This window comes from Stigmatopora nigra, chromosome 20 (genome assembly GCF_051989575.1).
Source record: "Stigmatopora nigra isolate UIUO_SnigA chromosome 20, RoL_Snig_1.1, whole genome shotgun sequence".
In the NCBI taxonomy this organism is placed as follows: Eukaryota; Metazoa; Chordata; class Actinopteri; order Syngnathiformes; family Syngnathidae; genus Stigmatopora; species Stigmatopora nigra.
The window spans coordinates 4,001,061-4,289,418 of NC_135527.1; the positions used below are offsets into that span (position 1 = coordinate 4,001,061).

At 41.4% G+C, this 288,358-nt stretch overlaps 4 protein-coding genes, 2 long non-coding RNA genes and 45 other non-coding genes across 53 annotated transcripts in view; 22 read left to right on the top strand and 29 right to left on the bottom strand.

Annotated features, from left to right (window-relative positions):
• Positions 1–1,683: 1,683 nt before the first annotated feature.
• On the bottom strand, positions 1,684–3,014 carry LOC144213419 (uncharacterized). The gene is made up of 2 exons (XR_013329956.1): positions 2,082–3,014; positions 1,684–1,975 (listed from the first exon to the last, which is right to left on the bottom strand). It is a non-coding gene; the product is annotated as an uncharacterized LOC144213419 (long non-coding RNA).
• Positions 3,015–8,191: 5,177 nt separating this feature from the next.
• Positions 8,192–8,273, top strand: trnal-aag (transfer RNA leucine (anticodon AAG)). The gene has a single exon. It is a non-coding gene; the product is annotated as a tRNA-Leu (tRNA).
• A 5,972-nt stretch (positions 8,274–14,245) lies between these two features.
• trnap-ugg (transfer RNA proline (anticodon UGG)) lies at positions 14,246–14,317 on the bottom strand. Its single transcript has one exon. It is a non-coding gene; the product is annotated as a tRNA-Pro (tRNA).
• A 7,283-nt stretch (positions 14,318–21,600) lies between these two features.
• Positions 21,601–21,672, bottom strand: trnap-agg (transfer RNA proline (anticodon AGG)). Its single transcript has one exon. It is a non-coding gene; the product is annotated as a tRNA-Pro (tRNA).
• A 2,541-nt stretch (positions 21,673–24,213) lies between these two features.
• trnam-cau (transfer RNA methionine (anticodon CAU)) lies at positions 24,214–24,285 on the top strand. Its single transcript has one exon. It is a non-coding gene; the product is annotated as a tRNA-Met (tRNA).
• Positions 24,286–27,984: 3,699 nt separating this feature from the next.
• LOC144213923 (uncharacterized) lies at positions 27,985–30,488 on the bottom strand. The gene is made up of 2 exons (XM_077742651.1): positions 30,464–30,488; positions 27,985–29,574 (listed from the first exon to the last, which is right to left on the bottom strand). Exons 1-2 carry the CDS (start codon positions 30,486–30,488, stop codon positions 28,073–28,075), a joined length of 1,527 nt encoding a protein of 508 aa, XP_077598777.1. The 3' UTR covers positions 27,985–28,072.
• A 19,549-nt stretch (positions 30,489–50,037) lies between these two features.
• On the top strand, positions 50,038–50,111 carry trnai-aau (transfer RNA isoleucine (anticodon AAU)). Its single transcript has one exon. It is a non-coding gene; the product is annotated as a tRNA-Ile (tRNA).
• A 13,024-nt stretch (positions 50,112–63,135) lies between these two features.
• trnae-uuc (transfer RNA glutamic acid (anticodon UUC)) lies at positions 63,136–63,207 on the top strand. Its single transcript has one exon. It is a non-coding gene; the product is annotated as a tRNA-Glu (tRNA).
• A 5,664-nt stretch (positions 63,208–68,871) lies between these two features.
• Positions 68,872–68,953, bottom strand: trnal-uag (transfer RNA leucine (anticodon UAG)). Its single transcript has one exon. It is a non-coding gene; the product is annotated as a tRNA-Leu (tRNA).
• Positions 68,954–72,111: 3,158 nt separating this feature from the next.
• Positions 72,112–78,615, top strand: LOC144213420 (uncharacterized). Its single transcript, XR_013329957.1, has 2 exons — positions 72,112–72,690; positions 77,421–78,615. It is a non-coding gene; the product is annotated as an uncharacterized LOC144213420 (long non-coding RNA).
• LOC144213405 (uncharacterized) lies at positions 72,741–75,682 on the top strand. Its single transcript, XM_077741856.1, has one exon. It carries the CDS (start codon positions 72,772–72,774, stop codon positions 73,684–73,686), a length of 915 nt encoding a protein of 304 aa, XP_077597982.1. The 5' UTR covers positions 72,741–72,771; the 3' UTR covers positions 73,687–75,682.
• A 10,455-nt stretch (positions 78,616–89,070) lies between the features above and the next one.
• trnaf-gaa (transfer RNA phenylalanine (anticodon GAA)) lies at positions 89,071–89,143 on the bottom strand. The gene has a single exon. It is a non-coding gene; the product is annotated as a tRNA-Phe (tRNA).
• A 982-nt stretch (positions 89,144–90,125) lies between these two features.
• trnae-uuc (transfer RNA glutamic acid (anticodon UUC)) lies at positions 90,126–90,197 on the top strand. The gene has a single exon. It is a non-coding gene; the product is annotated as a tRNA-Glu (tRNA).
• Positions 90,198–96,095: 5,898 nt separating this feature from the next.
• trnal-uag (transfer RNA leucine (anticodon UAG)) lies at positions 96,096–96,177 on the bottom strand. The gene has a single exon. It is a non-coding gene; the product is annotated as a tRNA-Leu (tRNA).
• A 12,320-nt stretch (positions 96,178–108,497) lies between these two features.
• On the top strand, positions 108,498–108,571 carry trnai-aau (transfer RNA isoleucine (anticodon AAU)). The gene has a single exon. It is a non-coding gene; the product is annotated as a tRNA-Ile (tRNA).
• A 3,107-nt stretch (positions 108,572–111,678) lies between these two features.
• trnaf-gaa (transfer RNA phenylalanine (anticodon GAA)) lies at positions 111,679–111,751 on the bottom strand. The gene has a single exon. It is a non-coding gene; the product is annotated as a tRNA-Phe (tRNA).
• A 3,285-nt stretch (positions 111,752–115,036) lies between these two features.
• Positions 115,037–115,118, bottom strand: trnal-aag (transfer RNA leucine (anticodon AAG)). Its single transcript has one exon. It is a non-coding gene; the product is annotated as a tRNA-Leu (tRNA).
• A 1,843-nt stretch (positions 115,119–116,961) lies between these two features.
• On the top strand, positions 116,962–117,033 carry trnap-cgg (transfer RNA proline (anticodon CGG)). Its single transcript has one exon. It is a non-coding gene; the product is annotated as a tRNA-Pro (tRNA).
• A 5,804-nt stretch (positions 117,034–122,837) lies between these two features.
• On the bottom strand, positions 122,838–122,911 carry trnai-aau (transfer RNA isoleucine (anticodon AAU)). Its single transcript has one exon. It is a non-coding gene; the product is annotated as a tRNA-Ile (tRNA).
• A 1,689-nt stretch (positions 122,912–124,600) lies between these two features.
• trnam-cau (transfer RNA methionine (anticodon CAU)) lies at positions 124,601–124,672 on the top strand. Its single transcript has one exon. It is a non-coding gene; the product is annotated as a tRNA-Met (tRNA).
• Positions 124,673–126,177: 1,505 nt separating this feature from the next.
• trnaf-gaa (transfer RNA phenylalanine (anticodon GAA)) lies at positions 126,178–126,250 on the bottom strand. Its single transcript has one exon. It is a non-coding gene; the product is annotated as a tRNA-Phe (tRNA).
• A 4,417-nt stretch (positions 126,251–130,667) lies between these two features.
• Positions 130,668–130,739, bottom strand: trnae-uuc (transfer RNA glutamic acid (anticodon UUC)). The gene has a single exon. It is a non-coding gene; the product is annotated as a tRNA-Glu (tRNA).
• Positions 130,740–133,123: 2,384 nt separating this feature from the next.
• Positions 133,124–133,195, top strand: trnap-agg (transfer RNA proline (anticodon AGG)). Its single transcript has one exon. It is a non-coding gene; the product is annotated as a tRNA-Pro (tRNA).
• A 17,284-nt stretch (positions 133,196–150,479) lies between these two features.
• LOC144213349 (uncharacterized) lies at positions 150,480–159,954 on the bottom strand. Of its 3 annotated transcripts, none has more exons than XM_077741768.1 (3): positions 159,511–159,954; positions 155,647–156,701; positions 150,480–150,668 (listed from the first exon to the last, which is right to left on the bottom strand). In XM_077741768.1, exons 1-3 carry the CDS (start codon positions 159,644–159,646, stop codon positions 150,537–150,539), a joined length of 1,323 nt encoding a protein of 440 aa, XP_077597894.1. In that variant the 5' UTR covers positions 159,647–159,954; the 3' UTR covers positions 150,480–150,536. The 3 variants fall into 3 exon arrangements, with proteins under 3 accessions (XP_077597894.1, XP_077597892.1, XP_077597891.1); XM_077741766.1 differs by lacking the exon at positions 150,480–150,668 and adding an exon at positions 152,587–155,535; XM_077741765.1 differs by lacking the exon at positions 150,480–150,668 and having other exon boundaries at positions 152,587–156,701.
• A 17,499-nt stretch (positions 159,955–177,453) lies between these two features.
• trnai-aau (transfer RNA isoleucine (anticodon AAU)) lies at positions 177,454–177,527 on the bottom strand. Its single transcript has one exon. It is a non-coding gene; the product is annotated as a tRNA-Ile (tRNA).
• Positions 177,528–181,052: 3,525 nt separating this feature from the next.
• Positions 181,053–181,134, top strand: trnal-aag (transfer RNA leucine (anticodon AAG)). Its single transcript has one exon. It is a non-coding gene; the product is annotated as a tRNA-Leu (tRNA).
• Positions 181,135–186,516: 5,382 nt separating this feature from the next.
• trnap-agg (transfer RNA proline (anticodon AGG)) lies at positions 186,517–186,588 on the top strand. The gene has a single exon. It is a non-coding gene; the product is annotated as a tRNA-Pro (tRNA).
• A 235-nt stretch (positions 186,589–186,823) lies between these two features.
• On the bottom strand, positions 186,824–186,896 carry trnaf-gaa (transfer RNA phenylalanine (anticodon GAA)). Its single transcript has one exon. It is a non-coding gene; the product is annotated as a tRNA-Phe (tRNA).
• A 6,053-nt stretch (positions 186,897–192,949) lies between these two features.
• trnal-uag (transfer RNA leucine (anticodon UAG)) lies at positions 192,950–193,031 on the top strand. The gene has a single exon. It is a non-coding gene; the product is annotated as a tRNA-Leu (tRNA).
• Positions 193,032–198,506: 5,475 nt separating this feature from the next.
• Positions 198,507–198,578, bottom strand: trnam-cau (transfer RNA methionine (anticodon CAU)). Its single transcript has one exon. It is a non-coding gene; the product is annotated as a tRNA-Met (tRNA).
• A 1,638-nt stretch (positions 198,579–200,216) lies between these two features.
• Positions 200,217–200,288, bottom strand: trnae-uuc (transfer RNA glutamic acid (anticodon UUC)). Its single transcript has one exon. It is a non-coding gene; the product is annotated as a tRNA-Glu (tRNA).
• A 989-nt stretch (positions 200,289–201,277) lies between these two features.
• On the top strand, positions 201,278–201,350 carry trnaf-gaa (transfer RNA phenylalanine (anticodon GAA)). The gene has a single exon. It is a non-coding gene; the product is annotated as a tRNA-Phe (tRNA).
• A 4,175-nt stretch (positions 201,351–205,525) lies between these two features.
• On the top strand, positions 205,526–205,599 carry trnai-aau (transfer RNA isoleucine (anticodon AAU)). Its single transcript has one exon. It is a non-coding gene; the product is annotated as a tRNA-Ile (tRNA).
• Positions 205,600–213,817: 8,218 nt separating this feature from the next.
• On the bottom strand, positions 213,818–213,892 carry trnai-aau (transfer RNA isoleucine (anticodon AAU)). Its single transcript has one exon. It is a non-coding gene; the product is annotated as a tRNA-Ile (tRNA).
• Positions 213,893–217,355: 3,463 nt separating this feature from the next.
• Positions 217,356–217,437, bottom strand: trnal-aag (transfer RNA leucine (anticodon AAG)). The gene has a single exon. It is a non-coding gene; the product is annotated as a tRNA-Leu (tRNA).
• A 1,221-nt stretch (positions 217,438–218,658) lies between these two features.
• Positions 218,659–218,730, top strand: trnae-uuc (transfer RNA glutamic acid (anticodon UUC)). The gene has a single exon. It is a non-coding gene; the product is annotated as a tRNA-Glu (tRNA).
• Positions 218,731–220,622: 1,892 nt separating this feature from the next.
• Positions 220,623–220,696, bottom strand: trnai-aau (transfer RNA isoleucine (anticodon AAU)). Its single transcript has one exon. It is a non-coding gene; the product is annotated as a tRNA-Ile (tRNA).
• Positions 220,697–224,782: 4,086 nt separating this feature from the next.
• On the bottom strand, positions 224,783–224,855 carry trnaf-gaa (transfer RNA phenylalanine (anticodon GAA)). Its single transcript has one exon. It is a non-coding gene; the product is annotated as a tRNA-Phe (tRNA).
• Positions 224,856–225,848: 993 nt separating this feature from the next.
• On the top strand, positions 225,849–225,920 carry trnae-uuc (transfer RNA glutamic acid (anticodon UUC)). The gene has a single exon. It is a non-coding gene; the product is annotated as a tRNA-Glu (tRNA).
• A 1,627-nt stretch (positions 225,921–227,547) lies between these two features.
• trnam-cau (transfer RNA methionine (anticodon CAU)) lies at positions 227,548–227,619 on the top strand. Its single transcript has one exon. It is a non-coding gene; the product is annotated as a tRNA-Met (tRNA).
• A 5,205-nt stretch (positions 227,620–232,824) lies between these two features.
• trnaf-gaa (transfer RNA phenylalanine (anticodon GAA)) lies at positions 232,825–232,897 on the bottom strand. The gene has a single exon. It is a non-coding gene; the product is annotated as a tRNA-Phe (tRNA).
• A 993-nt stretch (positions 232,898–233,890) lies between these two features.
• trnae-uuc (transfer RNA glutamic acid (anticodon UUC)) lies at positions 233,891–233,962 on the top strand. The gene has a single exon. It is a non-coding gene; the product is annotated as a tRNA-Glu (tRNA).
• Positions 233,963–236,917: 2,955 nt separating this feature from the next.
• trnaf-gaa (transfer RNA phenylalanine (anticodon GAA)) lies at positions 236,918–236,990 on the bottom strand. Its single transcript has one exon. It is a non-coding gene; the product is annotated as a tRNA-Phe (tRNA).
• A 6,734-nt stretch (positions 236,991–243,724) lies between these two features.
• On the bottom strand, positions 243,725–243,806 carry trnal-uag (transfer RNA leucine (anticodon UAG)). The gene has a single exon. It is a non-coding gene; the product is annotated as a tRNA-Leu (tRNA).
• Positions 243,807–260,372: 16,566 nt separating this feature from the next.
• On the top strand, positions 260,373–260,446 carry trnai-aau (transfer RNA isoleucine (anticodon AAU)). Its single transcript has one exon. It is a non-coding gene; the product is annotated as a tRNA-Ile (tRNA).
• A 1,049-nt stretch (positions 260,447–261,495) lies between these two features.
• On the bottom strand, positions 261,496–261,568 carry trnaf-gaa (transfer RNA phenylalanine (anticodon GAA)). Its single transcript has one exon. It is a non-coding gene; the product is annotated as a tRNA-Phe (tRNA).
• Positions 261,569–264,994: 3,426 nt separating this feature from the next.
• Positions 264,995–288,358, bottom strand: part of LOC144213358 (uncharacterized) — a 150,885-nt gene continuing 127,521 nt past the window's right edge. The window contains exon 2 of the mRNA XM_077741783.1: positions 264,995–267,518. Coding sequence (XP_077597909.1) covers positions 266,206–267,518 — 1,313 coding nt within the window. The 3' untranslated portion in view covers positions 264,995–266,205. The remainder of the gene's footprint in view (positions 267,519–288,358) is intronic.
• trnae-uuc (transfer RNA glutamic acid (anticodon UUC)) lies at positions 275,243–275,314 on the bottom strand. Its single transcript has one exon. It is a non-coding gene; the product is annotated as a tRNA-Glu (tRNA).
• trnai-aau (transfer RNA isoleucine (anticodon AAU)) lies at positions 284,817–284,890 on the bottom strand. Its single transcript has one exon. It is a non-coding gene; the product is annotated as a tRNA-Ile (tRNA).
• Positions 287,211–287,282, bottom strand: trnap-agg (transfer RNA proline (anticodon AGG)). Its single transcript has one exon. It is a non-coding gene; the product is annotated as a tRNA-Pro (tRNA).
• On the top strand, positions 287,818–287,899 carry trnal-aag (transfer RNA leucine (anticodon AAG)). Its single transcript has one exon. It is a non-coding gene; the product is annotated as a tRNA-Leu (tRNA).

The window sequence follows — 288,358 nt, forward strand, 5'->3', positions numbered from 1 at the left end:
ATCTCCAAGCGCTGGCACCTCCCGACCCCTCCCTCAGCTGATGTCTTTGAAAATCTCATCAAGCCGACTCTGCGTGTGCTACCTCTGATCCAAATTATTGAATGTATATGGTTCTAAACCTGACAATAACAGCACCCAAATTGTGTAAACAAAATAATTGATGGGATTGGCAAAAGGTTCCATATTTTGCTATGACATCACTGCACGTACATAAAAGGTTTAACCATAACATATGAAAATAGTATTTGGTGGACCATACAAAACGTCGATATTCACTGCACGATTGGAACTGGATGATGAGGCTAATCTCATTAACTACATAAAAAGAGAACATTTTTAAGAACACACATTGAGTTGGGGTTAGCAGAAGGAGACTGTGCTTCTCAACAGGAAACTGACTTGACCAACGGTGGTGCCAGGAGACTGGGGGCTCAACCTGAAGTATATAGAAGAAGCATTAGCCGACCCAAAGGGGGAACGTCCAACTTGTTGCTGACCAACCATTAGACATGATCATAGCCGAGAGGGGTATGTGGATCCACCTTTTGCACTGTAAAAAGGTTTTCTCAGTTGAAATGTTTGGGGAGACAGGTGAGAACAACTTTCTGATGAATAAATTAAAACGGCAACCACTCCAATATTGATTGGAAATAATATTGCAGAGAGCAATGCCATAAACCATAGGGAACTCTTTTATATTGGTTTTATTGTCTCCACATGTGTCCAAATGTAAAAGTGTTTCAATTGAGACTAAACCTTACAAAGGGTTAAAAAAAATGACCAGACAAGGGTAAATACGATCGGATATAACAGCAACTCCCTCAATCACCATTTTTGGGGGAAAGTGTTTTTACAAAAGAAAAAAAGTGTCCTGCTTGTAAAGAAAAGGAAAAATATTGAAACGGTGTCCATCCTGTTACGCAAGCAGTGAATGACAAGCCAGTTTTTGTGCTACCTACCTGTTTGAACCTTAAAGGGCATGGTCTGAATCTGGTGCGGTAGATGAGACATTGTGTGCCCATTGTCCAAGACAAATTGCGCCACTGATTGCACTTTTTGGCTTATGGTGGTGAAATTGTACAAATAAATTATATAAGTCCTGTCAAAAAAGAAATAGGACTATGTGTTGGTCCCTAACCAAAGCCGTTGAAGGCCTGCAGACCCTGAACTGGAAACAAAGAGGAACTCTGTTGTGGAACTGTCTACTTTCTGGCAGACTGGTGGGATAAGGCCGATGGCAAATGTAAAGAAAAAATGGCCTTCATTGAGGTGAAATCAATGGCTGTTTTGGCTATTACTTTAACAATGTGTGGGTATTGTCTTAGCCCCTGCTTCTGCTCTTTGCTAGACCGACTTATGGTCGATGCATTTGCTCTAACAAATTCCAAATTGCAAGGATTATATTTTCTTATCAGGCAGCCTACTTGTGATAACATTGATGTCCAGGATTATGCAAATTATGAAAATTAGTTGAACAAGAATGATTTTGTTCTTCCTTTTCAGGCCAGATATGCAAGTAAGGAAGGGCTGGTAAAGATCGAGAGAACGGACTTCCCCCAAGTGTATTTGTCAAAAATAAAAAAGATTATGGGATTGCGTTCAAATTCATAATAACAAGGTAATGTTAGGGTTATCATTATTATATATTTACTTGCAATGAAGAATGCTTTGCTCTATATAGAGTTATTGACATTAAAAAGTCATTTTAATGCATCTCTTGCAATAATAATGCTCGCTCCCAAGTTAACCGAAACAAATTGAAGGTCACTCCTCTTTGCAGCTGGACTTCTCAGAACTATTGTTCACACCGAGCTCTCTTGGGAAGATACGGATGACTTTCAATTGTTTTGAGAAACATCGGCTTCTGAAAGTGGGGTTCTCATCAAGCTCTCTTTGGAAGATCCGGAGGACTTACAATTCTTTTTGACTTCTGACAGTGTTGTCCACAGCGCTCCCTCGGGAGGATCTGACAGACCTTCAATTGTTTTGAGAAATGAGATGCATATGATAGATCTGAAATACAACTTTAGGAGCAGGTTAAGAAAGAGTGAGATCAATTTAATATGAAAAAGATTTATTACCAAGTTGCAAAGTGGAGAGTGAGAGCTCTAACAGTGGAGTCCTGTTCAGCGCGATGTTCTTGCAACTCTCTCCGAATGAAGAGTGGGTCCGTCTTTATCTAGGCAAACAGGGTAATATTTCTAAGACAGGAATGTAGGACAACGTTTATGTATAAAAGTTTAGGCTGATATGGTTAGACATTTGCAGCGCAAAGTTGTATACAAACAATATTTTTTATAGCTCACTGAAAATGCTGCAGCCTATCTTACCGCTTATCGCGAATCGAACAAACAATTGCAAGGTCAGCTAGTTAGCCTATCTTGCATTCCACGATCTTAACAAACAATAGTAAAACCAGTTTGGCCACCTGGCTCGACATAACCAAACAATTATTAAGCCAGTTGGCTTAGTCTATCCCACAGCATGTTGTAAATCTTATGTAGTAAATAAGCAAGAGAGGCATCGATTCGATAGAATGATCTCGGACGGAGACGAGTCAGGATCGATTCTCTCTTGCAAGACAGCGGTTATGAGTCAGATGCCTGTTTTATTTATGTGTGCATTTGTGAATGCCTATTGTTGAACCTATCACTTGCCATAAAGAAATACTCTTTTTTTTATGATAAATCTAAAACAGATGAAGTTCAAGGTGCCCCTTTTTGACAAAATCATGGTAAAATATCAGTTTTAGTGAAAGTGTAAAAAACATGCTCATCTCTCATCTTGTCTTCCTCTTATCCCAAGTCGAGTCGTGGGTACAGCAGCTTCAGCACGGAAACCCAGACTTCCCTTTCTCCAGCCACTACATACAGTTTTTCCGGGTGTATCCCAAGGCGTTCCCGGGCCAGCGGGAAGACATAGTCTCCCCAGCCTCTCCGAGGTCGGCCCCGTGGCCCCCTTCCGGTGGGATGTGCCTGTTCAGCTGCGACAGGCTCCAGTACGCTCCGTGACCCTAATGCGGATACATTGCGGTTCAGAAAATGAGATGAGATGAAGGGGAGATATATTCCTTTCATTTCATCGGTGAGTAAAATGTTTCATTTCATTCTCATTTCTGATACTTTTCCTCTCTTTATTAAAAAAGGCAATACCAGTTTAAAATAAACGAAAAGACTAGTTTAAAAAGTAAAAATGTATTAAAATTTGACAAAAAATATATTTATTTTTGCCAGATCCGTTAGACAGGGAATACTCTAAATCAGTGGCCAGCCAATCGCAGGCTTTATGGGACCACCGGCAAACACCGCATGGCAGATTTACCTTCCTGCAGGGTAATGTCCGATGGTCTCTTGTTCTGAAAAGGTCCCGTTGATTACTTTGGTCCGTTTCAAGCAAAAAGGGGGAGAGGCCTATTTATGAAATGCTCTAATTGGAATCATTTACTAGTAAGCCATGAGTCAATTTGCAGACCGGTTTGGTTCTTTTTGTCTAGAAGACTAGATGAGTAATTCGCTCTGTAAAATAACGGGGGCAGGCGTTACATGATTTTGTGTAACAAAAATGAGAATAGGCAGGGGACAGGACCCACGGTTCAATCCCAGTCAGAGATGGAGCAGAGGTGCATTCTTAGAGAGAGTTGATTCTAGATGAAGTAACCCCTGACTACACCTTTGTGCTACTTCCTCGCAAATATTGACATTTGATACAAATCTTATACAAGCGCGTCTCCGATTCAAAATGACAAGAAAGCGTTTATCACTATTGGCTGAGTTATTTGTTTATGCAGAGCCTTGTTTCATTACATGCAGCTTTTCCAAATGAAAGTCAACATTGATTTACTATATAACAATCTATAAGAGTCGCTGCTGAGTCACTTAAATCAAGTGATTAAAGCCGAATTTCTTACCCTTAGTTCTTAATGTAATCAATATTTCATGAATAATCAACATGCACTCACATGGATTTGTAACAATCTACTGTGAACATTTAACTTCATAAAACTGTCAACCAAAATCATCTCGCATGCAATTCTAAGGGTCAAAATTAAAATAAAATGTTATAATAACATCTACGTGAATTTTGTAATAATATTTTGTTATAAAATGAAAATAAGTAGAAAAGCACTGGACGGCGCCCGTGGTTCGATCCCAGTCCGGGATTGAGTAGAAGCGAATGCTAAGTAAGTATTGTTTCTAGATGAAGTAACCACTTAGCTAAACCAATGCGACAAGTTCAGCGGAAAAACGACTATTTATATAATTTGATTATATGAATACCGGTCAACTTGTACGTTTTATACATATTTTATACGTGTCTTTACCATTTCAAATCATGTAAGCCGTACACCGACTTTTGTACGGGAAAAAAATATTTTAAAAAATCGCCGTATTTATGATAACCGATTTCAACAAGACCGTTATGGCTAAAATCGAGATAGTCTCGTAGGCTGGTAGCCAACGACGCTACTGTCATCGATCGTTACTATTGTCACGGTATACCAGCAAAAATTATCCTCAATCGTATTTTTTAGCGGTGCGTACGGCAATATCGATAAAGGATGACATGCAAATGCGTAGATATACATAGAGTAAATATCATGGAAGCAAGCATGGAGGAGCCACCTAGTAAAAAACGAAGAACTCAAGGATCGGCTCAACACCAGAAAGAATGGGAGTTACTTCAAGGTGATATGCTGGCTGGATTAAAGCATCGTTAAGAGGCACTCAATTCTCATTCTGTGTCCCTTGCAATAATATTGCAAGGGACACAGAATGAGAAAAAAAATCGTAAAAACCACTCGCAGCAACTTTCACGTCTTTATTGAATAAAGACGTGAAAGTTGCTGCGAGTTTATTTTACGATCTGAAGAGCCACTTTAAAACTGCCGGACACGTGGAGAATGTGGAAAAAAAAAACAATTCACATGTCCCATTAACCAAGCACTTCGTCTCTACCGCAAATCCTGCAGCATCCCACAAGACGACAAATGCGTAAATTCTCTTCTGCCATTTTCTTGCTGAGCACAACATTGCTTTCACAGCTAAGATTTTAGCACCTGAATCCAATTCCTTAACTCTGTCTTATCCCGTCTAACAAAGGAGCGTGTTCACCATCGGAAGAGACAGACCAGGCCAGAGCGAGTGGATCCACAGATGGTTTATTCCTAACAAATTGATCTATACAGAGCAGTATGTGTGATACTAACTTAAAATGAGTGCTCAATAATACAATAGTAACGCAAAATGAATCAGCTATACTAAAATGAATAAGCTAAATATATCTTCATTTGATAATCGTACAACAGCAATATAGAACTGAGGCAGCTATAATAAAATGAATAAGATAAATATATCTTCATTTGTTAATCGTACAACAGCAATATAGAACTGATGCAGCTATAACAAAATGAATGAGTTAAACACATCATGTTCTTCATTAGATTATATGGTTAAAATATGTCATATTCTTCAAAAGTTATGTTTCCGGATCCACTGACAGCTAATGTAATTTATTATTATTAACAATGAATCAGCATTTATGGCACCGTGTCAACCATAACGGCTTTGGGAAAAGCCCCATTTGTTATTTAGTTTTGATAATTTATGCATTATACCTGTTGTGAGAACAAAGCACTATGAGTTCCTGACATTGCTGCCAACTTTAATTGTGAAAAATATTTATAATTTACCAATTGTGTTGCTACATATATATATATATATATATATATATATATATATATATATATATATATATATATATATATATATATATATATATATATATATATATATATATATATATATATATATATATATATATATATATATATATATATATATATATATATATATATATATATATATATATATATATATATATATATATATATATATATATATATATATATATATGTCATGAGGGTAAATGGTTGAGTTCTGCAGTACTGAATGACGTCTTGGGTGTAGCCACGTGCAAATCTCTCCTTAACAATCATCATAGCCTTGGTCCTCCGACATGCAAATCCTGTAAAAATATAATATTAAAATATAACATTTTAATCACATAAATATATATTCAACAATGTACACAATTCTTTCTGGGAAAAAAAAAATATATATATCTATCTATATATATATATATATATATATATATATATATATATATATATATATATATATATATATATATATATATATATATATATATATATATATATATATATATATATATATATATATATTTTTTTTTTTTTCCCAGAAAGAATTGTGTACATTGTTGAATATATATTTATGTGATTAAAATATTATATTTTTACAGGATTTGCATGTCGGAGGACCAAGGCTATGTTGATTGTTAAGGAGAGCTTTGCACGTGGCTACACCCAAGACGTCATTCAGTACTGCAGAACTCACCCATTTACCCTCATGACTGATGAAAGCAATGATCGTACTACCAAAAAGCGACTTGTTGTGTTAGCTCACTTCGTTGATGGGGAGAACACAAATACCAGACTCCTTGATTTACCAGAGTTGGCATCAGGCACAGCAGCATCAATCTTTGCCATTATTGATAACATTTTACGAGAAAATGACATTCCATGGAGTAACGTTGTGGGATTTGCAAGCGACAATTGCAACACCGTGGTTGGAAAGAAAAACTTTGTCTTGTCTAGGATAAAAGAAAAAAATGGGGCTGTTTTTAGTGTTGGATGCATTTGTCATCTTGGCAATCTGTGTGTCAATGATGGACTGAAGACATTGCCAGTAAACATAGATGCCTTGCTGGTGGATATATTTTATTTTTTTTAAAAATAGTTCCGGACGAATTGAGGATTTTAAAGAGTATCAGGACTTTACAAATTCTGAGCAAGAACAAATCCTAAAGCATTGTCTGACACAATGGTTGTCTCTGCAAAAAGTGGTTGAAAGAACGTTGTCTCAGTGCGAAGCACTCAAAAGCTACTTCGCTAGCCAAGCGGATGTTGAAAGGGCAGGTAAAGTGAAAAACATCCATGATCGATTAAATAAATCTATTCAATGTTGTGTTCCAAACAGAGGCATGTATGATTGGAGATTTGCTACCAGAAATGGAAAGACTCTTAAAAAAACTCTTGGTGAAATATGTGAAAATGGAACATGTCAAATCTGCTGATAGCCTGCTGGCAGTTGATTATACAAACAGATGCATGCAGCATGAAGATAGCAGGCTTGCTGTTGGCTTGGGCACCAGGTCCCTCTTCCAAGACACCAATGAGGATGATCAAATCAGGCATAGCATCACACTAGCCATGCAAGCAATCTTTTATTTTCTCTGTTCGCTCCTTCTATGAGGCTGTTGTAACTAAAATGATACAAAAATTTCCATTTGAGAATACAATACTGAGTGACTTGGTGGTGTTGGACCCAAGAAAGAGAGAGATGTTGGATTACACAAGTATTGTTAAGCTTGCAAACAGGTTTACACCGGACTTTGATCAGGAACAATTAAAAGATGAATGGGAAGACTATCAACTAATACCTGATGATTTTTTTCCCTCAGAAAAGTCCAGAGACATTTTGCCCTCATGTGTTCAAAATGAAAACTGGTTTGGGGCTGGATTGCTTTCCACTGATGAGAAAGATGTATCAAATTTTACTCAGCCTTCCTCACAGTAACGCTGATAGCGAGCGGGTTTTCAGCCATGTGAGGAAAATTCATACATACATAGTACAGAAAGACAATGGGAACAGACACTCTTACTTCTTTATTACAGATGAAATTGAACTGTGACAACTGTTGCTCACAAGTGAGACACAAATTAGAGCAGATAAAATCTGCCAAATCATGCACATTGGCTTACAATAGGAAGCACTGAAGGCACAGTTTATTGCATTGTAAACTTTTTAAATTGAATAAAACACTTTGTATGCAAATTACCTTTGTTATTTCTATTACACTGTCTGGGTTTTTTTTAAGGGGAATCATAATCATTAAAAAGGGAAGTTATCGGCAGAGGTTGACAGGTATGCTAAATCGAAAAGCTACATTTTGATAAAAGGTTGGGTAATTTCAAGGACATTTGATTTTAATGTTACATTGTGTTTGATCTTATTTCAAGTAACAAATAACACACTTCAATATTTAAATCTAATGGTTTTTAAGGTTAATTCACAATTTGGTGATGCACAATCCCCCATATATATTCGTTGAAGGTAGTGTGGCCGAGCGGTCCAAGGCGCTGGATTAAGGCTCCAGTCTCTCAGGAGGCGTGGGTTCAAATCCCACCACTGCCAGCGGATGTTTGTTTATTTTTATTTTTTAGGATGGAAACTATAGAGAAGTATTTCTTACTATCTTGTGTATTCTTTCATTGCCTTTAAATAAGGTGCATCTGTAATGGTCTTGAAATCAAACTTATAACCTTCTTGGGTCAAATTGAGAGAATAAAATAATTTGCAATGGCAGTCGCTCCGTTGCCGGTAACCGGTCAAATAGTCCCGGGGGCTATTTAGCCAGTGACCGGCCAAATAGCCTATATGGCCCAATATAGCTATTAAGCCGATGTGACAGTATATATTATTTAATTCTATAGTTAACCCTTACCCTCCTTTTATATTTTCACAACTTGTATCAAATAACAGTCCACTATCTCAGCATTATATTAATATTGTGATAGGTTCATTAATAAGTACCCTTCTTTGTAATTATCAATAACTGCAGGCAGACATCTTGTTCAATTATTGACATTTAAATAAATATATTGGATCACGGATAAGAACCTTAAGGGGAGGTACATCCAGCAACAAGGATTTCTCCTTCACTCCGAAGCATCTCCTCGAATATACATTTTTGTACGACTCTTATTGCCATGAATCAAAACAATTTACAAGGTTTTTGATTGTTTCATAATGCACAAGCAAAAACAACATCTGTAACTATAATATCAATCAAGGTATTCTACCAATAACAAAACAGGACACTAAAACCAACAACATTTGGATTAAAAACAATCACCCCTTCATTTGACCTAGCAATCATATAACAATTACATAAAGAAAGACGAAGTGCGTCACGAGGTATGGCCACTATGCTGGAAATGGCAGAAACAACATCTTTGTTATAGGCCAGTGTCCCTGGCTCCGTTGCAAAAGAAAACAACCGATCTCGAAGCCCCAGATTGGGTGAGTTGCTGTATAAACAATCCTTGGATATTAAGTCCACGTGAGAGAGGACTTGAAGATTGTATATGACCTCAAGCACTTTAGGAATAATAAGAAGAATGATTTAACAAAGAAATGAATTACTACACGTATATGTATAAAAGTAATACAGAATAAACCTGTTACGATCGCCGCCGCGTAGGCGACGCGATCGGAGGGGAAGTTGAACCCAGATGCAGAGTCGCCGAAGGAATGGAAAGGTGAGGCAGATCTGTAGCTCTTGTAGGTTGATTTATTGAACGGGGTAACATAACTTCAACAACTTAGCTTGTCCACTCATTACAAACGAAAAGTACATGCGGCGTGGCGTCATTGGAAAAGCAATGACTACGAGGATTAACAGGAAACGAAACCAGAACTTAACCAGTACTACACCAGAACGAAACCAGAACTTAACCAGTACTACATCAGGACGAAACCAGGCGATCCAACGGCGTCCACAGAAAGTCACAATGCTTAAATACCAAAAATAATCCAATCACGTAATTAGCCACGGCTGATAACTACCGTGACGTCATGTCAGGAGACGCGATCCAGCGACTCCTGACAGTACACCCCCTCTAAGGGACGGATTCTAGACGTCCCAAGGTCAATTACAACATGAGAAACGGGAACAAGCAGGGAGGGTGGGTGGGAGATCTAGAATTGTCCGGTGGTCTTCCACACCAACCCAAGAACAGACGGAGAGGTCGCTCCGGCGGGCGTCCGCGCCAGCCAGAAACGAGACAAGTCAGTGGCAGGTCTGGCGGGCGTCCGTGCCGGTCAGAAACAAGACGGGGCAGAGGCAAGTCTGGCGGGCGTCCGTGTCGGCCAGAAACAAGACGAGGCTGTGGTCGATCCGGTGGGCGTCCGCGCCGGCCAGAAACGAGACGAGTCAGTGGCAGGTCTGGCGGGCGTCCGCGCCGGCCAGAAACGAAACGAGGCTGAGGTCGATCCGGCGGGCGTCCGCGCCGGCCAGAAACGAGACGAGGCGGTGGTCGATCCGGCGGGCGTCCGCGCCGGCCAGAAACAAGACGAGGTTGTGGTCGGTCCGGCGGGCGTCCGCGTCGGCCAGAAACAAGACGAGGTTGTGGTCGATCCGGCGGGCGTCCGCGCCGGCCAAGAACGTGACGAGGCTGTGGTCGATCCGGCGGGCGTCCGCGCAGGCCGGATACAAGACGAGGCTGAGGTCGATCCGGCGGGCGTCCGCGCCGGCCAGAAACGAGACGAGGCAGTGGTCGGTCCGGCAGGCATCCCAGCTGGTCCCTTAAGTCTTTGCCAAACTGCCTGCCTTCAGGAAATATTAGAAGTTTAGTACGGTCGGGCACCTTACCCTGTTTGCTCGGGGGGTGGACAGCCCTCGTCTCCCAGGAACCCGGATCATTGCTTCTCTGGACGTCGCCGGCCCCGTCCTCCAGGGGCACCGGCGAATTGCCACTCTCGACGTCACCGGCTTCTTCCTCCAGGAGCACCGGCGAATTACCACTCTTGACGTCGCCAGCCCCTTCCTCCAGGGGCAACGGCAAATTGGCACTCTCGACGTCGCCAGCCCCTTCCTCCAGGGACTCCGGCGAATTGCCTCTCTCGACGTCGCCAGTCCCTTCTTCCAGGGACTCCGGCGAATTACCACTCTTGACCTCGCCAGCCCCTACTGCCAGGGACTCCGGCGCATTGCCACTCTCGACGTCACCGGCTTCCTCCTCCAGGGGCACCAGCGAATTACCACTCTCAACGTCACCGGCTTCTTCCTCCAGGGGCACCGGCGAATTGGCACTCTCGACATCGCCAGCCCCTTCCTCCAGGGACTCCGGCGAATTGCCTCTCTCGACGTCACCGGCTTCTTCCTCCAGGGGCACCGGCGAATTGGCACTCTCGACGTCGCCAGCCCCTTCCTCCAGGGACTCCGGCGAATTGCCTCTCTCGACGTCACCGGCTTCTTCCTCCAGGGGCACCGGTGAATTGGCACTTTCGACGTCGCCAGCCCCTTCCTCCAGGGACTCCGGCGAATTGCCTCTCTCGATGTCGCCAGTCCCATCTTCCAGGGACTCCGGCGAAATACCACTCTCGACGTCGCCGGCCCCGTCTTCATCGAGCGCCGGAGCATCGTCGCCACTTCTGGGCGGGCAGGCGCTGGACGGGCAGGCGCTTGGGAGAGCGGTGCTTGGGAGAGCGGTGCTTGGGAGAGCGGTGCTTGGGAGAGCGGTGCTTGGGAGAGCGGTGCTTGGGAGAGCGGTGCTTGGGAGAGCGGTGCTTGGGAGAGCGGTGCTTGGGAGAGCGGTGCTTGGGAGAGCGGTGCTTGGGAGAGCGGTGCTTGGGAGAGCGGTGCTTGGGAGAGCGGTGCTTGGGAGAGCGGTGCTTGGGAGAGCGGTGCTAGGGAGAGCGGTGCTAGGGAGAGCGGTGCTTGGGAGAGCGGTGCTTGGGAGAGCGGTGCTTGGGAGAGCGGTGCTTGGGAGAGCGGTGCTTGGGAGAGCGGTGCTAGATTGGCCGTCCGTCACCAGAAACCTGATCCGTGGCTTCGGTACGGGTGCGACCGGCGACCCCAAAGGCAACGGGAGTAATTTGCGTGGCCTTGGCACAGGGGCTTGGGGCACTTGAGACGGCGCGCTGGGCCGAGTAACTTCGGCCACTTGGACAGGCGTGGTCGGCCGAGTGACTTCGGGCACTTGGAACGGGGAGGGCTGCATAGTCCTTAGGAGCTGCTGGTACAGCGGGGTCGGCCGAGTAACTTCGGGCACTTGGAAAAGCGTGGTCGGCCGAGTGGCTTCGGCCACTTGGAACGGGGAGGGCTGCAAAGTCCTTAGGAGCTGCTGGTACAGCGGGGTCGGCCGAGTAACTTCGGGCACTTGGAAAAGCGTGGTGGTGGTCGGAAAAGGAGCTTGGAGGGACGTGGTCGGAAAAGGAGCTTGGAGGGACGTGGTCGGAAAAGGAGCTTGGAGGAACGTGGTCGGAAAAGGAGCTTGGAAGGACGTGGGCGGGCGCGTAACTTGGACAGTGGTTAGTGTGTTCAGGCATTGCTTTCGCTTCGCTCTACGGCGTGGCGCTCGGCGCCGCCTCTGGGAGGACTGCACAGCACCCCCGCCACCACGCCGCGCCCCACAATAGGTGGCCAGCCCACTCTGCAATTGCTGGTCGGGGTATTTGTAATAGGAATTATCGGGGGAACAATCGGGATAATCCTCCTCCAGTGGAAGGTCTCGGGGTCCGAATTGGTCAAAGAATTCATCATCGGATTCCGAAACGCCAGCGAAAAAATCAATTTCCTCAATGATGTCCTCCTCACCAGACTCTTCAGGCTCCCTCCATGGTGAATCAATTCCTCTGGGCATAGGCATAAGATAACTTGGGCGCTCTCTGGTGGTTGTACGCACCTGGGCATCATGATGAAAAGGTAAAGGCTTCCCAGGGCGACGTGCATAGCAGTGGTGGGGCGTATGAGTACGCTGCGGCTCTAACTTTTCTACCAGATGCGGCTCATCTCTACTAATGATGTGCCTGAGAGCCCCGCACCACGGTGTGTCCATTACAAAATTCCTAAACGATTCTGAGGGGTTTCTTATACATTCCAAGCAGTCCGGTGTCTTCGAGGTGGATGGTTTGCGTCGCCGAGTGCGTCGGCGCGAGCGTGGGTGGCGCTCCGCTGGGTCCATATTGGTTGGATCGTGCTGTTATGATCGCCGCCGCGTAGTGCGTTGCGATCGGATGGGAAGTTGAACCCAGATGCAGAGTCGCCGAAGGAATGGAAAGGTGAGGCAGATCTGTAGCTCTTGTAGGTTGATTTATTGAACGGGGTAACATAACTTCAACAACTTAGCTTGTCCACTCATTACAAACGAAAAGTACATGCGGCGTGGCGTCATTGGAAAAGCAATGACTACGAGGATTAACAGGAAACGAAACCAGAACTTAACCAGTACTACACCAGAACGAAACCAGAACTTAACCAGTACTACATCAGGACGAAACCAGGCGATCCAACGGCGTCCACAGAAAGTCACAATGCTTAAATACCAAAAATAATCCAATCACGTAATTAGCCACGGCTGATAACTACCGTGACGTCATGTCAGGAGACGCGATCCAGCGACTCCTGACAAAACCCAACATATTGCTCTGATTTTTCTTTGAGTCATCAAAACACAGGGATATGACTTTAATGTAGACTAAAGGCAAGGTCAATCCATTATGAGAATTGCAATTTGGTAATATTTCTCCCATTTCTAAAGCAATACTCACAATAATTGGCAGCTATAGCCTGCCAACTTTACTTACTTACTTTAATAAACACATTAATGTGTTAATGGTCTTTTTTCTGTTTATGTTTCATATGTACTGTTAACGGATGCAGTTTTTTATAAGTATCTTATCTTGTGCTGACCCGACCCATCTGTCAGATTTTTAAAGTCAATGTGGCCCCTGGGCCGAAAAGTTTGCCCACCCCTGCACTAGACAGACGAGCCAGGGGTGCCCATACAATGACACTTTTTTCCTTAAGTGGGTAATCATAATTCGACAAAACCAGTGCTCGTCCAGGAGTTGGTCCTGGGAATCCTGGCACCACTAAACCATGGAACAAAGGGTTCCCATTGCCTCACACTTTTTTTTCTCAAGTGGCCAAAAATAGGACACATCCAGGAGTTGGACCTGGGACCTCTCACAGAATCAAACCCTAAGCGAGAATCATAACACTGGACCAATGAACCAGATTTCCTCATAGAATGAAACTTTTTTCCTCAGGCTTATTACAGCCTCTATGACCCTACCATAGATCACCATTTGACAAATCAAGGGCTAGACCAGAAGTCGAACCCAGGGACCTCTCACACCCTAAGCGAGAAACATATCACTAGACCAACGAGCCAGGAGTGCCCTACGAGTGACACTTTTTTTCTTGCATGGCTGATCTCCCATCTCACCCCATCATAGATCACAATTCGACAAAGCAAGGGCTAGGCGAGAATCATACCACTAGACCAACAAACCAGGTGTGCCCATAAAGTGAAACTTTTTTGTCAGGGGAAGTATGTGACATATCAACCCCCATAAAAGATCACAATTCGACAAAGGTAGGGCTCGTCCGGGAGTTGGACCCGGGACCTCTCGCACCCAAAGCGAGAATCATACCACTAGACCAACGAGCCAGAGGTGCCCATATAGTGACACTTTTTTTCTTGGATGGCTTATCAGGTGAAGTATGTGACATATCAACCCCTATCATAGATCACAATTCGACAAAGCAAGTGCTCGTCTGGGAGTTGGATCTGGGATCTCTTGCAACCATAGCGAGAATCATACCAATAGACCAACTTTTTTCTCAGGTGGCAAATGTGCCATATCACCCCCATAATAGATCACAATTTGACAAAACTAGGGTTCGTCCGATGGTTGGAGCCGGGACTTCTCGTATCCAAAGCGAGAATCATACCACTGGATCTACGAGCCAGGGGTGCCTATACCGTGACACTTGTTTTCTCAGGTGAAGTATGTGACATTTCAACCACGATTATAGATAACAATTCAACAAAGTAAAGGCTCATCCATGAGTTGGACCCTGTACCTCTCACACTCAAAGCAAGAATCATTCTACTAGACCAATGAGCCAGAGGTGCCTATTAGGTTACACTTCTTTTCTTGGATGGCTGATATCCCATATCACCCCATCATAGATCTCAATTCAACAAAGCAAGGTGATAGGTTCATTAATAATTACACTTTTCTATAATTATCAATCACTTCAGGCAGATATATTATTAATTATTATTATAATAATATTGTTATAATTTGCATCTTTGGTCAGGAAACCTTATAAGGGTAGATACATGGAGAATTCAAGACTTCCTCCTGATCTCCAAAGTATCTCCTCGAACAGTGATTTCTCGTACGGCTTTAAAGCCATAAATCAAAACAATTACAAGGGTTCTGATTAATCCAACTGCATAAGCAAAAACAACATCTGTAACTATAATAACAATTAAGATTTTTACCAATAATAGAAAGAGGAAACTAAAAACAAACTCCATTTGAATTAAAACAATCGCGCCTTCATTTGGCATAACAATTACATAAAGAAGCGCGAAGGGCATCACCATGTAGGAACACTACGCGAGTGTTCCTGGAAGTGATTGATATCCATCTGCTAGTATCAAGAGTCCTTGACGACTCTTGATACTAGCTGCAAACCCAGATCAACAGTCCTCGGATGTCAGATAAACAGTCCGTGTGAGAGGACTGTGATTGGGTACAACCCCGAGTTCTCTTCGGACAATTGGAAGAATGCTTTAATGCTTTAAAAAAATTTAACTACACACATATGTCATAGTATTACAGAATAAACCCAACCTACCGCCGTTTTTTATGATATGTATGTTACTAATTGTTTTATAGTAATCACAAAAGGAAATGTAAGGTGAGTGCAATTTTACCCACCTATTCCTTATTCGCATGGCTGGTCTGAAAAAGAAAACAATAATTTTCGCCCAATTCATCTTCGGAATTCCCGTACTCCTGGACTTCACTGCTCTCCCCGGTACGTTTCATAAACAGAGAATATAATTTGTGTAATTTAGAATTTGTAGGGGCAATTGCAATAGTTATAAGGCGGCTTAGCAAGGAGCACGAGGAGTGGTGAGGGACCCATCGGGTGACGTGTTGTTCGGTATGAAGGTGCAACATTGTTCTCCAAACATTTTGCACACACGCCCCCTTGCTACACAAGGATCATATCCATCGCTATGCGATCCTGGAACGCCATCAGACTGGTAGCTGCCAGTTGCTCCTTTATGGCCACAAATCCCTGTCCAGTATAATTTCCAGTTTTTGGACATTGTACTGCAGGTAATTTATTCTATCTACATTTTTGTTTGGGGACTCCCATCCTACTGCGATCTGATTAGCCAGCTTATACTCATCTGGTATGCCCCAGAGGATGCCAATCGCATCAATATATGTTGGATCTCCTTCCCTTCATGCCGCTGGACAATGTCCACACCAGATTTCTGAGCAGCCAATTGTATCTCCTCCACTGTAGATGGAAAAGCAGACACTGGTAAGAGCAGTGAGACCAAAGTACTTAGTCCTGCCACGTTTAGACAAGAGTCGTATAATTTATCTCCACCACACCACCACCATAGGTCAGAACGTGGTATCAGGGGTGCAGTTTGTTTTAGAACGCCGACACACCACGTCTCATTTATCTCCCCCAGCTTCAGACCATGCCCTGTAAGGTTTAAGCAGGTAAAATGATTAAACTGTGGAAAAATTGACTTCCCATTTACAGGAACAGGATAGACACTGTTTCAATATTTTTCTGTACAAGTAGGACACGTTTTTCATTTGTAAAAACACTTTCCCCAAAGAATGGTGATTGAGTGAGTTGTTATATCCGATCGTATTTCCTTGTCTGGTAGTTTGTTTTAGCCCTTTGTAAGATGGTTTAGTCTCAATTGAAACCCTTTCACCTTTCGCATATGAAGACGTCAAACCCAATATAAAAGAGTTCCCTATAGTTTCATGGTATTGCATGCTGAAAAATAATCTTTCCTGCAACTTATTAAGTCAGAAATCTTATCTTACCCGTCCTCTCAAAGTTTCAACTAAGACCACCCTGTTACAAAAGTAGCTCCACAAAAGGCTGGCGCCTGTTCTTTACACTCCATTAACATCACCCAATTATCCCCCGTTTGGGAAATCCCTGTTTCAGAAATACATTTCACAAGTTAATATGTCAGTCCAAGGTTTCCAATCTTGACCAATTTCTGCAACAATGTGTGAAGTTGCTTAAAACAGGAGTCTTAATAATATGTGCATTTCTAAAGAACATTCTGTCTATAATCTGTTTTAATATTATGCTTTTCCATGATGCCTATAATCTCGTCTCAACACGTCTCAGTGTTCAACTGTTGTACTTTTCCAGGATTTCTATAATCTCAACTACTGTACTTTTCCATGACATCATGCTGAAACTTAATAATAGCAACATTCACCTTGGGAAAATAAGAGAGTTCCTCGGAGCCGAGCACGAGTTATCATCTCACGCCTCAGACCTCTCCCAGCAACCGGTTGCTTTAAAATGTAGCACAGTCTCATGCCTGTCTGTAACTTCAGACCCAACAATATCAGAAGATATTGGCAGTGGTGGGATTGGAACCCACACCTTAGACCGCTCGGCCACACTACCTTAGATGAATCTATAAAAGTTTTCCACAAACCTAATAGCAATCTATCCCAGATCTCTCAGGGTGCAGTGGGACACCCGGCTGACTTGCAGGCAGGCGTGGCCTCAATTCCCAATAGTGGCGGTATGTTTGTCTGAAAGAAAAGAGGATGAATATTGTGTACAGTTGAAAAGGATTTTTGGTGAGTAAAATAGGGCTATATTACTAAATAATATTTCCATTGAGGGCCCGGTTCTGATATTGGAAAAGCTCCAGTGTTTGTATTTAATCACTAAATCCTGCTAGGAAGTGGATTTTACCCCATTTTAGTGCAATTTTTGCCATTTCGCCATTGACGTCCAACACAGTCTTTTCCCGGGGAAATCTCTCCGCATTGATTATTTTTTATGTCTCGCAGCTGTAACTGCAGTCAAGGTTTTGAAAAAAATGCAGCAAAGCCATTCAGGTGAGCAAAAAATATCTTGCATTCTTTAAGCTTTTAGGCCCCCTGAGTCAGTACTAAATTGAGCCGGTGGGGATAGCAGTGTATGAATGAAGCTAATTGTGCTCCCTCCATAACTTTAGCCTGGACTCCATTTAACCCAGAAGACATGACCGTGGCACCGTCATAACACTGTGCCACAGACATTCGTTTTCCACCAAAAATTGGATGAAAAGACCTGCAAAGTCATTGGCTTGATTCCCACTGGTAACATCTTCAAATCTGACGAACCGCTCCTTGACACCTCTGCCCGTGACAAAAGTCAGAACCGGTGCGAGCTGCGCAGCCTTACTCGCGTCTGTCGTCTCATCCACCATAACAGTGACAAACGGTGCTTTACTAACTTCCCTTTTGATCTCTTTGCTCATCACTTCAGCAATAGCAGTGATCAGGTCATTTTGTATTTTGATCGACGTCCCATTAACATAGTATTAGTGGACAGGTTGTAAATCTGTGTTTCTCTCTGCAATGAAAGAAAGCTCTACATAATTCCCTTTGTTTGGGGATGCAGCACTTTCATCGTGTCCCTGAAATGAATGTTCCTGCTTACCCCAAAAAAATGACAGTCTATCAGTCTTTTTAAAATGTCCCTATTTTTCTTCACCTTTCTGTTGTGGAGCTGTTTCCCTGTGCATTTGTTCGCTGAGCTGTAACTCCACTCTGGTTTCCCCAAAGGTTTTGGAGAGCGCCGTTTCTTGTAAGTGTCCGGCAGTGCTTTGCTGTCTCATTGCTGCCTTGGTAAGGCAAGTCAAATCTACAAATCCAGTGTTGCCCCAAACACAAATTCAATCTGTGGCAAATAATAAGCACTCCCAGCAATACAATTTGCAGTGTTCCTCCGGAGCTGGAAGCCTGGGGTATTGTTCATAGCTAGTGAACTGGATGTGGCGGACAAACCCTTTTCCGTTTGTGACAGGCTTGCAAGCTTTGGAGTTGTCCGACCATTCTTAATGATGTCTAGCTATTCTTGAAAAGTCCGACTTGAAAATGTCTTTGACAGTAAATCTGCATCCAAATCCATTACGAGATCATCTTCACTCTTGAAAAGCTCACCAGATAACCAGATGAGATCTTCCTCCTTTATGGTGTGAGATTGAACTTCCCTCTTTTGCTGTTGAGGTGGCTCTGCTTCCTCTTTTAATTGGGGCCATAGAAAGGTGATTGCAGAGTCCGCCCCTCCACTGGCCCTGCCCAGATCCTCTTCTATCTTAAAAGACTCCTCACCAGTTGACCAGGTGACATTTTCTTCCTCCATTTTTATTTCAAGTTGCTCTTCTTTCTTTTGGTCTGGAGGAAACTTGGGCTCCTCCCCTTCGAATTGGGGGTGCTGATTTCTAAAACTTGCAAAGAAACAAAGATAAATTATATAGTCATACTTCTGAAAAAATTAATTGGCTCCAGAACTTTTTTCGTAACTTGAAAATTTTGTAAAAAGAGGTGTACTATACATATATAAATTCTCAAATTTTTTACACGGTCCTCACACAACTGCTAACTAAACCCTTTAGAATTGGTAGTAGCGTCCCAATTTTGTATTAAACATGTGAGCAAACAAGTGATGAGAGAAATGAGGAAATGATTTATTAATGTTTAATAAAAAAAAAAAGATGTGAAAATGTGTCCTGCACCGCTGAATTAGTTCCCTCGGCGGCCGTCAATACGGAAGACGTAATACTCGTGTTCGTCTGCCAGATGGCGGCAAGAGCATTTCCTACCAGTGCCAAAAGCTGTCCACAGGTACTACATTGTACTCTTTTACCTGTGCCGTGTGTGTATGTGAATATATGTGCCATGTTGCATTTGTATGGTATTTAATTGCTTAATAGGGGGAATTGCAGTCATTAATAAGGGGTGCATTTAGTTGAGGTGGACAGGTATGTAAGAATCTTGAAACATGGACAGTGGTAGATGTGAGACAGCCAATTGATTTGAATGCTTTTATTGTGATTATAGAAGATTGAATGAGAGCGATGAAATGAAAGCCTAGTAGAGCGTAGATATGTTCTAAAGTGAGAATCAATGCATCCATGACAATAAATATAAAAAAAATGAAAACATAAAAGGAAAACCAATTTTGCACGATTTCGTAACCTGGATCTTCTTCGTATAACTTGAGTTACTCATTTGCATATAATAATTTAATAACCTGAAAATATCATACCTAGAGGCATCCGTAAGTAGAGGTATGACTATTTTATAAACTGTCAATCCCACTAGAAATCCTTTAGTTTAGACTGGGACCAATGTTCCCTCTAATTTTCCGTTGGTCTGGGCAGAAAGAGCGAGCCAGATGCAATGTTGTTCTATAAGCAGGGGAGCGATCGCTAGTACTACAAGAATACTTTTCATTGGCAAGTGGTCGTGGGTTATCCTATTGTGAGGACATTTGTGTGCATCATTTTTGGAATATTTTGAAGGGAATACGCAGAACAACAGCAAACATCCCATCAATAGCAAGCGTGCGTTTGGAGGCGTGGAAAACATCTAACCCGGCCAGAACGAAGGTAAAGAAAAATATTTTTAAAAAAATAGAATTCAGTTTTGTGTAAAGTTACGTTAAACGTATGTTTAAGTGTGTCTGATATTTTAATCCAAGTTCATTCAAATGTGTTTGTTCCGTTTACCAGTGCGTTGTTGAAATAAAAATCTAAAAATTAATATGTTTTGGTTCTATCCACTCTTATTTGTTTTTCGTGTTTTACAGCCCCTCTATCTTTTTTTAAATTACATTTGAATATTTCGTAATACATTCCTTTTTACTTTAGTTTGGCCTTTATACTTATTACTTTAATGATGAGTGATGGTTATCTTAATTCTTTAGTCCTTTTTTTCTGTTTATGTTTAACATGTTCTGTTAACGGATGCAGTTTTTTTTATATGTATCATATCTTGTGCTGACCCGAGAAATTTGAGATACTAGGAAAATTCGGAACATTTTTTTTCCCTTGAGATACGAGACAAATTTGAGGTACGAGCACAACAGATGGTTTCCGATTGTGAGTCGGTGGGAAATTAGAACGATAAAGAGGTTTTTCTGTTGTAACATCCTGTTTTATTTTTTTTTCAGAATGTAACGGATAAATTTGTATTTTGTTCATTTTTATGGGAAGAATTGACTTGAGATACAAGTAAATTGACATACTAGCTCAATGCCGCAGTAAGCTCGTATCTGAAGATAATACTATTTTCCCCCCAAGATGGCGCCGTCACCCGGAAGCCAGTGGCAGTAGCTCTGTCCACTTTTATTAGTTTTTCATGTTTTAAAGCCCCTCTCTTTTTTTTAAATTACATTTGAATATTTCTTAATACATTCCTTTTTACTTTACATTGTACTTTATACTTTAATGATGAGTGATGAGTATGTTAATAATTCAGTCCTTTTTTTCTGTTTATGTTTAACATGTTCTGTTAACGGATGCAGTTTTTTTATATGTATCATATCTTGTGCTGACCCGACCGATCTGTCAAATTTTGAAAGTTGATGTGGCCCCCGGGCCGAAAAGTTTGCCCACCTCTGCACTAGACAGACGAGCCAGGGGCGCCCATACAGTTACACTTTTTTCCTTAGTTGGCTATTGTCCCATATTACCCCATCATAGATCATAATTTGACAAAACCAGGACTCGTCCGGGAGTAGGACCTCTCACACCCAAAGCCAGAATCATATCACTAGACTAATGAGCCAGGGGTGCCCATTTGCTTACACTTTTTTTCAAGTGGCCAATGTGCCATATTACCCCCCATAATAGATCACAATTGGATAAATTTCGGGCTCGTCCGGGAGTTGAACCCGGGACCTCTCGCACCCTAAGCGAGAATCATACCACTAGACCAACGAGCCAGGGATGCCTTAGACAAATATTTTCACAGGTACCTCATGTTCCATATCACCCCATCATAGATCACAATTCGACATAGCAAAATAGAGAGAACTCGGGATCGTAACAAGTCACCGAGTTCTCGTTCCAAGCTTCAATTTTTTGTTTTGTCATTTATTTCAAATATTAACAACAACAAGTGTTTAATTGCATTCTAGTTTCATAAACATACTTGAGAGCAGGTTATCAGCAAAAAGAAAATGCAGTATCAGTTAAGAAAAACAACTGGACAAGACAGGTCAAAAAAGTGAAACAAATCGAAAAGTACATCTAAATATGAGAAAAGAAATTCTTATCCTTAGTGTTGGACAGCATTCTGTAATCCTATTATATATGTGTGTATTTAACCATTTTTGTATGAAAGCTTCTTCTTTCTTGGTCGCAATAAGCCTTTCCCGGTTTTAACCAAGTCGATGTCTGTTGCTAATGATGTGGTTATTTATCGAGTCTTCCTAGTTTTCACCCAGGTGGCCTGGGTTCGACTCCCGGTATGGGAAACTTTATACTAGACACCTGTAATTAGATGTGTTGTGACAAGCAACTTTTTATGGTCTCAAGTTTTTTTTTTCTTTTTCAAATGAATGACAACAAAACACAACACAATTTGACGAAAAGCGATACATATGACCCTCTTGTTCTTATAGATGTGGTGTCATTGACTGAACAACTCCCTCCTCTGGCTAGCGGAGGAAGTTCTTGGCCTTAATGAGTGGACAGAATTATGCGCTTGGTGACCTGAGACAGGCCAAGTCAGCTTCCTGCACTCAACATCAGCTACAAATGATAGAAGAAGAGGCAGGAACTACTAGATATCCTCATGAAATTCCATTGACCCAGGTATCAGACGCCTTATTTAAGGCAATTGAAAATGCCTTCCCAAGCCCTCATGATTGTTTACACAAACCGATTAAGCTGGAGGTCCGGTGCACTATGGACAATTTGTTAAAAACTGGATAGAAAGCACCGGCCGCCATCCATCTGGCATATTTGAGAGTGAAACCTTGTTCAGAACAGCTGTTGTTGCGGGTCTTCCCGAACCTGTGAAAAAGGAATTGAAGAAGGACCCAGACTTGTTCACAGGTGACGAACTTAGATTTAAACGTCACCTGACTCACCATTAGAAGATGTATGATGAAGAAAAGGTCAAAGAAAAAAACAAATCAAAAAATTTGACCTCTGCCCTGTTAAACCTCCAACTTTCCAATTTACATAGTGAAGCCAAACAATCCAAACAGGATCGACTGGGCAATCTGCCCAGATGTTCCAGGGTTATGATGAGGCCCGAGATGATGGTCAGTTCAATGGTGGATGCGGTGGTCGCGGGTGCGGTTTCTCTGGTGGCCGGGGAAGAGGGTACTTGGGACAAGGCCAACAGAGCAACTGTTTTGTGTGTGGCGTTATTGGTCACTGGGCACGTGATTGCCCCAGCCAGCAGCAGCAACAGCAGCAACCATTCCCACAGCAACCACTGGCACAGCAGTATGGCCCACCACAGCAACAACGGCAGTATGGCCCACCACACCAAGAACGGCCTTTGTGAGGTGGAGGACGAAGCACTGGCAGACCATGGCAGCCCCAGCAAACGGCTCAGTCACCTGGACAATATTACCAGGACGGAGATGATCGCTATGGTCCATGGGATCCTACATGCTCCGAATAGGGGTGCCCGAGAGGATCAAGAAGCAGTGGTACGGCAGACCCAATGCTTCACATGAAAGTCAACGGCGTACAAATATCAGCTTTGGTGGACACGGGGGCAACACACTCTCACCCGCTCGCCCCCAGTTGTCTCTCCTCTTCCGCCGTGACTTTGGTCGGCTTCTCGGGTTCTCCTCAAGCTCTGCCTATTACCCGACTGAGAAACTTCTTAAAGTAATTGACTGGCAGCCCACTGACATGCATTTGTAATGTTTATAGAAAGTTTTAATTTGGGAAAATGCACACTGGTAGTACGCTTGTGACACCTTTCTGATATGTGGTAAGATTAACTATGTTTTTATAATATCGAAAATCCACAAGAACCCAAAAAGGTGAAAAACCTTTATCATGCTCAGTCTTTAGTCAAAAATTAAGTTGCAAAACACCTTAAAATCACACGAAAGAACCTAGGCAGGTTAAACATATTTTCTTTGTCAGTTTGTAGTTAAACATTCACTTGGAAGGCCAATTTAAAGCGTCACAGAACGAATCCACAAAGGAAAAAAACTTTTCTCTGCCCAGTGTGTGGTCAAACATTCAATCACAAGAACATCTTGATTTTGTTAATTGCGCTGCTGAATGTCTCGTATTTGTGTTTTTCATTGAAATGGAAGTTTTTCACTGCAAAGGGGATGACTCTGTAAATTGCAGAACTCACCGTGGATGTGACAGTCCACAGTCGAGCTTGTGCTGGCGGTCTTCAGGAGCTCCGGCAGCAGGTGGGAATCGTCACGTGCCTCTGTATGTCTGCTTGGATTAGTCTGATTAGATTTGTGAGTCAGCTTGTCATATCATCATTGAGAAGAAGCAGAGTGGCGCAGCGGAAGCGTGCTGGGCCCATAACCCAGAGGTCAATGGATCGAAACCATTCTCTGCTACTTACAATTATTTCCTTTTATGCAGAAGCAAAATACCTCACTTTCAAGTGTTGCAGTTGCTGTGAAAAAAATGTTCTTGCAAATTAGGAATTCAGCAAAAGTTACCTTTTCTCACTTCATATTCTTCTGATCAAAAATCCGATCTTGACAATTATTAATTCTGTAAATTAATAACTCACTTCACATTCTTCATAAGGATTGCCCACCGATCGAAAATCGTATCAGAATTTATTAGAAATCGGGCCCGATCGCGTCATTTTCTGAGTATTGGAATCGGGTTAAAACAAGATTTTTTTTATGTACTGAGTGACAATTGGGGGGGACCGGTGGTGCGGGTGGCCTCACAGCTCTGGGGTTCTGGGTTCAAGAAAAGGTCGGTCCACCCGTTTGGAGTTTGCATGTTCTTCCCAGGCCTGCGTGGGTTTCCTCCAGGTAATCGGGTCTCCTCCCACATTCCAACAACATGCATGTTAGGCTGATTGGACATTCTAAATTGCCACTAAGTGTGAGCGTCATTAGCTGCCATTGACAGGTAGAGATGTCCAATCCTATTTGACTGCAATCCCTCCAGTCAAATTGGATTGGATGCCTCTCGTCGTCAATGGGAGGGAAATAGGATCACTTGCTCTGGCAGATAATGTGTTAAGATAGCAAGAAACAAAATGATCCATAAGGGTCAGGCTAAAATGACCTGACACATTTGTAGGTTTAAAAAAAAAAAAAAAAAGTCAAGAATCAAAAATGTGTTTTAATTTTATGAACCTAAAATGAAAAACAATCCCACAAAGCTCTGATTTTTGGAGTGCAACGGCTGAGTCAAGTGCACGGCTTCATACGAGGTGAGCCTCTCAAATGCTGTGAAACATTGCACAAATGACATTCATAATTTCCATTTTCTGAACGGCTCTATCCTCTCCAGGGTTATGCTGTAGTTTATTTCAGCTGACTTCAGGCCAGAGGCAGGTGACACCCTGAATCAGTGAACAGACGATCGCAGGGCACAAAGAGACAACCATTCACGCACACACTCATACCTAGGTTAATTTAGTGTCCAATCGGCCTACCATGCATGCTTTTTTAGGAATGCGGGAGGAAAACGGAGTACCCTGAGAAACCCCACGCAAGCCCAGGGAGAACATGCAAACTCCACGCAGCTGGACCGACTTGGATTTGAACCCAGGACTCCAGAGCTGTGAGGTCGATGTGCTAACCACTTGCATCACTGGGCTGAAGCTTAGTTCTTATTTGTTGATTATTTTTTGTCTGTATGTTGTTGATATTTGTGCACTACATGGTGAAAGCATTAAATCTCATTACACTTGTACGGCAGTGGTGGGCCGTCGGGGCCTTCAAGGCCTTCTCTGATACCCTAAGAAATATCTGAATCATGTCATTGTCCATCAATACTTATTAAATAATTCCAAATTGTCTGTTAGCTTCCTTTCTTCCTGGTTGCACTACTTCTAGATGTGTGTTTTCATATTGAAGCATTCAACCAACCACATTTGAGCCATTATTTGTTGCCAGGGTCAGAAATTTGCCTCACAGCCTTCACAATCAGTTCTGCGGGCCCTGCTGCATTAAAACAAGCGTCGATAAGACTGTTGCTTTAACCAATCAGATTTCGAGTTGGCAACACCACAATGTAATATAGCGGGCGTAGGGATACGTCATTGCCTTGTTGCAGGTGGAGGGATACGTCATCGCTTTCACCAACTATGAGGCTAGTCATTAGCCAGAGCTACCAAACTGTATTTGGAGCGGGCTGCACAAGCAAATATATTGTTGTGTTGATCTAAAGCCATTTTCAAGACGGACTATGCCAGACAGGACATGCTTGACTTCCAGCATTAGCTTGGATGGCAATATAAAAGAAGAAAGAAAAGAGGATGGATATTGTGTACAGTGAAAAAGGATTTTTTTGTGAGTAAAATATGGCTATAATACTAAATAATATTTCAGTTGTGGGCCAAGTTCTGATATCTGAAAAGCTCCAGTGTTTGTATTTAATCAATGAATGCTGCTAGGGAGTGGATTTTACCCCAGTTTAGTGCATTTTTCGCCATTTCGCCATTGACATCCATCGCTGTCTTTTCCCGGGGAAATCACCCCACTGGCCCGGTTGTAAGCTCCAGTATTTTTATTTAATCAATAAATGCTTCCAGGAAATGGATTATGCCCATTATTATGAATTTATCTATTGATTATTTTTATGTGTTGCAGCTGTAGCTGCAGTCGAGGTTTTATAGCCATAAAATAGTTTTTGAGGGTTGGATTGATTCGTTGAAGGCACTACGAGAAAATGCACGGACCACCATTTATACTACTCGTTGACAAGTGGCCGCGCGTTATCCTATTGTGAGGACATTTGTGTGCATCATTTTCGGAATATTTTGAAGGGAAGACAAAAGCAAACAACCCTCTTTAGGTTGTATCCGAAAGTCAGGGTGGAGGCGGGGCAAACAGAGCCATTCCGGCTGGGAGAAGAAAGGTATAAAAATGTAAAACAAAATTAGTATTAAGTTTAGTGTAAGGTTAGATTCAATTTATTTTGGAGTGTGTCTGTGTTGCACCCTCCATTTTCATAACTTGAAACACAGGGAGAAATAATCCCGCAGAGATTAGTCGTTGTCTTCAATCCAATTTTTACTGTAATGACTAAAAATCTCCCGTGCCTCCACCTATGTGCACCGAGACATCAATAATCGAATACCGATTCAGACTTTAACATGTCACTCTTGCTATTTGGATCAAGGCATCAATAATCGAACACTGATAAACTTCCAATCCAAAACTAGTTGTACATCACACATGCAATCATTAATAATTTAAATACTTTAGCATGTCACATCTGCACCGTAATCAAGTTAATTTAAATTAGTTTCTTATTTGACGAGCTTGTTGCCGTGCAAAAAGTCATATATGACTAAATTATGGAGGCAATGTATAGTATTTTGAATGCATCACAAAATTGCTTCTCATTGGTTTTATCATAAATATACTACCTTGATAACTATGAATATATTTACATACCTAAGCATGTTCATTTATGCAAAATAGGAAGGGCATGTTTGTGTTTTATGGAATTACTTACCTGGATATAAACCTGGTAAAATCTTTTTTTAGGTTTGTGTTGTTTTGTAAAGATTTTTTCTTGGCTTTTTCTCTTTCTTGTGATTGTCCATTGCCTTCATCTGTGCATGTCGTCGCCCACCTGTTTTCAACGTCTTGTTAACCCAAGTCTGTGTTATTTAGTCCTAGTTACTTTGTTTGTCCATTCTTTCAACATTTAAAACTAAACATTTTGTTAAAATCAAACCCAAAAAGTATTTTTCCCCAAAACAGAGCTTTATTGGAACGACCAAAATAATGTGTATTGCAGTGAATCGGTTTAAAAACATGATACATTTTATAAAAGGACAAAAGTATAAAGACTTTATACATTTTTTTACAGAAAATTAAATGTGTTTCATACCATATTTCTACAAGAAGAAGACACATCCTAGATTCTATATATAAATCATAATATTCATAACAGGCAATAGTTTAATTTCATTTTCAAGATGAAGTGTTTAAAATTTCTTAAGAATGTCTTTAACTGAAGATATTTTATAGTGTGGAATTATATTACAGAAAATTGAAAATTAAGACGAAAAAAAATGAAAATGAAGAATATAATTGCCTTTCATGCAGAAATTGATGAAGCAAGCAATTGTTTTTTGGCCACTACTTCCCACATTTGTGTCATCAACTGCACAAGAATACGTTTTTTCACCAATGTGGGTTGTCATGTGCATAAATGTTGTTTTAAGTTTTCCTTGTAAGCGAATGCTTGACCACAAACTGGGCAGGTAAATGTTTTTTCACCAGTGTGGGTTCTTGCGTGCCTCATTAAGCTTCCCTTCTGTGTAAATGCTTGACCACAAACTGTGCACGAAAATGGTTTTTCGCCAGTGTGGGTTCTTGCGTGACGATTTAGCTTTCCCTTCTGTGTGAATGTTTGTCCACAATCTGAGCAGGAAAATGTTTTTTCACCAGTGTGTGTTCTTGCGTGACTATTTAAGCTTCCCTTACGTGTGAATTTTCGACCACAAACTGAACACGAAAATGGTTTGTCACCCGTCTGGGTTCTTGTGTGTCTTTTTAAATCGTGCTCATGAGGAAAAGCTTTAACGCAAAGTGGGCACGAAAAGGGTTTTTCACCAGTGTGGGTTGTTGTGTGGGTTTTTAAATGTTGCCGTTGAGAAAAGCTTTGACCACAGACTGGGCATGAAAATGGTTTTTCACCAGAGTGGGTTCTTGTATGTACTTTTAACGTTCCCTTATCTGTAAAAGTTTTACCACAAACTGAACACGAAAATGGTTTTTCACCAGTTGGATTCTTATGTGGGTTTTTTAACATTCCCTTATCTGTAAATGTTTTACCACAAACTGAGCACGAAAATGTTTTTCCACCAGTGTGGGTTCTTGCGTGTACTTTTAAACTCCCTTTGTGTGTGAATGTTTTACCACAAAGTGAGCATGAAAATGTTTTTTCTCCAGTGTGGGTTCTCGTATGTCTTTGTAAATTTTTCTTTTGAGAAAATTCTTTACCGCAGAATGAACAGGAAAATGATTTATCACCAGTGCAGCGTTTGAATTTGACTTTGCGGATGAATCTTTGTCTGCAAACTGAGCACAAAATTGTTGTTTCACCCATGTGGCTCATCATAATTCTTTTCAAATTAGACCTTTTCCCAAATGTTTTCCCACACTGAACGCATTTGCTGAGTTTGTCACCTCTGGGATTTTCCTTAAAACTTTCATCGTTAACATCGTCGTGAAGCAAGTCGTCACTATCTGGTAAAGGAGAAATTGAACTTTCTGCTTGCCATCCGTTTGTTGAGCTGCCGCTCAGAAGCTCCACCCCTACGCTGGCCACGCCCATATCATCCCACTTCACGGACTCACCAGGTGACCAGGTGGCATAATCTTCCTCATTTTTGATTGGAAGTTGCTCATCTATCATTGTTTGTTGAGAGAACTCTGGCTCCTCCTCTTTAATTCGGGGCCATGAGGAGGTGTTTGCAGGTTCCGCCCCTCCCCTGGCTCTGCCAAGATCACCTTGCCTCATCGACACCTCACAGGTTGACCAGGTGACATCATCGTCCTCCTTCTTGATTGGAAGTCGCTCTTCTCTCATTTGTTGTTGAGGGAAGTCTGGCTCCTCCTCTTTGATTTGGGGGAGCTCAACTTCCTCTTTAAGACCAACAAACTCTTGTCCATCAGGTCTAAGATTTTCCCTGAAACCTGCAAAGACAAAAAGATATGTATACCGACATGTAGTCAAAAACGGGAAATATTTGTTCTTACTTTTACAAGTTTATTATCACAGCATGGTTGAATATTTTGCAAAAATGTATACAAGAAAAGTCACGTTTTAGGTTCGATCCAGTTATCCAGTACACAATTTAAAACAAAATAGTGGTGAATTCAGATTATGTTGATTGATTTAAATGTTTGCGCATTTTCATATATTGTGTTTCATTTAGTGATTCAGGGTTTGTGCATGTTTGAGGGTGGAGCTAAAATGATACAATATCAACGAAGACAGGCGTTTCTTTTTTTAAATTTGAGAAATTTGTAAATTGGGGTTCGGCTGAGTGGGTGAGGGTTTATTTTGTTTCATGAATTTTCGGACCAATAGACGCAGTCACAGTCTTCACACACGCAAATTGTTTTAATTCGCGGGTAGTATTCCCAACTGCAGGCTTTTAAAATGGAATTGGGAGATAATAAAATGTACACATACCTAAATAGTCTCACATATATTGCAAATTGCAACATCAATTAATAACATTTGGACACGGATAATATAAAACATGCCGAGCAAATGCTCATCAAACATGAACCTACCTTCTAGTCTGTGAAGAATAACTTTTGCTTGCATAAATTTGCAATCAACAGGATGCTGGTGACGTGTAAGGTCCTCTATTACATCAAAAAAGTTCCTCCTGCAATTTTGATGTTTTTGTTTTCATGGCGGCACAGTTTTAAGATGGGTTACTGATGTTGAATCCGTAAAGTTATTAAATGCTAGACACGTCGTAAATACTTCAGTTTAGTTAAGTGACTGAAATTAAACGACAAATCAGACGGCCAAAAAGTCAAATATTCGCAGAGTAAGCGCCCTCTATACGGCCATCTTTGTTCCCTCCTCGCATTTCCGGTCAGGGGTGCGTGATGGGAAAGACAGTTTCCCGTAATGCCAACCTTCCGTTCTAAATAAGATGTTTCACGTATGTATAATATTCAATCTATATTTGGAAATTTCGGGGGAGGGGGGCATCACTAATGGGAGACACATTGTGTCCGAATTGCTGATTTTTGTCGATATGTTGTGTTCTTTTTTAACAGAAATAAAAGTGTGTTATTATCATTCATAAGGTTTATTCAAACATTCTATTTGTAAATGGATCAATGATGTGTGTTGCGGTCCACGAGTATAAAACCCATGTTAATATATATGGCAGTGGCTCCTTAGCCGGTAACCGGTCAAATAGTACTGCACCCTGAATTTTCATATTGCTGAAACACAGCGAGAAATAATCACAGTGATTAGTTGTTGTCTTCAACCAACTTTTACTGTAATGATGTCAGGTTTAAAACCATATACATTCAATAACTTCGGATCAAAGGTAGCACACGGAGAGTCGGCTTGATGAGATTTTCAAAGACTTCAGATGAAGGAGGGGTCAGAGTAGCCAGCGCTGGGAGATGTGTCCATCCCCCAGCCTGACCAGTTCGGATCCCTAGCTACTACCCCCAACAGTTGAGCTAGTTTTATTAACAAAGTTTCATGTGACCTAGATACAAACTTAAAGTGTATATGTGACAGGGTGAAGTAGTTGATGTTATACATGAGTGCAGGTGTTAAGTTAAAAAGGGACTCATGCCGCTAGCATGCGTTAAACACGGGGCGATGACGTAATGGGCACGCGCAAGTCACGCAGTGATTAACCAATGGTCATAGACCTTGGTATAGTATAATAACGGGCTATTCAGACATTTCTCTAAGTTGGTTTGAAATACAACAAAGGACCTGTCTGATTATTTCACCCGTCTTTTAAAGGTATGTTGCTTTGTTTTGAATATCGATTGAGTGTGAGATGTGCAAGAGGCAATAGTAGCATGTGAGAAAGAACGTAATGCTTAGTGATGCTTGTTTATTTTTTTATGTGTGTGCGTAAATGTGCGAGTCTCGGGTATTGTTTACAGCAAGCTACTTTCGGCCGCTGGTTATTTACTTTTTCATGTGCGCGCGTATATGTGCGAGTCTCGGGTATTGTTTAAAGCGAGCTACCTTCGGCCGCTGGTTGTTTACTTTTCTTATGTGTGTGCGTGAATGTGCGAGTCTCGGGTGCATTGTTTACAGCAGGCTACTTTCGGCCGCCGTTATAAGGGTAGCATAATAAGTATGCAAAATATGACGGCCGGAACAAAAGGTAACAAGTTTCTATACCCATAAGTTATAATCGTTTTAGCAACAAGTACATTGTTTGGATTATAACGGGTTGTTAATATGTTACTATGTATATATTTGAGTGTTATTGTATATTATGTTTTGTGTGAATTGCTTTGATATAACAAAAGTTGGTTAGGGCTATTCAGACATTTCTCTAAGTTGGTTTGAAATACAACAAAGGACCTGTCTGATTATTTCACCCGTCTTTTAAAGGCGAAATACTACCACCCCGTGGAAAATCACGGGTACAACATTTTTTGGAGGCACCGCTGGGATTGCTGCTTAGATGACCCGTATTCACAACCTGACTACTGAATGCTGAGCCAGCAGAACCAACCACATCCAGGAACAAGACAGTGAGGAGAGGCATTGTGGTGAAAAGGGACGTGAAGTTGGCAGAGTACTCGTCATCTGAGGCCAGTAGAGATCATCAGAGAGACGGTAAAAACGTGCCAGTTCAGTGCTCACACTTTTGCATCATAAACCAAACTCCTACCGTGTTGAGAAAATGGAAATGGAACGGGAGCAAGTACGCATAGAGGTAGAAGAAATGTTGCACAAGCTAACAGTTAATGACCTGTTAGAAATATGTGATTTCCTTAACATAGGGAGTCCGAAACGCATATCAGAATTCAGATTGTGTAGTCACATTAATAAACACCTGGAAAGGAACGAACTCAAAGACGAGGATCAAGGTATGTCTGAGTTGTTAAAATTGAAGGAGAAAATAGATGAGATGAGGCATGAAGGCAAAGGGGCTGAAAATGGGAAGCCAGGATCTTTGCCCCAGCTACCCGCCGCGGGGGACATTCAAAGGGACGTGCCTCCCCAGTACCCGCCAAGCTCATACTGGCGGAAAGATTTTAAGATTGCGGGTCAAATAGGTGAACCAGGCCAGAAAGACAAGCTAACCTTCTCCAGTCTGGTTCACCAAATTGAAAAGGGAACGAGTAGGGGGTACCAGGACGTGGAAATTGTTGACGCTGTGATCAGAGCTATCTCCCCTGGTCTACAACTCAGAAACTATCTGGAAGAAAAAGCTAATCTTACCCTGCCCACACTCAAGTGCGTTCTCCGTGCTCATTTTCAGGAGAGGAGTGCTACCGACCTTTACAAACAGTTAACTTCGGAAGCACAGCAGATCAGGGAGACCCCGCAAAGTTTTTTCATGCGAGTGCTGGGTCTGAGATAGAAAGTATTGTTTGCATCCCGTGAGGCAGAATCGGGGCTTCAGTACGACCCAAGCCTAGTACAGAGTATGTGTTTACCCACAATACTCACTGGGCTTCAGAGCGACAATATACGCATGGATATGCAGCCTCTCTTATTGGACTGCCAAACGTCCGATGAACTATTATTGGACAGGTTAAACATAGCCTGCGCTAATGAAGAAGAAAGAAAAAATAAAAAGAAGCTTAGTACTCCACAGGCAGCGAGACAAGTGAACCAGGTACAGTCGGAAGACCTGCTACCTTCTAATCGGCCTGCCGAAGAAAAAGCTAAAATGTCTCCGGAAGTAAAAGCGGAGCTTGCCAAACTGCATAACCGTTTCGCGCCTCTTGAAGGTCTCAGTGCCGATGTCGCTCAGATTAAAGAGGCGTTACAACAGACTCGGTTCCAGCATCAGTCCTACCCCCCGCCCTCTGGCAGGAGACCAGTGATGGACCCCCAGGCACCTACGGTCCGACAAAATTATTACAACCAGCCACCAACACCTCACTGGAACACAGGCCGCCCCGCCTATGTCCCGAGGAGGTGTTTTGTCTGCCAGCAGGAAGGGCGAGATGTTCCGTGCATACATTGCTATCGGTGTGGAAGCGAAGAACATTTCCAATCTGGCTGTAAAAGACGAGTTGTCAGGCCACAAAGAGAAGCCCCTTTAAACAACTAATGGTTGCCCCTGCGGGACGAGGGTCAACCATGAAGAGAGAAAGGTTCCAACGATTCCCACATAGTGACCGGGGGGAACTTCCCCGCAGAGATAAAGGCATTCCCAACCGATCACCCCCGGCAATAATAGGTCATCAACATAAAATTACCTCTCTAGTTGGAAGGCAATGTCTAGTGCAGTGTTACATAAATGGTCACCAACTACAAGCATTATGGGACACAGGCTCACAAGTTTCAATCATTGATGAAAGGTGGAAAGATGAATATTTACCTGACGTGCAACTGAGAAATGTGTCAGAAATATTAGAAACATCTGCAGACCTGACATTGATTGCAGCAAATGGGATTGAGATGCCTTTTATTGGGTGGGTGGAGACAACATTCCATCTAGTCTCAATGGTAAACAGAGAAGAACCATTGATTATCCCAATGCTGGTAACCAGCGGGCATCATCTGTCCCATCCCATTATTGGTTTTAATGTCATTGAACATATTCTGGCACAGACTGAAGTACATCAACAGCACCTTGCTGTGAGTAGTGCTTTCCCCAGTCTTAAAAGAAATGAGGTGAAGACTTTGATTCAGGCCGTCAGTGCGGAACAGAGAGACCAATATGTGGTGAGAACTAAGAAGAAAAGGGTCTTGGTATCCAAACACACCATTATTCAAGTTGAGTGTCGGGTAGCCTCCACACCTTTTAAAGAGGGCACAAGTGTGCTGTTCCAACCAGATGCGAATTCCCAGTGGCCAGATGGTCTTGAGTTCAACGACACCTTGGTCCGAATAAGAAAAGGGTTTTCCCCTGTAATCAAAGTTGATGTCTCGAATCCAACGGGCCATGATATTGTCTTACCCGGGCGCACTGTAATTGGCACAGTACAAAGCGTTTTGACTATACTTCCTGCTGAAATTTTTGAACCAACCCCAGCACCAATTGCAGTGAACCATACCCGCACTCAGACCCCATTCAAGACGGGTGAACAATGGGACCCACCTGTAGATGTAAGTCACTTGTCAGAGAAGCAAAGACAAATAGTCAAACGAATGCTGAGAGAAGAGTGTCACTCCTTCTCCACCTCAGACAATGACATTGGCCGCATTGACAGATTACAAATGACTATCTCACTCAAAGACACTGAGCCAGTCAAGCGTTCATATATGTCGGTGCCCCGACCATTGTACCAAGAGATGAAGGGGTATCTCCATGACTTAATAGCACAAGGCTGGGTGAGAAAGTCAAACTCATCATACTCCTCGCCAGTCGTGTGTGTCAGGAAAAAAGATGGAACCCTTCGTTTATGTGTAGACTACAGAGATTTAAATAGAAAGACACATCCCGATCGGCAGCCGATCCCCAGAGTCCAAGACATCATGGACAGCTTGGGCGGAAACTCTTGGTTTTCCCTCCTCGACCAGGGGAAGGCCTATCACCAGGGATTTGTGTCTGAGGAATGCCGAGCAATGACTGCTTTTGTTACCCCCTGGGGACTATATGAGTGGATACGTATCCCTTTTGGTCTCATGAACGCTCCTGCATCGTTTCAGCGTTGCATGGAAGAATGCCTGGAAGGACTCCAGGACAACATATGCATCCCTTACTTGGATGACACGCTGGTGTTCAGCAAGACTTTTGAAGGGCATGTAGAAAATGTGAGACGAGTGTTGTGTCGCCTCAGAGAGTATGGGATAAAACTAAAACCCAGCAAGTGCAATCTTTTCAAAACTGAGGTTCGCTACTTGGGTCGAATCGTCTCGGCAGAGGGAAGTAGAATAGATCCTGCAGATTTTTAAGCTGTTCGATCACTGAAAGACGTCAAACCACACACTGTGGGTCAACTCAGAAAGATGCTTGGTCTTCTGACTTATTATAGACAATATATAAAAGACTTTTCCCGAAGAGCGAGTTGTCTGTATGACCTTCTCAAAATGGACCAAAGTGATGCCCGAAACAAAACAAAGACAAAGAAACCAAGCCATGTCGTTCCGTCAAACAAGTCGATCGTGTGGACTGATGAGCACCAGCAGGCGCTTGAACAATTGATTGAATGCCTGCTCCATCCACCAGTATTAGGGTTCCCAGATTTTACCCAGCCCTTCATCGTACATACTGATGCCTCACACCAAGGGTTAGGTGCAGTGTTATGTCAGAAACAGGATGGTAAACTTAGAGTCATTGCCTACGGCTCCCGCACATTGACAGCAGCTGAAAAGAATTATCACTTGCACTCTGGGAAACTGGAATTTTTGGCCCTAAAATGGGCGATCACTGACAAGTTTCGAGATTATCTGTACTATGCCACAGCATTCACTGTATATAGCGACAACAACCCACTCACATACATTCTTTCCACTGCAAAGCTAAATGCAACCACTTCTAGGTGGGTGGCAGAACTGGCCGATTTCCACTTCACAATAAAATATAGGCCAGGGAGGGACGCTCCCGCTGGATGTTGAGGCTTTGATGAAAGAATGTTCTGAGGAACTGCCACCCGATGCTATCGTTGCCACGATCCAAGCAGTCAGGGCACAGGAAGTATTCCCTTTGATGCCGCCTTCATTTCAAATCTGTTGTTCAGTCACAGATGTAGAGGCGACAGCTGCTGCGTCAATCAACCCTGTGCCAAAAGAAGAGATAAGGAAAGCACAACAATTGGACCTGGTCATTCGTCCGGTGTTGAATTATAAGCGGTCAGGTGGTAAGCCATCGGCTGAGGAATTGAAGGCGCTCTGCCCAAAGACAAAATGCTTGCTCAGGCAGTGGGAGAAATTGATAATAGACAGTGACGGGGTTCTGTGCAGAACCACAACGACCCGTAACCAGATGGTCCTGCCAGAACAATATCGAGGAACAGTCATGCAAGAGTTGCATAATAATATGGGGCACCAGGGCGTCGACCGCACAGTATCCCTTGTGCGTGACCGTTTCTTCTGGCCGTATATGCAGTCTGATATTGAACATTATGTGACGAAAACCTGCCATTGTCTCAAACAAAAGAAACCATGCCAGGAACAGAGAGCGCCATTGACAAATATTGTGACAACACAACCCTTTGAGCTGGTCTGCATTGACTTTCTTCATCTTGATAGATGTAAAGGCGGATATGAATATATCTGTCAGGCCTCAGACGTGACTGGTGGCGGGGTGTTCCAGACCGACCAATCACTGGCGCAGCTCCAATGAGCGGAGTGGCGCCAGGTGGAGGCAATCAAGGTTCTGCCAGGATATAAGGCCACCGGATACCCAACCAGCTGCCGGATCGTAATCTCAGCTCGCTCGCTGAAGCAACCCCTGGTACAGGCCATTGTTCTATGTTGATTCATTGCCCTTTTCTCGCCCAGGAACTACCAAGTCTGAGACCACAAGGAGATCAAGAAACCAAAGGATAATCGACCCGGATTGGAGGAGAACTACCCAGGACATCGACAGGATTGGACTTGAACTACGGCAAGAGACAGACTGGTAAAAGGAAGAAGGAACAGCCAGGAGTACCACCAGGACACAAACTGTATATAGTTGAATTGAGCACGTATCAATAAAGGTGAACAAAGAACTGGACTTCTATCTCGCCTGCTTTGGGGCCATTTACAAGATCATAACAGTACGATCCGGCCATAAGAAGCATGGATCCCGCGGGCGCAGATGGAGCGTCGAACAACCTAGCTACAGGAGGTACGGACCAGCAAACCAGAATGATGGAGTACCTCTGTGCCGAGATGTCAAACATGGCGCAGCAAATAAGAGCCTTACAGGCTCAACAGACGCCTTTGCCGTCCTCTCCGGGGGCACAGCCCTACACAGTGGCTCCCGAGGTAACTCAGATATTGCCATACCACCAGCCCAAGGCTTCCCCTCCCGCCCCTTACAGTGGGGATCTGGGCGCATGCCGTCATTTTCTATTTCAATGCCGGCTGGTGTTCCAACTGGAATACCGCTCATACCCCTCTGACGAATCCAAAATAGCTTACCTGATCGGGTGTCTTCGCGGTGAAGCCCTGGCGTGGGCGAACATGGTATGGAATCAGGGCTCACACATATGCTCGTCCTACGAACTGTTTACAAATGAGATGTGCAGGATTTTCGATCACCCGGTGGGCGACCGGGAGGCAGCTGATCGTTTAGAAGCCTGTAGGCAAGGGTCCAGGAGCGTCGCTAAATATGCCGTGGAGTTTCAAATCCTGGCCCCCGAGAGCACGTTTAATGATAGTGCCCTCCGGCACATATTCCGGAAGGGCCTAAATGTGGTTATGAGGGAGGAGTTGGCAATCCGAGATCAACCAGGTTCCCTAAAAGAGCTCGTGGAGTTGGCCATACGGATCGACGGCCAACTACAGAGACAACAGGAGCAGCGACGGGGCGATTCATGGAGGGGCGCCGGGGTTGGTCTTCGACGCTCGCTTCCGGGTTCCCCCGCAACAACGACGCCAACCCCTCCTGTGACGACGTCAGAGCCTATGCAAATAGGACGTGCTGGTTTGTCGGAGGAGGAACGCTCACGATGCCGCCAGTATTCGCTGTGTTACAATTGCGGCCAGGGAGGCCACTTCTCGCGGTCATGCCCTGCCCGCCCGGTAAAAGGGAGTGCTCACCATTAGTTAGGCAGGTCATGGTGAGCCAGGCCATTGGGGAGTCCTCCCATCGTTGTATCCTGCCAGCCTCCCTTTCCTGGGGGGGAAGAATTCTTGACACCACAGCCTTTGTCGACTGCGGTGCGGACGAGAGTTTCATCGACCGCTCATTGATTGCAGAACTAGGAATTGGGACCCGGACTATCGAGAAGCCTCTTAAGATTACTGCACTGGACGGGCGTACCATTGGCAAAGTGGAACAACGCACCGACCCCGTTCTACTGCGCTTGTCCGGAAACCATCAGGAGAAGGCATGCTTCTACGTCTTGGACTGCCCGGAGGCGGCTATTGTGCTGGGTCTTCCTTGGCTAAAACGGCACAACCCAAGAATCGACTGGGAGGTTCCCAAGGTGGTGTCCTGGAGTCCATCATGTCATACCAACTGCCTCCAGGCAGCCCAATTGCCCCCGTTACCACCACCCCAGATTGAACCACCGGATTTATCGGCAGTGCCTGATTCTTATCGGGACCTCTCACTAGTGTTTTCAAAGGACCAAGCCTCCGTGCTTCCTCCGCATCGGCCTTACGACTGTGCGATAGACCTATTACCCGGTGCTTCACTTCCTCGACGCCGGATTTATAACATCTCCCGGCCGGAGAGGAAGGCCCTGGAGGATTACATCTCCGGGGCATTAGCATCGGGACAGATCCGCCAGTCCTCCTCCCCCGTTGGGGCAGGGTTTTTCTTTGTGGACAAGAAAGATGGGTCACTGCGTCCCTGCATTGATTACCGTGCCTTAAACCAAATCACGGTTAAAAGGAATTACCCGCTGCCACTCATGGACTCCGTTTTTACCCTGCTGCAGGGTTCTTGCAGCTTCACCAGGTTGGACCTTCGAAACGCTTATCATCTGGTCCGGGTTCGGGAGGGGGATGAGTGGAAGACGGCTTTTTCCACCCCCCAGGGCCATTTTGAATATTTGGTCATGCCCTTTGGACTCCGTAATGCCCCGGTAGTGTTCCAATCATTGATAAATGATGTCCTCCGGGACATGCTTGATCGTTTTGTTTTCGCTTATCTGGACGACATTTTGATATTCTCCAACAGCCTGGAGGAGCACGTGCAGCACGTACGCTTAGTGCTGCAACGTTTGTTGGAGAACCGCCTTTTCGTCAAAGCAGAAAAATGTGAGTTCCACGTCTCGGAGACTACCTTTCTCGGGTTTGTGGTGGCTGCCGGGGAGATGCGGATGGACACCAGTAAGGTGGAGGCGGTGACCCAGTGGCCCAGGCCAAAGGGTAGAAGGGAGTTACAACGTTTTTTGGGGTTCGCTAATTTCTATCGACGCTTCATTAGAAATTATAGCAGGGTCGCTGCACCCCTCACGACGCTAACTTCCACAAAGCTCCCGTTCTGTTGGTCGGAGGCAGCAGAGGCGGCTTTTTGTGACCTAAAATCCTGTTTTACTACCGCCCCCGTCCTCGCCCACCCAGATCCTAAGTTACAGTTTCAGTTAGAGGTTGACGCCTCAGAGGTAGGCGTCGGTGCCGTCCTCTCCCAGCGCGGGCAAGCAGATGGGAAAGTACACCCCTGCGCTTTTTTTTCCCGTAGGTTGTCCCCAGCCGAACGTAATTACGGCATTGGGGACAGGGAACTGCTCGCCGTTAAATTGGCCCTAGAGGAATGGAGACACCACCTTGAAGGGGCTAGTTTACCCTTCGTGGTGCTGACTGATCATAAGAACTTGGAATACCTCAGGTCGGCCCGAAGGTTAAACCCTCGCCAGGCTAGATGGTCCATGTTTTTCAATAGGTTTGATTTTACCCTGACTTATATTCCTGGCTCCAAGAACGGGAAGTCAGATGCCCTGTCCCGCGTTTTTCAGTCCCCTGACTCGAGGAGAGAGTCTCCGACAATTTTACCCTCCTCCCGCATTCTGGCCAGTATGGAAATAGGGTTAGTGGCGGAGGTGTTAAGGGCCCAGGATGTGGAGCCGGACCCTAGGAGAGGTAATCGAAAGAAATTGTTTGTTCCCACACCAATGCGTCCAAGGATATTGGAATGGGCCCACACCTCATGGCTTACCTGCCACCCGGGGGTTGCCCGCACACAGGCGGTGTTGCGCCAACGCTTCTGGTGGCCAACATTGAGAGCGGACACAAGATCCTTCGTATTGGCCTGCGAAGTATGTGCACGTAATAAGACCTCTAATAAGCCAAGCTCGGGTTATCTTCTCCCTCTCCAGATCCCCAGCCGTCCCTGGTCCCATATTGCGGTCGATTTCGTCACAGGCCTCCCTAAGTCCCAGGGTAACACCGTTATTCTCACAGTGGTCGATCGTTTTTCCAAAGCAGCCCATTTCATCCCCCTACCCAAGTTACCTTCAGCCCTGGAAACTGCCAAGCTCCTTGTAAAACACGTTGTCCGCTTACATGGAATTCCTGCCGACGTGGTCTCCGACCGGGGGCCACAATTCACGTCGCATGTTTGGTCGGCTTTTTGTGCTGCGTTAAAGATCACCCCTAGCCTCTCCTCAGGTTACCACCCTCAATCTAATGGCCAATGTGAGCGGACTAACCAACAACTGGAGGCGGCTATCCGCTGCGCCACTCATGCCGATCCTACCACCTGGAGCGAACAGCTACCATGGATCGAGTATGCGCACAACTTCCACCCCAACGCTTCCTCTAACCTGTCTCCCTTCATGTGTTCACTAGGTTACCAACCCCCCTGTTTTCCTTCGCTGGAGGCAGAGATTGCAGTTCCCTCCGTCCAGGCACACATGACCAGATGTAGCCTTATATGGGAGAAGGCCCGGGCTGCACTGCTGCGCTCCTCAAACCTTGCCCAGAAGCAGGCAAACCGCCGTCGTGCCCCAGCACCCACCTATGTTGTTGGCCAGAAGGTATGGTTGTCCACCCGCGATCTTCCCATTAAGACAGAGTCCCGGAAGCTGTCTCCCCGCTTCGTGGGGCCGTATAAGATTGAGCGGATAATCAACCCTTGCGCAGTGCGTTTAAAGCGCCCACCATCCCTCCGTATCCACCCCACTTTCCATGTATCTCAGATTAAACCGGTAGCCTCGAGTTCCTTGAACCCACCCAATCCCCCTCCACCCCCTCCACTAATGGTCGATGGAGGCCCGGCATATTTGGTGGAGAGGCTGGTGGACGCTCGCCGCCGGGGCCGTGGCATGCATTACCTCGTCGACTGGAAGGGCTACGGTCCCGAGGAACGGAGCTGGGTCCCTGCCCGCCACATCCTATGCCGGGAACTGATTGAGGATTTCCACCGTGACCACCCGGGGGCCCCTCGTGGCGGGCCAAGTGGCCCGCGTAGAGGGGGAGGTAATGTCAGGCCTCAGACGTGACTGGTGGCGGGGTGTTCCAGCCCGACCAATCACTGGCGCAGCTCCAACGAGCGGAGTGGCGCCAGGTGGAGGCAATCAAGGTTCTGCCAGGATATAAGGCCACCGGATACCCAACCAGCTGCCGGATCGTAATCTCAGCTCGCTCGCTGAAGCAACCCCTGGTACAGGCCATTGTTCTATGTTGATTCATTGCCCTTTTCTCGCCCAGGAACTACCAAGTCTGAGACCGCAAGGAGATCAAGAAACCAAAGGATAATCGACCCGGATTGGAGGAGAACTACCCAGGACATCGACAGGATTGGACTTGAACTACGGCAAGAGACAGACTGGTAAAAGGAAGCAGGAACAGCCAGGAGTACCACCAGGACACGAACTGTATATAGTTGAATTGAGCACGTATCAATAAAGGTGAACAAAGAACTGGACTTCTATCTCGCCTGCTTTGGGGCCATTTACAAGATCATAACAATATCCTCGTCATAGTTGACCACTACACGTTTTGTCCAAGCATATGCCACCACCACCAAGTCAGGAAAAGCTGCTGCAAACCTTATCTTCAATGACTTTGCTCTGAAGTTTGGGTTCCCCGTACGTATCCACCATGATCAGGGAAGAGAATTTGAAAACCAGTTGTTCACCCAGCTGAAGAAACTCAGTGGTATGGCTGGATCAAGGACAACACCGTATCACCCGATGGGTAATGGTCAAGTGGAACGAATGAACAGAACACTACTGCAGATGCTCAGAACACTGACTGAGACACAGAAATCGAATTGGAAGGAGTCTTTGAACAAACTTGTGCATGCTTACAACTGTACCCGTTGTGATGTGACAGGTTATTCACCATTTTATCTACTGTTCGGGAGATCGCCGAGGCTCCCAGTGGACATGCTCTTTGGACTGTGCAACAGGTCCGATACAGATGGACAGCAGGACTATGTGGAGAAATGGAGACGAGGGATGGAGGAGGCGTACACCATTGCCACCGAGAACGCACGGAAAGCGGCAGAAAAAGGTAAAAAGCACTATGACACTAAAGTAAGGAGTTCTGTGCTACAACCAGGAGAACGCGTCCTGATAAAAAACCTGACACCAAGAGGAGGACCTGGGAAGCTCCGTGACTTCTGGGAAGATACAGTTCACACAGTGGTGAAGCAAATGGGATCTGACCTACCAATTTATGAAGTTAGGCCAGAAAGAGGTAAAGATCGTTCCAGAATTCTGCACAGAAATGTACTAATGTCTTGTGACCATTTGCCCGTTGAGATAACACCAGAAGAAGGGAAAATCGGCACGAGGACGCCGAGAAAGAAACAGCAGCCGGCATCTCATCAGGAGTCAGACGAAGAAAGCGATGACGAAGATGACTTCCACTATGAGCTACGCCAGCTAAATGAGAGAGGTACCCAAGAGATGGAGCCGGAGCACAGGCCACTGCCTGTGGACCAGACACACGAAGTGAGGGGCCCTGCTTCCGGACCAGTACAAGTAGAAGAGGACCATCAGCTGGAGGACCTGCCTGGTGAGGGAGCAAACCCTCCTCTTGAAGGTCCTAGTGATGAGCAGTTATCAGAGACTTCCCCGCCAACCGCCGTGACGGAACCTGAGGCGCTGACTGATGAACGGCCGAGAAGGGAGAGACACCCACCACGACGTACGACCTATGACCATCTTCAGTCACCGCAGGAGCGGCTAACTGTTTACCCTGCACCAGGAGTGGCCCCTTGGTTAGTACACCTGCATCCATATTACCTGCAGCCACCTTTTTTGTTTGGACTCCAACAAGCTTGAACATACAAGGACGACGTGCATGATGCTGTCATGGACTGTCATGGACTGTTATGGACTGTTATGGACCGTTATGGACTGTGATTACTGTGCCAACCAGTAAAACGTGGACCGTACGAGTTGTGGATTATATTTGAACTGTGGCCGTGCCGCCTGGACTGTAATGAGCATCGGCTCACCAAAGTGGAAATGTTTGGGAGCATATTAATGTCGGGACGACATTTGTTTTTGTGGGGGAGAGTGTGACAGGGTGAAGTAGTTGATGTTATACATGAGTGCAGGTGTTAAGTTAAAAAGGGACTCATGCCGCTAGCATGCGTTAAACACGGGGCGATGACGTAATGATTAACCAATGGGCATAGACCTTGGGATAGTATAATAACGGGCTATTCAGACATTTCTCTAAGTTGGTTTGAAAATACAACAAAGGACCTGTCTGATTATTTCACCCGTCTTTTAAAGGTATGTTGCTTTGTTTTGAATAACGATTGAGTGTGAGATGTGCAAGAGGCAATAGTAGCATGTGAGAAAGAACGTAATGCTTAGTGATGCTTGTTAACTTTTTTTATGTGTGCGCGTAAATGTGCGAGTCTCGGGTATTGTTTACAGCAAGCTACCTTCGGCCGCTGGTTATTTACTTTTTCATGTGTGCGCGTAAATGTGCGAGTCTCGGGTATTGTTTAAAGCGAGCTACCTTCGGCCGCTGGTTGTTTACTTTTTTTATGTGTGTGCGTGAATGCGCGAGTCTCGGGTGCATTGTCTACAGCAGGCTACTTTCGGCCGCCGTTATAAGGATAGCATAATAAGTATGCAGTATATGACGGCCGGAACAAAAGGGTAACAAGTTACAATACTCATAAGTTATAATCGTTTATGCAGCAAGTACATTGCTTTGGATTATAACGGGTTGTTAATATGTTACTATGTATATATTTGAGTGTTATTGTATATTATGTTTTGTGTGAATTGCTTAAATAACTAAAGTTGGTTTGAAAATACAACAAAGGACCTGTCTGATTATTTCACCCGTCTTTTAAAGGCGAAATACCACCACCCCGTGGAAAATCACGGGTACAACACCTATTTAAATTGATCTCACTATTTCTTAACCTGTTCCTGAAGTTGTATTTTCTGATCTATCAGATGACAAAACATATGTCCGATTATTATTACTACTATTACAATCATTACTATCATTCCCATCATTCCCACCAATCCCACCATTACCACCATTACCACTATTGCTACTATTACTACTATTATTATTTTACCATATGAAAGAATACAGAGGTTTCTTTTTTTCAATTGAAGTGTGTATTTGAGAAATTTGTAAATTGGGGTAAGGCGGTATGGGCTGGAGTTTATTTTGTTGCATGAGTTATTGGAACAATAGACGCAGATAACGTCGTCACACTTGCAAAATATTGTAATCCACGGGTAGTATTCTCAACAGCAGGCTTTTAAAGTGGAATTGGGAGATAAGAAAATGTACACATACCTATGTAGTCTCGCATACATTGCAACATCAAGAGAATAACATTTGGACACGGCAAATATAAATCACACCGAGCAAATGCTCATCAAACGTGAACCCACCTTCTAGTCTGTGAAGAATAACTTTTGCTTGCATTAATTTGCAATCGACGGGGTGGTGTTGACGTGTAAGGTCCTGTTTTACGTCAAAAAGTTCCTCCTGCAACTTTGTTGTTGTTGTTTTCACGGCAGCCATTTCGCACACTTGATATCGGCTTTTTTTTTTATAGAAGCTAGCTCGCGGAGCTAAATAAAGTCGCACAGTTTTAAGATGGATTACTGATGTTGAATCCGTAAAGTTATTAAGGCTAGAAACGTCGTGAATACTTCAGTTCAGTTAAGTGACTGGAATTCGAAGACAAATTAGACGGGCAAAAAGTCAGATATTCGCAGAGTAAGCTCTCCCTATTCGGCCATCTTTATTCCCCCTCGCGTTTCTGGTCAGGGGTGCATGATGGGAAAGACAGTTTCCCGCGACGCAAACCTTCCGTTCAAAATAAGATGTTTAATGTATGTATAATATTCAATCTATATCTGAAAAAAAATGGGCAAAAAATCAATAATGGGAGACACATTGTGTCGGAATCGCTGCTTTTTGTCTATATGCTGTGTCTTTTTTAATGGAAATAAAAAAGTGTTATTATCATTCCTAAGGTTTATTGAAACTTTGTATTTTTAAATTGATCTATGATGTATGATGCAGTCCACGAGTCTCAAACCCCTGTTAATATTTATTGTTTGGCTTCACGTATTTTTCCTATATATATGAAATAAATGTGTTAATATTAATAGGACAATACGTATAACTAAGTGGCATATAATTCTCTTATACTGGTATCATTTGTATATTTTAATTTCAATACTGTTAACCTGGCAAAAACTTTGACGTGTCTCTATATATTTAAACAGAGTTTATACCCGAATGGCATTTATAAATTAAATGATTCCGTCATTATCTTGGTTGTATTGATTGTATGAGTTTTTAAAACGAAATGACTGAAAAATATCAGTTGGTCTCATTCGTATTTGAGTCTGACTACCACCAGCATAACATAAAAGGGGAGGTAGGGGGCTTCTACCCCGAAACACGCTTTTCTTTTTGAACTCCTGAATTCATTTTTAATCATTGTACATGGTCAAAAAATAATTGCAGACGCAGGAGGTTTTCCACAAGGAACACTCGATCGTTTGCAAAAGAATGCATGCAAAAGTTGTTCTTCACAGACTAGAAGGTGGGTTCACTTTTTCTATTCATATATTCTCTCAATGTGTAATAAAATGGATTTTTTTGTGCGCTGTAATAATTTAATTATCGAATAAACCCAACAGATATGGATATTTTTCTTAAGGATACCCATCGATCAAAAATCATATCAGATTTTAACGGAAATCAGACCCAATGCGTCATTTTCAGAGTATTGGAATCGGGTAAAAGCATTTTTTTTTATTTTTTGAATGACATTTGGGGCGGCCCGGTAGTGCGGTGAGCCTCACAGCTCTGAGGTCCTGGGTTCAAGACCAGGTCGGTCCAACTGTATGGAGTTAGCATGTTCTCCCCAAGCCTGCGTGAGTTTCTTCCGGGTACTCTGGTCTCCTCCCACATTGGACATTCTAAATTGCCACTAGGTTTGAGCGTCATTAGTTGCCATTGACAGGGAGAGATGTCCAATCCAGTTTGACTGCGATCCCTCCGGTCAAATTGGATTGGATGCCTGTCGTCATTAATGGGAGGGAAATAGGATCACTTGCTCTGGCAGTTAATGAGTTAAGATAGCGAGTAACAAAATGATCCATAAAGGTCAAGCTAAACGGATCTGACACATTTGTAGGTTTTAAAATAATGAAAACAACCTCTGGCTCATTGGTCTGGTGGTATAATTCTTGCTAAGGGTGAGAGAGGTCCTGGGTCCAACTCCTGGATGAGACATAATCTTGTCGAATTGTGATCTATTATGGGGGTTGATATGTTGCATGCTTCACCTGAGAAAAAAGTGTTGATTTGTCATATATGATGGGGTGATATGGGACATTAGCCATCTGAGAAAAAAAGTTTCACATAATGAGTATATCTGGCTCCTTGGTCTAGTGGTATGATTCTTGCTTCGGGTGTGAGAGGTCCCGGGTCCAACTCCTGGGCGGGCCCTAGTTTTATTGAATTATGATATATGATGGTGTGGGTGATATGGGACATTAGCCATCTAAGACAAAAAGTGTCAGTTTAAGAGCACCTCTTGCTTGTTGGCCAATACTTCAATAAACTCAAACATTGGAAGACATACTGAGGCAGATATAATGAAAGTTAAGGCCGCGTCTGCAGAGGCGGAGATGCAACAATTTCAGAGGCCGGAGAGTGTGACAACTCTCCAGGCTCCCCAAAGCTATTTCCCGCTGAAAAGCTGCTTCAACTGTGTTTTTAATAGAGATAAGACAAGTCATAAAAATGGGAGGCGTTAATACAAATGAAGGAGGTGGAGTACAAAAGGTGTTGGGCACATTTTAACCAATAGGTGTAAATTAAATTATATTCTAGTAACTTTTAATACATCAGAGTGTAAAAGGGCGCAAGATTAAATATAAGAATACAATTTATATTTCACATTAGCCACCTAAGGAAAAAAGTGTCACCGTATGGACACCCCTGGCACATCTGTCACATTGACTTAAAAAATTTGACAGACAGGCCGGGTCAGCACAAGATACGATACATATAAAAAACTGCATCCTTTAACAGTACATATGAAACATTAACAGAAAAAAGGACTAAAGTACTAACATACTGATCACTCATCTTTAAAGTAAAAAGTATGAAGTACAAAGTAAAGTAAAAAGCGATAAAATAAGAAATATTCAAATGTAATTTAAAAAAAGATAGAGGGGCTGTAAAACACAAAAAACAAAAAGAGTGGACAGACCTACTGCCACAGGCGAATTATTCGATCGAAATGTTTGTCATAAGACAAAATGTTGTATGGCGAAGTGGTCGTATCACAAGGTACAGTGTTTAACATGTGAGAAAGAAGATTATGTTTAGTAAGGATTATTTACTTTTGATGTGTATGCATGAATGTATGAGTCTTGGGTAAAGCCCATGGAATAGTAAGCCATGAGTCAATTTTCAATTCAAGTTGGTTGTTCATTTTACAAATCAGCTGTAGTAGCTCAGTTGGGAGAGTGTTAGACTTAAGATCAAAAGGTCCCTCGTTCAACCTCTAGTGTCGGCAACACATCGGACTTTGCAAACCCAACCTAATTCAGCTGGCAGTCAGTTTGAAAATGGTTTCCTTGTAAGCCACTTTGCAGTCAAGTTAGATTCTTATCACCTCCTTAATCCAAATAGGCTCAGACTGAGATTGACAATATGCGAATAATCACAAAGGTTGTTCAAACGGTGATCCCGCTGCATCAGCATCTTCTTAAATGTCCTTCTAGGTCTGCATTCTGGGGTGAAGGTCCCGTAAACAGTCCTTGGTGACTTGGTGACTTGTTACAATCTTGAGTTCTCCTCAGACAAATTGAAGAAGCTTTCATACAAAAATGCTTAAACACATATAATAGTATTAATGAATACTGTCCAACACTAAGGATAAATATTTCTTTTCTCATATTTAGATGTAATTTTCGATTGTTTACATTTTTTTTACCTGTCTTGTTCAGTTGTTTTTTTGAAATGATACTGCATTTTTTTTGTTGGTAACATGCTCTCAAGTATGTGTATGAATCTATAAGGCAATTTCAAGAACATTTTTTTCACAGCAATGGTAACTCTTGGAAGTGGGGTAGTTTGCCTCTACAAAAAAGGAACTGATGTTGTCTCCCGTGGGGTTAATCAGGCCCAGTGATTCTTGGACCAATGTTGACCGGAGCCTTGTAGCCCTGGTAGGGTTACCCATGGCCAACTGGTCTGATGTGTGGGATTAGACGAATAATGGCTCAGAGGATATCTTATGATGAGCAACATTATTGGATGAAATCTTCCCTCGCCCGGACGCGGTTAGGAAGAGCCTGAGCGTAAGGTTGAGAAATCCCGGCTCGACATAGTTTGGCTCTGGAGTTGCCCGCGGGACAAAAGGGTTGCATCCCTCAGTTTTCAGGTGGGGGAACGGCACTTGATTGTTGTATGTGTGCATGCACAAAACAGCAGTTCAGGGTATCTACCCCTTTTGGAGTCCTTGGGGGGGTTGCTGGAGAGTGCTCCTTAGGGGGACTCCATGTTCTGCTCGGGGACTTCAATGTTAATGTGAGAACTGGAGGGATTGATTGGGAAGAACGTCCCCCCTGATCGAAACCCGAGTGGTGTTCTATTGTTGAATTTCTGCGCTCGTAGTGGATTGACAAACGAACACCATGTTCAAGCATAAGGGTGTCCGTATGTGCATTTGGCACCAGGACACCCGCATGTTTTGGATACTCGGTAAAGAGAGGGACGGAGCTCTCAACCAATCACAACCTGGTGCTGAGTTTGCTCCAAAGGTGGGGGCAGATGCCAGTGCAACCCGGGAGACCTAAAGGTTTCGGTCCCCTATTAGAAGGACCTCCAATTCCCACTCGCTGCTCTCTGCTCGACCTCACCCGTCCGTCCACGCATCTCCGTGCCGACTGGCCCGACAGTCGCACCCGGGCCAATGCCATCACATTGCTGTTCATCTCATTTAGGCAGAGCGTGGTGCTGAAAATGCCAAAATCGTGGGTTCGACCGCCCAATGGGCACAGCCTCTCAAGAACACAGGTGTCAAAGAGGCAGCCCGGGGAACAAATCTGGGCGGCTGCATCATTTTGTGCGGTTGGACACCCTTGTTCTAGAGTAAGTTAAGATTGCCTAAAATTATTTATTTTGCCGTAACATAACAGTTTAGCTCGCTGACATTTGCAATTGCGGTCACACAAAATTCATGGTCACTTTGCACATGGCTGGTTAACTCAGTTGGTCAGAGTGAGGTGCTAATAATGCCAAGGTCGTGGGTTTGACCTCCATATGGGCCATGACCTCTCTATAGTCAGATAAAATTACCTAGACTAACTTCTTTTGCCGTAACATAAGTGTTTAGCGAGTTGAGGTGTTGCATTGGTGTTATTGTTCAAATACTGGGGTGGTGGGCACATGGCCTGTTAACTCAGTTGGTCAGAGTGTGGTGCTAATAACGCCAAAGTCGTGGGTTCAACCCCCACACGGGCCATGACCTCTCTGTAGTTGTATGCCTAACACAAAGTATTTTGCCCAACATAACATAATATCTTGTCTTGATGTTTCCTCAGTTTCTGTGATCTGGTAATTTCTCTGCTCCACTTGAAATCTCAGTGAGGGAATATTAGCTAAGTTTGTTCCCACCACATTTCTGTTCGTCCCAAATTGTTGTGAAATTATATTTGTCTTCATACTCAAGCGGCCAGAACAGTGTTTTTCAACTTTGCTTAGCCTCCAATGAGGAAGCCTGTAGAAAAGAGCTACCTTGCTAACGCTAGTTGGCTAACGTTCTGAACCTTAGCTTTTCATGCTAATTGCTAGCATGCGCAAACATGAGATGGGACACAATTGACGTATGTTCTGTCAATATTAGAATACAACAACACATCACAAAATATTTATAGTTGAGGATTCTGGGTCACATTTTTCACTCATTCATGGATATCTTTTTAACGCGAAAAGCTAAGCTAACCAAAAATGACAGAACCCTTCTTGAGAGAGTAATTACTTGCTCAAGATGCTAAACAAAAAGTGCATAAGCTGATGACAACACTTTTTTTTCAAAATTGGATATAATTTTTACAAATGGAAGTATAGTTCTATAACCTTAAAGACATAATTAAATCTTAAATGGCCATCCAGAAAAATGTATCACATTTCCCTTCCCAATACGTGTATGAGACCAACAAAAACGGCGACCATATTGAAGCATTTTAACCAATCACATTTCAGCCGTTATTTGTTGCTAGGATCAGAAATCGTCCTCAAGGCCTTCACAATCAGTTCTGCAGGCTCTGCTGCAATATACAAGCGTCGATAAGACTGTTGCTCTAACCAACCAGAATTCGATTTGGTGACACCAAGGCCATTTCATAGGCGGAGGGATACGTCATCGCTTTCACCAACTATGATTGGCTGGTAGGCAGACCAAAGCCTAAGTGTGCCAGCCACAGGTCGTAAACTCCAACCACAATGACAGATGGAGGAAAACAAATGGATTTGGTTGCAGATTTGCTCACAGAGCTATTTTCCACACATATTTTTCCAGAAAAAAATGGACATTAAGAAAGGGCGGTCAACGCCAAAGCTAGCAAGCTTTGGAGTTGTCTGACCATTCTTAATAAGGTCCAGCTTTTCTTGAAAAGCCCGACTTGAAAATGGCTTTGACAGTAAATCTGCAATCAAATCCATTACGAGATCATCTTCACTCTTGAAAAGCTCACCAGATGACCAGGTGACATCTTCCTCTTTTTGATTGGAGATTGATTTTCTCTCTTTTGCTCTTCAATATGGGGCCATGCAGAGGTGTTTGCAGACTCTGCCCCTCCACTAGCCCTACCCAGATCCTCTTCTATCTTAAAAGACTCCTCACCAGTTGAGCAGGTGACATCTTCTTCCTCCATTTTTATTTCAAGTTGCTCTTCTCTCTTTTGGTCTGGAGAAAACTCGGGCTCCTCCCCTTCGAATTGGGGGTGCTGATTTCTGAAACTTGCAAAGACACAAAGATAAATGATATTCAGTCATACTTCTAACAAAATTAATTGGCTCCAGAACTTTTTTCGTAACTTGAAAATTTTGTAAAAAGAGGTGTATATATATATATATATATAAATATATATATATATATATATATATATATATATATATATATATATATATATATATATATATATATATATATATATATATATATATATATATATATATATATATATATATATATATATATATATATATATATATATATATATATATATATATATATATATATATATATATATATATATATATATATATATATATATATATATATATATATATATATATATATATATATATATATATATATAACTATATAAGACTTCTTTATAGGACTAGGTGTTAAATATCCCTAATATTCAGCACATCAATTGACAGAGATTGGAGATATGGTCTTACATGGGGTGGGATTTGGCTAGGATCACGTGGTGCCACCTGCACGCCACATCATCAGTTGTTTGCCCCACACGTCATTGGGTGTTTCGGCCACTTATAACAAGACACCCTCTGCAGAGGTTGGCCCACCACAGGATGATCAGCCCCGGGTGTGTGGCGCAAGGTGGAACCACGCGATCAATTGGCAGCCCATGTTGCATCCTTACGTTTCAGCCACAGCCAGTGACTGCTCCGTTCCGCTGCAGTGGCAAGTTCTTTAATTGCCTTCCGTTGGGCCTGCCCCCTAATCCCTACTTCCTTCAGGAGCCTTGTGGTGGACTTGGCAACAAAGCCTCGACAGCCCACCTCCACCGGCCACACCTTTACGCTCCAGCCCCGCCCCTCTGCTTCAGCTGCTAAGTTGGTATATCGCAGCCTCTTCCGCTCAAATGCTTCATCGATGGCCTCTTCCCATGGGACGGTGAGCTCAACAATGAAGACACGCCGGCAGGATTTGGACCAGAGGACCAGATCGGGGCGCAGGTTGGTTGTTGCAATTTCTGGTGGGAAGGTGAGTCTCTGGGTGAGGTCCACCCGCATTTCCCAGTCCCGGGCAGCGTTCAGTGGGCCTGGATCCGGAGGAGATGTCTTGGTTCCTCTCTTCTCCCCTTCCCGAACAAAAGTTGTTTTCTGTGGGACTGTAGTCTGGAGAGGCAAGGCATTGGTGGTTACCCTCCTGCTCTCGAGTTCAGCAGCCAGGCACTTCAACACCTGGTTGTGGCGCCAGGAGTATCTTCCCTGCGTTAGGCTGGTTTTGCAACCCACCAAGATGTGTTTGAGGGTTGCCGGGGCTGCACACTGGAGGCAGGCTGGGTCCTCTCCATACCAGACATGTAGATTGGTTGGAGAGGGCAGGACATCATATGTGGCTCCAATGATGAAGCTTAGCCTATTGGCCTCCATGCTCCACAGATCGCCCCACGTGATTTTCCTCCTCTCCACACCTTCCCACTTCATCCAGCGGCCTTGCTGAGCCTGGGAGACCGCTGTGGCACATCTGGCTGCTTCCTCCTGGTGGCGCACTTCCTCCACCACCATGTGCCGCCGTTCAGCTGGGGCAGCCCTTTGCCAGGTGGGTGTTGCTGTCTCCAACCCAAGGCCACCTCTGCCATGTTGGACATGACCCACTATATCCCGGTGTCGGAGGGCGGTCTTTGCCCCCGCAACTGCTGCAGATGGCCTCCATTTCCTCCCCGTTGCTAGGGTTGGAGCGGCACCTCTGACGAATGGATCCCGGGATTCATTGAGAGTCATCTCCAGTCTTGACTTGGCACATTTGTACTCCTCCGTCAGGCCTGAGATTGGTAGGGAGAGAACTCCATTGCCAAACAAGCCAATGCTGCTCCGGCATCTCGGCAGTCCAAGCCACTTCCTCACCTGCGAATTCACCAGTCTCTCCAGCCGATTGGCGTGGGATATAGTGACCTCATAGATGGAAATTGGCCACATGAGACGAGGCAGCAGCCCGAACTGAAAGCACCACAGTTTCAGCTTTCCAGGCAGAGCTGTGCTGTTGATCTGCTTGAGGCCATTGATGGTATCTTGCTTGAGTTGCTCCAACTGCTTCGAATCTTTGAGCTCTGCGCTGTACCAGCGGCCAAGACTTTTGACAGGCTTCTCCAGAATGGTTGGTATTGGCTCGTTGTTGACATGGAACCTCTCATTGGTGAGCTTGCCTTTGACAATGGAGATACTGCGGGATTTGCTGGGTTTTATCTCCATTCGTGCCCATTTGATGTTTCCCTGGAGTTTATCCAGCAGGCGTTTGGTGCATGCGCTTGTTGTTGTTATTGTCGTCATGTCATCCATGTACGCTCTGATTGGAGGAAGACGCAGTCCGCTCTTCAACCGTTCCCCTCCAACCACCCATCGGGATGCTCGGATAATAAGCTCCATTGCCATGGTAAACGCCAGTGGGGATATGGTGCAGCCCGCCATTATGCCAATCTCGAGATGCTGCCAGGCAGTTGTACTAGTCTGTGTTGCAACGCAGAACTGGAGGTCTTGGAAATAGGCTCTGACCAGACCTGTGATGCACTCGGGGACTTGGAAGAAGTTGAACGCTGTCCACAAAACCTCATGAGGCACTGAGCCGAATGCATTGGCAAGGTCCAAGAATACCACATGCAGGTCCTTCTTCTCCTTCTTGGCCGTCTGCACCTGGTGCCAGATGACACTTGTGTGTTCCAGACATCCTGAGAATCCACTTATCCCTGCCTTCTGCACTGAGGTGTCGACAAGGTTGTTCCTCTGCAGGAATGCCGAGAGCCTCTGGGCCACAACACTGAAGAATATCTTTCCTTCCACATTCAGAAGACAGATCTGTCGGAACTGATCGATGGTTGAGGAATTCTTCTCTTTGGGAATCAGGATCCCTCCCGCTCGTCGCCATGCCTTCGGTATAATTCCTTTTTCCCATGCCACTCTCATCAGCCTCCAGAGGTACTTCAGCACGCCCGGCGTGTTCTTATAGAAACGATATGGAACGCCGTTGGGTCCAGGGGCTGAGGCAGTTCTTGCCCGCTTTACTGTGCTCTCAACTTCGCTCCATGTTGGGGGCCTTGTTTCCATCTGGTGCTCTGGTGGATGGATTGGTGGCATGTCATCCGGAATGCTGGCTGGCACATGCCTCTGATTGTCGGAGTAGGTCTTCCTCAGGTGCTCCTCTAGTTCCCCTACGGGTGCTTTGAGGGTCCCAGTTTTCTCCTTGACAAAGAGGTCTTTGACGAACTTGTGGGGATCTCTGTAGAAGGCAGTCCTCGTTCGTTCCTTCTTCTTGTGTTGTTTTCTCAAGCATTCTGCTCTTCGCAGTGTTGCAAGACGCTGCTTGATGTCGCCCTGTAGTGCCTCAAGTCCTTTCCTTTCCACTTCTGTGGCCCTATTCCACTGTTTTCTCAGGGACCTTCTTTCTTTCACAAGTCTTTCAATCTCTTTTTGTCTCCTGGACTTGAGATGAGCTGCTGGTTCCTTCTGTGTCCTAGGATTCTTACTCTTCACCCCAAATCTCTCCGATCCATAGTTGTAGATGAACTCTCCAATTTTGTCCAGCTTCTTGTCCACGCTCCCTTTCAGGCCTTCAAGAAGATGGACAAGGTCTGTGTCGGTGGTTTCCCACTCCTTTTTCTGGCAGGATTTAGGCCACAAGATTTGAGGCTTCCGTCCGTTCATCTTCCTCTCTATTGCCATCTGTGGCTGGATGGGCTCTGGGCTCATGTCCGTTGGTGGATCCGTGCTTGGTTGAGCTTCGTCTGGGGTTCTGATACCCTGTGAACTGTGGTGAGTGTCCCGCCACTGGGCTTCACTCGACTTATTTGTCCTACCTCTGAGGAAGTAGTGGTCAATGCGAGGCCCCTCGCTATATATATATATATATATATATATATATATATATATATATATATATATATATATATATATATATATATATATATATATATATATATATATATATATATATATATATATATATATATATATATATATATATATATATATATATATATATATATATATATATATATATATATATATATATATATATATATATATATATATATATATATATATATATATATATATATATATATATATATATATATATATACATATTTTTATATATATATTCTCTAATTTTTTACACGGTCCTCACACAACTGCTAACTAAACCCTTTAATATTGGTAGTAGCGTTCCACTTTTGTATTAAAGATGTGAACAAAAAAGTAATGAGAGAAATGAGGATATGATTTATTAATGTTTAATAAAAAAAACATGTGAAAATGTGTCCTGCACCGCTGAATTAGTTCCCTCGGCGGCCGTTAATATGGAAGACGTAATACTCGTGTTCGTCTGCCAGATGGCGGCAAGAGCATTTCCTACCAGGGCCAAAAGCTGTCCAATTGTACTACATTTTACACTTTGACCTGTGCCCTGTGCCTGTATGTGAATATATGTGCCATGTTGCATTTGTATGATATTTAATCGCTTAATAGGGGGAATTGCAGTCATTAATAAGGGGTGCATTTATTTGAGGTGGACAGGTATGTAAGAATCTTGAAACATGGACAGTGGTAGTTGTGAGACAGCCAATTGAATTATATATATATATATATATATATATATATATATATATATATATATATATATATATATATATATATATATATATATATATATATATATATATATATATATATATATATATATATATATATATATATATATATATATATGTATATATGTATATATATATATATATATATATATATATATATATATATATATATATATATATATATATATATATATATATTGTTACGGCTGGCAGCCTGGACACACACCAGTAGGAGGTGTTTTATCTCCAGCTCTGGCTCCACCCCTGTGACAGAGCCCTGCCCAGGCCAAACACAGCTGTAATTAATTCCCCAATCATCCCTCCTGACCTTATTTAAAGCCTTTTCAGTAGTCAGTTCACCCCCTTCTTGCCCTGGCCCTTGCCTTGCTGAGTTGCAGGCTTGTGAGTACGTTACTCCATGTTATATTTTGTATGTGTTGTTAATGATTTTGGGTTGCATAGGGGGACTTGAGATAAGTTTAGACACCCTTGGGTATACATATAGTTTGTGCATTTAGACACAGTTATTCCCCTGTCTAGATTATATTACATCAGTTTAACGGTGGCATCCTTCGGTCTGATTTCCTGTATTTTTGTGGGTGTTCATTTGGACACCTGTCTGGGAGGGGGTTTTACCGTGTTTATTTGAGGGTGCCACTTTAATATCTCGTGCTTCCCCTATGTTATCCCGTAGTCTGTTTTGTTGACTTTATTGTAAATAAAAATAACTGAAGGCTACTTGCAGTGTGTGTCCGAGCTCATCTTTGACCGAACCTGTCTGCTGTGATAGTTGCGACTCTCTGGTATATCATACCCCAGGGGGAGTCGTAACAAGTGGGGGCTCGTCCGGGAGATCATTAAGATCTGTTATCACAGCAGCAGTTTGGTCATTGGTGGTACGGACTGCATGTGCAGTAGGCCGGTGAAGGCAGGATGGAGAAAGATGAGGTAGGCAGGGATGGTGTCACCTTGAATGTAAAGGCTCTAGTTATAAATCCAAGGGCTTGTTTAAAAGGAAAACCAGAGGAATATGGTGCTGTATCTATTGGGGAAAATGCCCCCATTGCTCTAAAGATATTACGTATGCAATATGAGGCTAGGGAAAGGGAGTATGCTCATCAGCTGGCCCTCAAGAAAATGGAGTTTGATTTGCAATATGCCCATCAGCTGGCCCTCAAGAAAATGGAGTTTGAGATTGAACTAAAAAGGCGGGAGATTGAACTCTCAAAGAGTTCTAATATGGTAGAAAGTAAGGGGTTTAAAGTTAGTGAAAGCCTTCCGCTTGTACAGCCTTTCAGTGAGACGAACGTCGAGGCGTGGTTTGGTGCGTTTGAACGGATAGCACTGTCCAATAAATGGCCAGAAGAGGGCTGGGCTCTAGTCTTACAAAGGAAACTGTCAGGGAAAGGCCTTGAAGCTTTAAGTACACTGTCGATAGAAGACAGGTTGGTATATGATAAGGTAGCTAGAGCAGTGTTGCGCGTTTATGAACTGGTGCCTGAGACGTACCGCCAAAAGTTCAGAAATCACAAATTAAAGCCTGGACAGGCCGTGGCTGAGTTTGGCCATGAGAAAGAAAAAGCTTTGGAGCTTGAGCGTGTAGAGAAAGCACGTGTAGCTCAAGAATGGCTTGAGAAAAAAAAAGCTTTGGAGCTTGAGCGTGTAGAGAAAGCACGTGTAGCTCAAGAATGGCTTGCAAAAGAAAAAGCTTTGGAGCTTGAGCGTGTAGAGAAAGCACGTGTAGCTCAAGAATGGCTTGAGAAAAAAAAAGCTTTGGAGCTTGAGCGTGTAGAGAAAGCACGTGTAGCTCAAGAATGGCTTGCAAAAGAAAAAGCTTTGGAGTTAGAGCGTGTAGAGAAAGCACGTGTGGAGCAAGAATGGCTTGCGAGAGAAAAAGCTTTGGAGTTTGCACGTTTAGAGAAAGCACGTCTTGAGCAAGAACGGCTTGAGAAAGAAAGAGTTTTGGAATCTAAGAGGCAAGAGAGAGAAAAAGCTTTGGAGCTTGAGCGTGTAGAGAAAGCACGTGTAGCTCAAGAATGGCTTGCAAAAGAAAAAGCTTTGGAGTTAGAGCGTGTAGAGAAAGCACGTGTGGAGCAAGAATGGCTTGCGAGAGAAAAAGCTTTGGAGTTTGCACGTCTAGAGAAAGCACGTCTTGAGCAAGAACGGCTTGAGAAAGAAAGAGTTTTGGAATCTAAGAGGCAAGAGAGAAAAAGCTTTGGAGTTTGCACGTTTAGAGAAAGCACGTCTTGAGCAAGAACGGCTTGAGAAAGAAAGAGTTTTGGAATTTAAGAGGCAAGAGAAAGAAAAAGCCTTGGAGCAAGATCGACTAGAAAGAGAAAAAGCCTTGGAGCAAGATCGACTAGAAAGAGAAAAGGCCTTAGAGCAAGATCGACTAGAAAGAGAAAAGGCCTTGAAAGCAGAGCGAAAAGAAAAAGAACTGATTGAAAGAGAAAATATTTTGGAGCAGGAAAATTTAGAAAGAAAAAAATTGGAGCAAGAGCGGCTTGAAAAAGAACAAAGCAAGAAGAAAATGTCCGCCGCGGAGATCAGCCTGCAGAAAGCACCCCAAGTTTCGGTGCCGAGGCCACGCAAAGTACTCCTGTCGCCCCTGGGGCCGCCAGTCGCACCCGTGCCGAAGCCACTAACCAGGCTTCCGGTGCCGGCCGGCCTTCCAGGCACAGTTCTTTCTAGCACTGTTCTGCCCAGCACCGTTCTGGCCAGCGACTGCCCGCCCAGAAGTGGTAGCAATGCTCCGGCGCCCCTGGATGATGGTGCCGGCGACTGCAAGAGCGGCAAAGCTCTGGCACCCCTGGACGAGGGAGTTGGCGACCCTCCAAGCAACCAGGGTAAGGTGCCTGACCGTTCTAAAATTCTAGTGTCTCCTAAAGGAAGGGGGCTTGGCCAAGACTTAAAGGACTGGCACGGACGCCCGCCAGACCGGCCAGGCATTGTCATCGGCTGGCGCGGACGCCCGCCGGACCGACCTCTTCCTCGTCTCGTTTCTGGCTGGCATGGACGCCCGCCAGATCGGCCACGGCTCATCACCGGCCGGCACGGACGCCCGCCAGACCGGCCAGGCATTGTCATCGGCTGGCGCGGACGCCCGCCGGACCGACCTCTTCCTCGTCTCGTTTCTGGCTGGCGTGGACGCCCGCCAGATCGGTCACAGCTCATAACCGGCCGGCGCGGACGCCCGCCAGACCGGCCACGCCTTGTCCTCGGCTGGCGTGGACGCCCGCCAGATCGGCCACGGCTCATCACCGGCCGGCGCGGACGCCCGCCGGACCGGCCGCGCCTTGTCATCGGCTGGCGCGGACGCCCACCGGACAATGCCCTATCTCAAGTTTAGGAGAGTTTTAACAGGAGTGTATTGATTGATTGGGGCAGGTTGGTGGTTCGGTTTCGTCAACAGGTTGACTCTTGAGGGGGGAGGTGTTACGGCTGGCAGCCTGGACACACACCAGTAGGAGGTGTTTTATCTCCAGCTCTGGCTCCACCCCTGTGACAGAGCCCTGCCCAGGCCAAACACAGCTGTAATTAATTCCCCAATCATCCCTCCTGACCTTATTTAAAGCCTTTTCAGTAGTCAGTTCACTCCCTTCTTGCCCTGGCCCTTGCCTTGCTGAGTTGCAGGCTTGTGAGTACGTTACTCCATGTTATATTTTGTATGTGTTGTTAATGATTTTGGGTTGCATAGGGGGACTTGAGATAAGTTTAGACACCCTTGGGTATACATATAGTTTGTGCATTTAGACACAGTTATTCCCCTGTCTAGATTATATTACATCAGTTTAACGGTGGCATCCTTCGGTCTGATTTCCTGTATTTTTGTGGGTGTTCATTTGGACACCTGTCTGGGAGGGGGTTTTACCGTGTTTATTTGAGGGTGCCACTTTAATATCTCGTGCTTCCCCTATGTTATCCCGTAGTCTGTTTTGTTGACTTTATTGTAAATAAAAATAACTGAAGGCTACTTGCAGTGTGTGTCCGAGCTCATCTTTGACCGAACCTGTCTGCTGTGATAGTTGCGACTCTCTGGTATATCATACCCCAGGGGGAGTCGTAACATATATATATATATATATATACATATATATATACATATATATATATATATATATATATATATATATATATATATATATATATATATATATATATATATATATATATATATATATATATATATATATATATATATATATATATATATATATATATATGAGGTATTTTGCTTCTGCAAAAAAAGAAATGATGGTATGTAGCAGAGAATGGTTTCGATCCATTGACCTCTGGGTTATGGGCCCAGCACACTTCCGCTGCGCCACTCTGCCTCGTCTCAACTACGATATGACAAGCTGACTCACAAAATTAATCAATCAGACTAATCCAAGCAGACATACATAGGCACATGACGATTCCCACCTGCTGACTGAGCTCCTGAGGACCACCAGCACATGCACCTAGGTCTTGAATGTGGACTGTCACATCCACGGTGAGTTCTGCAATTTACAGTCATCCATTTTTCAGTTAAGAACTTCCATTTCAATGAAAAACACAAATACAAGACGTTCGGCGGCACAATTAACATAATCAAGATAACAGCTAATAGCTAATGTTACTATACAAATTGAGCAGGAAGACATTTTTCGTTTTACCAGTATGAAATGTTGTGTGTTTTTTAAAGGTGTTCTTGTGATTGAATGTTTGACCACACACTGGGCAGGGGAAACGTTTTTTTCTCCTGTGTGGATTTGTTCTGTGATGCTTTAAATTGGCCTTCCAAGTGAATTTGTAAATACAAACTGACAAAGAAAATATGTTTAACCTGTCTGGGTTCTTTTGTTTGTTTTAAAGTCTTTTGACAACTGAATTTTATACAACAGACTGAGCAGGAAAAGGGTTTTTTACCTATGTAGGTTTTCAATATTATAAAAACATAGTTAATCATACCACATGCCAGAAAGCTGTCACAAGCATAATACCCCTGTGCATCTTCCCAAATTAAAACTTTCTATAAACGTTACAAACGTATGCCGCACAATGTTTGCAGTTGTTTAAATATATAGATATCATCTAATCTGTTTAGTTAATCTGATAAGATTCATGTCAGAAACTGTATTGTAAAATAAATTCAATATTAACATTTCGATATTGAAAAGGGGCCTATATTTATTGCTTGACATATGTGCAATTGTCTTTGTTATATGATTTAAGATTTCTGCTGCTAAATCTCTGACGCCAAAACTTGGGGGTTATGCTTCTAAGTACTGTGTTCCTAAATTGTTTTGTTGTGATTTGGAAAAAAAGAATCATTTTCAAAGTGACATTACCCATCACATTCAAATTTAATATTGTCGCGTATATTTTCATAGGTTAAAAAGTGGATGAACTTAATACAGTGGAACCTCGGTTATCGCAGTTAATGGGGACCGAGACCACCTGGGAAAACTTAAAATCCGCGAGGTAGTGGCGCCCCTTCAAAAATGCTTAAAAAAGCGTATACACGTGCACAAAAGCACCACCAAACTATATGCTGTTCATTCAGGTGTTTATTTCTACATCAGAATGCAGGTGCCATGTTGATGCATACAAACAAATCAAATACAGCATAGTAAAAAACTGTAAAATATGTTGTCTGTTTACAATAACAATTGAGGGTCTAGAACACTGTTCTTCCAAACAATTTACTGACGAACAACCAATTATCGTTATTCAGCTTTGAAAAACAAGCCAACACTACAATTAACTAACACAATTAGCTAACATAGCAGTCCGGATTGAGGATCTTCTGCTGTTTTTTGCCCGTTAGAAACATCGTTATTGGGTGTTGTGAACGTTGTTTTTTTTTTTTGGTCGATGAAGATGCGCCTATAAACCGTCATGACGTCATCAATGCGATTGCTTAACTCGACGGCTCTTACCATGTTATCGTCCATTTCTTTGTCCTTTTTTGGAGGTCTTTGGCAGCATTGAAGAGATCCTGCAAATTATGCAAAGTAAGGCCACCTTCGTCAGCTTCCTCACCCTCGTCGGTGGCAGCCTCGTCTTCCTCCTCACTCGCCGATTTGGTCATTTCCTGTAGGTCCTCCTCTGTCAGTGGGTCCGTCATATCCGAGAAACTTTCAGTCTGTACCAACCGAGCCAGCCTGACAGCCTTATCAATGGCCGAGTGATGGATTTTGTTAGGCGTGAAACCCTCATAGTCTTGAGTGATTTTGTATGGCCACAATTTCTTCCAGCAGGAGATGAGTGTCTGTTCTTTCATGTCCTTTTGGGCATTCTGAATATTAGTCAGACACGTAGCTATGTTGTAGTCCTTCCAATAAGATTTGATGCTGAAGGTCTCGTCGGGCTCTTCAATGGAGGAGAGGAGACTCTCCATTGTCGACCAGATTGTCGGGCTACGCTCGCGTAGCTATTTCCTGCTCTCAACCTGTCCAATGAAATCACTTTTTCGTTAATGGTTTCAAGAGCGTTTGGGAGGCATCACTAAGGGCTTTACAAAACTTTTACACTCACTTGGCGAGAAGCGTACTGTATAGCACAAGATAAGCGTGGACTGAGAATGGGCATCGGGAGAAGCTTGGGCTACTGTAGTGAATGGGCCAATGGGGAGTCGAGTAGTTCAGTGAGTATTCAGCTGGCCAATCAGCTTGCGTTTATGCCCGTGATGCTTTGCGCATACGTGCATTCTTTGTTTTACAATTTTCTAATTGAATATTTGTTTTCAAATTTTGTAAATTAATGTAATTTCTAATTTTAATTTAATATTTTTCATTATTTATTTATTTTTACATTTAAAAAAAACTTGAAGCTCTGAAGCCGCGATGGGTGAACCGCGAAGTAGCGAGATCCCAATATAATTTCATGAGTCCATCATCCAAACTGCATGCTTCTACTTGATCTCGATCAGCTTCGGATGATGTATCCCATATGGTCTAGCGGTCAGGATTCCTGGTTTTCACCCAGGTGGCCCGGGTTTGACTCCCGGTATGGGAAACCTAGTGCTATGTGGATGGACTGAGAGCTTTTGACTTTCTATCATTTCCAGAAACAAATCCCACAAGCCTTTCCCACTTCTAGCCGAGTAGATGTCTATTGCAAATGATGTGGTAATTTAATGAGTCTGTCATCAAAGCTTTATACTTCTTATGAAATATCCCATATGGTCTAGGGGTCAGGATTCCTAGTTTTCACCTAGGTAGTCCGGGTTCAACTCCAGGTATGGGAAACTTTGAATTAGATGTCTGGAATCAGAAATATTGGACCACTATACCTTCCAGAAACTAACCCCAATTATTCGCCATAAGGCGAGGTAGAACAACCATCTAAAACTAATGACAACTTTTAGGGTCGGCAGACTCGAAGTGAGGAGGTGAGTGAGCAGATCCGTAGTCGACTGTTAAAACTGGAGAAGGAGAACCAAAGTCTTCTCCAGACTGTGGAAGAGCTCAGAGTGGTCCATATTCACAATAGCATGCAGTCCCACAAACATACTCACTACAGTGAAAAGGATGATGCCCAACAGTCACTTTTGTGTCGTGGCTGGAAGTTTTTGATAAAGGAAAACATGACATTTACACAGCTAGTGAAACAGCAGATATTTAATACCTTGCCGTCTGGAGTTTTCATGAGCATCAGCTCACAGAAGAGAATGTGAGGCAACAAGTTCGGAAGACTGTTCAGAATAACCAACAAGTGGAGAGACATTTGGAATGTACTGATGTCATCTTTTGTGGGGGAGAGTGTGACATGCTAAAGTGTATAAGTTATTTATGATAGTGTGTGACATGCTGAAGTGTTTAAATCTATAATTGCTTAATTATATTTCATTCCTTGGATTGTTGGTCATTTGCTTCAAATATTGCCCGTGAAAAGTGACAGCTGATTTCATCAACAATAAGTAAAAAGTATATTCTAGATTTGTATCTCTACAGAGCAGATTTTTCCGCAGTATCAAAGTAATTAAAAAAAGACAAGTAGACTCTAGACTTGGCAAATAATGTGTCGACTGCGGGGGAAGCGCTTTGTTGCGGCGGCTGCTGATTATATTGGAATGAAACATGTGGGCCGTGGGGCGGCCGATTTGTACAAGCGACAAATATTTTTTGGGCCCCTTCCATGAAGACGTTACAATAATTGGCCTTGGGGGTCCTAAAGCAAAAATGGTGTTTGCTATGATATTGTTGTGCTTGCAGTATATTTTTGATTATGGGGTCTTGGCAAAATATTGTGATATAGTTGGATATCGGATGAGGAATTAATTTAGCTTATTAATGAAAGTCCTCTCTAAAATGTGTTATATACAGGGAAAAAAGAGATGACATTTCAATTCATTTGGGACCTCGCTGGGGAGGAATAAAAGACTAAACAAAACAAAAAGATAAGAACGCTGATTTCGCAGCGAGCGTCAAGGTCACAGGTAGCGGCTAAAGCATTTCATAATAAGAGCAAAACATGGTCTGCAAGAAATGCAGGGTTATGCAAATGCTTTCACATTCATTTTTCGGGTTTTAAACAGAAATGTATATTAAGGTGATAGAAAATCTGTTTAGTAAAAGGTTGATTTGGTAAAAGCTTTGGATTTGGGAATTCAGCAAAATGGCCATTTTTGAGCAATTGTGGGTTTCAAAGGGCTCTTAATTAAAGAAAACTAGCCTTTGGAGGATAAAAGAATATTAATACTATTTTTGAATGGTTGGATTGTTCAAAATACTTTAACGTAGGGGGTTGGCTGGCTAAAAGAAAAGAAAAGAAAACAAAAATGTATATTATGGTATTTTGGTGACCATTTTTAGGTCTTTTATTAAACATTGAAAATTGTAATTAGGAAATGCCTAGCAAGAGGTTGATTTCTCGGATTTAATTGTTGTAGATTTTTATTGTGGTAACAGAGAGCTATATGAAATGACTCTTATCTTAAGTAAACATCGTATCAGGTGATTTGCAAGGTATATCTTAGGTATTGAGAGTTATTTGGTTGTTAATAATATCAAACAGCGAATTTAACAATGCAATCACAATCGAGCCTGAAAACTGAGTGCAGCACAGTAGAGAGTGAGAACATTGGAGAGACCCTTCAATGGTCTCAAGAACATAATCACTTCAACAAACTTCTTGTGTTCACAATTCTTTTTAATGTGGGTTCAAATTACCGTGGTACCTTGAGAAACGACCTTAATGCGTTCAGGGACTGAGCCCGTCGAAATGAACTACCGTATTTTCACGACTATGAGAGTGGTTATCACGTTGGCGTTACAGTTCCGAGGTCATGGGTTCAAAATACACACAAGAACTCATACAGGTGAAAAAACATAGTCAGGACGAATGTACTCAATGGACGTTTTCAACTTTTAGTACTATGCGTGTGATTTTATCTAATACAAGAGTGTTGGAGTGTGGGAGAATTTGGAATTTTGCTGGATGTTCAAATACTTATATTGAACTCACTGAATTAGGTAATAAAGACACAATAGGATGCTTTTTGTATTGAAAGAAACTTTCATCATGGCCAATAATAGATGTATGGATACTGTGCTGTCTAAATAAAAAAAATGTGATTTCTCTTTGAAGCACACTTTTGATAAATTATAAAGACACAAATGTCCCACCCAAAACATGGCCCAAACACAAAACTTTACCTCAATCAAAAAATCAGTTTTAAACAGTGGGAAATAGTGCTTGAGTGCATTTATTATAATGTTAGCTATCACTTTGCATTCAAACACATTTTTTCTTTGATTGAATTAGTTTTGTTAATTATAGTTAGGTTATTTTTGAGTTGTTCAAATGCACAACACTATTTTGATTGAGGAATTTTGTTAATGAATATTAAGACAATAATTATACAAATAGAATCACAAATGTGCCTCCTTTAATTTTGTTTAACAATATACTCACAATTAAAAAATAATCCAGAATTATCAGAGAAGAGTTATTTTTTCAATGAACTGGTTCCTTTTAATTCTGCTGGGCAAAATACCCCCCACCTACTACTTAATGTATAGCAACTAGCACCCTAGTAGGCTACTGTAGCACTATCTTTGCACTGATGGTGAATGACTGTTGGAGGAAGAGCACTCTGTCTTCCTTCTCGGGTTCCATTAATTTCGGATGTGGAAGATGTTGGGTGTCCAAATACAGGCTGGAGACGATGAAAAATGACTTTGAAGGTTTGATTACAGAATATTCTGGGCACAGGTTAACCACAGGCAATGCTGTCATCCACAAATGTGCCGAGACAGACAACTTTCATTCCTCTACTTCATACAGTAACCAATAAATTAATGTTGGGTTTATTCTGTATTGCTATTATAATAGTCGTATTAATTCATTTCTTTGTTAAATCATTCTCTTTCTATTCTCTGTATTAATTCCTTTCTTTGTTTAAATCATTCTCTTTCTATTTTCAAAGTGTTGCGAGGTCACGAGTATTGCCAAGTCATCTTTAACCTGGACGGCCTGTTCCAGGATGGTTATACAAACAATCCAACCAATCTGGGTCTTTGAGATTTGGTGGGCCCTTGGTGACGAGGCCAGGGCTATTCGGCCAATAACAAGAATGTTGTTATCGTTATGTAACCGTGCATTTCGGATTTTTCTGTATGTAACCATTATATGATTATGATTATATTATATGATTCTTAGGTCAAGGAAGTTGTATAATTACTCTAATCTAAATGTTGTTAGGTCTAGTCTCCTGTTTTTGTTATTGGTAAAATACTTTGATTGTTATTGTAGTCCCAGATGTTGTTTTTGCTCATACGTGATGGAATGATCAACAACTCTGTAAATTGTTTTGATTCATGGCAATAAGAGGCGTACGAAAACGTCTATTCGAGGAGACGTTCGGAAGTTGTAAGGTGACACTTGCTGAAACTCTCCCCTTCGGAGGCCTTTACCCATTGTATCCATTTCTATTTAATTAAATGTCAATAATTGAATAAGATGTCTGCCTGCAGTTATTGATAATTACGGACGAAGGTAATTATTAATGAACCTAACAATTAATAACTGGCAAATAGAAGATAACGACAATGTTGCAAGTCTTCAAGGATAAGCCATTTGTTATGAACCGGCAAACATAAGATAATGACAATGTTTTAAGTGTGCAAGGACACATCTGGCTACAGGACAGAGCTCTACTAAGGAGAAGCTTGAGACTCATGGAGTCATAACTAGAAACAGGCAAAATACACATTTCAATATGAGACCCACTTCATGACCCAGCTATTTGCAAAGCCCCTCTTTTTAGGCAATGAATCGAATATTTGTCCCAATATCAGTGGTGTGCCGTCAGGGCCTCCAAGGCCTTCTCTGCTGGCCTAAGAAATATCTGAATGACCGGCTGATGTTAATTATATTTTGTTCACAAATAATTGTAATTACTATTAAATAATTCCACATTGTCTGTTTGCTTCCTCTCATTTATTTTCCCCAAGGTTGCTCTTCTTCCAGATGTGTGTTTTCATATTGAAGCATTTAACCCAGATATGTCAAAGTGACGGTCCGGGGGGCAAATCTGGCCCGCCGCATCATTTTGTGTGGCCCAGGAAAATAGTAAAAACAACCCTCATAAGATATTGCAAGGCTGGCGAACAAGACACACAGAACCACATTTCTAAACTGTTAGACTGAACGCTTAAAATTATAAAGACATTGTTGATTCGTTTCCTGTCACTCTACTGCACAAGTGTCAAAGTGGCGGCCCGCCACAACATTTTGTGTTGGGAAAGTAAATCATGAGTGCCGACTTTCTATTTTAGGATCAAATTAAAATGAAGAGTATACATGTATATTACGTTTCCTGATTTTCCCCTTTTAAATCAATAATTGTAATGTTTTAATCTATTCTGTGTTTGTACTTCAAAATCATTTTGTAAAACCTAAAACTATATAAAAAAAGGCACAAATACACATTGTTTTAGATTTATACAAAAAACTGAATATTCAGGGCTTTTAATCCAGTTCTTCTCATCCATTTCTAGAAAATAAAAAAAAAATCTAAATATTAGAAAAAACAAGTTGCCGCAGCAGCCGTGATCTGCTCGGCCCAAAAATCAATGCATTGTAACTATTCGGCTGTTTATGGAGGCATCTCTTTTAGCAGAATGTTAAAAGCAAAATGTTGGTGGGGTTGAAACTAACACATCAGACTTTTTGACAGAGTCATTAACAATTTATATTTTTACATTGTAGTATTATTTAGATCCAAAATTTAAAAGTAAAAATACCTGAAAATGTCTATCATTTCTCATCTCATTTCTGAATCACTTTATCCTCATTAGTGGCACGGGACCCCCACGTACTGTAGCCAATCCCAGCTGTTTCCTGGCCAGAGGAGGGGGATATCCTGAATCAGTGGCCAGCTCACCACATGGCACAATTTAATTTCATATCCTAGACTTTTAAAACACAAAAATCTCTGAATTCTTTAACATTGTTACGCTTTTGATATGCGAAAAGGAGTCCCATAAAAAAATTCATTATGATTAACGCAAAGCTTGATGCACGGTCAGTGGCACAGTGGTGTGCAAACACGATACTCCTATTAGTGTGTTTGGGACTCAGCTCCCTCACCAATGGTTTCACATTCTGTCTTCCTGGTTAGTGAAGAGCCATAAGCACTAGGAACAAAACACTCTTGAACAGGGCAAGATTTATTGGCAGTGGTGGGATTTGAACCCACGCCTCCTGAGAGACTGGAGCCTAAATCCAGCGCCTTGGACCGCTCGGCCACACTACCTTCAATGATAAGGAGAGGGAGATTGGGCATCAGTAAATTGTAAATGAACCTTAAATACCCTTATATTTAAATATTGAAATGTGTTATTTGTTACTTGCAATACGATCAAACACAATGTACCATTTAAAGCAAATGTCCTTAAAATTACCTAACTTTTTCTCAAAATGTAGCTTTTCGATTTAGTGTCACGGCTGGCTAGACTCGAACTGGACTTCGAGCTGCTCTCTTCACGCTGTGGCATTAGGAGACCAAATTTAACATTATCAACCCCTCTGTTTAAAATCTGAATTGAGAACCTGGTGTGAGGTACTGAGACAGTAGAGGGCGATAATGCTACAGTGTACGTTGGCTGCCTCCAACCGTAAAACCTAAAGAGCAAGAAGGGGTGGGGTGTTCATTTTTCTGCATGGCTAGGATTTTAACTTTTTGTTTGTGCGCCTCTTGTTTCTCCTCAATTTGATTGAACTTAAATGAAACTAAACCTCGACAACATGCTCAAAATTAAATAGTTTGTGGAATCGGAGGCCAGTCCGTTTTTCTTCAATCCGTTTTGGGAGTCGTACTTTAGCCTAGCCTAGCTGGCAGCTAACAAAGGAACACGTCGTCTGCATCAGCACGTCGTCAAGCGAACACAAAAAAGTTTGGAAAAATTGCCTGCGAGAATGAAGCCGGTTGCGGAAAAGTTTCAGATGGAACTTAATAGCGTGAAAGAGGATCTCTCATGTCATCAACATTCTATTGTTTGCAAAATGATGCAAGTTAAAGTAGTTCTTCACAAACTCGAAGGTACGTTCACTTTAGTCATTATTGCATAATAGACTAATATATACTTTATGTTACACAATTGATATTTCATAATGAAATATTTAACAGGGTGGGCAATGTTTCTGATCGTGACTTTATTGAATGGATCGAAGCACGACAGCGCATAGCATTATGGGTAGAACTTAGAAGTGCTACAATGATGAATCACTAGATGTCGGCAACTGCTCTATATTCATTACTTTAATCTGTGACATCTTCCTTCCTTTAGGTTACTGTTCTGTAACTTTAAAGTAAAATTTTATTCACATTAAACATTGCTGCCCACCATGACTTATTTTTCTGAACATGAACTATTCTTGTACAGTGGTACCTCCACCTACGATGAAAGTTTCGATCGAATAATTTGCCTGCGATTTGATCAAAATTTCGAGATGCGACCAAGCCAGGTGGCCATGACATGAGTGGCTGTTTACCACTGTAGCGTCTTTTTTTGCCGCATCTCTTTTGTGTAACAGATATCTACGAGCTTTTGTGTAAAGTTACATTAAACATATGTTTGAGTGTGTATGTATATATTAATCCAAGTTAATTTAAATTTGTTAGTTTACGGGTGCATTTTGCAGATAGTTCAAAGCAAAGTAAATGGGATCATTAAGAATCATCAAATTAAATCATTAAGACAGAAAAGCAGCAAAAACACAAATTGCGCAAGAGGAGCTACCGCCATAGGCTGCCACTTGAACAGCGCCATCTTGGTTGCGGTAGCAAAAACGGATCCAGACTCAAAGATGTGATAAAAATTGAAACCACACACAGGAGGTCTTCCATAAGATGGGGAACGTCTGCAGACTGTGATCGAGGTAGAGAATATGCAGAGTCACTCTTCCAAGCTTATCCACACAGTTCCTCAGTAGTCTGGAGCTGAAGACAACAGTAGCAGAGTAAAATTCCTCAACTTGGTTTCCGGCCTGGTAAGCGCAGACAGCTCCTCCATCTTATCCCTTGATGGAAGGATTGGTCAGAGGTGTTGCTTCTTCTGCCGGCACGTTTGTCCTTTGCCGAATATCCACCGGTATTGAGGTGTTGCTCCTATTGCTGCGTATTGTAACAGCTAGTCTTATGTGTATGAGAGCGTAGGCATGGCTGAATGGTTCGAAAAAAGAAGTAGCAGAAAGAAGCCAAGCTAACAGAACAAGGAAGGTTGTAAGAACATCAAAGTATATAGTACAAAGTAAAGTAAAAATCAATGTATTATCAAATATTAAAATGTCATTAAAATAGATAGAAGGGCTGTAAAACCTGAAAGACATGAGTGGGCAGAAATACTGCCACCGGCAGCCGTGTGAAAGGCGCCATCTTGGAAAGAAAATAGATGAACTAATCGAGAGCAGCGATCAAACAATGATCTCAAAGTTGCGGCCTGAAGGCCAAGCCTGGCCCACTACCACTCCGTGGTGCGGCCTGCGAAAGTAGTTCAACATTTAATGCTAAAATTCAAATGCAACTTATAAATAAATCGAATATTAACTATCCTCAGAGATATTCACTACATCAATCCGCACAGATATTAAGGTATTGAGGCAAGACCGCTTCACCTCATAGAACTACCAGTACCATCAGAGGAGGGGATCGAGACCACCTTCGAAGGCAAGAAGGCAGAATACTTGAATCTGGCAGCCAAGTGCCAGAAAATTGTCTGGAAATGCACCATCTACCCAGTTGAGGTTTGCTGCCGAGGCTACGTTGGTCTTCTCCCACTGTTTTTGATCCCTTCATTCATTCATTCATTTTCTGATATGCTAAATCTTGTTATGGGGTGCATGAGCCTATCCCGGCTGCCTTCGGGCCAGAGGCGAGGAACACCTTGAATCGGTGCCCAGCCAATCGCAGAGCATGAGGAGAAAAACAACCATTCACGCTCACACTCGTACCTAAGGGAAATTAAGTGTCCAATCAGACTTTACCTCTATTCCAATCTCATTAATCCTCCAAATAATAACAGACCTGCTACTTAATAAAAGTTAATGCTTTTTTTAAATGTCTCCCCTTTGGTGAAAGCATTTTTATTAAATTAAAATCTAAAACATAAAAGAGAATGTTTACAATGAAAGGGCTCCAAAAAAGATTTGACTAATTTTAAGGAGATACATCACCAGTGAAGAAACTTTTCTGACTAATAGTGCCTTACTTTGAAAAATGCACCCATAAACTGTTTTCAACACGTGTTGCTGTTGAAGAAAATAATACAGTAGTAAGTACAGCATTGAGACAAAATGAATGTATGGCGCCCTCTTCCGTTTGGTTTCATTTCTGGGAACAAGAAATTCAGGCATTTTATAATTAGAAAATAGTTAATCAATTATGTTTGTGTCCTTGCAGGTTTCGGAAATGATCTTAGTGCTGATGGGCAAGAGTCTGTTGACCTTGAAGGGGAAGTTGAGCTCCCCCAAATCAAAGAGGAGAAGCTACAGTTCTCTCAGCAACAAATGGGAGACGAGCAACTTTCAATCAAAAGGGAGGAAGATGATTTCACCTGGTCACTTGGTGAGTTCGTGAAGAGGGAAGATGTTCTGGGTGTTGCCAGTGGAGGGGCGGAGCCTGCAAACACCAAAACAGGGCCCCCAATTAAAGAGGAGGAGCCAGAGTTCCCTCTAAAACAAATAGAAGAGCAACTTCCAATCAAAAAGGAGGAAGATCATTTCACCTGGTCACCAGGTGAGTCCGTTAAAAGGGATTATCTGGGCGTGGCCAGTGAAGGGGCGGAGCCTGCAAACGCCTCAGCATGGCCCCAAATTAAAGAGAAGCCAGAGTTCCCTCAACAGTGCAAAAGAGAAGACCAATCTCCAATCAAAAACGAATGTGTCAAATGTTCAACTGATGAGCCTTTCAAGAGTGAAGATGATCTGGGCCTGGCCAACAGAGGGGTGGAGCTTCTGAACGGCAGCTCAACAGAAGGATGGCGAGCAGAAAATGTAATTTCTCCTTTATCAGATGGCAACAAGTTGCTTGATGATCATGATGATGATGATGTTGATGATGATGATGATGAAGATATGAAAAATCCCAGCGGTGACAAACTCTGCAAATGCTTTCAGTGTGGGAAAACCTTTGGGAGAAAGTCTTCCTTGAAAATACACACAAGAACCCACACGGGTGAAAAACCATTTTCATGTTCAGTTTGTGGTCAAAGATTCACAGAGAAGGGAAACTTAAAAAGACACGTACTAACCCACACTGGTGAAAAACCATTTTCGTGTTCAGTTTGCAGTAAAGCCTTTTCTACAAAAGGAAACTTAAAAACCCACACAAAAACCCACAGAGGTGAAAAACCATTTTCGTGTTCAGTTTGTGGTCAACGATTCACACAGAAGGGAAGCTTAGATATTCATGCAAGATTACACACAGGTGAAAAACCATTTTCATGCTCAGTTTGTGGTCAAAGATTCACACGGAAGGAATACTTAATTTCTCATGCAAGAACCCACACTGGTGAAAAACCATTTTCATGTTCAGTTTGCAGTAAAGCCTTTTCTACAAAAGGAAACTTAAAAACCCACACAAGAACCCACACAGGTGAAAAAACATTTTCTTGTTCAGTTTGTGGTGAAAGATTCATACAGAAGGAAAACTTAATTAGCCATGCAAGAACCCACACTGGTGAAAAACCATTTTCATGTTCAGTTTGCAGTAAAGCCTTTTCTACAAAAGGAAACTTAAAAACCCACACAAGAACCCACACAGGTGAAAAAACATTTTCTTGTTCAGTTTGTGGTGAAAGATTCATACAGAAGGAAAACTTAATTAGCCATGCAAGAACCCACACTGGTGAAAAACCATTTTCATGTTCAGTTTGTGGTCGGACATTTTCCCGAAAGAGAAGCTTAGAAGAACACTTATTAACCCACACTGGAGAACAATGTTTTCCTGCTCAGTCTGTGACCACAGATGCGCTACAACAGCCCAATTAAAAAGCTACACAATTCAAAAACATTTTCCAGGAGCTATTAATGTTCCAACATTTTCACATAAGGGAACCTAAAAAGAAGTCTCAACAACCCACACAGGAGTAAAGCACCTTTTTCCTCAATTTGTGGCAGGAATATCTTAAAAACATAATTGCCCACATCGGTCAGAAACCCCTTTCCTGCTCAGCTTCTTGCCAGAGATTTAGTCGTAAGGATAGACTTAAAAGATGCAAATGTGTTGTGACAAGCAATAACCAAGGACGGCTTTGCTTGCTTTATCAAATTCTGTATGCAAGATCATTGTAATCAAAGTATAATAATATTTTGCATTCTGAAAATCATGTTTACACTTTTTAATGTGTAATAACAATCCACACTTCAAATACAGCATTACCTTAAAATACTAGTTCATTGTGGGAATGAGCTACTATGTCAATTGACTCGTATCTCAAGTCAATTCTTCCCATAGAAATGAACAAAATACAAATTAAGCCATTTCCATCCTAAAAAAAACATCAAATTTGTTCTAATTTACTACTGACTCATTTGGGAACCATCTGGTAGGCTCATATCTCAAATTTTTCTCGTATGTTGGAACACTTGTATGTCAAGGTATTACTGTACAGACGCTCCCCTACTTACGAAGTAGTTAGGTTCCGAGCGCTTGTTCATAAGTTGAAAGTGTTCATAAGTTGAAAGTGTTCATAAGTTGAAAGTGTACATAAGTTGAAAGTGTTCATAAGTTGAAATTCTTCAAATTGAAGTTGATTCAGTGCTATATTTTGCATTATAATTCATGTTTAATGTCTATATACGTATATTGAGGGTTTATATAAGTGCATTTGTATGTTTAAGGCTTGTATAAGTAACCAGTATTGGTTTGTACTGAAAAAAAAAATCATTTGATAAAATGGAGAGAATACATACATTAGAGAGAGATTTACTAGAAACTGGCCAAAAGAAGCTGTCTAGAAGCTATCTTCTTTTTTTTCATCATAAATGATGCGGTAGCACTGTATGGCATCATTCAATTGATTTGCAACCTTTGTGCAACGTTCAATGTTTAGGTCCTGCTGCTTGATCTCTCTGTTTATAAATGGTACTGACGGTCGAACGATTCAAGTTGTATTCCCGTGCAACGGTCACCACTTTCTCACGCACATCAAGCTTCTTTATTATTGCCACTTTGGTTTCAAAGGAAATGGCTTGCCTCTTCCTTGTACCTCCCTCACTAGAAGCCTTTTGCTTTTCACCAACCATATTGAATAATGGATGCACCGGATATTTAATGATAGAAATGAAAAAGGTTCTTTTCGCACTGGAGATACGCCACGCACTTCTGCATTGCAACGAGCTGGGCAGAGGAAGGTAGATGCTGGGTGAGCTGAGCTCTCACAGAGCCAGGTGTCGGTATTTGCGGCGGAAAAAAGCACGACTCAGAAAAAAGACGTGCAATAGAAAATCGAACTTATGAACATTTTTCGACATCAACGCAATTTGCAGGTATGTTTGTATGTACCGTTTGTTCGTAAGTTGAATGTTCGTAAGTAGGGGATCGTCTGTATAAGAAAATTGAGTGTTGTTGAAGATTTTATATACTTCACAATTCTATCCGAAATAGTAGACCCTAAATTAGGAAATTACAAAGTAAATCATCAAGAATGTGATGTAAATAATAAGGAAAATGTCTTCACAGTTAAAAACGAAATTGGAAAATTGAAGTATTTGTCTATTGAATTTGTTTGCAAATCCAATAATAGTATTGTGTTATTCAAGCATAGTCCATTTTAATGAAAATAATTGATATATTGAATCAAGGATCTAAGAAACAGTAGAAATATGGTGTGAAAGAATGAATTTTGTCAAAATGAATAAGCAGTACAATGTCCTTATACTTTTGTCATATTATAAGTTATCTTGTCATATTTTGTGTACTTCCAATAAAGCTCTCTTTTTGGTGAAAATAATTTTGGGGTCTTTTTGTTGAATAAAATGAGCCTTCCAAATTCAACGGTGACAAAAAAGAGGAGCGTTATTTGCTTAGATCTAAAACGTACTTTATTTTTAGTTATGCTTCAAAATAAAACATGAAACAAAAGGAAAGGACTATTTTAAACTTCAATATGGTAGATTTGAGTGACTAAAAATGAGGAATATAATAACAAAAACGCGGATCCAAAAGGCTGTGAGTCTTCTTCTCTTGTATGTCCGGCAGTTGGGCGTAATGCTGCCACCTAGCGGCGACACGGGGTTTCTGTCAAATCAATACGATAGTTTGAAGTGTTTGAATTTTTACGGGGTTTTAAGGCAATGTGCTTTTTATTTCGCGCTTTTTGTTTCTTCTTAGCCTCATGAAAGAATCCACCAAAAGTATCGGAACAGAGCATTTGTTCCATTTCCTTTCGAATTTTATGAACGAAGGCTGAAACCTAGTTTAGCCTGGCATAACTACGACATAAGGGGACAAACAAGGTGATTAGGATCAACGCATCACCGAGCAAGCTAACAACAAACACCAAAAAAAATATCAGGTAAATGGTTTTATTACTCTCATAACTCTCAAATAGATGATCATTTGAATATTTATAGATTTATTTTCACCCTCCGTGGTTGAGGTTCATCATGTAAACACAGTCGAGTCTGATTTTGGTTTTCGGTTACGTGACAACTCGGAGTCAGCTGACCCAGTTTTAACGTCAAAAACACGTTTTCCTGATGTTCACGTATACCAACACTTTGTTTTGGGCTTTTACACGGGTGTACGGTTCGGTTTTATCAGTCGTACCGGAGGAAAATATGACACCTCTAAACCAGGTATAGAGAACCTAAGGCTCGCGAGTCATATGTGGCTCTTTTGTTGGGTGCGTATGGCTAATTTATAAGCTAAAAGCCCAGCTTTAATCATAATTTTGATATCATTAGACCCCCGTGTGAATGCATACTCGTTGATTATCATGGATTAGCAGCAGTGTAAGAATGTTATTAAAAGATTTAAGTGAGTTTTGTACTTTTAAAAGCGGTGTTTTTTTTATTTGAAATTCTGAGTATGGCCCCCAAGGAATAATATTCCAAATTTAGGTATATTTTATGACCCTCTGTCAATAAGGTACGTGAAAATATAGCCTCTTGCTTGTATTACAAGTACACATAGTTTTAGCAATAGCACCCACACATTTAGTACAAGGACACACAAGTGCACGCAAGTACACATACTTTAGTCCAAGTACTTGCAGTACAAGTACATATCCAAACAAGAGCAATTGAAAAATGAAAAAGCGGTAATTTGACCACCAGAAAGAGCTGTTTTTCAATTGTGGCGTCCAGGATAACTTAATAAATTGTTGATGAAAATTCCGTTCATAAAAGAAATTCCAAGTTCAGTCGCGTTATCTATTCTCCGTTACTGATTAATAATTAATTTACTAAGGATTTTATTCTGACGAGTATATACTTAATATTAATCACTGTCGTTTCGTATAAAGTTAAATAATCTTTCAGTTGGTGCATTGATGACTTTTTTCACCAATTGGCGATCATTAAAACGGTGTTTATTAAAATAGCACTTGTTTTCAGATGAAGATGTATTACAATGACAATGTCTTTTAAAAATGGACAATATTGAGAAACCATACTGGTGTCCTGTTTACTCTGTTTTCATTTGAAAAGACAGATTAACATGAATGAAAACTTAAATAAGCAAAGAATTTTGCACACAATGACATTTCTCCACCTCACAGATATCCACCCAGGGCATTGTCTCGACCACCCGGCGTCCGCTCGTCTCAAAGAAGAAGAGAGGTCGCCATATATCAAAAAAGAAGAGAAAGAATTTGTACTCATCAAAGTGGAGGAAAAGTTTGAACCCGTAAAAGAGGAGCAGGAATTTAATTACAGTTGGGAACCCCCACATTAAGGGGGTGCCGAATCCCCTCAAAAAGGAAGGAGACCCCCCCCCCAATGTTAAAGAAGAAGAGATGGACATCCTCACGTGCACTTTTGAGCCTTTAAAAAGCGAAGACGACGGTCTGAGCGAGGCCAGCAGCTGCTGAACGGAAGCACTCAAGCTCATTGCTCCGCTAACGAAAAGCAACGCCGCTACGTCGTTGGACACCAATGACGAAGACAAAGTTCACAATGCGGCGTCCGCGAGCAATAAATGCTCACAGTGCGGGAAAACCTGCGGGAAGAAGTCCAACTTGAAGAGGCACACGAGGAGCCACACCAGAGAGAAAATTTTTCCCTGCTCCATTTGGGGAAGAAATTGTCTTCCAAGCAAAACCTAACCAACCACACCCGAGCTCACACTGGTGAGAAACCTTTTTCCTGCTCAGTTTGCGGGAAGAAAATGACTTCCAAGCAGAACCTGACACAGCACACGAGAACACACACTGGGGAGAAACCTTTTTCCTGCTTTATTTGTGGCCAACGATTTGCGGAGAAGGCTAAATTGACGATCCATACCAGAACGCATACTGGGGAGAAACCTTATGCCTGCTCGGTCTGCAGCCAGAGATTTGCGCACAAGAACTCCTAAAAAATCCACCAAAGAACCCACACGGACGAGAAACCGTTCTCCTGCTCCGTGGGTGGGGAAGGATTCCCTGCCAAGTCAGATTTAACAAAACACACGAGGACCCATACCGGTGAGAAACCTTTCACTTGCTCACTGTGTGGCCAAAGATTCGCTCAGAAGGAGCACTTGACAGAACACACGAGAACCCACAGTGGCAAGAAGCCCTTTGCATGCTCATTTTTCGGTCAAATCTTCTCTAAAAATGGGAATTTAATGCCACACCAGAACCGACACTGGTGAGAAACCTTTCTGCTGCTCAGTTTGTGGTGAAAGATTGTCTTGGAAATATCAGGTTAAGAGACACGTGTGTGTTCGGATGGAAATTGGTGACCATTAAACATTTTAGTCAATCATGCTGATTATTTTGGTTCGAAGACATCTTATTCAATTATTGACATTTAATTAAAAAATGCATCTATGGCAAAACCTTGTAAGGGCAGATACATCAAGACTTCCTCCCGATCTCCAAAGTATCTCCTCGAACAGTAATTTCCCGTACAGCTTTAAATCCATAAATCAAAACAATTACAAGGTTATTGATTAATCCAACATGCCTAAGCAAAACAATATCTGTAACTAGAATAACAATTAAGGTATTTAACAATAATAGAAAGAGGAAATTAAAAACAAAATTCATTTGAATTTAAACAATCACGCCTTCATTTGGCATAACAATTACAATCACGCCTTCATTTGGCATAACAATTACATAAAGAAGTGCAAAGTGTGTCACTATGTAGGAACACTATGTGAGTGTTCCTGGGAGTGATTGATATCCATCTGCTGGTAGCAAGAGTCCTTGACGACTCTTCGCTGCAAACGCGGATCAACAGTCCTCGGAGCCAGGGACTGGGTGAGCTGTCGGATGAACAGTCCTTGTAAGAGGACTAGGTGACTGGTTACAACCCCAAGTTCTCTTCGGACAATTGGAAGAATTGTTTAACAAAGAAATGATTAAATACACCCATTTATAATCGTATTACAGAATAAACCCAACGTTCCGCCGTTTTTATAATATGTATGTTATTAATTATTTTATAGTAATCGCAAAAGGAAATATCAGGTGACTGCAATTTTACCCGCCTACTCCTTACTCGCATGGCTGGTCTGAAAAAACATAATCATGTTTGCCCAATTCGTCCTCGGAATTACCGTACTCCTGGACTTCACTGCTTTCCCCGGTACATTTAGAATTTGTAGAGGCATTTGCAGTAGTTATAAGTCTACTGGAGCGCAAACAGCGGATAAGACAACACCCATACAATGTCAAGGTAGTAGCAAATATGGCTTTAGAAAACACAACAGATATGGCCAAATCCTTACATTTTCCAACGGTCTTATCCCACCAGTCTGTCCAAGCAGATAATTCTACTCCAGAATGCTTTTTCATATTGTGGTTTAGGGGCTGCAGGCCATTAATGGCCCTGGTGAAGGACCCATCGGGTGACGTGTTGTTCGGTGTGAATTTGCAACATTGTTCTCCATTTTGCACACACGCCCCTGTTGGGGCTACTGGCCAACACTTCAATAAACTCGAACACAGGAAAACACACTGAGGCAGATAGAATGAAAGTTAAGGCCGCGTCTGCAGAGGCGGGGGAGTCAACAATTCAGAGGCCCGAGAGCGTGACTACTCTCCAAGCTCCTCAAAGCGATCTCCCGCCGAAAAGCTGCTACAACGGTGGTTTTATTAGCGATAAGACAGTTATATAAATGGGAGGCATTAATACAAATGAAGCAGGTGGAGTACAAAAGGTGTAGTGCACATTTTAACCAATAGGTTTAATTTAAATTCTATTCTAGTAACTTTTAATACATCATAGTGAAAAGGGTGCAAGATTAAATAAAAGAATACAATTCATATATCACACAAGATATAATCAATCGGTCAGAGATCAAGGTGGAAGAGGATTTGGAAATTTGAAATTGATTTCTGAAATTGCCAATTAGCCCTTTTCAGGGATGCAGCGATAAATTATGGGAAAAAATATCAAATGAAATTTTTGATGAGAATGCAGCAGCAGTATTCCAAATGTGAAACTTGACGTGAAGGAACAAATAATCTCTGAAATGGAGAATTTGGGAGCACTGAGAGGAAAAAACAATTGTATATCAGCTTACTTGGGTGAGCTGCCATATTGAGTCATGGGAAGTCCTATCTCTCGACAGGGGCGATGGTGGCCTTGGAACGGTACCACTACACAACTTATGGGTTTAAGTTGTTTGTGGAAATTTTTGCACAGCATTCTTAACCTGCGCTCAGCATATCAGTGCACGATACGGAATTCCAAAGAACCATTGATAGTTATAGTGATAACAGCACCCAAATTGTGTAAACAAAATAATTGATGGTATTGGCAAAAGGTTCCATATTTTGCTATGACATCACTGCGCGTACATAACAGGTTTAACCATAACATATGAAAATAGTATTTGGTAGATCATACAAAACGTTGATAGTCACTGCACGATTGGAACTGGATGATGAGGCTAATCTCATTAACTACATAAAAAGAGAACATTTTTAAGAAATCACATTGAGTTGGGGTGAGCAGAAGGAGACGGTGCTTCTCAGCAGGAAACGGACTTGACCAACGGTGGTGCCAGGAGACTGGGTGCTCAACCTGAAGTATAAAGAAGAAGCACTTGCCGACCCAAAGGGGGAACGTCCAACTTGTTGGTGACCAACCAGCAGACATGAAAATAGCCGAGAGGGGTATATGGATCCACCTTTTGCACTGTAAGAAGGTTTCATCAGTTGAAACGTTTGGGGAGACAGATGAGAAAAACTTTCTGATGAATTCATTGAAACGGCAACCACTCCAATATTGATTGGAAATAATATTGCAGAGAGCAATGCCATAAACCATAGGGAACTCTTTTATATTGGTTTTATTGTCTCCATATGTGTCCAAATGTGAAAGTGATTCAACTGAGACTAAACCTTACAAAGGGTTAAAAAAAATGACCAGACGAGGGTAAATACGATCGGATATAACAGCAACTCCCTCAATCACCATTCTTTGGGGAAAGTGTTTTTACAAAAAAAAAGGGTCCTGCTTGTAAAGAAAAGGAAAAATATTGAAACGGTGTCCATCCTGTTCCGCAAGCAGTGAATGACAAGCCAGTTTTTGTGCTACCTACCTGTTTGAACCTTAAAGGGCATGGTCTGAATCTGGTGCGGTAGATGAGACATTGTGTGCCCATTGTCCAAGACAAATTGCGCCACTGATTGCACGTTTTGGCTTATGGTGGTGAAATTGTTTAAATACATTATATAATTCCTGTCGTAAAAGAAATAGGACTATGTGTTTTGGTTTCACTGTTTAATCAGTATGTTTTAGAGTGGAGGAGATACAATTGGCGGCTCAGAATTTCGGTGGGGCAGCTGGCCTCTCGATGACGTTGAGCCTCATCGAGGGATGGCGTTCTGACTTACGGGTTCGTTTGCCAAATCGTAGCAGAAGTTTATTTTTTTGGGTAATGCCAAACGAAAATATGAATAGGGTGAACAACAACCATTACAATGTCAAAAAAAACAAAAAAAAAGAAATTGGATTTGCAATGAAAAAACAGCTGGCAGCCATCAGTCTCATGACTTTCCAGGACTGCAAAGCAGTTGATATGCTTCTGATGGTCGATATGCTCTTGATGGAGCAGGGGGCATATGCAATGTTTGAAAATGTTGCACTCTACGACACGTCCTTCACCGAGGTGAAATCAATGGCTGTTTTCAATGGCTTGATGTCCAGGATTATGCAAATTATGAAAATGAGTTGAACGAGAATTATTTTGTTCTTCTTTTTCAGGCCAGATATGCAAGTAAGGAAGGGCTGGTAAAGATAGAATATATAGAGTTATTGACATTAAAAAGTCATTTTAATACAGCTCTTAGAATAATAATGCTCGCTCCCAAGTTAACCGAAACAAATTGAAGGTCACTCCTCTTTGCAGCTGGACTTCTCAGAACTATTGTTCACACCGAGATCTCTTGGGAAGATACAGAGGACTTTCAATTGTTTTGATGAACATCGGCTTCTGAAAGTGTGGTTCACATCAAGCTCTCTTAGGAAGATCCGGAGGACTTCTGACAGTGTTGTCGATTCTCTCTTGCAAGACACCGGTTATGAGTCAGATGCCTGTTTTATTCAAGTGTGCATTTGTGAATGCCTATTGGTGAACCTATCACTTGCCATAAAGAAATACTCTTTTTTATGATAAATCTAAAACAGATTGGGTTCAAGGTGCCCCTTTTTTGACAAAATCATGGTAAAATATCAGTTATAGTCAACCTTCGGTTTGCTTCCTTTTAGAAAACAATCAAAAATTAGATGAAGACAGGGTCATTGGTGCAGTTTTTATTGATCTCAAAAGGGCATTTGACACCATTAACCACCAGATATTGCAAACTAAACTGTCAAATTTTAATTTCTAATCCAAGCATGCTAAATTGGATTGAATCAGACCAACAGAAAGACAATTTTAGGGGGTACTGCAACTCAGTGCTAGGTCCACTGCTTTTCAGTCTTGACATAAATGATCTGCCAAACTGTTGTGCTTGGATTGTCACCTGAAAAATGTATGCCGATGTTGCCGTTCTATTTGTCCACATGAAAAAAAAAACATGCTCATCTCTCATCTCATCTTGTCTTCCTCTTATCCCAAGTCGGGTCGCGGGTACAGCAGCTTCAGCACGGAAACCCAGACTTCCCTTTCCCCAGCCACTTCATACAGTTTTTCCGGGTAAATCCCAAGGCGTTCCCGGGGCAGCGGGAAGACATAGTCTCCCCAGCCTCTCCGAGGCCGGCCCCGTGACCCCCTTCCCGTGGGACGTGTCTGTTCAGCTGCGATAGGCTCCAGCACGTTCCGCGACCCTAATGTGGATACATTGCGGTTCAGAAAATGAGATGAGATGAAGGGGAGATTTATTCTTTTCATTTCATTGGTGAGTAAAATGTTTCATTTCATTCTCATTTCTTATACTTTTCCTCTCTTTATTAAAAAAGGCAATACCAGTTTAAAAAAACGGAAAAGACTAGTTTAAAAAGTAAAAATGTATTAAAATTTCACAAAAAATATATTTATTTTTGCCAGATCTGTTAGACAGGGAATACTCTAAATCGGTGGCCACCCAATTGCAGGCTTTATGGAACCACCGGCAAACACCTTATGCCTGATTTACCCTCCTGCAGGGTAATGTCCGATGGTCTCCCGTTCTCAAGAGTTGCCGTTGATTACTTTGGTCCGTTTCAAGCAAAAAGGGGAAGATGCCTATTAAAGAAATGCTCTAATTGGAATCATTTACTAGTAAGCCATGAGTCAATTTGCAGTTTGGTTCTTTTTGTTGAGAAGACTAGATGAGTAATTCGCTCTGTAAAATAACGGGGGCAGGCATTACATGATTTTGTGTAACAAAAATGAGAAAAGACAGTGGACAGCAACTACGGTTATTTCCCAGTCAGAGATGGAGTAGAGGTGCATTCTTAGAGAGTTGATTTTAGATGAAGTAACCCCTGACTGCACTTTTGTGCTACTTCCTTGCAAATATTGACATTTTATACCAATCTTATACAATCGCGTCTCCAGTTCAAAATGACAAGAAATCTTTTATAACTATTGGCTGAGTTATTTGTTTTTGCAGAGCCTTGATTTCCATACATACAGCTTTTCCAACTGAAAGTCTACATTGATTTACTATATAACAATCTATAAGAGTCGCTGCTGAGTCAATTAAATCAAGTGATTAAAGGCATATTTCTTACCCTTAGTTCCTAATGTAATCAATATTTAATGAATACTCAACATGGACTCACATGGATCTGTAGCAATCTACTGTGTATGTCTTCCTATTTTGTTCAAAACTGTCAACCAAATTCACCTCGCACGCAATTCTAAGGGTCAAAATTAAAATAAAATGTTATAATAACATCTATGTGAATTTTGTAATAAGATTTTGTTATAAAATGAAAATACGTAGAAAAACACTAGACGGCGTCCGTGGTTCGATCCCAAACCGGGGTTGAGTAGAAGCGAATGCAGATGAAGTAACCACTGAGCTAAACCAATGCAACAGTGCAGGGTAAAAAATGACTATTTATATAATCTGATTATATGAATACCAGTCAACTTGTACGTTTTATACATATTTTATACGTGTTTTTACCATTTCAAATCATGTAAGCCGTACACCGACTTTTGTACGGGAAAAAAATATTTAAAAAATCGCCATATTTATTAAAACCGATTTCAACAAGACCATTATCACTAAAATCGAGATAGTCTCATAAGCTGGTAGCCAACGACGCTACTGTCTTAGATTGTTACTATTGTCACGGTATATCAGCAGAAATTATCCTCAATCGTATGTATTTTTTTTTAGCGGTGTACGGCAATATCAATAAAGGATGACATGCGCATGCGTAGATATACATAGAGAAAAAAATATCATGGAACCAAGCATGGAGGAGTCACCTAGTAAGAAACGAAGAACTCAAGGATCGGGTCGACACCAGAAAGAATGGGAGCTACTTCAAGGTGAATATGCTGACTGGATTAAAGCATCGTTAAGAGGCACTTATTATTATTATTTAATTATATAGTAAACCCTTACCCTCCTTTTATATTTTCACAACTTGTATCAAATAACAGTCCACTATCTCAGCATTATATTAATATTGTGATAGGTTCATTAATAATTACCCTTCTTTGTAATTATCAATAACTGCAGGCAGACATCTTATTCAATTATTGACATTTAATTAAATAGATTGGATCACGGATAAGAATCTTAAGGGGAGGTACATCAAGCAACAAGGATTTCTCCTTCACTCCGAAGCATCTCCTCGAATAGACATTTTCGTACGACTCTTATTGCCATGAATCAAAACAATTTACAAGGTTGTTGATTATTTCATAATGCATAAGCAAAAACAACATCTGTAACTATAATATCAATCAAGGTATTCTACCAATAACAAAACAGGACACTAAAACCAACAACATTTGGATTAAAAACAATCACGCTTTCATTTGACTTAACAATCACATAACAATTCCATAAAGAAAGACCGAAGTGCGTCACGAGGTATTTCCACTATGCTGGAAATGGCGGAAACAACATCTTTGTTATAGGCCAGTGACCCTGGCTCCGTTGCAAAAGAAAACAATCGATCTCGAAGCCCCAGATTGGGTGAGTTGCTGTATAAACAATCCTTGGATAAGAAGTCCACGTGAGAGAGGACTTGAAGATTGTATATGACCTCGAGCACTTTAGGAATAATAAGAAGAATGATTTAATAAATAAATGAATTACTACACATATATGTATCCTAGTAATACAGCATAAACCCAACATATTGCTCTGATTTGTCTTTGGGTCATCGAAACACAGGGATATGACTTTAATGTAGACTAAAGGCAAGGTCAATCCATGATGAGGATTGAAATTTGGTAATATTTCTCCCATTTCTAAAGCAATACTCACAATAACTGGCAGCTATTGCCTGCCAACTTTTACTTACTTACTTTAATACACACATTAATGTGTTAATGGTCTTTTTTCTGTTTATGTTTGATATGTCATGTTGACGGATGCAGTTTTTTATATGTACCGTATCTTTTGCCGACCCGGCCCATCTGTCAGATTTTTTAAGTCAATGTGGCCCCTGGGCCGAAAAGTTTGCGCACCCCTGCACTAGACAGATGAGCCAGGGGTGCCCATACAATGACACTTTTTTTCCTTAAGAGGCTAATGTCCCATATGATCCCGTCATAGATCATAATTCGACAAAACCAGAGCTTGTCCAGGAGTTGGACCTGGGACCTCTCACAACCTAAGCGAGAATCATAACACTAACGAGCCAGATGTCCTCTTAGAATGACACTTTTTTCCTCAGGTGGCTTTTGGCCCATATTACCCCACCATAGATCACAATTCGACAAAATTTGGTCTCGTCCGGATTTTGCTCCCGGGACCTCTCTTACCATGAGCTCAAGGCGGAGAGCTAACAAGTATGAATATGTCATAAATAAATGTCATAAATGTGTCTGGCCTGGGAAGACGAACTTGTGGAGAAGCACTATACAATTTCGTCATACGCTGCTGAGGGTATGATGACTACTAGGCTTTTTGTCAAGTCAATGATGACGACAATGCCTATGTCTGATTTTCATTTTTCAATCACACCACTACACCAACGAGCCAGGAGTTCCCATACCGAGACACTTTTTTACTCAGGTGGTAAATGTGCCATATCACCCCCATGATAGATCACAATTTGACAAAATAGCAGCTCATCAGGGAGTTGGACCCAGGACCTCTTACACTGAAAGCGAGAGTTAAACCACTAGAACAACAGGTCAGACGTGCTCCTAGATTTCACTTTTTTTCACAATTCACAATTCGACAAAGCATGGACTCGTCCGGGAGTTGGACCCGGGACCTCTCACACCTTGAGCGACCAACGAGCCAGATGTGCTCGCAATGTGACACTTTTTTCCCGAGGTGAAATATGTGACATATATTAGTTGGACCCAGGACCTCTCGCATCCAAAGTGAGAATCATACCACAAAACCAAAGGCGCCCGAACAATTACACTTTTTTCTAAGATGGCTGATCTCCCACATCACACCGTCATATATCACAATTCGACAAAGCGAGGGCTCATCCAGAAGATCCGCGACCCCCCACACATTAAGTAAGAATCACAGCACTAGACCAACGAGCCAGATACGCTCATTTAACAACCCTTTTTTTTCTCAGATGGCTAATGTCCCGTACCACCCCATAGATCACAATTCGACAAAGCAAGGGCTCGTCCGGGAGATGGACCCGGGACCTATGGCACCCTAAGCAAGAATAATACAACTAGATCAACATTCCTAGGGTGCCCAATTAGTGACACTTTTTTTTATCTCAGGTGGCCAATGTCCCATAATACCCCACCATAGATCACAATTTTAGCAAAGCAAGGGCTCATGCGGGAGTTGGACCCAAAACCTATTGCACCATAAGCAAGATCATCCCACTAGACTAGACCAACATGCCAGGGGTGCCTGTGCAGTGACACTTTTTTCGCTAATCTTCCATATCACCCATCATAGATCACAATTCGACAATGCGAGGGGTTCTCCGGGAGTTGGATGCAGGACGTCTTACACTGTTGGGTTAATTTTGTAATACTATATATATGTGTGCATTTAATAATATTTTTATGGAAACCTCTTAAATTTTTCTGATGAGAACTCGGGGTCGCAACAAGCCACCGAGTCCTCGTTCCAAGGACTGTTTACTGGACTTCTACCCAAGGAATGTGAATCTGGAAGGATGCTTAAGAAGATGCTTATGCAGCCTGATTTCTATCCTAGATCCTAAGATATACTTTGCAAATCACCTCATACGATGTTTACTTAGGATGAGAGCTATTTCCTATAGCTCTCTGTTACCACAATAAAAATCAACAATAATTAAATTAGAGAAATCAATCTTGCTAGGCATTTCCTACTTACAATTTTCAATGTTTAATGAAAAAACCCACAAATTGTCACCAATATGCCAAAAAAATGTAAATCTTTCCAGTGTCTACCCCACTTCCAAGTGTTACCATTGGTGTGAAATAATGTTCTTGAAAATTATTGATTCTGCAAAAGTTACCTTTTCTCACTTCATATTCTTCTGATCAAAATTCCGATAGAAATTGATCGGGAATCAGACCTGATCGCATCATTTTCGCAAGATCGGAATCTGACAAAAAACGAATCATTTTTCTGAAACACGTCCCGCAAATGCCTTGACATTTTGATGAAGGCGGAAGTAATACAGTAAAACATGGTCAGGCCTAAAAATCATTGTGAAAAAGGAACAGAAAATAGTCAAATAGGAAAATTTTTATTTCATTCCATTTTTCTTTTTGTCATCTATTTAAATACTAACAACAAGTGTTTAATTGCATTCTAGTTTCATACACATATTTGAGAGCATGTTCTCACCAAAAAGAAAATGCAGTCTCAGTTAAAAAACAAATGAAAAAGACTGGTAAAAAAAGTGAAAACAATCGAAAATTACATCTAAATATGAGAAAAGAAATTCTTATTGTTGGGTTTATTCTGTAATACTATTATATATGTGTGTATTTAATCATTGTTGTATTAAATCATTCTTCAAATTGTCCAAAGAGAACTCGGGGTCGTAACCAGTCAACAAGTCCTCATTCCAAGGACTAGTTTCTGGACCTTTACCCTAGAATGCAGACCTAGAGCACTTAAGAAGATGCTGATGCAGCAGGATCGCTATCCGCTCAACCTTTGTGATTACTCGCATATTGTCGTAAATTTTCAACATTCTCTATCTGAGCCAATTTTGGTCATGGAGGTGACAAGAATCAAACTTGACTGCAAAACCACTCATGGCTTACAAGGAAGCCAATTTCAAACTGACTGCCTCCTGAATTACGCTTGATTTGTAAAGTCCAATGTGTTGCCAAAAGCCAGAGGTGAACCGCTACATCATCAGTCTAACACTCTCCCATCTGAGCTACTTTGGCTGATTATTACGATTAACAACCAACTTGGACTGCAAATTTACTCATGGCTTACTAGTACAATATTGAAACTGGAGCATTTACTGATATTGGTCTAGTTTAGAGAGTCCAATGGACAGACGAAGACCACGGTCGATCAGGGGAATGCTCTCCCTCATTTCTTATCTGAGCGAATTCAGACCATGTTGGTGACAAGAGTAAAACTTGACTGCATAACTACTCATGACTTATAAGGAAACAGTCGATTTAGGACACATTTGCCTAGTCCAACGTGCTGCCGAAACCCGGGCTTGAACCAGGGACCTTTAGATCTTCAGTCTAACGCTCTCCCAACTGAGCTATTTCGGCTGATTGATGAGCAAAGCAACCAACTTGGATTGCAAAATGACTCATGGTGTGACAAGCTAAAGTGATTAAGTTATTATTGATTGCATGTTGGGGATTACAGTAAAAGTTGGATTGAGGACAACAACTAATTACTGTGATTATTTCACCCTGTGTTTCAAGCAATACGAAAATGCAGGGTGCAATATTCGTAGGCACCGCTGGGATTGCAGTTCAGATGACCAGTGTCGATGACCTGCTCACTAAATTCTGAGCCAGCCAAATCCAAACATTACAAACCAGGAAGAAGGCAGTGAGGAGAGGTGTTGCTGTTAAGAACTGGAAGTTGGCAGTTGAGTACTCGTCTTCTGAGGACAAGCTGAGATCATCAGAGAGACAGTAAAGACATGCCAGAAATTTCCGTGTTCAGCGGAGGTGTAAAGTGGTCAGTTTGACCAGATTGTCAGGCTAGCTATTTCCTGGTCAACCTGTCCAATGAACTCACTTTTTCGTTAATTGTTTAAAGAGCGTTTGGGAGGCATCACTAAGGGCTTTACAAAACTTTTACACTTAACTTGGCGAGAAGCGTACTGTATAGCACAAGATAAACGTGGACTGAGAATGGGCATCGGGAGAAGCTTGGGCTACTGTAGTGAATGGGCCAATGTGGAGTCGAGTAGTTCAGTGAGTATTCAGCTGGCCAATCAGCTTGCATTTATGCCTGTGATGCTTTGCGCATACGTGCATTCCTTCTGTTTTAAAAATTTGTAAAATGATGCAATTACTAATTCTAATTGAATATTTATTCTCAGATTTTGTAAAATAATGTAATTTCTAATTTTAATTTAATATTTTTCATTATTTATTTATTTTTTCTTTAAAAAAACTAGAAGTTCTGAAGCCGCGATGGATGAACGGCGAAGTACCGAGGTCCCAATGTAATTTGATTAGTCTATCATCCAAACTGCATGCTTCTACTTGATCTGGATCAATTTTGCATGATGTATCCCATATGGTCTAGCGGTCAGGATTTCTGGTTTTCACCCAGGTGACCCGGGTTCAACTCCCGGTATGGGAAAGTTCCAAATATTTGGATGGTTTGACAACTTTTGAACTCCTTTAATTTCCAGAAACAAATCCCTTTGAATTAAATGTCTGGATTCAGTAATATTGGACCTCTGTCCTTTCCGGAAAAAAATGCTAATTTGTTGCCAAAAGCCTTTCACGGTTCTTACAAAGTAGATGTTTGTTGCTAATGATGTGGTTATTTATTGAGTCTATCATCCTAGCTACATACTTTTAAATGATCTAGATCTGCTTGCCATGAAATATCCCATTTGGTCTAGCAGTCAGGATTCCTGGTATTCACCCGGGAGGCTTGGGTTCGACTCCCGGTATGGGATGCTTCTGACTAGACACCTGTATTTAAATGTGTCATGACAAGCAAATTTGTATGGTCTCAAGTTTTTTTTCTTTTTCAAATGAATGACAACAAAACACAACACAATTTGACAAAAAAGCGATACATATGACCCTCTTGTTCTTAGAGATGTGGCGTCATTGATTGAACAACTCCCTCCTCTGGCTAGGGGAGGAAGTCCATGGCTCAAGAAATTCTTGGCCTTAATGAGTGGACAGAATTGTGCGCTTGGTGACCTGAGACAGGCCATGTCAGCTTCCTGCACTCAACATCAGCTACGAATGATAGAAGAAGAGGCAGGAACTACTAGACATCCTCATGAAATTCCATTGACCCAGGTAATTAAAAATGCCTTCCCAAGACCTCATGAATCGGCCCCAACCGTGTTTCCACACACCGATGGAGCTGGAGGTCCGGTGCAGAATGAACAATGTGTTAAAAACTGGATAGAAAGCACCGGCCGCCATCCATCTGGTATATTTGAGAGTGAAACCTTGTTCAGAACAGCTGTTGTTGAGGGTCTTCCGGAACCTGTGAAAAAGGAATTGAAGAAGGAGCCAGACTTGTTGACAGGGACAAACCTAGATTTAAATGTCACCTGACTCACCATTGTAAGATGTATGATGAAGAAAAGGTCAAAGAAAAAAACGAATCACAAAATTTGACCTCTGCCCTGTTAAAACTCCAACTTTCTAAATTACACCAAACAAAAAAAGACAGGGCAATCTGCCCAGACGTTCCAGGGTTATGACGAGGCCCTAGATGATGGTCAGTTCTATGGTGGATATGGTGGTCGTAGGCGAGGTTTCTCTGGTGGCCAGGGAAGAGGGTACTTGGGACAAGGCCAACAGGGCAACTGTTTTGTGTGTGGCGTTATTGGTCACTAGGCACGTGATTGCCCTAGCCAGCAGCAGCAACAGCAGCAACCATTCCCACAGCAACCACTGCCACAGCAGTGTGGCCCACCACAGCCACAACGGCAGTATGGCCTACCACAGCAACAACGGCCTATGCGAGGTGGAGGACGAGGCACTAGACCATGGCAGCCCCAGCAAACAGCTCAGTCACCTGGACAATATTACCAGGACGAAGTTGATGGGATCCTACATGCTCCGAATAGGGGTGCCCGAGAGGATCAAGAAGCAGTGGTATGGCAAACCCAATGCTTCACATGAAAGTCAACGGCGTACCAACATCAGGTTTGGTGGACACGGGGGTAACGCACTCATCTTTGAACATCCCGCTTGCCCCCAGTTGTCTCTCCTCTTCTGCCGTGACTTTGATCGGCTTCTCGGGTTCTCCTCAAGCTCTGCCTATTACCCAACTTCTCCGAACTGAAATCCCCCACATGAAACAGACTCTACACCACTCCTACATTCATTCACCCCAAACACCTGTGAACTTGATGGGAAGAGACTTGTTGATATCTATTGGAGCTACCATCCAATGTGGGCCGGATGGCCTCACAGTGACTTTACCAAATGGCTCAAAGATTCCGTGTTCACAATCAGCACGAACACGTGGACAATGGTTGATGAGGCCTTTGCAGCAAGAATCGGATGTAGCAACAGTCTATTGGTCACGTCTTGAGCCTGAAACTCCGGCCACTGGGGGACTGTTCTCTGTTCATTACCCGTGGAAATCATTCATTGACTCAATCCGACCTCACCATTCGCCCATGGATGATTTTCATTGTACGTTATTTTATGACACAGATGATGACTTAATCTATCAAGACCGTTTTCAGAAGGTTCTTGGAACACCCTGGCAGTTGAAATCCACCTAAATTTTTGTGGGTCCGGAAGGTGTAGCGTCGTATGTTGATTTGGATAAATCATAAAAAGTGTGGTACAAAATGTGAGATACAGCTGACCCACACATTTCTTTGGCTCTGTCTCCTGGTCATGAAGCTCGCCAACTTGGTCCAATGGTCAAGAAACTTCTTAAAATAATTGACTGGCAGCCCACTGACATCCCAGGACTGACTTATTCCAAAATGCATGACTCTTATCAGATTGACCCACAGACTCCAATAGTAAACTCCTCCATTTTGGAAGAACACATCTTGACTTGAGAACATGGCAGAGAATTGACTGATCACCACCAGACAGAGGATTTGTTGAAAACTATTCCTAACACATTGTGGTCATCAGGACCATTTGATGTGGGCCATTGTGTTAAAATCCCACCTGTAACATTAGAAGTAGATGAGAGTGTCATCATCTTCAGGCCACAATATAGATGGACCTCAGATGCAGACAAAGGTATGGAAAACACTCTAAGTGGACGCAGGTGTGATATAACTTTCAGATTCACAATGGGACACGGCACTGCAAGCTGTACTTAAGGCAGACGGACAGAGTTATCGTATGGCACATAACCTTAGACCTGTAAATGACGCAACGCTGACTCCGATCTTACCAAGACGAGACCCCCATAGGATGTTCACTACGTTTAGTACAGTATACCAATGGTTCACTTGTATTGATTTAGCTAACACTTTTTTTCTGTGTACCTTTACATCCTTCAGCTAGACAGTACTTTGCTTTCACCTATAGCGGTGTCCATATGCAGTATCAGCGACTGCCACAATTGTTTAAAAACTCACCTGGTATTTTTAATCAATGTCTGAAGAACCTGTTACAAGACCTGACTTTACCTAATGACACTGTTCTTTTACAGCAGGGGTGGCCAACCCGCGGCTCGCGAGCCGCATGCGGCTCTTTGCCCGGTTTCATGTGGCTCTTACGTCCATATCAAAGTTTGTATTTGTGTTTTATTCTTATTTGCGTGTGCGCTTCGCTTGAGTTCAATACGGTATTTTCGTCCAATGCGCATGTGCTTGGGATGAAAATACCTCAAAGTTTCCCAGTAGGAGCAAGGTCATTTGAGTAAACGTTTTTAACAGAGTGGGAGAGCTCCCGTGAACCAGAAGCGACAATGAACAGCGTCGCGCACACAAAAAGTATCCCAAAGATCGAGCGTCGGCTGAAAAAGCCACACCCCCTGCGAGGCAGACCAAGGCGAGAGTGCTCAGCCGGGAGCAGCCAATAGGAGAGCGAGGTGGACACCCACGTGGTGGGCGCGCTAGTTAAAAGCCATTCATAATAAATGACAGCTCACAAGTAGCGAACGTTGCGCAAAAATAGGCTCTGATTTTATGACAGAAGTCCCACTAAGTAACATGCATAGAAAAAGAAAAACGCTATTGTAAATTATTATATTTTTGTTTGCGGACTTGGTTGAACTGAGAGTTTGTCTGTGTGAGACAGTGCACACAATGTTCATTGTTGATAATGACTGGCCTGTGCTGTTAGTACTGTAGGAGTCAATTTATGTCATTACTATGCTGGTGTGTGACATTTACAATAAATCTGTGTGATGTGGCTCTTTGCGGTAACACGGTAAAAAATGTGGCTCTTGGTCTCTGACTGGTTGGCCACCCCTGTTTTACAGTATGTGGATGACCTTTGTATTGCGGCAACTACTTCTGAAATCTGTCTTGAGGTCACTAGGGTGGTCCTACTCAAACTTCATGATCTAGGTTTCATAGTGTCCAAAAAGAAGCTTCAGTGTTGTCGAAAAGAATTAACTTTTCTTGGCCGTATTGTGTCAGCGAGAGGACTGTCCATGTCACCTGAACATCGAAAAACCATTTTATCTCACTCCAGACCCCAAACTGTAAAAGACATGTTGGCATTTCTAGGCCTCTGTGGCTACAGTAGGACCTATATACCATGTTATGTGGACAAAACAAACACCCTTCGTGCTCTAGTCAAAGACAAAGATGTTCAGAACCTCAGAGCATGGCTTGATTGGACAAACGGATGAAGCCTTTGTGTCTCTCGTCCAAGAACTGGCCTCGGCGGCTGCCCTGGCCAACCCTGATTTTGATAAACCCTTTTATCTTGATGATGTCTAACTCGGAAACCACAGTAAATGCTGTTTTGTTTCAGAAGGTTTCAGCAACGAGACGGGTATTGATGTATTGTAGCGTTACACTGGATAGAGTTGAACTCCGTCAAACAGATTGTACTCGTTATGCCGCAGGGCTCGCTAAAGTGCTTCTTAATACAGCACATACAGTGATGGGAAACCCCCTATACGTTCTGACTGATCATGGGGTATCGGCGTATGTGGCTTCGTCAGGATTTACCTTATCATCTCTTCAACAGTCTAGACTTTTACGTATCCTAACAGCTCCGAACATCAATTACGTTCACACAGGCATTAACATGGCAGAAAACATCCATCTAGGCCCCCACGAATGTGCTAACCGAGTTAATCACCAAAAGTACGTTCGTGCTGACCTTGCTACCAAACCGCTTACATCCGGTCGCATTATGTTTAGGACGGTTGTTGTTGGAGAGACCATTCGGGATGTCTCCAAGCGGGGGCTGCCGTAGTGGAAAGCAGGGGAAATGACTTTGTGCATTGTGCATCCTCTGTCTTGACTACTAATCAGTCTGCCCAAGCGGCTGAGGCGTGAGCACTCTGTTTGGCTTTGGAGACCGCAGCAGGTCATCCGGTTACTGTTTATAGTGATTCGGTGTTTGCAGTTTCAGCTGCTATCATTGACCTTCATGAATGGGCATGCAATGATTACATTAAAGGCAAGGGTCAACCCATTGCACACAAAGACATCATGTTACGCTTGCGTGAAGCCATGTTCCTTCTGTCACAGGTGGCGATTATTAATGTTCCTGGCCACTCAAAGTCCTCATCTTTTACAGCTACAGGTAATCATGCGGCTGACTAGTTAGCCAAGTCAGTAGCTGGATACGTTGTAGATAATGCTTCTAATCTGGTTCTATTGGACACTGCCCATCACTCTGAGACTGTGCATTAGAGTTTGTCTGTGGATGTGGTTCTGGAGGCTCAGCAGTCGGCCTCTCCAGAGGAACGGACTGTGTGGGCGCATGCGGGTGCTGTAAAACGAGGGGATGGTGTATGGGTGGGTCCCATGGGATGCCCTGTACTCCCCATGGGGCCATTATCGGTGTCTGTCTTGACGGAGGCCCACTCACCCGCTCACGTGGGCCCCCAAGCAATGATGACTAAATTGACTAATCGGTGGCACCCATACTTGTCTTCTCTCACCCCTAACTCATAAGTGTCATGATGGAAATTTCCACTAGGCTATCCAAAATTCTATCCTAGTGATTATACTGAATAGAAAGTATGAAGAATACATTCTATACTCCACATTTATCACCAACAAAGTCAAGGTAAAGTTGAACGAATGAAAGAGAAATTGTCAAAAATAATGTACGGCAGCAAAATGTCTTGGCTCCAAGATCTCCCATTGGCTTTGCTCTCTATTCGTCAAACCATCAACAAAACCACAAATTTTGCCCCATTTGGGTCTCATAAAATTTTTATTAGGATGAACGCAACGCTTGAGGCACCATCAGTGGCACAGTGGTGTGCAAACGCGACACTCCTATTAGTGTTTGGGACTCAGCTCTCTCACCAATAGTTTCACATTTTATCTTCAGGTTAGTGAAGGGCCATAAGCACTACGAACAAAATATACATGTACAGTGCATGAATTATTGGCAGTGGTGGGATTTGAACCCACGCCTCCTGAGAGACTGGAGCCTAAATCCAGCGCCTTGGACCGCTCGGCCACACTACCTTCCATGTCATCAAATGGGGGATTGGGGATCAGTAAATTTTAAATGAACCTTAGACACCCTTATATTTAAATATTGAAATATGTTTTTTGTTACTTGCAATGAGACCAAACCCAATGTATCATTTAAGGCAAATGTCCTTAAAATTGCCTAACTTTTTCTCAAAATGTAGCTTTTCGTTTAGTGTCACGGCTAGCTAGATTCGAATTGGACTTCGAGCTTCTATCTTCACGCTGTGGTATTAAGAGACCAAATTTAACATTATCACCCCTTCTGTATAAATTCTTAATTGAGAACCTGGCAATTTGAGGTACTGAGACAGTAGAGGGTGATACTGCTACAGTATGTTGGCTGCCAACAACCGTAAAACCTATTGAGGAAGAAGAAGAAGGAGGAGGAGGGGAGGAGGAGAAGAAGAAGAAGTTGAAGGAGAACGAGGAGAAGGAGAACGAGAAGTATAAGAAGAAGAAGAAGAAGAAGAAGAAGAAGAAGAAGAACAACAACAACAACCGGCCTTTGTGTGTCTAAAATACAGAAATAGCACTAGTTATTGACATTGCGGCAAAAAACAGGACGCGCTTAATAGTCGTGAAAATACAGTACATGACCTGATGCATATGAACTTTTTGTCTTTGCAGGTTTCAGGGAAAATGATGGGCAAAAGTTTTTTGGCTTTAAAGATTTCCCCCAAATCAAAGAAGAGGAGTCAGAGTTCCCTCAACAACAAATGAGAGAAGAGCAACTTCTAATCCAAAAGGAGGAACATGATCTGGTCACCTGGTGAGGCCGTGAAGTGGGATGATCTGGGTGTGGCTAGCGTAGGGGTGGAGCCTGGAAAGGCCTCAACTTGGCCTCAAATTATAGAGGAGGAGCCAGAGTTCCCTGAACAGTGCAAAAGAGAGGAGCAACCTCCAATCAAAAATGAGGACTGTGTCAAATGGTCAACTAGTGAGCCTTTCAAGAGTGAAGATGATCTGGGTGTGAGCAATAGAGGGGCGGAGCTTCTGTGTGGCAGCTCAATAGAAGGATGGCGAGCAGAAAATTTAATTGCTCCTTTATCAGATGACAACAACTTGGGGAGACAAAGTTGGAAACCTTCACGTTGTGTCTCCTGAGAGGCCGCTCGCCGCGGCCTGCGAATTCCAACAAATACCACTCAGAGCTGCCAACAAGGACCGTGGCACCCTACGTTTTTCATCCAGCCAGAGACATTTGACTGCCCCCCACCTCCGACTACCCCCCGGATGAAATAATCCGTGTTCCAGTGGCAGCTCTAGCGCTATCTGAGGGCAATCCTCAGGCGCTCGTAGTGCAACAACAACAACAACAACAACAACAACTTGCTTTTTGAAAATGATGATGTCGAAGATATCAAGAAAAATTCCAGGGGCGACAAACTTTACAAATGCTTTCAGTGTAGAAAAACTTTTGGGAAAAAGTCTCATTTGAAAAGACATATAAGGATCTACACTGGGGAGAAATCCTTATCATGTACAGTTTGTGGAAAAATATTTACACACAAGGGAAGATTTAAAATACACACAAGAACCCACACTGTTAAAAAAACATTTTCGTGTTCAGTTTGTGGAAAAAGATATAAAGAGAATGGTCGCTTAAAAATACACACAAGAACCCACACTGGCGAAAAACCAATTGCATGCTCAGTTTGTGGTAAAAAAAATACTGAGAAGGGAAATTTAAACAGACACACAAGAACCCACACTGGTGAAAAAACATTTTTGTATCCAAATTGCGGTATGTAATGCCTTTTCTCACGCAAGCAATATTTACAAGCACACACAAGAACCCACACTGGTGAAAAACCATTTTCTTGTTTAGTTTGCGGTCAAGTGTTCATACACAAAAAAAGCTTAAAATCTCTCGCAAGTAACCACTCTGGTGAAAAACCGTTTTCTTGCTCAGTTTGTTGTCAAGCATTCGCACAGAAGGGACACTTAAATAGTCATGCTAAAATACACACTGGTGTAAAAACACTTTCCTGCTCAGTTTGTGGTCATGCATTCACACAGAAGGGACACTTAAATAGTCATGTGAGAACACACTGGTGAAAAACCATTTTCGTGTTCAGTTTGTGGTCAAAGATTCACACAAATGACAAGCTTAAAAGCCTACATAAGCACCCACACGGATGAAAAAAACATTTTCATGCTCAGTTTGTGGTAAAACATTTAATGACAAGGGAAATTTAAAAAAAACACAAGAAGCCTCACTGGTGAAAAAAAACATTTTCTTGTTCAGTTTGCGGACAAGCGTTCACAAACAAAAAGAGCTTAAGATCACATGCAAGAACCCACACTGGTGAAAAACCATTTTCGTGCTCAATTTGTGGTCATGCCTTTTCTCAACAGCAATCCTTAAAAAGCCACACAAGAACACACACAGGTGAAAAGCCATTTTCGTGTTCAGTTTGTGGTCGACGATTCACACACAAGGAAAGCTTAAAAACCTATTTAAGAACCCACACTGGTGAAAAACCATTTTCTTGTTCAGTTTGCGGTCAAGCGTTCATACACAAAACAAGCTTAGACTCCCACGCAAGAACCCTCACAGGTGAGAAACCATTTTCGTGTTCAATTTGTGGTCAAACATTCGCACACAAGAAAAGCTTAAAAAACATAGGAACCCACACTGTTGAAAAGCCTTTTCTCTAAAGTACCACTTAGAAGGTCACACAAGAACCCACACTGGCGAAAAACCATCTTCCTGCTCAGGATGTGGTCGAACATTTTCCCAAAGGGGAAACTTAAAAGAATACTTATTAACCCAGACTGTAGAACAATGTTTTCCTGCTCCGTCTGTGGCCACAGACTCACTATAACAGCCCAAATAAAAAGCTGCACAATTCAAAAACATTTTCCAGGCACAGTTAATGTTCCAACATATTCACATAAGGGAACCTAAAAAGAAGACTTAACAAACCACACAGGAGAAAAGCCCATTTATCTCATATTGTGGCAGGAATATCTTAAAAACACAATTACGCACATCGGTCATAGACCCTTTTCCTGTTCAGCTTCTTGCCAGAGATTTAGTCGAAATGATAGACTTAAAATACGCAAATGTGGTATGATAAACAGTGGCCAATCACAGCTTGGCTTGCTTTATCAATGTCCATATGAAAGATCATTGTAATCGAAGTATTATTGTAATTCGCATTCTGAAAATCTTGGGTTTTAATTCAAATACAGTAGTACATTAAGCTATGAATTTAAAGCGGGATCGAGCTAGTATGTCAATTTACTCATATGTGAAGTCAATTCTTCCCATAGAAATTAACAAAATACAAATTGATCTGTTTCCATCCGAGAAAAAAAACAAAACAGAATGTTACAATGGAAAAACATCTTATTTGTTCTAATTTTTCACCAATCAGGAACCATTTGGTGTGCTCATATCTCAAATATCTCATATCTCAAGTCAAAAATTTGCTCAGAATTTTTCTCATACCTCAAATTTTATCATATGTTGGTACATTTGTGTGTCATGGTATTACTGTATAAGCAAATTGAGTGTTGTTGAAGATTTTATTTACACAATTCTATCCGATTTAGTAGAGCCTAAATTAGGAAATTAGAAAGTAAATAATCAATAATGTGATGTAAATAACATGGAAAATATCTCTTCACAGTTAAAGACATGCCTAAGAAATTTGAAAAATTGTAGTTTTTGTCTATTAAATTTGCTAGCAAATCCAATAAAAAATTGAGTGTTATTCAAACATACATTTTAATGAAAATTATTTATATATTGAATCTAGGATCTGAGAAACATTAGTAGTAATATGGTGTGTGAAAGACAATTAATTTGCTCAAAATAAATAAGTGGTACAATGTACTTTTGTCATACTATAAGATCAATCATGTTTTTAAACCGATTTAACGTGTAATCTTTTTGGTAGTTCCAATAAAGTTCTCTTTTGGGTGAAAAATACTTTTTGGGTCTTTTTGATGACAAAATCAGCTTTCCAAATTCAAAGGTGACAAAAAAATAGAAACGTTATTTGCTAAGATTTAAAACTAAGAGTAAAAGGAATACATTTATTTGAACAATTTGACAAATTCATAAAAAATAAAAGATAGTTTTCTTTCTACAGTGTGATAATACTGTAACTTCAACATTCCAAATTCAAAGTAAACCTTGAAAGTGGGGTAGTTTTCTTCTGCAAAAAAAAAAATACTGTTCGTAGCGGAGGATGGTTTTGATTCAATGACCTCTGAGTTATGATCACAGCATGTTTCCCGTGCACTACTCTGCTTCTTCTCACTCCAGGTTCCACAAGCTGACTCTTAAAACTAATCAATCAAACCAATCGCACAGATATCAAAGGGAGACAAAGTTGGAAGCGTTCACGTGGTGTCGCCTGAGAGGGGCCCGCCCGGCGCGGCCTGTGAATCCAACAAAATACCACCCAGACCTGCCAACCAGGAACGTGGCACGCTACGTTTTCATCCAGCCGGAGATATTCGACTGCCCCCTCCTCCGGCTACCCCCCTGGATGAACTAATCCGCGTTCCAGTGGCAGCGCTCGCGCGGCTGAGGGTAACCCCTAGGCGCCTGGGTGGCTCAACAACAACAACATAAGTCAAAGGTGCCAACCTCTGCCGACCCCATTTCAGGAGTAGACATGCCCCGATTCCAGAGTGTTTCTAAAGTGAATGCGATTCAGGCAAAATTGTTATAAAATGGAGATAAAAAGAAGCATAGGAAATATAAATCAATCATATTTGTACATTAATTGAAATACTGCATTTTGGCAATCTATTGAAAAAGTACAGCATAATACGTGTGTTCTATTGTCAGTAATTCCAACTTGTCACGCTGAACACTTGGATGTAGTGCAATGCGCAAATGTCGGTCTTTTTGGCGATGGCTCCAACATGGGATATTTTGTCAAATACGAAACAATAAACTTCTGTGACTGTCTGGGTTTCGTATTAGAGGTTTCATCCAAAATGCCGTTAATTTAGCACTTCACCAGTGACTGGTTGACTTACCAGTCAGTGCTGTGTACGAGTACTTTCTTTAGAACAACCCTGGAAATGATAGGATTTGTTTAAAAAAAAAACTGGTGGTTTAGTCAGCCTTGATAATAGTTACTTCCCTTATGAAAAAAATAAAAACAAGACTGTTAAAGCGATAGGGGTTACCTATGCAATTAATTCCAAATTGATTGCGACGCTGAACTCGCAAAAGTGTAATCATTCGTCGGAACTTGTGAACCTGTAATGATTCACATAGCACTCGTATTACCGAATTCTTCTGGTTTATTGTGCATTTGAATCAAAATGACGGAAGCCATAGCGATGGTGTGAATTTTGAGAAATATGTTGAGGCATTTAAATTGGAAATATGGTACTTTTTCCAAAATGGTTGCTTCAAAAAAATTAAAACTTCAGGATTTCTCGAGTTTAAGCAGGTGGTCCGGAGTTTGTGATGCATTTCCGGAGAAATTCATGGAATTTCAGAGATATAGTGAGACTTGTGGCTTTTCCAACCTTCTGCTGGAGCCTTTCAGGATCGCCAGTTGAAGAACCTCGGTCTCGGCTGGGGACCGTCATGGCACGGTTAGTGCTGCTATTCACAGTCATCCATTTTGCATTTATAAAATTCCATTTTCAAAAAAACGACGAACGAGACATTCGGTGCCGGGATTAACAAAAAAGATACCATGTTGAATTTAAACTTGCAGTTTCGCTAATAGTGTACATTACATATTAGCCTTTGTGGAGCAGGCTGACCAAAATTATGCTCTTTTCTCCCTTTTCCATTTTTTGGGGGTACGTATTGCTATTTTTTTTCTAACCGTGAAAAACTACTGCATCTAAAAATGTATGGATATCATGTATCCCACTAAGATAGGGAAAGTTTTCATTTTTGTTGCAATATCTTATGAGAGTAGTTTTTTTACATTCAGGGAGAACGGGGTTGTTTGCCACAAGGGTAGGATTTGCCTACATATTTATGAAATAGATGAGCGGAGTGTTATGGATTCACTTGTTCATCCTCTGTATTGCCTATCCTCAAGGGGGTTAAGGGTTTGCTGGGTCTATCCCAGGTAGTTATTAACAGCAGCAAACCTGGGTAATTTTGCACCCTGCAATGAAAATTCACATTTCAAATAGAATTATGGAAAAAATAAAATTTCCCAAGTTTCTTTAACCCTGGAAAAACTTGTTTCTTTTATAATGTAGACAATGCACAAAACATACCCTAATAGGTGAGCCATCATTATTTTTGGTATACATTTTTGCAATATTGATACATTAAGAAGACCACGCAACCCTAACTGACAAGGGTGCGCAATACGGAAGTTGAATGAATTAATTCATTGAAAGTTTCATCTTCCCTCGACACTAATGCTTGTCTCAATGGAATCAGAAGATATCTTGCCAGAAGAAGACAAGTAACAGAGATGTATTCTGATAAAGGAACTGATTTCCAATCAGCTGACAAGGACATAAATCAATGAATGAAACACAAACAGGATTGAAAAATACTTGCAACAAAATGAATTACTTGAGCTCTTACAGTATAAATTAACCAATAGTGAATATGCAGTTCAGGGTGGTTTTGAGGTAGGTGTGACCTAAAATAGCTCCAATGGGAAAGCATTGGACCTAATATCTAAAGTTGCCTGGTTTAATCTTGGGCTTCAGCACGCCCTAGGACTGTATCTAATCATGTTAATTTTTATTGACCTACTGAAGCGGATAAATCTTTGGTGAGAGAGCATTTGACTGAAGATCTAAAAGTCCCTTGTTCAACCTTAGGCTTTGGCAGCCTGTTGGACTATATCAAACCAACCAAATTCAGCTACAATTCAATTTGTGATCAATTGACTTGTAATCAGTGTGTAAATATGCAGTCTATGTTGTTTTTTGTTCACCTACGTGATCAAAGTAACTCAGATGGCACATTAATAGCCTGAAGATCTATAGCAGGTGTGGCCAAGTCCGGTTCTCGAGAGCCCTTATCCGGTCTGTTTTCCATAACTCCCTCCACCAACAGACCTGAATCAAATAATCTGGATCCATATTAAGCTTCTGGATATCTTGCTGATGAGTTGATCATTTGATTCAGGTGTGGTAAAGGAGGGGATATGGTAAACAGATTGGATACAGGCTCTTAAAGACCGGACTTTGCCACCTCCGATCTAGAGGTCCCCAGAATAAACCCCAATCTTTGGCAGTTCATTGGACTTTGTAAACTCAACAAAAATCATTTAGAATGGAGATCTAAAGGTCCCCGATTCAAACCCGTCTTTTGGCAACACTTTCGGCTTTGCAAACCCAGCCTAATTCAGCTGGTAGTCAGTTTGAAAACGGTTTCCTAGTAAGCCATGAGTGGTTTTGCTGTCAAGTTTGATTCTTGTCACCTCCATGACCCGAATTGGCTCAGATAGAGAATGTTGAAAATTTACGACAATTTGAAAGTAATCACGAAGATTGTTGGGATAAGCAAACCCGCTGCATCATCATCTTCTTAAGCGTCCTTCTAGGTCTGCATTCTGGGGTAAAGGTCCAGTAAACAGTCTTTGGATCGAGGACTCGGTGACTTGTTACGACCGCAAGTTCTCCTCAGACAAATTGAAGAAGCTTTCATACAAAAATGGTTAAATACACACATATATAATAGGATTACCGAATGTTGTCCAACACTAAGGATAAGAATTTCTTTTCTCATATTTAGATGTACTTTTCGATTTTTTTCACTTTTTTTTACCTGTCTTGTCCAGTTGTTTTTTTAACCGATACTGCATTTTCTTTTTGTTGAGAACCTGCTCTCAAGTATGTTTATGAAACTAGAATGCAATTAAACACTTGTTTTTGTTAATATTTGAAATAGATGACAAAACAAAAAATTGAGTAAATGTAATGAAATAAAGAGGAATTCTCCTATTCGATTATTTTCTGTTCCTTTTTCATAATGATGTTTAGGCCTGACCATGTTTTGGATTGGATTGGATAACTTTATTCATCCAGTATTCGGGAAATTACCTTGTGGCAGTAGCAAGAGGGTGATTAGACAGAACTGCAAAGCAAAAGCACAAAGTACATAGCAAATCAAAGTAAATGATCAATCATTAAAACATAAAAGCAGCAAAAACACAAAACCAACAAGAGTGGACAGAGCTACCGTGGCCGCCGGCTGCCGCTTAAACAGCGCCATTTTGGTTGCGGTAACTGTTTTGCCGTATTACTTCCGCCTTCATCAGAATGTCTAGGCATTTGCGGGGCGTGTTTCAGAAAAATGATTAGTTTTTTGTCAGATTCCGATCTTGTGAAAATGATGCGATCAGGTCTGATTCCCGATCAATTTCTATCGGAATTTTGATCAGAAGAATATGAAGTGAGAAAAGGTAACTTTTGCAGAATCAATAATTTTCAAGAACATTATTTCACACCAATGGTAACACTTGGAAGTGGGGTAGTCTGCTTCTACAAAACAAGAACCGACCTTAGTAGCAGAGAGTGGTTCCGATTCATTGACCTCTGTGTTATGGGCCCAGCACGCTCCCGCTGCGCCACTCTGCTTCTTCCAGCTTCACATATCAAATCAAATCAAAGCAGATATACTGAGGAATCGTGGATATTCTCACCTGCTGACGGAGCTCCTGTGGACCACCAGCGCAAGAACCTCGGTCTCGGCAGGGGACTGTCATGAGTTAGTCCTGCTATTCACAGAGTCATATATTATGCATTTAAAAATTTCCATTCCAATGAAAAACTCGGTACGAGACATTCGGCGCCAGGATTTACAAAAGAATACACCATGTTGAATTTAAGCTAATAATACTGCACAGACAAGTCATTACCTTATTGTGGTGGTGAAGTTTGTGTGTCCCGGTGGTGGGGTTAATCAGCCTTGTAGCCCTGGTAGGCTTACCCATGGCCAACTGGTCTGATGTGAGCGATTAGACGAAGAATGGCTCAAAGGACCTCTTATGATGGGCAACATTATTGGATGAAATCTTCCCTCGCCCGGACGCAGTTAGGAAAGAGCCTGAGCGTGAAGTTGTGAAATACCGGCTTGACAGTTTGGCTCTGGAGTTGCCCGCGGGGGACGGCACCTGATTGTTGTTTGTGTGCATGCACAAAACAGCAGTTCAGAGTTCCTATTCCTTTTGGAGGGGGTGCTGGAGAGTGCTCCTTAGGGGGACTCACTTGTTCTGCTGGGGGACTTCAATGTTGATGTGAGACCTGGAGGGAGTGATTGGGAAGAACGTCCCCCTTGATCGAAATCCGAGTGATGTTCTATTGTTGGATTTCTGCGCTCGTAGTTGATTGACAATAATGAACACCATGTTCAAGCATAAGGGTGCCCATGTGTGCATTTGGCACCAGGACACCCACATGTCTTGGATACTCGGGTAAAGAGAGGGACGGAGCTCTCAACCAATCACAACCTGGTGGTGAGTTGGCTCCAAAGGTGGGGGCAGATGCCAGTGCAACCCGGGAGACCTAAACGTTTCGTCCCCCTATTAGAAGGACATTCAATTCCCACTCGCCACTCCCCGCTCGACCTCACCCGTTCAAGCTCTCCGCTCGACCTCACCCGTCTGTCCACGCATCTCCATGTCTACTGGCCCGACAGTCGCACCCGGGCCAATGCCAGCACATTGCTGTTCTTTTCATTTAGGCAGGGCGTGGCGGTGAAAATGCCAAAGTCGTGGGTTCGACTGCAGAACAGGCACGGCCTCCCTAGAACACAGGTGTCAAAGTGCCATCCCAGGGAACAAATCTGGCCTGCTGCATCATATTGTGTGGTTTGACACCCTTGTTCTAGAGTAAGTTAAGATTGCCTAAAATAATTTATTTTGCTGTAACATAACAGTTTAGCTAGCTGACATTTGCAATTACGGTCATCACACAAAATTCATGGTCACTTTGCACATGGCTGGTTAGCTCGGGTTGGTAAGATTGAGGTGCTAATAATGCCAAGGCTGTGGGTTTGACTTCCATATGGGCCACGACCTCTCCAAAGTCAGATAAAATTACCTAGTCTAACTTCTTTTGCCGCAACATAAATGTTTAGCTAGTTGACGTGTTGCATTTGCGTTATCATTCAAATACCTGGCTTGTACAGCACATGGCCTGTCAACTCAGTTGGTCAGAGTGTGGTGCTAGTAGCGCTAAAGTTGTGGGTTCAACTCCCATATGGGCCATGGCCTCTCTGTAGTAGTTGAAATTGCCTAATACAACACATTTTGCCCTAACATAACATAATATCTTGTCTTGATGTTTCTTCAGTTTCTGTGATCTGGTAATTTCTCTGCTCCACAAGGCAGATAGTGCCATCCAGGATGTGAAACATCTCAGTGAGGAAATACTAGCTAGGTTTGTTCCCACCACATTTCTGTTCTTTCCAAATTCTTCAAGTTTGACTCTTTTCTTGTTGGCTCAAATAGGGAATGTTGGAGAGCGTTCCCTGAATCAACCTCGTGCTATGTCAGTCCATTGGACTTGTAAACCTGACCAATATCAGTTAATGCTCCAATAGGGATATTGTACCAGTAAGCGATGAGTCAATTTCCAGTTGTAGTTGGTTGTAGTTTCATTCAATCAGCTTATGTAGCTCAGTTGGGAGACTATAAAACTGAAGATCTGAATGTCCCGTGTTCAATCCCAGACTCTGGCAGCACATTGGAATTTGCTCACATTCCCTAATTCAGACGGGAGTCAGTTTGAAGGCTGTTTTCTTGTAAGCCATTAGTCATTTTGCAGTCAAGTTTTATTCTTGTCACCTCAATGACCCAAATTGGCTCAGATATAGAATGTCGTGGAGCGTTCTGTTGGGGCTACTGGCCAACACTTCAATAAACACACACTGGGGCTGATAGAATGCAATTTAAATGCCGCGTCTGCAGAGGCGAGGATGCAACAATTTCAGATGCCGGAGAGGGAGACTACTCTCCAGGCTCCCCAAAGCTATCTCCCCTCAAAAATCTGCTTCAACTGTGTTTTTAGAGGTGGACAAGTCATAAAAATGGGAGGCGTTAATACAAATGAAGGAGGTGGAGTACAAAAGGTGTGGTGCACATTTTGACCAATAGGCGTAAATTAAATTCTATTCTAGTAACTTTTAATACATCAGAGTGCAAAAGGGTGCAAGATTAAATATAAGAATACAATTCATATTTCACACGTTCCCTGAATTGACCTCGGGCTTCGTTAGTCCATTGGACTCTCTAAACCAGAACTATATAATTTGAGTATTGTACAAGTTAGCCATGAGTAAATTTGCAGTCCAAGTTGGTTGTTATGCTTATCAATCTGCGTAAGTAGCTCAGTTGGGAAAATGTTGGACTGAAAATCTAGTGGTCCCAGGTTCAATTCTAGGTTCTGGGTTAGGGTTAGTCCTGCTATTCAAGGTCACCCATTTTGCATTTAAAAACTTTCATTCCAAAGAGAAACATAGGAGACATATTCTATACCAGACCGGTATAATGTAATGCTCCAATTGGAATATTGTACTACTAAGCCATGAGTAAATTTCTGGTCCAAGTTGGTTATTGTCCTCATCAATCAGCTGAAGTAGCTCAGTTGTGAGAGTGTTAGACTGAAAATCTAGGGGTCGCTGGTTAAACCCCTGGGTTTTTGCGGCACATTAGCCTTTTGCAAACCCACCCTAAATCACCTGGCAGTCAGTTTGAAAACGTGTCATGAGTGGTTTAGTAGTCAAGTTTGATTCTTGTCGCCTCCATGACCCGACGTGGCTCAGATAGGGAATGTTGAACATTTACGACAATATGCGAGTAATCATGAAAGCTGTTCTGATAGCGATCACGCTGAATAAGCATCTTCATAAGCGTCCTTGTAGGTCTGCATTCTGGGGTAAAGGTCCTGTAAACAGTCCTTAAAACGAGAACTCAGTGACTTGATACAATCGTGAGTTCTCCTCAGACAAATTGAAGAAGCGTCCGTACAAAAATGATTCAATACGCACATATTTATCTCATTTAGGCAGAGTGTGGTGCTGTAAATGCCAAAATTGTGGGTTTGACCGCCATATGGGGACGGCCTCTCTAGAACACAGGTGTGAAGGAGGAAGCCCTGGGAACAAATCTGGCCTGCTGCATCATTTTGTGCGGTTTTATGGCCACTTTGCATGTGGCTGGTTTGCTTAGTTGGTCAGAGTGCTGCTAATAATGCCAAAGGTCGTGGGTTTGACCTCCATATGGACCATGACCTCTCCAAATTCAAATAAATTTACCTAGGCCAACTTCTTTTGCCGTAAGTGTTTAGCTAGTTGACGTGTTGCATTTGCGTCATCATGCAAATACCTGGGTTATGCAGCACATGGCCTGTTAACTCAGTTGGTCAGAGTGTGGTGCTAATAACGCCAAAGTCGTGGGTTCAACCCCCACACAGGCCAAGACCTCTCTGTAGGAGTTGAAATTGTGAAATACAATGTATTATGCCCTAACAACATAATATCTTGTCTTGATATCTCCTCAGTTCCTGTGATCTGGTAATTTCTCTGCTCCACAACAATTGTTGTGAAATTAAATATGCCTTCATACTCAAGCGGGCAGAACATAATTTCTCAACTTTGGTTAGCCTCCAATGGGGAAGGCTGTAGGAAATCATAATAGGATTACACTTAATAGTCGTCACAAGTGCAAAATCCCCAAATAGAGATGTAAAAACTCTTAAATTCGAAACAACAAAATGCTGTACCAGAGTTGTCTATATGTCTAGTACGTTGATTGAGCTACTTTGCTAATGCTAGTGGGCTAACGTTTTGAACCTTAGCTTATCATCCGAATTGCTAGCATTCGCGAACAGGAGATTAGACAAAATTGGCTGTAATGTTCTATCAATATTAGAATATAACAGCACATCACAAAATATTTATAGTTGAGGATTGTGGTCACATTTTTCACTCATTCATGGATATCTTTTTAACAATACGCATAAATATAAGCTAACCACAATTGACATAGAACCCTTCTTAAAAGAGCAATTACTTGTCAAAGATGCTAAACAAACACATTTTTTTCAGAATTGAATGTAATTTTTACAAATGGAAGTTCTATAACCATAAAGAGATAATTAAATCTTAAATGGCCATTGTTAGACTAATAATTTTAGCACTTGACACCAATCATTAACTCAGTCTTATCCCGTCTAACAATAGAGCATGTTCAACATCGGAGGAGACAAACCAGGTTTGAGCGAGTTAATCCACAGATGATATATTCCTGCCAAACGGATCCATACAGAGCTCCGGGTCTCCCTCCCAAAGAATAAGCCCGCTGAGTGTCGCTGTGCATATTCATTCGCTGATTGACAATGATGCGGACTGGTCCACGACTGGCGAGAGGGGTGTCTTCTCGGGACTACAAACTCTCCATCCTCGAATCCACATCATCCAGACCATCTGTCTCCTTATCAGCATGAGTTCAACCTCAAAAGAAGAATCTCAGAAAGAACATTTTGTTCATATTGTAATTGAGTTAAGAACAAGAGTTTAATCCTGCAGTAGTAATATCAAAATAAAACAGCTACAGCAAAATGAATGAGTAAAATATGTCATATTCTTCACCATCCCGAATTATTTATCACATTTCCCTTCCCAATATGAGAGAGTCCTGAAAGACTGGGCCCTAAATCCAGGGCCTTGGACTGCTCGGCCACACTACCATAAATGGGGGTGATAAAAGGTTTCCACAAACCTACAGCAGTCTAAACCAGATCTCTGGGGGTGCAGTGGACACCTGACTGAGTTGCAGGCAGGCGTGGCGTCAAATCCCACCAATGTTAATCCTCAAGAAGATTGCCAATTTTTAGTGTTGAAAAATAGTACCATCAATATTAGGTTAATACATTTTTAACCTATGAAAATATACGCGACAATATTAAATTTGACTTTGATAGGCAATTTCATATTGAAAATGTTTCTTTTTTTTCGAGAAGATAGGTTCATTAATAATCCCCATCCTGTGAAATTATCAATCACTGCAGGCAGACATCTTATTCAATTATTGACATTTAATTAAATAGATCGGATCCCGGATAACATTATCTTAATAAGGGTAGATAGATTAGAGTCTCAAGACTTCATCTTGATCTCCAAAGTATATCCCCGAACAGTAATTCCCGTACGGCTTTTAAGGCCATAAATCAAAACAATTAAAAGGTTATTGATTAATTCAACATGTGTAAGCAAAAACAACATATATAACTAAAATAACAATGAAGGTATTTTAACAATAACAAAACAGGAAACTAAAACCAACCTTCATTTGGATAAAAACAATCACACGTTTGACATAACAATCATATAACAATTACATAAAGAAGCCCAAAGTGCGTCACGAGGTATGCACACTATGCAAGTGTTGCTGGAAGTGGCAGATATCCATATCTGTTGTTAGTCGGAGAGCTTGGCGTCTACTTGCTGCAAACCCAGATCAACAGTCCTCAGATTCCCAGACTGGGTGCGATGTCGGATAAACAATCCTTGGATAAGCAGTCCTTGTATGAGAGGACTAAATGACTGTTCATGACCCCGAGCAGTCTTCGAACAATAGGAAGAATGATTTAACAAATAAACAATTTACTACACATTTATATATAATAGTAATACAGATAAACCCCTACATAGCAAGGGCTCATGTGGGAGTTGGACCCGGGACCTATCGCACCCTAACCAGCAAGTCAGATGTGCTCACTGAATGACACTTTTTCCCACTAAAGATTACCAAACAACACAACAACAACTCATCCAAGAGTTGGACTCGGGACTTATGTCACCCTAAGCAAGAACCATACCACTAGACCAACATGCCATGATTGAATTGATGAACCTAACACATTCCCAGTGGGGCATCTGGGAGCTCCACCCCCTTTTGCTGCCCTATCAGCAATATTAATTCCAGAAGGAACCAGCTAATTAATGCATTAGATTCGCGTGTGACACACCTACAAATAGAAATTTGTTTTGGAAGGTAAAGTGCCGCCGTTCATCGCCCCAGTCAGTCAGATTGAGCGACTGCCATGGGAGTGGCTGTGATGAACTATCTGTTTGCCAATAATGCAATAACGGAAAAGTTGTGACACATTGAAACACACACCCACTCTAGTATTTTAACCGTTTGTAAAAAAAAAGCGACCCATGGCTTTGCAAAGGTTGAACAAGGTACTGTTAGACAAACAGACTAACGCTTTCCCAACTGAGTTACTTCAGCCGACTGATAGCAACAACCAACTTGGACTAGAAATTGACTCATGGCTTACTAGTACAATATTCCAATTGGAGCATTAACTGATATTGGTCTGGTTCTTTAGTGTCTAATGGACTGACGAAGCCCAAGGCCAATTCAGGGAACTCTCTTCAACATTCCCTATCTGAGCCAATTTGGGCCATGTTGGTGACAAGAGTCAAACTTGACTGTAAAATGAGTCATGGCTTACAAGGAAACAGCTTTCATAAAAACGGCCAGCTGATTGAGGGTGGACTCTCAAAGTCCAATGAACTGCCGAAACCTGGAATTGAACCAGGGACCTTTAGATCTTCAGTCTAATGCTCTCCCAACTGAGCTATTTCGGCTGATTGACAGTGGACAATAACCAACATGGACTAAAAATCTACTCATGGCTAACTAGTACAATATTGCAATTAGAGCATCAACTGATATTGGTCTGGTTTAGAGAGTCCAATAAACTGGCAAAGCCCAAGGTCGATTCAGGGAACACTCTCCAACATTCCCTATCCTAGCCAATTCAGGTCATGTTGGTGACAAGAGTCAAATTTGACTGCAAAATGACTCATGGCTTACAAGGAACAGCTTTCAAACTGACTTCCAGCTTATTTATTGTGGATTTGCAAAGTCCAATGTGCTGCTAAAACCCAGGGTCGTTGTCATGGGGACTTTATACTGATTAACCAGACTTTGCCCAAAGTTTGGTCATTGCCATTGAAACTTGCCACTGATTAATCCGACTTTCCCCAAAGTTTGGTCGTTGCCATGGAAACTTGCCATTGATTGTTCAGACTTTGCGCAAAGTTTGGTCGTTGTCATGGAGACCTGTCACTGATTAATCCGACTTTGCCCAGAGTTTGGTCGTTGTCATAGAAACCATACTATGGCTTCTTTTCCTATATAAAGATGAACCCACTGTTCATTCGTGAGAGAGCTGCAAGAACATTGCGCTGAACAGGACTCCACTGTTTAACCTCTCTCCCCCCTTTGCACTTTGATAATAAACCTATTTCCTATTAAATTGATCTCACTACTTCTTAATCTTCTCCTGAAGTTGTATTTTCAGATCTATCATACTTGGTTTCCGAAAACCTGAGACCCAACAGCCAACAATTGCCGGAGCGACGACGGGGCACGACGACAGCATCCTCCATTGAAAGGGTGAACCAGGCGGACGTTCCCTCGCCACTCCTGTAATCTGGTGACGGGTCCCCGGACTAGGGCAGGTTCGGAACGAGAAAGATTGTGAGTTCAGCCTTTGATTTCTGTCAATGTGAAGTGTAATGATTTGAATGAGTATTATCACTGCGGTAGTATTAAAAGTTTGCAGTACAACAACAACAACCCACCTTATTGGTCTACCGACCTTGGACCAAGGCCAGATGACTGGAAGCATGCAAGGGACTCGGAGATGTGGAAGAAAATGCGGAACAATAGGCCAGAAAATTCTGTCAGTTAGTGGCATCCTATAACCTGAAAGGAGCTGAAGTGGAGAAAGCCTTAAAGAACTCACTGAAGCATAGATTGGGCAGAGTCAGAGAGAGATTCACAGGAAGTGATGTAGGGGGAAACATATTAGCCTACGACCCCCATGCCCTAACCGGAGAAATAGAAAAGCTACTAGGAAGAGCAGGGGCAATGTTCCAGAGACCCCCCGCCTACCAAAGAATTAGGACATGTACGTGGAAAGAGGGCGAGACTACAAATGATTACTATGCCAGATTAGAAAGCTGTGTCAAGTCCAACAGCCGCATGATGGATGACGACAATGAAAATGGCCCATTCCGAGTCCAGTTTAAACAATGGTTTATCCAAGGTTTCCAAGTTCCCATTTCTGGATTCATCAAAATACACTTCGTCACCTACAAGACTACCTCATCCGCTGAGATACTCCATTGGAAAAGCCACGCAGAGGAGAACATTCGCTCCAAGAAGGAAAAGGCCCAGGTGACAGCCAGCGCACAAATGATAACCGAGTTGCTTCAAGCCACCACCATGTCGGCTTCACCTTTGGCAACAGAAAGTTCACCTCCACCAGATTGCCACAAGGATTCTGCAACAGCCCAACCATATTCTCCACAGAGATCCAGAGATCCATGAGTTACCATTCATATCCAGAGTCTACACGAGTCCTCATCTATGTGGACGACATCCTAATTGCAAGCTCAACAGCAGAAGAAACCCGAAAACAGTCCATCAGAGTGTTCCAACACCTGGAAGAGATGGGGAACAAGGCCTCGTAATCTAAACTTCAATTTTGCCAGATTGAAGTCACATTTCTTGGTCAAAAAGGTCGAAGGCTAACGGACAACAGGAAGAAGGCCGTCAGAAATTCCCCCAGACCCAACCAAGAAGAAAGTCTTTGCTTTCCTTAGTTTAGCCAACTACTGTCGAGGATGGATCCTTCACTTCGCACAAATCACCCACCCACTATTGGACCTCATGAGTGACAAAGACCTCAACCTGTCAGATCCTAAAGAATGGACTCCAGCTGCTGAAGAAGCTTTCCACACCATTAAACAAGCCATACTATACTCATCCGTCATGGGCCTGCCAGAGTACACCAAGCCATTATTTCAAATTCATGATGTCTGCCCTTCTCCAACAACATGGTGCATATAAATAGCCATATGGGGCCATATAGGCTATTTGACCGGTTACCGGCTAAATAGGCCCTGCGACTACTTGAACTGTTACTGGCTAAGGAGCCACTGCCTTAAGGTTTAGCCTGCTATTAACTATCAAAGGTGCCTCCAACAGAATTTACGTGTGGGAGTGTTCCACGAAGAACAAAAATATTTCTTAACAGACTAGAAGGTGGGTTCACTTTTTTATATTTATATATTTTCTCAGTGTGCAACAAAAGGGCTTTTTGTGCACTGCAATTGATTTTTTTTAAATTCTCAAGTCGACTGAATGTACAAGCTTGATTTAAAGACAATTAAACAGTGTGTTTAAAAATACATTGAACAAACCACGTTGGTGACAAACCTTTTTCCTGCACAGGCAAAAGGTTTAGTCAGAAGGTGAAAGCAAAGAGACACATATGTCTTGGATGGTGAGCAGTGGACATTAACGATTGTCTGTCATCCATGATGGCTTCAACACAGAGCGAATGTATTTTGTGGATTTTAACAAACACAGTGGTGGAAAACCACGAGGCTCCTATTTATGCAACCGGGACTTGGCTCCCTCCCCAGTGGTTTTCACATTTTAGTTGAAAGGTCAGGGAAGAGCCATTTGCACCCATTAAAAGTGACTTAAGCAGATTGTGAAGTTGCTTAAAACAGGAGTCTTAATAATATGTGCATTTCTAAAGAACATCCTGTCTATAATCTCTGTCTTAATATTATGCTTTTCCATGATTCCTATAATCTCTTCTCAACACGTCTCAGTGTTCAACTGTTGTACTTTTCCATGATGTCTATAATCTCAACTACTGTACTTTTCCATGACATCATGCTGAAACTTAATAATAGCAACATTCACCTTGGGGAGATAAGAAAGTTCCTCGGAGCCGAGCGCGAGTTATCATCTCACGCCTCTGACCTTTCCCAGCAACCGGTTGCTTTAAAATATAACACAGTCTCATGCCTGTCAGTAACTTCAGACCCAACAAAATCAGAAGATATTGGCAGTGGTGGGATTTGAACCCACACCTCCTGAGAGACTGGAGCCTTTATCCAGCACCTTAGACCACTCGGCCACATTACCTTATATGAGTCTTTGGAAGTTTTCCACAAACCTACAGCAATCTATCCCAGATCTCTGAGTGTGCAGTGGGACACCCGGCTGACTTGCAGGCAGACGTGGCCTCAATTCCCAATAGTGGCGGTCTGATTGTGAGTGCAAATGGTTGTTTGTGCCCTACGGCTTACTGGTGTTGTTTGCATTTTTCTTGAAGCCTGGGGGGATAGACTCCACCAACCCCCGCAACACTTGCTAGGATGTGTAGTATGGAATATGAATGAGCGAAATTTACATTACATTAGCGTGCCCAACTCCAGCCCTCGAGGGCCACTATCAAATTTGTTTTCCATGTCTCCCTCCATCAACATGCCTGAATCAAATAATTGGGATCGTTATCAAGCTTCTGGATAGCTGGCTGATGAGTTGATCTTTGATTCAGGTGTGGTACAGGAGGGAGTTATGGAGAAGAGACAGGAAAGGGGCCCTTGAGGACCGGAGTTGGGCACCCCTCCATAGTTAAATTACTGTCATTTTAGTGTCATGAGAGACACTAATGCTAATCCTCAAGAAGATTGCCAATTTTTAATGTTTAAAAATAGTAACATTAATATGCATTAATACATTTTTCTATCCTATGAGAAAATATACATGACAATGTTAAATTTGACAGTGATAGGGAATTTCACATTGAAAATGTATCTTTTTTTTCCAAATCATACAAAGCAATTTAGTAACACTATTTTGAAGCATAACCCCAAAATTTTGGCGTCATAGATTTAGCAGCAAAAATCAAAAATCGTTTAACAAAGTCAATTGCACATATGTCGAGCAATGAATATAAGCCCCTTTTCAATTTCAAAATGTTAATATTGAACTTATATTACAATACAGTTTCTGACATAAATGATATCTATATATGTAAACAACTGCAAACATGGTAGGGAATAAGCTTGTAACGTTTAAAGAAAGTTTTAATTTGAAAAGATTCACATGGATAGTACGCTTGTGACAGCTTTTTGACATGTAGTATGATTAACTATGTTTTTATAATATCTGAAATCCCCAAAAACCCACACAGGTGAAAGACCTTTTTCTTGCTCAGCCTGTTTTAAATAATCCTAAAATTAATAACTCACTTCACATTTTTCTTAAGGATACCAACCGATCAAAAATCGTATCAGAATTTAACGGAAATCGGACCCAATGTGTCATTTTCAGACTATAGGAATCGGGTAAAAGCAACATTTTTTGATTTACTGAATGACATTTGGGGCGGCCCGGTGGTGCGGTTAGCCTCACAGCTCTAGGGTTCTGGGTTCAAGACCAGGTCGCTCCAACTGTATGGAGTTAGCATGTTATCCCCTGCGTGGGTTTCTTCCGGGTACTCCGGTCTCATCCCACATAGGACATTCTAAATTGCCACTAGGTGTGAGCGTCATTAGTTGCCATTGACAGGGAGAGATGTCCAATCCAGTTTGACTGCAATCCCTCCAGTCAAATTGGATTGGATGCCTGTCGTCAATGGGAGTGAAATAGGATCACTTGCTCTGGCAGATAATGAGTTAAGATAGCAAGTCACAAGCATGTCCATAAAGGTCAGGCTAAACAGATCTGACACATTTGTAGGTTTTAAAATAATGAAAACAAGCTCTGGCTCATTGGTCTTGTGTTAAAATTCTTGCTTAGGGTGAAAGAGGTCCTGGGTCCAACTCCTGGATGAGACATAACTTTGTCGAATTGTGATCTATTATGGGAGTTGATGTCACATGCTTCACCTGAGAAAAAAATTGTTGAATTGTCATATATGGTGGGGTGGTATGGGACATTAGCCATCTGAGAAAAAAAGTGTCATGGTATGAGTGTGTCTGGCTCGTTGGTCTAGCGGTATGATTCTCACTTCGGGTGTGAGAGGTCCCGGGTCCAACTCCCGGACGAGCCTAGCTTTTATTGAATTATGATATATGATGGGGTGATATGGGACATTAGCCATCTCAGAAAAAAAAGTGTCAGTTTAAGAGCACCTCGAGCTTGTTGGCCAATACTTCAATAAACTCGAACATTGGAAGACATACTGAGGCAGGTATAATGAAAGTTAAGGTCGCGTCTGCAGGGGCGGGGATGCAACAATTCAGATGCCGGAGAGTGTGACAACTCTCCAGGCTCCCCAAAGCTATTTTTAATAGAGATAAGACAAGTCCTAAAAATGGGAGGCGTTAATACAAATGAAGAGGTGGAGTACAAAAGGTGTCGTGTACATTTTAACCAATAGGTGTAAATTAAATTCTATTCTAGTAACTTTTAATACATCAAAGTGCAAAAGGGTGCAAGATTAAATATAAGAATAAAATTTATATTTCAAATTAGCCACCTAAGGAAAAAAGTGTCACCGCATGGGCACCCCTGGCACGTCTGTCACATTGACTTTAAAAATTTGACAGATAGGCCGGGTACAAGATACGATACATATAAAAAACTGCATCCTTTAGCAGTACATATGAAACATAACCAGAAAAAAAGGACTAAAGTATTAACATACTCATCACTCATCATTAAAGTAAAAAGTATAAAGTACAAAGTAAAGTAAAAAGGAATGTAATAAGAAATATTCAAATGTAATTTAAAAAAAAGATAGAGGGGCTGTAAAACATGAAAAACAAAAAGAGTGGACAGAGCTACTGCCACAGGCAAATTATTTGATCAAAATTTTTATGGTAAGACAAGGTTCGACTGTACAGTGTTTAGCATGTGAGAAGGAAGATTATGTTTAGTAATGTTTATTTACTTTTGATGTGTATGCGTGAATGTGCGAGTCTCGGGTAAAGCACATGGAATAGTAAGCCATGAGTCAATTTGCAATTCAAGTTGGTTGTTCATTCTGTAAACCAGCTGCAGTAGCTCAGTTGGGAGAGCGTTAGACTTAAGACCTAAAGGTCCCTGGTTTAACCTCTGGTGTCGGCATCACATCAGACTGTGCAAACCCAGCCTAATTCAGCTAGCAGTCCGTTTTCGGTTTCCTTGTAAGCCATGAGTCACTTTGCAGTCAAGTTAGATTCTAATCACCTCCATGACCCAAATAGGCTCAGACACAGATTGTTGACAATTTACGACAATATGCGTTGAATCACAAAGGTTGTTCAGACAGTGGTCCCGCTCAATCAGCATCTTCTTACGTGTCCTTCTAGGTCTGCATTCTGTGGTGAAGGTCCAGTAAACAGTCCTTGAGACGAGGACTTGGTGACTTGTTTCAATCGTGAGTTCTCCTCAGACAAATTGAAGAAGCTTTCATACAAAAATGATTAAATACACACATATGATAGTTTTACAGAATACTATCCATCACTAATATAAATATTTATTTGCTCATTGCCAGAGGCAAAGTTGTTCTATGAGCAGTGGAACGATCGCTATTACTACAAGAATACTTTTCGTTGGCAAGTGGTCGTGGGTTATCCTATTGTGAGGACATTTGTGCGCGTAGTTTTCTGAATATTTTGAAGGGAATACGTAGAAAAACATCAAACATCCCATTGATAGCAAACATGAGGTTGGAAGCGTGGAAAGGAAGGAAAAAAAAGATTAAAACAAAATTAGAATTCAGTTTTGTGTAAAGTTACGTTAAACGTATGTTTAAGTGTGTCTGTATATATTAATCCAAGTTCATCTAAATTTGTTTGTTCTGTTTACCAGTCCGTTGTTGTGAAAATAAATTCTAAATATTAATATTATTTGGTTCTGTCCACTCTCTTGTTATATCTTTAGTCCTTTTTTTCTGTTTATGTTTCATATGTACTGTTAACGGATGCAGTTTCTTATATGTATCGTATCTTGCGCCGACCCGGCCCATCTGTCAAATTTTTAAAGTCAATGGGGCCCCGGGCCACAAAGTTTGCCCACTGCAGCACTAGACAGACGAGCCAGTGGTGCTCATACAGTGACACTTTTTTCCTTAGGTAGCTAATGTGCCATATCACCCCCAAATTAGATCACAATTTGATAAGACAAGAGCTCATCTGGGGGTTGGACCCAGGACTTCTCGCACCAAAAGCAAGAATCATACCACTAGACCAACAAGCCATGTGTGTACATAATGTGACACTTTTTTCAGGTTTGAGCATGTGACCTATCAACCCACATAATAGATCACAATTGGACAAAAAGAGGGCTCGTCCGGGAGTATGACTTTGGGATCTAATCCATATACATGCAATAACTTTGGATCAAAGGAAGCAAACAGAGTCAAGCGTGATGAGATTTACCAGACTTCAACAGAAGGAGGGGGTCAGAGTAACCAGCGCTGGGAGATGTTTCCATCCCCCAGCCTGACCAGTTCGAATCCCCCAACAGATGAGCTAGTTTTATTAACAGAACATCATCACAATGTATGAACATTATGCGAGAGTTGCTGAAAGTGGCAGATATCCCTATCTGTTGGTAGCCCGAGTCCTTGGCAACTCCTTGCTGCAAACCCAGATAAACAGTCCTCGGAGCCCGATACTGGGTAAGATGTCAGATAAACAGTCCTTGTGAGAGAACTAGATGACTGGTTACGACCCCGAGCACTCTTCGAACAATTGGAAGAATGATTTAACAAAGAAATGATTAAATACACACATATAATAGTATTACAGAATAAACCGAACAATTGCCCTTAAAAGTTATGCATCTCATCTCCACAACTGCAGATTTAAGTGTGACGTCTAGACCCAGTGAATTCCGGATGTCAGGATACCACACATCTTCTTAATAGTAGTTCCTTAGATTGTTCTTTTCATACCACTTCCCTCTCCTTTGTGATAGGAGTATGTCACCATCTTGCTTTACACCTCGAGTCTCTGTGGGCGGGGCATTCAGACACGCCCAGGCAGTGCAACCAGAGGGAAAGGATGCTAACAAAGTATTAGAGGGCAAAATATAATATGTGATGCTAACAAAGTATTAGAGGGCAAAATATAATATGTGATTCAGATATTTCTTAGGCCAGCAGAGAAGTCCTTGACGGCCCTGACGGCCCACCACTGTCGTACAAGTATAATGAGATTTAATGCTTTCACCATGTAGTGCACAAATAACAACAACAAACAGACAAATAAATAATCAATAAATAAGAAATAAGTAGCAGCCCAGTGATGTGAGTGGATAGTGCGTTGACCTCACAGCTCTGGAGTCCTGGATTCAAATCCAGGTCGGTCCAGCTGCGTGGAGTTTGCATGTTCTCCCCAGGCTTGCGTGGGTTTTCTCAGGGAACCAATGGCATTCATCTACTCTGAAAATGACGCATTGGTTCTGATTACCATTACATTTTGATACAATTTTTGATCGATGGGCATCCATAAGAAGAATGTGAAGTGAGGTATTATTTCCAGAATTAATAATTGTCAAGATCAGTTTTTCACAGCAACACAACAAGTGAGGTATTTTGCTTCTGCAAAAAAAGAAATTAATTTTAAGTAGTAAAGAATGATTTCGACCCATCGACCTCTGAGTTACGGGCCCAGCACGCTTCCGCTGCACCAATCTGCTTCTTCTCGCTGTACACCAGACAATCGTACTCACAAATCTAATCAACCAGACTAATCCAAGCAGACATACAGAGGCACGTAACGATACCCACCTGTTGCCGGAGCTGCTGAGGACCACCAGCACATATGCCATAATATTTTACCTCTTTCCATCCTTTTCTTTTTCTTTAACAAGCCACCCTCATATGTTAGAGTATTGAACAGTCCAACCATTCAAAAACAGTATTAATATTCTTTTATCCTCCAAAAGCTAATTTTCTTTAATTAAGATTTTAGAATTATTGTAATGTCTTCACAGAAGTGGTCCATATAGAAAAATGCAGTCGCTTGTGTGGTCCGTGCGCATATTGAATGCCTAAAACCGTCAAATCAGCCGCCCCGCGGCCCACATGTTTCATTCCAATCTAATCAGCAGCCACTGCAACAGAGCGCTTCCCCCGCAGTCAACGCATTATTATACAAGTCTAGCGTATGATAAAAAATGAAAGTGACATTTCCGGCAAAACATTTAAATGGCTGTTTTGTATGTAATTTTTTTTCGTCTTTTAAACACCATCTTCCCGCGAGCGGACGGGATCAAAACCAGGCCAAGCTGGAAAAAGCCATTTCATTCCAGTAAATTGACAGTACATTTAGAAACTATCAACAAAGTACGTCCAGCACTTGAAAATAACCATTCTAATTGCTGTTCTACAAGTTCCAGCATCACACAAAAATTCCAATTGAATTCCATTCACAAAAAGTGTGATCCCCGGTCTAACCACATGGTTAGACCGGGGATCACACTTTTTGTGTCTACATTAGGCTTGGGGAGTACATCCTAACTCCACACAGGTGGACCGACCTGGTTTTGAATCCAGAACCCCAGAGCTGTGAGGTCACCCACACCACCGGGCCACCCCAAATGTAAATTCAGTACATCTAAAAATCTTGTTTTTATTCGATTCCAATACTCTGAAAATTGGGCCCGGTTTTCGTTAAATTCTGACACAATTTTTGATCGGCTGGCATCATTCAGAAGAATGTGAAGTGAGTTATTAATTTTAAGAATTATTAATTGTCAAGATCAGTTTTTCGCAGCAACTGCAACACTTGAAAGTGAGGTATTTTGCTTCTGCAAAAAAGAAGTGATTGTTAATGGCAGGGAATGGTTTCAATCCATTGAGCTCAGGGTTACAGGCCCAGCGCACTTCCACTGCACCACTTTATGACAACCTGACTCACAAATGTAATCAATCAGACTAATCCAATCAGACATACAGAGGCACGTGATGATTCCCACATGCTGACGGAGCTCCTGAGGATCACCAGCACAAATGCCTCGGTCTTGAATGTGGACTGTCACACCCACAGCGAGTTCTGCAATTTACAGTCATCCATTTTGCAGTTAAAAACTTCCATTTCAATGAAAAACACAAATACAAGACGTTTGGCGGCACAATTATCAAAATCAAGATACCATGTCAAATTTAAACTAGCACTTTAGCTAATAGCTAATGTTACTAAACAAATTGAGCAGAATTTTTTTTCATTTTACCAGTATGAGATTTTGCGTTTTTTAAAAGGGGTTCTTGCGATTGAATGTTTTACCACACACTGGGCAGAGGAAAAGTTTTTTTCCTGTGTGGATTCGTTCTGTGATGCTTTAAATTGGCCTTCAACTATAAACATTTTGTGATCTGTTGTTATATTCTAATATTGATAGAATATACGCCAATTGTGTCTAATCTCGTGTTCGCGCATGCTAGCAATTAGCATGAAAAAATAAGGTTCAGAACGTTAGCCCACTCACATTAGCAAGGTAGCTCAGTCAACTTACCAGACAGATAGACAACTCTGGTACAGCATTTTGTTGTTTCGAATTTAAGGGTTTTTACATCTTTAGTTAGAGATTTTTGCACTTGTGACGACTATTAAGAGTAATCCTATTATGATTTTCTATAGGCTTCCTCATTGGAGGCTAAGCAAAGTTGAGAAACACTGTTCTGACCGCTTGAGTATGAAAACAAATTAAATTTCACAACAATTTGGGAAGAAAAGAAATGTGGTGGGAACAAACCTAGCTAATATTCCCTCACTGAGATGATTCACATCCTGGGTGGCATCTTCTGTCTTGTGGAGCAGAGAAATTACCAGACCACAGAAACTGAAGAAACATCAAGACAGGATGTTGTGTTATGTTAGGGCAAAAGAGTTGTATTAGGCAATCCCTACAATGAGGTCATGACCTGTGTGGGGGTTGAACCCACAACTTTGGCATTATTAGTACCACACTCTGACCACCTGAGTTAAAAGGCCATGTCTTGCACAGCTCTGGAATTTACATGATGCCACCATAGCATCACGTCAACTAGCCACTTATGTTATGGCAAAAGAAGTTGGACTAGATAATTTCAATTGACTTTGGAGAGGTCATGGCCCATATGGTGGTCAAACCCATGGCCTTGGCATTATTAGCACTACTCTGACCAACTGAGCTAACCAGCGATGTGCAAAGTGGTCATGATTTTTGTGTAAGGACTATAATTGCCAATGACAGCTCGCTAAACTGTTATGTTACGGCAAAATGAATCATTTTAGGCAATTTTAACTTATTCTAGAGCAAGGGTGTCAAACCGCACAAAATGAGGAGGCAGGCCAGATTCATTCCCCAGGCTGTCTCTTTGGTACATGTGTTCTAGAAAGGCCATGTCTGTTCAGCGGTCGAATCCACAAATTTGGCATTTACAGCACCACGTTCTGCCTAAATTAGATAAACAGTTATGTGCTGGTATTCGCTCGGGTGCGACTGTCGGGCCAATCGGCACGGAGATGTGGGGAAGGATGGGCGAGGTCGAGCGGAGAGGTTGAACGGGTGAGATCGAGCGGGGAGCGGCGAGTGGGAATTGAATGTCCTTCTAATAGGGGAGCAAAACATTTAGGTCTCCCGGGCTGCGCTGGCATCTGCCCCCACCTTCGGAACAAACTCACCACCAGGTTGTGATTGGTTGAGAGCTCCGTCCCTCTCTTTACCCGAGTATCCAAGACATGCGGTTGTCCTGGTGCCAAATGCACTTATGGGCACACTTATGCTTGAACATGGTGTTCATTATTGTCAATCCACTACGAGCGCAGAAATCCAACAATAGAACATCACTCGGGTTTCGATCAGGGGGGACGTTCTTCCCAATCACTCCCTCCAGGTCTCACATCATCATTGAAGTCCTCCAGCAGAACAAGGGAGTCCCCCTTAGGAGGACTCTCCAGCACCCCCTCCAGGTCTCACATCAACATTGAAGTCCCCCAGCAGAACAAGGGAGTCCCCCTAAGGAGCACTCTCCCGCACCCCCTCCAAGGACTCGGTACTCTGAACTGCTGTTTGGTGCATGCACACAAACAACAATCAGGTGCCGTTCTCCCTCCCGAAGATGGAGGGATGCACCCCTTTTGTCCTGCGGGCAACTCCAGAGCCAAACTATGTCGAGCCAGGATATCTCAAACTTACGCTCAGGCTCTTTCCTAACCGCGTACGGGTGAAGGAAGATTTTGTCCAATAATGTTGCTCATCATAAGAGGTCCTCTGAGCCATTCTTTGTCTAATCCCTCACAACAGACCAGTTGGCTATGGGTAAGCCTACCAGGGCTACAAGGCCCCGGGCAACATTTCTCCAAGGATCACTGGGACTGATTAACCCCACCACCGGGACACACAAACTTCACCACCACGATAAGTTAATGACTCATCTGTGCGGTATTATCAGCTTATATTCAACATGGTATATTGTTTTGTAAATCCTGGCGCCGAATGTCTCGTACCGAGTTTTTGATTGTAATGGACATTTTTAAATACATAATGGATGACTCTGTGAATAGCAGGACTAACTCATGACATTACCAGGCCGAGACGGAGGTTCTTGCGCTGGTGGTCTTCAGGAGCTCCGTCAGCAGGTGAGAAAACCCACGATTCCTCAGTAAGTGTGCTTCGATTTGATGCCAGAAAGTGGAAGAAGCAGAGTGGCGCAGCGGGAGCGCGCTGGGCCCATAACCCAGAGGTCAATGGATCGAAACCATTCTCTGCTACTGACAACAGTTCCTTTTTTGTAGATGCAAACTACACCACTTCCAAGTGTTACATTGCTGTGAAAAAAATGTTCTTGAAAATGATTAATTCTGAAAAAGTTACCTTTTCTCACTTCATATTCTTCTTATCAAAATTCCGATATAGATTGATCGGAAATCGGGCCTAATCGCATCATTTTCACAAGATCGGAATCTGACAAAAAAAAAAATCATTTTTCTGAAACACGTCCTACAAATGCCTTGACATTTAGATGAAGGCGGAAGTAATACAGTAAAACATGGTCAGGCCTAAAAATCATTGTGAAAAAGGAACAGAAAATAGTCAAATAGGAAAATTCCTTTTTATTTCATTCCATTTTTCTTTTTGTCATCTATTTCAAATATTAACAACAAGATAACAACATTTTATTCTTGTTAGCATCGGTGAGGCAACAAGAGGTGATGCGATGTTTCCATCGTGGCGGAGTGCTAACAAGTCTGAATATGTCAGTTAAGGGGTCTTGCCTGGGATGGCGGACCAGTGGAGAAGCACTATACAATTTCGTCATACGCAGCTGAGGGTATGATGACTACTAGGCTTTTTGTCAAGTCAATGATGACGACAATGCCTATGTCTGATGAAGTGTTTAATTGCATTCTAGTTCCATACACATATGAGAGCATGTTCTCACCAAAAAGAAAATGCAGTATCAGTTAAAAAAACAACTGAAAAAGACAGGTAAAAAAAGTGAAAACAATCGAAAATTACATCTGAATATGAGAAAAGAAATTCTTATTGTTGGGTTTATTCTGTAATACTATTATATATGTGTGTATTTAATCATTGTTGTATTAAATCATTCTTCAAATTGTCCAAAGAGAACTCGGGGTCGTAACCAGTCACCAAGTCCTCATTCCAAGGACTAGTTTCTGGACCTTTACCCTAGAATGCAGACCTAGAGCACTTAAGAAGATGCTGATGCAGCAGGATCGCAATCCGCTCAACCTTCGTGATTACTCGCATATTGTCGTAAATTTTCAACATTCTCTATCTGAGCCAATTTTGGCCATGGAGGTGACAAGAATCAAACTTGACTGCAAAACCACTCATGGCCTACAAGGAAGCCAATTTCAAACTGACTGCCTGCTGAATTAGAATTGGTTTGTAAAGTCCAATGTGTTGCCAAAAGCTAGAGTTGAACCAGGTACCGTTACATACTCAGTCTAACACTCTCCCATCAAAGCTATTTTGGCTGATTATTATGATTAATAACCAACTTGGACTGCATATTTACTCATGGCTTACTAGTACAATATTGAAACTGGAGCATTTACTGATATTGGTCTTGTTTAGAGAGTCCAATGGACTGACGGAGACCAAGGTCGATCAGGGGAATGCTCTCCATCATTTCTTATCTGAGCGAATTCAGACCATGTTGGTGACAAGAGTAAAACTTAACTGCAAAACAACTCATGGCTTACAAGGAAACAGTTGATGTAGGACACATTCGCCTAGTCCAATGTGCTGCCGAAACCCGGGGTTGAACCAGGGACCTTTAGATCTTCAGTCTAACGCTCTCCCGACTGAGCAATTTCGGCTGATTGATAAGGAAGGCAACCAACTTGGATTGCAAAATGACTCATGGTGTGGCATGCTAAAATGATTAAGTTATCAATGATTGCATGTTGGGGATTACAGTAAAAGTTGGATTGAGGACAACAACTAATCACTGTGATTATTTCTCCCTGTGTTTCAAGCAATAGGAAAATGCAGGGTGCAATATTCGTAGGCACCGCTGGGATTGCAGTTTAGATGACCAGTGTCGATGACCTGCTCACTAAATTCTGAGCCAGCTAAATCCGAACATTACAAACCAGGAAGAAGGCAGTGAGGAGAGGTGCTGTTAAGAAATGGAAGTTGGCAGTTGAGTACTCGTCTTCTGAGGACAGGCTGAGATCATCAGAGAGACAGTAAAGACGTGCCAGAATTTTTTGTGTTCAGGAGAGGTGTAAAGTGGTCAGTTTGGGGCTACTGAGCATACTTAACATTAGGGAGAGGTCCCCCTACCCTTTCGATTAAACGAACCTTTTCAAGCAGGTGATGCTCTCTTATTGTGATGTAAGAGATCCACTTGGGAAACAGAAACTGGAAGCAACAAAAACCTGTCAAACGGAATGTTACCCAACGATTTTCCTGTCCTATTTTATTTGAGACAGGTAAAAATTTGGTGGGCTACTGATTTTGGATTGGATAACTTTATTCATCCCGTATTCGCGAAATTTCTTTGTTGCAGTAGGAAGCGAGTGAGGATGCAGAAATAGGAAAGGCATTTTACACAAATAGGTAGTTAATAGTAAGTCAATAAATAAATACATGAATAAAAATATAAATAAGTAACCGTGTTGCTGAAATATATATATACATACACATACATATATATAGAAGCACATGTATATTATATGAGAATTCAGTAGGTCCTAACCCACAGCCTTTTTTTGGTCAAATTATTATTATTATTTTTATTTTGTTTTTCCGCTGGCATCTTGCTCTGCCATTAACAGCCAATTGTTAGATACTACCGTAATACCTGTAGTGATTCTAAACCAATCGTCCACCGATGGGTCAACATGGATTATACGGACCAGAGGACCACACACAGTGTCAGGAAGCCAGTGGTGTCTCATTTGTTGGAGATTGCGGTGTCATTGGAGCCACATCCGTCTGATTGGGGATTGCCCAACAGGAGTATGGCATACGCATGTGGAGTGCTCCTTCACAAAATAACAAGAGAACAATTAGAAGCAAAAACATCCTGTACCCTACCTCCCTCTCTTGGACTGGGATAAGCCCAGTCCGGACCAGGAACCCTATGTGTATGTGACCTGTCCCCAGGAGAATCAAATGCCACCTTTGGGGGATCACGTGCAGCTGCAGCAGCCTCCTGTACCTGTGAATAAATACTAGATACAAGAGAATGCAGTTGAGACAAATATGCTGAATGTGAGAGATCGGGTAATGGAACCCCTTCAGTAAAGCCAATGGGAGAGCTTGGAGCCAAAATAATGACTGCTGCCGAGTCCTCTCTAGCACATGGTACGCTTCCGGCCAATGAGAAAGAGTCTACATTGACCAGAAGGTATCATTTTCCTGTTTACTTGTATCATGTCCGTGAAGTCAATGGTGATCTCATCTCAGCCCCTGGCCACAGGGCTGGATGAAAATCACCAGGTCTTAGTTTAAGGGTCAGTTTGGCATTGTAAACACATCAAGATAGAAGGGTTTGTCAAAATCCGGGTTGGGCAGGGCAGCCGCCGGGGCCAGTTCTTGGATCAGAGACACACAGGCTGCATCGGTTTCCTCTTTTCCAATCATGAAGTTTGCCTAGTGAGCTCCAGACAGATTTCAGAAGTAGTTAGCGCAGTACAAAGGTCATCCACATACTGTAAAAGAACAGTACCTTCAAGTCCTCTGTCTGGTGGTGATCAGTCAATTCCCTGCCATGTTCTCGAGTCAAGATTATTTCTTCCAAAATGGCGTGCATTTTGGAATAAATCAGTCCTGGGATGTCAGTGGTCTCTCACTCAATGACTTTAAGAAGTTTCTGTTTTTTATTATTATTATTTTTTAACATTGGACCTAGTTAGTGAGCTTCATGACCATGAGAAAGAGCCAACGAAATATGTGGGTCAGCTGTATCTAACATTTTGTACCACACTTTTTGTGATTTATCCAAATCAACATATCCACAACAATTTTGGTGGATTTCAACTGCCAGAGTGTTCCAAAAACCTTCTGAAAACAGTCTTGATAGATAAAGTCATCGTCTGTCATAAAACAATGTACACTGAAAATCATCCATGGGCGAATGGTATGGTCAGAGTGAGTCAATGAATGATTTCTACAGGTAATAAACAGACAACAGTCCCCCAGTGGCTGGAGTTTCAGGCTCAAGGCGTGACCAATAGACTCTTGCTATCTCCGAATCTTGTTGCAAAGGACACATCAACCATTGTCCACGTGTTCGTACTGGTTGTGAACACGGAATCTTTGCGCCATTTGGTCAAGTCACTGTGAGGCCATCCGGCCCACATTGGATGGTATGATATCAACATATATCAATAAGTCTCTTCCCATCAAGTTCACAGGCGTTCGGGGTGAATGAACGTAGGAATGGTAGAGAGTCTGTTTCAGGTGGGGGATTTCAGTTCGTAGAGGTCGGGTAATAGGCAGAGCTTGAGGAGAACCAGAGAAGCCGACCAAAGTCACGGTGGAAGAGGATACAACTGGGGGCGGGCGGGATGTTCAAAGATGAGTGTGTTGCCCCCGTGTCCACCAAAGCTGATGTTGGAACGCCGTTGACTTTCATGTGAAGCATTGGGTATGCCGTACCACTTCTTCTTGATCCTCTCGGGAACCCATGGACCATGGGGATCATCTCCGTCCTGGTAATATTGTCGAGGTGATTGAGCCGTTTGCTGGGGCTGCCATGGTCTGCCAGTGCCTCGTCCTCCACCTCGCAAAGGCCGTTGTTGCTGTGGTGGGCCATACTGCTGTTGTTTCTGTTGTTGTTGTTGTTGAGCCACCCAGGTGCCTAGGGGTTACCCTCAGCCGCGCTAGCGCTGCCACTGGAACGCGGATTAGTTCATCTGGGGGGTAGCCGGAGGTGGGGAGAGTCGAATATCTCCGGCTGGATAAAACACGTAGGGTGCCACGTTCCTGTTGGCAGGTCTGGGTGGTACTTGTTGGATTCGAAGGCCGCGACAGGCGGCCTCTCAAGAGACACCTCGTGAAGGTTCCAGCTTTAGCTCCCTGCTGCTGTTGTTGTTGTTGTTGAGTCACTACGAGCGCCTGAGGATTACCCTCAGACAGCGCTAGAGCTGCCACTGGAACGCGGATTAGTTCATCCGGGGGGTAGTCGGAGGTGAGGGGCAGTCAAATATCTCCGGCTGGATGAAAAACGTAGGGTGCCACGTTCCTTGTTGGCAGCTCTGAGTGGTATTTGTTGGAATTCGCAGGCCGCGGCGAGCGGCCTCTCAGGAGACACCACGTGAAGGTTTCCAACTTTGTCTCCCCCCTGCTGCTGTTGCTCCTGCTGGCTGGGGACCATTACCGCCACCTACAAAACAGTTGCCCTGTTGTCCTTGTCCCAAGTACTCTCTTCCCCGGCCACCAGAGAAACCGCGACCGCGACCACCGTACCCACCATAGAACTGACCATCATCTCGGGCCTCATCACAACCCTGATCTGACATCTGGGCAGATTGCCCCGTCCGTCTTTTCCTGTTTGGATTGTTTGGCTTCACTATGTAAATTGGAAAGTTGGAGGTTTAACAGGGCAGAGGTCAAATTTTGTGATTTGTTTTTTTCTTTTACCTTTTCTTCATCATGCATCTTACAATGGTGAGTCAGGTGACGTTTGAATCTAGGTTCGTCACCTGTCAACAAGTCTGGGTCCTTCTTCAATTCCTTTTTCACAGGTTCCGGAAGACCCGCAACAACAGCTGTTCTGAACAATATTTCACTCTCAAATATGCCAGATGGATGGCGGCCGGTGCTTTCTATCCAGTTTTTAACACATTGTCCATAGTGCACCGGACCTCCGGCTTAATCGGTGTGTGGAAACAATCATGAGGTCTTGGGAAGGCATTTTCAATTGCCTTAAATAAGGCGTCTGATACCTGGGTCAATGGAATTTCATGAGGATATCTAGTAGTTCCTGCCTCTTCTTCTATCATTCGTAGCTGAAGTTGAGTGCAGGAAGCTGACATGGCCTGTCTCAGGTCACCAAGCGCATAATTCTGTCCACTCATTAAAGCCAAGAACTTCCTCCGCTAGCCAGAGGAGGGAGTTGTTCAGTCAATGACACCACATCTATAAGAACGAGGGTCATATGTATCGCTTTTCGTCAAGTTGTGTTGTGTTTTGTTGTCATTCATTTGAAAAAGAAAAAAAAACTTGAGACCATAAAAAGTTGCTTGTCACAACACATCTAATTACAGGTGTCTAGTATAAAGTTTCCCATACCGGGAGTCGAACCCAGGCCACCTTGGTGAAAACCAGGAATCCTGACCGCTAGACCATATGGGATGCTTCATCGGAAGCAGATCCAGATGATTTAGAAGCATGAAGCTTGGACGATAGACTCGATAAATTACCACATCATTAGCAACAGACATCGACTTGGTTAGAACCGGGAAAGGCTTATTGCGACCAATTGGCATTTGTTTCCAGAAAGTATAGAGGTCCAATATTTCTTAATCCAGATATTTAATTCTAAGTTTCCTATATCAGGAGTCTAACCCGTGTCACCTGGGTGATAACCAGAAATCCTAACCGCTAGACCATAGGGGATATTTTATGCAAATGTGATCCAGATCAAATAGAAGCATGAATCTTGGATGATAGACTCAATAAGTAACCACATCATTAGCAACAGACATCTACATGGTTGGAACCAGGAAAGGCTTGTAGCGAACGATAGAGATATGTTTCCGGAAAGTATAGAGGTCCAATATTTCTTAATCCGGACATTCAATTCAAAGTTTCCCATCCCAGGAGTCAAATCCCGGCCACCGGGGCGATAAGCAAGAATACTGACCACTAGACCATATGGGATATTTTACCTGAAGCTGATACAGATCAAGTAGAAGTATGAAGCTTTGATGATAGACTCATTAAATTACCACATCATTAGCAACAGGTTTCTACTCGGTTAGAAGTGGGAAAGGCTTGTGGAAAACAATAGGGATTTGTTTCTGGAAATTATAGAAGTTCAATAGTTCTCAAACCATCCATCTAATGAGAAGTTTCCCATAACCGGAGTCAAAGCCAGTCCACCTGGGTGAAAACCAGGAATACTGACCACTAGACCATACGGGATCCAGATCAAGTACAAGCATGAAGTTTGGATTATAGACTCATGAAATTACATTGGGACCTTGCTACTTCGCGTTTCCACCATCGCGGCTTCAGAGCTTGGCGTTTTTTTTTTAATGAAATAAATGATAATAATGAAAGATATTAAATAAAAATTAGAAATTACATTTTTCTTACAAAATTTGAAAACAAAATATTCAATTAGAATTAGTAATTGCATCATTTTACAAAATTTTAAAAGACAAATAATGCAAAAATAAAATATTTCAATATTTATATATAAGGATGTTTAAGGTTCATTTACAATTTACTGATGCCCAATCCCCCATCCCTTGCCATTGGGGGTAGTGTGGCCGAGCAGTCCAAGGTGCTGGATGTGGGCTCTAGTCTCTCACGAGGTGTGGGTTCAAATCCCACCACTGCTAACAAATCATGGGCCTTGCACTCGTCTTTTGTTCCTAGTTTTATTGGCTCTTCACTAACCTGGAAGATAAAATGCAAAACCATTGGTGAGAGAGCTGAGTCCCAAACACACTAATAAGATTGTCACGTTTGCACACCACTGTGCCACTGAGTGTGCCTCAAGCTTTGTGTTAATCATAATGATTTTTTTATGAGACTTCTTTTTGCATATCAACTGTGTAACAATGTTAAATAATTCAGAGATTTATGTGTTTTAGGTGTAGGATTATTAGATTAAGTGCACACATTTCCAGTTGTGTGGCCTAGTGGTATGAGTGTTTAGTGCGTTGGCTTCACATCTCTGGGGTCCTGGGTTACTCCAATTACATCCCACATTCCAAAAACATGCATGGTAGGTTGATTCGACTGGTTATGGCTCGTAGGCAGCTGGGATTGGCTCGAGAAGGCAGGGGTTCCGAGATCCTACTGAGGATATATTGGTTCAGAAATGAGGTGCGAGATGACATTTCCAGGATTTTTACTTTTAAATTCTGGATCTAAAAAATACTACAGTGTAAAAATATAAATTGTTTATGACTTTGTCAAAAAGTCGGATTCCCTACAATATGCGAGTAGTCACAAACGTTGCTTAGATAGCCATCGGCTGCATTGGCATGTTCTTAAGCGTCCTTCCAGATCTGCATTCTTTGGGTAGAAGTCCAGTAAACGGTCCTTGGAACGAGGTCTCAGTGACTTGTTACGATCGCAAGTTCTCCTCAGAAAATGAAGAAGCTTTCATACAAAAATGGTTAAATACACACATATATAATAGGATTACAGAATGCTGTCCAACACTAAGGATAAGAATTTCTTTTCTCATATTTAGATGTACTTTTCAATTTTTTCACTTTCTTTTACCTGTCTTGTCCAGTTGTTTTTTTTAACTGATACTGCATTTTCTTTTTGTTGATAACCTGCTCCCTAGTATGTTTATGAAACTAGAATGCAATTAAACACTTGTTGTTGTTAATATTTGAAATAAATGACAAAACAAAAAATTGAAGCTTGGAACGAGAACTCGGTGACTTGATACGATCCCGAGTTCTCTCTATTTTGCTATGTCGAATTGTGATCTATGATGGGGTGATATGGAACATGAGGTACCTGTGAAAATATTTGTCTGAGGCATCCCTGGCTCGTTGGTCTAGTGGTATGATTCTCGCTTAGGGTGCGAGAGGTCCCGGGTCCAACTCCCGGACGAGCTTGAATTTTATCCAATTGTGATCTATTATGGGGGGTAATATGGCACATTGGCCACTTGAAAAAAAGTGTAAGCAAATGGGCACCCCTGGCTCATTAGTCTAGTGATATGATTCTCGCTTTGGGTGTAAGAGATCCTACACACGGACGAGTCCTGGTTTTGTCAAATTATGATCTATAATGGGGTAATATGGGACAATAGCCAACTAAGGAAAAAAGTGTTACTGTATGGGCGCCCCTGGCTCGTCTGTCTAGTGCAGAGGTGGGAAAACCTTTCGGCCCGGGGGCCACATCGACTTTCAAAATTTGACAGATCGGTCGGGTCAGCACAAGATATGATACATATAAAAAACTGCATCCGTTAACAGAACATGTTAAACATAAACAGAAAAAAAGGACTGAAATATTACCATACTCATCACTCATCATTAAAGTACAAAGTAAAGTAAAAAGGAATGTATTAAGAAATATTCAAATGTAATTTAAAAAAAAGAGAGGGGCTTTAAAACACGAAAAACAAATAAAAGTGGACAGAGCTATTGCCAGTGGCTTCCGGGTGACAGCGCCATCTTGGGGGCAAAATAGTATTATCTTCAGATACGAGCTTACTGCGGCATTGAGCTAGTATGTCAATTTACTTGTATCTCAAGTCAATTCTTCCCATAAAAATGAACAAAATACAAATTTATCCGTTACATCCTGAAAAAAAAAATAAAACAGGATGTTACAACAGAAAAACCTCTTTATCGTTCTAATTTTCCACCGACTCACAATCGGAAACCATCTGTTGTGCTCGTACCTCAAATTTGTCTCGTATCTCAAGGAAAAAAAATTGTTCCGAATTTTCCTAGTATCTCAAATTTCTCGGGTCAGCACAAGATATGATACATATAAAAAAACTGCATCCGTTAACAGAACATGTTAAACATGAACAAAAAAAAAGGACTAAAGAATTAAGATAACCATCACTCATCATTAAAGTAAAAAGTATAAAGGCCAAACTAAAGTAAAAAGGAATGTATTATGAAATATTCAAATGTAATTTAAAAAAAAGATAGAGGGGTGTAAAACACGAAAAACAAATAAGAGTGGACAGAACCAAAAAATATTAATTTTTAGATTTGAATTTCACAACAATGCACTGGTAAACGGAACAAACAAATTTGAATAAACTTGGATTAATAGATACAGACACACTTAAACATACGTTTAACCTAACTTTACACAAAACTGAATTCTATTTTTTTTAAATCTTTTTCTTTACCTTCGTTCTGGCCGGGTTAGATGTTTTCCACGCCTCCAAAGGCACGTTAGCTATTGATGGGATGTTTGCTGTTGTTCTGCGTATTCCCTTCAAAATATTCCAAAAATGATGCACACAAATGTCCTACACTGCCTCTGGCTTGCTCTTTCTGCCCAGACCAACGGGTAATTAGAGGGAACATTGGTCCCAGTCTAAACTGAAGGATTTCTAGTTGGATTGACAGTTTATAAAAGTCATACCTCTACTTACGAACGCCTCTAGGTATGACATGTTCAGGTTATAAAATTATTATATGCAAATGAGTAACTCGAGTTATACGAACTAAGAAGATCCAGGTTACGGAATTGTGCAAAATTAATTTCCTTATATGTTCATTTATATTATATATATTGTCGTGGATGCATTGATTCTCACTTTAGAACATATCTACCCTCTACTAGGCTTTCATTTCATCGCTCTCATTCTATCTTCTATAATCACAATAAAAGCGTTCAATTCAATGTTCTGTCTCACAACTACCACTGTCCATGTTTCAAGATTCTTACATACCTGTCCACCTCAACTAAATGCACCCCTTATTAATGACAGCAATTCCGCCTATTAAGCGATTAAATACCATACAAATGCAACGTGGCACATATATTCACATACAGGCACAGGGCACAGGTCAAAGTGTAAAATGTAGTACAAGTGGACAGCTTTTGGCCCTGGTAGGAAATGCTCTTGCCGCCATCTGGCAGACGAACACGAGTATTACGTCTTACATATTAACGGCCGCCGAGGGAACTAATTCAGAGGTGCAGGACACATTTTCACATGTTTTTTTTTTTTATTAAACATTAATAAACCATTTCCTCATTTCTCTCATCACTTGTTTGCTCACATCTTTAATACAAAATTGGAACGCTACTACCAATTCTAAAGGGTTTAGTTAGCAGTTGTGTGAGGACCGTGTAAAAAATTTGAGAATTTATATATGTATAGTACACCTCTTTTTACAAAATTTTCAAGTTACGAAAAAAGTTCTGGAGCCAATTAATTTTGTCAGAAGTATGACTATATAATTTATCTTTGTGTCTTTGCAAGTTTTAGAAATCAGCACCCCCAATTCGAAGGGGAGGAGCCCGAGTTTCCTCCAGACCAAAAGAAAGAAGAGCAACTTGAAATAAAAATGGAGGAAGAAAATGTCACCTGGTCAACTGGTGAGGAGTCTTTTAAGATAGAAGAGGATCTGGGCAGGGCCAGTGGAGGGGCGGACTCTGCAATCACCTCTCTATGGCCCCAATTAAAAGAGGAAGCAGAGCCACCTCAACAGCAAAAGAGGGAAGTTCAATCTCACACCAAAAAGGAGGAAGATGTCACCTGGTTATCTGGTGAGCTTTTCAAGAGTGAAGATGATCTCGTAATGGATTTGGATGCAGATTTACTGTCAAAGACATTTTCAAGTCGGACTTTTCAAGAATAGCTAGACATCATTAAGAATGGTCGGACAACTCCAAAGCTTGCAAGCCTGTCACAAATGGGAAAAGGGTTTGTCCGCCACATCCAGTCCACTAGCTACGAACGGTACCCCAGGCTTACAGATTTGGAGGAACACTGCAAATTGTATTGCTGGGAGTGCTTATTATTTGCCACAGATTGAATTTGTGTTTGGGGCAACACTGGATTTGTAGATTTGACTTGCCTAACCAAGGCAGCAATGAGACACCAAAGCACTGCCGGACACTTACAAGAAACGGTGCTCTCCAAAACCTTTGGGGAAACCAGAGTGGAGTTACAGCTCAGCGAACAAATGCACAGGGAAACAGCTCCACAACAAAAAGGTGAAGAAAAATAGGGACATTTTAAAAAGACTGATTGACTGTCATTTTTTTGGGGTAAGCAGGAACATTCATTTCAGGGACACGATGAAAGTGCTGCATCCCCAAACAAAGGGAATTATGTAGAGCTTTCTTTCATTGCTGAGAGAAACACAGATTTACAACCTGTCCACTAATACTATGTTAATGGGACGTCGATCAAAATACAAAATGACCTGATCACTGCTATTGCTGAAGTGATGAGCAAAGAGATCAAAAGGGAAGCTGATAAAGCACCGTTTGTCACTGTTATGGTGGATGAGACGACAGACGCGAGTAACGCTGTGCAGCTTGCACCGGTTCTGACTTATGTCACGGGCAGAGGTGTCAAGGAGCGGTTCGTCAGATTTGAAGATGTTACCAGTGGGAATCAAGCCAATGACTTTGCAGGTCTTATCATCCAATTTTTGGTGGAAAACGAATGTCTGTGGCACAGTGTTATGACGGTGCCGCGGTCATGTCTTCTGGGTTAAATGGAGTGCAGGCTAAAGTTATGGAGGGAGCACAGTTAGCTTCATTCATAGATTGCTATCCCCACTGGCTCAATTTAGTACTGACTCAGGGGGCCTAAAAGCTTAAAGAATGCAAGATATTATTTGCTCACCTGAATGGCTTTGCTGCATTTTTTTCAAAATCAAACCGACAGTTGCTGGAAGAAATCTGCCAGCGGCGTCTGCCTCGTGTGGCACCAACACGGTGGCAGTCTGCATCCAGAGTGGTCAATACGGTGTTTAAGAAGAGAGCTGCTCTAAAGGAACTTTTTTATCACATTCTGGAGCATCATAACAGTACGACGAGGAGTCTGTGCGGTGTGTTGATGGATTTAAAGCATGTCTGGATAATTTGAATTTTGTTTTTACTTCGCACAATAATTGGCATTTTTGAGCATTCAGATGTGCTTTGTTTCAATACTACAGAACATAAAACTTAACGCAAAGCCACGGAACACTTTTCGATCTTCCTCGGCTAAGAATGGAACTGACTGTACTGCAGTGGTGGTCCGTGCATTTTCTTGTTGGGCCTTCAACAAATCAATCCAACCCTCAAAAACAATTTCATGGCTATAAAACCTTGACTGCAGTTACAGCTGCGAGACATAAAAAATAATCAATGCGGAGAGATTTCCCCGGGAAAAGACTGTGTTGGACGTCAATGGCGAAATGGCAAAAATTGCACTAAAATGGGGTAAAATCCACTTCCTAGCAGGATTTAGTGATTAAATACAAACACTGGAGCTTTTCCAATATCAGAACCAGGCCCTCAATGGAAATATTATTTAGTAATATAGCCCTATTTTACTCACCAAAAATCCTTTTCAACTGTACCCAATATTCATCCTCTTTTCTTTCTTCCTTAATTTCTATTGCAATTGAAGCTAAGGATGAAGGACGAGCCTGTCCTGTCTTGTTTCTGGCATAGTCCGTCTTGAAAATGGCTTTCAATCAACACACCAATATATTTACTTCTGCAGCTCACTCCAAATACAGCTTGGTAGCTCTCATAGTTAGCGCACTGAAAGTGGCGGACCACCCTTTTCCTGGCTGTAACAGGCTTGTTAGGTTTGAAGTTGAACGCCCTTTCTTAATGTCCATTTTTTCTGCCATTGTGGGTGGCATTTACGATTTTATGTCAAAAAGCTGTTACAAGCATACTACCCGTGTGTATCTTTTCAAATTAAAACTTTCTATTAATGTACAAACATATGCCCTACACTACAATGTTTGCAGTTGTTTACATATATAGATGTCATCTAACCTGTTTAGTTAGTCTGATAAGATTCATGTCAGAAACTGTATTGTAAAATAAGTTCAGAATTAGCATTTTGATATTGAAAAGGAGCCTATATTTTTGCTTGCTTGACATATGTGCAATTGTCTTTTTTAAACGATTTAAGATTTTTGCTGCTAAATCTCTGATGCCAAAATGTTGGGGTTATGCTTCAAAATAGTGTGTAACTAAATTGTTTTGTATGATTTGGAAAAAAAGATGAAATGGTGAACTCATCAGGCAGCTGTCCAGAAGCTTTATAACGATCCCAATTATTTGATTCAGGCGTGTTGATGGAGGGAGTCATGAAAAACAATTTTGATAGTGGCCCTTGAGGGCTGGAGTTGGGCACGCTAATGTAATGTAAATTTCATTCATTCATATTCTATACTACACATCCTAGCAAGTGTTACGGGCGTTGCTGGAGTCTATCCCACCAGGCTTCAAGCAAAAGGCAGACAACACCAGTAAGCTGTTGGGCACAAACAACCATTTGCACTCACAAACATACCGCCACTATTGGGAATTGATGCCACGCCTGCCTGCAAGTCAGCCGGGTGTCCCACTGCACCCTGAGAGATCTGGGATAGATTGCTATTAGGTTTGTGGTAAACTTTTATAGATTCATCTAAGGTAGTGTGGCCGAGCGGTCTAAGGTGTGGGTTCCAATCCCACCACTGCCAATATCTTCTGATATTGTTGGGTCTGAAGTTACAGACAGGCATGAGACTGTGCTACATTTTAAAGGAACCGGTTGCTGGGAGAGGTCTGAGGCGTGAGGTGATAACTCGTGCTCGGCTCCGAGGAACTCTCTTATTTTCCCAAGGTGAATGTTGCTATTATTAAGTTTCAGCATGATGTCATGGAAAAGTACAGTAGTTGAGATTATAGAAATCCTGGAAAAGTACAACAGTTGAACACTGAGACGTGTTGAGACGAGATTATAGGCATCATGGAAAAGCATAATATTAAGACAGATTATAGACAGGATGTTCTTTAGAAATGCACATATTATTAAGACTCCTGTTTTAAGCAACTTCACACATTGTTGCAGAAATTGGTCAAGATTGGAAACCTTGGACTGACATATTAACTTGTGAAATGTATTTCTGAAACAGGGATTTCCCAAACGGGGGATAATTGGGTGATGTTAATGGAGTGTAAAGAACAGGCGCCAGCACTTTGTGGAGCTACTTTTGTAACAGGGTGGTCTCAGTTGAAACTTTGAGAGGACGGGTAAGATAAGATTTTTTACTTAATAAGTTGCAGGAAAGATTATTTTTCAGCAAGCAATACCATGAAACTATAGGGAACTCTTTTATATTGGCTTTGACGTCTCCATATGCAAAAGGTGAAAGGGTTTCAATTGAGACTAAACCATCTTACAAAGGGCTAAAACAAACTACCAGACAAGGAAATACGATTGGATATAACAACTCACTCAATCACCATTCTTTGGGGAAAGTGTTTTTACAAATGAAATACGTGTCCTACTTGGACAGAAAAATATTGAAACAGTGTCTATCCTGTTACGCATTAAATGAGAAGTCAATTTTTCTACAGTTGAATCATTTTACCTGCTTAAACCTTACAGGGCATGGTCTGAAGCTGGGAGAGAGAAATGAGACGTGGTGTGTCGGTGTTCTAAAACAAACTGCACCCGATACCACGTCCTGACCTATGGTGGTCGTGTGGTGGAGATAAATTATACAACTCCTGTCGAAACGTGGCAGGACTAAGTGCTTTGGTCTCACTGCTCTTACCAGCGTCTGCTTTTCCATCTACAGTGGAGGAAATACAATTGGCTGCTCAGAAATCTGGTGTGGACATTGTCGAGCGGCATGAAGGGAAGGAGATCCAACATACATTGATGCGATTGGCATCCCCCGGGGCATACCAGATGAGTATAAGCTAGCTTATCAGATCGCAGTAGGATGGCAGTCCGCAAACAAAAATGTAGATAGAATAAATTACCTGCAGTACAATGTCCAAAGATTGGAAATTATACTGAACAGGGATTCGTGGCCATAAAGGAGCAACTGAAAGCTACCAGTCTGATGGCGTTCCAGGATCGCATAGCGGTGGATATGATCCTTGCGTAGCAAGGGGGCATGTGTGCAAAATGTTTGGAGAACAACGTTGCACCTTCATACCGAACAACACGTCACCCGATGGGTCCCTCACCACTCCTCGTTCTCCTTGCTAAGCCGATTTATAACTATTGCAATTGCCCCTACAAATTCTAAATTACACAAATTATATTCTCTGCTTATGAAACGTACCGGGGAAAGCAGTGAAGTCCAGGAGTACGGGAATTCCGAGGATGAATTGGGCGAAAATGATTGTTTTCTTTTTCAGACCAGCCATGCGAATAAGGAATAGGCGGGTAAAATTGCAGTCACCTGAAATTTCCTTTTGTGATTACTATAAAACAATTAGTAACATACATATCATTAAAAACGGCGGAATGTTGGGTTTATTCTGTAATACTATGATATATGTGTGTATTTAATAATTTCTTTGTTGAAGCATTCTTCCAATTGTCCGAAGAGAACTTGGGGTTGTACCCAATCACAGTCCTCTCACACAGACTGTTTATCTGACATCCGAGGACTGTTGATCTGGGTTTGCAACGAAGAGTCGTCAAGGACTCTTGATACTAGCAGATGGATATCAATCACTTCCAGGAACACTCGCATAGTGTTCCTACATGGTGATGCCCTTCGCGCCTCTTTATGTAATTGTTATGCCAAATGAAGGCGTGATTGTTTGAATTCAAATGGAGTTTGTTTTTAGTTTCCTCTTTCTATTATTGTTAAAAACCTTAATTGTTATTATAGTTACAGATGTTGTTTTTGCTTATGCAGTTGGATTAATCAGTAACCTTGTAATTGTTTTGATTTATGGCTTTAAAGCCGTACGAGAAATCACTGTTCGAGGAGATGCTTTGGAGATCGGGAGGAAGTCTTGAAGTCTCCATGTATCTACCCTTATAAGGTTTCCTGACCAAAGATGCAAATTATAATGATATTATTATAATAATAATTGAATAATATATCTGCCTGAAGTGATTGATAATTATAGAAAAGTATAATTATTAATGAACCTATCACCTTGCTTTGTCGAATTGTGATCTATGATGGGGTGAGATGGGAGATAAGCCATGCAAGAAAAAAGTGTCACTCGTAGGGCACTCCTGGCTCGTTGGTCTAGTGATATGGTTCTCGCTTAGGGTGTGAGAGGTCCCTGGGTTCGACTTCTGGTCCAGCCCTTGATTTGTCAAATGGTGATCTACGGTGGGGTCATAGAGGCTGTAATAAGCCTGAGGAAAAAAGTTTCAGTCTATGAGGAAATCTGGTTCATTGGTCCAGTGTTATGATTCTCGCTTAGGGTTTGAGTCTGTGAGAGGTCCCAGGTCCAACTCCTGGATGAGTCCTATTTTTGGCCACTTGAGAAAAAAAGTGTGAGGCAATGGGCACCCTTTGTTCCATGGTTTAGTGGTGCCAGGATTCCCAGGACCAACTCTTGGACGAGCCCTGGTTTTGTCAAATTATGATTACCCACTTAAGAAAAAAAGTGTCATTGTATGGGCACCCCTGGCTCGTCTGTCTAGTGCAGGGGTGGGCAAACTTTTCGGCCCAGGGACCACATTGACTTTAAAAATCTGACAGATGGGTCGGGTCAGCACAAGATAAGATACTTATAAAAAACTGCATCCGTTAACAGTACATATGAAACATAAACAGAAAAAAAGACCATTAACGCATTAATGTGTTTATTAAAGTAAGTAAGTAAAGTTGGCAGGCAATAGCTGCCAATCATTGAGTATTGCTTTAGAAATGGGAGAAATATTACCAAATTTCAATCCTCATAATGGATTGACCTTGCCTTTAGTCTACATTAAAGTCATATTGCTGTGTTTTGATGTCTCAAAGACAAATCAGAGCAATATGTTGGGTTTATTCTGTATTACTTTTATACATATATGTGTAGTAATTCATTTCTTTGTTAAATCATTCTTCTTATTATTCCTAAAGTGCTCGAGGTCATATACAATCGTCAAGTCCTCTCTCACGTGGACTTCTTATCCAAGGATTGTTTATACAGCAACTCACCCAATCTGGGGCTTCGAGATCAATTGTTTTCTTTTGCAACGGAGCCAGGGTCACTGGCCTATAACAAAGATGTTGTTTCTGCCATTTCCAGCATAGTGGCCATACCTCGTGACACACTTCGGTCTTTCTTTATGTAATTGTTATATGATTGTTAGGTCAAATGAAGGGGTGATTGTTTTTAATCCAAATGTTGTTGGTTTTAGTGTCCTGTTTTGTTATTGGTAGAATACCTTGATTGATATTATAGTTACAAATGTTGTTTTTTCTTATGCATTATGAAATAATCAACAACCTTGTAAATTGTTTTGATTCATGGCAATAAGAGTCGTACGCACCTATCACAATATTAATATAATGCTGAGATAGTGGACTGTTATTTGATACAAGTTGTGAAAATATAAAAGGAGGGTAAGGGTTTACTATATAATTAAATAATAATAATAAGTGCCTCTTAACGATGCTTTAATCCAGTCAGCATATTCACCTTGAAGTAGCTCCCATTCTTTCTGGTGTCGACCCGATCCTTGAGTTCTTCGTTTCTTACTAGGTGACTCCTCCATGCTTGGTTCCATGATATTTTTTTCTCTATGTATATCTACGCATGCGCATGTCATCCTTTATCGATATTGCCGTACACCGCTAAAAAAAAATACATACGATTGAGGATAATTTCTGCTGATATACCGTGACAATAGTAACAATCTAAGACAGTAGCGTCGTTGGCTACCAGCCTGTGAGACTATCTCGATTTTAGTGATAATGGTCTTGTTGAAATCGGTTTTAATAAATATGGCGATTTTTTAAATATTTTTTTTCCCGTACAAAAGTCGGTGTACGGCTTACATGATTTGAAATGGTAAAAACACGTATAAAATATGTATAAAACGTACAAGTTGACTGGTATTCATATAATCAGATTATATAAATAGTCATTTTTTACCCTGCACTGTTGCATTGGTTTAGCTCAGTGGTTACTTCATCTGCATTCGCTTCTATTCAACCCCGGTTTGGGATCGAACCATGGACGCCGTCTAGTGTTTTTCTACTTATTTTCATTTTATAACAAAATCTTATTACAAAATTCACATAGATGTTATTATAACATTTTATTTTAATTTTGACCCTTAGAATTGCGTGCGAGGTGAATTTGGTTGACAGTTTTGAACAAAATAGGAAGACATACACAGTAGATTGCTACAGATCCATGTGAGTCCATGTTGAGTATTCATTAAATATTGATTACATTAGGAACTAAGGGTAAGAAATATGCCTTTAATCACTTGATTTAATTGACTCAGCAGCGACTTTTATAGATTGTTATATAGTAAATCAATGTAGACTTTCAGTTGGAAAAGCTGTATGTATGGAAATCAAGGCTGTCTATTCGATGTCTATTCGAGGAGATGATTCGGAGTGAAGGGGAAATCCTTGTTGCTTGATGTACCTCCCCTTAAGGTTCTTATCCGTGATCCAACTCTTGAGAACGGGAGACCATCGGACATTACCCTGCAGGAAGGTAAATCAGGCATAAGGTGTTTGCCGGTGGTTCCATAAAGCCTGCGATTGGGTGGCCACCGATTTAGAGTATTCCCTGTCTAACGGATCTGGCAAAAATAAATATTTTTTTGTGAAATGTTAATACATTTTTAATTTTTAAACTAGTCTTTCCGTTTATTTCTAAACTGGTATTGCCTTTTTTAATAAAGAGAGGAAAAGTATCAGAAATGAGAATGAAATGAAACATTTTACTCACAGATGAAATGAAAGGAATAAATCTCCACTTCATCTCATCTCGTTTTCTGAACCGCAATGTATCCGCATTAGGGTCCCGGAGCGTACTGGAGCCTATCGCAGCTGAACAGGCACGTCCCACCGGAAGGGGGCCATGGGGCCGACCTCGGAGAGGCTGGGGAGACTATGTCTACCCGCTAGCCCGGGAACGCCTTGGGATACACCAGGAAAAACTATATGAAGTGGCTGAGGAAAGGGAAGTCTGGGTTTCCGTGCTGAAGCTGCTGTACCCGCGACCCGACTTGGGATAAGAGGAAGACAAGATAAGATGAGAGATGAGCATGTTTTCTTTTTCATGTGGACAAATAGAACAGCAACATCGGCATACATTTGCGAGGTGACAATCCGAGCACAACAGTTTGGCAGATCATTTATTTCAAGACTGAAAAGCAGTGGACCTAGCACTGAGCCTTCCGGTGCCCCCCAAAACTGTTTTTCTGTTAGTCTGATTCAATCCAATTTAGCGTGCTTGGTGAGAAATTAAAATTAGTTTGCAGTGTCTGGTGGTTAATGGTGTCAAATGCCTTTTTGAGATCAAGATAAACTGCACCAATGACCCTGCCTTTATCTAGTTTTGATTTTGTTTTCTAAAAGGAAGCAAACCAAGGGTTGACTATAACTGATATTTTACCATGATTTTGTCAAAAAGGGGCACCTTGAACTTCATCTGTTTTAGATTTATCACAAAAAAAGAGTATTTCTTTATGGCGAGTGATAGGTTCACCAATAGGCATTCACAAATGCACACTTAAATAAAACAGGCATCTGACTCATAACTGGTGTCTTGCAAGAGAGAATCGATCCTAACTCGTCTCTGTCCCAGATCATTCTGTCGAATCAAAGCCTCTCTTGCTTATTTATTACATAAGATTTACAACATGCTGTGGGATAGACTAAGCCAACTGTCTCAATAATTGTTTGTTTATGTCGAGCCAGGTGGCCAAACTGGTTTTACATCTGTTTGTTAAGATCATGGAATGAGAGATAGGCTAACTAGCTGGCCTTGCAAATGTTTGCTAGCATTGTGCGATGTGGCAGACTCGCTTAGTAATTGTTTGTTCGAATCGCGCGATGTAAGATAGGCAGTGGCATTTTCAGTGAGCTATAAAAAAATATTGTGTATGTATACAACTTAGTCCTGCAAATATCTAACCATATCAGCCTAAACTTTTATACATAAACTTTTTCCTACATTGCTGTCTTAGAAATATTACCCTGTTTGCCTAGATAAAGTCGGACCTACTGTTCATTCGAAGAGAGTTGCAAGAAAATCGCGCTGAACAGGACTCCACTGTTGCAAGTTGGTAATAAATATTTTTCCTATTAAATTGATCTCACTTTTTCTTAACCTGCTCCTAAAGTTGTATTTCAGATCTATCACATGTGTCTCAGTTCTCAAAACAATTGAAGGTCTGCCAGATCCTCCCGAGGGAGGGCTGTGGACAACACTGTCAGAAGTCAAAACAAATTGTAAGTCCTCCGGATCTTCCTAAGAGAGCTTGATGTGAACCACACTTTCAGAAGCCGATGTTTATCAAAACAATTGAAAGTCCTCTGTATCTTCCCAAGAGATCTCGGTGTGAACAATAGCTCTGAGAAGTCCAGCTGCAAAGAGGAGTGACCTTCAATTTGTTTCGGTTAACTTGGGAGCGAGCATTATTATTCTAAGAGCTGTATTAAAATGACTTTTTATTGTCAATAACTCTATATATTCTATCTTTACCAGCCCTTCCTTACTTGCATATCTGGCTTGAAAAGGAAGAACAAAATAATTCTCGTTCAACTCTTTCATAATTTGCATAATCCTGGACATCAAGCCATTGAAAACAGCCATTGATTTCACCTCGGTGAAGGACGTGTCGTAGAGTGGAACATTTTCAAACATTGCATATGCCCCCTGCCCCAACAAAAGCACATCGACCATCAGAAGCATATCAACTGCTTTGCAGTCCTGGAAAGTCATGAGACTGGTGGCTGCCAGCTGATTTTTCATTGCAAATCCAATTTCTTTGTTGTTGTTTTTTTGACATTGTAATGGTTGTTGTTCACCCTATTCATATTTTCATTTGGCATAACCCAAAAAAATAAACTTCTGCTACGATTTGGCAAACGATCCCGTAAGTCAGAACGCCATCCCTCGATGAGGCTCAACGTCATCGAGAGGCCAGCTGCCCCACCGAAATTCTGAGCCGCCAATTGTATCTCCTCCACTCTAAAACATACTGATTAAACAGTGAAACCAAAACACATAGTCCTATTTCTTTTACGACAGGAATTATATAATGTATTTAAACAATTTCACCACCATAAGCCAAAACGTGCAATCAGTGGCGCAATTTGTCTTGGACAATGGGCACACAATGTCTCATCTACCGCACCAGATTCAGACCATGCCCTTTAAGGTTTAAACAGGTAGGTAGCACAAAAACTGGCTTGTCATTCACTGCTTGCGAAACAGGATGGACACCGTTTCAATATTTTTCCTTTTCTTTACAAGCAGGACCCTTTTTTTTTGTAAAAACACTTTCCCCAAAGAATGGTGATTGAGGGAGTTGCTGTTATATCCGATCGTATTTACCCTCGTCTGGTCATTTTTTTTAACCCTTTGTAAGGTTTAGTCTCAGTTGAATCACTTTCACATTTGGACACATATGGAGACAATAAAAGCAATATAAAAGAGTTCCCTATGGTTTATGGCATTGCTCTCTGCAATATTATTTCCAATCAATATTGGAGTGGTTGCCGTTTCAATGAATTCATCAGAAAGTTTTTCTCATCTGTCTCCCCAAACGTTTCAACTGATGAAACCTTCTTACAGTGCAAAAGGTGGATCCATATACCCCTCTTGGCTATTTTCATGTCTGCTGGTTGGTCACCAACAAGTTGGACGTTCCCCCTTTGGGTCGGCAAGTGCTTCTTCTTTATACTTCAGGTTGAGCACCCAGTCTCCTGGCACCACCGTTGGTCAAGTCCGTTTCCTGCTGAGAAGCACCGTCTCCTTCTGCTCACCCCAACTCAATGTGATTTCTTAAAAATGTTCTCTTTTTATGTAGTTAATGAGATTAGCCTCATCATCCAGTTCCAATCGTGCAGTGAATATCGACGTTTTGTATGGTCTACCAAATACTATTTTCATATGTTGTTGTCCGGTTAAACCTGTTATGTACGCACAGTGATGTCATAGCAAAATGTGGAACCTTTTGCAATCCCATCAATTATTTTGTTCACACAATTTGGGTGCTGTTATCACTATAAGTCAATGGTTCTTTGGAATTCCGTTTCGTGCACTGATATGCTGAGCGCAAGTTAAGAATGCTGTGCAAAAAATTCCACAAACAACTTAAACCCATAAGTTGTGTAGTGGTACCGTTCCAAGGCCACCATCGCCCCTGTCGAGAGATAGGACTTCCCATGACTCAATATGGCAGCTCACCCAAGTAAGCTGATATACAATTGTTTTTTTCTTCTCAGTGCTCCCAAATTCCCCATTTCAGAGATTATTTGTTCCTTCACGTCAAGTTTCACATTTGGAATACTGCTGCTGGATTCTCATCAAAAAATTCATTTGATATTTTTTGCAATAATTTATCCCTGCATCCCTGAAAAGGGCTTATTGGCATTTTCAGAAATCGATTTCAAATTTCCAAATCCTCTTCCACCTTGATTTCTGACCGATTGATTATATCTTGTGTGAAATATGAATTGTATTCTTATATTTAATCTTGCACCCTTTTCACTATTATGTATTAAAAGTTACTAGAATAGAATTTAATTTAAATCTATTGGTTAAAATGTGCACTGCACCTTTTTTTACTCCAGCTCCTTCATTTGTTTTAACGCCTCCCATTTTTATGGGTCTTATCTCTAATAAAACCACAATTGAAGCAGCTTTTCGGCGGGAAATAGGTTTGAGGAGGTGGACAGTAGTCACACTCTCGGGCCTCTGAATTGTTGACTCCCCCGCCTCTGCAGACGCGGCCCTAACGTTCATTCTATCTGCCTCAGTGTGTGTTCCTGTGTTTGAAGTGTTGGCCAGTAGCCCCAACAGGGGTGTGTGTGCAAAATGTTTGGAGAACAATGTTGCACCTTCATACCGAACAACACGTCACCCGATGGGTCCCTCACCAGGGCCATTAGTGGCCTGCAGGCCCTAAACCACAATATGAAAAAACATTCTGGAGTAGAATTATCCACTTGGACAGACTGGTGGGATAAGACCTTTGAAAAATGTAAGGATTTGGCCATATCTGTTGTGTTTTCTGTAGCCATATTTGCTACTACCTTGACACTGTATGGGTGTTGTCTTATCCGCTGTTTGCGCTCCAGTAGACTTATAACAACTGCAAATGCCTCTACAAATTCTAAATGTACCGGGGAAAGCAGTGAAGTCCAGGAGTACGGTAATTCCGAGGATGAATTGGGCAAACATGATTATGTTTCTTTTTCAGACCAGCCATGCGAGTAAGGAGTAGGCGGGTATAATTGCAGTCACCTGATATTTCCTTTTGCGATTACTATAAAATAATTAATAACATACATATTATAAAAACGGCGGAATGTTGGGTTTATTCTGTAATACTATTATATATGGGTGTATTTAATCATTTCTTTGTTAAACAATTCTTCCAATTGTCCGAAGAGAACTTGGGGTTGTAACCAGTCACCTAGTCCTCTCACAAGGACTGTTCATCTGACAGCTCACCCAGTCCCTGGCTTCGAGGACTGTTGATCCGGGTTTGCAGCGAAGAGTCGTCAAGGACTCTTGCTACCAGCAGATGGATATCAATCACTTTCAGGAACACTCGCACAGTGTTCCTACATAGTGACACACTTTGCGCTTCTTCATGTAAATGTTATGCCAAATGAAGGCGTGATTGTAATTGTTATGCCAAATGAAGGCGTGATTGTTTAAATTCAAATGAAGTTTGATTTTAGATTCCTCTGTCTATTATTGTTAAATACCTTAATTGTTATTCAAGTTACAGATGTTGTTTTTGCTTACACATGTTGGATTAATCAATAACCTTGTAATAGTTTTGATTCATGGCTTTAAAGCCGTACGAGAAATTACTGTTCGAGGAGATACTTTGGAGATCGGGAGGAAGTCTTGATGTATCTACCCTTATTTGGTTTTACCAGAGATGCACATTTTTTAATTAAATGTCAATAATTGAATAAGATGTCTGCCTGCAGTGATTGATCATTATATCAGAAGTGTAATTGTTAACTAACCTATCAGGGTGCGTCTTATACGAGAAAAAATGTCAAATTCAATGATTTCAAGGCAATTTTATCAAAGTTAAGACTTACATGCGGAGGCAGCTAACATGTGAGAAAATATGGTATAAAAGTCGCACTTGAATATTTGTCGCAGGCCAAACTATGAAAAAAAGTTAGACTTATAGTCCGGAAAAAATGGCAACTTGGTTGATTGTCACATTTATACTCGTGGAAAATAATCAAATTATAATTTGAACCAAAATAACCAGCATGAATGACTAAAATGTTTATTGGTCACCATTTTCCATCCGAACACACACGTGTCTCTTAACCTGATATTTCCAAGACAATCTTTCACCACAAATTGAGCAGGAGAAAGGTGTCTCACCAGTGTCGGTTCTTGTGTGTTGCATTAAATTCCCCTTTTTAGAGAAGATTTGACCACAAAATGAGCGTGCAAAGGGTTTCTCGCCACTGTGGGTTCTCGTGTGTTCTGTCAAGTGCTCCTTCTGAGCGAATCTTTGGCCACACAGTGAGCAAGTGAAAGGTTTCTCACCGGTATGGGTCCTCGTGTGTTTTGTTAAATCTGACTTGGCAGGGAATCCTTCCCCACCCGCGGAGCAGGAGAACGGTTTCTCGTCCGAGTGGGTTCTTTGGTGGATTTTTTAGGAGTTCTTGTGCGCAAATCTCTGGCTGCAGACCGAGCAGGCATAAGGTTTCTCCCCAGTATGCGTTCTGGTATGGATCGTCAATTTAGCCTTCTCCGCAAATCGTTGGCCACAAATAAAGCAGGAAAAAGGTTTCTCCCCAGTGTGTGTTTTCGTGTGCTGTGTCAGGTTCTGCTTGGAAGTCATTTTCTTACCGCAAACTGAGCAGGAAAAAGGTTTCTCACCAGTGTGAGCTCGGGTGTGGTTGGTTAGGTTTTGCTTGGAAGACAATTTCTTCCCCAAATGGAGCAGGGAAAAATTTTCTCTCTGGTGTGGCTCCTCGTGTGCCTCTTCAAGTTGGACTTCTTCCCGTAGGTTTTCCCGCACTGTGAGCATTTATTGCCCGCGGACGCCGCATTGTGAACTTTGTCTTCGTCATTGGTGTCCAACGACGTAGCGGCGTTGCTTTTCGTTAGCGGAGCAATGAGCTTGAGTGCTTCCGTTGAGCAGCTGCTGGCCTCGCTCAGACCGTCGTCTTCGCTTTTTAAAGGCTCAAAAGTGCACGTGAGGATGTCGATCTCTTCTTCTTTAACATTGGGGGGGGAATCTCCTTCCTTTTTGAGGGGATTCGGCACCCCCTTAATGTGGGGGTTCCCAACTGTAATTAAATTCCTGCTCCTCTTTTACGGGTTCAAACTTTTCCTCCACTTTGATGAGTACAAATTCTTTCTCTTCTTTTTTGATATATGGCGACCTCTCTTCTTCTTTGAGACGAGCGGACGCCGGGTGGTCGAGACAATGCCCTGGGTGGATATCTGTATGGTGGAGAAATGTCATTGTGTGGAAAATTCTTTGCTTATTTCAGTTTTCATTCATTTTAATCTGTCTTTTCAAATGAAAACAGAGTAAACAGGACACCAGTATGGTTTCTCAATATTGTCCATTTTTAAAAGACATTGTCATTGTAATACATCTTCATCTGAAAACAAGTGCTATTTTAATAAACACCGTTTTAATGATCGCCAATTGGTGAAAAAAGTAATCAATGCACCAACTGAAAGATTATTTAACTTTATACGAAACGACAGTGATTAATATTAAGTATATACTCGTCAGAATAAAATCCTTAGTAAATTAATTATTAATCAGTAACGGAGAATAGATAACGCGACTGAACTTGGAATTTCTTTTATGAACGGAATTTTCATCAACAATTTATTAAGTTATCCTGGACGCCACAATTGAAAAATAGCTCTTTCTGGTGGTCAAATTACCGCTTTTTCATCTTTCAATTGCTCTTGTTTGGATATGTACTTGTACTGCAAGTACTTGGACTAAAGTATGTGTACTTGCGTGCACTTGTGTATCCTTGTACTAAATGTGTGGGTGCTATTGCTAAAACTATGTGTACTTGTAATACAAGCAAGAGCCTATATTTTCACGTACCTTATTGACAGAGGGTCATAAAATATACCTAAATTTGGAATATTATTCCTTGGGGGCCATACTCAGAATTTCAAATAAAAAAAACACCGCTTTTAAAAGTACAAAACTCACTTAAATCTTTTAATAACATTCTTACACTGCTGCTAATCCATGATAATCAACGAGTATGCATTCACACGGGGGTCTAATGATATCAAAATAATGATTAAAGCTGGGCTTTTAGCTTATAAATTAGCCATACACACCCAACAAAAGAGCCACATATGGCTCGCGAGCCTTAGGTTCTCTATACCTGGTTTAGAGGTGTCATATTGTCCTCCGGTACAACTGATAAAACCGAACCGTACACCCGTGTAAAAGCCCAAAACAAAGTTTTGGTATACGTGAACATCAGGAAAACGTGTTTTTGACATTAAAACTGGGTCAGCTGACTCCGAGTTGTCACGTAACCGAAAACCAATATCAGACTCGACTGTGTTTACATGATGAACCTCAACCACGGAGGGTGAAAATAAATCTATAAATATTCAAATGATCATCTATTTGAGAGTTATGAGAGATATAAAAACATTTATCTGACAATTTTTTTGTGTTTGTTGTTAGCCTGCTCGGTGATGTGTTGATCCTAATCGCCTTGTTTGTCCCCTTATGTCGCAGTTATGCCAGGTTAAAGCTAGGCTAAGCTAGGTTTCAGCCTTCGTTCATAAAATTCGAAAGGAAATGGAACAAATGCTCTGTTCCTATACTTTTGGTGGATTCGTTCATGAGGCTAAGAAGAAATAAAACGTGTGAAATAAAAAGCGAATTGCCTTAAAACCCCGTAAAAATTAAAACACTTCCAGAACTATCGTATTGATTTGACAGAAACCCCGTGTCGCCGCTAAGTGGCAGCATTGCGCCCAACTGCCAGAAATACGAGAGAAGAACACTCACATCCTTTTGGATCCTCGTTTTTTTTGTTATTGTATTCCTCATTTTAGTCACTTAAATTGACCCTATTGAAGTTTAAATTAGTCCCTTCCCTTAGTTTCATGTGTTATTTTGAAGCGTAACTTAAAAAGTACGTTTTGAATCTAAGCAAATAACGCCCCTCTTTTTTGTCACCGTTGAATTTGGAAGGCTCATTTTATTCAACAAAAAGACCCCAAAATTATTTTCACCAAAAAGAGAGCTTTATTGGAAGTACACAAAATATGACAAGATAACTTATAATATGACAAAAGTATAAGGACATTGTACTGCTTATTCATTTTGACAAAATTCATTCTTTCAAACCATATTTCTACTGTTTCTTAGATCCTTGATTCAATATATCAATTATTTTCATTATAATGGACTATGTTTGAATAACACTCAATCGACAAATACAGCAATTTTCAAATTTCGTTTTTAACTGTGAAGACATTTTCCATATTATTTACATCACATTATTGGTTATTTACTTTGTAATTTCCTAATTTAGGCTCTACTATTTCGGATAGAATTGTGAAGTATATAAAATCTTCAACAACACTCAATTTTATTATACAGACGATCCCCTACTTATGAACATTCAACTTAGAAACAAACGGTACATACGAACATACCTGCAAATTGCGTTGATGTCGAAAAATGTTCATAAGTTCGATTTTGAATTGCTTTTTGTGAGTAGTGCTTTTTTCCGCCGCAAATACCGACACCTGGCTCTGTGAGAGCTCAGCTCACCCAGCATCTACCTTCCTCTGCCCAGTTCGTTGCAATGCAGAAGTGCGTGGCGTATATCCGGTGCGCAAAGAACCTTTTTCATTTCTATCATTAAATATCCGGTGCATCCATTATTCAATATGGTTGGTGAAAAGCGAAAGGCTTCTAGTGAGGGAGGTACAAGGAAGAGGCAAGCCATTTCCTTTGAAACCAAAGTGGCAATAATAAAGAAGCTTGATGTGCGTGAGAAAGTGGTGAGCTTTGCACGGGAATACAACTTGAATCGTTCGACCGTCAGTACCATTTATAAACAGAGAGATCGAGCGGCAGGACCTAAACATTGAACGTTGCACAAAGGTTGCAAATCAATTGAATGATGCCATACAGTGCTACCGCATCATTTATGATGAAAAAAAAAGAAGATAGCTTCTAGATAGTTTCTTTTGGCCAGTTTATAGTAAATCTCTCTCTAATGTATGTATTCTCTCCATTTTATTAAATGATTTTTTTTCAGTACAAACCAATACCGGTTACTTATACAAGCCTTAAACATACAAATGCACTTATATAAACCCTCAATATACTTATATAGACATTAAACATGAATTATAATGCAAAATATAGCACTGAATCAACTTCAATTTGAAGAATTTCAACTTATGAACACTTTCAACTTATGAACACTTTCAACTTATGAACACTTTCAACTTATGAACACTTTCAACTTATGAACACCTTCAACTTATGAACACTTTCAACTTATGAACAAGCGCCCGGAACCTAACTCATTTGTAAGTAGGGGAGCGTCTGTACAGTAATACCTTGACATACTAGTGTTCAAACATACGAGACAAATTTGAGATATGAGCCTACCGGATGGTTCCCAAATGATTCAGTAGTAAATTAGAACAAACTTGATGTTTTTTTTTAGGATGGAAATGGCTTAATTTATATTTTGTTCATTTCTATGGGAAGAATTGACTTGAGATACGAGTCAATTGACATAGTAGCTCAATCCCGCAATGAACTAGTATTTTAAGGTAATAATGTATTTGAAGTGTGGATTGTTATTACACATTAAAAAGTGTAAACATGATTTTCAGAATGCAAAATACAATTATACTTTGATTACAATGATCTTTCATACAGAATTTGATAAAGCAAGCAAATCCATCCTTGGTTATTGCTTGTCACAACACATTTGCATCTTTTAAGCCTATCCTTACGACTCTATCTCTGGCAAGAAGCTGAGCAGGAAAAGGGTTTCTGACCAATGTGGGCAATTGTGTTTTTAAGATATTCCTGCCACAAATTGAGCAAAAATGTGCTTTTCTCCTGTGTGGGTTGTTGAGTCTTCTTTTTAGGTTCCCTTATGTGAAAATGTTGGAACATTAACTGCGCCTGGAAAATGTTTTTGAATTGTGTAGCTTTTTAATTGGGCTGTTGTAGCGCATCTGTGGTCACAGACTGAGCAGGAAAACATTGTTCTCCAGTGTGGGTTAATAAGTGTTCTTCTTAATTCTCTTTCGGGAAAATGTCCGACCACAAACTGAGCAGAAAAATGGCTTTTTACCTGTGTGTACTCATGTGCCTTTTTAAGTTTTGCTGGTGAGAAAATGATTTACTACAAACTGAACACGAAAATGGCTTTTCACCAGTGTGGGTTCTTAGGTGGGCTTTTAAGCTTTCCCTGTGTATGAATCGTCGACCACAAATTGAGCACGAAAATGTTTTTTCACCAGTGTGGGTTACTAGGTGTCTTTTTAAGCTTGCCTTCTTTGTGAATCTTTGACCACAAACTGAACATGAAAATGGTTTTTCACCTGTGTGTGTTCTTGCATGGCTAATTAAGCTTCCCTTTTGTGTGAATCTTTCACCACAAACTGAACACGAAAATGGTTTTTCACCAGTGTGGGTTAGTACGTGTTTTTTTAAGCTTCCCTTCACTGTGAATCTTTGACCACAAACTGAACATGAAAATGGTTTTTCACCTGTGTGGGTTCTTATGTGCCTTTTTAAGTTTCCCTTATCTCTGAATCTTTGACTACAAACTGAACATGAAAATGTTTTTTCACCTGTGTGGGTTTTTGTGTGGGTTTTTAAGTTTCCTTTTGTAGAAAAGGCTTTACTGCAAACTGAACACAAAAATGTTTTTTCACCAGTGTGGGTTCTTGTGTGTCCTTCTAATTTATCCTTCCGTGCAAATGTCTGACCACAAACAGAACACGAAAATGTTTTTTCACCAGTGTGGGTTACTACGTGTCTTTTTAAGCTTCCCTTCACTGTGAATCTTCGACCACAAACTGAACACGAAAATGGTTTTTCACCTGTGTGGGTTCTTTTGTGTCTTTCAAATTTATCCTTCCGTGCAAATGTCTGACCACAAACAGAACACGAAAATGTTTTTTCACCAGTGTGTGTTCTTGCATGACAAATTAAGTGTTCCTTCTGTGTGAATCTTTGACCACAAACTGAGCATGAAAATGGTTTGTCACCCGTGTGGCTCCTCATATGTTTTTTCAAAGAAGACTTTTTCCCAAAGGTTTTGCCACACTGAAAGCATTTACAGAGTTTGTCACCGCTGGGATTTTTCATATCTTCATCATCATCATCATCATCATCATCATCAAGCAACTTGTTGCCATCTGATAAAGGAGAACTTACATTTTCTGCTCGCCATCCTTCTGTTGAGCTGCCGTTCAGAAGCTCCACCCCTCTGTTGGCCACGCCCAGATCATCTTCACACTTGAAAGATTCCCCGGTTGAACATTTGACACATTCGTTTTTGATTGGAGGTTGGTCTTCTCTTTTGCACTGTTGAGGGAACTCTGGTCTCTCCTCTTCAATTTGGGGCCATGCTGAGACGTTTGCAGGCTCCGCCCCTTCACTGGCCACGCCCAGATAATCCCTTTTCACGGACTCACCTGGTGACCAGGTGAAATGATCTTCCTCCTTTTTGATTGGAAGTTGCTCTTCTCCAATTTGTTTTTGAGGGAACCGTTGCTCCTCCTCTTTAATTAGGGGCCATGTTTTGGTATTTGCAGGCTCCGCCCCTCCGCTGGCAACATCAACATTGTCAAAAAGCAGGTCGTTGCCATCTGATGAAGGAGCAATGAAATGTTCTGCTCGCCATCCTTCTGTTGAGCTTCCGCTCAGAAGCTCCATCCCTCTGTTGGCCACACCCATATCATCTTCACTCTTGAAAGGCTCATCAGTTGACCATTTGACACATTCCTCGTTTTTGATTGTAGTTTGCTCTTCTCTTTTGCACTGCTGAGGGAACTCTGGCTCCTCCTCTTTAATTCGGGGCCAAGTTGATGTGTTTGAAGGCTCCGCCCCTCCGCTGGCCACACCCAGAACATCTTCCCTCTTCAGTAACTCACCAAGTGACCAGGTGAAATCATCTTTCTCCCTTTTGATTGGATGTTGCTCGTCTCTCATTTGTTGTTGAGGGAACTCTTGCTCCTCTTGTTTAATTAGGGGGCCTGTTTTGGTGTTTGCAGGCTCCGCCCCTCCACTGGCCACACCCAGAACATCTTTCTTCAGTAACTCACCAAGTGACTGGGTGAAATCATATTCCTCCCTTTTGATTGAAAGTTGCTCGTCTCCCATTTGTTGTTGAGAGAACTGTAGCTTCTCCTCTTTGATTTGGGGGAGCTCAAATTCCTCTTCAAGGCCAACAGACTCCTGCCCATCAGCACCAAGATCATTTCCGAAACCTGCAAAGACACAAAGATAATTGATTAACCATTTTCTAATTGTAGAATGACTGAATTTCTTGTTCACAGAAATGAAACCAAACGGAAGGGGGCGCCATACATTCATTTTGTCTCAATGCAGTACTTACTACTGTATTATTCTCTTCAACAGCAACACGAGTTGAAAACTGTTTATAGGTGCATTTTTCAAAGTAAGGGACTATTGGTCATTAAAGTTTCTTCACTGGTGATATATCTCCTTAGAATTAGTAAAATCTTTTTGGAGCCCTTTCATTGTAAACATTCTCTTTTATGTTTTAGATCTTAATTTAATAAAAATGCTTTCACCAAAGGGGACACATTAAAAAGCATTGACTTTTATTAAGTAGCAGGTCTGTTATTATTTGGAGGATTAATGAGATTGAAATAGAGGTAAAGTCTGATTGGACACTCAATTTCCCTTAGGTACGAGTGTGAGCGTGAATGGTTGTTTTTCTCCTCGTGCTCTGCGATTGGCTGGCCACCGATTCAAGGTGTTCCTCGCCTCTGGCCCGAAGGCAGCCGGGATAGGCTCAAGCACCCCCATAACAAGATTTAGCATATCAGAAAATGAATGAAGGGATCAAAAACAGTGGGAGAAGACCAACGTAGCCTCGGCAGCAAACGTCGACTGGTTAGATGGTGCATTTCCAGACAATTTTCTGGCACTTGGCTGCCAGATTCAAGTATTCTGCCTTCTTGCCTTCGAAGGTGGTCTCGATCCCCTCCTCTGATGGTACTGGTAGTTCTATGAGGTGAAGCGCTCTTGCCTCAATACCTTAATGTCTGTGCGGAGTGATGTAGTGATGATCTCTGATGATCGTTAATATTCTATTTATTTATAAGCTGCATTTGAATTTTAGCATTAAATGTTTAACTACTTTCGCAGGCCGCACCACGGAGTGGTAATGGGCCAGGCTTGGCCTTCGGGCCGCAACTTTGAGATCATTGTTTGATCGCTGCTCTCGTTGTTTAGTTCATCTATTTTTTTCCAAGATGGCGCCTTTCACACGGCTGGCGGTGGCAGTAGCTCTGCCCACTCTTATGTCTTTTATGTTTTACAGCCCTTCTCTTCTTTTAATGACATTTTAATATTTCTTAATACATTCCTTTTTACTTTACTTTGTACTTTACACTTTGTTTTTTTACAACTTTCCTTGTTCTGTTAGACTGGCTTCTTTCTGCAACTTCTTTTTTGGAACCATTCAGCCATGCCTACGCTCTCATACACATGGGACTAGCTGTTACAATACATAGCAATAGGAGCAACACCTCAATACCGGTGGATATTCGGCGCAGGACAAAAGTGCCAGGAGAATAAGCAACACCTCTGACCAATCATTCCATCATGGGCCTCATAATTACCAGGCCAGAAACGGAGTCGAGGAGTTCCACTCTCCTACTGTTGTCTTCAGCTCCAGACTATTGAGGAACTGTGTGGATAAGCTTGGAAAGTGACTCTGCATATTCACTACCTCGGTCACAGTCTGCAGAAGTTCCCCATCTTGTGGGAGACCTCCTGTGTGTGGTTCCAATTTTTAACACATATTTGAGTCTGGATCCGTTTTTGCTACCGCAACCAAGATGGCGCTGTTCATGTAGCTCCTCTTGCGCGTTTTGTGTTTTTGCTGCTTTTCTGTCTTAATGATTTAATTTGATGATTCTTAATGATCCCATTTACTTTGCTTTGTACTTTATCCACAACCCACTCGTAGACGAACAAACAAATTTAAATCAACTTAGATTAATATATAGACACACTCAAAGATATATTTAATGTAACTTTACACAAAAGCCCGTAGATATCGGTTATATACGAAAGAGATGCGGCAAAAAAGACTGTGCTACAATGGTAATCAGCCTCTCATGTCATGGTCACCTTGCTTGGTCGCATCCCGACATTTTGATCATATCGCGGGCTAATTATTCGATCTAAATTTTCATCGTACCACGAGCATGTCGTAGGTTGAGGTACCACTGTACAAGAATATTTCATGTTCAGAACAATACATCATGGTGGGCAGCAATGTTTTATGTGAATACAAGGTTACTTTAAAGTTACAGAACACAACTGTCAACCTCTGCCGTTATAAATGATTATGATTCCCCGTACAAACCCCCCAAAAACGTATAAACACCGTACGACGTAGGTTTACTCGCGGTAACTCGTTTCTCACTATGTGGCTCCTCCATGCTTGCTTCCATGATATTTACTCTATGTATATCTACGCATGTGCATGTCATCCTCTACTGATATTGCCGTACACACCTCTAAAACAATACATACGATTGAGGATAATTTTTGTTGGTATACCGTGACAATAGTAACGATCGATGACAGTAGCGTCTTGGCTACCAGCCTACGAAACTATCTGGATTTCAGCCAAAACGGTCTCGTTGAGATCGGTTTTCATAAATATTGGCGATATTTTTTATTTCCCCGTACAAAAGTCGGTGTACGGCGTACATGATTTGAAATGGTAAGAAAACGTATAACATACGTATAAAACGTACAAATTGACAGGTATGAGAACAGTAATCGAAAGGAAGATGTTGCAGATTAAAGGCGTGAATCTTGGAAAGCTGGCGACATCAAGTGGTTTATCGTTGTAACACGTTCTCAGCTCTAGTAATAATGCTGAGCGCTGTCGTGCTTCGATTCATTCAATAAAGTCACGATCAGAAACAACATTGCCCACCCCGTTAAATATTTCATTATAAAATATTAATTGTGTAACATAAAGTATATATTGGTCTATTATGCAATAATGGTCGTCTAAAGTGAACGTACCTTCGAGTTTGTGAAGAACAACTTTAACTTGCATCATTTTGCTAACAATAGAATGTTGATGACATGAGAGATCCTCTTTCACGCCATAAAGTTCCATCTGAAACTTTTCCACAAAGGGTGTCGTTCTCGCGGGCATTTTTCACACTTTTTTGTGTTCGCTTGACGACGTTCTGATGCAGACGACGTGTTCCTTTGTTAGCCGCCAGCTAGGCTAGGCTAAAGTACGACTCCCAAAACGGATTGAAGAAAAACGGACTGGCCTCCGATTCCACAAACTATTCGATGTTGAATATGTTGTCGAGGTTTAGTTTCATTTAAGTTCAATTAAATTGAGGAGAAACAAGAGGCGCACAAACAAAAAGTTAAAATCGATAGCCATGCAGAAATGAACACCGCACCCCTTCTTCTTCCTCATGAGGTTTTACGGTTGTTGGCAGCCAACGTACTGTAGCATTATCGCCCCCTACTTCTCAGTACCTCATGCCAGGTTCTCAATTCAGATTTTAAACAGAGGGGGCGATAATGTTAAATTTGGACTCCTAATGCCACAGCGTGAAGAGAGCAGCTCGAAGTCCATTTCGAGTTTAGTTAGCCGTGACACTAAATCGAACAGCTACATTTTGAGAAAAAGTTAGGTAATTTTAAGAACATTTGTTTTAAATCATACATTGTGTTTTATCTTATTGCAAGTAGCAAATAACATATTTCAATATTTAAATATAAGGGTGTATGGGGTACAATAATTTTTATTAATGCACAATTCCCGCATTTTACTAACGAAGGTAGTGTGGCCGAGCGGTCTAAGGCGCTGGATATAGGCTCCAGTCTCTCAGGAGGCGTGGGTTCATATCCCACCACTGGCAATATTTCATTCTACCCTGATTTTCCTTTTGTTCCTAGTGCTTATGGCTCTTCACTAACCTGGAAGACAAAATAAAATATGAAAATATGAAACCATGGGTGCCTCAAGCTTTGCGTTAATCATTATGATTTTTTTATGAGACCCATTTTTGCATATCAAAAGCGTAACAATGTTCAAGAATTCAGATAATTTTGTGTTTTAAAAGTGTAGGAATATTAAATTAAATGCACACATCTTCAGCTGTGCCTCTAGTGTCATGAGTGGTTAGCGTGTTGGCTTCACAGCTCTGGGGTCATGGGTTCAAAGCCAGGTCATGTCTATCTGTGTGGAGTTTGCATGTTCTCCCTGTGCCTGTGTGGGTTTCCTCTGGATTACTCTGGTTACCTCCCACATACGAAAAACATGCATGGTAGGTAAACTGGACACTCTAAATTCTCCCTAGGTATGGGTGTCTGCATGCGTAATTGTCCGTCTCCTTGTGCCCTGCGATCAGCTAGCCATTGATTCAACATGTCCCCCGCTTCTGGCCCAGAGACAGGTAGGATTGGCTCTAGTATGCAGGGGTTTCATGTGCCTAGAGAGGATAAAGCTGTTCAGAAATGAGATGAGAGATGATAGACATTTTCAGGTGTTTTTACTTTTAAATTATGGATCTAAAAAATACTACAATTTAAGAATATGAAAAATTGTTTATGACTGTCAAAAAGTCTCATGTGTTAGTTTCAACCCCACCAACATTTTATTATATTTATAAATATATATGTATATATATATATATATATATATATATATATATATATATATATATATATATATATATATATATATATATATATATATATATATATATATGTATATATAAATATTTCACAACTTTTATCAACTAACAGTACACTATCTCAGCATTATATTGATATTGCTCTGATTTGTCTTTGCATCATCAAAACACAGGGATATAACTTTAATGTAGACTATAGGCATAGTCAATCCATGATGAGAATTGAAATTTGGCAATATTTCTTCCATTTCTAAAGCAATACTCACAATAATTGGCAGTTATTGTTTATTTTATAAGTGGCAATAACACATCAAATTTCAATTAGATTGGTTGAATGGTTTAGAAAATCCCCGATTCACTCAACGTTAAATAATAGTCAATAAATTCCTATTCACCTAATGTTAAAATCTATCAATTGCATGCTAATTGGGTGAACATGAACATTTTTTTAACTGTCCATCTGATCTTTATAAAATTTGGTGAGAAGTTTACCTCTTATAAAATAAAAAATAACTGTCACATATTGTGAATAGTTGTTAAGATTTATTGAAATTATTGCCAAATGTACTGTTTATAAACGTTTGTAAATTGAATGTATTATTATCCAATTAAAATTAAAACATCATTTTGACATAGTGCGCCGTTCAAAGCGGCTGCTTGTTGCAATAGCTCCCTAAACCCTCACTTGAATTCTGTGTTTGTACAGCTTTTTTACACATTTTTATCCTTTATTTTATGTTTTTATTGTCAATTAAGACTTTACTTGTTACTTCACTTTATATATTATATTCGATACTTTAATGTTTTTGGACTTTACTTTCAAGACTCTACTCCAAGACTCAAGCTGTGCGAGAGGCAGTCTTTGATCTACTAGTTTAGTCCATCTTTTTCAAATTCAAATTTCAAAATTTTGGACACTATTTTGACCCACCCAGCCATGCCTACGCTGCTTTACACGAAGGATCAACTATTAGCGCTACGCAACACCGGGATTCACCTGGACTTGGACCTCCCCGCTGAGTTAAAGAGGAAGAGAAGAGGATGCAGAGCCGGACGAAAATGTCAGGAGAAAAAGCGACGCTTCAGACCCAGCATTCCATATATTATTATGGGGAACGTAAGATCTCTCCCCAACAAGATGGAAGAGCTAACGGCGCTGACCAAACAACAAGGACAATATCGGAGCACCTGCATTATCTGCTTCACGGAGACCTGGCTGGATGAGCGAATAACAGACTCTTTCATCTAGTGATGGAAAAAAAACAATGAATCATGTTTCTTGCACTAAACATATTCATCTTATTCCATCCTATAGAAATCGTGCTTATCCTAAATAAATTATTTTACCTAAACTTGTCAGGTACAATTTACCTAATAATTTGGATCAAGGCCATTTCTGCATTGTTTTCTTCTCGTTTGATATCATTAATAATTTGGATGAATGCCATTTCTGCATTGTCTTCATTTAATAATTTGGATGATTCTTAATACTGAAATCTAAATCACAAATCACTCTCATATCGCTAAATTAGCTATGAGGATAGCTAAATTGCGCTAGCGGAATTCCTATTGAATTCCTATCCACTCCAAGTAGGCAGTTATATTTCAAATAAGAGCCATTTTCTGGGCTCACTATTACCACAATTAAAATTTAGGAAAAATAAACTTAACATTTCATGAATTTCCTAATATAAATTTCAGTGTTTAATAAAGGACCCATAATTTGTCACTAATATATCATAATATTATCAACTATCTGTCTCTCTCTCTCTCTCTCTCTCTCTCTCTCTCTCTCTCTCTCTCTCTCTCTCTCTCTCTCTCTCTCTCTCTCTCTCTCTCTCTCTCTCTCTCTCTCTCTCTCTCTCTCTCTCTCTCTCTCTCTCTCTCTCTCTCTCTCTCTCTCTCTCTCTCTGTTGGGTTTATTCTGTTTTATTATTATAATAGTTATATTAATTCATTTCTTTATTAAATCATTCTCTTTCTTTTCTTTGTATTAATTCATTACTTTGTTAAATCATTCCCTTTCTGTTTTTCAAAAGTGTTGAGGTCACGCCAAGTCATCTTTAACCTAGACAGCCTGTTCCAGAATGGTTATACAAACAATCCACCCAATCTGGGTCCTTGAGATTTGGTGGGCCCTTGGTGACGAGGACAGGGCTATTCGGACAATAACAAGAATATTGTTATCGTTATGTAACCGTACACTTCGGGTTTTTCTGTATGTAACGATTATATGATTATGATTATATTATATGATTCTTAGGTCAAGGAGGTTGTATAATTACTCTAATCTAAATGTTGTTAGGTCTAGTCCCTGTTTTTGTTATTAGTAAAATACTTTGATTGTTATTGTAGTCCCAGATGTTGTTTTTACTCATACCTGATGGAATGATCAACAACTCTGTAACTTGTGACCATAAGAATGGGACGAAAACGTCTATTCGGGGAGACGTTCGGAAGTTGTAAGGAGACACTTGCTGAAACGCTCCCCTTCGGAGGTATTACCCATTGTCATCCATTTCTATTTAATTAAATGTCAATAATTGAATAAGATGTCTTCCTGCAGTTATTGATAATTACGGACGAAGGTAATTATTAATGAACCTGACACTCTCTCTCTCTCTCCTCTCTCTCTCTATCTATCTCTATATCCACATCACAGTCTTTCTCTCTGTCAACTTTCTCTATCTCTCTCTTTGTCAACTCTCTTTCAGTCCCCCACTCTCCCTGTTTGTGCAGGGGGTGGGGGCCTTGGGCTGGTGGGGGCTTTCGCTCTCTATGGCCCCACCGTGTGGTGCTTTAAGAGCATTGTGCAGTTTATTGAGGGGGCGACCCCCCTCTCTTTGCGTCGGGCGTGGTTGAGTTGATGCTACCCCGTTTCGCTGCGTCGGGGGAGTTTGAACTGGTGGAGGATGAGCATTTGAGCTACGCTCTTCTTTGTTTTGCGGCTCCACTTTGGTCGGCCATCTTCTCCCTGCCATGTGCACATCCTTTCTTCTATTCCCCCCCCCCCTCGCATCTCTTCTTTTGTTCTAGGGGCTCCCCATCTCAATTTATTGTCTCGTCAATACTTGTTTTCTTATCCTACTTATCCGCCAGCTGGCTGTCTTAGTTGTTTCTACTTATTTTAAGCGACAATCGCCGATATATATATATATATATATATATATATATATATATATATATATATATATATATATATATATATATATATATATATATATATATATATATATATATATATATATATATATATATATATATATATATATATATATATATATATATATATATATATATATATATATATATATCCTTCCGGTTGATGTATATATATATATATATATATATATATATATATATATATATATATATATATATATATATATATATATATATATATATATATATATATATATATATATATATATATATCCTTCCGGTTGATGTATATATATATATATATATAAATATATATATATATATATATATATATATATATATATATATATATATATATATATATATATATATATATATATATATATATATATATATATATATATATATATATATATATATATATATATATATATATATGCACTTGGTTTCTAACGTCCCTGGGGTTGGGTTAGAGTTTAATATCCAAGTACATTTGACAACCATAACCCAAACCTAAACGGTGACCAAAGACGGGCGACCAAATGTCTGAGCACTTCAGAGATCCGGTATAGATTGCTATAGGTCTGTGGAGACATTTCGTTTCCTCATCTAAGGTAGTGTGGCCGAGCTGTCCAAGGTGCTGGATTAAGACTCCAGTCTCTCAGGAGGCGTGGGTTTAAATCCCACCCCTGCCAATATTAATTGAGGTGCTAATGCCTTTTTTAATGGGTAGAAATGGCTCTTCCATGACATTTAAACTAAAATGTCAAAAGCACTGGTGAGGGAGCAGAGTCCCGGATGCCTAAATAGGAGCTTCGTGGTTGCACACCACTGATGAAGACATCATGGATGATAGGCAATCGTTTTTGTCCACTGCTTACAGTGGCGGGCCGTCAGGGCCTTCAAGGCCTTCTCTGCTGGCCTAAGATATAACTGAATCATATATTATTATATTTTGTCCATCAATACTTATTACATAATTCCAAATTGTCTGTTAGCTTCCTTTCATGGCGTCCGCCCTGGTTGCACTGCTTCCAGATGTTTGTTTTCATATTGAAGCATTTAACCAATCACATTTCAGCCATTATTTGTTACCAGGGTCGGAAATCTTTCTTAAGGCCATCACAATCAGTACTGCAGGCTATGCTGGATTAAACAAGTGTCGATAAGACTGTTGCTTTAACCAATCAGATTTTGAGTTGGCAACACCACAATGCCTTGTCACAGGTGTAGGGATTTGTCATCGCTTGCACCAAATATGATTGGTTAGTGATTAGCCAGAGCTACCAAAATGTACCTGGAGCTAGCTGCACAAGTAAATATATTGTTGTGTTGATTTAAAGCCATTTTCAAGACGGACTTTGCCTGAAAAATGACAGAACAGGTTCAACTTTCAGCATTAGCTTCGATGGCGATATAAAAGAAGGTCCGGGCAACCAAAAGACTGCAACCAAAAGACCGGCGACCGAAAGACAGCGACTAAAATACCGGCGACCAATCGACCGCACACACAAGGTTTTATAGCCATAAAATTGTTTTTGAGGGTTGAATTGATTTGATGCGTTGAGGGCGCTACCTGAAAATGCACAGACCACCATTGACTGCTTACCATCCAAGACATGTGTCTCTTAACTTTCACTTTCTGACTAAACCTTTTGCCTGAGCAGGAAACAGGTTTCTCAACATCGTGAGTTATTAAGTGTATTTTTAAATACACTGTTTAATTGTCTTGAAATCAAGCTTGTACTTTCTGTCGACTTGAGAATTAAAAAAAATAAACCAATTGCAGCGCACAAAAAGCCCTTTTATTACACATTGATTGAATATATAAATATAAAAAGTGAACCCACCTTCTAGTCTGTTAAGAACAACTTTTGCATGAATTATTTTGCAAACGATCAAGTGTTCCTCACACTCCCACACGTGAATTCTGTTGGAGGCACCTTTGTTAGTTAATAGCCTAAACCTTAAGGCAGCGGCTCCTTAGCCGGTAACCGATCAAGTAGTCGCAGGGGCTAAATAGCCGGTAACCGCTCAAGTAGTCGCAGGGGCTATTTAGCCAGTAACGGGTCAAGTAGTCGCAAGGGCTATTTCGCCGGTAACCGGTCAAGTTGTCACAGGGGCTATTTAGCCGGTAACCGGTCAAATAGCCTACATGGCCCCATGTGGCTATTTAGCCGGTAAACATTGTGTGGGGTATAGAGTAAGAAACTACATTTTATAAGGTTTATTTCCTCAATGTGATAATTGATAAGAACCTTTATATATGTCAATGTTTCAGTGTATATTCAGTGGCTCTTGATGAGACCACAGACATCACAGACACTGCCCAGCTCGCAATACAAGTCCGTGGTGTTGATGACAATTTTGAAGTGATGGAGGAGTTGCTCACAGTAATTCCAATGCGTGGCCAAACCACCGCTAAGGAATTATTTCACCAGCTGTGTGATTCCCTTGAGAATGCCGGTTTGCCATGGAAGAGCTTTATTGGAATAACAACTGATGGAGCCCCATCAATGATTGGGAGGAAGAATTGGGCCAGGTGCCTTTTTAGGAGCACATATTTTTGTGAGAAGCTCTTCTCCACCATGAACTTCAATAAGTCCAAGTATAGGTACAGACCTGATGAGCATCTTCAAGCTCTATTGAGGGTCTTCACTGCTTCCTCCTTCAAGCCAAAGTTCCATTCAAGTTCAGAAAGTTGAAATTTAAAGAGCTGTTAATACAGACTTTTGAAACTTTTGAATAAAAATAATTAGTTTTCTCTACTTAGCCAGCCACGGTATATCTACTATATGCTCATTATTATTTTTTTTGTTTTTATTACTGATTGTTTTATTTTTTATTCAAATTTAAGTTAATTTATTTAATTCATTATTTTTCATTAAAAATAAAGATATTTGATAACGTTGGAATGTTTTATCAGCACTTTTCTTGTGGAAATCCTGATGCGGCCCAGTCTCACCCAGACTCTGCCACTAGCGGCCCCCAGGTCAATTGAGTTTGAGACCCCTGCTCTACAGTAAGTTAAGATTGCCTAAAATGATTTATTTTGCCATAACATAACAGTTTAGCTAGCGGACATTTGCAATTGCGGTCATCACACAAAATCCATGGTCACAATGCACATGGCTGGTTAGCTCAGTTGGTCAGATTGAGGTGCAGATAATGCCAAGGTTGTGGGTTTGACCTTCATATGGGCCATGACCTCTCCAAAATCAATTGAAATTACCTAGTCCAACTTCTTTTGCCGTAACTTCAGTGTTTAGATAGTTGACGTGTTGCATTTGCGTTATAATGCAAATACCTGGATTGTGCAGCATGAGCCCAGTTAACTCAGTTGGTCAGAGTGTGGTGCTAATAAAGCTAAGGTCATGGGTTCGACCCCCACATGGGCCAGAACCTCTCCATATTAGTTGTCTTGATGTTTCCTCAGTTCCTGTGATCTGGTAATTTATCTGGTCCACATTGCAGAAGATGCCACCCAGGATGTGAATCATCTCAGTGAGGGAATACTAGCTAGGTTTGTTCCCACCACATTGCTGTTCTTCACAAATTAATGTGAAACTAAATTTGTCTTCATACTCCAGCGGGCAAAACAGTGTTTCTCAACTTTGCTTAGCCTCCAATGAGGAAGCCTGTAGAAACCCATAAAATGATTACTCCTAATAGTTGTCACAAATGCAAAAATCTCAAAATAAAGATGTAAAAACTCTTAAATTCGAAACAACAAAATGCTGTGCCAGAGTTGTCTATCTGTCTGGTATGTTGACAGAAGGACCGGAGTTGTCAATTGCACATATGTCCAGCAATAAATCAAAGCCCATTTTCAATATCAAAATGTCAATGTTGAATTTGTTTAATAATACAATTTCTGACATAAATCTTATCAGATTAACTAAACAGATTAGATGATATTTATATTTAAACAACTGCAAACATTGTAGGGAATAAGCTTGTAACGTTTAAAGAAAGTTTTAATTTGAAAAGATGCACACGGGTAGTACGCTTTTGGCAGCTTTTTGACATGTAGTATGATTAACTATGTTTTTATAATATCAAAAATCCACAAAAACCTACACTGGTGAAAGACCAGTTTCCTGCTCAGTCTCTTGTCAAAAATTCAGTTGCCAAAAGACCTTAAAATCACACAAAAGAACCCTCACAGGTTAGACATATTTTCTTTGTCAGTTTGTAGTTCAACATTCAATTAGAAGGCCCATTTAAAGCCTCACAGAACGAATCCACACAGAGGAAAAAACTTTTTCTCCCAGCCCAGTGTATCATCGAACATTCAATCAAAAGAACACAAAACACACAAAATCTCACGTGTTTTTCATTGTAGTGGAAGTTTTTAACTGCAAAATGGATGAACTCACCATGAATGTGACAGTCTACAGTCGAGACCGAGATGCTTGTGCTGTTGTGCTGTGAGAAGAAGCAGAGTGGCGCAGCGGAAGCGTGCTGGGCCCATAACCCAGAGGTCGATGGATCGAAACCATTCTCTGCTACTTGAATCTTTTCCTTTTTTTGCAGAAGCAAAATACCTCACTTGTGTTGCAGTTGCTGTGAAAAACTGATTTTGACAATTATTAATTCTGTAAATTAATACCTCACTTCACATTCTTCTTAAGGATGCCCACCGATCAAAAATCATATCAAAATTTAACGGAATTCGGGCAATATGCGTCATTTTCAGAGTATTGGAATGCTATTGGTTCCCTGAGAAAAACCACGCAAGCCCTGGGAGAACATGCAAACTCCACACAGCTGGACCGACCTGGATCTGAACCCAGGACTCCAGAGCTGTGAGGTCGACGCGCTAACCACTTGCATCACTGGGCTGATACTTAGTTCTTATTTATTGATTATTTATTTGTCTGTTTGTTGTTGTTATTTGTGCGCTACATGGTGAAAGCATTAAATCTCATTATACTTGTACGACAGTGGTGGGCCGCCACGGCCTTCCAGGCCTTCTCTGCTGGCCTAAGAAATATCTGAATCATATATTATATTTTGTTCATCAATACTTATTAAATAACTCCAAATTGTCTGTTAGCTTCCTCCCTGTCAGGAGTGGCTCGGTTGCCCCTCTTGACGTGATGTCCTTATTGTTATCAGCTGTTGCAATTATGTGATTATCTTTTCCTTGGCTATTTAAGGATTATGGGTTGTGTTGATCGTCGTCGGATCGACTGATTTGTTCCTTGTTGTCATGCTTACGTCACTTGTAGCCACGCCACGCTGCATCGTGGGATATCATGTTTCAGTTTGTCGTAGTTAGTTGTTTCAAGCCGAGTTGTTTTTGTACATTTTGCTAGGTAATTAAATCAAGGATCAAATGCAACGAAACGGCCTCCCTTTTCCTTCGGCGTCTCCGCATCTGGGTAAACATTCCCCCGGTTGTGTCGCGCTCCGCGACATGATCATAACACTCTCCCCCTGGTTGCACTGCCTGGGCGTGTCTGAATGCCCCGCTCACAGAGACTCGAGTTGGAAAACAAAATGGTGACATACTCCTATCACAAAGGAGAGGGAAGTGGTATGAAAAGAACAATCTGGAGAACTACTATTAAGAAGATGTGTAGTATCCTGACATTCAACAGGTAGAGGCAGCTCTGGCCCCTTCTGTACAGGGCATCTATGTTTGTGGACCAGTCTAGTTTGCTGTTGAGGTGAAGTACCTGGGTGTTCACCTCAACAGCAAACTAGACTGGTCCACAAACATAGATGCCCTGTACAGAAGGGGCCAGAGCCGCCTCTACCTGTTGAGGAGCCTACGGTCCTTTGGTGTGTGCAGGTCACTGTTGAGGACCTTCTATGACACTGTGGTGGCATCTACCAAGTTTTATGCAGTGGTCTGTTGGGGAAGTGGGAACACGGAGAGGGACAGGAACAGGCTGAACAAGCTGATCAGGAGGGCCAGCTCTGTTCTGGGCTGTCCTTTGGACTCTGTGGAGGAAGTGGGAGAGCGGAGGATGCTGACCAGGATGAGGTCCATCATGGACAGCACCTCCCACCCCCTGCACGAGTCGGTGGAGTCCCTTCGAAGCTCCTTTAGCAGTAGACTGCGGTACCCTCACTGCAGGAAGGAGCGCTTCCGCAGATCCTTCCTCCCATCAGCTGTCAGGCTCTTTAACTTAAAAAAGGCTGTGGGTTAGGAACTCCTGAATTCTGATACAGTATAGATGTGCTTCTATATATATGTATGTGTATGTATATATATATATATATATATATATATATATATATATATATATATATATATATATATATATATATATATATATATATATATATATATATATATATATATATATATATATATATATATATATATATATATATATATATATATATATCTTAGCAACACGGTTACCTATTTATATATTTATTCATGTAATTATTTATTGACTTACTATTAAGTACCTATTTGTGTATAATGCCTTTCCTATTCCTGCATCCTCACCCTCTTCCTACTGCAACAAAGAAATTTCCCGATTACGGGATGAATAAAGTTATCCAATCCAATCCAATTCGGAATTCACTGGTTCTAGACGGCACACTTGAATCTGCAGTAGTGCAGATGAGATGCATACGTTTTAAGGGTAATGAACATAACAGTAAGCGATACGAGATCAAAATCAGTGCAATTCAAACCACATGATTCAATCTGGGGTGTCGGTGTTCCACGTGACCATAAGTTGTGGTCCACCCCCTCAGAAAACCGTACTGTCGCAACTTTGCCAACTTTGAGTGGGCAAAGTTACATTGAACTGTAACATGTGTGCATTACCCAAACTGTCAAGGCCCTACAGGGTATAGCAGATGATTTAGAAGCCCAAAGGGAAATGGAATTGCAGGACCGGATGGTCCTGGATCTGATAACAGCCAATGATGGAGGTGCGTGTGCCATGATGGGAGAACACTGCTGCAACTTCATCCCAGATGAAACCAGTACATGACTCGTGCTATAGCTGAAATGAAAGCCTTGGCCAACACGGGTCGTCGTTCCCAATTCTGTTTAAATTTGCAACTCCCTCACTTGCGATTTTGTTACTGTTCTGTATTTTCTCTCTGTGTGTAATCCCTGTATGAAAGTTATGATTCGAAATACTATCACGCACACGCTGGTAGCTTACAGAGACATACAGTATCACCACATGGCAAATCATAATGGAGATTCTCCCACTCTTTCAAATTGTGACGAGTCTCGGTATGTCGAGTCCTCTGGGAAATTGTACTTGTCTTCACTTAAAAATTGTGTTCGCTCAAAAAGAGGGACGCAAAGGATTTTTTCTCGAATAACCCTAAAATTACCTCAAGTTTTTTGCCTCTGCCTTGAAAAGTGAATTTATTGTTTTCCATACCCCTTGATAAATATCTGCTGATGATATTTGTATTCTAGAACTTGGATAGGAGTGATATAAATTGATGTAATTAATGAAAATTCTTTCAAAGTTACCATGGGGGGGGGGGATGTGGAGAATAAAATGTATTTATAATTTTATTCAGTATAGTCACGAGGATAGAATTTTAGATAGCCTAGTGGAAATTTCCATCATGACACCTATGAGTTAGGGGCGCGTCATATACCATCACACACCCATATCTTTGGTCACCTTTTCCCGCCTAAAGTTTTTACCTATGTCACATGAAGTTTTGTTAACAAAACTAGCTCACCTGTTGGGGGATTCGAACTGGTCAGGCTGGGGGATGGACGCATCTCCCAGCGCTGGCTACTCTGACCCCCTCCTACAGCTGAAGTCCAGAAAATCTCATCACGACTGACTCTGTGTGCTTCCTCTGATCCGAAGTTATTGAATGTATATGGATTAGATCCCACAGTCCCGGGTCCTACTCCCGGAAGAGCCCTTGCTTTGTCCAATTGTGATCTATTATATGGGTTGATGGGTCACAGACTCAAAAAAGTGTCACCCTTTGGTCACTCATGGCTTGTGGTCTAGTGGTATGATTCTTGCTTTGGGTGTGAGAGGTCCCGGGTCCAACTCCTGGATGAGCCTATATTTTGTCAAATTGTGATCTATTATGGGGGTGATATGGCACATTTGCCACCTGAGAAAAAAAGTGTCACTGTATGAACCCCCATGGCTCGTTGGTCTCGTGGTATGATTCTTGCTTAAGGTGTGAGAGGTCTCAGGTCCAATTCCCGGACGAGCCCTTGTTTTGTCTAATTGTGATCTATTTTGGGGGTGATATGGCACATTAGCCACCTAAGGAAAAAAGTGTCACTGTATGAGCACCCCTGGCTCGTCTGTCTAGTGCTGGGGTGGGCAAACTTTTTGGCCCGGGGCCACATTGACTTTAAAAATTTGACAGATGGGCCGGGTCAGCGTAATATACAATACATATGAAAAACTGCATCCGTTAACAGAACATATGAATCCTAAACAAAAAAAGGACTAAAGAATTAACAAGAGAGTGGACAGAACCGAAATATATTTTTTTAAATTTTATTTTCACAACAACGGTAGGGTAAACGGAACAAACAAATTTAAATGAACTTGGATTAATATATACAGACACACTTAAACAAACGTTTAACGTAACTTTACACAAAACTGAATTCTAATTTTGTTTTAATCTTTTTTTCCCTTGCCTCCAACCTTACGTTTGCTATCGATGGGATGTTTGATGTTTTTCTACGTATTCCCTTCAAAATATTCCAAAAATGATGCACACAAATGTCCTCACAATACGATAACCCACGACCACTTGCCAACGAAAAGTATTCTTGTAGTACTAGCGATCGTTCCACTGCTCATAGAACAACATTGCCTCTGGCTTGCAACAAACCCCCCGACCCCCACCCTTGTAATATATCTGGTCGCAACCACTTCGAACGGTGCCCATGACTATGAGAGAGAGTTGAGACCAGAAATATTAAAAAGAGGGAATTGTGAGCCAGTATGCCGCAGATCTTCTTATGAGCAGCAAATGAGAAGTAATATATTACTCCTAGTACATTTTTAAATTATTTCACGTTTCCTGTCCATTGTCAACAGTCGCCTTTTCTTTGCAAAACTCTGCCGATCCATAGTAATATTGTTTACCTGGTATATAAATGTAGACCAATATGGGGACTAAAGCGGGCGGGTGGGGAAATGCAAAGTCAGCCCAGTGGTCATTGAAATATTTTAAACACGAAAGAGATGCAAAAAAAGACATTTTTCGGAGGGGAGAGACAATGCGGAGGGGAGAGACAATGACACACACGGAGTAGGAGGAGGGGGCTGTTCCGCGGTCCTTCGATGAATGTCCGCCTGGGCATCTTTTTTCAAAAAAAAAAAACAGTTTCATCACTGTTGAAAACTTGCTGGGGGATGTAAATTTCCTCGGCAATAATCAAGGAAAATGTCTTGATGCGTCCTTCTGCTTAAGGATGGTCGAAATGGTTGACGTACTCCTCTCGTATTGCCTAGCGCAGTGTTTTTCAACCTTTTTTGAGCCACGGCACATTTTTTTACATTGGAAAAATTTGTGGCACACCACTAACCAAAGATTTTACAAAATGACACTCTGTATAGTATATTTAATTACAATATAATTTCTCAATTTATTTATACTCAGTCAGTGTGAAACCTGGGCCTGTTTAGATGAACACAAAGCCGATATCCTGGCAGGAATAGTAGAAAGACACACACGAAGCTCTTCTTCAACAGCTCTCAGTCTCTCTCTGTTTTTAGTTTTTATAGCAGTTAGGCTTGAAAAGCTCAGCTCACACAGATATGTTGTGGAAAATGGGAGCAATGTCAGAACAGCTTTGTTGGCCAGAATGGGGAACTCCTTGGCAGCAGTCAACCAAAAACTGTCCAAAGGAAGATCAGCAAATCTTAGTTTTAAACCACGATCCTGTCTCAGTTCAGTTAGTTCCTCCTGCTCTTGTAAAGTCATGTCCTTTCGAAAAACTGATGCCGAGCTGTATGGGTCCCTAACCCAGTCAAAGCATTCAGTGGAGGCTGAAGAGAAATAAAATGACAACTTCTCCTCAAGACTTTTCAAATGTTTACCTATTACCTCAGACAGTGCAGCAGTGTTGCTTTGCTGTTTGTCTGTGAGTGGGAACATCTCCAGGTTGGCACGTTGCACATGTTGTTGCCAGAGGTGCACCTTTAAACGGAATCCATTTATTTTATCTGTGCTTGTAAGCAGGTTTTCATTTCGGCCCTGCATCCTTGTGTTCAGTTCATTAAGATGATGAAATATATCAGCCAGGTATGCCAACTTTGCGCACCACTCATCACTTGCAAACTGATTTGAGTAATCAGACCTCTCATTTGTCAGAAACATTTTAAGTTCCTCTCGCAGCTCATACACACGGGTCAGCACCTTACCGCGCGACAACCATCGGACCTCCGTATGGAGCAATAAGGCTTTATGCTCCGCTCCCATTTCCTCACACAGAGATGCGAATATACGGCTTTTCAGAGGTCGTGTCTTCACAAAGTTCACCATGCGCACCACATCGTCCAACACAGGAACCAGTTCTACTGGTAAAGTCTTCGCAACGAGGGCCTCACGGTGCAAAAAACAGTGCGTAATAATCAGATCTGGGTTTCTTTCCTTCACTCTACTCACGAAGCCTTTGGTGCGCCCGACCATGGCTGCAGCTCCATCAGTGCACACACTTGTGCAGTTTTCCCACGTAAGTCCTCCCTGGTCAAGATATTCCGATGTGACCCGAAAAATTTCCTCTCCAGTTGTTTTTTCTGGCAGTGTCTTGCAAAATAGGAAGTTTTCTCTAATGGCATCACCATCCACAAAACGCACATTGGCCAAGAGCTGAGAATGTCCACTAATATCCGTAGACTCGTCAACTTGCAACGCAAATTTCCTACTGATGCGTATCTTTTCCAAAACATGGCTTTCGATGTCTGTAGACATGTCATCAATACGCCTGGCAATTGTGTTATCAGAGAGCGGGACTTTATCTATGTCTTTAGCCGCACCAGGGCCGAGCATCTCGTTGACAATGGCTTTACAGGCAGGTAGTATTAATGTCTCTGCCACAGTGTGCGGCTTTTTTGATTTAGCAACAAGTTCGGCGACTAGGTAACTAGCTTTGAGCGCTTTCTCATTTACCTTTGTGGTTTTTCTCATAAACGTTGCCTGTTTCTCTGTGTTTACATGCAGGCGAACAAAATAGTCTATCGGCTTGTTTTGAAGCGACGGGTGTTTCGTTTGGAGATGGCGTTTAAGCTTGCTTGGCACCATGGCGCTGTTGGATAGCTTCTCGCCACACACCAGGCATAACGGAATAGGTGTCGTCTCATCCCCGGTGAAAGTAAATCCAAACGAAAGATAGCTTTTACTATATTGCCTTGAGCTCACCGTCTTTGCTTTGTTTTCTCCACCACTCATACTAGGGCCTTTATCCGGGTCAGAATCTTGTCCAGGGCCCAGTTCGGAGTTTGCAGTTGTCCTTTTTAAAAACTTCTCCATGACTGTCACCACGGTGCATCACTAATTTTCTTGGCGGAACGTGTCAATCAACTACGTGTTGCCACACGGACAAATATTACATTACGCTGCCAGCCTTTGCAGCACGGACATTGGACAATGACATCATATTTGCAGAAATCTATTAATAAATGTTAATTTAAAAAAAAGGATATTGGATAATTTCTCACGGCACACCTGAGGATCTCTCACGGCACACTAGTGTGCCGCGGCACAGTGGTTGAAAATCACTGGCCTAGCGTACTCAGTAACACGTACCTCACTCATATTTTTCAATTATTTCGCCTTTCGTGTCCATTGTCAACACTTTTGCTTTGCAGTACTCTGCCGATCCATAGTAATATTGTTTACCTGTAAATGTACCCAACGCGGGGGAAAAAGCTGGTGGGTGGGGAAATGCAAAGTCCGCCCAGTGGCGTAGAAATATTTTATACACGGAAGAGACGCAAAAAAAGACAGTGCCATGGCCACCTGGCTTGGTCGCATCACGAAATTAAGATCGTATCTCGGGTGAATTATTCGATCAAAATTTTCATCGCGGCGAAGCGGTCGTATCACAAGGTTCGACTGTATTGTTTTAGTATGCATTGAGTCAATTTGCAGTCCCCCCCCCTAAATCAACTGGCAGTACATTTAAAAAATGTTTACTTGTAGGCCATCAGTTGTTTTGCAGTCAAGTTTGACTCTTGACACCAACACGACCCGAATAGGCTCAAATAGGAAATGTTGAAGAGCGTTCCCTGAATCGACCTCGGTCTTCGTCAGTCCATTGGACTCTCTTAACCAATTCAATATCAGTTAATTCTCCAATTGTAATATTGTACTAGTAAGCCATGAGTAAATTTGCAGTTCAAGTTGGTTGATATTTTTATCAATCAGCCGAAATTGCTCAGTTGGGAGAGCGTTTGTGATAGGTCTGAAAATGCAACTCCAGGAGCAGGCTAAGAAAGAGTGAGATCAATTTAAATAGGAAATAGGTTTATTACCAGACTGTAAAGTGGAGAGTGAGAGCTCTTACGGTGGAGTCCTGTTCAGCGCAATGTTCTTGCAACTCTTGTCAAATGACCAGTGAGTGTGTCTTGACTACAGGCAAAACTGACAGTTGTCAGTAGGACTTTGGACAGTTACGTTTCAGTCATTAGCAGGGCAAAAAGTAATTGATCAGTGTCGGACAGTTTAGTTTTTGTGCTGACATATCAAGTCAATGACAAGACTAAGATTGATTATTCAGTCAGACAGTTGGGTGTTTATGCTGACATGTCAGTCATAAGGATGACTACGATGTTGTTATACTTACAAAAACGAATAATGTATAAACAAGCCATTGCAAAGAGACTTTGTCTTGTATTACAAATCCTATTAGGATTTTCTACAGGCTTCCTCATTGGAGGCTAAGCAAAGTTGAGAAACACTGTTCTGCCCGCTTGAGTATGAAGACAAATTTAATTTCAGAACAATTTGGGAAGAACAGAAATGTGGTGTGAACGAACCTAGAAAGTATTCCCTCACTGAGATGATTCACATCTTGGGTGACATCTTCTGCCTTCTGGAGCATAGAAATTAACAGCTCACAGAAACTGAAGAAATATCAAGACAACATATTATGTTATGTCAGGGAAAAGGTTGTAGTTGGGCAAATTCAACAAATACACAGAGGTCATGGCCTGTGTGGGGGTTGAACCCACGACCTTGGCGTTATTAGCACCACACTCTGACCAACTGAGTTAACAGGCCACGTGCTACAAAATCCAGGTATTTGCATGATTATGCAAATGCAACATGTCAACTAGCTAAACACATGTTATGACAAATGTTGTGCAAAGTGGCCATGATTTTTGTGTAATGACCGCAATTGCAATTGTCAGCTAGCTAAACTGTTATCTTATGGCAAAATAAATCATTTTAGGCAATCTTAACTTACTCTAGAGCAAGGGTGTGAAACCGCACAAAAGGATGCAGCAGGCCGGATATGTTCCCCGGCTGCCTCTTTGACAACTTCTGTTCTCGGGAGGCTTTGCCCGTTCCACGGTCGAACCCACGGCTTTGGCATTTTCGGCACCATGCTCTGCCTAAATGAGATAAACAGCAATGTGCTGGCACTATTACTAAACTATCAATAAACTGTGTCGAGCCTGTATTTCTCAACCTCACGCTCAGAATCTTTCCTAACCGCGTCCCGGCAAAGGAAGATTTCGTCCAATAGTGTTGCTCATCATAAGAGGTCCTCTGAGCCAATCTTTGTCTGATCCCTCACATCAGACAAGTTGGCCATGGGTAACCCTACCAGGGCTACAAAGCTCCGGTCAACTTTGGTCCAAAGATCACTGGGACTGATTAACCCCACCACCGGGACACACAACATCAGTTCCTTTTTTGTAGAAGCAAACTACCCCACTGCCAAGAGTTACCATTGCTGTGAAAAAAGTATTCTTGAAATTGCATCTAGATTCATACACATACTTGAGAGCATGTTACCAACAAAACAATGCAGTATCATTTAAAAAAATAACTGAACAAGACGCGTAAAAAAATGAAAACAATCAAAAATTACATGTAAATATGAGAAAAGAAATATTTATCCATAGTGTTGGACAGTATTCAGTAATACTATTATATATGTATGTATTTAATCATTTACGTATGAATGCTTCTTCAATTTATCTGAGGAGAACTCACGATTGTAAGAAGTCACCAAGTCCTCGTCCCAAGGACTGTTTACTGGACCTTCACCACAGAATGCAGACCTAGAAGGACACTTAAGAAGATGCTGATTGAGCGAGATCACTGTCTGAACAACCTTTGTGATTTAACACCTATTGTCGTAAATTTTCAACAATGTGTGTCTGAGCCTATTTGGGTCACGGAGGTGATTAGAATCTAACTTGATTGCCAAGTGACTCATGGCTTACAAGGAAACCGAAAACGGACTGCTAGCTGAATTAGGCAGGGTTTTCAAAGTCTGATGTGATGCCGACACTAGAGGTTGAGCCAGGGACCTTCAGATCTTAAGTTTAACACTCTCCCAACTGAGCTACTGCAGCTGTTTTATAAAATCAACAACCAACTTGAATTGAAAATTGACTCATAGCTTACTATTCCATGTGCTTTACCCGAGACTCGCACATTCACGCATACACATCAAAAGTAAATAAACATCACTAAACATAATCTTCCTTCTCACATGCTAAACACTGTACAATCGAACCTTGTGATACGACCACTTCGCCACACAACATTTTGTCTTACAATAAAAATTTTGATCGAATAATTCGCCTGTGGCAGTAGCTCTGTCCACTCTTTTTGTTTTTCGTGTTTTACAGCCCCTCTATCTTTTTTTAAATTACATTTGAATATTTCTTATTACATTGCTTTTTACTTTACTTTGTACATTCTACTTTTTACTATAATAATGAGTAATGAGTATGTTAATACTTTACTTCTTTTTTTCTGTTTATGTTTCACATGTACTGTTAACGGATGCAGTTTTTTATATGTATCGTATCTTGTGCTGACCCGGCTTATCTGTCAAATTTCTAAAGTCAATGTGACAGACGTGCCAGGGGTGCCCATACGGTGACACTTTTTTCCTTAGGTGGCTAATGTGAAATATAAATGGTATTCTTATATTTAATCGTGCACCCTTTTGCACTCTGATGTATTAAAGGTTGCTAGAATATAATTTAATTTACATCTATTGGTTAAAATGTACACGACACCTTTTGTACTCCACCTCCTTCATTTGTATTAACGCCTCCCATTGTTATGACTTGTCTTATCTCTATTAAAAACACAGTTGAAGCAGCTTTTCAGCGGGAAATAGCTTTGGGGAGCCTGGAGAGTTGTCATACTGTCCGGCCTCTGAATTGTTGCATCCCCGCCTCTTCAGACGCGGCCTTAACTTTCATTATATCTGCCTCAGTATGTCTTCCAATGTTCAAGTTTATTCAAGTATTGGCCAACAAGCTAGAGGAGCTCTTAAACTGACACTTTTTTTCTTAGATGGCTAATGTCCCATATCACCCACCCCATCACATATCATAATTCAATAAAACCAGGGCTCGTCCGGGAGTTGGACCCGGGATCTCCCACACCCTAAGCGAGAATCATACCACTAGACCAGACATGTCCAAAGTCCGGCCCGCGGGCCAATTAAGGCCCGTGGACAAATTTTTACCGGCCCGTGGCCTCTATCATGAAATCAATAATACACGGCCCGCCAGCACTGTTGACCACAGTATAAAATACATGAGTTCATTATTTTTTTGTGATGGTCAAAATCACAGTTTGAATATGCAGTGATCATTGTTTTGTTTTCAGCACTGTTCCTACAGTGAGCATCTAATAGTGAATAATATGTGATGTTTCACATGAACTTAGATATCCTTGACAGTTTTCTTAATTTTTTGTGGTTTGTGATTTCGGTAAAAACCTAAATGTAAAAAAAAAATGTAAAAGTATGCCATTTGTAATTAAAAAAAATCCCAAAAGGTTAATTTGTATTTAATGTTAATTGTTCAAAGAATGTCAGGCTAAATAGTCGGCCCGCACACATTTTCACCTTACCAAATCTGGCCCTCTTTGCAAAAAGTTTAGACACCCCTGCACTAGACCAACGAGCCAATGACAGTAATCTAACCATGGAGGGGTGCCCAACTCCGGTCCTTCAGGGCCCCTTTGCGGTCTCTTTTTCATATCTCCCTCCTCTATCACACCTGAACCAAATGGTCAACTCATCGTCCAGAAGCTTGATAACGATCCCAATTATTTGATTCAGGCGTGTTGATGGAGGGAGACATGGAAAACAAATTTGATTGCGGCCCTCGAGGGCTGGAGTTGGGCACGCTAATGTAATGTAAACGATCCCAATTATTTGATTCAGGCGTGTTGATGGAGGGAGACATGGAAAACAAATTTGATTGCGGCCCTCGAGGGCTGGAGTTGGGCACGCTAATGTAATGTAAACGATCCCAATTATTTGATTCAGGCGTGTTGATGAAGGGAGACATGGTAAACAAATTTGATAGGGGCCCTATACTACACATCCTGATGATGGAGTCTATCCCACCAGACTTCAAGCGAAAGGCAGACAACACCAGTAAGCCGTAGGGCACAAACAACCTTTTGCACTCATAATCATACCGACACTATTGGGAATTGAGGCCACGCCTGCCTGCAAGTCAGCCGGGTGTTCCACTGTACCCTCAGAGATCTGGGATAGATTGCTTTAGGTTTGTGGAAGACTTCCACAGACTCATCCAAGGTAGTGTGGCCGAGCGGTCTAAGGCGCTGGATTAAGGCTTCAGTCTCTCAGGAGGCGTGGGTTCAAATCCCACCACTGCCAGTATCTTCTGAGCTGCTTAAGTCTCTTTTAATGGGTGCAAATGGCTCTTCCCTAACATTTCAACTAAAATGTGAAAACCACTGGGGAGGGAGCCGAGTCCCGGGTGCATTAATAGGAGCCTCGTGGTTTCCCCACCACTGTCTTTGGTAACATCGTGGATGACAGGCAATAGTTATTGTCCACTGCTCACCACCCAAGACATATGTGTCTCTTAGCTATCACCTTCTGACTAAACCTATTGCCTGTGCAGGAAAAAGGTTTGTCACCAACGTGGTTTGTTAAATGTATTTTTAAACACACTGTTTAATTGTCTTTAAATCAAGCTTGTACATTCAGTCGACTTGAGAATTTAAAAAAAAATCAATTGCAGCGCACAAAAAGCCCTTTTGTTACACACTGAAAAAATATATAAATATAAAACAGTGAACCCACCTTCTAGTCTGTTAAGAACAACTTTTGAATGCATTATTTTGCAAACAGGTGTTCTTCGTGGAACACTCCCACACGTAAATTCTGTTGGCGGCACCTTTGATAGTTAATAGCAGGCTAAACCTAAAGGCATTGGCTCCTTAGCCGGTAACCGGTCAAGTAGTCGCAGGGGCTATTTAGCCGGTAACCGGTCAAGTAGTCGCAGGGCCTATTTAGCCGGTAACCGGTCAAATAGCCTATATTGCCCCATATGGCTATTTATATGGACCATGTTGTTGGAGAAGGGCAGACATCATGAATTTGAAATAATGGCTTGGTGTACTCTGGCAGGCCCATGACGGATGAGTATAGTATGGCTTGTTTAATGGTGTGGAAAGCTTCTTCAGCAGCTGGAGTCCATTCTTTAGGATCTGACAGGTTGAGGTCTTTGTCACTCATGAGGTCCAATAGTGGCTGGGTGATTTGTGCGAAGTGAAGGATCCATCCTCGACAGTAGTTGGCTAAACCAAGGAAAGCAAAGACTTGCTTCTTGGTCTGGGGGCATCTTTGAGTGCCTTCTTCCTGTTGTCCGTTAACCTTCGACCTTTTTGTGACAAGAGATGTCCCAAAAATGTGACTTTAATCTGGCAAAATTGAAGTTTAGATAACGAAGCCTTGTTCCCCGTCTTTTCCAGGTGTCGGAACATTCTAATGGACTGTTTTCGCTTTTCTTCTGCTGTTGGGCTTGCAATTAGGATGTCGTCCACATAGTTGAGGACTTGTGTGGACTCTGGATGTGGATGGTAACTTATGGATCTCTGGATCTCTGTGGAGAATATGGTTGGGCTGTCGCAGAATCCTTGTGGCAATCTGGTGGAGGTGAACTTTCTGTTGCCAAAGGTGAAGCCGACATGGTGGTGGCTTGAAGCAACTCGGTTATCATTTGTGCGCTGGCTGTCACCTGGGCCCTTTCCTTCTTGGAGCAAATGTTCTCCTCTGCATGGCTTGCCCAATGGAGTATCTCAGCGGATGAGGCAGTCTTATAGGTAACCAAGTGTATTTTGATGAATCCAGAAATGGGAACTTGGAGTCCTTGGATAAAGCATTATTTAAACTGGACTCGGAATGGGCCATTTTCATCGTCGTCATCCATCATGCGGCTGTTGGACTTGACACAGCTTTCTCATCTGGCATAGTAATCATTTGTAGTCTCGCCCTCTTTATGCCTACATGTCCTTATTCTTTGGTAATCAGAGGGTCTCTGGAACATTGTCCCTGCTATTCCTAGTAGCTTTTCTATTTCTCCGGTTAGGGCATGGGGGTCGTAGGCTAATATGTTTCCCCCTACATCACTTCCTGTCAATCTCTCTCTCTGACTCTGCCCAATCTATGTTTCAGTGAGTTCTTTAAGGCTTTCTCCACTTCAGCTCCATTCAGGTTATAGGATGCCTCTCACTGACAGAATTTTCTGGCCTATTGTTCCGCATTTTCTTCCACATCTCCGGGTCCCTTGCATGCTTCCAGGCATCCGGCCTTGGTCCAAGGTTGGTAGACCAATAAGATGGGTTGTTGTTCTCCCCCCCCCCCACCTTGGATTCGCCACAGCCATCATTTTGTAGGTTTGGACATTTCTTTTTTCTGTCAACATCGTTTGTAAAGCGGGCTGTGGAGCTCCTCTTCCGTTCCAATATTCTCAGGAGTTTTGAGGTCGGTAGGAGTTGGCGGATCTGGTGTGGCCTGGTGACAAAATGATGTCGTCAGGGCGCGAGGCGGAGGTATATTCGGGGGGCGTTCCAATCCTACGAGGGAGGGGTAGATGGGACCTTTGGGGGGCGCCACTGGAGGAAAAGAGCATTTTCTGGATGTGTCGGTCTCCGATGAACGTTGGTTTCCTTTTCCGGGCAGATTTTCATGGTGAAGATGAGACATTGCTTTCTTGTTTCCTTATTCTTTTTCTTATTTTTTTCAATGTCCTGTAGACGTTTCACACACTGTTCTTTCCATATTTTCAACACCGACCACTGTTTCTCAACTTCCTCACTTTTCTTTCCCTTCCTCTCCCTTTCCTTTAACAATTCCCTTTATAAGCTCATCAAACCTTTCATATCCTTCATATTGGGACAGAAACCATGTTTCGTCACCAACCTTGGCAGATACAGGCAACTCCCCATACCTTGCATTTGCATATATTTCACATCCGGTAACTCAGTGTATCCCAACCTTTTTTGAGCCGAGGCACACTTTTTGCATTGAAAAAAATCTCAAGGGACACCACCATCTGAAAATCTTTGTTGCCTATATTTATAATAGTTATTCTCATCGAAGTTTTATCAGCAGAAATCACATCCAAAATTATTCCAAAATCTAATTTTTCACAATGATCTAATGTCACGGAAATTTGGCCTGTGGACCCTGAAAAACTTCCGGTTTGATTGATGCAAATAACCAAGTAAAGTTATTGATCGCATCATTTTATGATTTTTCTCTAAATATTACTTAAATCTCCTAATATTCCGCAAAAAAATTGTGCTCACACAGACTTTACGTCAGCAAAAGTTGATGCCCTAGAAACCAGACAACTTCCGTTTCGACTTAGAGAAAGAGCAAAAAAATTACTGTTTGACAACTTGAATCAAATAATAGTATAATCTACAATTTAACGTCCATCATATTTTGATTTGAACCTTTTAATAGTTCCTTTATAATCTCCTTATATTCAAATTAATTTTTCTCTCTCAATATCACATTGTATGACTTCTTGCAATTTCCCACGGCACACCTGACCATTGCTCACGGCACACCAGTGTGCCGCGGCACAGTGGTTGGGAAACACTGCGGTAACTCCCCGATTTTCATTTTGCAGTCTGACAATTAACCCACCTCTTTTGTTGCTTTCTGACCTATATTAATCATTTACTTAATAGTTTAAACAACAATTCTTTTCTAAATTACCTGAAATTGATTTCAATACTTCGTGATTCACCCAATATCTCTGATTATACCAAGACCAAAAGTCCCTGAGTTTGTCTTAGGAGAGTCCCTGACTCTATTAACAGACCAAGACTATAAGTCCCTGACTTATTCTTGTTTTACTTACGTTGGTCCCTGTCCAAAAATTATAATGCTCTACGTACGTTGGTCCCGAACCACAAATTATAATGTTCTACGCACGTTGGTCCCAGACCAAAAACTATTATGTTCACCGTAAGTTGGTCCCAGACTGCAAACTTTTAATACTACCGCAGTGATAATACTCATTCAAATCATTACACTTCACATTGACAGAAATCAAAGGGTGAACTCACAATCTTTCTTGTTCCGAACCTGCCCTAGTTCGGGGACCCGTCACCAGATGACAGGAGTGGCGAGGGAACGTCCGCCTGGTTCACCCTTTCAATGGAGGATGCTGTCGTCGTGCCCCGTCGTCGCTCCGGCAATTGTTGGCTGTTGGGTCTCAGGTTTTCGGCAACCAAGTATGATAGATCTGAAAATACAACTTGAGGAGAAGATTAAGAAGTAGTGAGATCAATTTAATAGGAAATAGGTTTATTATCAAAGTGGAAAGGGGGGAGAGAGGTTAAACAGTGAAGTCCTGTTCAGCGCAATGTTCTTGCAGTTCTCCCACGAATGAACAGTGGGTTCATCTTTATATAGAAGGCATAGTATGGTTTCTAAGACAACGACCAAACTCTGGGCAAAGTCGGATTAATCAATGGCAAGTTTCCATGGTAACGACCAAACTTTGGGGAAAGTCTGATTAATCAGTGGCAAGTTTCAATGGCAATGACCAAACTTTGGGCAAAGTCTGGTTAATCAGTGTAAAGTCCCCATGACAATGACCCTGGGTTTTAGCAGCACATTGGACTTTGCAAATCCACCCTAAATCAGCTGGAAGTCAGTTTGAAAGCTGTTCCTTGTAAGTCATGAGTCATTATGCAGTCAAGTTTGAATCTTGTCACCAACATGACCCGAATTGGCTAGGATAGGGAATGTTGGAGAGCGTTCCCTTAATCGGCCTTGGGCTTCGTCAGTCCATTAGACACTATAAACCAGACCTATATCAGTTAATGCTCCAATTGGAATATTGTACTAGTAAGCCAATAGTCAATTTCTAGTCCAAGTTTGTTGTGGCTATCAGTTGTCTGAAGTAACTCAGTTGGGAAAGTGTTGGAGTGTTGATCCAACAGTACCTTGTTCAACCTTTGCAAAGCCATGGGTCGTTTTTTTTTTACAAACCGTTACAATACTAGAGTGGGTGTGTTTTAATGTGTCACAACTTTTCCGTTATTGCATTATTGGCAAACAGATAGTTAATCACAGCCACTCCAATGGCAGTCGCTCATGCTGACTGACTGGGGCGATGAACGGCGGCACTTTACCTTCCAAAACAAATTTCTATTTGTAGATGTGTGGCACGCGAATCTAATGCTTTAATTACCTGGTTCCTTCTGGAATGAATATTGCTGATAAGGCAGCAAAAGGGGGTGGAGCTACCAGGAGCCGCAATGGGGATGTGTGAGGTTCATCAATTAACTCATGGCCTGTTGGTCTTGTGGTATGATTCTTGCTTAGGGTGCCATAGGTCCTGAAGCCAACCCTTGGATGAGTCATTGCTGTGTTGTTTGGTGATCTATGGTGGGAAAAAAGTGTTTCTACATCTGGCTCGTTGGTCTGAGGGTATAATTCACATTTAGGGTGCAATAGGTCCTGGGTCCAAATCTCCGCATGAGCCCTTGCTTTGATGAATTGTGATCTCTAGTGGAGTGATATGGGACATTAGTCACCTGAGAAGAAAAGTGTCACTGTTTGTACACCCATACCACGTTGGTCTAGTGGTGTGATTCTTGCCCAGGATTCCTTAGGTCCTGGGTCCAACTCCTGCATGAGACCTTGATAAGTTGTTTTGTGAGCTATGGTGGAGTGATATCGGACATAAGCCATCTGAGAAAAAAGTGTCATTCCAAGAGCACATCTAGCTCGTTGGTCTAGTGGTATGATTCTCGCTTAGGGTGCGAGAGGTCCCGGGTCCAACTCCCGGACGAGCCCTTGCTTTTTTTCGAATTGTGATCTCTTATGGGAGTTGATATGTCACAAAGTAACCTGAGAAAAAAGTATCCCTGTATGGGAACCCCAGGCTCCTTGGTCTAGTGGTATGATTCTCACATAGGATGCGAGCGGTTCCGGACCCAACTTGACTGCAAAACGACTCATGGCTTACAAAGAAACAGTTTTCAAACTGACTGCCAGCGGAATTAGGCTGAGCTCGCAAAGTCCAAAGTACTGCCGAAACCAGGGGTTAAACCAGGGACCTTTAGATCTTCAGTCTAATGCTCCCCCAACTGAGCTACTTCGGCTGATTGATAAAAACCAAAAACAACTTGAACTGTAAATTGACTCATGGCCTACTAGTATAATATTCCAATTGGAGCATTAAATGATATTGGTCTGGTTTAGAGAGTCAAAATGACTGACGAAGCCCAAGGTTGATTTAGGGAACGCTCTCCAACATTCCCTATCCGAGCCAATTCGGGTCATGTTGATGACAAGAGTCAAACTTGACTGCAAAACCACTCATGGCTTGCAAGGAAACGTTTTTTAAACTGACTGCCAGCTGTTTTAGGGTGGGTTTGCAAAATCCAATATGCTGCCGAAACCCGGGGTTGAAGCAGGGAACTTTAGATCTCCAGTCTAAATGGTTTTGGTTGAGTTTACAAAGTCCAATGAACTGCCAAAGATTGGGGTTTATTCTGGGACCTGTAGATCGGGGGTGGCAAAGTCCAGTCTTCAAGAGCCCCTATCCAGTCTGTTTACCAAATCTCCTCCACAAACACACCCGGATCAAATTATCATCTCATCAGGAAGATATCCAGAAGCCTAATATACTGATTATTTGATGCAGGTCTGTTGGTGGAGGGAGTTATGAAAAATAGACCGGATAAGGGCTCTCGAGAACCGGACTTGGCTTACTTTGACTCACGTAGGTGAACAAAAATCAACCTAGACTGCATATTTACACACTGATTACAAGTCAATTGATCACAAATTGAATTGTAGCTGATTTTGGTTGGTTTGATATAGTCCAACAGACTGCCAAAGCCTAAGGTTGAACAAGGGATTTTTAGATCTTCAGTCAAATGCTCTCTCCCCAAAGATTTATCCGCTTCAGTAGGTCAATAAAAATTAACATGAACTGTATATTGACTCTAGGGTACCTAGTAAACTGAACTCAAATGGATTATTAGCTGATTAGATAAAGGCCAAGTGAGTGCTGAAGCCCAAGGTTAAACCAGGGAACTTTAGATCTTAGATCCAATGCTTTCCCATTGGAGCTATTTCAGGTCAGACTCACCACAAAAACACCCTGAACTGCATATTGTCTATTGGTTAATTTACACTGTAAGAGCTCAAATATTTCCTTTTTGTTGCAAGTATTTTTCAATCCTGTTTGTGTTTCATTCATTGATTTATGTCCTTGTCAGCTGATTGGAAATCTGTTCCTTTATCAGAATACATCTCTGTTACTTGTCTTCTTCTGGCAAGATATCTTCTGATTCCATTGAGCCAAGCATTAGTGCTGAGGGAAGATGAAACTTTCAATAAATTAATTCATTCAACTTCCGTGTTGCGCATCCTTGTATCAATATTGCAAAAATGTAAACCAAAAATAATGATGGCTTACCTATTAGGGTATGTTTTGTCCATTGTCTACATTATAAAAGAAACAAGTTTTTCCAGGGTTAAAGAAACTGTTGGGAAATGTTATTTTTTCCATGACTCTATTTGAAATGTGAATTTTCATTACAGGGTGCAAAATTACCCAGGTTTGCTGCTGTTAATAACTACCTGGGATAGACCCAGCAAACCCTTAACCCCCTTGAGGATAGGCAATACAGAGGATGAACAAGTGAATCCATAACACCCCGCTCATCTATTTCATAAATATGTAGGCAAATCCTACCCTTGTGGCAACCAACCCTGTTCTCCCTGAATGTAAAAAAACTACTCTCATAAGATATTGCAACAAAAATGAAAACTTTCCCCATCTTAGTGGGATACATGATATCCATACATTTTTAGATGCAGTAGTTTTTCACGGCTAGAAAAAAAACTAGAAATACGTACCCCCAAAAAATGGAAAAGGGCGAAAAGAGCACAATTTTGGTCAGCCTGCTCCACAAAGGCTAATATGTAATGTAAACTATTAGCGAAACTGCAAGTTTAAATTCAACATGGTATCTTTTTTGTTAATCCCGGCACCGAATGTCTCGTACGTCGTTTTTTTGAAAATGGAATTTTATAAATGCAAAATGGATGACTGTGAATAGCAGCACTAACCGTGGTATGACGGTCCCCAGCCGAGACCGAGGTTCTTCAACTGGCGATCCTGAAAGGCTCCAGCAGAAGGTTGGAAAAAGCCACGAGTCTCACTATATCTCAGGGCAGCCAACTACTCTGGAATTCCAGGAATTTCTCCGGAAATGCATCACAAACTCCGGACCACCTGCTTAAACTCGAGAAATCCTGAAGTTTTAATTTTTTTGAAGCAACCTTTTTGGATAAGTACCATATTTCCAATTTAAATGCCTCAACATATTTCTCAAAATTCACACCATCGCTATGGCTTCCGTCATTTTTATTCAACTTCACAATAAACCAGAAGAATTCAGTAACACGAGTGCTATGCGAATCATTACAAGTTACAAGTTTCGACGAATGATTACACTTTTGCGAGTTCAGCGAAGCAATCGATTTGGAATTGATTGCATAGGTAACCCCTATCGCTTTAACAGTCTCGTTTTTATTTTTTCCATAAGGGAAGTAACTATTATCAAGGCTGACTAAACCACCAGTTTTTTTTTAAACAAATCCTATCATTTCCAGGGTTGTTCTAAAGAAAGTACTCGTACACAGTACTGACTGGTAAGTCAACCAGTCACTGGTTAAGTGCTAAATTAACGGCATTTTGGATGAAACCTCTAACACGAAACCCAGACAGTCACAGAAGTTTATTGGTTCGTATTTGACAAAATATCCCATGTTGTAGCCATCGCCAAAAAGACCGACATTTGCGCATTGCACTACATCCAAGTGTTCAGCGTGACAAGTTGGAATTACTGACAATAGAACACACGTATTATGCTGTACTTTTTCAATAGATTGCCAAAATGCAGTATTTCAATTAATGTACAAATATGTTTGATTTATATTTCCTATGCTTCTTTTTTTCTGCATTTGATAACAATTTTGCCTGAATCGCATTCACTTTAGAAACACTCTGGAATCGGGGCATGTCTACTCCTGAAATGGGGTCGGCGGAGGTTGGCACCTTTGATAGATGTTGTTGTTGTTGAGCCACCCAGGCGCCTAGGGGTTACCCTCAGCCGCGCGAGCGCTGCCACTGGAACGCGGATTAGTTCATCATTTCGACTAAATCTCTGGCAAGAAGCTGAACAGGAAAAGGGTCTATGACCGATGTGCGTAATTGTGTTTCAACGTAGCGTGCCACGTTCCTGGTTGGCAGGTCTGGGTGGTAATTTGTTGGATTCACAGGCCGCGCGGGGCGGGCCCCTCTCAGGCGACACCACGTGAACGCTTCCAACTTTGTCTCCCTTTGATATCTGTGCGATTGGTTTGATTGATTAGTTTTGAGAGTCAGCTTGTGAAAACCAGAGTGAGAAGAAGCAGAGTAGTGCAAGGGAAACATGCTGGGATCATAACCCAGAGGTCATTGAATCAAAACCATGCTCTGCTATGAACGGTAAGTTTTTTTTTTTGCAGAAGAAAACTACCCCACTTTCAAGGTTTACTTTGAATTTGGAATGTTGAAGTTACAGTATCATCACATTGTAGAAACAAAACTATCTTTTATTTTTTATGAATTTGTCAAATTGTTCAAATTAATGTATTCCTTTTACTCTTAGTTTTATATCTTAGCAAATAACGTTTCTATTTTTTTGTCTTTTGAATTTGGAAAGCTGATTTTGTCATCAAAAAGACACAAACATTATTTTTCACCAAAAAAAGAGCTGTGTTGGAACCACCAAAAATATTACACGTTAAATCGGTTTAAAAACATGATTGATATCTTAAGGTATGACAAAAGTACATTGTACCACTTATTTATTTTGAGCAAATTAATAGACTTTCACACACACCATATTTCTACTAATGTTTCTCAGATCCTAGATTCAATATATAAATAATTTTCATTAAAATGTATGTTTGAATAACACTCAATTTTTTATTGGATTTGCTAGCAAATTTAATAGACAAAAAATACATTTTTTCAAATTTCTTAGGCATGTCTTTAACTGTGAAGACATATTTTCCATGTGATTTACATCACATTATTGATTATTTACTTTCTAATTTCCTAATTTAGGCTCTACTATATCGGATAGAATTGTGAAGTAAATAAAATCTTCAACAACACTCAATTTGCTTATACAGTAATACCATGACACACAAGTGTACCAACATATGATAAAATTTGAGGTATGAGAAAAATTCTGAGCAATTTTTGACTTGAGATATGAGATATTTGAGATATGAGCACACCAAATGTTTCCTGATCGGTGGAAAATTAGAACAATTAAGATGTTTTTCCATTGTAACATTCTGTTTTGTTTTTTTTCTCGGATGGAAACGGATCAATTTGTATTTTGTTAATTTCTATGGGAAGAATTGACTTGACATATGAGTAAATTGACATACTAGCTCGATCCCGCTGTAAATTCATAGCTTAATGTATTACTGTATTTGAATTAAAACACAAGATTTTCAGAATGCAAATTACAATAATACTTCGATTACAATGATCTTTCATATGGACATTGATAAAGCAAGCCAAGTCGTGATTGGCCACTGTTTATCACACCACATTTGCGTATTTTAAGTCTATCATTTCGACTAAATCTCTGGCAAGAAGCTGAACAGGAAAAGGGTCTATGACCGATGTGCCTAATTGTGTTTTTAAGATATTCCTGCCACAAATTGAGCAAAAACGGGCTTTTCTCCTGTGTGATTTGTTAAGTCTTCTTTTTAGGTTCCCTTATGTGAATATGTTGGAACATTAACTGCGCCTGGAAAATGTTTTGAATTGCGTAGCTTGTTAATTGGGCTGTTGTAGCGCATCTGTGGCCACAGAAGGAGCAGGAAAACATTGTTCTACAGTCTGGGTTAATAAGTATTCTTTTAAGCTTTCCCTTTGGGAACATTTGTTCGACCACATCCTGAGCAGGAAGATGTTTTTTCACCAGTGTGGGTTCTTGTGTGACCTTCTAAGTGGTGCTTTAGAGAAAAGGCTTTATCACAAATTGAACACAAAAGTTTTTCCACACTGAAAGCATTTGCAAAGTTTGTCGCCCCTGGGATTTTTCGTGATATCTTCGACATCACCATTTTCAAAAAGCAAAAGTTGTTGTCATCTGATAAAGGAGCAATTAAATTTTCTGCTCGCTATCCTTCTATTGAGCTGCCACTCAGAAGCTCCGCCCCTCTGTTGCTCACACCCAGATCATCTTCACTCTTGAAAGGCTCACTAGTTGACCATTTGACACAGTCCTCATTTTTGATTGGAGGTTGCTCTTCTCTTTTGCACTGTTCAGGGAACTCTGGCTCCTCCTATATAATTTGGGCTCCACCCCTACGCTAGCCACACCCAGATCATCCCACTTCATGGCCTCACCAGGTGACCAGGTGACATCATGTTCCTCCTTTTGGATTGGAAGGTGATCTTCTCTCATTTGTTGGTGAGGGAACTCTGACTCCTCTTCTTTGATTTGGGGGGGCTCTTTAAAGCCAAAAAACGTTTGCCCATCATTTTCCCTGAAACCTGCAAAGACAAAAAGTTCATATGCATCAGGACATGTACTGTATTTTCACGACTATTAAGCGTGTCCTGTTTTTTGCCGCAATGTCAATAACTAGTGCTATTGCTGTATTTTAGACACACAAAGGCCGGTTCTTCTTCTTCTTCTTCTTCTTCTTCTTCTTCTTCTTCTTCTTCTTCTTCTTCTTCTTCTTCTTCTTCCTCAATTGGTTTTACGGTTGTTGGCAGACAACGTACTGTAGCAGTATCACCCTCTACTGTCTCAGTACCTCAAATTGCCAGGTTCTCAATTCAGATTTTATACAGAAGGGGCGATGATGTTAAATTTGGTCTTTTAATACCACAGCGTGAAGAGAGAAGCTCGAAGTCCAATTCGAATCTAGCTAGCCGTGACACTAAACGAAAAGCTACATTTTGAGGAAAAAGTTAGGCAATTTTAAGGACATTTGCCTTAAATGATACATTGGGTTTGGTCTCATTGCAAGTAACAAAAAACATGTCAATATTTAAATATAAGGGTGTCTAAGGTTCATTTACAATTTACTGATCCCCAATCCCTCATATGATGACATAGAAGGTAGTGTGGCCGAGCGGTCCAAGGCGCTGGATTTAGGCTCCAATCTCTCTGGAGGCGTGGGTTCAAATCCCACCACTGCCAATAATTCATGCACTGTACATATTTATTTTGTTCCTAGTGCTTATGGTCCTTCACTAAACTGGAAGATAAAATGTGAAACTATTGGTGAGAGAGCTGAGTCCCAAACACTAATAGGAGTGTCACGTTTGCACACCACTGTGCCACTGATGGTGCCTCAAGCCTTGCGTTAATCATAATTAACTTTTTATGGGACCCAAATGGGGCAAAATTTGTGGTTTTGTTGATGGTTTGGCGAATAGAGAGCAAAGCCAATGGGAGATCTTGGAGCCAAGACATTTTGCTGCCGTACATTATTTTTGACAATTTCTCTTTCATTCGTTCAACTTTACCTTGGCTTTGTTGGTGATAAATGTGGAGTATAGAATGTATTCTTTATACTTTCTATTCAGTATAATCACTAGGATAGAACTTTGGATAGATTAGTGGAAATTTCCATCATGACACTTATGAGTTAGGGGTGCGTGATATACCAAGACGCCCATTTCTTTGTTCACCTCTTCCCGCCTAAAGATTGTAACTACGTCACATGACCCTTTGTTGGGTAGTTAGGGATTTGAACTGGTCAGGCTAGGGGATGAACACATCTCCCAGCGCTGGCTACTCTGACCCCTCCTTCAGCTGAAGTCTAGTGATTGTCATCAAGCCGACTCTCCGTGTGTTTCCTCTGATGCGAAATTATTGAATGTATATGGTTTTAAACCCGACAATAAACACAACAAAATCGATGTTTAGGGCCTAAGATGCTCTCGACCGTCTGTAGGGCCTTATTGTTAAAATGAGTACCATTATCTGATCGAATGAGTGCAGGAAAACCATGTGTAGGGATATAATCAGTCACCAAAGACTTAAAGACTTCCGAGTCCTCCCTAGCACACGGATATGCTTCCGGCCAATGAGAGAATGAGTCTACAATGACCAAAAGGTATCTTTTCCCATTTACCTGTTATATCATGTCTGTGAAGTTGATGGTGATCTCAGCCCCTGACCAAAGGGCTGGATGAAATTCACCACGTCTTGGCTTAAGGGTTGGTTTGGCGTTGAAAAACATACATGTCTCACTGTCGTTGACGTGCCGCCACACAAGAGAAGACAAGTATGGGTGCCACCGATTAGTCAATTTAGTCATCAGGGGGCCCACGTGAGCTGGCGAGTGGGCCTCCGTCAAGACAGACACCGATAATGGCCCCATGGGGAGTACAGGGCATCCCATGGGACCCACCCATACACCATCCCCTCGTTTTACAGCACCCGCATGCGCCCACACAGTCCGTTCCTCTGGAGAGGCTGACTGCTGAGCCTCCAGAACCACATCCATAGACAAACTCTAATGCACAGTCTCAGAGTGATGGGCAGTGGCCAATAGAACCAGATTAGAAGCATTATCTACTACGTATTCAGCTACTGACTTGGCTAACTAGTCAGCCGCATGATTACCTGTAGTTGTAAAAGATGAGGACTTTGAGTGGCCAGGAATATTAATAATCGCCACCTGTGACAGAAGGAACATGGCTTCACGCAAGCGTAACATGATGTCTTTGTGTGCAATGGGTAACCGGATGACCTGCTGCGGTCTCCAAAGCCAAACAGAGTGCTCACGCCTCAGCCGCTTGGGCAGACTGATTAGTAGTCAAGACAGAGGATGCACAATGCACAAAGTCATTTCCCCTGCTTTCCACTACGGCGGCCCCCGCTTGGAGACATCCCGAATGGTCTCTCCAACAACAACCGTCTGTAAACATAATGCGACCGGATGTAAGCAGTTTGGTAGCAAGGTCAGCACGAACGTACCTTTGGTGATTAACTCGCGTAGCACATTCGTGGGGGCCTAGATGGATGTTTTCTGCCATGTTAATGCCTGTGTGAACGTAATTGATGTTCGGAGCTGTTAGGATACGTAAAAGTCCAGACTGTTGAAGAGATGATAAGGTAAATCCTGACGAAGCCACATACGCCGATACCCCATGATCAGTCAGAACGTATAGGGGGTTTCCCATCACTGTATGTGCTGTATTAAGAAGCACTTTAGCGAGCCCTGCGGCATAACGAGTACAATCTGTTTGACGGAGTTCAACACTATCCAGTGTAACGCTACAATACATCAATACCCGTCTCGTTGCTGAAACCTTCTGAAACAAAACAGCATTTACTGTGGTTTCCGAGTTAGACATCATCAAGATAAAAGGGTTTATCAAAATCAGGGTTGGCCAGGGCAGCCGCCGAGGCCAGTTCTTGGACGAGAGACACAAAGGCTTCATCCGTTTGTCCAATCAAGTCATGCTCTGAGGTTCTGAACATCTTTGTCTTTGACTAGAGCACGAAGGGTGTTTGTTTTGTCCACATAACATGGTATATAGGTCCTACTGTAGCCACAGAGGCTTAGAAATGCCAACATGTCTCTTACAGTTTGGGGTCTGGAGTGGGATGAAATGGTTTTTCGATGTTCAGGTGACATGGACAGTCCTCTCGCTGACACAATACGGCCAAGAAAAGTTAATTCTTTTCGACAACACTGAAGCTTCTTTTTGGACACTTTGAAACCTCGATCATGGAGTTTGAGTAGGACCACCCTAGTGACCTCAAGACAGATTTCAGAAGTAGTTGCCGCAATACAAAGGTCACCCACATACTGTAAAAGAACAGTGTCATTAGGTAAGGTTGGTCTTGTAACAGATTCTTCAGACATTGATTGAAAATACCAGGTGAGTTTTTAAACAATTGTGGCAGGCGCTGATACTGCATATGGACACCGCTATAGGTGAACGCAAAGTACTGTCTAGCTGAAGGATGTAAAGGTACACAGAAAAAAGTGTTAGCTAAATCAATACAAGTGAACCATTGGTATACTGGACTAAACGTAGTCAACATCCTATGGGGGTCTGGTCTTGGTAGGATCGGAGTCAGCGTTGCGTCATTTACAGGTCTAAGGTTATGTGCCATACGATAACTCTGTCCGTCTGCCTTAAGTACAGGTTGTAGTGCCGTGTCCCATTGTGAATCTGAAAGTTATATCACACCTGCGTCCACTTAGAGTGTCTTCCATACCTTTGTCTGCATCTGAGGTCCATCTATATTGTGGCCTGAAGATGATGACACTCTCATCTACTTCTAACGTTACAGGTGGGATTTTAACACAATGGCCCACATCAAATGGTCCTGATGACCACAATGTGTTAGGAATAGTTTTCAACAAATCCTCTGTGTGGTGGTGATCAGTCAATTCCCTGCCATGTTCTCAAGTCAAGATGTGTTCTTCCAAAATGGAGGAGTTTACTATTGGAGTCTGTGGGTCAATCTGATGAGTCATGCATTTTGGAATAAGTCAGTCCTGGGATGTCAGTGGGCTGCCAGTCAATTATTTTAAGAAGTTTCTTGACCATTGGACCAAGTTGGCGAGCTTCATGACCAGGAGACAGAGCCAAAGAAATGTGTGGGTCAGCTGTATCTCACATTTTGTACCACACTTTTTGTGATTTATCCAAATCAACATACGACGCTACACCTTCCGGACCCACAAAAATTTTGGTGGATTTCAACTGCCAGGGTGTTCCAAGAACCTTCTGAAAACGGTCTTGATAGATTAAGTCATCATCTGTGTCATAAAATAACGTACAATGAAAATCATCCATGGGCGAATGGTGAGGTCGGATTGAGTCAATGAATGATTTCCACAGGTAATGAACAGACAACAGTCCCCCAGTGGCCGGAGTTTCAGGCTCAAGACGTGACCAATAGACCCTTGCTACCTCCGAATCTTGTTGCAAAGGACACATCAACCATTGTCCACGTGTTCGTACTGGTTGTGAACACGGAATCTTTGCGTCATTTGGTAAAGTCACTGTGAGGCCATCCGGCCCACATTGGATGGTAGCTCCAATAGATATCAACAAGTCTCTTCCCATCAAGTTCACAGGCGTTCGGGATGAATGAACGTAGGAGTGGTGTAGAGTCTGTTTCAGGTGGGGGATTTCTGTTCGGAGAGGTCGGGTAATAGGCAGAGCTTGAGGAGAACCCGAGAAGCCGACCAAAGTCACGGCAGACGAGGAGAGACAACTGGGGGCAAGCGGGATGTTCAAAGATGAGTGCGTTACCCCCGTGTCCACCAAACCTGATGTTGGTACGCCGTTGACTTTCATGTGAAGCATTGGGTTTGCCGTACCACTGCTTCTTGATCCTCTCGGGCACCCCTATTCGGAGCATGTAGGATCCCATCATCTTCGTCCTGGTAATATTGTCCAGGTGACTGAGCTGTTTGCTGGGGCTGCCATGGTCTAGTGCCTCGTCCTCCACCTCGCATAGGCCGTTGTTGCTGTGGTAGGCCATACTGCCGTTGTTGCTGTGGTGGGCCATACTGCTGTGGCAGTGGTTGCTGTGGGAATGGTTGCTGCTGTTGCTGCTGCTGGCGAGGGCAATCATGTGCCTAGTGACCAATAACGCCACACACATAACAGTTGCCCTGTTGGCCTTGTCCCAAGTACCCTCTTCCCTGGCCACCAGAGAAACCTCGCCTACGACCACCGTATCCACCATAGAACTGACCATCATCTAGGGCCTCGTCATAACCCTGGAACGTCTAGGCAGATTGCCCTGTCTTTTTTTGTTTGGTGTAATTTAGAAAGTTGGAGTTTTAACAGGGCAAAAGGTCAAATTTTGTGATTCGATTTTTTCTTTGACCTTTTCTTCATCATACATCTTCCAATGGTGAGTCAGGTGACATTTAAATCTAGGTTTGTCACCAGTCGTCAAATCTGGGTCCTTCTTCAATTCCTTTTTCACAGGTTCCGGAAGACCCTCGACAACAGCTGTTCTGAACAAGGTTTCACTCTCATATATACCAGATGGATGGCGGCCGGTGCTTTCTATCCAGTTTTTAACACATTGTTCATTCTGCACCAGACCTCCAGCTCCATCGGTGTGTGGAAACACGGTTGGGGCCAAATCGTGAAGTCTTGGGAAGGCATTTTTAATTACCTGGGTCAATGGAATTTCATGAGGATGTCTAGTAGTTCCTGCCTCTTCTTCTATCATTCATAGCTGATGTTGAGTGCAGGAAGCTGACATAGCCTGTCTCAAGTCACCAAGCGCATAATTCTGTCCACCCATTAAGGCCAAGAATTTCTTGAGCTATGGACTTCCTCCCCTAGCCAGAGGAGGGAATTGTTCAGTCAATGACGCTACATCTCTGCCCTGCCCATGTTTCGCCGTATTACTTCTGCCTTCATCAGAATGTCAAGGCATTTGCGGGACGTGTTTCAGAAAAATGATTCGTTTTTTTTTTAATCAAATTCCGATTTTGTGAAAATGATGCCAACAAGCCCGATTCCCGATCAATTTCGATTGGATTTTTGATCAGAAGAATATGAAGTGAGAAAATGTAGCTTTTACAGAATTGATGATTTTCAAGAATCTTTTTTTCATAATTATGGTAACACTTGGCAGTCGGGTAGGTTGCTTCCATGAAATATGGACTCATGCCTGTAGCAGAGAATGGTTTCGATCCATTGACCTCTGGGTTATGGGCCCAGCACGCTTCCGCTGCGCCACTCTGCTTCTTCGCTCATGTCATGTGACAAGCTGACTCACAAATCTGATCAATCAGACTAATCCAAGCAGACATACAGAGGCACGTGACGATTCCCAACTGCTGCCGGAGCTCCTGAGGACCACCAGCACAAGCACCTCAGTCTCGACTCTGGACTGTCACACCCACGGCGAGTTCTGCAATTTAGTCATCCATTTTTCACTTCCATTTGAATGAAAAACACAAATACAAGACGTTCGGCGGCGCAAATAACAAAATCAAGATACCATGTCAAATTTATACTGGCACTTTAGCTAATAGCTCATGTTACTTTACAAATCGAGCAGGAAGAATTTTTTCGTTTTACCAGTATGAGATCTTGTGTTTTTTAAAGGTGTTCTTGTGATTGGATTTTTGATCACAGACTGGGCAGGAAAAAAAATATTTTTCCTGTGTGTGGATTAGTTCTGTGATGCTTTACATTGACCTGCCAAGTGAACGTTTAACTATAAACTGATAAAGAAAATATGTTTAACCTGCCTGGGTCCTTTCGTGTGATTTTAAGGTGTTTTGGCAACTGAATTTTTGACTAAAGACTGAGCATGATACAGGTTTTTCACCTGTTTGGGTTCTTGTGGATTTTCGATATTATAAAAACAGTTAATCTTACCACATATCATAAAGGTGTCACAAGCGTACTACCAGTGTGCATTTTCTCAAATTAAAACTTTCTATTTGTTTTTGATTTGTTTTTTTTCTTTGACCTTTTCTTCATCATACATCTTCCAATGGTGAGTCAGGTGACGTTTAAATCTAGGTTCGTCACCAGTCGTCAAATCTGGGTCCTTCTTCAATTCCTTTTTCACAGGTTCCGCATGACCCCCGAAAACAGCTGTTCTGAACTAGGTTTCACTCTCAAATATGCCAGATGGATGGCGGCCGGTGCTTTCTATCCAGTTTTTAACACATTGTCCATAGTGCACCGGACCTCCAGCTTAATCGGTGTGTATGGAAACAATCATGAGGTCTTGGGAAGGCATTTTAATTGCCTTAAGTAAGGCGTCCGATACCTGGGTCAATGGAATTTCATGAGGATTTCTAGTAGTTCCTGCCTCTTCTTCTATCATTCATAGCTGATGTTGAGTGCAGGAAGCTGACATAGCCTGTCTCAAGTCACCAAGCGCATAATTCTGTCCACCCATTAAGGCCAAGAATTTCTTGAGCCATGGACTTCCTCCCCTAGCCAGAGGAGGGAGTTGTTCAGTCAATGACGCTACGTCTCTAAGAACAAGAGAGTCATATGTATCGCTTTTTGTCAAATTGTGTTGTGTTTTGTTGTCATTCATTTGAAAAAGTAAAAAAAACTTGAGACCATAAAAAATTGCAGGCCCCCTGGGTGAATACCAGGAATCCTGACCACTAGACCATGTGGGATATCTCATGGGAAGCAGATCCAGATCATTTAGGAGCAAGAAGCATGGATGATAGACTCAATAAATAACCACATCATTAGCAACAAACATCTACTTTGTAAGAACAGTGAAAGGCTTATGGCGACTAATTGGCATTTTTTTCCGGAATGTGCAGAGGTCCAATATTCCTGAATCCAGACATTTAATTCAAAGGGATTTGTTTCTGGAAATTATAGAAGTTCAAAAGTTTGAACTTTCCCATCCCGGGAGTTGAACCCGGGCCACCTGGGTGAAAACCAGGAATCCTGACCGCTAGACCATATGGGATACGTAATGCAAAGCTGATCCAGATCGAGTAGAAGCATGTAGTTTGGATGATAGACTAATCAAATTACATTGGGACCTCGGTACTTCGCGGTTCATCCATCGCGGCTTCAGAGCTTCCCGTTTTTTTAATGAAAAAATAAATAATTAAAAATATTAAATCAAAATTAGATATTACATTATTTTACAAAATTTGAGAATAAATATTCAATTAGAATTAGTAATTCCATCATTTTACAAATTTTTAAAACAGAAGGAATGCACGTATGCGCAAAGCACCACGGGCATAAATGCAAGCTGATTGGCCAGCTGAATACTCACTGAACTAATCGACTCCCCATTGGCCCATTCATTACAGTAGCCCAAGCTTCTCCCGATGCCCATTCTCAGTCCACGCTTATCTTGTGCTATACAGTACGCTTCTCGCCAAGTTAAGTGTAAAAGTTTTGTAAAGCCCTTAGTGATGCCTCCCAAACGCTCTTTAAACAATTAACGAAAAAGTGAGTTTATTGGACAGGTTGAGACCAGGAAATAGCTACGCGAGCGTAGCCTGACAATCTGGTCAAACTGACCACCTTTACACCTCCGCTGAACACGGAAATTTCTGACACGTCTTTACTGTCTCTCTGATGATCTCAGCTTGGCCTCAGAAGACGAGTACTCAACTGCCAACTTCCATTTCTTAACAGCACCTCTTCTCGCTGCCTTCTTCATGGTTTGTAATGTTTGGATTTAAGAGGCTCAGAATTTAGTGAGCAGGTCATCGACACTGGTCATCTGAACTGCAATCCCAGCGGTGCCTATGAATATTGCACCCTGCATTTTCATACTGCTTGAAACACAGGGAGAAATAATCACAGTAATTAGTTGTTGTCCTCAATCCAAATTTTACTGTAATCCCCAACATGCAATCATTAATAACTTAATCACTTTAGCTTGTCACACCATGAGTCATTTGGCAATCCAAGTTGGTTTGCATTCCTCATCAATCAGCCGAAATAGCTCAGTTGGGAGAGCGTTAGACTGAAGATCTAAAGGTCCCTGGTTCAAGCCCGGGTTTCGGCAGCACGTTGGACTAGGTTAATGTGTCCTGAATCAACTGTTTCCGTGAAAGTCATGAGTAGTTTTGCAGTCAAGTTTTACTCTTGTCACCAACATGGTCTGAATTCGCTTAGATAAGAAATGATGGAGAGTATTCCCCTGATCGACCTTGGTCTTTGTCAGTCCATTGGACTCTCTAAACTAGACCAATATCAGTCAATGCTCCAGTCAATATTGTACTAGTAAGCCATGAGTAAATTTGCAGTCCAAGTTGGTTATTAATCATAATAGTCAGCCAAAGTAGCTCAGATGGGAGAGTGTTAGACTGAGGATGTAACGGTACCTGGTTCAACTCGAGCTTTTGGCAACACATTGGACTTTACAAATCAATTCTAATTCAGGAGGCAGTCAGTTTGAAATTGGCTTCCTTGTAGGCCATGAGTGGATTTGCAGTCAAGTTTGATTCTTGACACCTCCATGACCCAAATTGGCTCAGATAGAGAGTGTTGAAAATTTACGACAATATGCGAGTAATCACGAAGGTTGTTTGGATAGCGATCCCGCTGCATCGGCATCTTCTTAAGCGTCCTTCTAGGTCTGCATTCTGGGGTAAAGGTCCAGTAAACAGTCCTTGGAATGAGGACTCGGTGACTTGTTACGATCGTGAGTTCTCCTCAGACAAATTGAAGATTTCATACAAAAATGGTTAAATACTCATATAATAGGATTACCGAATACTGTCCAACACTAAGGATGAGAACTTCTTTTCTCATATTTAGATGTACTTTTCGATTTTTTTTCACTTTTTTTACCTGTCTTGTTCAGTTTTTTTTTTTAACTGATACTGCATTTTCTTTTTGATGAGAACCTGCTCTCAAGTATGTTTATGAAACTAGGATGCAATTAAACACTTGTTGTTGTTAATATTTGAAATAGATGACACAAAGAAAAATGGACTAAATGTAATGAAATTTAGGCCTGCCCATGTTTCGCCGTATTACTTCTGCCTTCATCAGAATGTCAAGGCATTTGCGGGACGTGTTTCAGAAAAATGATTCGTTTTTTTTTATCAAATTCCGATTTTGTGAAAATGATAGCAACAAGCCCGATTTCCGATCATTTTCGATTGGATTTTTGATCAGAAGAATATGAAGTGAGAAAATGTATTTTTACCGAATTGATGATTTGCAAGAATTTTTTTTCATAACAATCATAACACTTGGAAGTCAAGTAGTTTGCTTCCATGAAACAGGGACTCATGCATGTAGCAGAGAAAGGTTTCGATCCATTGACCTCCGGGTTATGGGCCCAGCACGCTTCCGCTGCGCCACTCTGCTTCTTCCACCGCCACACATCAGATCGAATTACAAACAAGGGTAATTATTGATGAACTTATCACAGATATACTGAGGAATTGTGGGATTTCTCACCTGCTGACAGAGCTACTGTGGACCACCAGCGCAAGAACCTCGGTTTCGGCAGAGGACTGTCATGAGTTAGTCCTGCTATTCACAGAGTCACAGTCTATTATGCATTTAAAAATGTCTATACCAATGATTGGTAAGATTGAGGTGCTAATAATGCCAAGGCTGTGGGTTTGACTTCCATATGGGCCATGACCTCTCCAAAGTCAGATAAAATTACCTAGTCCAACTTCTTTTGCCGTAACATAAATGTTTAGCTAGTTGACGTGTTGCATTTGCGTTATCCTTCAAATACCTGGCTTGGGCAGCACATGGTCTGTTAACTCAGTTGGTCAGAGTGTGGTGCTCATAATGCCAAAGTTGTGGGTTCATCTCCCACATGGGCCATGACCTCTCTGTAATAGTTGAAATTGCCTAACACAACATGTTTTGCCCTAAAATAACATAATATCTTGTCTTGATGTTTCCTTGGTTTCTGTGATCTGGTAATTCTCTGCTCCACAAGGCAGAAGATGCCATCCAGGATGTGAAACATCTCAGTGAGGAAATACTAGCTAGGTTTGTTCCCACCACATTTCTGTTCTTTCCAAATTCTTCAAGTTTGACTCTTTTCTTGTTGGCTAAAAAAGGGAATGTTGGAGAGCGTTCCCTGAATCAACCTTGTGCTATGTGAGTCCATTGGACTTGTAAACCAGACCAATATCAGTTAATGCTCCAATTGGGATATGAGTCAATTTGCAGTCCTAGTTGGTTGCAAATTTATTCAATCAGCCGAAGTAGCTTAGTTGGGAGAGGATAAGACTGAAGATCTCAATGTGCCTGGTTCATTCCCAGGTTCCGCCAGTGCATTAAAATTTGCTCACTTACCCTAATTCAGCTGGTAGTCAGTTTGAAGACTGTTTTCTTGTAAGCCATGAGTCATTTTGTAGTCAAGTTTGATTCTTGTCACCTCAATGACCAGAATTGGCTCAGATAGAGAATGTCGTGGAGCATTCTGTTGGGGCTACTGGCCAACACTTCAATAAACAAACACGGGCTGATAGAATGCAATTTAAAGGCTGCGTCTGCAGAGGCGAGGATGCAACAATTTCAGATGCCGGAGAGTGTGACTACTCTCCAGGCTCCCCAAAGCTCTCTCCCGTCAAAAATCTGCTTCAACGGTGTTTTTAATAGAGTTAAGACAAGTCATAAAAATGGGAGGCGTTAATACAAATGAAGGAGGTGGAGTACAAATGGTGTGGTGCACATTTTAACCAATAGGCGTAAATTAAATTCTATTCTAGTAACTTTTAATACATCAGAGTGCAAAAGGGTGCAAGATTAAATATAAGAATACAATTCATATTTCACACGTTCTCTGAATTGACCTCGGGCTTCGTTAGTCCATCGGACTCTCTAAACCAGAACTATATCATTTGATGCTAAAATTTGAGTATTGTACAAGTTAGCCATGAGTCAATTTGCAGTCTATTTTGGTTCCTATTCTTATCAATCTGCGGAAGTAGCTCAGTCGGGAGAACGTTGGACTGAAAATCTAACGGTTCCGGGTTTAATTCTGGGTTTTGGCGGCACATTGGACTTTACAAACCCAGCAGATTTTAGCTGGCAGTCAGTTTGAAAACGTGTCATGGGTGGTTTAGTAGTCAAGTTTGATTCTTGTCGCCTCCATGACCCGAATTGGCTCAGATAGAGAATGTTGAAAATTTACAACAATATGCGAGTAATCATGAAAGCTGTTCTGATAGCGATCCCGCTGCATCAGCATCTTCTTAAGCGTCTTTCTAGGGCTGCATTCTGGGGTGAAGGTCCAGTAAACAGTCCTTGGTGACTTGGTGACTTGTTACAATCGTGAGTTCTCCTCAGACAAATTGAAGAAGCTTTCATACAAAAATGATTAAACACATATAATAGTATTACTGAATACTGTCCAACACTAAGGATAAATATTTCTTTTCTCATATTTAGATGTAATTTTCGATTGTTTTCAATTTTTTCTACCTGTCTTGTTCAGTTGTTTTTTTTAAATGATACTGCATTTTTTGTTGGTAACATGCTCTCAAGTATGTGTATGAATCTAGAAGGCAATTTCAAGAACACTATTTTCACAGCAATGGTAACTCTTGCAAGTGGGGTAGTTTGCTTCTACAAAAAAAGTACTGATTGGGTGTGCCCCGTGGGGTTAATCAGTCCCAGTGATCCTTTGACCAAAGTTGACCGGAGCCTTGTAGTCCTGGTACGGTTACCCATGGCCAACTTGTCTGATGTGAGGGATCAGACAAAGAGGACCTCTTATGATGAGAAACACTATTAGACGAACTCTTCCTTTGCCGGGACGCGGTTAGGAAAGATTCTGAGCGTGAGGTTGAGAAATACAGGCTCGACACAGTTTATTGATAGTTTAGTAATAGTGCCAGCACATTGCTGTTTATCTCATTTAGGCAGAGCATGGTGCCGAAAATGCCAAAGCCGTGGGTTCGACCGTGGAACGGGCAAAGCCTCCCGAGAACAGAAGTTGTCAAAGAGGCAGCCGGGGAACATATCCGGCCTGCTGCATCCTTTTGTGCGGTTTGACACCCTTGCTCTAGAGTAAGTTAAGCTTGCCAAAAATGATTTATTTTGCTGTAACATAACAGTTTAGCTAGCTGACATTTGCAATTGTGGTCATCACACAAAAATCATGGCCACTTTGCACAACTTCTTTTGCCGTAACATGTGTTTAGCTAGTTGATGTGTGCATTTGCATCATCATGCAAATACCTAGATTGTAGAGCACACGGCCTGTTAACTCAGTTGGTCAGAGTGTGGTGCTAATATTGCCGAGGTTGTGGGTTCAACCCACACACAGGCCATGATCTCTGTGTATATGTTGCATTTGCCTAACTACAACCTTCTCCCTGACATAACATAATATGTTGTCTTGATGTTTCTTCAGTTTCTGTGATCTGCAAATTTCTCTGCTCCGGAAGGCAGAAGATGCCACCCAAGATGTGAATCATCTCAGTGAGGGAATACTATCTAGGTTTGTTCAAACCACATTTCTCTTCTTCCCAAATTGTTGTGAAATTACATTTGTCTTCATACACAAGCGGGCAGAACAGTGTTTCTGAACTTTGCTTAGCCTCCAATGAGGAAGCCTGTAGAAAATCATAATAGGATTTGTAACATAAGACAAAGTCTCTTTGCAATTGCTTGTTCATACATTATTAGTTTTTGTAAGTATAACAACATCGTAGTCATCCTTATGACTGACATGTCAGCATAAACACCCAACTGTCTGACTGAATAATCAATCTTAGTCTTGTCAATGACTTGATATGTCAGCACAAATACTAAACTGTCCGACACTGATCAATTACTTTTTGCCCTGCTAATGACTGAAACGTAACTGTCCAAAGTCCTACTGACAACTGTCAGTTTTGCCTGTATTAAAGACAAACTCACTGGTCATTCGACAAGAGTTGCAAGAACATTGCGCTGAACAGGACTCCACTGTTAGAGCCCTCACTTTACAGTCTGGTAATAAACCTATTTCCTATTTAAATTGATCTCACTCTTTCTTAGCCTGCTCCTGGAGTTGCATTTTCAGGCCTATCACTAACGCTCTCCCAGCTGAGCTATTTCGGCTGATTGATAAAAATATCAATCAACGTGAACTGCAAATTGACTCATGGCTTACTAGTACAATTTTACAATTGGAGTTTTAACTGATATTGATCTGGTTTAGAGAGTCCAATGGATTGACGAAAAACGAGGTCCATTCAGGCTCTCCAACATTCACTATTTGACCCAATTTGAATCATGTCGGTGACAAGAGTCAACCTGACTGCAAAATGCCCCATGGCATACACAGAATCAGTTGATTTAGGGTGGGTTTTCAAAATCCAAATTGCTGGCGAAACCCGGGGTTGAACCAGGGACTTTCAGATCTTCAGTCTAACGCTCTCCCATTTGAGCGACTTCGGCCGATTGTTAAAAAATATAACCAACTTAGTCTTCAAATTGACTCATGGCTTACTAGTACAATACAGTCGAACCTTGTGATATGACCACTTCGCCATACGATATTCTTGTCTAACGATGAAAATTTCGATCAAATTGTTCGCCCTAGATACAATCAAAATTTTGTGTTGCGACCAAGCCAGGTGGCCATGGCACTGTCTTTTTTTCCCATATCTTTCATGTATAAAATATTTCTACGACCACTGGGTGGACTTTGCATTTCCCCACCCACCAGCTTTTCCCCCCGCGTTGGGTACATTTACAGGTAAACAATATTACTATTGATTGGCAGAGTTCTGCAAAGCAAAACCGTTGACAATGGAGACTGTGAAATATATTTGTATTCTTATATTTAGTCTTGCACCCTTTTCACTATGATGTATTAAAAGTTACTAGAATAGAATTTAACTTACACCTATTGGTTAAAATGTGCACTACACCTTTTGCACTCCACCTCCTTCATTTGTATTAACGCCTCCCATTTTTATGACTTGTCTTATCTCTAATAATACCACCGTTGAAGCAGTTTTTCGGCGGGAGATAGCTTAGAGAAGCTTGGAGAGTAGTCACACTCTCGGGCCTCAGGATGGTCCACTCCCCCGCCTCTGCAGACGCGGCCTTCAACTTTCATTCCATCTGCCTCAGTGTGTGTTCCTGTGTTCGAGTTTATTTAAGTGTTGGCTGGTAGCCCCAACAATTACAAAGGGTAATTATTAATGAACCTATCACTAGCATAAGCAAACATGAGATGGGACACAATTGACGTATGTTCTGTCAATATTAGAATACAACAACACATCATAAAATATTTATAGTTGAGGATTCTGGGTCACATTTTTCACTCATTCATGGATATCTTTTTAACGCGAAAAGCTAAGCTAACCACAAATGACATAGAACCCTTCTTGAGAGAGTAATTACTTGCTCAAGATGCTAAACCAAAACTGCATAAGCTGATGACAACATTTTTTTTCAAAATTGGATGTAATGTTTACAAAAGGAAGTATAGTTCTATAACCATAAAGACATAATTATATCTTAAATGGCCATCCAGAAAAATGTATCAATGTATCATTTCCCTTCCCAATACGTGTACTAGACCAACGAAAATGGCGACCATATTGAAGCATTTAACCAATCACATTTCAGCCGTTATTTTTTGCCAGGATCAGAAATCTGCCTCAAGGCCATCACAATCAGTTCTGCGGGCTCTGCTGCAATATACAAGCGTCGATAAGACTGTTGCTCTAACCAATCAGAATTCGATTTGTTGACACCAAGGCCATTTCGTAGGCGGAGGGATACGTCATCGCTTTCACCAACTATGATTGGCTGGTAGGCAGACCAAAGCCTAAGTGTGCCAGCCACAGGTCGTAAACTCCAACCACAATGACAGACGGAGGAAAAAAAATGGATTTGGTTGCAGATTTGCTCACAGAGTTATTTTCCACACAGATTTTCCCAGAAAAAAATGGACATTAAGAAAGGGCGGTCAACGCCGAAGCTAGCAAGCTTTGGAGTTGTCTGACCATTCTTAATGAGGTCCAGCTTTTCTTGAAAAGCCCGACTTGAAAATGGCTTTGACAGTAAATCTGCAATCAAATCCATTACGAGATCATTTTCACTCTTGAAAAGCTCACCAGATGACCAGGTGACATCTTCCTCTTTTTGATTGGAGATTGATCTTCTCTCTTTTGCTCTTCAATATGGGGCCATGCAGAGGTGTTTGCAGACTCCGCCCCTTCACTGGCCCTGCCCAGATCCTCTTCTATCTTAAAAGACTCCTCACCAGTTGACCAGGTGTCATCTTCTTCCTTCATTTTTATTTCAAGTTGCTCTTCTCTCTTATGGTCTGGAGGAAACTCGGACTCCTCCCTTTCGAATTGGGGGTGCTGATTTCTGAAACCTGCAAAGACACAAAGATAAATGTTATACAGCCATACTTCTAACAAAATTAATTGGCTCCAGAACTTTTTTCGTAACTTGAAAATTTTGTAAGTAGAGGTGTACTATATATATAAATTATCTAATTTGTTTCACGGTTCTCACACAACTGCTACTTAAACCCTTTAAAATTGGTAGTAGCGTACCAATTTTATATTAGAGATGTGAGCAAACAAGCAATGAGAGAAAATGAGGATATGATTTCTCAATGTTTAATAAAAAAACACGTGAAAATGTGCCCTGCGCCGCTGAATTAGTTCCCTCCACGGCCGTTATTATGGAAAACGTAATACTCGTGTCCGTCTGCCAGATGGCGGCAAGAGCATTTCCTACCAGGGCCAAATGCTGTACACTTGTGCTACATTTTACACTTTGACCTGTGCCCTGTGCCTGTATGTGAATATATGTGCCATGTTGCATTTTGTATGATATTTAATCACTTAATAGGGGGAATTGCAGTCATTAATAAGGGGTGCATTTAGTTGAGGTGGACAGGTATGTAAGAATCTTGAAACATGGACAGTGGTAGTTGTGAGACAGCCAATTGAATTGAATGCTTTTATTGTGATTATAGAAGATAGAATGGGACCGATAAACGAAAGCCTAGTAGAGGGTAGATATGTTCTAAAGTGAGAATCAATGCATCCATGACAATACATATATATATATATATATATATATATATATATATATTTATATATATATATATATATATATATATATATATATATATATATATATATATATATATATATATATATATATATATATATATATATATATATATATATATATATATATATATATATATATATATATATATATATATATATATATATATATATATACGTATAATATAAATGAACATATAAGTAAATCCATTTTGCGGGATTTCGTAACCTGGATCTTCTTCGTATAACTCGAGTCACTCATTTGCATATAATAATTTCATAACCTGAAAATGTCATACCTAGAGGCATTCGTAAGTAGAGGTATGACTCTTTTATAAACTGTCAATCCAACTAAAACTCCATAAGGTTAGACTGGGACCAATGTTCCCTCTAATTTTCCGTTGGTTTGGGCAGAAAGACAACCACCCTGAATGCCCTGAGTACCAGTGTGAGTGACATCATCATTGCTCGCTATGGGCAGACCAGTATCACACCTGCCATAAGCAGTTGCATGCCAATGTTCCCTCTAATTTCATATAAAACATGCTGTAAAACACAAAAAAACTTTGCAAAGTTGGCAAATCTGTCAAATTTTTAAGGTCAATGTGGCCCCCAGGCCAAAAAGTTTGCCAACCCCTGCAATAGATAGATGAGCTAGGGGTGCCCATACAGTGACACTTTTTTCCTTAGGTGGGTAGGTAGGTTATGCCACATCGCCCCCAAAAGAGATCACAATTTGACAAAGCAAGGGCACGTTCGGGAGTTCGATCCGGGATCTCTCGCACCCTGAGCGAGAATCATACCACTAGACCAACAAGCCAGGGGTGCCCACATAGTGACACTTTTTTCTCAGGTGGCAAATGTACCATATAACCCCCCATATTAAATCACAATTTGACAAAACAAGCACTAGTCCTAGAGTTAGACCCAGAACCTCTCGCACCTAAAGCAAGAATCATACCACTAGACCAACGAGCCAGGGGTGTCCACAAAGTGACACTTTTTTGTCAGGTGAAGCGTGTGACCTATCAACCCACATATTAGATCACAATTGGATAAAGCAAGGGCTCATCTGGGAGTATTCATCCAATAACTTCGGATCAAAGGAAGCACACAGAGTCAGTCGTGATGAGGTTTACCGGACTTCAGCTGAAGGAGGGGGTCAGAATAGCCAGCACTGGGAGATGTGTCCATCCTCCGGCCTGACCAGTTCGAATTCCCAAACAGATGAGCTAGTTTTATCAACAGAACGTCATGTGACATAGGTACAAACTTTAGGCGGGAAAAGATGAACAAAGAAATGGGCGTGTCATGGTATGTGATGCACCCCGAACTCATAGGTGTCATCATGGAAATTCCCTCTAGGCTATCTAAAATTATAACCTCGTGACTATACTGAATAAGATTATAAAGAATACATTCTATACTCCACATTTCCACCCTATAGTACTTTTGAAAGAATTTTCATTAAATACATCAATTTATATCCCTCCTATCCAGGTTCTAGAATACAAATATCATCAGCAGTTATTTATCAAGAGGTATGGAAAACAATAAAATCACTTTTCAAGGCAGAGGCAAAAAACTCGAAGTAATTTTAGGGTTATTCGAGAAAAATTCCCCTGCGTCCCTCTTTATGAACAGGAATAAAATCGCAAGTGAGGCAGTTGCAAATTTAAACAGAATTGAGAACCACGACCCGTGTTGGACAAGGCTTTCATTTCAGCTATCGCACGAGTCATGTACTGGTTTCATCTGGGAGGAAGGTGCAGCAGTGTTCTCCCTTCATGGCACACACACCTCCATCCTTGGCTGTTATCAGATCCAGGACCATCTGGTCCTGCAACTCCATTTCCCTTAGGGCGTTTAAATCATCTGCTATACCCTGTAGGGCCTTGACAGTTTGGGTAAATCACACACATGTAACAGTTCAATGTAATTTTACCCACTCGAAGTTGGCAAAGTTGCGACAGTATGATTTTCTGGGGGGGTGGACCAAAACTTATGGTCACGTGGAACACCTCCACCCCAGATTGAATCATGTGGTTTGAATTGCACTGATTTTGATCTCATATCGCCTACTGTTATTTTCATTACCCTTAAAAGGTATCATGTCATCTGCATAACTGCAGATTTAAGTATGACGTCTAGACCCAGTGAATTCCGAATGTCAGGATACCACACATCTTCTTAATAGTAGTTCTCCAGATTGATCTTTTCATACCACTTCACTCTCCTTTGTGACAGGAGTATGTCACCATCTTGTTTTCCAACTCGAGTCTCTGTGGGCGGGGCATTCAGACACGCCCAGGCAGTGCAACCAGGGGGAAAGGAAGCTAACAGACAATTTGGAATTATTTAGTATTGATGGACAAAATATAATATATGATTCAGATATTTCTTAGGCTAGCAGAGAAGGCCTGGAAGGCCCTGACGGCCCACTACTGTCGTACAAGTGCAATGAGATTTAATGCTTTCACCATGTAGCGCACGAATAATAACAACAAACAGACAAATAAATAATCAATAAATAAGAACTAAGTAGCAGCCCAGTGATGCGAGTGGTTAGCGCGTCGACCTCACAGCTCTGGAGTCCTGTGTTCAGATCCAGGTCGGTCCAGCTTTGTGGAGTTTGCATGTTCTCCCAGGGCTCTTGTGGTTTTTTTCAGGGAACCAATAGCATTCCAATACTCTGAAAATGACGCATTGGGCCCGATTTCCGTTAAATTTTGATACAACTTTTGATCGGTGGGCATCCATAAGAAGAATGTGAAGTGAAGTATTAATTTCCAGAATTAATAATTGTCAAGATCAGATTTTCACAGCACCTGCAACACAATAATTGAGGTATTTTGCTTCTGCAAAAAACAAATTGATTGTAAATAGCAGAGAATGGTTTCGATCCATCGACCTCTGGGTTATGGGCCCAGCACGCTTCCGCTGCGCCACTCTGCTTCTTCTTACTGTGCACCAGCACAAGCATCTCGGTCTCGAATGTAGACTATTACATTCACGGTGAGTTCATCCATTTTGCAGTTAAAAACTTCCACTTCAATGAAAAACACAAATACGACATACCATGTCAAATTTAAATTGGCACTTTAGGGAATAGCTAATGTTACTTTGACACATCGAGCAGGAAGAAATTTTTGTTTTATCAGTATGAGATTTTGTGTTCTTTTGATTGAATGTTCGATGATACACTGGGCAGGGAAAAAAAGTTTTTTTCTCTGTGTGGATTCGTTCTGTGAGGCTTTAAATGGGCCTTCGAATTGAATGTTTAACTACAAACTGACAAAGAAAATATGTCTAACCCGTGAGGGTTATTTTGTGTGATTTTAAGGTCTTTTGGCAACTGAATTTTTGACAACAGACTGAGCAGGAAAATGGATTTTTCACCAGTGTAGGTTTTTGTGGATTTTTTATATTATAAAAAAACATAGTTAATCATACTACATGTCAAAAAGCTGTCACAAGCGTACTACCAGTGTGCATCTTTTCAAATTAAAACTTTCTTTAAACGTTACAAACGTATGCCGCACAATGTTAGCAGTTGTTTAAATATATAGATATCATCTAATCTGTTTAGTGAATTTGTTAAGATTTTTGTCAGAAACTGTATTGTTAAACAAATTCAACATTGACATTTTGAAATTGAAAAGGGGCTTATATTTATTGCTTGACATATGTGCAATTGACTTTGTTCATCGATTTTAGATCTTTGCTGCTAAATCTCTGACGCCAAAATTTTGGGGTTATGCTTCAAAATAGTGTGTTACTAAATTGCTTTGTTGTTATTTGGAAAAAAAAAAATTTGAAATTGCCTATAAGTGTCAAATTTAATACTGACTGTTATATTTCTTAGGTTAAAATATGTATTAATTTAATTTGATGTTTCTATTTTTCAACACTAAAAATTGACAATCTACTTGAGGATTAGCATTAGTGTCTCTCATGACTCCAAAACAACAGTGATTTAACTATGGGTGGGTGGGGGGTGCATGTGCTGGTTGCCCAACTTCGGTCCTTCTGTCAACATACCAGACAGATAGACAACTCTGGTACAGCATTTTGTTGTTTCGAATTTAAGAGTTTTTACATCTTTATTTTGAGATTTTTGCACTTGTGACAACTATTAAGAGTAATCATTTTATGGTTTTCTACAGGCTTCGTCATTGGAGGCTAAGCATAGTTGAGAAACACTGTTTTGCCCGCTTGAGTATGAATACAAATTTAGTTTCACATTAATTTGTGAAGAACAGAAATGTGGTGGGAACAAACCTAGCTAGTATTCCCTCACTGAGATGATTCACATGCTGGGTGGCATCTTCTGCGTTGTGGACCAGATAAATTAACAGATCACAGTAACTGAGGAAACATCGAGACAAGATATTATGTTATGTTAGGGCAAAATAAGTTGTATTTCACAATTTCAACTACTACAGAGAGGTACTGACCCATTGCGGGGGTCAAACCCACGACCTCGGCGTTATTAGCACCGCACTCTGACCAACTGAGTTAACAGGCCTCAAGCTGCACAATTCAGGTATTTGCATCATGACGGAATACGTCAACTAGCTAAACACTTAAGTTAAGACAAAAGAAGTTGGACTAGGTAATTTCAATCGATTTTGTAGAGGTCTTGGCCCATATGGAGGTCAAACCCACAACCTTGGTATTATTTGCACCTCAATCTGACCAACCGAGCTAACCAGCCATGTGCAAAGTGACCATGAATTTTGTGTGATTACCGCAATTGTAAATGTCAGCTAGCTAAACTGTTATGTTACGACAAAATAAATCATTTTAGGCAATCATAACTTACTCTGGAGGAAGGGTGTCAAATTGCACAAAATGAGGCAGCAGGCCAGATCTGTTCCCCAGGGTGTCTCTTTGACACGTGTTCTCGAGAAGCCGTGCCCGTTCAGCAGTCCAACCCACGACTTTGGTATTTACAGCAACACACTCTGACTAAAAGAGATAACCAGCAACGTGCTGGCATTGGCTCGGGTGCGACTGTGGGGCCAGTCGGCACGGAGATGCAGGGACGGACAGGTGAGGTCGAGCAGGGAGCGGCGTGTGGGAATTGAATGTCTTTCAAATAGAGGAAGGAAACGTTTAGGTCTCCCGGGCTGCATTAGAATCTGCCCCCATCTTCGGAGCCAACTTACCACCAGGTTGTGATTGGTTGAGAGCTCCGTCCCTCTCTTTACCCGAGTATCCTAGACATGCGGGTGTCCTGGTGCTTAATGCACATATGGACACCCTTATGATTGAACATGGTGCTCATTATTGTCAACCACTACGAGTGCAGAAATCTAACAATAGAACACCACTCGGGTTTCGATCAGGGGGGACGTTCTTCCCAATCACTCCCCCCAGTTCTCACATCAACATTGAAGTCCCCCAGCAGAACAAGGGAGTCCCCCTAAGGAGCACTCTCCAGCACCCCCTCCAAGGACTCCAAAAGGGGAAGGTACTCTGAACTGCTTTTGTGCATGCTCACAAACAACAATTAGGTTCCGTCCCCCCACCCAAAGATGAAGGGATGCACCCCTTTTGTCCCGCGGGCAACTCCAGAGTGGAAGAGTGTCCAACCCCCCTCGAGAGGATTGGTACCGGAACCCAAGCTGTGTGTAGAGGTGAGCCAAACTAGGTCGCGCTGGAATTTCTCAACCTTACGCTCAGGCTGTTTCCTGTTTCGTCCAATGATGTTGCTCATCATAAGAGGTCCTTTGAACCATTCTTCATCTGATCCCTCACATCAGAAGTTGGCCATGGGTAACCCTACCAGGGCTACAATGGCCCGGACAACAATAATAATTTTATACTTACAATAGGAGGGAATTGAAAGATAATATTGTAAGCTAAAATGTCAGTCGCTAGGCAATTGTTTGTTCATATTGTATCAGTTTTTGTAAGAATAGAAACATCTTTGTCATAAGAAACTTGCCCATAGTTTGGTCATTGCCATGGAGAGCTGTCACTGATTAATCCGACTTTGCCCAGAGTTTAGTCATTGTAATAGGAACCATACTATGCCCTGTTTTCCTATATGAAGACAAACCCACTGTTCATTTGAGCCATGGTAGCTCCGTCCATTCTTGCTCGTTTTGTGATTTTGCTGCTTTTTTGTCTTAATGTTTTGATGATTCCATTTACTTTGATTTGCTTTTTACTTGCTGTTCTGTCTAATCACCCCCGTGCTACTGCCACAATGTAGTTTTCCAAATACGAGATGAATAAAGTTATCCAATCCAATCCAATTTCATATGGAAATTGATGAAGCAAGCCAAGCCGTGATTGGCCACCCCTTATCAAATCACATGCGTCTTTTAAGTCTATCGTTATAACTGAATCTCTGGCAAGAAGCTGAGCAGGAAAAGAGTCTCTGACTGATGTGGGCAATTGTGTTCTTAAGATATTCCTGCCACAAATTGAGAAAAAAGGCTTTTTTCCTGTGCGGGTTGTTTAGTCTTATTTTCAGGTTCCCTTATGTTAAAATGTTGGAACATTGCCTGCGCCTTGAGAAGGTTTCTGAATAGTGTAACGTTTTAATTGGGCCACATGGGGCCATATAGTCCATTTGACCAGTTACCGGCTAAATAGCCCCTGCGACTACTTGACCGGTTACCAGCTAAGGGGCCACTTCTTTTAGGTTTAGGCTATTAGCTATCAAAGGTGCCTCCAACAGAATTCACGTGCAGGAGTGTTCCACGAGGAACACTCAATCGTTTGCTAAATAATTCATGCAAAAGTTGTTCTTAACAGACTAGAAGGTGGGTTCAATTTTTATATGTATATATTCTCTCAATGTGTAATAAAAGGGCTTTTTTGTGCGCCGCAATTGGTTTATTTTTTTCACTTCTCAAGTCGACAGAAAGTACAAGCTTGATTTCAAGACAATTAAACAGTGTATTTAAAAATACACTTAATAACTCAGGATGTTGAGAAACCTGTTTCCTGCTCAGGCAAAAGGTTTAGTCAGAAAGTGAAAGTTAAGAGACACATGTCTTAGAATCTAAGACTTAGATGGTAAGCAGTCAGTGGCGGTCTGTGCATTTTTTGGTAGCGCCTTCAACGCATCAAATCAATTCAACCCTCATAAACGATTTTATGGCTATAAAACCTTGTGTGTGCGGTCGATTGGTCGCCGGTATTTTAGTCGCTGTCTTTCGGTCGCCGGTCTTTTGGTCGTCGGTCTTTTGGTTGCGGTCTTTTGGTCACCCGGACCTTCTTTTATATCGCCATCGAAGCTAATGCTGAAAGTTGAACCTGTTCTGTCATATTTCTGGCAAAGTCCGTCTTGAAAATGGCTTTAAATCCACAAGACAATATATTTACTTGTGCAGCCAGCTCCAGGTACAGTTTGGTAGCTCTGGCTAATCAGTACCCAATCATAGTTGGTGAAACCGATGACGTATCCCTACGCCTGCGAGAAGGCAATGACGTATCCCTACACCTGCGACAAGGCATTGTGGTGTTGCCAACTCGAAATCTGATTGGTTAAAGCAACAGTCTTATCGACACTTGTTTAATCAAGCAGAGCCTGCAGTACTGGTTGTGATGGCCTTAAGAAAGATTTCCGACCCTGGTAACAAATAATGGCTGAAATGTGATTGGTTAAATGCTTCAATATGAAAACAAACATCTGAAAGCAGTGTAACCAGGGGGGACGCAATGAAAGAAAGCTAACAGACAATTTGGAATTATGTAATCAGTATTGATGGACAAAATATAATATATGATTCAGTTATATCTTAGGCCAGTAGAGAAGGCCTTGAAGGCCCTGACGGCCCGCCACTGTAAGCAGTGGACAAAAACGATTGCCCATCATCTATGATGGCTTCATCAGTGGTGTGCAACCACGAAGCTCCTATTTAGGCATGTGAGACCCTGCTCCCTCACCAGTGCTTTTGACATTTTAGTTTATATGTCATGGAAGAGCTATTTCTACCCATTAAAAAAGCCATTAGCACCTCAATTAATATTGGCAGGGGTGGGATTTGAACCCACGCCTCCTGAGAGACTGGAGCCTTAATCCAGGGCCTTGGGCCGCTCGGCCACACTACCTTAGATGAGGAAGTGGAATGTCTCCAAACACCTATAGCAATCTATACCGGATCTCTGAAGTGCTCAGACATTTGGTCGCCCGTCTTTGGTCACCGTTTAGGTTTGGGTTATGGTTGTCAAATGTACTTGGATATTAAACTCCAACCCAACCCCAGGGATGTTAGAAACCAAGTGCATATATATATATATATATATATATATATATATATATATATATATATATATATATATATATATATATATATATATATATATATATATATATATATATATATATATATATATATATATATATATATATATATATATATATATATATATATATATATATATATATATATATATATATATATATATATATATATATATATATATATATATATAAAAACGCCTATAAACAGCCATGACGTCATCAATACAATTGCTGAATTCGACCACCCTTACCATGTTATCATCAATTTCTTTGGCCCTTTTTTGGATGTCTTTGGCAACATTGAAGAGGTCCTGTAAATTATGCAATGTAAGGCCACCTTCGTCAGCTTTAGTCCTTCCAATAAGATTTGATGCTGAAGGTCTCGTCGGGCTCTTCAATGGAGGAGGTGAGACCCTCCATTGTCAACCAGATTCTCTGGCTACGCTCGCGTAGCTATTTCATGCTCTCAACCTGTCCAATAGACTCACTTTTTCGTTAATTGTTAACATTTCATATTTCGCTTTTTCTTCGGTTCATTAGATGCACCAAGGGATAAAGAGCGTTTGGGAGGCATCACAAAACTTTTACACTTGACTTGGCGAGAAGCGTACTGTATAGCAGAAGATAAGCGTGGACTGAGAATGGGCATCGGGAGAAGCTTGGACCACTGTAGTGAATGGGCCAATGGGGAGTCGAGTAGTTCAGTGAGTATTCAGCTGGCCAATCAGCTTGCGTTTATGCCCGTGATGCTTTGCGCATATGTGCATTCTTTGTGTCTAAAAATGTTGTAAAAGGATGCAATTACTAATTCCAATTGAATATTTGTTCTCAAATTTTGTAAAATAAGGTAAGTTCTAATTTTAATTTAATATTTGTCATTATTATTTTTTTTTTTCATTAAAAAAAAACATGAAGCTCTGAAGCCGCGATGGTGGAACCGCGAAGTTGCGAGGTCCCAATGTAATTTCATGAGTCTATCATCCAAACTTCATGCTTCTACTTGATCTGGATCAGCATGTCATGATATTTCCCATGTGGTCTAGTGGTCAGGATTCCTGGTTTTCACCCAGGTGGCCCGGGTTCGACTTCCGGTATGGGAAGCTACATATTAGATGGGTGAATTGGGAACTATTGAACCTCTATATTACAGAGGTTCAATAGTTGTCCCACATGTCAGAAAGCTGTCACAAGCATACTACCCGTGTGCATCTTCTAAAACTTTCTATGAACGTTACAAACGTATGCCGCACAATGTTTGCAGTTGTTTAAATATATAGATATCATCTAACCTTTTTAGTTAGTCTGATCAGATTTATGTCAGAAACTGTATAGTAAAAAAAGTTCAACATTAACAATTTGATATTGAAAACAGGCCTATATTTATTGCTCGACAAATGTGCAATTGTCTCTGTGATATGATTTAAGATTTTTGCTGCTAAATCTCTGAAGCCAACATTTTGGGGTTATGCTTCTAAATAGTGTGTTACTAAAATGCTTTTTTTAGATTTGGAAAAAATGAAACATTTCCAATGTGGAATTGCCTATCACTGTCAAATTTAATATTGTTGCGTATATTTTCATAGGTTAAAAAAAATATTAACTTAACACTGATGTTACTGTTTTTAAACAATAAAAATCTTCTTGAGGATTAGCATTCGTGGGAATTGGGGCGTGCCTGCCTGCAAGTCAGCCGGGTGTCTCACTGCACCCTCAGACATCTGGGATAGATTGCTGTAGGTTTGTGGAAACCTTCTATCACCCTCATTTATGGTGGTGTGGCCGAGCAGTCCAAGGCGCTGGATTTAGGCTCCAGTCTCTCGGGACACTCTGATGGGATTAATCCATCAACGCTGCTTTTTCTACAAACCTCCTGGGACTTCTTACATGAAGATCTTGATGAAAGAGTCCTCACTGAGGGAGCCCAGATACACAGTCGCTTGTGCAGGCAGACTTTCTCGTGGAGCGGCTGGGAATAACTGTCCACGGAGTGTTTGTTAGTGGCTGTCAAGTGGAGGGACAAACAATCCACTCACAAGTTGTCCTTTTCTGGAATCCCCTAGATGGCGATGTGCACTTGGTTACTAACGTCCCTGCCGGCATACACCACCCCGTACGTACCTTTTCCGAGGACCACTTGGTTGCCGTTTTCGTTGGTCTCATACAAGTATTGGGAAGGGAAATGTGATAAATCATTATGGATGGCCATTTAAGATTTAATTACCTCTTTATGGTTTTAGATAATTCCATTTGTAAAAAATTACATTCAATTTTGAAAAAAAATTTGTTGTCATCAGCTTATGCACTTTTTGTTTAGCATCTTGGACAAGTAATTGCTCTCTAAAGAAGGGTTCTAAGTCATTCGTGGTTATCTTAGATTTTTGCGTAAAGTTACAAAGATAACCATGAATGAGTGAAAAATGTGACCACAATCCTCAACTATAAATATTTTGTGATGTGTTATAATATTGATAGAACATATACCAATTGTCTCTCATCTCATGTTCGTGCTTGCTAGCAATTATTATGAAAAGCTAAGGTTCAAAATGTTAGCCCACTAGCATTAGCAAGGTAGCTCAGTCACCTTACCAGACAGATAAACAACTCTGGTACTGCATTTTGTTGATTCGAATTTAAAAGTTTTTACATTTTTAGTTAGAGATTTTTGCACTTGTGACGACTATTAAGATAACCATATTGTGATTTTCTACAGGCTTCCTCATTGGAGGCTAAGCAAAGTTGAGGAGCACTTTTCTGACCGCTTGAATATGAAGACATATTTAATTTCACAACAATTATGGGAAGAACAGAAATGTGGTGGGAACAAACCTAGCTAATATTCCCTCACTGAGGTGATTCACATCCTGGGTGGCATCTTCTGCCTTGTGGAGCAGAGAAATTACCCAATCCTAGAAACTGAAGAAACATCAAGACAAGATATTATGTTAAGTTAGGGCTACATAAATTCTATTAGGCAAGTACTACAAAGAGGTCATGGCCCGTGTGGGGGTTGAACCCACGACTTTAGCGTCATTAGCACCACACTCTGACCAACTGAGTTAACAGGACATGTGATGCACAGCCCATATATTTTCATAATGAAGCAAATGCAACACGTCAACTAGCTAAACACTTATGTTAAGGCAAAAGAAGTTGGACCAGGTAATTTCAATTGACTTTGGAGTTGTCATGGCCCATATGGAGGTTAAACCCACAACCTTGGAATGATTAGCACCTCACTCTGACCAACTGAGCTAATCAGCCATGTGCAAAATCGCCATGATTTTTGTGTAATGACCGCAATTGCAAATGTCAGCTCGCTAAACTCTTACTTTGCGGCAAAATGAATCATTTTAGGCAATCTTAACTTACTCTAGGGAAAGGGTGTCAAACGGTACAAAATGATGCAGAAGGCCAGATTTGTTCCCCGGGCTGCCTCTTTGACACCTGTGTTCTAGAGAGGCCGTGCCTGTTGAGCGGTCGAACCCACGACTTTGGCATTTACAGCACCATGCTCTGCCTAAATGAGATAAAGAGCAATGTGTTGGCATTGGCTCGGGTGCGACTGTCGGGCCAATCAGCATGGAGATGCGGGGATGGACGGGCGAGCGGAGAGCTTGAACGGATGAGGTCGAGTGGGGAGCGGTGAGTGGGAATTGAATGTCCTTCTAATAGGGGAACGAAACGTTTAAGTCTCCCGGGTTGCACTGGCATCTGAGCAAACCCACCACCAGGTTGTGATTGGTTGAGAGCTCCATCCCTCTCTTTACCCAAATATTCAAGACATGCGGGTGTCCTGGTGCCAAATGCACATATGAACACCCTTATGCTTGAATATGGTGTTCATTATTGTCAATCCAATACGAGCGCAGAAATCCAACAATAGAACACCACTCGGGTTTCGATCAAGGGGGGGACGTTCTTCCCAATCACCCCCTCCAGTTCTCACATCAACATTGAAGTCCCCCAGCAGAACAAGGGAGTCCCCCTAAGGAGCACTCTCCAGCACACCCTCCAAGGACTCCAAAAGGGGTATTCTGAACTGCTGTTTTGTGCATGCACACAAACAACAATCAGGTAGCTAAGATGCTAAGATGGAGGGACGCAACCCTTTTGTCCCGCGGGCAACTCCAGAGCCAAACTATGTCGAGCCGGGATTTCTCAACCTTACGCTTAGGCTCTTTTCCTAACCGCGTCCGGGTGAGGGAAGATTTCATCCAATAATGTTGCCCATCATAAGTGGTCCTTTGAGCCATTCTTCGTCTAATCCCTCACATCAGACCAGTTGGCCATGGGTAAGCCTACCAGGGCTACAAGGCCCCGAAGAACATTGCTCCAAGGATCACTGGGGCTGATCGGTGGGGTATTATAAACTTAAATACAACATGGTATATTGTTTTGTAAATCCTGGCGCCGAATGTCTCGTACCGAGTTTTTCATTGGAATGGAAATTTTTAAAGGCATAATGGATGACTCTGTGAATAGCAGGACTAACTCATGACAGTCCCCGGCCGAGACCGAGGTTCTTGCGCTGGTGGTCCACAGGAGCTCCGTCAGCAGGTGAGAATACCCACGATTCCTCAGTATATGTGCTTTGATTTGATAGCTGAAGACTGAAGAAGCAGAGTGGCGCAGCGGCAGCGTGCTGGGCCCATAACCCAGAGGTCAATGGATCGAAACCATTCTCTGCTACTAACATCAGTTGTTGTTTTGTAGAAGCAAACTACCCCACTTCCAAGTGTTACCATTGGTGTGAAATAATGTTCTTGAAAATTATTGATTCTGCAAAAGTTACCTTTTCTCACTTCATATTCTTCTGATCAAAATTCCGATAGAAATTGATCGGGAATCAGACCTGATCGCATCATTTTCACAAGATCGGAATCTGACAAAAAACTAATCATTTTTCTGAAACACGTCCCGCAAATGCCTTGACATTTTGATGAAGGCGGAAGTAATATATACGATATAAATATACATATATAATATTGTTGGATATCGGCGCTCGTATATATAATATACGAGCGCCGATATCCAACAATAGAACATCACTCAAATTTCGATCAAGGGGGACGTTCTTCCCAATCACTCCCCCAGGTTTCACATCAACATTGAAGTCCCCCAGCAGAACAAGTGAGTCCCCCCAAGGACTCCAAAAGGAGTAGGTACTCTGAACTGCTGTTTTGTGCATGCACAAAAACAACAATCAGGTGCCGTCCCCCCACCCAAAGATGGAGGGATGCAACCCTTTTGTCCAGCGGGCAACTCAAGAGCCAAACTATGTCAAGCCAGGATTTCTCAACCTTACGCTCAGGCTCTTCCTAACCGTGTCCAGGCGAGGGAAGATTTCGTCCAATAATGTTGCTCATCATAAGAGATCCTCTGAGCCATTCTTCGTCTAATCCCACACAACAGACCAGTTGGCTATGGGTAAGCCTACCAGGGCTACAAGGCCCCGGGCAACATTGCTCCAAAGTTCACTGGGACTGATTAACCCCACCACCGGGACTCAAGAACTTCACCACCACGATAAGGTAATGACTCGTTGGTGGGGTATTATTAGTTTAAATTCAACATGGTGTATTGTTTTGTAAATACTGGTGCCGAATGTCTCGTACCGAGTTTTTGATTAGAATGGACATTTTTAAATACATAATGGACGACCCTATGAATAGCAGGACTAACTCATGACATTCCCAGGCCGAGACCGAGGTTATTGCGCTGGTGGTCTTCGGGAGCTCCGTCAGCAGGTGAGAAAACCCACGATTCCTCAGTATATATGCTTTGATTTGATATGTGGAGGTGGAAGAAGCAGAGTGGCACAGCGGGAGCGTGCTGGGCCCATAGCCGGGGGTCAATAGATCGAATCCATTCTCTGCTACTGACAACAGTTCATTTTTTGTAGAAGCAAACTACCCCACTTCCAAGTGTTACCATTGCTGTGAAAAAATGTTCTTGAAAATGATTAACTCTGCAAAAGTTACCTTTTCTCACTTCATATTCTTCTGATCAAAATTCCGATAGAAATTGATCGGAAATCGGGCCTAATCGCATCATTTTCACAAGATCGGAATCTGATAAAAAATTAATCATTTTTCTGAAACACGTCCCGCAAATGCCTTGACATTTTGATGAAGGCGGAAGTAATACAGTAAAACATGGTCAGGCCTAAAAATCATTGTGAAAAAAGAACAGAAAATAGTCAAATAGGAAAATTCCTTTTTATTTCATTCCATTTTTCTTTTTGTCATCTATTTAAATACTAACAACAAGTGTTTAATTGCATTCTAGTTTCATACACATATTTGAGAGCATGTTCTCACCAAAAAGAAAATTCAGTCTCAGTTAAAAAACAAATGAAAAAGACAGGTAAAAAAATTGAAAACAATCGAAAATTACATCTAAATATGAGAAAAGAAATTCTTATTGTGGGGTTTATTCTGTAATACTATTATATATGTGTGTATTTATTCATTGTTGTATTAAATCATTCTTCAAATTGTCCAAAGAGAACTCGGGGTCGTAACCAGTCACCCAGTCCTCATTCCAAGGACTAGTTTCCTGACCTTTACCTTAGAATGCAGACCTAGAGCACTTAAGAAGATGCTGATGCAGCAGGGTCGCTATCCGCTCAACCTTTGTGATTACTCGCATATTGTCGTAAATTTTCAACATTCTCTATCTGAGCCAATTTTGGTCATGGAGGTGACAAGAATCAAACTTGACTGCAAAACCACTCATGGCTTACAAGGAAGCCAATTTCAAACTGACTGCCTACTGAATTAGGCTTGGTTTGTAAAGTCCAATGTGTTGCCAAAGCCGGAGGTAAACCAGGTATCGTTACATCCTCAGTCCTTCACTCACCCATCTGAGCTACTTTGGCTGATTATTATGATTAACAACCAACTTGGACTGCAAATTTACTGATGGCTTACTAGTACAATATTAAAACTGGAGCATTTACTGATATTGGTCTTGTTTAGAGAGTCCAATGGACTGACGAAGACCAAGGTCGATCAGGGGAATGCTCTCCATCATTACTTATCTGAGCGAATTTAGACCATGTTGGTGACAAGAGTCAAACATGACTGCAAAACAACTCATTGCTTACAAGGAAACAGTTGATGTAGGACACATTTGCCTAGCCCAATGGGCTGCCGAAACCCGGGCTTGAACCAGGGACCTTTAGATCTTCAGTCTAACGCTCTCCCAACTGAGCTATTTCGGCTGATTGATGAACAATGCAACCAACTTGGATTGCCAAATGACTCATGGTGTGACAAGCTAAAGTGATTAAGTTATTAATGATTGCATGTTGGGGATTACAGTAAAAGTTGGATTGAGGACAACAACTAATTACTGTGATTATTTCTCCCTGTGTTCCAAGCAGTATGAAAATGCAGGGTGCAATATTCATAGGCACCGCCCGGGATTGCAGTTCAGATGACCAGTGTCGATGACCTGCTCACTAAATTCTGAGCCTCTTAAATCCAAACATTACAAACCAGGAAGAAGGCAGCGAGGAGAGGTGCTGTTAAGAAATGGAAGTTGGCAGTTGAGTACTCGTCTTCTGAGGCCAAGCTGAGATCATCAGAGAGACAGTAAAGACGTGTCAGAAATTTCCGTGTTCAGCGGAGGTGTAAAGGTGGTCAGTTTGACCAGATTGTCAGGCTACGCTCGCGTAGCTATTTCCTGGTCTCAACCTGTCCAACAAACTCACTTTTTCGTTAATTGTTTAAAGAGCGTTTGGGAGGCATCACTAAGGGCTTTACAAAACTTTTACGCTTAACTTGGCGAGAAACGTACTGTATAGCACAAGATAAGCGTGGACTGAGAATGGGCATCAGGAGAAGCTTGGGCTACTGTAGTGAATGGGCCAATGGGGAGTCGAGTAGTTGAGTGAGTATTCAGCTGGCCAATCAGCTTGCATTTATGCCCGTGGTGCTTTGCGCATACGTGCATTCCTTCTGTTTTAAAAATTTGTAAAATGATGGAATTACTAATTCTAATTGAATATTTATTCTCAAATTTTGTAAAATAATGTAATATCTAATTTTGATTTAATATTTTTCATTATTTATTTTTTTTTTCATTAAAAAAACGGGAAGCTCTGAAGCCGCGATGGATGAACCGCGAAGTACCGAGGTCCCAATGTAATTTGATTAGTCTATCATCCAAACTACATGCTTCTACTCGATCTGGATCAGCTTTGCATGACGTATCCCATATGGTCTAGCGGTCAGGATTCCTGGTTTTCACCCAGGTGGCCCGGGTTCAACTCCCGGTATGGGAAAGTTCAAACTTTTGAACTTCTATAATTTCCAGAAACAAATCCCTTTGAATTAAATGTCTGCATTCAGGAATATTGGACCTCTGTACTTTCCGGAAAAAAATGCCAATTAGTCGCCATAAGCCTTTCACGGTTCTTACAAAGTAGACGTTTGTTGCTAATGATGTGGTTATTTATTGAGTCTATCATCCATGCTTCTTGCTCCTAAATGATCTGGATCTGCTTCCCATGAGATATCCCATATGGTCTAGTGGTCAGGATTCCTGGTATTCACCCAGGGGGCCTGCAATTTTTTATGGTCTCAAGTTTTTTTTACTTTTTCAAATGAATGACAACAAAAAACAACACAATTTGACAAAAAGCGATACATATGACTCTCTTGTTCTTAGAGATGTAGCGTCATTGACTGAACAACTCCCTCCTCTGGCTAGGGGAGGAAGTCCATGGCTCAAGAAATTCTTGGCCTTAATGGGTGGACAGAATTATGCGCTTGGTGACTTGAGACAGGCTATGTCAGCTTCCTGCACTCAACATCAGCTATGAATGATAGAAGAAGAGGCAGGAACTACTAGAAATCCTCATGAAATTCCATTGACCCAGGTATCGGACGCCTTACTTAAGGCAATTAAAATGCCTTCCCAAGACCTCATGATTGTTTCCATACACACCGATTAAGCTGGAGGTCCGGTGCACTATGGACAATGTGTTAAAAACTGGATAGAAAGCACCGGCCGCCATCCATCTGGCATATTTGAGAGTGAAACCTAGTTCAGAACAGCTGTTTTCGGGGGTCTTGCGGAACCTGTGAAAAAGGAATTGAAGAAGGACCCAGACTTGACGATTGGTGACGAACCTAGATTTAAACGTCACCTGACTCACCATTGGAAGATGTATGATGAAGAAAAGGTCAAAGAAAAAAAACAAATAGAAAGTTTTAATTTGAGAAAATGCACACTGGTAGTATGCTTGTGACACCTTTATGATATGTGGTAAGATTAACTGTTTTTATAATATCGAAAATCCACAAGAACCCAAACAGGTGAAAAACCTGTATCATGCTCAGTCTTTAGTCAAAAATTCAGTTGCCAAAACACCTTAAAATCACACGAAAGGACCCAGGCAGGTTAAACATATTTTCTTTGTCAGTTTATAGTTAAACATTCACTTGGCAGGTCAATGTAAAGCATCACAGAACTAATCCACACACAGGAAAAATATTTTTTTTCCTGCCCAGTCTGTGATCAAACATCCAATCACAAGAACACCTTTAAAAAACACAAGATCTCATACTGGTAAAACGAAAAACTTCTTCCTGCTCGATTTGTAAAGTAACATGAGCTATTAGCTAAAGTGCCAGTATAAATTTGACATGGTATCTTGATTTTGTTATTTGCGCCGCCGAACGTCTTGTATTTGTGTTTTTCATTCAAATGGAAGTGCAAAATGGATGACTAAATTGCAGAACTCGCCGTGGGTGTGACAGTCCACAGTCGAGACTGAGGTGCTTGTGCTGGTGGTCCTCAGGAGCTCCGGCAGCAGTTGGGAATCGTCACGTGCCTCTGTATGTCTGCTTGGATTAGTCTGATTGATTAGATTTGTGAGTCAGCTTGTCACATGACATGAGAGAAGAAGCAGAGTGGCGCAGCGGAAGCGTGCTGGGCCCATAACCCAGAGGTCAATGGATCGAAACCATTCTCTGCTACAAGCGTGAGTCCATATTTCATGGAAGCAACCTACCCGACTGCCAAGTGTTACCATTATTATGAAAAAAAGATTCTTGAAAATCATCAATTCTGTAAAAGTTACATTTTCTCACTTCATATTCTTCTGATCAAAAATCCAATCGAAATTGATCGGAAATAGGGCTTGTTGGCATCATTTTCACAAAATCGGAATTTGATAAAAATAAAACGAATCATTTTTCTGAAACACGTCCCGCAAATGCCTTGACATTCTGATGAAGGCAGAAGTAATACGGCGAAACATGGGCAGGCCTAAATTTCATTACATTTAGTCCATTTTTCTTTGTGTCATCTATTTCAAATATTAACAACAACAAGTGTTTAATTGCATCCTAGTTTCATAAACATACTTGAGAGCAGGTTCTCAACAAAAAGAAAATGCAGTATCAGTTAAAAAAAAAACTGAACAAGACAGGTAAAAAAGTGAAAAAAAATCGAAAAGTACATCTAAATATGAGAAAAGAAGTTCTCATCCTTAGTGTTGGACAGTATTCGGTAATCCTATTATATGAGTATTTAACCATTTTTGTATGAAATCTTCAATTTGTCTGAGGAGAACTCACGATCGTAACAAGTCACCGAGTCCTCATTCCAAGGACTATTTACTGGACCTTTACCCCAGAATGCAGACCTAGAAGGACGCTTAACAATATGCCGATGCAGCGGAATCGCTATCCAAACAACCTTCGTGATTACTCGCATATTGTCGTAAATTTTCAACACTCTCTATCTGAGCCAATTTGGGTCATGGAGGTGTCAAGAATCAAACTTGACTGCAAAACCACTCATGGCTTACAAGGAAACCGGTTTCAAACTGACCTCCTGCTGAATTAGGCTTGGTTTGTAAAGTCCAATGTGTTGCCAAAACCTGGGGCTGAACCAGGGACCTTTAGAGCTTCAGTCTCACGCACACCCATCTGAGCTACTTCGGCCAATTGATATAAACCAGGGGTCTCAAACTCGCGTCCTGCGGCCCAACTGCGGCCTGCGGGACGCTAATTTGCAGCCCGCGTGTTAATATGCAAGATTAATGTCCGTGCGGCCCGCAAGATTGATATGAATGACACGGTGTTCGGAGCTGGATGAACCAATCACGGTGAATGAAGTACACGGCTCTGGAGGGCGGGACATTGGCCGGGCTGTCCAGTGCCTCACTCACTCACTCATTCATTCCTCCAATCAGCTGGGCAGAGGAGAAGCCGTGAAGCCGATCACGCCGCTCGGCTTGGAGTGCTGCCGTAATCCAATACGATCGGAGGGCGAAAGTGCGCATGCGCCACAGAACCGAGCGGCTGAAAGTTAAAAATTCAATCCGAGACTCATTCCTAGTGTAAACCCATATTACAGCCCCAGAGATGTCTGTTTCAAAGCTTGCCGTGAAGAGAAAGGTCAGTGATGAGCACAGACAGTTTCAAGAAAAGTGGGGAGTGCAATATTTCTTTGTTGAGCACAGGGGCACCCCGACGTGACTCATTTGCACTGAAAAAGTTGCGGTCCAAGGAATACAATTTGAAACGTCATTATGCTACGAGACATGCTGAGGAGTACGACAAATACCAGGGAGATGGGAGAGCCAACCAGGTTGACAGTCTTAAAACACGTCTTCTGAGGCAACAGGATTTCTTCAAGAAGGCTACCAAGGAAAATAATGCAGCAGTCGAAGCTAGCTACGCCGTTTGTGAGCCGATTGCTAAAGCAAGAAATCCATTCACAGAAGGTGAATTCATCAAAAAGTGCATATTACAGGCTGGACATTTTGTCTGTCCATAAAAGAAAAGTCTGTTCAACCACACTAGCCTTTCTGCCAACACCCTGGTAGAGTGCATTTCTGACCTGTCAGGTGACATTTATGATCAACTGTATGAAAGAGCGCAATGTTTCAGTGTATATTCAGTGGCTCTTGATGAGACCACAGACATCACAGACACTGGCCGGCTCGCAATACATGTCCGTGGTGTTGATGACAATTTCGAAGTGATGGAGGAGTTGCTAATAGTAATTCCAATGCATGGCCAGACCACCGCTAAGGAATTATTTCACCAGCTGTGTGATGCCATTGAGAATACCGGTTTGCCATGGAAGAGCTTTGTTGGAATAACAACTGATGGAGCCCCGTCAATGATTGGGAGGAAGAATGGGCCATGTGCCTTTTTGGGAGCACATACTTGTGTGAGAAACTCTTCTCCACCTTGAACTTCAATTAGTCCAAATATCGGTCCAGACTTACTGATGAGCATCAAGCTCGATTGAGGGTCTCCCCTGCTTCCTCCCTCAAGCCAAATAAGACTCAGCTATGTGAGAAGAAGCGCTGCCAGGTCTCTAGCAGCAAGAAGTAAGAGAAGCTGTGAAATAAAGATATTTGATAACATTGGTATGTTTTATCATTGCTTTTGTGGAAATCCTAATGCGGCACAGTCTCACCCAGACTCTGCCTCTAGCGGCCCCCAGGTAAAGTGAGTTTGAGACCCCTGCTTTAAATCAACACACCAACATATTTGCTTGTACTCCTCGCTCAAAATAAAGCTTGGTAGTTCTCTAAGTTAGTGCACTGAAAGTGGCGGACACTCCCTTTTCCCGGCTGTAACAGGCTTGCTAGCTTTGGAGTTGACCGCCCTTTCTTAATGTCCATTTTCTTCTGGAAAAGTCTGTCTGGAAAATAGCTTTGAGAGCAAATCTACAACCAAATCAATTTCCTTTCCTTGGTCTACCATAGTGGGTAGAGTTAACGATCCGGCTGGATCACTTTGGCTTTGGTCCGCCTACTAGCCAATCATAGTTGGTGAAAGCGATGACGTAACCCTCCGCCTGCTAAATGGCCTTGGTGACACCAAATCGAATTATGATTGGTTAAAGCAACAGTTTTATCAACACTTGTTTAATGCAGCAGAGCCCGCAGAACTGATTGTGAAGGCCATGAGGCAGATTTCTGACCCTGGGAACAAATATAGGCTGAAATATGATTGGTTAAATGCTTCATTATGAAAACACACATCTGGAAGCAGTGCAACCAGGGAAAATAGCAAGGAAAGGAAGCTAACAGACAATTTGGAATTCATTAATAAGTATTGATGGGCAAAATATAATATATGATTCAGATATTTCTTAGGCCAGCAGAGAAGGCCTTGAAGGCCCTGACGGCCCGGCACTACAAGCTGACTCAAAAATCTAATCAATCAGGCTAATCCAAGCAGACATACAGAGGCACTTGATGATTCACCCCTGCTGCCGGAGCTCCTGGGGACCACCAGCACAAGCACCTCGGTCCCGACTGTGGATTGTCACATCCACGAGTTGAGTTAATCCATTTTGCAGTTAACTCCCATTTCAATGAAAAACACAAATACGAGACATTCGGCGGTGCAATTAACAGAATCAAGATACCATATCAAATTTAAACTGGCACTTAAGCTAATGGCTAATTTACTATACAAATTGAGCAGGAATTTTTTATTTTATTTTGTACCACTGTGAGAATTTGTGTTTTTTTAAAGGGACTGACAAACCCCTCCACCTGGACACACAAACCCCACCACCACAATAAGGTAATGACTCATAGGGGGGGTATTATTAGCTTAAATTCAACATGGTATATTGTTTTGTAAATCCTGGTGCCAAATGTCACGTAGGAAGTTTTTCATTGGATTGGAAAATTTTAAATGCATAATGGATGACTCTGTGAATAGCAGGGCTAACTCATGAAAGTCCCCGGCCGAGACCAAGGTTCTTGTGCTGGTAGTCAAAAGGAGCTCCGTCAGCAGGTGAGAAAACCCACGATTCCTCAGTATGTCTGCTTTGATTTGATGATTGAAGGTGGAAGAAGCAGAGTCGTGCAGCGGGAGCGTGTTGGGCCCATAACCCAGAGGTCAATGGATCGAAACCATTCTCTGCTACTGACAACAGTTCCTTTTTTGTAGAAGCAAACTACCCCACTTCCAAGTGTTACAATTGCCGTGAAAAAATGTTCTTGAAAATGATTACTTCTGCAAAAGGTACCCTTTCTCACTTCATATTCTTCTGATCAAAATTCCGATAGAAATTGATCGGGAATCAGACCTGATCGCATCATTTTCACAAGATCGGAATCTGACAAAATACTAATCATTTTTCTGAAACACGTCCCGCAAATGTCTTGACATTTTGATGAAGGCGAAAGTAATACAGTAAAACATGGTCAGGCCTAAAAATCATTGTGAAAAAGGAACAGAAAACAGTCAAATAGGAAAATTCCTTTTTATTTCATTCCATTTTTCTTTTTGTCATCTATTTCAAATATTAACAACAACAAGTGTTTAATTGCATTCTAGTTTCATTCACATCTTTGAGAGCGTGTTCTCACCAAAAAGAAAATGCAGTATCAGTTAAAAAACAAATGAAAAAGACAGGTAAAAAGGTGAAAACAATCGAAAATTACATCTAAATATGAGAAAAGAAATTCTTTTTGTTGGGTTTATTCTGTAATACTATTATATGTGTGTATTTAATCTTTCTTGAATTAAATCATTCTTCAAATTGTCCAAAGAGAACTAGGGGCCGTAACCAGTCATCGAGTCCTCATTCCAAGGACTGGTTACTGGACCTTTACCCTAGAATGCAGACCTAAAGCACTTAAGAAGATGCTGATGCAGCAGGATCGCTATCCGCTCAACCTTTGTGATTACTCGCATATTGTCGTAAATTTTCAACATTCTCTATCTGAGCCAATTTTGGCCATGGAGGTGACAAGAATCAAACTTGACTACAAAACCACTCATGGCTTACAAGGAAGCCAATTTCAAACTGACTGCCTACTGAATTAGGCTTGGTTTGTAAAGTCCAATGTGTTGCCAAAGCCGGAGGTAAACCAGGTATCGTTACATCCTCAGTCCTTCACTCACCCATCTGAGCTACTTTGGCTGATTATTATGATTAACAACCAACTTGGACTGCAAATCTACTGTTGGCTTACTAGTACAATATTGAAACTGGAGCATTTACTGATATTGGTCTTGTTTAGAGAGTCCAATGGACTGACGAAGACCAAGGTCGATCAGGGGAATGCTCTCCATCATTACTTATCTGAGCGAATTTAGACCATGTTGGTGACAAGAGTCAAACATGACTGCAAAACAACTCATTGCTTACAAGGAAACAGTTGATGTAGGACACATTTGCCTAGCCCAATGGGCTGCCGAAACCCGGGCTTGAACCAGGGACCTTTAGATCTTCAGTCTAACGCTCTCCCAACTGAGCTATCTCGGCTGATTGATGAACAATGCAACCAACTTGGATTGCCAAATGACTCATGGTGTGACAAGCTAAAGTGATTAAGTTATAAATGATTGCATGTTGGGGATTACAGTAAAAGTTGGATTGAGGACAACAATTAATTACTGTGATTATTTCTCCCTGTGTTTCAAGCAGTATGAAAATGCAGGGTGCAATATTCATAGGCACCGCTGGGATTGCAGTACAGATGACCAGTGTCGATGACCTGCTCACTAAATTCTGAGCCTCTTAAATCCAAACATTACAAACCAGGAAGAAGGCAGCGAGGAGAGGTGCTGTTAAGAAATAGAAGTTGGCAGTTGAGTACTCGTCTTCTGAGGCCAAGCTGAGATCATCAGAGAGACAGTAAAGACGTGTCAGAAATTTCCGTGTTCAGCGGAGGTGTAAAGGTGGTCAGTTTGACCAGATTGTCAGGCTACGCTCGCGTAGCTATTTCCTGGTCTCAACCTGTCCAATAAACTCACTTTTTCGTTAATTGTTTAAAGAGCGTTTGGGAGGCATCACTAAGGGCTTTACAAAACTTTTACGCTTAACTTGGCGAGAAACGTACTGTATAGCACAAGATAAGCGTGGACTGAGAATGGGCATCAGGAGAAGCTTGGGCTACTGTAGTGAATGGGCCAATGGGGAGTCGAGTAGTTGAGTGAGTATTCAGCTGGCCAATCAGCTTGCATTTATGCCCGTGATGCTTTGCGCATACGTGCATTCCTTCTGTTTTAAAAATTTGTAAAATGATGGAATTACTAATTCTAATTGAATATATATTCTCAAATTTTGTAAAATAATGTAATATCTAATTTTGATTTAATATTTTTCATTATTTATTTATTTTTTCATTAAAAAAAACGGGAAGCTTTGATGCCGCGATGGATGAACCGCGAAGTACCGAGGTCCCAATGTAATTTGATTAGTCTATCATCCAAACTACATGCTTCTACTCGATCTGGATCAGCTTTGCATGACGTATCCCATATGGTCTAGCGGTCAGGATTCCTGGTTTTCACCCAGGTGGCCCGGGTTCAACTCCCGATATGGGAAAGTTCAAACTTTTGAACTTCTATAATTTCCAGAAACAAATCACTTTGAATTAAATGTCTGGATTCAGAAATATTGGACCTCTGTACTTTCCGGAAAAAAATGCCAGTTGGTCGCCATAAGCCTTTCACGGTTCTTACAAAGTAGATGTTTGTTGCTAATGATGTGGTTATTTATTGAGTCTATCATCCATGCTTTTTGCTCCTAAATGATCTGGATCTGCTTCCCATGAGATATCCCATATGGTCTAGTGGTCAGGATTCCTGGTATTCACCCAGGGGGCCTGCAATTTTTTATGGTCTCAAGTTTTTTTTACTTTTTCAAATGAATGACAACAAAACACAACACAATTTGACAAAAAGCGATACATATGACTCTCTTGTTCTTAGAGATGTAGCGTCATTGACTGAACAACTCCCTCCTCTGGCTAGGGGAGGATGTCCATGGCTCAAGAAATTCTTGGCCTTAATGGGTGGACAGAATTATGCGCTTGGTGACTTGAGACAGGCTATGTCAGCTTCCTGCACTCAACATCAGCTACGAATGATAGAAGAAGAGGCAGGAACTACTAGACATCCTCATGAAATTCCATTGACCCAGGTATCAGACCCCTTACTTAAGGCAATTAAAATGCCTTCCCAAGACCTCATGATTGTTTCCATACACACCGATTAAGCTGGAGGTCCGGTGCACTATGGACAATGTGTTAAAAACTGGATAGAAAGCACCGGCCGCCATCCATCTGGCATATTTGAGAGTGAAACCTAGTTCAGAACAGCTGTTTTCGGGGGTCTTCCGGAACCTGTGAAAAAGGAATTGAAGAAGGACCCAAACTTGACGACTGGTGACGAACCTAGATTTAAACGTCACCTGACTCACCATTGGAAGATGTATGATGAAGAAAAGGTCAAAGAAAAAAAACAAATCAAAAACAAATAGAAAGTTTTAATTTGAGAAAATGCACACTGGTAGTACGCTTGTGACACCTTTATGATATGTGGTAAGATTAACTGTTTTTATAATATCGAAAATCCACTAGAACCCAAACAGGTGAAAAACCTGTATCATGCTCAGTCTTTAGTCAAAAATTCAGTTGCCAAAACACCTTAAAATCACACGAAAGGACCCAGGCAGGTTAAACATATTTTCTTTGTCAGTTTAAAGTTAAACGTTCACTTGGCAGGTCAATGTAAAGCATCACAGAACTAATCCACACACAGGAAAAATATTTTTTTTCCTGCCCAGTCTGTGATCAAACATCCAATCACAAGAACACCTTTAAAAAACACAAGTTCTCATACTGGTAAAACGAAAAAATTCTTCCTGCTCGATTTGTAAAGTAACATGAGCTATTAGCTAAAGTGCCAGTTTAAATTTGACATGGTATCTTGTTTTTGTTATTTGCGCCGCCGAACGTCTTGTATTTGTGTTTTTCATTCAAATGGAAGTGCAAAATGGATGACTAAATTGCAGAACTCGCCGTGGGTGTGACAGTCCACAGTCGAGACTGAGGTGCTTGTGCTGGTGGTCCTCAGGAGCTCCGGCAGCAGTTGGGAATCGTCACGTGCCTCTGCATGTCTGCTTGGATTAGTCTGATTGATTAGATTTGTGAGTCAGCTTGTCACATGACATGAGAGAAGAAGCAGAGTGGCGCAGCGGAAGCGTGCTGGGCCCATAACCCAGAGGTCAATGGGTCGAAACTATTCTCTGCTACAGGCATGAGTCCATATTTCATGGAAGCAACTTACCCGACTGCCAAGTGTTACCATTATTATGAAAAAAAGATTCTTGAAAATCATCAATTCTGTAAAAGTTACATTTTCTCACTTCATATTCTTCTGATCAAAAATCCAATCGAAATTGATCGGGAATCGGGCTTGTTGGCATCATTTTCACAAAATCGGAATTTGATTAAAAAAAAAACGAATCATTTTTCTGAAACACGTCCCGCAAATGCCTTGACATTCTGATGAAGGCAGAAGTAATACGGCGAAACATGGGCAGGCCTAAATTTCATTACATTTAGTCCATTTTTCTTTGTGTCATCTATTTCAAATATTAACAAGAACAAGTGTTTAATTGCATCCTAGTTTCATAAACATACTTGAGAGCAGGTTCTCAACAAAAAGAAAATGCAGTATCAGTTAAAAAAAAAAACTGAACAAGACAGGTAAAAAAAGTGAAAAAAAATCGAAAAGTACATCTAAATATGAGAAAAGAAGTTCTCATCCTTAGTGTTGGACAGTATTCGGTAATCCTATTATATGAGTATTTAACCATTTTTGTATGAAATCTTCAATTTGTCTGAGGAGAACTCACGATCGTAACAAGTCACCGAGTCCTCATTCCAAGGACTGTTTACTGGACCTTTACCCCAGAATGCAGACCTAGAAGGACGCTTAAGAAGATGCCGATGCAGCGGGATCGCTATCCAAACAACCTTCGTGATTACTCGCATATTGTCGTAAATTTTCAACACTCTCTATCTGAGCCAATTTGGGTCATGGAGGTGTCAAGAATCAAACTTGACTGCAAATCCACTCATGGCCAACAAGGAAGCCAATTTCAAACTGACTGCCCCCTGAATTAGAATTGATTTGTAAAGTCCAATGTGTTGCCAAAAGCTAGGGTTGAACCAGGTACCGTTACATTCTAAGTCTAACACTCTCCCATCTGAGCTACTTTGGCTGACTATAATGACTAATAACCAACTTGGACTGCAAATTTACTCATGGCTTACTAGTACAATATTGACTGGAGCATTGACTGATATTGGTCTAGTTTAGAGAGTCCAATGGACTGACGAAGACCAAGGTCGATCAGGGGAATACTCTCCATCATTTCTTATCTGAGCGAATTCAGACCATGTCGGTGACAAGAGTAAAACTTGACTGCAAAACTACTCATGACTGACACGGTAACAGTTGATTCAGGACACATTAACCTAGTCCAACGTGCTGCCGAAACCCGGGCTTGAACCAGGGACCTTTAGATCTTCAGTCTAACGCTCTCCCAACTGAGCTATTTCGGCAGATTGATGAGGAATGCAACCAACTTGGATTGCCAAATGACTCATGGTGTGACAAGCTAAAGTGATTAAGTTATTAATGATTGCATGTTGGGGATTACAGTAAAAGTTGGATTGAGGACAACAACTAATTACTGTGATTATTTCTCCCTGTGTTTCAAGCAGTATGAAAATGCAGGGTGCAATATTCGTAGGCACCGCTGGGATTGCAGTTCTGATGACCAGTGTCGATGACCTGCTCACTAAATTCTGAGCCTCTTAAATCCAAACATTACAAACCCGGAAGAAGGCAGCGAGGAGAGGTGCTGTTAAGAATTGGAAGTTGGCAGTTGAGTACTCGCCTTCTGAGGCCAAGCTGAGATCATCAGAGAGACAGTAAAGACGTGTCAGAAATTTCCGTGTTCAGCGGAGGTGTAAAGGTGGTCAGTTTGACCAGATTGTCAGGCTACGCTCGCGTAGCTAATTCCTGGTCTCAACCTGTCCAATAAACTCACTTTTTCGTTAATTGTTTAAAGAGCGTTTGGGAGGCATCACTAAGGGCTTTACAAAACTTTTACGCTTAACTTGGCGAGAAACGTACTGTATAGCACAAGATAAGCGTGGACTGAGAATGGGCATCAGGAGAAGCTTGGGCTACTGTAGTGAATGGGCCAATGGGGAGTCGAGTAGTTGAGTGAGTATTCAGCTGGCCAATCAGCTTGCATTTATGCCCGTGGTGCTTTGCGCATACGTGCATTCCTTCTGTTTTAAAAATTTGTAAAATGATGGAATTACTAATTCTAATTGAATATTTATTCTCAAATTTTGTCAAAAAAAGTAATTTCTAATTTTAATTTAATATTTTTCATTATTTATTTATTTTTTCATTAAAAAAACGGGAAGCTCTGAAGCCGCGATGGGTGAACCTCGAAGTACCGAGGTCCCAATGTAATTTGATTAGTCTATCATCCAAACTGCATGCTTCTACTTGATCTGGATCAGATTTGCATGATGTATCCCATATGGTCTAGCGGTCAGGATTCCTGGTTTTCACCCAGGTGGCCTGGATTCAACTCCCGATATGGAAAAGTTCAAACTGCGTGGATGTTTTGACAACTTTTGAACTCTTATAATTTCCAGAAACAAATCCCTTTGAATTAAATGTCTGGATTCAGAAATATTGGACCTCTGTACTTTCCATAAAAAATGCCAATTGGTCGCCATAAGCCTTTCACGGATCTTACAAAGTAGATGTTTGTTGCTAATGATGTGGTTATTTATTGAGTCTATCATCCATGCTTCTTGCTCCTAAATGATCTGGATCTGCTTCCCATGAGATATCCCATATGGTCTAGTGGTCAGGATTCCTGGTATTCACCCAGGGGGCCTGAACAACTCCCTCCTCTGGCTAGGGGAGGAAGTCCATGGCTCAAGAAATTCTTGGCCTTAATGGGTGGACAGAATTATGCGCTTGGTGACTTGAGACAGGCTATGTCAGCTTCCTGCACTCAACATCAGCTACGAATGATAGAAGAAGAGGCAGGAACTACTAGATATCCTCATTAAATTCCATTGACCCAGGTATCAGACGCCTTACTTAAGGCAATTAAAATGCCTTCCCAAGACCTCATGATTGTTTCCATACACACCGATTAAGCTGGAGGTCCGGTGCACTATGGACAATGTGTTAAAAACTGGATAGAAAGGACCGGCCGCCATCCATCTGGCATATTTGAGAGTGAAACCTAGTTCAGAACAGCTGTTTTCAGGGGTCTTCCGGAACCTGTGGAAAGGAATTGAAGAAGGACCCAGACTTGACGACTGGTGACGAACCTAGATTTAAACGTCACCTGACTCACCATTGGAAGATGTATGATGAAGAAAAGGTCAAAGAAAAAAAACAAATCAAAAACAAATAGAAAGTTTTAATTTGAGAAAATGCACACTGGTAGTACGCGATAGTACCACAGCAACAACGGCCTATGCGAGGTGGAGGACGAGGCACTAGACCAGGCATGGGCAAACTACGGCCCGCGGGCCACCTCCGGCCCGCAAGGCCTTTTAATCTGGCCCGCCGACGTTATTCAAATAATAATAAATATTTTTCCCCCAAGATGGCGCCATCACGCAGAAGCCAGTGGTAGTAGCTCTGTGCACTCTTAATTGTTTTTCGTGCTTTACTGCCCCTCTATCTTTTTTTAAATTACATTTTAATTCCTTTTTACTTTAGTTTGTACTTTATACTTTTTACTTTAATGATGAGTGATGAGTATGTTGATACTTTAGTCTTTTCTGTTTATGTTTCTCATGAACTGTTAACGGATGCAGTTTTTTATTTGTTTCTTATCTTGTGCTGACTCGGCCCATCTGTCAAAATTTTAAAGTCAATGTGGCCCCCAGGCCAAAAAGTTTGCTCACCCCTGCACTAGACCATGGCAGCCCCAGCAAACGGCTCAGTCACCTGGACAATATTACCAGGACGAAGATGATGGGATCCTACATGCTCCGAATAGGGGTGCCCGAGAGGATCAAGAAGCAGTGGTACGGCAGACCCAATGCTTCACATGAAAGTCAACGGCGTACCAACATCAGCTTTGGGGGACACGGCGGCAACACACTCATCTTTGAACATCCCGCTCGCCCCCAGTTGTCTTTCCTCTTCCGCTGTGACTTTGGTCGGCTTCTCAGGTTCTCCTCAAGCTCTGCCTATTACCTGACCTCTCTGAACTGAAATCCCCCATCTGAAATAGACTCTCTAGCATTCCTACGTTCCTTCACCCTAAATGCCTGTGAACATGATGGGAAGAGACTTGTTGATATCTATTGGAGCTACCATCCTATGTGGGCTGGATGGCCTCACAGTGACTTTACCAAATGGCGCAAAGATTCCGTGTTCACAACCAGTACGAACACGTGGACAATGGTTGATGTGTCCTTTGCAACAAGATTCGGAGGTAGCAAGAGTCTATTGATCACGCCTTGAGCCTGAAACTCCAACCACTGGGGGACTGTTGTCTGTTTATTGCCTGTGGAAATCATTCATTGACTCAATCCGACCTCACCATTCGCCCATGGATGATTTTCATTGTACGTTTTTTTATGACACAGATGATGACTTAATCTATCAAGACCGTTTTCAGGAAGTTCTTGGAACACCCTGGCAGTTGAAATTCACCAAAATTTTTGTGGGTCTGGAAGGTGTAGCGTATGTTGATTTGGATAAATCACAAAAAGTTTGGTACAAAATGTGAGATACAGCTGACCCACACATTTCTTTGGCTCTGTTTCCTGGTCATGAAGCTCGCCAACTTAGTCCAATGGTCAAGAAACTTCTTAAAATAATTTACTGGCAGCCCACTGACATCCCAGGACTGACTTATTCCAAAATGCATGACTCTTATCAGATTGACCCACAGACTCCAATAGTAAACTCCTCCATTTTGGAAGAACACATCTTGACTTGAGAACAAGGCAGGGAATTGACTGATCACCACCAGACAGAGGATTTGTTGAAAACTATTCCTAACACATTGTGGTCATCAGGACCATTTGATGTGGGCCATTGTGTACGTTAGAAGTAGATGAGAGTGTCATCATCTTCAGGCCACAATATAGATGGACCACAGATGCAGACAAAGGTATGGAAGACACTCTAAGTGGACGCAGGTGTGATATAGCTTTCAGATTCACAATGGGACACGGCACTGCAACCTGTACTTAAGGCAGACGGACAGAGTTATCGTATGGCACATAACCTTAGACCTGTAAATGACGCAACGCTGACTCCGATCTTACCAGGACCAGACCCCCATAGGATGTTGACTACGTTTAGTCCAGTATTCCAATGGTTCACTTGTATTGATTTAGCTAACACTTTTTTTCTTTGTACCTTTACATCCTTCAGCTAGACAGTACTTTGCTTTCACCTAGAGCGGTGTCCATATGCAGTATCAGCGCCTGCCACAATTGTTTAAAAACTCACCTGGTATTTTTAATTAATGTCTGAAGAACCTGTTACAAGACCTGACTTTACCTAATGACACTGTTCTTTTACAGTATGTGGATGACCTTTGTATTGCGGCAACTACTTCTGAAATCTGTCTTGAGGTCACTAGGGTGGTCCTAATCAAACTTCATGATCTAGGTTTCAATGTGTCCAAAAAGAAGCTTCAGTGTTGTCGAAAAGAAGTAACTTTTCTTGGTCGTATTGTGTCAGCGAGAGGACTGTCCATGTCACCTGAACATCGAAAAACCATTTTATCTCACTCCAGACCCCAAACTGTAAAAGACATGTTGGCATTTCTAGGCCTCTGTGACTACAGTAGGACCTATATACCATGTTATGTGGACAAAACAAACACCCTTCGTGCTTTAGTCAAAGACCAAGATGTTCAGAACCTCAGAGCATGACATGATTGGACAAACGGATGAAGCCTTTGTGTCTCTGGTCCAAGAACTGGCCTCGGCGGCTGCCCTGGTCAACCCTGATTTTGATAAACCCTTTTATCTTGATGATGTCTAACTCGGAAACCACAGTAAATGCTGTTTTGTTACAGCAACTAGACGGGTATTGATGTATTGTAGCGTTACACTGGATAGTGTTGAACTCCATCAAACAGATTGTACTCGTTATGCCGCAGGGCTCGCTAAAGTGCTTCTTAATACAGCACAAACAGTGATGGGACATACGTTCTGACTGATCATGGGGTATCGGCGTATGTGGCTTCGTCAGCATTTACCTTATCATCTCTTCAACAGTCTAGACTTTTACGTATCCTAACAGCTCCGAACATCAATTACGTTCACACAGGCATTAACATGGCAGAAAACATCCATCTAGGCCCCCACGAATGTGGTATGTGAGTTAATCACCAAAGGTACGTTCGTGCTGACCTTGCTACCAAACCGCTTACATCCGGTCGCATTATGTTTACAGACGGTTGTTGTTGGAGAGACCATTCGGGATGTCTCCAAGCGGGGGCTGCCGTAGTGGAAAGCTGGGGAAATGACTTTGTGCATTGTGCATCCTCTGTCTTGACTACTAATCAGTCTGCCCAAGCGGCTGAGGCGTGAGCACTCTGTTTGTCTTTGGAGACCGCAGCAGGTCATCCGGTTACTGTTTATAGTGATTCGGTGTATGCAGTTTCAGCTGCTATCATTGACCTTCATGAATGGGCACGCAATGATTACATTAAAGCCAAGGGTCAACCCATTGCAAACAAAGACATCATGTTACGCTTGCGTGAAGCCATGTTCCTTCTGTCACAGGTGGCGATTATTAATATTCCCGGCCACTCAAAGTCCTTATCTTTTACAGCTACAGATAATCATGCGGCTGACTAGTTAGCCAAGTCAGTAGTTGCATACATAGTCGATAATGCTTCTAATCTGGTTCTATTGGCCACTGCCCATCACTCTGAGACTGTCCATGAGAGTATTTCTGTGGATGTGGTTCTGGAGGCTCAGCAGTCGGCCTCTCCAGAGGAACGGACTGTGTGGGCGCATGCGGGTGCTGTAAAACGAGGGGATGGTGTATGGGTGGGACCCATGGGATGCCCTGTACTCCCAATGGGGCCATTATCAGTGTCTGTCTTGACGGAGGCCCACTCACCCGCTCCCGTGGGCCCCAAGGCAATGATGACTAAATTGACTCATCGGTGGCACCCATACTTGTCTTCTCTTGTGTGGCGGCACGTCAACGACTGTAAGACATGTATGTTTTTCAACGCCAAACCAACCCTTAAGCCAAGACATGGTGAATTTCATCCATTGCTCAGGGGCTGAGATCACCATCAACTTCACAGACATGATATAACAATTAAATAGGAAAAGATACCTTCCGGTCATTGTAGACTCATTCTCTCATTGGCCGGAAGCATACCCGTGTGCTAGGGAGGACTCGGAAGTCTTTAAGTCTTTGGTGACTGATTATATCCCTACACATGGTTTTCCTGGACTCATTCGATCAGATAATGGTACTCATTTTAACAATAAGGCCCTACAGACGGTCGAGAGCATCTTAGGCCCTAAACATCGATTTGGTTGTGTTTATTGTCGGGTTTAAAACCATATACATTCAATAATTTCGGATCAGAGGAAACACACGGAGAGTCGGCTTGATGACATTCACTAGACTTCAGCTGAAGGAGGGGTCAGAGTAGCCAGCGCTGGGAGATGTGTTCATCCCCTAGCCTGACCAGTTCAAATCCCTAACTACCCAACAAAGGGTCATGTGACGTAGTTACAATCTTTAGGCGGGAAGAGGTGAACAAAGAAATGGGCGTCTTGGTATATCACGCACCCCTAACTCATAAGTGTCATGATGGAAATTTCCACTAATCTATCCAAAGTTCTATCCTAGTGATTATACTGAATAGAAAGTATAAAGAATACATTCTATACTCCACATTTATCACCAACAAAGCCAAGGTAAAGTTGAACGAATGAAAGAGAAATTGTCAAAAATAATGTACGGCAGCAAAATGTCTTGGCTCCAAGATCTCCCATTGGCTTTGCTCTCTATTCGTCAAACCATCAACAAAACCACAAATTTTGCCCCATTTGGGTCTCATAAAAAGTTAATTATGATTAACGCAAGGCTTGAGGCACCATCAGTGGCACAGTGGTGTGCAAACGTGACACTCCAATTAGTGTTTGGGACTCAGCTCTCTCACCAATAGTTTCACATTTTATCTTCCAGTTTAGTGAAGGACCATAAGCACTAGGAACAAAATAAATATGTACAGTGCATGAATTATTGGCAGTGGTGGGATTTGAACCCTCGCCTCCTGAGAGATTGGAGCCTAAATCCAGCGCCTTGGACCGCTCGGCCACACTACCTTCTATGTCATCATATGAGGGATTGGGGATCAGTAAATTGTAAATGAACCTTAGACACCCTTATATTTAAATATTGACATGTTTTTTGTTACTTGCAATGAGACCAAACCCAATGTATCATTTAAGGCAAATGTCCTTAAAATTGCCTAACTTTTTCCTCAAAATGTAGCTTTTCGTTTAGTGTCACGGCTAGCTGGATTCGAATTGGACTTCGAGCTTCTCTCTTCACGCTGTGGTATTAAGAGACCAAATTTAACATCATCGCCCCTTCTGTATAAAATCTGAATTGAGAACCTGGCAATTTGAGGTACTGAGACAGTAGAGGGTGATACTGCTACAGTACGTTGTCTGCCAACAACCGTAAAACCAATTGAGGAAGAAGAAGAAGAAGAAGAAGAAGAAGAAGAAGAAGAACCGGCCTTTGTGTGTCTAAAATACAGCAATAGCACTAGTTATTGACATTGCGGCAAAAAACAGGACACGCTTAATAGTCGTGAAAATACAGTACATGTCCTGATGCATATGAACTTTTTGTCTTTGCAGGTTTCAGGGAAAATGATGGGCAAACGTTTTTTGGCTTTAAAGAGCCCCCCCAAATCAAAGAAGAGGAGTCAGAGTTCCCTCAACAACAAATGAGAGAAGATCAACTTCCAATCCAAAAGGAGGAACATGATGTCACCTGGTCACCTAGTGAGGCCATGAAGTGGGATGATCTGGGTGTGGCTAGCGTAGGGGTGGAGCCCAAATTATATAGGAGGAGCCAGAGTTCCCTGAACAGTGCAAAAGAGAAGAGCAACCTCCAATCAAAAATGAGGACTGTGTCAAATGGTCAACTAGTGAGCCTTTCAAGAGTGAAGATGATCTGGGTGTGAGCAACAGAGGGGCGGAGCTTCTGAGTGGCAGCTCAATAGAAGGATAGCGAGCAGAAAATTTAATTGCTCCTTTATCAGATGACAACAACTTTTGCTTTTTGAAAATGGTGATGTCGAAGATATCACGAAAAATCCCAGGGGCGACAAACTTTGCAAATGCTTTCAGTGTGGAAAAACTTTTGTGTTCAATTTGTGATAAAGCCTTTTCTCAAAAGCATGATTTACAAATACACACAAGAACCCACACTGGTGAAAAACCGTTTTCGTGTTCAGTTTGTGGTCAAACATTCGCACACAAGAAAAGATTAAAAATCATAGGAACGCACACTGTTGAAAAGCCTTTTCTCTAAAGCACCACTTAGAAGGTCACACAAGAACCCACACTGGTGAAAAAACATCTTCCTGCTCAGGATGTGGTCGAACATTTTCCTAAAGGGAAAGCTTAAAAGAATACTTATTAACCCAGACTGTAGAACAATGTTTTCCTGCTCCTTCTGTGGCCACAGATGCGCTACAACAGCCCAATTAACAAGCTACGCAATTCAAAACATTTTCCAGGCGCAGTTAATGTTCCAACATATTCACATAAGGGAACCTAAAAAGAAGACTTAACAAACCACACAGGAGAAAAGCCCGTTTTTGCTCAATTTGTGGCAGGAATATCTTAAAAACACAATTAGGCACATCGGTCATAGACCCTTTTCCTGTTCAGCTTCTTGCCAGAGATTTAGTCGAAATGATAGACTTAAAATACGCAAATGTGGTGTGATAAACAGTGGCCAATCACGACTTGGCTTGCTTTATCAATGTCCATATGAAAGATCATTGTAATCGAAGTATTATTGTAATTTGCATTCTGAAAATCTTGTGTTTTAATTCAAATACAGTAATACATTAAGCTATGAATTTACAGCGGGATCGAGCTAGTATGTCAATTTACTCATATGTCAAGTCAATTCTTCCCATAGAAATTAACAAAATACAAATTGATCCGTTTCCATCCGAGAAAAAAAACAAAACAGAATGTTACAATGGAAAAACATCTTAATTGTTCTAATTTTCCACCGATCAGGAAACATTTGGTGTGCTCATATCTCAAATATCTCATATCTCAAGTCAAAAATTGCTCAGAATTTTTCTCATACCTCAAATTTTATCATATGTTGGTACACTTGTGTGTCATGGTATTACTGTATAAGCAAATTGAGTGTTGTTGAAGATTTTATTTACTTCACAATTCTATCCGATATAGTAGAGCCTAAATTAGGAAATTAGAAAGTAAATAATCAATAATGTGATGTAAATAACATGGAAAATATGTCTTCACAGTTAAAGACATGCCTAAGAAATTTGAAAAAATGTATTTTTTGTCTATTAAATTTGCTAGCAAATCCAATAAAAAATTGAGTGTTATTCAAACATACATTTTAATGAAAATTATTTATATATTGAATCTAGGATCTGAGAAACATTAGTAGAAATATGGTGTGTGTGAAAGACTATTAATTTGCTCAAAATAAATAAGTGGTACTATGTACTTTTGTCATACCTTAAGATATCAATCATGTTTTTAAACCGATTTAACGTGTAATATTTTTGGTGGTTCCAACACAGCTCTTTTTGGTGAAAAATAATGTTTGTGTCTTTTTGATGACAAAATCAGCTTTCCAAATTCAAAAGACAAAAAAATAGAAACGTTATTTGCTAAGATATAAAACTAAGAGTAAAAGGAATACATTAATTTGAACAATTTGACAAATTCATAAAAAATAAAAGATAGTTTTGTTTCTACAATGTGATGATACTGTAACTTCAACATTCCAAATTCAAAGTAAACCTTGAAAGTGGGGTAGTTTTCTTCTGCAAAAAAAAAACTTACCGTTCGTAGCGGAGCATGGTTTTGATTCAATGACCTCTGGGTTACGATCCCAGCATGTTTCCCTTGCACTACTCTGCTTCTTCTCACTCCGGTTTTCACAAGCTGACTCTCAAAACTAATTAATCAAACCAATCGCACAGATATCAAAGGGAGACAAAGTTGGAAGCGTTCACGTGGTGTCGCCTGAGAGGGGCCCGCCCCGCGCGGCCTGTGAATCCAACAAAATACCACCCAGACCTGCCAACCAGGAACGTGGCACGCTACGTTAAAACACAATTACGCACATCGGTCATAGACCCTTTTCCTGTTCAGCTTCTTGCCAGAGATTTAGTCGAAATGATGAACTAATCCGCATTCCAGTGGCAGCGCTCGCGCGGCTGAGGGTAACCCCTAGGCGCCTGGGTGGCTCAACAACAACAACATCTATCAAAGGTGCCAACCTCCGCCGACCCCATTTCAGGAGTAGACATGCCCCGATTCCAGAGTGTTTCTAAAGTGAATGCGATTCAGGCAAAATTGTTATCAAATGCAGAAAAAAAGAAGCATAGGAAATATAAATCAAACATATTTGTACATTAATTGAAATACTGCATTTTGGCAATCTATTGAAAAAGTACAGCATAATACGTGTGTTCTATTGTCAGTAATTCCAACTTGTCACGCTGAACACTTGGATGTAGTGCAATGCGCAAATGTTGGTCTTTTTGGCGATGGCTACAACATGGGATATTTTGTCAAATACGAACCAATAAACTTCTGTGACTGTCTGGGTTTCGTGTTAGAGGTTTCATCCAAAATGCCGTTAATTTAGCACTTAACCAGTGACTGGTTGACTTACCAGTCAGTACTGTGTACGAGTACTTTCTTTAGAACAACCCTGGAAATGATAGGATTTGTTTAAAAAAAACTGGTGGTTTAGTCAGCCTTGATAATAGTTACTTCCCTTATGAAAAAAATAAAAACGAGACTGTTAAAGCGATAGGGGTTACCTATGCAATCAATTCCAAATCGATTGCTTCGCTGAACTCGCAAAAGTGTAATCATTCGTCGAAACTTGTAACTTGTAATGATTCGCATAGCACTCGTGTTACTGAATTCTTCTGGTTTATTGTGAAGTTGAATAAAAATGACGGAAGCCATAGCGATGGTGTGAATTTTGAGAAATATGTTGAGGCATTTAAATTGGAAATATGGTACTTATCCAAAAAGGTTGCTTCAAAAAAATTAAAACTTCAGGATTTCTCGAGTTTAAGCAGGTGGTCCGGAGTTTGTGATGCATTTCCGGAGAAATTCCTGGAATTCCAGAGTAGTTGGCTGCCCTGAGATATAGTGAGACTCGTGGCTTTTTCCAACCTTCTGCTGGAGCCTTTCAGGATCGCCAGTTGAAGAACCTCGGTCTCGGCTGGGGACCGTCATACCACGGTTAGTGCTGCTATTCACAGTCATCCATTTTGCATTTATAAAATTCCATTTTCAAAAAAACGACGTACGAGACATTCGGTGCCGGGATTAACAAAAAAGATACCATGTTGAATTTAAACTTGCAGTTTCGCTAATAGTTTACATTACATATTAGCCTTTGTGGAGCAGGCTGACCAAAATTGTGCTCTTTTCGCCCTTTTCCATTTTTTGGGGGTACGTATTTCTAGTTTTTTTTCTAGCCGTGAAAAACTACTGCATCTAAAAATGTATGGATATCAAGTATCCCACTAAGATGGGGAAAGTTTTCATTTTTGTTGCAATATCTTATGAGAGTAGTTTTTTTACATTCAGGGAGAACAGGGTTGGTTGCCACAAGGGTAGGATTTGCCTACATATTTATGAAATAGATGAGCGGGGTGTTATGGATTCACTTGTTCATCCTCTGTATTGCCTATCCTCAAGGGGGTTAAGGGTTTGCTGGGTCTATCCCAGGTAGTTATTAAGAGCAGCAAACCTGGGTAATTTTGCACCCTGCAATGAAAATTCACATTTCAAATAGAGTCATGGAAAAAATAACATTTCCCAACAGTTTCTTTAACCCTGGAAAAACTTGTTTCTTTCATAATGTAGACAATGGACAAAACATACCCTAATAGGTAAGCCATCATTATTTTTGGTTTACATTTTTTGCAATATTGATACAAGGATGCGCAACACGGAAGTTGAATGAATTAATTTATTAAAAGTTTCATCTTCCCTCGACACTAATGCTTGGCTCAATGGAATCAGAAGATATCTTGCCAGAAGAAGACAAGTAACAGAGATGTATTCTGATAAAGGAACGGATTTCCAATCAGCTGACAAGGACATAAATCAATGAATAAAACACAAACAGGATTGAAAAATACTTGCAACAAAAATGAATTATTTTAGCTCTTACAGTATAAATGAACCAATAGACAATATGCAGTTCAGAGTGTTTTTGTGGTAAGTCTGACCTAAAATAGCTCCAATGGGAAAGCATTGGACCTAATATCTAAAGTTGCCTGGTTTAATCTTGGGCTTCAGCACTCCCTAGGACTGTATCTAATCAGCTAATAATCTATTTGAGTTCTATTTACTAGGGACCCTAGAGTCAGTATACAGTTCATGTTAATTTTTATTGACCTACTGAAGCGGATAAATCTTTGGGGAGAGAGCATTTGACTGAAGATCTGAAGGTCCCTTGTTCAACCTTAGGCTTTGGCAGTGTGTTGGACTATATCAAACCAACCAAAATCAGCTACAATTCAATTTGTGATCAATTGACTTGTAATCAGTGTGTAAATATGCAGTCTAGGTTGATTTTTGTTCACCTACGTGAGTCAAAGTAAGCCAAGTCCAGTTCTCGAGAGCCCTTATCCGGTCTATTTTTCATAACTCCCTCCACCAACAGACCTGCATCAAATAATCAGTATATTAGGCTTCTGAATATCTTGCTGATGAGTTGATCATTTGATCCGGGTGTGTTAGTGGAGGAGATTTGCTAAACAGACTGGATAGGGGCTCTTGAAAACTGGACTTTGCCACCCCCGATCTACAGGTCCCAGAATAAACCCCACTCTTTGGTAGTTCATTGGACTTTGTAAACTCAACCAAAACCATTTAGACGGGAGATCTAAAGTTCCCTGCTTCAACCCCGGGTTTCGGCAGCATATTGGATTTTGCAAACCCACCCTAAAACAGCTGGCAGTCAGTTTAAAAAACGTTTCCTTGTAAGCCATTAATCGTTTTGCAGTCAAGTTTGACTCTTGTCATTAACATGACCCGAATTGGCTCGGATAGGGAATGTTGGAGAGCGTTCCCTAAATTTACTTTGGGCTTCGTCAGTCAATTGGACTTTCTAAACGAGACCAGTATCACTTAATGCTCCAATTGGAATATTATACTAGTAGGCCATGAGTCAATTTACAGTTCAAGTTGTTTTTGGTTTTTATCAATCAGCCGAAGTAGCTCAGTTGGGAGAGCATTAGACTGAAGATCTAAAGGTCCCTGGTTTACCTCCTCGTTTTGGCAATACTTTGGACTTTGCAAGCTCAGCCTAATTCCGCTGGCAGTCAGTTTGAAAACTGTTTCTTTGTAAGCCATGAGTCGTTTTGCAGTCAAGTTTGGTCCGGAACCGCTCACATCCTATGTGAGAATCATACCACTAGAACAAGGAGCCTGGGGTTCCCATACAGTGACACTTTTTTCTCAGGTTACCTTGTGACATATCAAACCCCATAAGAGATCACAATTCAAAAAAAGCAAGGGCTCGTCCGGGAGTTGGACCCGGGACCTCTCGCACCCTAAGCGAGAATCATACCACTAGACCAGTGGTTTTCAAAGTGGGCGGTACCGCCCCCCGGGGGGCGGTGTGAACTTTCAGGGGGGCGCTGACGAATAAACAGGCGAATGGGGGGCGTTGAAATAGTGAAGGGGGCGATGGAGCAATTACAGTAAAATGTGACGTTGGTGTTTGTAGAAAGACCGGAAAAATTGATTGTCTGTAATAAAAAGTCGACAAAAAACAAGCTTTATTGAAACAAGAAACGTTGTCTGCTCGAGCGCTCACGAGCAGCGCGCATATACCGTATATCACTAATTGTCGCGAGTTTATCGTCGATGCAGGCGACTGGGGAAACCACCACCATCCAGTCAGCCGCAGAGGAGCACACAATAGCGCGCCGGCAACGCTTAACCACAGACGTATGCGCACAGCGACCGGCTTAATGCATCAGCTATCAATTTTTATGATTCGAGGTGAACTGCGCATTGGTCTATTAAAAGAAACGAAATTAGCGAATAATATCTGAGGCGCCTGTCTTCTATTTATTTAAGCTTCGTTCGTTGGAAAGGGGTAAAGAGGGGGGCGTTGGCATTTTGGCCCGGCGGTGAAGGGGGCGTTGGCATTTTGGCCCGGCGGTGAAGGGGGCGGTGGCCAAAAAAGTTTGAAAATCACTGCACTAGACCAACGAGCCAGATGTGCTCATTTAATGACACTTTTTTCTCAGATGGCTTATGTCCTATATCACTGCACCATAGATCACAAAACAACATAGCAAGGTCTCGTGCAGGAGTGGGACCCATGGCCTATGGCATCCTGGGCAAGAATCATACCACTAGACCAGCGTGGCATGGGTGCACAAACAGTGACACTTTTCTTCTCACGTGGCTAATGTCCCATATCACTCGACCGTAGATCACAACTCATCAAAGCAAGGGGTCATGCAGGAGTTGGACCCGGGACCTATCGCACCCTAAATGTGAATTATACCACCAAACCAACGAGCCAGATATAGAGATACTTTTTTTCCCACCATAGATCACCAAACAACACAGCAATGACTCATCCAAGGGTTGGCTTCAGGACCTTTGGCACCCTAAGCAAGAATCATACCACAAGACCAACATGCCATGAGTTAATTGATGAACCTCACACATCCCCATTGCGGCTCCTGGTAGCTCCACCCCCTTTTCCTGCCTTATCAGCAATATTCATTCCAGAAGGAACCAGGTAATTAATGCATTAGATTTGCTTGCCACACATCTACAAATAGAAATTTGTTTTGGAAGGTAAAGTGCCGCCATTCATCGCCCCAGTCAGTCAGCATGAGCGACTGCCATGGGAGTGGCGGTGATTAACTATCTGTTTGCCAATAATGCAATAACGGAAAAGTTGTGACACATTGAAACACACACCCACTCTAGTATTTTAACCGTTTGTAAAAAAAAAACGACCCATGGCTTTGCAAAGGTTGAACAAGGTACTGTAGATCAACACTCCAAAACTTTCCCAACTGTGTTACTTCAGCCGACTTATAGCCACAACCAACTTGGCCTAGAAATTGACTTATGGCTTACTAGTACAATATTCCAATTGGAAGATGAACTGATATTGGTCTGGTTTAGAGAGTCTAATGGACTGACAAAGGCCGAGGTCGATTCATGGAACGCTCTCCAACATTCCCTATCTTCCCTGACAAGAGTCAAACTTGACTGTAAAATGACTGCCAGCTGATTGAGGGCAGGTTCACTAATGTCCAAAGTACTACCAAAACCCGGGATTGAACCAGGGACTTTGAGATCTTCAGTCTAACGCTCACTCAGCTGATTAACCAGACTTCGCCCAAAGTTTGGTCGTTGCCATGGAAACTTGCCACTGATTAATCAGACTTTGCCCAAAGTTTGGTCGTTGCCATGAAAACTTTCCACTGATTAACCAGACTTTGCCCAAAGTTTGGTCATTGTCATGGAGACCTGACACATATTAATTGGACATTGCCCAGAGTTTGGTCGTTGTCTAGAAACCATACTATGCCCTGTTTTCTTATATAAAGACGAACCCACTGTTCATTCGATAGAGAGCTGCAAAAACATCCCGCTGAACAGAACTCCACTGTTTAACCTTTCTCTCCCCTGGTTGCAGTTTTATAATAAACCCTTTTCCTGTTAAATTGATCTCACTACTTTTTAACCTGCTCCTGAAGTTGTATTTTCAGATCTCTCATACTTGGGTGCCAAAAACTCGAGACCCAACAGCCAACAATTGCCGGAGCGCACAACGACAGCATCCTCCATTGAAAGGGTGAACCCGGCTTTCCCTTGCCACTCCTGTAATCTAGTGACGGGTCCCCGAAATAGGGCAGGTTCGGAACGAGAAAGATCGTGAGTTCAGCCTTTGATTTCTGTCTATGTGAAGTGTGATTTGAATGAGTATTATTACTGCGGTAGTATTAAAAGTTTGCGGTCAGGGACCAACTTACGGTGAACATAATAGGTTTTGGTCTGGGACCAACGTGCGTAGAACACTATAGTTTGTGGTCCGGGACCAACCTACATAGAGCATTATAGATTTTGGACAGGGACCAACGTAAGTAAAACAAGAATTAGTCAGGGACTTATAGTCTCTGTCTGTTAATAGAGTCAGGGACTCTACGAAGACTAAGTCAGGGACTTATAGTCTTGGTCTGTTAATAGAGTCAGAGACTCTCCTAAGAAAAAGTCAGGGACTTTTGGTCTTGGTATATTCAGAGATATTGGGTGAATCACGAAGTATTGAGATCAATTTCAGGTAATTTAGAAAATAATTGTTGTTTAAACTATTAAGTAAATGATTAATATGGGTCAGAAAGCAACAAAAGAGGTGGGTTTATTGTCAGACTGCAAAATTAAAATCGGGGAGATACCAGATGTGAAATGTATGCAAATGCAATGTATGGGGAGTTGCCTGTATCTGCCAAGGTTGGTGATGAAACAACCCATCTTATTGGTCTACCAACCTTGGACCAAGGCCGGATGCCTGGAAGCATGCAAGGGACCCGGAGATGTGGAAGAAAATGCGGAACAATAGGCCAGAAAATTCTGTCAGTTAGAGGCATCCTATAACCTGAATGGAGCTGAAGTGGAGAAAGCCTTAAAGAACTCACTGAAACATAGATTGGGCAGAGTCAGAGAGAGGTTGACAGGAAGTGATGTAGGGGGAAACATATTAGCCTACGCCCCCCATGCCCTAACCGGAGAAATAGAAAAGCTACTAGGAAGAGCAGGGACAATGTTCCAGAGACCCTCTGATTACCAAAGAATAAGGACATGTAGGCATAAAGAGGGCGAGACTACAAATGATTACACTGCCAGATTAGAAAGCTGTGTCAAGTCCAACAGCCGCATGATGGATGACGACGATGAAAATGGCCCATTCCGAGTCCAGTTTAAATAATGCTTTATCCAAGGACTCCAAGTTCCCATTTCTGGATTCATCAAAATACACTTGGTTACCTATAAGACTGCCTCATCCGCTGAGATACTCCATTTGCTCCAAGAAGGAAAGGGCCCAGGTGACAGCCAGCGCACAAATGATAACCGAGTTGCTTCAAGCCACCACCATGTCGGCTTCACCTTTGGCAACAGAAAGTTCACCTCCACCAGATTGCCACAAGGATTCTGCGACAGCCCAACCATATTCTCCACAGAGATCCAGAGATCCATAAGTTACCATCCACATCCAGAGTCCACACAAGTCCTCAACTATGTGGACGACATCCTAATTGCAAGCCCAACAGCAGAAGAAAAGCGAAAACAGTCCATTAGAATGTTCCGACACCTGGAAAAGACGGGGAACAAGGCTTCGTTATCTAAACTTCAATTTTGCCAGATTAAAGTCACATTTTTGGGACATCTCTTGTCACAAAAAGGTCGAAGGTTAACAGACAACAGGAAGAAGGCACTCAAAGATGCCCCCAGACCAAGAAGCAAGTCTTTGCTTTCCTTGGTTTAGCCAACTACTGTCGAGGATGGATCCTTCACTTCGCACAAATCACCCAGCCACTATTGGACCTCATGAGTGACAAAGACCTCAACCTGTCAGATCCTAAAGAATGGACTCCAGCTGCTGAAGAAGCTTTCCACACCATTAAACAAGCCATACTATACTCATCCGTCATGGGCCTGCCAGAGTACACCAAGCCATTATTTCAAATTCATGATGTCTGCCCTTCTCCAACAACATGGTCCATATAAATAGCCATATGGGGCAATATAGGCTATTTGGGCCCTGCGACTACTTGACCGGTTACCGGCTAAATAGCCCCTGCGACTACTTGACCGGTTACTGGCTAAGAGCCACTGCCTTTAGGTTTAGCCTGCTATTAACTATCAAAGGTGCCGCCAACAGAATTTACGTGTGGGAGTGTTCCACGAAGAACACTTGTTTGCAAAATAATGCATTCAAAAGTTATTCTTAACAGACTAGAAGGTGGGTTCACTGTTTTATATTTATATATTTTCTCAGTGTGTAACAAAAGGGCTTTTTGTGCACTGCAATTGATTTTTTTTAAATTCCCAAGTCGACTGAATGTACAAGCTTGATTTAAAGACAATTTAACAGTGTGTTTAAAAATATATTTAACAACCCACATTGGTGACAAACCTTTTTCCTGCTCAGGCAAAAGGTTTAGTCAGAAGGTAAAAGCAAAGAGACAGATATGTCTTGGATGATGAGCAGTGGACAATGACGATTGTCTGTCATCCATGATGGCTTCAACACAGAACAAATGTATTTTGTGGATATTAACAAACACAGTGGTGGAAAACCACGAGGCTCCTATTTATGCAACCGGGACTCGGCTCCCTCCCCAGTGGTTTTCACATTTTGATTGAAATGTCAGGGAAGAGCCATATGCACCCATTAAAAGGGACTTGAGCAGCTCAGAAGACATTGGCAGTGGTGGGATTTGAACCCACACCTCCTGAAAGACTGGAGCCTTAATCCAGCGCCTTAGACTACTAATACAGAAGTTTTCCACAAAACCTTTAGCAATCTATCCCAGATCTCTGCGGGGGACACCCGGCTGAGGTGCAGGCAGGCGTGGCTTCAATTCACAATAGTGGCAGTATGATTTTGAGTGCAAATGGTTGTTTGTGCCCTACGGCTTACTGGTGTTGTCTGCCTTTTGCTTGAAGCCTGGTGGGATAGACTCCAGCAACCCCCGCAACACTTGCTAGGATGTGTAGTATGGAATATAAATGAATAAAATTTACATTACATTAGCGTGCCCAACTCCAGCCCTCGGGGGCCACTATCAAATGTGTTTTCCATGTCTCCCTCCATCAACACGCCTGAATTAAATAATTGGGATCGTTATCAGGCTTCTGGACAGCTGCCTGATGAGTTGACCATTTGGTTCAGATGTTGTAGAGGAGGGAGATATGAAAAAGAGACTGCAAAGGGGCCCTCGAGGACCGGAGTTGGGTACCCCTCCATAGTAAATTACTGTCATTTTGGTGTCATTAGAGACACTAATGCTAATCCTCAAGAAGATTGCCAATTTTTAATGTTTAAAAATAGTAACATTTATATTATGTGAATAAATTTTTCCAACCTATGAGAAAATATACCTGACAATATTAAATTTGACAGCGATAGGGAATTTCACATTGAAAATGTATCCTTTTTCCACATCATACAAAGCAATTTAGTAACACACTATTTTGAAGCATAACCCCAAAAATAAATCTAAAATCGTTTAACAAAGTCAATTGCACATATGTCAAGCAATAAATATAAGCTCCTTTTCAATCTCAAAATGTTAAGATTGAACTTATACTACAATACAGTTTCTGACTTTAATCGTATTAGACCACCTAAAAAGTTTAGAGATGATGTCTATATATTTAAACAACTGCAAACATTGTAGGGAATAAGCTTGTAACGTTTAAAGAAAGTTTTAATTTGAAAAGATGCACACGGGTAGTACGCTTGTGACAGCTTTTTGACATGTGGTATGATTTACTATGTTTTTACAATATCCGAAATCCACAAAAACCCACACAGGTGAAAGACCATTTTCCTGCTCAGTCTGTTGTCAAAAATTCAGTTGCCAAAAACCTTAAAATCACACAAAAGAACCTAGACAGGTTAGACATATTTTCTTTGTCAGTTTGTAGTTAAAAATTCACTTGAAAGGCCAATTTAAAGCATCACAGAACGAATCCACACACAGGAAAAAAAACGTTTTCCCTGCCCAGTCCGTGGTCAAACATTCAATCACAACAAAACCTTTAAAAAAAACACAAATTCTCACAGTTGTATAAAACAAAAAAAATCCTTCCACTCGATTTGTAAAGTAACATTAGCTATTAGCTAAAGTGCCAGTTTAAATTTGACATGGTATCTTGATTTTGTTAATTGCGCCGCCGAACGTCTTGTATTTGTGTTTTTCATTGAAATTGAAGTTTTTAACAGCAAAATGGTTGAACTCACCATGGATGTGACAGTCCACAGTCGAGACCGAGGTGCTTGTGCTGGTGGTCCTCAGAAGCTCTGGCAGCAGGTGGGAATCATCACGTGCCTCTGTATGTCTGCTTGGATTAGTCTGATTGATTAGATTTGTGAGTCAGCTTGTCATGGTATTGATAGGTTCATTACACTTTAATATAATTTCCAAACACTGCAGGCAGATATCTGATTCAATTATTGACATTTAATTTAATAGGCATCTATGATAAACAATTAATAATTGTAATTTCTCGTACGGCTTTAAAGCCATAAATCAAAACAATTACAAGGTTAATGATTAATCCAACATGCGTAAGCAAAAACAACATCTGAAATTACAATAACAATGAAGGTTTTTAACAATAAGAAAAAGAGGAAACTAAAAACAAACTTCATTTGAATTTAAACAATCACGCCTTTACACGGCATAACAATTCCATGAAGAAGCGAGAAGGGCGTCCTGATGTAGGAACACTATGCGAATGTTCCTGGAAGTGATTGATATCCATCTGCTGGTATCAAGAGTCCTTGACGGATCTTCGCTGCAAACCCAGATCAACAGTCCTCGGAGCCCCGGTCTGGGTGAGATGTCAGGACAACAGTCCTTGGCACGAGGACTCAGTGACTTGATACGACCCCGAGTTCTCTTCAGACAATTTAAAGAAGCTTTCATATAAAAATGATTGAATGCACACATATATAATGTAATTATCGAATAAACCCAACAGGTAAGGATGAGAAGAAGCAGAGTGGCGCAGCGGAAGTGTGCTGGGCCCATAACTCAGAGGTCAATGGATCGAAACCATTCTCTGCTACTCACAGTCACTTGCAATTTTGCAGAAGCAAAATACCTCACTTTCAAGTGTTGCAGTGGCTGTGAAAAACTGATCTTTATAATTATTAATTCTTAAGATTAATAACTCACTTCACATTTTTCTTAAGCATACCCACCGATCAAAAATTGTATCAGAATTTAACGGAAATCGGACCCAATGCGTCATTTTCAGAGTATGGGAATCGGGTATAAGCTAAATTTTTTTTAGAAGGATTTTTTTTAAAAGGATTGTTGACGCTACATCCAAATACCCAGTATCGGACTGTGAGGGTTGTTGATCGGGCAAGGACTCGATATCTGCCATTTCCAGCAACGGAGCCCATAACAAAGATATTGTTTCTGCCACGTCCATAACACTCGTGACGCACTTCGGGCTTCTTTATGTAATTGTTATATGATTGTTAGTTCAAATGAAGGCGTGATTGTTTTTGTTTTAATGCCTTAAAGCTGTATGCGAAATACTGTTCGAGAGGGATACTTTGGAAGATCGCCTCCGTTTAGGTTACTTACCTGTGATCCATTCTATTTAATTAAATGTCAATAATTGAATAAGATGTCTGCCTGCAGTTATTGATAATTACGGACGAAGGTAATTATTAATGAACCTAACAGGCGGGGATGCAACAATTCAGAGGCCGGAGAATGTGACAACTCTCCAGGCTCCCCAAAGCCATTTCCCGCTGAAAAGCTGCTTCAACTGTGTTTTTAACAGAGATAAGACAAGTCATATGAATGGGAGGCGTTATTACAAATGAAGGAGGTGGAGTACAAAAGGTGTTGGGCACATTTTAACCAATAGGTATGAATTGAATTCTATTCTAGTAACTTTTAATACATCAGAGTGCAAAAGGGTGCAAGATTAAATATAAGAATAAAATTTATATTTCACATTAGCCACCTAAGGAAAAAAGTGTCACCGTATGGGCACCCCTGGCACGACTTTCACATTGACTTTAGAAATTTGACAGATAGGCCGGGTCAGCACAAGATACGATACATATAAAAAACTGCATCCGTTAACAGTACATGTGAAACATAAACAGAAAAAAAAGAAGTAAAGTATTAACATACTCATCACTCATCATTAAAATAAAAGGTATAATGTACAAAGTAAAGTAAAAATGAATGTTATGAGAAATATTCAAATGTAATTTAAAAAAAGATAGAGGGGCTGTAAGACATGAAAAACAAAAAGAGTGGACAGAGCTACTGCCATAGGCGAATTATTCGATCAAAATTTTTATGGTAAGACAAAATGTTGTCTGGTGAAATGGTCATATCACAAGGTTCGACTGTACAGTGTTTAGCATGTGAGAAGGAAGATTATGTTTAGTAATGTTTATTTACCTTTGATGTGTATGCGTGAATGTGCGAGTCTCGGGTAAACCACATGGAATAGTAAGCCAAGAGTCAATTTTCGATTCAAGTTGGTTGTTGATAATATAAAACAGCTACAGTAGCTCAGTTGGTAGGGCGTTTAGGTTAAAATCTAGAGGTCCCTGGTTCAACCTTGGGTGTTGGCAACACATCAGATTTTGCAAACCCAGCCTAAATCACCTGGCTGTCATTTAAAAAATGGTTTCCTTGTAAGCCATGAGTCGCTTTGCAGTCAAGTTAGATTCTAATCACCTCCATGACCCGAATAGGCTCAGACAGAGATTGTTGTGAATTTACGTAAATATGTGAGTAACCACAAAGGTTGTTAACACAGTGATCTCGCTGCATCAGCATCTTCTTAAGCGTCCTTCTAGGTCTGCATTCTGGGTTGAAGGTCCAGTAAACAGTCCTTGGGACGAGGACTTGGTGACTTGTTACAGTCTTGAGTTCTCCTCAGACAAATTGAAGAAGCATTCATACGTAAATGATTAAATACACACATACATAATAGTATTACTGAATACTGTCCAACACTATGGATAAATATTTCTTTTCTCGTATTTAGATGTAATTTTCGATTGTTTTCATTTTTTTACGTGTCTTGTTCAGTTATTTTTTTAAATGATACTGCATTGTTTTGTTGGTAACATGCTCTCAAGTATGTGTATGAATCTAGATGGCAATTTCAAGAATACTTTTTTCACAGCAATGGTAACTCTTGGCAGTGGGGTAGTTTGCTTCGACAAAAAAGGAACTGATGTTGTGTGTCCCGGTGGTGGGGTTAATCAGTCCCAGATATCTTTGGACCAATGTTGACCGGAGCTTTGTAGCCCTGGTAGGGTTACCCATGGCCAACTTGTCTGATGTGAGGGATCAGACAAAGATTGGCTCAGAGGACCTCTTATGATGAGCAACATTATTGGATGAAATCTTCCTTTTCCGGGACGCGGTTAGGAAAGAACCCGAGCGTAAGGTTGAGAAATGGCGACTCGGCATAGTTTAGTGATAGTTTAGTAATAGTGCCAGCAAATTGCTGTTTATCTCATTTAGGCAGAGCATGGCGCTGAAAAAGCCAAAGTTTTGGGTTCGACCGTGGAACGGGCACAGCCTCCCTAGAACAGAAGGTGTCAAAGAGGCAGCCGGGGAACATATCTGGTCTGCTGCAACATTTTGTGCGGTTTGACACCCTTGCTCCAGACTAAGTTAAGATTGCCTTAAATGATTTATTTTGCCGTAACATAACAGTTTAGCTAGCTGACAATTGCAATTGCGGTCATCACACAAAAATCATGGCCACTTTGCACAACTTCTTTTGCCGTAACATGTGTTTAGCTAGTTGATGTGTGCATTTGCATCATCATGCAAATACCTAGATTGTGTAACATACGGCTTGTTAACTCAGTTGGTCAGAGTGTGGTGCTAATAACGCCAAGTTCGTGGGTTCAACCCCCATACAGGCCATGACCTTTGCGTATTAGTTGAATTTGCATAACTACAACTTTTGCCCTGGCATAACATAAGATGTTGTCTTGATGTTTCTTCAGTTTCTGTGATCGGTTAATTTCTCTTCTCCAGAAGGCAGAAGATGCCACCCAAGATGTGAACCATCTCAGTGAGGGAATACTATCTAGGTTCGTTCACACATTTCTGTTCTTCCCAAATTGTTGTGAAATTAAATTTGTCTTCATACTCAAGCGGGCAGAACATTGTTTCTGAACTTTGCTTAGCCTCCAATGAGGAAGCCTGTAGAAAATCATAATAGAATTTGTAAGATAAGACAAAGTCTCTTTGCAATTGCTTGTTCATACATTATTAGTTTTTGTAAATATAACAACATCGAAGTCATCCTTATGACTGGCATGTCAGCATAAACACCCAACTGTCTGACTGAACAATAAATCTTAGTCTTGTGATTGGATTGATATGTCAGCACAAATACTAAACTGTCCGACACTGATCAATTACTGTTTGCCCTGCAAATGACTGAAACGTAACTGTCCAAAGTCCTGCTGACAACTGTCAGTTTTGCCTGTATTTAGGACACACTCACTGGTCATTCGACAAGAGTTGCAAGAACATTGCGCTGAACAGGACTCCACTGTTAGAGCCCCCACTCTCCACTTTACAGTCTGGTAATAAACCTTTTTCGTATTTAAATTGATCTCACTCTTTCTTAGCCCGCTCCTGGAGTTGCATTTTCAGACCTATCACTAACGCTCTCCCAACTGAGCAATTTCGGCTGATTGATAAAAATAACAACCAACTTGAACTGAAAACTGACTCATGGCTTACTAGTACAATATTACAATTGGAGTTTTAACATATATTGATCTGGTTTAGAGAGTCCAATGGACTGACGAAGATCGAGATCTATTCAGGGAACACTCCATCGTTCACTATTTGAGCCAATTCGGATCATGTCGGTGACAAGAGTCAAACTTGACTGCAAAATGCCTCGTGGCATACAAGGAATCAGTTGATTTAGGGTGGGTTTGCAAAATCCAACTTGCTGCCGAAACCCGGGGTTGAACCAGGGACCTTCAGATCTTCAGTCTAACGCTCTCCCAACTGAGCTACTTCGGCTGATTGTAAGAAAAAGGAATCAACTTGGACTTCAAATTGACTCATGGCCTACTAGTACAATACAGTCAAACCTTGTGATACGACCGCTTCACCATACGATATTTTTGTCTTCCGGCGAAAATTTCGGTCGAATAATTCGCCCGAGATACAATCAAAATTTCGTGCTCAGGTGGACATTCATCGAAGCAGATGAGAAGGCATTACCGTTACACAAACCCATGAAGGACCGCCGAACAGCCCCCAACCCCTATTCCATGTGTGTCATTGTCTCTCCACTCCGCGAAATGCGTCTAAATTTACATTCATTATACACATTTTATTACTATTAAACCACTCATTATTCATTACTTTGTCAATATATGGCGAATTAGAACAAATGAAACCTTTTTTCCAATCCAATATCTTGTTTTTGGTAATTTTCCAAAGGGTTGGAACGAATTAATTTGTTTTCAATTCACTTCAATGGGAAACGTCCGCTTGATTACGATATGCTTGTCATACGAACACAGTCTCGGAACGGATTACGATCATAAGTCGCGGTACCACTGTATATATTTAATTTTACTGGGTGAAAATCCCTTAGTTTCAAGCGTTTCCTTGAACAAATTAGCAACATTTCTGACTCTGAATTAGTACATACGCAGACTAAGGCACCAATATTTGTTTCAAATGTTTGGGAAACGTGTTTAAGAATATTTAAAAATATTTTGTGTTGCCAGAATTAAACAAGCAAAACCTGCAGCACCAGAACTAGGTTTTTCCAAGATTTTTTTTTTATAAAGATAAACTTCCAGTAGGTGACAACATTGGGACAAAGATTCTAAAGAGAACTATTAACTGGATGCGTATTATCTATGAAATATGTGTTCAACACATTAATCCAGTGAAGTGGAGCGTCATTCGCTTTCTTCGCAGTTGTTTTCATTGTCCCAATACAGTGGAAGACATTAGAGATCGGAAATAAATGACAAGTTTATTATTTTAGGACGCTAGTTACTAGGGCACAGTGTACATAACCGTAGATGTGTAAGAACATTTGAGAAACACACAAAATTATAGATGTATGTTTATATTAGATTGACACACACCAATATATGTTGATATTTACAGTATAAACAGCATTTTAGTGCATGGAGATCATTTGAGCTTGACCTTCAAAATAAAAGAAGTCGATCAGTGCCATTATTGAGCATTTCCCCAATAGCAAACTTGACTTTTAACCGTGCAGTGAACAAGGTGCAATCCCAGTTTAGCAACTGAAAGTTTGCAGAGGTTTTAAGAAGGTTAGAGAAAAGCTTTTTCCTCAGCAATGGCAGTGCAAGTGTCCAGCACATTGTCTTGTGTCGTGTGTTGACGGACACACGGGATGGAAAGCACAGCGTCGGTGAGCATACTGGCAATCTCTTTCCTGGTGCACTCGGTTCTTTGTTCCAATGTTGCTGTTATTGGCTCCTCATTCCCAGTTGTGTTCAGCTTTGAAAAAAAAGAACGGAGAGCCGACTGGAGGATTCGGCTCACAATGGGCGCTGTGGCACGGTGGAAATCTAAATCCAGTGTCAGTCTTTGTGTCTCAGTCATCTCAGTGCTGCTCAAAGATCTCTGAAGGGCCAGGTTTAGATTTTGCAGAAATATCTTCACGTCCATTTCGGCTAGGGGGGGTCGCGATTGAAAGGTACTTGCGGACGCCTTCGAGTGTGACCTTTGCAAAACAAAACAACAAAGAGAGTTTACAAATTGTCTCACGTGGGTCATTTTGTAAAGACAATAATTTCTTTACCTTTCTATTGAACAATTGCGAAAGGTGTTCTTCTTGAGTGAAATCCTTGCAGACTTGTCCGTGCATCTGATTCAGGCACATTCGCCTTGCCTTCGTCCAGGCCTGCATGCATAAACACAGTCACAAGTTAAAGGAAGTTTTGACTTTTGTTCTGACTATTTCAATTTGGCCTAAATAAATGCACATGTATGATGTTTTTCTTTCACCTGCAGATATGAGTATAAAATTAGAATATGAAAATGGTACATCATCAATTGGAATATCAGTTTATTTCAAAACGCCAAACTCTTCTTCCTCATCACACTGAGGCGTTCAAGTGAATGGGAAGGGACCTGAATGTCGGTATACTTCGTACATAAACTCCTCCAATGGCCAAAATTCTTCGGTATAACCTCATATCTTATCCTTTCACGTGAATTTAGTTATCCTTCCAAAAAAAAAAACACCATTGAAATATTGCATTACAACACACACACACACTATTTAAATAATTCCAGATTCAGTATCCTCACTGTTTTTCTGAACTCACCTCCTGCAGAAGAGCGAACATCTCAGGATGCAGTTTTGTTTCAAAGCTGCAGAACCTTTAAGATGGGCATACATACTAGATTATTCCATGTACATATGTGTATTTTCACATGAGCCTTTGGTACTCATTCATGCTGGAAGCTTCTTCTGCTCAGCAACCACTGCTTCATGGTTTCAGTTGAGATTTTGGATGGGACCTTGTTCTCTTTCTCCAAAAGCATAAATTGCCTCATGTAGGTTTTCTGCATGAGCACACAGCAAAACGATCTTTATATGCTCCACTTAATCGGAGTATAAGCAAGCCATATTGATTCCATTCGGCATGAGAAATAAACGGCTAAAATTGCCGCCATCATATCTGGGGGTCCGCAAGACGCGGGGCCACGGTCCAAAAGTAGATCATAGAGAGACATCACCAGGAGCTCTTTGCTCTTTGATGTCACCAGCGCAAATATGCAGCATCCAGCGGATGGCATTCAGTCAGACTCTGCAGTTGGACGTCTTCGACCCATCTAGAGACACGAGACTCACTTGGACAAACGTTTCTGCCATCTCAACTTTTTGGAAACACTGAAATGCTTAGAGGTAAGATGGATTCAACTTTGAATTAGTTTCGCCACCGACCGAATAAAAGAGTCCTTTCCGTCTGTTGTCGTTTATGTAATTTTGGAATGCGTGTGATGAAAAAACATGACTGAAACTTATGAAATGAAGTCTGTTAAGATTGGAAAGGAGGCTAAAAGCTTTTTTTTTGCGACGGACAATATTGGTGTTTTCAGGCAGCACATCTTTTTTTTAAAACTGCTATTTCAGCTAACGCCAATTTTGCTTCGCATTTAACCAACTGATATCTATAATTCCGTTTCGTAAAGTCAAAAACAACATTTGGCATATTGCGCTGTGCTAAACGCAAAGCCGTTAACTGCAAAAATTCACATTTTTGAACTTAAACAGTGAACGCATCAAGATCAATATTAAATTCATCATTGTGTACGGGTAAATTGCTCAAAGCAGAGGGACTATTTATCATGCTTTATTGTTTTGGTTCAAATTTAGCCTCTGCAATTACTTTTTTTAAACGTGCCTGTACTGTATTGAAGAAGAGAGCCAGGACACAGTCATCCGTTTACGTCTTTTACTTAGAACCAAGTGTGCAACAATACAGACACCAAAGTACGCATGCGCGTAATAGGTTGGAGTACACATCACCCCCCTCTTAAATTTAAAGCAGTATTTTTCAAAATAACCCATTTCCCTCATTACAAAAAGAAAGCATGCAAGCAACAAGTATGAACAGCAGCATGTATCATTTACTCATATTGATCCTAGAGTTGGCTGTAAAACACAAAAAACAAGAGTGGACAGAGCTACTGCCACTGGCTGCCCCGTAAACGGCGCCATCGTGGGGAAAGGAGTAAAAAAAAGGTATGATTTTATTTACTGCTTAGTAGTGCACAATTGCGCACGCGCTCAGCTTAGAGGGAACATTGTTCCTGCCACAAATTGAGCAAAAAAAAAAGGACTTTTCTCCTGTGCGGGTTAAGTATTCTTTTCAGGTTTTTCCCAATTGTGTAGTTTTTTAATTAGACTGTTGTAGCGAATCAGTGGCCACAGACTGAGCAGGAAAACATTCTTCTCCAGTGTGGGTTCTTAAGTGTTCTATTAAGCTTCTCCGTTGGGAAAATGTTCGACCACAAACTGAGCAGGAAAATAGTTTTCCACCAGTGTGGGTTCTTGTGTCTTTGTTAATCTCCATTTTGAGAAAAGGCTTTACCGCAATCTGAACACGAAAATGGCTTTTAACCTGTGTGTGTTCTTACATGTTTAAATAAGTTTGCCTTCCCTGTGAATCTTTGACCACAAACTGAACACGAAAATGGTTTCTCACCAGTGTGGGTTCTTACGTGGATTTTCAAGTTTTCATTTTTATAAAAGGCTATACTGCATACTGAACATGAAAATGGTTTTTCACCAGTGTGGATTCTTGTGTGTACTTTTAAGCTTCCCTTCTCTGTGAATCTTTGACCACAAACTGAGCACGCAAATGGTTTTTCGCCAGTGTGGGTTCTTGTGTGTCTTTGTAAGTCTCCATTTTGAGAAAAGGCTTTACCGCAAACTGAACACGACAATGGCTTTTCACCTGTGTGTGTTCTTGCATGTTTAAATAAGTTTCCCTTCCCTGTGAATCTTTGACCACAAACTGAACACGAAAATGGTTTCTCACCAGTGTGGGTTCTTACGTGGATTTTCAAGTTTTCCTTTGTATTAAAGGCTTTACTGCATACTGAACATGAAAATGGTTTTTCACCAGTGTGGATTCTTGTGTGTACTTTTAAGCCTCCCTTCTCTGTGAATCTTTGACCACAAACCGAGCAAATGGTTTTTCACCTGTGTGTATTCTTGCATGGCTAATTAAGCTTGCCTTCACTGTGAATCTTTGACCACAAACTGAACATGAAAATGGTTTTTCCCCTGTGTGGGTTCTTGTGTGGGTTTTTAAGTTGTCTTTTTTAGAAAAGGCTTTACTGCAAACTGAACATGAAAATGGTTTTTCACCAGTGTGGGTTGTTGTGTGTCTTCCTAATTTATCCTTCCGTGCAAATGTCCGACCACAAACTGAACATGAAAATGGTTTTTCACCAGTATGTGTCCTTGCATGGATAATTAAGTTTCCCTTCTTTGTGAATCCTTGACCACAAACTGAACATGAAAATGGTTTTTCACCAGTATGTGTCCTTGCATGGATAATTAAGTTTCCCTTCTTTGTGAATCCTTGACCACAAACTGAACACGAAAATGGTTTTTCACCTGTGTGTATTTTTGCATGACTAATTAAGTATTCCTCCCGTGTGAATCTTTGACCACAAACTGAGCATGAAAATGGTTTTTCACCCGTGTGGGTTCTTGTGTGTATTTTCAAAGAAGACTTTTTCCCAAAGGTTTTCCCACACTGAAAGCATTTGCAGAGTTTGTTACCGCTGGGATTTTTCATAACATCTTCATCATCATCATCATCAAGCAATTTGTTGCCCTCTGATAAAGGAGAAATTACATTTTCTGCTCGCCATCCTTCTGTTGAGCTGCCGTTCAGAAGCTCCACCCCTCTGTTGGCCAGGCCCAGGTCATCTTCACTCTTGAAAGATTCCCCAGTTGAACATTTGACACATTCGTTTTTGATTGGAGGTTGGTCTTCTCTTTTGCACTGTTGAGGGAACTCTGGCTTCTCTTTAATTTGGGGCCATGCTGAGGCGTTTGCAGAATCTGCCCCTTCGCTGGCCACACCCAGATAATCCCTTTTCACGGACTCACCTGGTGACCAGGTGAAATGATCTTCCTCCTTTTTGATTGGAAGTTGCTCTCCTATTTGTTTTTGAGGGAACTCTTGCTCCTCTTGTTTAATTCGGGGCCATGTTTTGGTGTTTGCAGGTTCCGCCCCTCCACTTGCCACGCCCAGAACATCTTCCCTCTTCACGAACTCACCAAGTGACCAGGTGAAATGATCTTCCTCCCTTTTGATTGGATGTTGCTCGTCTCTCAAGTGTTGTTGAGGGAACTCTAGCTCCTCCTCTTTGATTTGGTGGAGCTCAAATTCCTCTTCAAGGCCAACAGACTCCTGCCCATCAGCACTAAGATCATTTCTGAAACCTGCAAAGACACAAAGATAATTGATTAACCATTTTCTAATTATAAAATGACTGAATTTCTTGTTCACAGAAATGAAACCAAACGGAAGAGGGCGCCATACATTCATTTTGTCACAACTGCGGTACCCTCATGCAGGAAGGAGCGCTTCCGCAGATCCTACCTCCCATCAGCTGTCAGGCTTTTTAACCAAAAAAAGGCTGTGGGCTAGGACGTACTGAATTCTCATATAGTGTACATGTGCTTCTCTATATATATGTATGTGTATGTATATATATATTTCAGCAACACGGTTACTTATTTATATGTTTATTCATGTATTTATTTATTAACTTACTATTAACTACCTATTTGTGTAAAATGCCTTTCCTATTTCTGCATCCTCACCCTCTTGCTACTGCAACAAAGAAATTTCCCGAATGCGGGATGAATAAAGTTATCCAATCCAATCCAAATAAAAACAGTTAAAGTAGCTCAGTCGGACATTTGGTCGCAGTTCTTTTGGTCCCGTTGGTCGCCGGTCTTTTGGTTGCCGTTAGGGTTAAGGTTAGTGTTTAATATCCAAGTACCGTATTTTCAGGACTATAAGGCGCACTTAAAAGTCTTAAATTTTCCCCAAATTAGACAGCGCGCATTATAATCCAGTGCACCTTATATATGGAAAAAACAGAAAAGCAAAAACGAAAAACCACCACTGTCGGATATTAAAAAATCACAAACGCCTGAACTGAAACAATACTGTTAAATATGCAGATGCCATCTTAGTTTACAAAATCTTCCATCATCTAGCTCCTCCCCCACTGCAAGATTTTATACAAAAAAAGTCCAAAACATCAACAATGACTGGCTCTAGAGGTGACTGTGTAGTGAGTGCTTCTTTCCTGGAAGTCAATAGCAATGACCGTATTTTCACGACTATAAGGCACACTTAAGTCTTAAATAACTCCAAAATAGACAGTGCGCCTTATAATACAGTGCGCCTTATAATACAGTGCGCCTTATAATACAGTGCGCCTTATAATACAGTGCACCTTATAATACAGTGCACCTTATAATACTGTGCACCTTATATATGGAAAAATGTCATTCATTGAGGGCTTATAATGTGGTGCGCCTTATAGTCATGAAAATACGGTACATTTGACAACCATAACCCTAACTGCGAGCAAAAGACCGGCGACCAAAAGACTGGTGACCAAAAGACCAGTGACCAAAAGACCGGTGACCAAAAGACCGGTGACCAAAAGACCGGTGACCAAAAGACCGGTGACCAGTACTAACTACTGTAGTATTTTAATCAACAGCAACATGAGTTGAAAACTGTTTATAGGTGCATTTTTCAAAGTGAGGGACAATTGGTCATTAAAGTTTCTTCACTGGTGATGTAGCGCCTTAAAATTTGTCAAATCTTTTTGGGAATCTTTTCATTGTAAACATTCATTTTTATGTTTTAGATTTTAACATAGTTAAAATGATTTCGCCAAAGGGGAGGCATTAAAAGAAGCATTATCTTTTATTCAGTAGTGGATCTATTTTTGGGGGGGGTTAATGAGACTGAAATAGAGGTAGGGTCTGATTGGACACTGTACATTGCCCCTAGGTACGAGTGTGAGCGTGAATGGTTATTTTGCTCCTCGTGCTCTGCGATTGGCTGGCCACCGATTCAGGGTGTTCCTCGCCTCTGGCACAAAGGCAGCTGAGATAGGCAGCACCCCTATACAAGATTTGGCATATCATAAAATGAATGAATGAATGTTGGGATTAAAAACAGTGGGAGAAGCCCAACGTAGCCTCGGCAGCAAACCACAACTGGGTAGATGGTGCATTTCCAGACAATTTTCTGGCACTTGGCTGATCTCTGATGATAGTTAATATTCTATTCATATATAAGCTGCATTTGAATTTTAGCATTAAATATGAAGTACTTTTGCGGACCGCACCACGGAGTGGTAGTAGGCCAGGCTTGGCCATCGGGCCACAACTTTGACACCATTCTTTGAACGCTGCTCTCGTTGTTGTTCAGTACATCTACATCTATATATTTTTTAATTTTCAATTTAAAGCATGTAAATAAGTGTTATGTCCCTCAAGCATGTAGCCAAAAATGGAGGGCGAGTAGCAGGATTTACTCTTGAACGCCTCTGGTGGGCGCTCACGCTTTGCGTAATTTGAAAAATACATTGTTTGTGATAAGGATGCAATAGGAAAGCTACTGTTTAATGCCGTTGGTAAGTATTAACACGCGTTGAGACTCATCATTTCCCTCCTAGAGTGGTTACATATACATAGAAATAATTTATTACGTCTTTCTTCGAATGGTGCTACTGCGACTTCTTGAAAACGCACGTACGCTACTATAGTGTCATGTGAATAGAATACCTTTGAGGGATATTATGGGGGGAAAGTGAACCCACCTTCTAGTCCATGAAGAACAACTTTCTCTTGCGTTATGTAGCAAACCGTCGATTGCTCGTGAGTTGAATACACCTTTTTGACCTCAAAAAGTTCCCCCTGGAGCTTTGACCGTTGTGTTGTTGCCGACATAGCTGCTAGCTATGCTGAGCTAAAAGAGCCAGTAAACCTAAAACGACCTCTTCGTCGACGTATTCCTTTGATAGCTTCTAGCTAAATAAAGCTAGATTATAAATATGCTAGTCAGCGACTTGTTTCTTTGATAGCTGCTAGCTGGGATAAGCTAAAGCAGGTTTGTTGATAGATAGTGATGGAACGAGCGACACTGGTGCGTCAGCTCTGTGCCGATGGCTCAAGAGAGAAAGCCCATAGTGGGGCGTGTAAAGCTTTAAGAAAGAATCACGTGACAAGAACAAGAAATGTATCGTTTGGCAAAAGTGTGATAATAGTTTAAAGAAATAAACTGTATCAAAGTGTCGTGGGTCTGTTGGACGGACTTTGGCGTAATTATGGCTCGTTCTGAGAAGTTTTCCTCTGTGTGGAATTATTTTGATCGTGTCAGGCAAAACGAAATAATCACTTTTATTTCACATGATTTACCAGTTAACAAATGTTTGTGTGTGTGTGTTTGTGTGTGTGTGTGTGTGCGTGTGTGTGTGTGTGTGTGTGCGTGCGTGGGGGTGGGGTGTGAATGTGTGTGTGGGTATGTGTATATATATTTTTTTTTCATAAGCAAAATATAATTAACATCGGTCTGTGATTCAGATATTCCTTAGGCCAGCAGAGAAGGCCTTGAAGGCCCTGACGGCACACCACTGATATTGGGACAAATATTCGATTCATTGCCTAAAAAGAGGGGCCTTGCAAATAGCTGGGTCATGAAGTGGGTCTCATATTGAAATGTGTATTTTGCCTGTTTCTAGTCATGACTCCATGAGTCTCAAGCTTCTCCTTAGTAGAGCTCTGTCCTGGAGCCAGATGTGTCCTTGAACACATTGTCATTATCTTCTATTTGCCAGTTCATAACAAATGGCTTATCCTTGAAGACTTGCAACATTGTCGTTATCTTCTATTTGCTGGTTTATAATAAATTACTTACTGTATGAAGTAGGGGAATGAAATTTGTCTGTCTCAGCACATTTGTGGACGACAGCATTGCGTGTGGTTCACCTGTGCCCAGAATATTTTGCAATCAAACCTTTGAAGTCAATGTTCATCGCCTCCAGCCTGTATTTGGACACCCAACATCTTCCACATCCAAAATTAATCGAACCCGAGAAGGAAGACAGAGTGCTCTTCCTTCAACAGTCATTCACCATCAGTGCAAAGATAGTGATACAGTAGCCTACTAGGGTGCGAGTTGCTATACATTAAGTAGTAGGTGGGGGGTATTTTGCCCAGCAGAATTAAAAGGAACCAGTTCATTGAAAAAATAACTCTTCTCTGATAATTCTGGATTATTTTTTAATTGTGAGTATATTGTTAAACAAAATTAAAGGAGGCACATTTGTGATTCTATTTGTATAATTATTGTCTTAATATTCATTAACAAAATTCCTCAATCAAAATAGTGTTGTGCATTTGAACAACTCAAAAATAACCTAACTATAATAAACAAAACTAATTCAATCAAAGAAAAAATGTGTTTGAATGCAAAGTGATAGCTGACATTATAAGAAATGCACTCAAGCACTATTTCCCACTGTTTAAAACTGATTTTTTGATTCAGGTAAAGTTTTGCGTTTGGGCCATGTTTTGGGTGGGACGTCTATGGCTTTATAGTTTATCAAAAGTGTGCTTCAGAGAGAAATAACATTTTTTTTATTTAGACAGCACAGTATCCATACATCTATTATTGGCCATGATGAAAGTTTATTTCAATACAAAAAGCATCCTATTGTGTCTTTATAACCTAATTCAGTGAGTTCAATATAAGTACTTGAACATCCAGCAAAATTCCAAATTCTCCCACTCCAACACTCTTGTATTAGATAAAATCACACGCATAGTACTAAAAGTTGAAAACGTCCATTGAGTACATTCGTCCTGACTATGTTTTTTCACCTGTATGAGTTCTTGTGTGTATTTTTAACCCATGACCTCGGAACTGTAACGCCAACGTGATAACCACTCTCATAGTTGTGAAAATACGGTAGTTCATTTCGACGGGCTCAGTCCCTGAACGCATTAAGGTCGTTTCTCAAGGTACCACAGTAATTTGAACCCACATTAAAAAGAAATGTGAACACAAGAAGTTTGTTGAAGTAACTATGTTCTTACCATTGAAGGGTCTCTCCAATTGTCAGGTTCATTAATAATTACCTTCGTCCGTAATTATCAATAACTGCAGGAAGACATCTTATTCAATTATTGACATTTAATTAAATAGAAATGGATACAACAGGTAAAAGCCTCCGGAAGGGAGAGTTACAGCAAGTGTCCCTTACAACTTCCGAACGTCTCCTCGAATAGACGTTTTCGTCCCATTCTTATGGTCACAAGTTACAGAGTTGTTGATCATTCCATCACGTATGAGTAAAAACAACATCTGGGACTACAATAACAATCAAAGTATTTTACTAATAACAAAAACAGGGACTAGACCTAACAACATTTAGATTAGAGTAATTATACAACCTCCTTGACCTAAGAATCATATAATATAATCATAATCATATAATCGTTACATACAGAAAAACCCGAAGTGTACGGTTACATAACGATAACAATATTCTTGTTATTGTCCGAATAGCCCTGTCCTCGTCACCAAGGGCCCACCAAATCTCAAGGACCCAGATTGGGTGGATTGTTTGTATAACCATCCTGGAACAGGCTGTCTAGGTTAAAGATGACTTGGTGTGACCTCAAGACTTTTGAAAAACAGAAAGAGAATGATTTAACAAAGTAATGAATTAATACAAAGAAAAGAAAGAGATTGATTTAATAAAGAAATGAATTAATATAACTATTATAATAATAAAACAGAATAAACCCAACACCAATGTTCTCACTCTCCACTGTGCTGCACTCAAAGTTTTCAGGCTCGATTGTGATTGCATTGTTAAATTCGCTGTTTGATATTATTAACAACCAAATAACTCTCAATACCTAAGATATACCTTGCAAATCACCTGATACGATATTTTCTTAAGATAAGAGTCATTTCATATAGCTCTCTGTTACCACAATAAAAATCTACAACAATTAAATCCGAGAAATCAACCTCTTGCTAGGCATTTCCTAATTACAATTTTCAATGTTTAATAAAAGACCTAAAAATGGTCACCAATATACCATAATATACATTTTTGCATCTTTTTCTTTTCGTTCAGCCAGCCAAACCCCTACGTTACAGTATTTTGAACAATCCAACCATTCAAAAATAGTATTAATATTCTTTTATCCTCCAAAAGCTAGTTTTCTTTAATTAAGGGCCCTTTGAAACCCACAATTGCTCAAAAATGGCCATTTTGTTCAATTCCCAAATCCAAAGCTTTTACCAAATCAACCTTTTACTAAACAGATTTTCTATCAACTTATTATACATTTCTGTTTAAAACCTGAAAAATGAATGTGAAAGCATTCGCATATCCCCGCATTTCTTGCAGACCGTGTTTTGCTCTTATTATGAAATGCTTTAGCCGCTACCTGTGACCTTGACGTTCGCTGCGAAAGCAGCATTCTTATCTTTTTGTTTTGTTTTGACTTTTATTCCTCTCCAGCAAGGTCCCAATTGAATTGAAATGTCATCTCTTTTTTCCCTGTGAATAACACATTTTAGCGAAGACTATCATTAATAAGCTAAATTAATTCCTCATCCGATATCCAACTACATCACAATATTTTGCCAAGACCCCATAATCAAAAATATACTGCAAGCACAACCATATCATAGCAAACACCATTTTTGCTTCAGGACCCCCAAGGCCAATTATTGTAATGTCTTCACGGAAGGGGCCCAAAAAATAGTTTAGTCGCTTGTACAAATCGGCCGCCCCACGGCCCACATGTTTCATTCCAATATAATCAGCAGCCGCAGCAACAGAGCGCTTACCCCACAGTCGACACATTATTTGCCAAGTCTAGAGTCTACTTGTCTTTGTTTATTACTTTGATACTGCGGAAAAATCTGCTCTGTAGGGATACAAATCTAGAATATACTTTTTACTTAATGTTGATGTAATCAGCTGTCACTTTTCATGGGCAATATCTGAAGCAAATGACCAACAATGCAAGGAATTAAATATAATTAAGCAATTATAGATTTGTAATCATTGGAATTGTTACACCCATGCATTTTTTATTGCTCGAAACACTGAGAAATAATTACACAGTGATTAGTTGTTGTCCTCAATCCAAGTTTTACTGTAATGAGGAACATCTCCTGTGTTTGCCAAGCTATATGCACCTAGACATCAATAATCAAATACCGATTCAGGCTTTACCATGTAACTCTTGCTATTTGGATCAAGGAATCAATAATCGAACACTGATAAACATCCAATCCAAAACTAGTTTTAATCCCCAACATGCAATAATTAATAACTTAAACACTTTAGCATGTCACACTCTCCCCCACAAAAGATGACATCATTACATTCCAAATGTCTCTCCACTTGTTGGTTATTCTAAACAGTCTTCCGAACTTGTTGCCTCACATTCTCTTCTGTGAGCTGATGCTCATGAAAACTCCAGACGGCAAGGTATTAAATATCTGCTGTTTCACTAGCTGTGTAAATGGCATGTTTTCCTTTATCAAAAACTTCCAGCCACAACACAAAAGTGACTGTTGGGCATCATCCTTTTCACTGTAGTGAGTATGTTTGTGGGACTGCATGCTATTGTGAATATGGACCACTCTGAGCTCTTCCACAGTCTGGAGAAGACTTTGGTTCTCCTTCTCCAGTTTTAACAGTCGACTACGGATCTGCTCACTCACCTCCTCACTTCGAGTCTGCCGACCCTGAAAGTTGTCATTAGTTTTAGATGGTTGTTCTATCTCGCCTTATGGCGAATAATTGGGGTTAGTTTCCGGAAGGTATAGAGGTCCAATATTTCTGATTCCAGACATCTAATTGAAAGTTTCCCATACTAGGAGTTGAACCTGGACTACCTAGGTGAAAACTAGGAATCCTGACCCCTAGACCATATGGGATATTTCATAAGAAGTATAAAGCTTTGATGACAGACTCATTAAATTACCACATCATTTGCAATAGACATCTACTCGGCTAGAAGTGGGAAAGGTTTGTGGGATTTGTTTCTAGAAATTATAGAAAGTCAAAAGCTCTCAGTCCATCCACATAGCACTAGGTTTCCCATACCGGGAGTCGAACCCGGGCCACCTGGGTGAAAACCAGGAATCCTGACCGCTAGACCATATGGGATACATCATCCGAAGCTGATCGAGATCAAGTAGAAGCATGCAGTTTGGATGATGGACTCATGAAATTATATTGGGATCTCGCTACTTCGCGGTTCACCCATCGCGGCTTCAGAGCTTCAAGTTTTTTTTAAATGTAAAAATAAATAAATAATGAAAAATATTAAATTAAAATTAGAAATTACATTAATTTACAAAATTTGAAAACAAATATTCAATTAGAAAATTGTAAAACAAAGAATGCACGTATGCGCAAAGCATCACGGGCATAAACGCAAGCTGATTGGCCAGCTGAATACTCACTGAACTACTCGACTCCCCATTGGCCCATTCACTACAGTAGCCCAAGCTTCTCCCGATGCCCATTCTCAGTCCACGCTTATCTTGTGCTATACAGTACGCTTCTCGCCAAGTGAGTGTAAAAGTTTTGTAAAGCCCTTAGTGATGCCTCCCAAACGCTCTTGAAACCATTAACGAAAAAGTGATTTCATTGGACAGGTTGAGAGCAGGAAATAGCTACGCGAGCGTAGCCCGACAATCTGGTCGACAATGGAGAGTCTCCTCTCCTCCATTGAAGAGCCCGACGAGACCTTCAGCATCAAATCTTATTGGAAGGACTACAACATAGCTACGTGTCTGACTAATATTCAGAATGCCCAAAAGGACATGAAAGAACAGACACTCATCTCCTGCTGGAAGAAATTGTGGCCATACAAAATCACTCAAGACTATGAGGGTTTCACGCCTAACAAAATCCATCACTCGGCCATTGATAAGGCTGTCAGGCTGGCTCGGTTGGTACAGACTGAAAGTTTCTCGGATATGACGGACCCACTGACAGAGGAGGACCTACAGGAAATGACCAAATCGGCGAGTGAGGAGGAAGACGAGGCTGCCACCGACGAGGGTGAGGAAGCTGACGAAGGTGGCCTTACTTTGCATAATTTGCAGGATCTCTTCAATGCTGCCAAAGACCTCCAAAAAAGGACAAAGAAATGGACGATAACATGGTAAGAGCCGTCGAGTTAAGCAATCGCATTGATGACGTCATGACGGTTTATAGGCGCATCTTCATCGACCAAAAAAAAAACAACGTTCACAACACCCAATAACGATGTTTCTAACGGGCAAAAAACAGCAGAAGATCCTCAATCCGGACTGCTATGTTAGCTAATTGTGTTAGTTAATTGTAGTGTTGGCTTGTTTTTCAAAGCTGAATAACGATAATTGGTTGTTCGTCAGTAAATTGTTTGGAAGAACAGTGTTCTAGACCCTCAATTGTTATTGTAAACAGACAACATATTTTACAGTTTTTTACTATGCTGTATTTGATTTGTTTGTATGCATCAACATGGCACCTGCATTCTGATGTAGAAATAAACACCTGAATGAACAGCATATAGTTTGGTGGTGCTTTTGTGCACGTGTATACGCTTTTTTAAGCATTTTTGAAGGGGCGCCACTACCTCGCGGATTTTAAGTTTTCCCAGGTGGTCTCGGTCCCCATTAACTGCGATAACCGAGGTTCCACTGTATTAAGTTCATCCACTTTTTAACCTATGAAAATATACGCGACAATATTAAATTTGAATGTGATGGGTAAAGTCACTTTGAAAATGATTCTTTTTTTCCAAATCACAACCAAGCAATTTATGAACACACTACTTAGAAGCATAACCCCCAAGTTTTGGCGTCAGAGATTTAGCAGCAGAAATCTTAAATCATATAACAAAGACAATTGCACATATGTCAAGCAATAAATATAGGCCCCTTTTCAATATCGAAATGTTAATATTGAATTTATTTTACAATACAGTTTCTGACATGAATCTTATCAGATTAACTAAACAGATTAGATGATATCTATATATTTAAACAACTGCAAACATTGTGCGGCATACGTTTGTAACGTTTATAGAAAGTTTTAATTTGGGAAGATGCACAGGGGTATTATGCTTGTGACAGCTTTCTGGCATGTGGTATGATTAACTATGTTTTTATAATATTGAAAACCTACATAGGTGAAAAACCCTTTTCCTGCTCAGTCTGTTGTATAAAATTCAGTTGTCAAAAGACTTTAAAACATACAAAAGAACCCAGACAGGTTAAACATATTTTCTTTGTCAGTTTGTATTTACAAATTCACTTGGAAGGCCAATTTAAAGCATCACAGAACAAATCCACACAAACGTGGAACGTTTCCCCTGCCCAGTGTGTGGTCAAACATTCAATCACAAGAACACCTTTAAAAAACACACAACATCTCATACTGGTAAAACGAAAAATGTCTTCCTGCTCAATTTGTATATTAACATTAGCTAATAGCTGTTATCTTGATTATGTTAATTGTGCCGCCGAAGGTCTTGTATTTGTGTTTTTCATTGAAATGGAAGTTCTTAACTGAAAAATGGATGACTGTAAATTGCAGAACTCACCGTGGATGTGACAGTCCACATTCAAGACCGAGATGCTTGTGCTAGTGGTCCTCAGGAGCTCAGTCAGCAGGTGGGAATCGTCATGTGCCTCTGTATGTCTGCTTGGATTAGTCTGATTGATTAAATTTGCGAGTCAGCTTGTCATATCACAATTGAGAGGAAGCAGAGTGGCGCAGCGGCAGCGTGCTGGGCCCATAACCCAGAGGTCAATGGATCAAAACCATTCTCCGCTACTTACAATCATTTCTTATTTACAGAAGCAAAATACCTCACCTTCAAGTGTTGCAGTTGCAGTGAAAAACTGATCTTGACATTTATTAATTATTAAAATGAATAACTCACTTCACATTCTTCTCAAGGATGCCCACCGATCAAAAATCATATCAGGATTTTACGAAAATCGGGCCCAATGCATCATTGTCAGAGTATTGGAATCGAACAAAAACAAGATTTTTTGATTTATTGAATTTACATTTGGGATGGCCCGGTGGTGCGGGTGGCCTCACAGCTCTGGGGTTCTTGATTCAAGAACAGGTCGGTCCACCTGTGTGGAGTTAGGATGTTCTCCAAAAGCCTGCGTGGGTTTCCTCCGGGTACTCCGGTCTCCTCCTGCATTCCAAAAACTCGCATGTTAGGCTGATTCTAGTAAGTGTCATTAGCTGCCATTGACAGGGAGGGATATTCAATTTATTTTGACTGCAAACCCTCCAGTCAAATTGGATTGGATGCCTATCCTCAATTGGAGTGAAATAGGATTACTTGCTCTGGCAGATAATGAGTTAAGATAGCAGGTAACAAAATGATCCATAAGGGTCAGGCTAAAATGCTCTGACACATTTGTAGGTTTAAAAAAATGTAAATAAAGTCAAGAAACATGTTGGGGTCATTCTGAGATGCTATTATATGTGTGCATTTACTCATTTTTATATGAAATTGTCTTCAATTTGTCTGAAAAGAACTCGGGATCGTAACAAGTCACCGTGTCCTCGTTCCAAGGACTGTTTGCTGGACCTTTACACAAGGAATGCAGGCCTAGAAGGACACTTAAGAAGATGCTGATGCAGCAAGATCACTATCCAAGCAATCTTCGTGATTACTCGCATATTGTCGTAAATCGTGACGCTCTTTCCGCTTCTTTATGGCATTAGAATGTGGAATGAAGGCTTGTTGGTTCAAATTCCAATGGAGTTTTGTTTTGAGTTTCCCCTTAATTGTTATTATTGAATACTTGATATGCTATGATTGTTGCAGGTGTTGATTTTGCTTACGCAGTTGGATTAATCAATAACATTTTAATTGTTTTGATTTATGGCCTTAAAGGGGCAGGAGAAATTACCGCACGGTAGAATTATTCGTTACAAGGACGATGTCGGAATGTATTCTCCCTTGAAAGTGGATCACCAGAGATGCCAAATTAATCAAATGTATATAATTGAATCAGGTGTCCCCCTGTATTGTTTTATAATTATATTAAAAAATAATTATTGATGTACATAGCAATTTGGTCCTAAGAGCCTTGGAGGTCAATATGCCGAAGCGGGAAGCCAGGCGCTACTGATCGACGTCTGAGAAAGCGACCGTGTGCACGGCGTCTACAACACCCTTCTGACGGCATCCCTGGTGAGTCCACGTAAATGTCAGCATGTTGTGACTGAGGCTCCAAATGCGCGAAAGGGGTTTTTCATGTGATGGTCCATTTGAGAAATGAGACTCGCATCCTGAGAACGGCGATTTTTGGAAAACCCTGTTGATACTAGTCTCTGGCAGGTAGATTTGGGGCAGTTTGTCGGAAAGTGTCCTGTGCTGTGGGTAGGCACGATTATAAAATCAACGTTGTACAGGGTATGTGTGTAGTTCTGGAGATATGGGACATTAGCCATCTGAGAAAAAAAGTGTCATTCAGAGAGCACATCTGGCTCGTTGGTCTGGTGGCGAGATGTCCTGGGTCAAACTCCCGGACGAGCCCTTGCTTTGTCGAATTGTGATCTATTATGGGGGTTAATGTGTCACATTTCACCTGAGAAAAAAAAGTGTCAATTTATGAGCAGACTAGGCTCCTTGGTCTATTGGTATGATTCTTTCAATGAGTGCGAGAAGGCCCGGGCACAACTCCTGGACTAGCCTTTATTTTGTAAAATTGTGATCTATTATGGGGTAGATATAGGACATTAGCCACCTGAGAAAAAAAGTGTCACTGTATAGGCACCCTAGGCTTGTTGGTCTAGTGCAGGGGTGGCCAACCCGCGGCTCCCGAGCCGCATGCGGCTCTTTGCCCGGTTTCATGCAGCTCCTACGTCCATATCAAAGTTTGTATTTGTGTTTTATTTTTATTTGCGTGTGCACTTCGCTTGAGTTCAATACGGTATTTTCGTCCAATGCGCATGTGCTTGGGATGAAAATACCTCAAAGTTTCCCAGTAGGAGCAAACTCATTTGAGTAAACGTTTTTAACAGAGTGGGAGAGCTCCCGTGAACCAGAAGCGACAATAAGGCGTCGCGCACACAAAAAGTTTCCCAAAGATCCAGCGTCGGCTGAAAAAGCCACACCCCCTGCGAGGCAGACCAATGGCGAGAGTGCTCAGCCGGGAGCAGCCAATAGGAGAGCGAGGCGTACACCACGTGGTGGGCGCGCTAATTAAAAGCCATTCATAATAAATGACAGCTCACAAGGAGCGAATGTTGCGCAAAAATAGGCTCTGATTTTATGACAGAAGTCCCACTAAGTAACATGCATAGTAAAAGAAAAACGCTATTGTAAATTATTATATTTTTGTTTGTGGACTTGGTTGAACTGAGAGTTTGTCTGTGTGAGACAGTGCACACAATGTTCATTGTTGATAATGACTGGCCTGTGCTGTTAGTACTGTAGGAGTCAATTTATGTCATTACTATGCTGGTGTGTGACATTTACAATAAATCTGTGTGATGTGGCTCTTTGCGGTAACACAGTAAAAAATGTGGCTCTTTGCGGTAACACGGTTAAAAATGTGGCTCTTGGTCTCTGACTGGTTGGCCACCCCTGCCCTACAGGGTATAGCAGATGATTTAGAAGCCCAAAGGGAAATGGAATTGCAGGACCGGATGGTCCTGGATCTGATAACAGCCAATGATGGAGGTGCGTGTGCCATGATGGGAGAACACTGCTGCAACTTCATCCCAGATGAAACCAGTACATGACTCGTGCTATAGCTGAAATGAAAGCCCTGGCCAACACGGGTCGTCGTTCCCAATTCTGTTTAAATTTGCAACTCCCTCACTTGCGATTTTGTTACTGTTCTGTATTTTCTCTCTGTGTGTAATCCCTGTATGAAAGTTATGATTCGAAATACTATCACGCACACGCTGGTAGCTTACAGAGACATACAGTATCACCGCATGGCAAATCATAATGGAGATTCTCCCACTCTTTCAAATTGTGACGAGTCTCGGTATGTCGAGTCCTCTGGGAAATTGTACTTGTCTTGACTTAAAAATTGTGTTCGCTCAAAAAGAGGGACGCAAAGGATTTTTTCTCGAATAACAATAATAATAATAAGTTTTTTGCCTCTGCCTTGAAAAGTGAATTTATTGTTTTCCATACCCCTTGATAAATATCTGCTGATGATATTTGTATTCTAGAACTTGGATAGGAGTGATATAAATTGATGTAATTAATGAAAATTCTTTCAAAGTTACCATAGGGGGGGGGGATGTGGAGAATAAAATGTATTTATAATTTTATTCAGTATAGTCACGAGGATAGAATTTTAGATAGCCTAGTGGAAATTTCCATCATGACACCTATGAGTTAGGGGCGCGTCATATACCATCACACACCCATATCTTTGGTCACCTTTTCCCGCCTAAAGTTTTTACCTATGTCACATGAAGTTTTGTTAACAAAACTAGCTCACCTGTTGGGGGATTCGAACTGGTCAGGCTGGGGGATGGACGCATCTCCCAGCGCTGGCTACTCTGACCCCCTCCTACAGCTGAAGTCCAGAAAATCTCATCACGACTGACTCTGTGTGCTTCCTCTGATCCGAAGTTATTGAATGTATATGGATTAGATCCCACAGTCCCGGGTCCTACTCCCGGAAGAGCCCTTGCTTTGTCCAATTGTGATCTATTATATGGGTTGATGGGTCACAGACTCAAAAAAGTGTCACCCTTTGGTCACTCATGGCTCGTTGGTCTAGTGGTATGATTCTTGCTTTGGGTGTGAGAGGTCCTGGGTCCAACTCCTGGATGAGCCTATATTTTGTCAAATTGTGATCTATTATGGGGGTGATATGGCACATTTGCCACCTGAGAAAAAAAGTGTCACTGTATGAACCCCCATGGCTCGTTGGTCTCGTGGTATGATTCTTGCTTAAGGTGTGAGAGGTCTCAGGTCCAACTCCCGGACGAGCCCTTGTTTTGTCTAATTGTGATCTATTTTGGGGGTGATATGGCACATTAGCCACCTAAGGAAAAAAGTGTCACTGTATGAGCACCCCTGGCTCGTCTGTCTAGTGCTGGGGTGGGCAAACTTTTTGGCCCGGGGCCACATTGACTTTAAAAATTTGACAGATGGGCCGGGTCAGCGTAATATACGATACATATGAAAAACTGCATCCGTTAACAGAACATATCAATCCTAAACAAAAAAAGGACTAAAGAATTAACAAGAGAGTGGACAGAACCGAAATATATTTTTTTAAATTTTATTTTCACAACAACGGTAGGGTAAACGGAACAAACAAATTTAAATGAACTTGGATTAATATATACAGACACACTTAAACAAACGTTTAACGTAACTTTACACAAAACTGAATTCTAATTTTGTTTTAATCTTTTTTTCCCTTGCCTCCAACCTTACGTTTGCTATCGATGGGATGTTTGATGTTTTTCTACGTATTCCCTTCAAAATATTCCAAAAATGATGCACACAAATGTCCTCACAATACGATAACCCACGACCACTTGCCAACGAAAAGTATTCTTGTAGTACTAGCGATCGTTCCACTGCTCATAGAACAACATTGCCTCTGGCTTGCAACAAACCCCCCGACCCCCACCCTTGTAATATATCTGGTCGCAACCACTTCGAACGGTGCCCATGACTATGAGAGAGAGTTGAGACCAGAAATATTAAAAAGAGGGAATTGTGAGCCAGTATACCGCAGATCTTCTTATGAGCAGCAAATGAGAAGTAATATATTACTCCTAGTACATTTTTAAATTATTTCACGTTTCCTGTCCATTGTCAACAGTCGCCTTTTCTTTGCAAAACTCTGCCGATCCATAGTAATATTGTTTACCTGGTATATAAATGTAGACCAATATGGGGACTAAAGCGGGCGGGTGGGGAAATGCAAAGTCAGCCCAGTGGTCATTGAAATATTTTAAACACGAAAGAGATGCAAAAAAAGACATTTTTCGGAGGGGAGAGACAATGCGGAGGGGAGAGACAATGACACACACGGAGTAGGAGGAGGGGGCTGTTCCGCGGTCCTTCGATGAATGTCCGCCTGGGCATCTTTTTCCAAAAAAAAAAAACAGTTTCATCACTGTTGAAAACTTGCTGGGGGATGTAAATTTCCTCGGCAATAATCAAGGAAAATGTCTTGATGCGTCCTTCTGCTTAAGGATGGTCGAAATGGTTGACGTACTCCTCTCGTATTGCCTAGCGTACTCAGTAACACGTACCTCACTCATATTTTTCAATTATTTCGCCTTTCGTGTCCATTGTCAACACTTTTGCTTTGCAGTACTCTGCCGATCCATAGTAATATTGTTTACCTGTAAATGTACCCAACACGGGGGAAAAAGCTGGTGGGTGGGGAAATGCAAAGTCCGCCCAGTGGCGTAGAAATATTTTATACACGGAAGAGACGCAAAAAAGACAGTGCCATGGCCACCTGGCTTGGTCGCATCACGAAATTTAGATCGTATCTTGGGTGAATTATTCGATCAAAATTTTCATCGCGGCGAAGCGGTCGTATCACAAGGTTCGACTGTATTGTTTTAGTATGCCATGAGTCAATTTGCAGTCCCCCCCTAAATCAACTGGCAGTACATTTAAAAAATGTTTACTTGTAAGCCATCAGTTGTTTTGCAGTCAAGTTTGACTCTTGACACCAACACGACCCGAATAGGCTCAAATAGGAAATGTTGATGAGCGTTCCCTGAATCGACCTCGGTCTTCGTCAGTCCATTGGACTCTCTTAACCAATTCAATATCAGTTAATTCTCCAATTGTAATATTGTACTAGTAAGCCATGAGTAAATTTGCAGTTCAAGTTGGTTGATATTTTTATCAATCAGCCGAAATTGCTCAGTTGGGAGAGCGTTTGTGATAGGTCTGAAAATGCAACTCCAGGAGCAGGCTAAGAAAGAGTGAGATCAATTTAAATAGGAAATAGGTTTATTACCAGACTGTAAAGTGGAGAGTGAGAGCTCTTACGGTGGAGTCCTGTTCAGCGCAATGTTCTTGCAACTCTTGTCAAATGACCAGTGAGTGTGTCTTGACTACAGGCAAAACTGACAGTTGTCAGTAGGACTTTGGACAGTTACGTTTCAGTCATTAGCAGGGCAAAAAGTAATTGATCAGTGTCGGACAGTTTAGTTTTTGTGCTGACATATCAAGTCAATGACAAGACTAAGATTGATTATTCAGTCAGACAGTTGGGTGTTTATGCTGACATGTCAGTCATAAGGATGACTACGATGTTGTTATACTTACAAAAACTAATAATGTATAAACAAGCCATTGCAAAGAGACTTTGTCTTGTATTACAAATCCTATTAGGATTTTCTACAGGCTTCCTCATTGGAGGCTAAGCAAAGTTGAGAAACACTGTTCTGCCCGCTTGAGTATGAAGACAAATTTAATTTCAGAACAATTTGGGAAGAACAGAAATGTGGTGTGAACGAACCTAGATAGTATTCCCTCACTGAGATGATTCACATCTTGGGTGACATATTCTGCCTTCTGGAGCATAGAAATTAACAGCTCACAGAAACTGAAGAAATATCAAGACAACATATTATGTTATGTCAGGGAAAAGGTTGTAGTTGGGCAAATTCAACAAATACACAGAGGTCATGGCCTGTGTGGGGGTTGAACCCACGACCTTGGCGTTATTAGCACCACACTCTGACCAACTGAGTTAACAGGCCACGTGCTACAAGATCCAGGTATTTGCATGATTATGCAAATGCAACATGTCAACTAGCTAAACACATGTTATGACAAATGTTGTGCAAAGTGGCCATGATTTTTGTGTAATGACCGCAATTGCAATTGTCAGCTAGCTAAACTGTTATCTTATGGCAAAATAAATCATTTTAGGCAATCTTAACTTACTCTAGAGCAAGGGTGTGAAACCGCACAAAAGGATGCAGCAGGCCGGATATGTTCCCCGGCTGCCTCTTTGACAACTTCTGTTCTCGGGAGGCTTTGCCCGTTCCACGGTCGAACCCACGGCTTTGGCATTTTCGGCACCATGCTCTGCCTAAATGAGATAAACAGCAATGTGCTGGCACTATTACTAAACTATCAATAAACTGTGTCGAGCCTGTATTTCTCAACCTCACGCTCAGAATCTTTCCTAACCGCGTCCCGGCAAAGGAAGATTTCGTCCAATAGTGTTGCTCATCATAAGAGGTCCTCTGAGCCAATCTTTGTCTGATCCCTCACATCAGACAAGTTGGCCATGGGTAACCCTACCAGGGCTACAAAGCTCCGGTCAACTTTGGTCCAAAGATCACTGGGACTGATTAACCCCACCACCGGGACACACAACATCAGTTCCTTTTTTGTAGAAGCAAACTACCCCACTGCCAAGAGTTACCATTGCTGTGAAAAAAGTATTCTTGAAATTGCATCTAGATTCATACACATACTTGAGAGCATGTTACCAACAAAACAATGCAGTATCATTTAAAAAAATAACTGAACAAGACGCGTAAAAAAATGAAAACAATCAAAAATTACATGTAAATATGAGAAAAGAAATATTTATCCATAGTGTTGGACAGTATTCAGTAATACTATTATATATGTATGTATTTAATCATTTACGTATGAATGCTTCTTCAATTTATCTGAGGAGAACTCACGATTGTAAGAAGTCACCAAGTCCTCGTCCCAAGGACTGTTTACTGGACCTTCACCACAGAATGCAGACCTAGAAGGACACTTAAGAAGATGCTGATTGAGCGAGATCACTGTCTGAACAACCTTTGTGATTTAACACCTATTGTCGTAAATTTTCAACAATGTGTGTCTGAGCCTATTTGGGTCACGGAGGTGATTAGAATCTAACTTGATTGCCAAGTGACTCATGGCTTACAAGGAAACCGAAAACGGACTGCTAGCTGAATTAGGCAGGGTTTTCAAAGTCTGATGTGATGCCGACACTAGAGGTTGAGCCAGGGACCTTCAGATCTTAAGTTTAACACTCTCCCAACTGAGCTACTGCAGCTGTTTTATAAAATCAACAACCAACTTGATTTGAAAATTGACTCATAGCTTACTATTCCATGTGCTTTACCCGAGACTCGCACATTCACGCATACACATCAAAAGTAAATAAACATTACTAAACATAATCTTCCTTCTCACATGCTAAACACTGTACAATCGAACCTTGTGATACGACCACTTCGCCACACAACATTTTGTCTTACAATAAAAATTTTGATCGAATAATTCGCCTGTGGCAGTAGCTCTGTCCACTCTTTTTGTTTTTCGTGTTTTACAGCCCCTCTATCTTTTTTTAAATTACATTTGAATATTTCTTATTACATTGCTTTTTACTTTACTTTGTACATTCTACTTTTTACTATAATAATGAGTAATGAGTATGTTAATACTTTACTTCTTTTTTTCTGTTTATGTTTCACATGTACTGTTAACGGATGCAGTTTTTTATATGTATCGTATCTTGTGCTGACCCGGCTTATCTGTCAAATTTCTAAAGTCAATGTGACAGACGTGCCAGGGGTGCCCATACGGTGACACTTTTTTCCTTAGGTGGCTAATGTGAAATATAAATGGTATTCTTATATTTAATCGTGCACCCTTTTGCACTCTGATGTATTAAAGGTTGCTAGAATATAATTTAATTTACATCTATTGGTTAAAATGTACACGACACCTTTTGTACTCCACCTCCTTCATTTGTATTAACGCCTCCCATTGTTATGACTTGTCTTATCTCTATTAAAAACACAGTTGAAGCAGCTTTTCCGCGGGAAATAGCTTTGGGGAGCCTGGAGAGTTGTCATACTCTCCGGCCTCTGAATTGTTGCATCCCCGCCTCTTCAGACGCGGCCTTAACTTTCATTATATCTGCCTCAGTATGTCTTCCAATGTTCAAGTTTATTCAAGTATTGGCCAACAAGCTAGAGGAGCTCTTAAACTGACACTTTTTTTCTTAGATGGCTAATGTCCCATATCACCCACCCCATCACATATCATAATTCAATAAAACCAGGGCTCGTCCGGGAGTTGGACCCGGGATCTCTCACACCCTAAGCGAGAATCATACCACTAGACCAACGAGCCAATGACAGTAATCTAACCATGGAGGGGTGCCCAACTCTGGTCCTTCAGGGCCCCTTTGCGGTCTCTTTTTCATATCTCCCTCCTCTATCACACCTGAACCAAATGGTCAACTCATCGTCCAGAAGCTTGATAACGATCCCAATTATTTGATTCAGGCGTGTTGATGGAGGGAGACATGGAAAACAAATTTGATTGCGGCCCTCGAGGGCTGGAGTTGGGCACGCTAATGTAATGTAAACGATCCCAATTATTTGATTCAGGCGTGTTGATGAAGGGAGACATGGTAAACAAATTTGATAGGGGCCCTATACTACACATCCTGATGATGGAGTCTATCCCACCAGACTTCAAGCGAAAGGCAGACAACACCAGTAAGCCGTAGGGCACAAACAACCTTTTGCACTCATAATCATACCGACACTATTGGGAATTGAGGCCACGCCTGCCTGCAAGTCAGCCGGGTGTTCCACTGTACCCTCAGAGATCTGGGATAGATTGCTTTAGGTTTGTGGAAGACTTCCACAGACTCATCCAAGGTAGTGTGGCCGAGCGGTCTAAGGCGCTGGATTAAGGCTTCAGTCTCTCAGGAGGCGTGGGTTCAAATCCCACCACTGCCAGTATCTTCTGAGCTGCTTAAGTCTCTTTTAATGGGTGCAAATGGCTCTTCCCTAATATTTCAACTAAAATGTGAAAACCACTGGGGAGGGAGCCGAGTCCCGGGTGCATTAATAGGAGCCTCGTTGTTTCCCCACCACTGTCTTTGGTAACATCCACAAAATACATTTGTTCTGTGTTTAAGCCATCGTGGATGACAGGCAATAGTTATTGTCCACTGCTCACCACCCAAGACATATGTGTCTCTTAGCTATCACCTTCTGACTAAACCTATTGCCTGTGCAGGAAAAAGGTTTGTCACCAACGTGGTTTGTTAAATGTATTTTTAAACACACTGTTTAATTGTCTTTAAATCAAGCTTGTACATTCAGTCGACTTGAGAATTAAAAAAAAAATCAATTGCAGCGCACAAAAAGCCCTTTTGTTACACACTGAAAAAATATATAAATATAAAACAGTGA

Bases quoted from the DNA above. Each gene is read 5' to 3' on its own strand.
- LOC144213923 (XM_077742651.1), bottom strand. From the start codon at position 30,488: ATGCGAGGAGGGAACAAAGATGGCC. The intron at 29,575-30,463 runs GTATAGAGGGCG...TTGTCTTTGCAG, and splicing joins AGGAGGGAACAAAGATGGCC to GTTTCAGGGAAAATCTTAGA.
- LOC144213405 (XM_077741856.1), top strand. From the start codon at position 72,772: ATGAAAAATCCCAGCGGTGACAAACTCTGCAAATGCTTTCAGTGTGGG.
- LOC144213349 (XM_077741765.1), bottom strand. From the start codon at position 159,646: ATGCCCGCGAGAACGACACCCTTTGTGGAAAAGTTTCAGATGGAACTT. The intron at 156,702-159,510 runs GTACGTTCACTT...GTGTCTTTGCAG, and splicing joins TGTTCTTCACAAACTCGAAG to GTTTCGGAAATGATCTTGGT.